This window comes from Labeo rohita, chromosome 2, assembly GCF_022985175.1.
Source record: "Labeo rohita strain BAU-BD-2019 chromosome 2, IGBB_LRoh.1.0, whole genome shotgun sequence".
Taxonomy (NCBI): Eukaryota; Metazoa; Chordata; class Actinopteri; order Cypriniformes; family Cyprinidae; genus Labeo; species Labeo rohita.
The window spans coordinates 5,471,262-5,715,054 of NC_066870.1; the positions used below are offsets into that span (position 1 = coordinate 5,471,262).

At 35.7% G+C, this 243,793-nt stretch overlaps 14 protein-coding genes, 3 long non-coding RNA genes and 2 other non-coding genes across 34 annotated transcripts; 7 read left to right on the forward strand and 12 right to left on the reverse strand.

Moving 5' to 3' along the window:
- Positions 1–1,256: 1,256 nt before the first annotated feature.
- LOC127152138 (uncharacterized) lies at positions 1,257–4,407 on the reverse strand. 6 transcript variants are annotated; one of them, XR_007825052.1, is made up of 10 exons: positions 4,209–4,407; positions 3,743–4,097; positions 3,544–3,631; positions 3,173–3,398; positions 2,918–3,018; positions 2,437–2,764; positions 1,957–2,283; positions 1,703–1,803; positions 1,448–1,549; positions 1,257–1,348 (listed from the first exon to the last, which is right to left on the reverse strand). It is a non-coding gene; the product is annotated as an uncharacterized LOC127152138 (long non-coding RNA). The 6 variants fall into 6 exon arrangements; XR_007825055.1 differs by lacking the exon at positions 1,448–1,549 and having other exon boundaries at positions 1,280–1,348; positions 2,437–2,537; positions 2,663–2,764; XR_007825054.1 differs by lacking the exon at positions 1,448–1,549 and having other exon boundaries at positions 1,280–1,348; positions 1,957–2,057; positions 2,183–2,283.
- A 2,659-nt stretch (positions 4,408–7,066) lies between these two features.
- Positions 7,067–30,794, reverse strand: dvl3a (dishevelled segment polarity protein 3a). Its single transcript, XM_051092261.1, has 15 exons — positions 30,230–30,794; positions 26,719–26,788; positions 23,262–23,380; positions 23,040–23,155; positions 22,756–22,897; positions 20,676–20,769; positions 17,263–17,332; positions 16,871–17,010; positions 16,716–16,792; positions 16,551–16,618; positions 14,457–14,606; positions 13,965–14,096; positions 13,449–13,616; positions 8,078–8,287; positions 7,067–8,005 (listed from the first exon to the last, which is right to left on the reverse strand). Exons 1-15 carry the CDS (start codon positions 30,388–30,390, stop codon positions 7,680–7,682), a joined length of 2,043 nt encoding a protein of 680 aa, XP_050948218.1. The 5' UTR covers positions 30,391–30,794; the 3' UTR covers positions 7,067–7,679.
- LOC127151931 (uncharacterized) lies at positions 17,352–20,669 on the reverse strand. Of its 5 annotated transcripts, XR_007825003.1 has the most exons (4): positions 20,196–20,669; positions 18,316–19,915; positions 18,156–18,195; positions 17,352–18,115 (listed from the first exon to the last, which is right to left on the reverse strand). It is a non-coding gene; the product is annotated as an uncharacterized LOC127151931 (long non-coding RNA). The 5 variants fall into 5 exon arrangements; XR_007825005.1 differs by having other exon boundaries at positions 17,352–18,195; positions 18,516–19,915; XR_007825004.1 differs by having other exon boundaries at positions 17,352–18,195; positions 18,476–19,915.
- A 4,073-nt stretch (positions 30,795–34,867) lies between the features above and the next one.
- On the reverse strand, positions 34,868–36,507 carry LOC127182506 (uncharacterized). The gene is made up of 5 exons (XR_007829920.1): positions 36,349–36,507; positions 35,889–35,981; positions 35,488–35,547; positions 35,127–35,202; positions 34,868–34,921 (listed from the first exon to the last, which is right to left on the reverse strand). It is a non-coding gene; the product is annotated as an uncharacterized LOC127182506 (long non-coding RNA).
- On the reverse strand, positions 35,300–35,432 carry LOC127155234 (small nucleolar RNA SNORA13). Its single transcript, XR_007825555.1, has one exon. It is a non-coding gene; the product is annotated as a small nucleolar RNA SNORA13 (small nucleolar RNA).
- LOC127155228 (small nucleolar RNA SNORA13) lies at positions 35,619–35,754 on the reverse strand. The gene has a single exon (XR_007825554.1). It is a non-coding gene; the product is annotated as a small nucleolar RNA SNORA13 (small nucleolar RNA).
- A 6,844-nt stretch (positions 36,508–43,351) lies between the features above and the next one.
- pcyt1aa (phosphate cytidylyltransferase 1A, choline a) lies at positions 43,352–58,944 on the forward strand. Its single transcript, XM_051094294.1, has 9 exons — positions 43,352–43,548; positions 45,632–45,756; positions 45,840–45,939; positions 49,689–49,805; positions 49,966–50,117; positions 51,692–51,770; positions 55,060–55,202; positions 55,317–55,505; positions 57,248–58,944. Exons 2-9 carry the CDS (start codon positions 45,649–45,651, stop codon positions 57,482–57,484), a joined length of 1,125 nt encoding a protein of 374 aa, XP_050950251.1. The 5' UTR covers positions 43,352–43,548; positions 45,632–45,648; the 3' UTR covers positions 57,485–58,944.
- A 4,205-nt stretch (positions 58,945–63,149) lies between these two features.
- ap2m1a (adaptor related protein complex 2 subunit mu 1a) lies at positions 63,150–76,894 on the reverse strand. Its single transcript, XM_051130570.1, has 13 exons — positions 76,747–76,894; positions 75,920–76,038; positions 70,554–70,819; positions 70,146–70,228; positions 68,123–68,128; positions 67,874–68,009; positions 67,637–67,781; positions 67,414–67,428; positions 66,004–66,123; positions 65,792–65,927; positions 65,605–65,702; positions 65,409–65,520; positions 63,150–63,486 (listed from the first exon to the last, which is right to left on the reverse strand). Exons 2-13 carry the CDS (start codon positions 75,991–75,993, stop codon positions 63,352–63,354), a joined length of 1,326 nt encoding a protein of 441 aa, XP_050986527.1. The 5' UTR covers positions 75,994–76,038; positions 76,747–76,894; the 3' UTR covers positions 63,150–63,351.
- Positions 76,895–77,771: 877 nt separating this feature from the next.
- Positions 77,772–86,422, forward strand: anxa13l (annexin A13, like). 2 transcript variants are annotated; one of them, XM_051130558.1, is made up of 11 exons: positions 77,772–77,997; positions 78,688–78,763; positions 81,133–81,227; positions 81,643–81,810; positions 81,909–81,942; positions 82,093–82,172; positions 84,275–84,343; positions 84,981–85,082; positions 85,180–85,255; positions 85,423–85,535; positions 85,614–86,422. In XM_051130558.1, exons 1-11 carry the CDS (start codon positions 77,983–77,985, stop codon positions 85,731–85,733), a joined length of 948 nt encoding a protein of 315 aa, XP_050986515.1. In that variant the 5' UTR covers positions 77,772–77,982; the 3' UTR covers positions 85,734–86,422. The 2 variants fall into 2 exon arrangements, with proteins under 2 accessions (XP_050986515.1, XP_050986509.1); XM_051130552.1 differs by having other exon boundaries at positions 77,786–77,997; positions 81,640–81,810.
- Positions 86,423–93,414: 6,992 nt separating this feature from the next.
- On the reverse strand, positions 93,415–99,517 carry si:ch211-252f13.5 (uncharacterized). Its single transcript, XM_051128412.1, has 4 exons — positions 98,835–99,517; positions 98,102–98,628; positions 95,682–95,748; positions 93,415–94,925 (listed from the first exon to the last, which is right to left on the reverse strand). Exons 1-4 carry the CDS (start codon positions 99,364–99,366, stop codon positions 93,415–93,417), a joined length of 2,637 nt encoding a protein of 878 aa, XP_050984369.1. The 5' UTR covers positions 99,367–99,517.
- A 9,111-nt stretch (positions 99,518–108,628) lies between these two features.
- On the reverse strand, positions 108,629–139,861 carry abi1b (abl-interactor 1b). 2 transcript variants are annotated; one of them, XM_051132497.1, is made up of 10 exons: positions 139,634–139,860; positions 131,922–132,089; positions 126,406–126,582; positions 118,772–118,878; positions 118,459–118,599; positions 115,552–115,649; positions 114,338–114,550; positions 113,483–113,569; positions 112,002–112,187; positions 108,629–110,205 (listed from the first exon to the last, which is right to left on the reverse strand). In XM_051132497.1, exons 1-10 carry the CDS (start codon positions 139,787–139,789, stop codon positions 110,030–110,032), a joined length of 1,509 nt encoding a protein of 502 aa, XP_050988454.1. In that variant the 5' UTR covers positions 139,790–139,860; the 3' UTR covers positions 108,629–110,029. The 2 variants fall into 2 exon arrangements, with proteins under 2 accessions (XP_050988454.1, XP_050988460.1); XM_051132503.1 differs by lacking the exon at positions 113,483–113,569 and having other exon boundaries at positions 139,634–139,861.
- Positions 139,862–140,509: 648 nt separating this feature from the next.
- Positions 140,510–147,253, forward strand: acbd5b (acyl-CoA binding domain containing 5b). The gene is made up of 13 exons (XM_051122140.1): positions 140,510–140,562; positions 140,821–140,927; positions 141,034–141,154; positions 141,239–141,311; positions 141,409–141,538; positions 141,617–141,733; positions 141,842–141,976; positions 142,197–142,255; positions 143,906–144,095; positions 145,507–145,718; positions 146,100–146,147; positions 146,252–146,361; positions 146,492–147,253. Exons 2-13 carry the CDS (start codon positions 140,855–140,857, stop codon positions 146,508–146,510), a joined length of 1,287 nt encoding a protein of 428 aa, XP_050978097.1. The 5' UTR covers positions 140,510–140,562; positions 140,821–140,854; the 3' UTR covers positions 146,511–147,253.
- A 910-nt stretch (positions 147,254–148,163) lies between these two features.
- tsen15 (TSEN15 tRNA splicing endonuclease subunit) lies at positions 148,164–151,883 on the forward strand. Its single transcript, XM_051122155.1, has 4 exons — positions 148,164–148,370; positions 148,454–148,535; positions 148,612–148,747; positions 151,312–151,883. Exons 1-4 carry the CDS (start codon positions 148,317–148,319, stop codon positions 151,478–151,480), a joined length of 441 nt encoding a protein of 146 aa, XP_050978112.1. The 5' UTR covers positions 148,164–148,316; the 3' UTR covers positions 151,481–151,883.
- Positions 151,884–156,049: 4,166 nt separating this feature from the next.
- Positions 156,050–164,091, reverse strand: zgc:55943 (uncharacterized protein LOC406337 homolog). Of its 2 annotated transcripts, none has more exons than XM_051094161.1 (6): positions 163,974–164,091; positions 159,972–160,110; positions 159,432–159,517; positions 159,277–159,341; positions 159,118–159,178; positions 156,050–157,153 (listed from the first exon to the last, which is right to left on the reverse strand). In XM_051094161.1, the coding sequence occupies exons 2-6, from the start codon at positions 160,060–160,062 to the stop codon at positions 157,115–157,117; spliced, it is 342 nt and encodes a 113-aa protein (XP_050950118.1). In that variant the 5' UTR covers positions 160,063–160,110; positions 163,974–164,091; the 3' UTR covers positions 156,050–157,114. The 2 variants fall into 2 exon arrangements, with proteins under 2 accessions (XP_050950118.1, XP_050950111.1); XM_051094154.1 differs by lacking the exon at positions 163,974–164,091 and adding an exon at positions 160,203–160,579.
- A 4,296-nt stretch (positions 164,092–168,387) lies between these two features.
- On the forward strand, positions 168,388–174,016 carry sec22ba (SEC22 homolog B, vesicle trafficking protein a). Its single transcript, XM_051094231.1, has 5 exons — positions 168,388–168,599; positions 168,781–168,890; positions 171,540–171,700; positions 173,191–173,337; positions 173,448–174,016. The coding sequence occupies exons 1-5, from the start codon at positions 168,525–168,527 to the stop codon at positions 173,600–173,602; spliced, it is 648 nt and encodes a 215-aa protein (XP_050950188.1). The 5' UTR covers positions 168,388–168,524; the 3' UTR covers positions 173,603–174,016.
- imp3 (IMP U3 small nucleolar ribonucleoprotein 3) lies at positions 174,012–181,570 on the reverse strand. The gene is made up of 7 exons (XM_051094245.1): positions 181,314–181,570; positions 181,010–181,117; positions 180,832–180,906; positions 180,673–180,752; positions 176,037–176,088; positions 175,854–175,926; positions 174,012–174,255 (listed from the first exon to the last, which is right to left on the reverse strand). The coding sequence occupies exons 1-7, from the start codon at positions 181,448–181,450 to the stop codon at positions 174,229–174,231; spliced, it is 552 nt and encodes a 183-aa protein (XP_050950202.1). The 5' UTR covers positions 181,451–181,570; the 3' UTR covers positions 174,012–174,228.
- Positions 181,571–186,393: 4,823 nt separating this feature from the next.
- slc35a3b (solute carrier family 35 member A3b) lies at positions 186,394–223,049 on the forward strand. 4 transcript variants are annotated; one of them, XM_051096989.1, is made up of 8 exons: positions 186,394–186,579; positions 200,420–200,678; positions 203,165–203,319; positions 214,065–214,187; positions 215,464–215,638; positions 215,781–215,899; positions 215,997–216,130; positions 222,567–223,049. In XM_051096989.1, the coding sequence occupies exons 2-8, from the start codon at positions 200,483–200,485 to the stop codon at positions 222,655–222,657; spliced, it is 993 nt and encodes a 330-aa protein (XP_050952946.1). In that variant the 5' UTR covers positions 186,394–186,579; positions 200,420–200,482; the 3' UTR covers positions 222,658–223,049. The 4 variants fall into 4 exon arrangements, 3 of the variants coding, with proteins under 3 accessions (XP_050952946.1, XP_050952938.1, XP_050952929.1); XM_051096981.1 differs by lacking the exon at positions 186,394–186,579 and adding an exon at positions 186,687–186,838; XR_007825526.1 differs by lacking the exon at positions 186,394–186,579 and adding an exon at positions 199,637–199,773 and having other exon boundaries at positions 215,750–215,899.
- Positions 223,050–225,759: 2,710 nt separating this feature from the next.
- Positions 225,760–232,176, reverse strand: fam78ba (family with sequence similarity 78 member Ba). Its single transcript, XM_051097004.1, has 2 exons — positions 230,954–232,176; positions 225,760–229,199 (listed from the first exon to the last, which is right to left on the reverse strand). Exons 1-2 carry the CDS (start codon positions 231,286–231,288, stop codon positions 228,677–228,679), a joined length of 858 nt encoding a protein of 285 aa, XP_050952961.1. The 5' UTR covers positions 231,289–232,176; the 3' UTR covers positions 225,760–228,676.
- A 2,183-nt stretch (positions 232,177–234,359) lies between these two features.
- cmpk (cytidylate kinase) lies at positions 234,360–242,818 on the forward strand. Its single transcript, XM_051097017.1, has 6 exons — positions 234,360–234,634; positions 237,053–237,199; positions 237,578–237,730; positions 239,978–240,054; positions 240,300–240,396; positions 241,724–242,818. Exons 1-6 carry the CDS (start codon positions 234,491–234,493, stop codon positions 241,763–241,765), a joined length of 660 nt encoding a protein of 219 aa, XP_050952974.1. The 5' UTR covers positions 234,360–234,490; the 3' UTR covers positions 241,766–242,818.
- Positions 242,819–243,793: the final 975 nt, after the last annotated feature.

Here is a 243,793-nt window from a genome sequence, read left to right on the forward strand (position 1 = left end):
TGATATTTAATGCTGAATTGCTTTAATTGTGAGGGGTGAAACTTATAATGCAGTGCAATGCATTTATGATTGAGAGATGAAAAAATAAATATTCCTCAAAAGCCTGATATATGATATTTAATATTTGATTTTCTAAATAATGATACATGGACAAACCTAAGGAGCTTCAGTTCATCTTGAAATATAACAATATATCAACAGAAAGCATGTTGTTCATGTTGATAATTTAGAGGCCCAAGAAATATGACACAGTACACTTTATAGAATTAAATATTTTTATTAATATAGCAGTTTTGTTTTGTTGTGTTTCTGCAGTTGTTTAGTTTTATATTTGCATTTTCTATACAGTTTGACCAGTGATTTTCGTAACTTAATTACAAAATAAATGTAACTGTAAAAGTAAAGTGCAGTTACTTATGAAAATGTTAACGATTACAAAGGGGGTTACTTTGGAATATTACTTATGTTAATATTTACTATTTCTTGTTATGATTTTAAAAATGCATTTAACTTCAGAACGATCTCAAAGTAAAAAAAGGGGTGCTAAAGTCTGATTTTGTGGCTGGGCTTTAAAATTAAATTAGTAATTGTAATTGAAAATAGTTACACTACTTATTACATTATAAATAGGGTGTCTTGTAATCTGTAACATGTTACATTGAATAAATAGTGGACAGAGCTGTACAGTATGGTCAGCAGTAGGCCAGAGCTGTTTTGTACAATATTTGGCCATTTCATTTGATGTGTCATACTGCCACCCTGTGGTCAAACACCAACAGCTCTTATATTCAGTTTGGGTTAGACTTTGAATTGGAAACAAGGACAACCTTAAATTCTTTAAAATGTTTAATTAATTAACCATGTTTCAGCTGGTGATTCCAGAAGTTATGCTCTATATTTATATTAGTTTTATTGAAGTATGTTCTTCAATACAAACAATAGTTATTGAGGGAAGATAAAAATTAATATAATTACAGTTTAATTTGTATTAGAGTTTATTTTAATATATTAAAATACCTTTAAGTCATCCTGTGACTCATTGGATGTTTGCTGAGGCCCCCTAGTGGACCTCCGCCCCACAATTGAGAACCACCACTTTAGATTAATAAAGAAGAACTTTAAAAGGAAAGGAAAGGAGAACACAGTACACATTGACTTGTTTGGCTGCGATTGCATCTCAGGTGAAGTACATGACCCATGAGTTCTATACTGGAGTTTGATCTGTATGTTATATGTCTGTACATTATTTTTCTCACCTTTGGATCAGATGTTAAAATGAATCAGTGTTTCCATTCCAGTCATCTGCGCTCCCTGTTTCCTCACTGTTCCTGTTTGTCCATGTCTCTCTCTGTGGATTTATTGACAGGAAATGATTAGCTGTGTAAGGTGTTTGTGAGCTGATAGAAAGTTACCATCTAAAGCTTTGAGGGAAAATATATAGACCTACCTTTAGATGCAATATAGTAGCATTTGTTGATGCAGAAGCAGGTCTTCATCAGTTGGCAAATTCTTCAGATCTTCATCAGTTGGTCATTTTCCTTAGATGGTCCTTTAAGGGTGTTTTTATGATTTGTTAATACAGAAGCAGCTCTACATTGGTAGGCAATTTCTTCAGATCTTCATCAGTTGGTCATTTCTTCAAATGCTCCTTAAAGGGTGTTTTTATGCATCAAAAGCTTTGAGGGAAAATATATAGACCTACCTTTAGATGCAATATAGTAGCATTTGTTGATGCAGAAGCAGGTCTTCATCAGTTGGCAAATTCTTCAGGTCTTCATCAGTTGATCATTTCTTCAGATGCTCCTTTAAGGGTGTTTTTATGATTTGTTAATACAGAAGCAGCTCTACATTGGTAGGCAATTTCTTCAGATCTTCATCAGTTGGTCATTTCTTCAAATGCTCCTTAAATGGTGTTTTTATGCATTCAAAGCTTTGAGGGAAAATATATAGACCTACCTTTAGATGCAATATAGTTGGATTTGTTGATGCAGAAGCAGCTCTTCATCAGTTGGCAATTTCTTCAGATCTTCATTAGTTGGTCATTTCTTCAGATGCTCCTATAAGGGTGTTTTTATGATTTGTTAATACAGAAACAGCTCTTCATCAGTTGCCCATTTCTTCAGATGCTCCTACAAGCGTGTTCTTATGCATACAAACCTTTGAGGGAAATATATAGGCCTACCTATAGATGCCATATAGTAGCATTTGTTGATGCAGAAGCAGGTCTTCATCAGTTGGCAAATTCTTCAGGTCTTCATCAGTTGATCATTTCTTCAGATGCTCCTTTAAGGGTGTTTTTATGATTTGTTAATACAGAAGCAGCTCTACATTGGTAGGCAATTTCTTCAGATCTTCATCAGTTGGTCATTTCTTCAAATGCTCCTTAAATGGTGTTTTTATGCATTCAAAGCTTTGAGGGAAAATATATAGACCTACCTTTAGATGCAATATAGTTGGATTTGTTGATGCAGAAGCAGCTCTTCATCAGTTGGCAATTTCTTCAGATCTTCATTAGTTGGTCATTTCTTCAGATGCTCCTATAAGGGTGTTTTTATGATTTGTTAATACAGAAACAGCTCTTCATCAGTTGCCCATTTCTTCAGATGCTCCTACAAGCGTGTTCTTATGCATACAAACCTTTGAGGGAAATATATAGGCCTACCTATAGATGCCATATAGTAGCATTTGTTGATGCAGAAGCAGCTCTTCATCAGTTGGCAAATTCTTCAGATCTTCATCAGTTGGTCATTTTCCTTAGATGGTCCTTTAAGGGTGTTTTTATGATTTGTTAATACAGAAGCAGCTCTACATTGGTAGGCAATTTCTTCAGATCTTCATCAGTTGGTCATTTCTTCAAATGCTCCTTAAAGGGTGTTTTTATGCATCAAAAGCTTTGAGGGAAAATATATAGACCTACCTTTAGATGCAATATAGTTGGATTTGTTGATGCAGAAGCAGCTCTTCATCAGTTGGCAATTTCTTCAGATCTTCATTAGTTGGTCCTTTCTTCAGATGCTCCTATAAGGGTGTTTTTATGATTTGTTAATACAGAAGCAGCTCTACATTGGTAGGCAATTTCTTTAGATCTTCATCAGTTGGTCATTTCTTCAAATGCTCCTTAAAGGGTGTTTTTATGCATCCAAAGCATTGAGAAAAAAATATATAGGCCTACCTTTAGATGCAATATAGTAGGATTTGTTGATGCAAAAGCAGGTCTTCATCAGTTGGCAAATTCTTCAGATCTTCATCAGTTGGTCCTTTCTTCAGATGCTCCTTTAAGGGTGTTTTTATCATTTGTTAATACAGAAGCAGCTCTTCATCAGTTGCCTATTTCTTCGGATGCTCCTTTAAGGGTGTTTTATGCATCCAACGCTTTGAGGAAAAATATATAGGCCTACCTATAGATGCAATATAGTAGGATTTGTTGATACAGAAGCAACTCTACATTGGTTGGCAAATTCTTCAGATCTTCATCAGTTGCCTATTTCTTCAGATGCTTGATTTTATCTATTCAAAGCATTGAGGAAAAATATATAGGCCTACCTATGCATGCCATATAGTAGCATTTGTTAATACAGAAGCAGCTCTTCATCAGTTGGTCATTTCTTCATATACTCCTTTAAGGGTGTTTCTATGATTTGTTAATAAAGCAGCAGCTCTTCATCAGTTGGTCATTAGATAATTCTTCAGACATAAATGTTTTTATGTATCCAAAGCTTTGAGGAAAAATATATAGGCCTACCTATGCATGCCATATAGTAGGATTTGTATACAGAGGCAACTTGCCCAACATCCATCAGAAACATCTTCAGATGCTCCTTTTATGGTGTTTTTCCTGCATTATCTGATCTGCCATGTGAAATTACATTCCTGTTCAATGTTTTGTACTAGAGTTTGATATGTGTGTTATTTATCTCTATATTATTTCTGGTCTCACCTTCGGATCTCATGTCAAAATGATTCAAGGTTTCCATTTGGATCATCTGCGCTCCCTGTGTCCTCACTGCTGCTGCCTGTCTTCAGTACTGTGACTTACCTTAATTTTGTTGTTTTTGTTTTTGAGATGTCATCCATTTTTCCCTGCACATTCTTCTTGTCTATTGGACAAAAATATTAGGTATTACTTGTTTGCATTCTGTGGTGCTTGTTTACAAGTGAGTTTCTCTGCCTAACCGTTAATAAGAAGAGCATTAAGTGAAAACATATACCTATTAATATCTTATAGTAGTATTTGATGAGTTTATCACTTCCAAAACATGCAATATCCATCTGACACATCTCCAAGGGCTGCCAAGTTGTTGTTTTGATCTGCTGCAAAGAATGAAGCTAATTTAGATATTTCTTTAAAAGATGCTAGCTGTCGTTTTTGTATATACTGAGCAAACTCCAGTAAACCCAAAAGAACCACATGGTCATGTTCACTTTTTCCACCTGAGATGCAACCAAACAAGTCGAGACAATTCTTTGGAAAATACTAGACAGACACAATTCAAATATATGTCGCTTATCCTGCGCAAATTTAACAAACATTGTATACAACCCTGGAAATAATTAATTTTCACATTTTCTACAAACCAATGCAGTCGCAAACAGAAATACACACTTTGCCTGACCTACGGAAATATGAAATAAGGAATAAAGGATATGAAAAAGGATATGCAAAGCATGTGAGAGACTTGCTGTGGTTAGTTTTGTAGGAAGGACAGTAGCTGCTACTCGATCGCTTTCTCTGACTCATGTCAGAATACCGCGTTCTTTCTGCACAGCTTCTGATTGTGATGTCATGAATAAATTAGAACGCTGTATCCAAGCAACCGAACCAAAACACTCAAAGAGCTTTATCGGAGTAGACCGTAGAATTTTCAGTCACGTCCCAGCCAACATTGATATGTGGGCCCCATATGGGTTATACCTGGGCAGCATGGGCTCCATGTGGGCATGGGCTGAAAATGGGCAATTTATGTGGGTTCCATGTGTGTTTCACAATGTGGGTCCCATATGGGTTTGAACATATGGGACCTTTCATGGGATCTATGTGGGCATGGGCTGAAAATGGGCAATTTATGTGGGTCCCATGTGTGTTTCACAACGTGGGTCCCATATGGGTTTGAACATATGGGACCCTCATGGGATCTATATGGGCATGGGCTAAAAATGGGCAATTTATGTGGGTCCCATATAGGTTTGAACATATGGGACCTTCATGGGATCTATGTGGGCATGGGCTAAAAATGGGCAATTTATGTGGGTCCCATGTGTGTTTCACAATGTGGTTCCCATATAGGTTTGAACATATGGGACCTTCATGGGATCTATGTGGGCATGGGCTGAAAATGGGCAAAATTATGTGGGTCCCATATAGGTTTGAACATATGGGATCTTCATGAGATCTATGTGGGCATGGGCAAAAAGGGGCAATTTTTATGTGGGTCCCATATAGGTTTGAACATATGGGACCTTCATGGGATCTATGTGGGCATGGGCTGAAAATGGGCAATTTATGTGGGTCCCATGTGTGTTTCACAATGTGGGTCCCATATGGGTTTGAACATATGGGACCCTCATGGGATCTATGTGGGCATGGGCTAAAAATGGGCAATTTATGTGGGTCCCATATAGGTTTGAACATATGGGACCATCATGGGATCTATGTGGGCATGGGCTAAAAATGGGCAATTTATGTGGGTCCCATGTGTGTTTCACAATGTGGTTCCCATATAGGTTTGAACATATGGGACCTTCATGGGATCTATGTGGGCATGGGCTGAAAATGGGCAAAATTATGTGGGTCCCATATAGGTTTGAACATATGGGACCTTCATGGGATCTATGCGGGCATGGGCTGACTGGCTCGAAAGACCTGGCGGGCAAAACATTTGTTTTGATAATTTCCGGTTAGGTAGGTGAATATTAGGCTAATATCTTAATTAATACTGCTTGTATGCATCTTTACCACCCTATTAACTTTAGTGTGTCAAAATATTGCGCCCTTTCCTGCTTACTAAGTCCTTCTCTATATGATTTTGCAGCTTCCACACGTTTTTACTGTGGTTTATACAGCATAAATTAGGAGAAGAGTATTCAGTAGTTCTTTAACTATGCAACCCATCCTGTTGTTTACATCCGAGTGTCTCCAATGTGGCCGCAGATCCGGGTAACTGATCATACGTTGACGTAAGTGCAAACCCTGCATATTTCAATCACTAAAAGCAGCAAGACATTCTAAAAAAGAAAAGCAAATAAAATAATTCTATCTGAAATCAATATTTCATGTCAGTGTATTTTGTATTATGTACATTTAGTAGATTAGAAATATGCAGAATAATATGCATCTATACATATTATTAGCGTTAATGTCACCAAAAGACCAACTTACTTTTATTTTAGAAATATTTACAAAGTGTTATACAAAGTGTTCTGTCCCTAAATGTCTCCTGAAAATTGACGGTTTTAATGCTGTTGATAATTCCCTGCACAAAACACACTGTGGTTGACACAAATCAAGTTCAAACATGTTGCATGTGAATCTGAAATCAGTGAAGCATGGATTGTATTTTTTTTACTTTAGTAGTTTTGTTGCTGGTTTTCAAGGATGAGGTCATGCCGGTTGGCATTATTCTAATCTGTCTAGCAATTTCAGGACCATTTGCCAACAAAAACAACTTTCAAAAGGCAAAACCTATTTGGTTTGTCATCCTAACGCTGCATAATTAGATAAAGAGCACAGTTGTGAGAGAGTTAATGCAGAAACTGAATATATTCTGTTCATGTACTCATCTAAACACCTGTAATTTACTGTTATTCAGAAAATATTACATATTAGAATGGAGCAATTACTTTTAAAGACTTCCAAATCAAATTGTCCCAAACTAATACCAACACTACCTTTCAATGCTTGAAAGACGACCTTTTAAAGCTCTTAAAAAGGCTGGCGAACAATAGCCGAAGAACAATAAAAGCAGATGTAGACAGAGACAAACCCAGAAACATCTGGATTGCAGATGAAGACGAGAACCTTCACATTCCACAAGCTGAACCCATAAAAAACACACAGACAGTAGTGTACTCCAAGCATGTCACAATAAAACTATATTTATAAATTAAAAAAAGAAATCTCCTTAACATGGTACTTCAAAAATTCTCCCAATACAATATTGCTGACAAACACTGAAAAATATATTCTCAGTAAAAACAATTTCCATGAATAATGAAATATCTGAGACATTTACTGAGAGTAAAAATTTAAAAAGGGCAAAAAAGTTAATAACCTCCAAATATGCGCTAAAACAGGGCAGATGACAACAGAAATTGCAAAATTTGACATTTACGTCCTTGGTTGGACTACATTCACCTTGAATCCTCACACCCATATAGTGTTGTAACTAAATCCCATTCAATTATTGCTATTTTTCTCAAAATCTCTTTTTTGTCCATAAGAGGAAATTGTCTCCCAACTATCTTGAGGTGATTTTGTACATTTAGTAAAACGTCTTACTCCGTTATTGTACGCATGACCTGTTTGCTTATGCTTTAGTAGACTAATTTCTAAGACCTAAGTGATGTCGGGGCTCACAAGCTACTGAATTTTAGGACAGCACTAATCCTAATCCTAATCGGCTGCACTAGTAGGCCACGTTTCATAAGGCAAAAAATAGTTTGGGCACTTCAGCTCGCAACAGTCACATGATGTCCACGAAGAACTCCCCATTGGCTGTGTTGCACGAGCGCCGGGAGCCCGTGAGTTCGGGGGGAATGTTTGCGAGGTGGCGGCCGGACGGCGACCCCGGGGCGCCTCGTGCAGATCCCTGCTTCAGGCTGTAGCTGTGAGATCGTGAGCTTCGCACGCTGCCCTCGCTGGGCGGCACCGAGCGCTCGCTGGGGGCTCTGTCTCTGCGGAAGTCAAACTCGTGAGCGTCGCCCATTTCGCTTCCTCCTCCTAACCTGAAGTCTCCAGCTGCGGTTTTCCCCTCATTCCGGCTCCAGCTGCAGTTTGAGCCGCTGCTCCCTACGGAGAGTAATGTTGATGTAAGTATGGCACTGTTTGAGCTTGTTAGCAGTGTGATTTGAGGTTGCTTACCTTCGCTGTGCTGGCTTCCTGCACTGCCGCCACCTCCTCCGGCTTCAGAGTAGCTGTGAGCTGCATCCGGGAGGGAATGGGCTGGTGGATACTGGTAAGGGAACGCAGTGGGCCAGGGAGCTTCAGCGGGGTGAAGCAATGGAGCGAGAGTGTCCTGATCAGATGCCCCGCTGGATCCATCATGGTCGTGCAGAGAGAGATGGGCCATGTCTACAAAAAAAACAAAATCAAAGTCATGATGATGAGAGACTACAGTGACTAGTATTATTAAGACTTGTATGGCTTAAAGGAGAAGTCCACTTCCAGAACAACAAGATAATACATAATTAAAAGAATTTACAGATAATGTATCACCCCCTTCATCCAAGATTTTCATGTCTTTCTTTCTTCAGTCATAAAGAAATTGTGTTTTTGAGGAAAACATTTCAGGATTTTCTCCATATAATGGACTGATATGGTGCCTCGAGTTTGAACTTCCAAAATTCAGTTTAAATGCGGCTTCAAACAATCCCAAAGGTGACTGTAAACGATCCCAGCCGATGAAGAAGGGTCTTATCTAGCGAAACGATCGGTTATTTTCATTAAAAAAAAAAAAAAAAAAAATACAATTTAAATATTATTCAATCTCAAATGCTTGTCTCATCTTGCTTAACAAAAAAGGTAAAATAGTGATATAGGACGATTTTGAAGTTGAGGGAGAAAATACGGTCGACATACCCTAACTGTCTTGAGCCAAAATACACAGAGTTCAGGGAGAGTAAGACAAGATGAGTGTTTGACATTAAAAAGTATATAAATTGTATTATTTTTATGAAAATAACCCACATTTACAACCACATTTGGGATCATTTGAAGCCACATTTAAACTGCATTTTGGAAGTTCAAACTCCATCCATTATATGGAGAAAAATCCTGAAACGTTTTCCTCAAAAAACATATATTTTTTTTATGACTGACAAAAGAAACACATGAACATCTTGGATGACAAGAGGGTGAGTACATTATCTGTAAATTGTTGTTCTGGAAGTGAACTTCTCCTTCAATATAATTTGGCAACTTACACTATAATTTGAAAACAGTGACAAACACGTATGTTAGAATTTAGAGATCTCCACTGAGATATTCTGCTCAAATTAAGTAAAATACAGCCATTCCGTCTTCCTTCACACGTTTGCACTATTTTCTACAACTAAATCTGCCATCACACCTTCTCAGTGATGAACTGTGACAAATCCAAACACGGATCTCAACTATAATGTTTGCAACTGAGGTTGCTCAATAAATGCACTTACGCAACCTGTGTTAAAAAAAATTAAATAAAGAAAGAAAGACTTGAATATGATTTGGAATTATTGGAATATATTTAGAAATGTCACCGTTTACAGGGGTTAAAGCAAAAAAAAAAAAAAGACAGAATTTTTTTCCTCGGCCAAACCCCATTCCACAGCCATACCGGTTACACACCCAGTTTAAGAGCAGTTTTTTTTTCTTCTTGTAATTAGGAGCACCTGTCCTCCTAATTTAAAAATCATCTAGGACCACCTTCTGATCAGTAATCAAAAATTCCTAATACAAGGTCATATTTGGGTGATATTTGACTCCTTCAAGTGATTTACAGGGGCATTTTCTTTTTACCTTTGTAATGGCATTTTTCTACTTTTATGAAAAGCATGTCATCATCTGTCAAATTAAAAAAAAATCATGTTTATAAGCTTTTTAAAATTTCTAATTAAGCATATAATAAGTAGAAGAATAAGACAAATAAGTTACCAATCATATGAATTAGTATTAATAAAAAAGTATATGTACTACAGAGGTGGCGCAGAGATACACAAAAGTGACTTGTAGGTACATTTTTAGATGTTTAATAAGGCTCAGAGGTGGCATGAGTGCAATCAAATTTGGTTACACTTTATTTTGATAGTCCTCTTTAGACATTCTACTAACTATAAGTAACTTTGCAATTACATGTCAACTAATTCTCATTAATGTGCAACTACATGTCTACTAACTCTCAGAGCAGACAGGTTAGGTTTAGGGTTAGTAGAAGTAGTTGACATAATTGCATAATTTAGAAGTGTAGAGTGTAGGAAGATATTAAGCAGACAGTCTACTAATGCTCTAATGACTAGCTGACATGTAGTTGCAGTTGTAGTTACTTACTGTTAGTAGTATATCTAAAGTGGATTATCAAAATAAAGTGTTACCTCAAATTCATAAATTCATATTGAAATTACGGTTTCAAATATACAAATTTTGAATATAGAAATGATTTAAATAAATTATACACTAAAATGAAACTAAATTTGAACAAAATTCAGTTGATTTGTTCGAACAGCTGATTCATTCAGAAATAAAGCAAGGGACTGTTTTTATGAATGGGTAATCATGAATCACTGACTCACTAGAATCGTTCAAAAGCGCACTTTCAATCATGAACGAAACAACGCTGTCTTTGTTTTTAGAGATGCACAGCAGCTGAACTGTTACTTTATTTGGAACTATTTCGTTGATCAACTGGAGTAAAATCAGGTAGTAGTGTTATAGTCTGACAACATAAGTCACTTAACATGAACCTCTTGTTTACTGAACTGTTGTATTACATCAATATCACATATGTGAACTCCCTTAAAGGCATCACTTTTCCTCTCATTTTTTCTAATTAATGGAAATCCGTCGTAGCTACGGAAAGCTTTAAGCCCTGTGTTTAAGCTTTTGAGAGAAGCTTTTGAGTTTTAATAGTTTTCATGATGAGAGTGTGTTAATTTAAAAAAAAGTGTAATAACTAAGATGACAACGATTATGATCAGTTATTACAATTTTGAAAAATAATTGTGGTTATCAGTTTAAAAATTGTGCAATCATACCATGACTAAAAATTTTAATCGATTACAACTGGACTAAACAAAAAACGGGACAGAATGACTAAATATGATAAAAACTAAAAAGGACTTTTGACACAGAACTAAATTAAACAAAACAAAAGACTAAAAGAAAGACTAAATTAAAAAACAGCTGACAAATTTAACACTAACAGTAACGGCAATAAAAATGACTAAACTTTAACTGGGACAAATAATGTCTTAGTCTCTGGTTAGTTACAAATATAGTTTTCCTCTGTATTGACAGGACTAAACACAGCACTGGAATATTTATACATGTTCAAACAGAAAATGACCTTTTTCATATATTCAGCAACTGTAATAATAACAACTCAAATCCAAATAGCAGTGTGAAATCCCCTACTAGCGTACAACAAAGGAATGTGCTTGTTTAATTTAAATGTACAATGGGCCAGTACCTAATGTAAACTGTGCTAATCCATAGCGTTAAAGGATAAGCTCTGCCAAAAATGAAAATTATGTAATTTATTATAGAATATATATTCTAATACCCTCCTGAACCCAAATAATCCTCATTCGTCTGTTGAGCACAAAAGGAGACGTTTAGAAGAATCTCCGAGTTGTTTTTTTACAAGCCCGTGTGACATTCACATGGGCTTTCGTCGATGCTAGTTTCTTGATGATTGTGTAATGCGTCTGGGCCTTAAAGGAGAAGTCCACTTCCAGAACAACAATTTACAAATAATTTACTCACTCCCTTGTCATCCAAGATGTTCATGTCTTTCTTTCTTCAGTCGCAAAGAAATTGTGTTTTTTGAGGAAAACATTTCAGCATTTTTCCCCATATAATGGACTGCTATGGTGCCCCGAGTTTGAACTTCCAAAATGTAGTTTAAATGCAGCTTCAAATGATCCTAAATGTGGTTGTAAACTATCCCAGCTGAGAAACAAGGGTCTTATGTAGCGTACCGATCGGTTATTTTAATAAAAATAATACAATTTATATACATTTTAATGTCAAACGCTCTTAGGGTGCTTTCACACCTGGCACTTTGTTTCGGAACCTGTTGGATTTCCTCCCTTAGCTCGGTTCGTTTGGGCATATGTGAACACGGAAATCGCGCTCGGATCCGCGACCAAAACAATTGGCCTAAAATCGCCTGAATGAGGTGGTCTCGCCTCGATTGAAAATGAACTCTGGAATGGTTCGGTTGTAGCGAGAAAGCTATCTGATCCAACAGACCAACGAACCAGGCTATATCACATTGTATAATGGGTAATTACAGTTCCCTGAACAGCAGTAGCTTTGTTGTTTTGCTAATACCGCTTAAAATGAACCTGTGAATGTCTGTGTGTGTGCACGTCTTCGCCAATCAAAATCAAAGCGCGCATTTTCATTTTATAATGCTGTCTTATTGCTCTCTTTGTAGTAGGTGTATTTTAAAAATGTTTTCCCGACGAATCCTGGGCACCTGCTCAAAATTATGAATACATGTAACGACAGCTACAAAAAAAAAAAAAAAATGCAACAGTAAGCCCACAAAGCTGTTGTTGTTCCATCCTGACGGATGACAGCTGGTCGTGGGTAGAAGGGATACAGCTCCGACTGGAAACTAACAATGAAATGAATTGTTTTACCTATTAGATTGTTTTTTCGTGCGTGACTTGTATGAACACATTTGGTCCGTTTAGAAATTTTGCTGTGTGAAAGCGAACCGCACCAAGAATAAAAACCAGCATTGTAATAACTTTAATCCCTGTTTTGGAACAAAGCAATCGATCCACAGGTGTGAAAGCACCCTTGCTCTGCCTGAACTGTTTTTGTTCTGGTTCATGACAGTTAGGGTATGTCGAAAAACTCCCATCTCATGTTCTCCCTCAACTTCAAAATCGTCCTATATCACTGTTTTACCTTTTTTGGTAAGGGTGTTTGATGATCTTTGCATGTTCACTTTGCGAAGACTGGGTCGGTACTTCTGCAGCGATGTAGGATGATTTTGAAATGATTTTTAAAGTTGAGGGAGAAAATACGATTGGAGTTTTTCAACATACCCTAACTGTCTTGAGCCAGAATATCCAGAGTTCAGGGAGAGAAAGGCAAGACAAGCATTTGAGATTAAAAAGTATTTAAATTGTATTTTTTTCAATGAAAACAGCCGATCGTTTCACTAGATAAGACCCTTCTTCCTCGGCTGGGATCGTTTACAACCGCATTTGGGATCGATTGAAGCCACATTTAAATTGCATTTAGAAAGTTCAAAATCAGGGCACCATATCAGTCCATTATATGGAGAAAAATGCAAATGTTTTCTTCAAAAAAACAATTTCTTTACGACTGAAGAAAGAAAGACACGAACATCTTGGATAACAAGCGGGTAAGTATATTATATGTGAATCTTTGTTTTGGAAGTGGACTTCTCCTTTAAGTGGGCAGTTGTACACTAAAATAAGCTACAAAAACACAGCTCTCAAATGTCAAGTCACATGTTGAATATTCAAACCTGAACTGTAGTGGTAAAAGTACTTACTGCCAGAAAGATCTCCAAAGATGTAGTAGCACTGCTCTGAGAAGGTGATTTTGTTGACAGTGTGGCGGATGAAGCCAGCTTTCAACAGGTTGCTGGCGTACTTTCGCGCTTCACGTCGATCTGCAAACCCCTCCACGTGATGAAACAACCAGTCAACCACATCAGATCCTGTAAGACAACATATGCACCAATTATATATATCAGCTTCATGAAATAGCTTCTTTTTCTTCTCTGTTGTGATGTATGAGTGTACCAAATGAGATTACAGCAGTTAGCAAACAACTGTGATTGAAATATCCAATTAATTCATGATGGACAAAATTAATTCCCATCCAACATTTTTCTCATTCTCAATTTTTCCATTCAGATAAACATCATAATAGGGAAGACAAATAAAAATCAGTTTAATGCTAAATTTAGGACAACACACAGGTAAAACTATAAAGATCAACTGATACAAACTATCATTTAAAAACACCTTTACTAATTGTAAAGCACTATAAAGTGTGTCTTGACCTATGAAAGCATTGGCTATAGTGATCTTCAGCCACATTCTGTCTCGAACTTCCAGTCCTGAGTCTGGACAGGCCATTGCTTTTGCAACTGTTGCCATGTCACTGTGGACGGACAGGTGGTAGTCATCAAACCCTGCAAGAAGAACAACACACAGTTTACAAGAGCACAAAACACAGAGCATCTGCCTGGTGGCGAGAAACCAGGACCTCCCACGATCCACACCCAAGTATCCAAATATAACAAATAGCACGTCAAATTTCACCCATTTTGGCATTCGCCAAGTCTGATCACTTAGAAAATGAACTGAATGAATCATTCTTGTCCTTAACTAAACCATTGTGGGATGAATTACACAAAATGTAGGGGTCAGGGGTCTGCTTAGATCTCTAAGCCCAAGTATATGCATTAATAATAGTGATGGCTTAGCGCAAAAAGAAAAAAAAAAAAAATAAAAACTGTGCCATAACGTGGATGAGAGTGTAGATGTCTTACTCTCAGTCTCTGGGATGGAGCTGGAGATGGAAGAGCTGGTGGAGGTGACTGTGCTCATGGAAGGACTCATGCCGTAGGGAGGATAGACACCCGTCATGGCCGCCGTATGGGACACCCAGGCTGCAGGGTCAATGGGCCGGATGGGCTCACCTGAGACAGAAATCAGCCAGTACTCAATAAAGCAGTACAGAACAGGTTTTCACTGCAAGTTTTACAAAACAGGCGAACAGTGATATGGAACTTAAAAATAAAACTGGTTCTTTGCAGCACTTTTTATCATTAACTTTTTACTGTATAAGTAAAAATGTGAGCAATATATTTTTAAGCATTAAAAAGAAAAGTGAAAGCTTATTAGTGAAAGACAAAATCATCATATGATTTCAGATGTATACAAAACCTAACAAATGTTTAGGGTCTGTAAAAATTTTTTGATGTTTCTGAAAAAATGTCTCTTCTGCTCACCAAGGCTGCATTTATTTGATTAAAAATACAGTAAAATAGCAACCTTATTATAAAATATTTTTACTATTTAAAATAACTGCCTCCTATTTGAATACATTTTAAAATGTAATTTATTCCTGTGATCAAAGCTGAATTTTCAGCATCATTACCCCAGTTTTCGGTGTCACGTGATCCTTCAGAAATCATTCTAACATTAATTTTTTTTATTATTATTATAATCAATATTTAAAACATTTGAGTACATTTTTCAGGATTCTTTGATGAATAGAAAGATCCAAAGATCAGCATTTATTTGAAATAAAAAAGCTTTTGTAACATTATAGACTATGCCATTCAAAAGCTTAAAATCAGTAATTTTTTTTTGGACGAAATTATAGAAATTAATAATTTTATTTAGCAAGGATGCTTTAAATTGATCAAAAGACAATTGATGATAAAGACATTTACAATAATTTTTTATTTCATATAAATGCATTCCATTTATCAAAGAAACCTGAAAAATTAAAAAAAAAAAAAAAAAATTACAAAATTCAACAAAAATTCAACTGTTTTCAGCTTAACTATAATGTGTATATATATATATATATATATATATATATATATATAGGCATTAATCCTTTTTAATTTAATGATAAGGGACAACACACACTACAAAAACATATTTTATTACATAAACAGTTTATACATAGAAAAAAACATAAATTTTCGATTCATCAAAATATCACCATTAGCAGCTATTACAACTCTGCATAATCTGGGCCTAAATTCATTGTATTCTAAACTTAACTGGCAATCAATTGTTGAAGCTATTAAGGTGTGCTGACCCAAAAATCTTTTAAAAACCTGGGCCAAGTTTAAACCAGTAACCAGGCATCACAGCTGGCAAAGGGGCATGTCTGACTTTGACATGTATAGATTGCCATTATTATGCAATCAAAATGAAAATTATTATTGCTGGTCTTTAATGATAATGTCAAGTTACTTTGATGTATTTGCACCAAAAAATGATTTTGGTGATTTGATGATTTTGAAGGATTTATGCTGATATCATCCAAAACCACACTTTGCCAGGGGTGTTTTCAAACATTTGGAGGGCAGTGTATATATATTATATCAAACAGAAAACAGTTATTTTACACAGTCAAACTATGTGTTACTGTTTTTGCTGTACAACAGCAACAACAATCTCACTGTTCACAAACTTTTGACTGGTAATTCATTTTCAATGCAATTTATTCCTGTGATTTCAAAGCTGAATTTTCAGCATCCTTACTCTAGTCTTCAGTGTCAAATAATCCTTCAGAAATCATTCTAATATGCTGATTTGCGTTAAACATTGCTTTATTATCAATGTTTAAAAAAATAAACATTATTATCAATAAATAAATCATGCTGCTTTATATTTTTATGGAAAATGTAATGCATTTTTTTTTCAGAATTATCTGTTAAACAGAAAGTTGAAAATATTTTGTGACATTAATGTCAATGTAATGCATCCTTGCCTTGACAAAAGTATTAATTTATTCCTGTCTCAGAAAAAAAAAAATAGATATTGTCTCGACTGACGGCAATCAATGGTGCATTTACGCATAAATGAGTGTAAAAGGGGAAAAGCGAAAAATAAACACTCACTCCTTGGCAAAGCAAAGCAACTGTTCGGGTTTGGGTCCCAGCATTTGGCAACAGTAAGCGACACGGGTCTGCAAAAAAAATAAAAATTGGTGCAGCTGTTAACACACTGTTGTTGTTAAGCTAAACACATCCCATATAACATGATTGTTTTGTAATATGACTCACCCAGGCTTATGCACGATCTCCCTCAGCACTCGTACAGCATCGTCGTTGCACATGTTCTCAAAGTTGATGTCATTCACCTGTGAGAGGAAACAGAAATCTAAACTGAAACAACCAGATTCTGTGCTATCCTGAACATGTCTTTATCCAATCCTCACCTGCAGCAGCATGTCACCGGGCTCAATCCGCCCGTCGGCCGCCACCGCTCCACCCTTCATTATAGAGCCAATGTAGATGCCTCCATCACCTCGCTCGTTACTCTGACCCACGATACTGATGCCCAGGAAGTTATACTTCTCTAAATGAGGTAAAGCAAGAGAGACTTCAGGCACCCAGCTGAGCTTTGCACATCTGTAATATCAACCTATAGATTTTTAGATAATTTGATAATTTGCTTAATAAAATAACAAAAGATAAAATGTGCCCTTTAATATTTTTATTATTGCATAGCACCAATTTAAGCAATAAGGCACTCAAAGGTGTGCTTTATTGTTCATATAACTAGAGTTTAATTAAAAGCAACCAATAAATCTATATAAAGCAGACTCACCCATATTTAAAGTGACAGTGATGATATTCAGCGACATTGTGGAGTCAGTGATGCTACTGAATGATGAAGACTGAAGAAACAGAGGCGAAGTCAGCTTTAACACAGTATGTTTTAAATACAGGGTTCGTACAAATACTGTAAAATGAAACTCCAGGACGTTCAAGGACTTTTCAAGCACTACTTTTTTGATTTTCAAGGACTTCAATTATCTCACTTATCAAACAGTGTCTTCTCTTTCAAAATTAAAACAACAGTTAACTTTCTTTTTTTTAATTTTAAGGAATTTGTATTTGCATATACGTTCTTTTATTTTGGTTTTGTTTTCATACTGTTTAAAAAAAAAAAGTTCCGATCTAAATCAAATGATTCGCGAACCACCACAAGTCTCGATCTGAAACAAATGATTTGCGAACCCACTCAGAAGTTCCGATCTGAATCAAATGCTTTGTGAACCTGCACCGAAGTCTTGATCTGAATCAAATGATACGCGAACCTGCACCAAAGTCTCGATCTGAATCAAATGATTTGCAAAGCCACTCCGAAGTTCCGATCTGAATCAAATGCTTTGCGAACCTGCACCAAAGTCTCGATCTGAATCAAATGCTTTGCGAACCTGCACCAAAGTCTCGATCTGAATCAAATGCTTTGCGAACCTACACCAAAGTCTCAATCTGAATCAAATGCTTTGCGAATCTGCACCAAAGTCTCGATCTGAATCAAATGTTTTGCGAACCTGCACCAAAGTCTCAATCTGAATCAAATGTTTTGCAAACCCGCTCAGAAGTTCCGATATGAATCAAATGCTTTGTGAACCTGCACCAAAGTCTCGATCTGAATCAAATGCTTTGCGAACCTGCACCAAAGTCTCAATCTGAATAAAATGCTTTGCGAACCTGCACCAAAGTCTCGGTCTGAATCAAATGCTTTGCGAACCTGCACCAAAGTCTCGATCTGAATCAAACGCTTTGCGAACCTGCACCAAAGTCTCGATCTGAATCAAATGATTTGCAAACCCGCTCAGAAGTTCCGATCTGAATCAAATGCTTTGTGAACCTGCACCAAAGTCTCGATCTGAATCAAATGCTTTGCGAACCTGCACCAAAGTCTCGATCTGAATCAAATGCTTTGCAAACCCGCTCAGAAGTTCCGATCTGAATCAAATGCTTTGTGAACCTGCACCAAAGTCTCGATCTGAATCAAATGCTTTGTGAACCTGCACCAAAGTCTCGATCTGAATCAAATGCTTTGCGAACCTGCACCAAAGTCTCGATCTGAATCAAATGCTTTGCGAACCTGCACCAAAGTCTCGATCTGAATCAAATGCTTTGCAAACCCGCTCAGAAGTTCCGATCTGAATCAAATGCTTTGTGAACCTGCACCAAAGTCTCGATCTGAATCAAATGCTTTGTGAACCTGCACCAAAGTCTCGATCTGAATCAAACGCTTTGCGAACCTGCACCAAAGTCTCGATCTGAATCGAATGATTTGCAAACCCGCTCAGAAGTTCAGATCTGAATCAAATGCTTTGCGAACCTGCACCAAAGTCTCGATCTGAATCAAATGCTTTGTGAACCTGCACCAAAGTCTTGATCTGAATCAAATGATTTGCAAACCCGCTCAGAAGTTGGGATCTGAATCAAATGCTTTGCGAACTTGCACCAAAGTCTCGATCTGAATCAAATGCTTTGCGAACCCGCTCAGAATTTGGGATCTGAATCAAATGCTTTGCGAACCTGCACCAAAGTCTCGATCTGAATCAAATGCTTTGCGATCCTGCACCAAAGTCTCGATCTGAATCAAATGATTTGCAAACCCGATCAGAAGTTCCGATCTGAATCAAATGCTTTGCGAACCTGCACCAAAGTCTCGATCTGAATCAAATGATTTGCGAACCTGCACCAAAGTCTCGATCTGAATCCAGTGATTTGCGAACCTGCACCAAAGTCTCGATCTGAATCAAATGATTTTTCAACCCGCTCCTAAGTTCGGATCTGAATCAAATGCTTTGCGAACCTGCACCAAAGTCTCGATCTGAATCGAATGATTTGCAAACCCGCTCAGAAGTTCAGATCTGAATCAAATGCTTTGCGAACCTGCACCAAAGTCTCGATCTGAATCAAATGCTTTGTGAACCTGCACCAGAGTCTTGATCTGAATCAAATGATTTGCAAACCCGCTCAGAAGTTGGGATCTGAATCAAATGCTTTGCGAACCTGCACCAAAGTCTCGATCTGAATCAAATGCTTTGCGAACCCGCTCAGAATTTGGGATCTGAATCAAATGCTTTGCGATCCTGCACCAAAGTCTCGATCTGAATCAAATGATTTGCAAACCCGATCAGAAGTTCCGATCTGAATCAAATGCTTTGCGAACCTGCACCAAAGTCTCGATCTGAATCAAATGATTTGCGAACCTGCACCAAAGTCTCGATCTGAATCAAATGATTTGCGAACCTGCACCAAAGTCTCGATCTGAATCCAGTGATTTGCGAACCTGCACCAAAGTCTCGATCTGAATCCAGTGATTTGCGAACCTGCACCAAAGTCTCGATCTCAATCAAATGATTTTTCAACCCGCTCCTAAGTTCGGATCTGAATCAAATGCTTTGCGAACCTGCACCAAAGTCTCGATCTGAATCAAATGATTTGCGAACCTGCACCGAAGTCTCGATCTGAATCAAATGATTTGCGAACCTGCTCCAAAGTTCCGATCTGAATCAAATGATTCGTGAACCTGCACCGAAGTCTCGATCTGAATCAAATGCTTTGCGATCCTGCACCAAAGTCTCGATCTGAATCAAATGCTTTGCGATCCTGCACCAAAGTCTCGATCTGAATCAAATGCTTTGCGATCCTGCACCAAAGTCTCGATCTGAATCAAATGATTTGCAAACCCGATCAGAAGTTCTGATCTGAATCAAATGCTTTGCGAACCTGCACCAAAGTCTCGATCTGAATCAAATGATTTGCGAACCTGCTCCAAAGTTCCGATCTGAATCAAATGATTCATGAACCTGCACCGAAGTCTCGATCTAAACAAAATGATTCGTGAACCCGCTCCGAAGTCTCGATCAAAATCAAATGATTAGTGATACTCAATCCAACTTTTTTTACTAGTTTTATTAACTAAAATAAGTGGAGAAGAAGTATTTTGTTTCTTTAATTTCATGAATTTTGTGTAAAAAAAAAAAAAAGATTTTAAAAAATTGTATAAAAATTAAACACTTATTTAATACACTATCTTTCAATAATTCAAGCACTTTTAGTACCTCTTCAAGAATGTTGCTATTTTCAAGGGTTTTCCAGGCTTTAAATTTCAAAAAGTCAAATTCAAGTACTTCAACCACTTTAAGCACCTTGTATGAACCCTGTATATATCGTATTAGACACTTAAGAGCTCTGCCGCTGTCTCACCCTCTCCATTTGTTGGGCTTTGGGCCTGCGCCTTCGCCGGCGATGTCGTCTCATTAACCTGGATGAGCCGCTTTGCTCCGTAACACTGCTGAAACTGCAGAACGGATGTCACAATATGGTGATTACATAAGCTTTGCATTTCAATTTGAGTCACAAGCAATGTGAAAAATTACAAATCCAACAGTTTAAACCAAGTTTTCTGAAGAGGAATGATTGATTCATGAAAAACAGATTTAATGATGCTGCTGTTTACTTTCAGTGGAGAGATAGAAATCTAGAAATACAGAAGCTAAACAAAAATTCTAGAGGTTTGGAATGACATTAAGGTGAGTAAATGATGACTGAATTTTTTTGGATCACTCTGACAGCTCTGAGTCTGATTCATGTAATGACTTTTAGTACTTTTCAGGGAGCAGCCAATAAAGTTATACTATCGAAAAATACTAAACCATTATCAAATACCAAAACAAACTAGGGCTGCATGATGAACTGTACTTCAATCATGGTCACGATTTCTGCTTCTCACAGTTTGTTAGGCGTAATCTGCAATATTTGCCCGCTAGTTGTTTATCCAACAAATGTTTCATTTTAATTTGCCATCTGCATTATCTTGCACTGGTAACAAGCCTCCACAAGTTTTGCTCATGGATGCCAGATTTCAAGAGTTTAAATCCCCAATCAGAGCTTGTCTCTTAAAGAATTAGTTCAATTCCAGAATAAAAAAAAAGTTTACTCACCCCATGTGATCCAAGATGTCTTGCTGTCTTCAGTCGCAAAGAAATTAAGGTTTTTAAGGAAAACATTTTTCTTCATATAGTGGACTTCAATGGGGTTCGACAGGTTGAAGGTCTCAAAGTTTTGGAAAAAAGGATTGTAGTTTCAACACAGCTTCAATGGGCTCTACATGATCCCAGCCAAGGTAAAAGTTACTTATCTAGTGAAACGATCGGTCATTTTCCAAAAAAAAAAAAAATTACATACTTTTTTAACCACAAATGCTTGTCTTGCACTAGATCTGCAATTTGCATGCGTGACTTCACACATTACGTAATCACGTTGGAGAAGTTACGCATGGTTAGTTCTTGATCTGTTTACTTTGGTTCAAAAAGGTAGGGTAGGGTGAAAAACTCCATCTCATTTTCTCCTCCAGCTTCAAAATAGTCCGTAATTGTTGTTTTAACTTTTTTGTAAAGAGCATTTGACTTTTGCACATTCGTTTTGTAAACACTGGGTCATAATGCATGAAGACAAGCTTTTGTGATTAAAAGTATATAAATTTTTATTTTTTAAAAATGACTAATTGTTTCACTAGATAAGACCCTTATTCTTCAGCTGGGATCGTTTAGAGCCCTTTGAAGCTGCATCGAAACCAATTTGGACTTTCAACCTGTTGGGTCCCACTGAAGTCCACTATATGGAGAAAAATCCTGGAATGTTTTCCTCAAAATCCTTAATTTCTTTGCGACTGGAGAAAGACACAAACACCTTGGACGACATTGGGGCGAGAATTTTCAGGATTTTTTTATTCTGGAAAGGAACTCATCCTTTAAATCATTACATTTTCTGCTCAGTGGTTTGATTATAATCTTCCCAACTTGGCAACCATGCGCACACACACTCTCTACATTACTGAAAAACAGCTGATAAGCTCTAAACAGGCAAACATGGGTAACACAGCCAGTCTGTTTTCTTTCCCGAGGTCATTTGCGCTGTTTGCTGTGACTAAATCATCAAGCAAAGCATGCAAGTTGACTTTCGGTTAATTTTTGTGCTCATGTAAAAGCGCAATAATTCTGATGAAATGTACGAAAATGTTAAATGACAATTATCGTGATTACACTTTTTGCACAAAATGATTGTAATACTCAAAACTGCTCTTTTATTATTATTAAAAATCATTATTAAAAATTTCTTACCATAAAGCAACCAACCCTAACAAAATAAGATTCCCAACCCTGTAAATAACTCAAATAGCTCTAATCGGAGCTCTGAAAACCCTCACTAAACCATTGGGGCTCGTTGTGATTGTAATCATATTAAGCGCACTGGTTTGGGAACGAACAAATGCTGTGAGACTCACCGGCTGGTGGAGCCGTCATCCGAGTCAAAACAGCTGCTTGATTCCAGTTCACTGCTCATGAGGGAAGAGCGGCTGTCACAGATGTCATAACCTCCCAGATCCATGCCTCTGCCGCCCCGCGAGTAGCCATTCTGCCTTCCTCCTAGATGAATGACCATTGATATTAATGTTTATTCGTGCTCAGTTGTTCCAGTTCTTAAATATTAACTATTGAACATGAATCTTTTACTGATAAAACCATGTCATCATAAGTCATGCACAGAAAGGAGGGTGCTGACACATACCAGAGTGCTCATGTGAGTGTTTCCTGCGCGATCTGTCCCTCTCCCTCCTGTGTGACACGACTGAATCAGTCTCCGTCTCATCATCCACACCGTGCCGGCTGCCTGCAGCCTTTGGACTGTGTGGGAGAGAAACAAAAGACTGTGAGAACATGCTCCTTATTTTGAGTTTTACTGCCAACTTGTGATTTGATCTGTTCATTTGTACAACACAAAGAAGCGTACTGGAAGGACGGGGGTCTGGAATCTCCAATGCCTTGGCTTCTCTCATGAGACGGCGGCCGCTCGGATTGACTCTCCGCCACTGAACATCCATCTGAGTGGGAGCCGTCTGATGACACCAACTATCAACACACACAGAGAAACAAACAATTTAATGACATGTAGTTTACAGTAACCTGAAGTAGTTATGCATGAATCAATACATAATTAAACACGGTTTCAGCTTATCAGAATTGCTTCTCATGCAGAAATACACCCTTTTTAAAGCAAAATGGTTAATGGGGGTTCACATGCCAGTCCAACATACCTGTACTACAGCTCCTGTCACTGATCTCTCACTAAACTCACTATAGAGAACTTTTACTATGATGGGACAAAAGACATTTTAAAAAAAAAAAAAAAAAAAGCAATAAAAATGGCTTAAAATGAATGTAAATCTATTAAAAACATAAAAATAACTTCTAGGATTTAATTTTAAAAAAAAATCTTCATAACAATTTGCACTAACCTATTTTAAGTAAATGTTACTGCTACTGCTCTGTACAATCTACTTTTACTATTGAACTTAACACTGATAAAAAAAAATGTAAGTAAATATTACATAATTAGATATAATTTCACATGTAGAATTAAGTAAAATCTACTTTTCCAAATTAATAATTATAACAAAGAAAATTATTGACTTCAGCTCAGCCAGTAAAAGTCTGGGTAATTTTTACTTGGTCAAAGCTTACTTGGGAATACTTTGATTTTACTTAATATAGCACCTAATTAAACCATGCTAAAAGTGTGTATTTTACATAGAAACATCTAAGTAAATTATGCAATAGATATCATAGATATCACAGACACTTCAACACTTGGTACAAAATACACAATGACGGTAAAATTATGTGGTTCATTTTTGAGTATAAATGTGTCATTCTGTTTCACTTAGAAAATGAACTCCAGATGTAACAAAATCACAAGTTACTAAACTATATATACAATATATACGAAAAAATATATTCTTTAGTAGGGGTGTGACAAGACACCTATCCCACGAGACGAGACACGAGACTGGGTTCACGAGAACTCACGAGAGGGTTACAATACATACAAGTGTTAAGATACTTTTGTTTTGATCGCTACTGTAGACAATAAGTATTTATACCCAAACTATAAACTTTTATCCCAGTACTTCTATTTTTAAATGTCTGTAACACAGAAATAATGATTATAATGTCTTTGAAAAGACTGTTCGTGTTGCTCTCTCTGCGTTCACATTTACCCCGACCCTCTGATTCATTAACATGGGCAGCGACAAAACGTGTTTCGCATGTTCCACTGACACTCGTGATGCGAAACAGTCCTAATAGACATAGCTAAATCTTGTCATTCAGGGATAAGATCGCGTGGGTGTTTGAATCGAGATCTCGATATTTAAGGATTAATCGTGCAGCTCTAATGTAAACACTGCAAAATGTTTTGGGAGGATATCGTCACGAGATCTCGCTAGATCCGACTGTTCTCGCGAGACACATCGGATCTGGTCACATCCCTATTCTTTCGGGGGGAAAAGTATTTTTTACAAATGTCATGAATTATTAATGTATAAATTGCAATATGTTTTGGGGTGATGCACTACATGGCATTAACAAGACTTAACAGACTTAACAAACCATGCCTTGTCATTAAAAGCTCAAAGTCCTTAGTGGTCCTCTCTGTTTCCTGTTTTATGTTTTTTACTTGCATGTTTTTGTATGTTGGTCACACCACATTAATTTTAATTTGTTAGTCAGCCTTTTTCTAACATTTGTAGTATTTTAAACCTACTTTGCTATTAATAATATTATTATTATTATTATCAATAAAATATGACAAATTACTTAAAGGAATGAAATTATAAATCTATAAAACAGCTATAGTTTTATAATATACATTATAGTGTTTTTTCTGAAGAGAGAAACTATCTTATGGGAATATTTTACCAGATTTTATGACATTACCAGATTCCAAAAAGGTGGGACCAAATTAATTTAACAATTAGCTACAGACAAAAAAAAAAAAAAAAAAAAAAAAAAAAAAAAAAACATTGTTTGACCATTGATCTAAATATTCTGTGGGATGTGTACAGTGTTGGGGGTAACACATTATAAGTAACGCAAGTTATGTGATTAGATTACTTTTTCCAAGTAACTAATAAAGTAACGCATTACTTTTTAATTTACAATAAAATATCCGAGTTACTTTTTCAAACAAGTAACACCAGTTACGTTGTTTTCCCATTTATTGATTATGCGCTATGTAAACATGATGTTTACTGAAGTTCTAGACTAAATGTGAACATGCATTTACTCATCTCAGTTGCACAAAAACACATTCAGTATTCTTTAAAATGAATAAAAATAGTGAAATACAAACTCAGAATTAAGATTAATGCAAATCTGCAATAATTAAATATGTTAAATAACACATATATCCTGTATGTATTTAATCCCATTTAATTACGCTTTTGACCTTCGATGATCCAATTCAACCGTACTAATAAAGAAAAAATTGAATTACTAGATAAACTAAAATTTGCACTTCTTTTTTTTTATTGCTGAAGAGTGTTTAAGTTTCTTTGAATTTACTCTTCCTTCAGCCTGAGGCTTATTCATTTTATTTTTGATGTAAAAGGGCTTTTACATTTGCCAAAAATAGATTTTTTTATTAAAAACAAACCAGCAAACCCTACCTAAATCTAAAAAGTAACGCAAAAGTAACGTAACGCAAATGTAAAGTAATACATAATGTAATTATTTACTTTTTTAGAGAGTAACGCAATATTGTACTGCATTACCTTTAAAAGTAACTTTCCCCAACACTAGATGTGTATATGGAAAAGAGCAACTTAGACATTTTGCTAATATCTTCGTTTTTCTTAATTAATGAAAAAGTGGTGATTAAAAAAAAAACATCCCACAATACCGAACATATCTCACTATCACATGGAGTGCTGATCATGTTCTTGAGTACAGCCTGGATCATTGGCTGCTATCTGAATGTCATCTTAAATTCCTGTTATGGTCAACTACTCCTTTTATTGGTGTAAGAAATCAGCAGGCTATTTGTACTTTCCCCAGAACTGCCTTGTTTACACAGCAATATATTAATCTGAGTGTGTTTGTATGTGCATATTCAGAATGAAGAAGATGTTCTTTGAGGTTGCATGGCATTTAAATATAAATGAGCTGCTCATAAAACAAAGCTTATGCAGCATACCAAAGTCTTTGATTAGCTGCATCAGACCGAAGTGAACCTTAAGCAGGAATGACTGGCAGACACTTTGAAAAATACAAATACAGCAGTGCCAGCACTCAAGAGAACTAGGAATGGGCTGAATTAAAAGGCTGATCTATTATGCAAGGAGCACGGGGGAATTAAGATGCAGGGCTGGACGGCATGCATGTGTGTGCGTGTTTGTTTCAGTTCTCACCCAGCAAATCACACGGCCATTGTAACAGGGAAGTTTTGCATTGTCGTCTGTGATTTCCTCCTTGACCACCCTGCAAGAAACCGAGAGGAAAAAAAAAATCAGAACAGACAGGTCTTATTTTTGAACCGCAGTCTGCGTGTGAAGTGTAAAAAAAGAAAGCTCAGCTTTAGAGATCCCCAGAGTGTCTGGGAATAAATTAGAATACGTAAATGAGACAATGCCATTAGATGAAAGAAAAGGACGGGCCGGATCAAAAACGCATAAATCAGATAAACATGCACACACATGTGCTCTCCGAATACACAAAAGACTGAACGCAGGGAGACTCCAGCAGATAAGGCCCCCAAACTCATGAATTCAAAGATATTTTCAAAGATTATTTCAACTGTACAAAATGTACCAGCAGAAAGTTCACAAGTCGGTATGAAAAGAACTGTCTGTTCAAATGCTCATTTGTAAAACAAGTACAAGCTCACATCATTTACAACCAACAAGCCTGGAATGTGATGCTCTGAATCAGATCATTTAGATTCGGTTATCAGCTTGTAAAACGTACAACAAAAGTGTGTACATAAACACCTACAAGGCAAACAGACAGGGTTCCTTGCACTTTTTGACCACTGCATTTACATTACTTTTTTAAATTGTTCATATTTACTGCATAAGTATTTTATTGAGACTCCTAAATTAAATTGATTAAAAGTAACAGAAAGGATATTGACACTGACACAAAATATTTCTATTTCAAATAAACACTGTTCTTTTGAAATTTATACTTAAAAAAATCCTGAAAAAAAAATCTACACTGATTATAATAAGACATGTTTCTTAAGCATCAAATCAGCATATTAGTATGATTTTTGAAAGATCATGTGACAATGAAGACTGGTGTAATGATGCTGAAAATTTAGATTTGATCACATAATAATTTACTAATTTATTAAAATATTAAATAAAACACAGCAATATTTCACAAATTGACTGTTTTTACTGTATTTTTAATCTAATAAATGCAGCCTTGGTGAGCAGAAGAGACGGTTGGATTATGAAGGATAGACATGTGAACTTCCCAAAAGTGAAATATCATTTATAAACTAAGGTACAAGTCAAAATTATTGTCTGTGGCATTCAAAACCATGCTTTTAAACCCAGATTATGTTTTCATTCTATACCACCCGTTTTTAACATAAACTACCTATTTTCATGTGCATACAACCAAAAAAAAATCATTGATTCGCAAACACTCTAATCCAATAACACCACTTAAAAATGTGTAAAAAGACTCTTTGTTGTGTTGACAGACACGTAAAACATCAATAGAGACAGATTCAACTGAGCTATTCGTTTCCATTTGGCAGAAATCTGAGCCTGCCCTTCAACGGCGAACATCTTTAAGCTTTTAATGAACTTTTTTGAAGAGGAGTTAAAGGGAGGGGAACGGGACGATCAAACGACAACATATTTCACTGGGGAAGGTTGTAAAGCTGCCAGCGCTGAAGCGATCAGGGCATTCCACAGTCACTGCCTGCAGTTGTTCCAAGTCAACATTCTTTCGCCTAATGCAACAGACAGACAAGACAAGAACACTAGCCAGCACTCCAAATGTGACTTATTCACAAGCTGGGGGTTAGTTTAAAGATACAGGTAACACGTCACATAAAGCCTAACTGACAGAATAAATGCAATTTTAAACCTGAGTCTTTCCAGTTCAGCATACAAGTAACTAGCGATCTGTCAAGCGTGATGTATTTTAATAATACAAAGATATAAAGAAAATGTCCAAACATGTCAATCTGACACTTTTTGAACAATTCCTTTTTATGGCCTTTCTAACGACTCATGATGATTGTTAAATAATTTCTCATTTTATTTATTAAGCCATTCTAGAGATATTGAACAGTAAGATTTTTCATGTTTTGTTCTACTCACCAAACCTGCATTTATTTGATCTAAAGTACAGCAAAAACAGTAAAATTCCGAAATATTTTTACTGTTTAAAATTTTTGTTTCTTTTTAAATATATTTTAATATGTAATTTATTCCTGTGATTTCAAACCTGAATTTTTAGCATCATTACTCCAGTCACATGATCCTTCAGAACTCATTCTAACATTCTGATTTGCTGCTCGAAAAACATTTATTATTACTATTATGATGTTGAAAACAGCTGAATTGAATTTTTTCAGTTTTCTTCGATGAAAAGTGTTCAAAAAAAATATTGATAATAATAAAAAAAAAATGTTTCTTAAACAGCAAATCAGCATATCAGAATGATTTCTGAAGGATCATGTGACACTGAAGACTGGAGTGATGATGCTGAAAATTCAGGTTTGATCACAGGAATAAATTCATTTTTAAAATACATTCAAATAGAAAGTAGCTATTTTAAATAGTAAAAATATTTCAAAATTTACCGTAAATGCTGTACTTCGGATCAAACAAATGCAGGCTTGGTGAGCAGAAAAGACTTCTTTAAAGAAATATTAAAAACTTTTGACCGGTAGCGTACATCTATATTTTACCTATATTTTTAAAGGCTCGCAAAATCACATTCCCATGCCTGTATGTCACTTTAAAAACCCCTGATATTCCTAATTTTTGGTGACCTGGCAACCCCGGTCTACACATCCAAGTGTACAAGGTCTGCTCTTGAAGGCCTAAATAAGAGGTCAGAGAGTTCACAGCAACTCCAAAAGGCACTTAAAGGATGGAAACCTTGAGAAAAGCGCATCTAGGAATAATAAGCAAGGCAAGACCACACTATAAATAACGTGAAACGCGTCCAAAACTCACATAAACGCACCTCGGATGTTTTCTGTTTTCATCATTTGCGGGGGACGTTCGGTTTGGGGGACATATGGCCGTTGGGCTGCGCGTGCGCACTGCACGTTCAAATCGATTCTACTGTACTTCTGTGTGCTTTTAAATCGAGGTGGAAAATTCCTGAAAGTGTCAGTTAAACGATTTAGTTTCGGCTATACTCCCTCATCAATGTCCTGACGCGAAGGTGCTTTGTGAAAAAAGAAAATACTTTAGGAACCGGATCTGAACACAATACGCGTAAAGAAACCCCAAAACCAAGAGTGCTTTTTGTGTAGTCATGGTAATTTAGACTGACGCTGGAGAACATTCAAGAAGAAAGGACGCTGTGATACTTTGACTGTGGTCACCAACCATTCACTAACTAACAAACTGCACCCAAAGCTTGTGCCGACAGGCCAAAAGCCATATTTGAGAGTAATCCAGCCTTAAAATGGATGCCGTCGTCAATTGAACGGGACCTAACATTCACCCCTGCTGAACTCACAGGTTTTACGCACACACACACTGCTCGTTTGACTCCGTTCACACACAGTTGTGTCCAACACAACTAACAAAAGACATTTTATCAGCCTGAAAACCCAACGCAGTCGACCCACGATCCAAACAAGGGGAGAATTTGTGGATTTGTGCTTTAACCCCGAGAAATACATGCAGAAGTGTGAAGAAAACTAATGTACGGTAGGCTCACCCAAAATCATCGTCCATAGATTTAAAGAAAAACTTGTAGTTTGGTTTCTTGAGAGCATTTTTCAGGTCCAAAAGGGTGACCCTTTCGGCAGGGATGGGCAGTTTGACCAGGTATGGAGTTTCCTGGTCGTCGAGATGGTAGATAACTTTAGTCTCCCCCATTGCAGACCGCTGGGGAGAAGCGAACGGCGGTCATCCAGCGCAGGGGCTCCCCTGATGCCCCTCCAGAGTGGGCTTTCGCTCGCTTTCACCCGCCAGTTGACTTTTTTGTTAATCCCGTTCGTTCTTTCTTTCTCTCTCTCTCCGCTTCCTCCGGAGTTCCCAGGAATCTTCTCTATCAGCGCGAATATTCCATGAGCTGATGGCTTTGAAAGGCGATTAAGGATCCATACTCTTATCTCACTGTATCCCGCCGGTTGAGAACGGAGGATAGGGCGTCAAATGTGTGATAAATAAGATTATTTTGGTCGGGAATGCCGTGGCTACTCGGAGAGCTTCCCTGTGCTCTCCTTACAGAGGGTTTTGTATTGCTTTCATTGACGCCGAATGCCCGGGGAAACGTGCTCCCTCTAGCGGAGAGGGGTGGTAGGTGTGAAGAAAAAGTTACGTGGGGTCATTCTGCTGAACGGATGCCATTTGGAGAGTGGGGTAAGCTGGGCCGCTCACCCAAGTTGTCCTCTAAGCAAGGAGAAATGCATCTAAACAGCACTTCTGAAAAAACTGGTCCAGTATCATTACATGCTCTGTGTTGGGTTAGGGGTAAACTGTGTCAAGAGGAGAAATGTCATACACTGCCACTCAAACATTTGGGATCAGTAAGATTTTTAATAACGTTTCTTGTGCTTATCAAGGCTGTGCTCATTTGATCAAAAATACAGAAAATAATTAATATTGTGAAATATTATTACGATGTAAAACAATGTTTTTCTATATTAATGTACATTAAAATTTAATTTATATCTGTAATTAAAGTTGAAGAATTTTCAGAATCATTACTCCACTCGTCAGTGTCACATGATCCTTCAAAAATCATTCTAATATACTGAATTATTATCAGTGCTGGAAACAGTGCTGCTTAATTTTTTTTTTTTGGAACCTGTGATACTTTTTTTCAGGATTCTTTCATCAATAAAAGGTTAAAAATAGCAGCACTTATTTAAAAATAGAAAGGTTTTTCTGACACTACTGTTCAAAAATTTGGGGTTTCTTTTTTTGAAAGGAATTAATACTTTTATTTACGGAGGATGTGTTACATTAATAAAAGTGTAGATTTACAGTGTTACAAAAGATTTATATTTTGAATAAATGCTGTTCTTTTTAACTTGTCATTCATCAAAGAATCCTGAAAAAAAAGAATCACAGGTTTAAAAAAAAATCGGCAGCTCAACTGTTTGCAACATTGATAATTCTAATAATAAATCAGCATATTAGAATGATTTCTGAAGGATCATCACTTAAGACTGGAGTAACAGCTGATTCATAATTTATACTTTAAAGTATATTAAAATAAGAACCATTATTTTATGTTGTATTCACATTTTGCAATATTACTGTTTTTTTTTCTGTATTTTTGATCGAATAAATGCACCCTTGATGAGCATAAGAGACGCCTTTAAAAAACATTACAAGTCTTACTGATCCCAAACTTTTGAGCGGTAGAGTATGACTAATTCCAAAAAATAAAAAATAAATAAATAAAGTAACAAATTCCAATTACACTGTAAGTGTTTTATACAAATTCTAGTAATAATCTATGCATTATCCCATTCTAAAGTCTTATGTTACATATCACAAAAAAGCATGTATAAATGTAGTGAAACTCTTTTTAAACATTTTGATTTTTTAAAATAGATAAAACTTTTTATTGGAAAATCCTTTACTGACTGAAAAAAAAAACTAACGCATTATTATTCCACATAATCACAGATTTAGTGAACAGTGCTGGGTGGATTACTTAAAAAATTGAAGTCTGTTACAGATTACAAATTATTCTGATGAAACTTTAGTCAGTAGTGTAATTTAGATGACTCATTTTAAGTAATGCATTTGGACTACTTTCAGATTTTGATTACATTACTTATAACCTAACTTGTTTGTACATTTGAATGGGATTATTGTTATAAAAGAGGAAACAAATATGTTCCGTTCTTTGTTATCAACATTGTGAAATGCATTAAACATTACTTCAAGGTTTAAAAGTAACTGTAATCTGATTATGAGCATTTTAAATGTAATATAATCAAATGACAAGAACTCAAATGTTTGTAATCTGATTACATAATCCAGATTACATGTAATCAGTTGCAAAAAGAAAAGTATATGAAAAGTAACAAATGCAGTGAATTTAGTTTAAAAAACAAACAACAAAAAATAACGCTAGAATTTTGTCTTATTCTCTCTTCTTTCATTAAAAAATGTTTTAGGTACAGATCTGTAAAATCTACCACATCTAATGAAAACATTTTTATCTCTTGCTAAAACTCAACCTGTGTATGTAGTTCACATTAAAGTAGGTTAGATAAAATTAGAGACAATACAATCACTTGACCTGGTTTATAATTGCTGTGGTTTGCAGGCAGATCTGTCTTCTGTATCATACACTGTCGAGTCACATGATGATAACACCAGGGAATGCTCTAGGTTTAGACAATGAGGTGCTCATAGTCATTAGTCACTTCAAATGCTCATATGAACACCCAGAATGTCCTTAATAATTCATACAGTGTATACATACTATGCTTCAGTGTATTTCTCTTCATGTTCTTCAGGTGTACAAAAAACTTTTTTTATTCATACCTGTGATGTGCAACCCTATAATCTAAGAAACTGCTGAATGTTTGTCAGGTGACCATATATTGAAAAGGTCATGGCTATTTGAGATGTGCACATGAGAAAAATTTCTGTAGCAAGAAAAATGACTGAAGTAAATGCACATTTGTGTGTCTCCACTACGTACAGTTGAGGTCAACAGTACACGTACACCTCGCAGAATCTGCAAAATGTTATTTATTTTACCAAAATAAGAGGGATCACATAAAATGCATGTTATTTTTTTATCTAGTACTGACCTGAATAAGATATTTTACATAAAAGACGTTTATAGTCCACAAGAAATGACCCTGTTCGAAAGTTTAGATACGTTTGATTCTTAATACTGTGTTGTTACCTAAATGATCCACAGTTGTGTGTGTGTATTTTTTTTAAGTGATATTTGTTCTTGAGTCCCTTGTTTGTCCTGAACAGTTATACTGCCCGCTGTTCTTCAGAAAAATCCTTCAGGTCTCACAAGTTCTTTGGTTTTTCAGCCACATGATGCATTAAGAGCCAGGGGTGTAAACTTTTTGAATTTGAAGATCAGAGTAAATGTAACTTATTTTGTCTTCTAGGAAACATGCAAGTATCTACTTTAGTTCCTGAAGGGCAGTACTAAATGGAAAAAATATATATATATGATATTTAGGAAAAGTAAGAAAAATCTACACATCTTCATTCTGTTCAAAAGTTTACACCCCTGGCTCTTAATGCATCGTTTTTCCTTCTGGAGCATCAGTGAGTGTTTGAACCTTCTGTAATAGTTGCATATGAGTCCCTCAGTTGTCCTCAGTGTGAAAAGATGAATCTCAAAATCATACACTCATTGTTGGAAAGTGTTCAAATACACAAAAATGCTAAAAAAAAAAAAGAATTTGTGGGACTTGAAGGATTTTTCTGAAGAACAGCAGCAGTTTAACTGTTCAGGACAAACAAGGGACTCACGAACAGCTATCACTAAACAAAACAACAAAAAAAAACATTTAGGTAACAACACAGTATTAAGAATCAAGTGTTTGTAAACTTTTGAACAGGGTCACTTTTGGAAATTCAACTATTTGTTTTCTCTTGTGGACTATATGTAAACATCTTTTATGTGAAATATCTTATTCAGGTCAGTACTAAAACAATAACATGCATTTTGTATGATCCCACTTATTTTGGTAAAATAATTAACATTTTGCAGATTCTACAAGGTGTATGTTGGTGAATTGCCAGTGCACAAAAGATAACATTGTATTGGCTAAACATTAGCCATGAAGTATTTAATGAATAATTTTCATTATTAATAGCAGCAATGGGTAAAGTGTGTCAGTGGCTCAGTTAATATCAACTGCAAAACAGGCAACATTTCATATTTCTCAGAAACCTTAATGGTTGAAATGTGGACTAATGTCTTGTTCAGTCCACTAAAGACTACAATAACTTTTTTTTAAAAGCTTTATATTTATAAAAATAAAACAATGTTGAAAACCTTTTCACTACAATTAAAAGTTATAACATTAAATCTTATGAATATGTGAGAAAATAATATTAATAATATAGCTCAATTGTTTGCATTTCAAATGCAAATTGTTTTGGCACCATATGATGCCACAAATAATTCCCTAATGCAAGCAAGTTGTCTGAACTGAACACTTTGTTTTCTTCACGATTTTTCTTACTCATTTCCTCTTGCCCTACAGGACAATTTAAGAAAAAGAAAAAAAAAGTGGCACAACTTGGTCCAACATGTGGAATTTGAAAGTTGAAAAGATCCTTTTTATACCGTTTACCACAAAATATTAAAACACTTTCAAGAGAACATAAAACATCCACATACAAAAGACACTGTTAACCAGAAGGTTTTATTTATAAGATTCACATTTGCAGAAAACACCATCTGGAAGAGAACAAAAAAAAATAAATAAATAAAAATTAAGCCACAGAAACACTTAGAAGCAGCATGAACATATAAATCTAGCAATGTGCACAGTTCTATCAAACAGCGGCCAGCCTTAATTTAACTCAAATTTCTTTACACAACACTTTTCACCATACAAATCATTAAAAAGCACTCAATGCGAGCCAGTGTTAGCAAAACTCACCTCACACACCACTAGTCCTTGAATGCTGGGTAATTTACCTCCACTTGAAAGGATCACTCCTTGGTGAATATAAACCCTTTATAATAGACAGGATGAAATGCAGTTAGCATTAAGATGTGCATTTTTATAGATTACCTTATCATGGTGTATAATTTATCAATTGTTTTAAAAGTTAATGTCCATGACATGAAACTTTTGAAAGGCATAAATGTAAACACCTTTCTTCAGCCACCTTATGTATTAATGTCTGCCCTAGTTGACACCACATTCATCTGTACAGCAATGAACAGGCAACACTTTAAGGCATGATTGGCTTCTTTTTAACCAATTAAGAGAAAGGAAAATGTTCATAGATGCATACCAAGTGTCATGTAACCCTGCCCATGTTGCTGTTGCAGTATTTTACTGCAGGTCTGCTCACCTGAAATGACAGAATATGATTATTAAACCATGCACACTAAAGATCAGGTCATGAATATAGCTTATTGTGAATGCTGTTCTTGTCATAGCACAAGCAAGAAAAACAATTAGAGTGTTCTCTCATAAATTTGGCTATTTCAAGATTTATTGTGCGCCTTAGTTGACACCACATTCATCTAATAGAAAATGAATGGGCAACACAAAGGCAAGACAGAACTGCACATCTGCACAGATTAAGTATAAATTGCATTCTAATGGAGCTAGCTTCACTTTACAGTACAGTAAGCTGTTGAATTTTTTTGAAACTACTCAGTTGGAGTAATCTAAAATGCAAATTCACACCTGGAGTTCAAAAGCACACAGTTGCTCCTGGGCCTCATGGTGTCACCATGTGACATGGTACATCAGCCATTTCCTGCTGCTTTCATGTTAATGCTGGAAAAAAAACATCAAAAAACAAATTATTAACTGCACTTGCAAAAAAAATGAGTGATGGAACCACGAGGGCAAAAATAATCATTAAAATACAAAGACGAGGGACGTTCAACTACATATTTAATTGGATATTTACAGCTGTTCAAGAATCACCCATAAACCGTTTTAAATGAGACAACAGTAAGATTTATTTGCACATCTCAGCTGACGAGTCACTAAAATAAACATGTAATGTTTTAAGTGCGACGACTGTACAACATTCAACAGGCTATTTCACACACGGAATGCTTCCTTATCATAATCATACCACTAAAAGTCAATATTTAAAATAAAACACGCTCATATATAAATAACATTTACTACCTACCCACATGCTACACAATGAGCCCGTCTATGCCACTTTAAGAGCGGATGATGACACTCATTTTCACTTGATCATCTCCACGTGGACACTCAACCAGAAAAGTCCTGCAGGAGGAAAGAAGGACCCAGCGTAGGCGACCGAGAAAGTGCCTGAGTGAAATTACTTAAACTGGTTTCCTCAGTCTGCACAACCAATCAAAGTTGGACACACATACTTATTATTCGTTATAAATAATTTCCACGTTTTATAAATATTTGCACAGCATTCACTCTCTCAAGCAACTTCATGAGGTCCTTTTTTTAAACAGTAACGTTACTAAAACGTTCTGATTTTCCAGTAACGTATAAGCTATAAATAAAATTAAAATCGTAATTAATTTCAAAATTTATTTGAATCAATTTATATATTCTTTATGTATTTTTATTTAACATTTCATGTTATATCACGTTAAGTATAACAGAAAAAGTACATTAAAACAAATATTTGAGAATTTTGACTAGAAAAAAATATTAAATATAAGGTTTTAACCCGTTTAGAGCTTTCAGCAATGGGTCTGTTCAGGGTCTGTGAAAGAAAACCACTGAGAAGATATAATAGAACATTTAGAATTTGCTCAGATCTTTAATCTTACCTTTTAAATCGGAATAAACATTAATGATTATTACTGTCATCATTTACTTTCCCTCATGTCATAGAACTTAAAAAGATATTTTGAAAAATGTTATTTATTTACTTATTTACTTACAGTTGAAGTCAGTGGTGATCAAAATGGTTTGGTTTGGTTGAGCCTTTTTTATTTAAATCCAGCTAAGAATTTATTTATTACAATTTAAAAACTATGGCAAGCCATTTTAACGTTTAATCTATAGGCCATACAAATTTTTACGCTGCTAATACTTCTTTTTTTGATACTAGATATAATCTTTTCCACTAAGTATTATTACTTATTCCTTAGCTACCAGTGCTTATTCTTAAGCTACAAGTTACACAGTTTAGTTCTTTATGAGGTTGAAGATATCTCCAAATTAACTTATAGTAGTAGTCACTCTGTTTTTGATATCATCTATTAATTTCTGACTAGTAATTATTGCTATAGTGACTAGTTACTACTAGATACTAGTACTTATTTATTGGGTACTGGTACTTATTCCATAGATACTAGTAACTATTAACAGATACTAGTAGTTATTCTTAGGTACTAGTATGTATTTATTAGACACTAGTATCTTTCAGAATTATTACTAACAATTCTTATCTTACTAGTCAGATCTGCTTTTTACTCATCTTATGTTATGAGTAGTCCGAATGGCCACAGTAGAGTTCAGTGAAAAATTTTACTAGTAAAACAAAAAATCTTACTAGTAACATTTCAAATAAGTATTAGTATCTAATTAATTTGTACTAGTATCTACTGAATAAGTATGAGTAGCTAATCGATAAGTACTAGTATGTAATGACTGAATAATGAATAAGTACTAGTTTCTAATGAATACTAATATCTAATAATAAGTACCAGTGTCTCATAAATAAGTACTAGTATCCAATAATAAGTACTAGTTTCAAATGAATAAATACTAATATCTAATAATAAGTACCAGTATCTCATGAGTAAGTACTAGTATCTATTAAATATGTACAAGTATCTAATGAATAAGTTTTAGTATATAATAAATAAGTACAAGTATCTAATGAATGAGTACTAGTATCTAATAAAAAAGTACTAGTGTAATAGATACAATAGATACAAGTATCTAATGAATAAGTACTAGTATCTAATAAGTAAGTACTAGTATGTAATAAGTAAACGTACAAGTGTCTATTTAATAGATACTGGTCTCTAATGAATGAGTACTATTATCTAATACTCAGTACCAGTATCTAAAGAATAAGTACTATTATCTAATACTAAGTACCAGTATCTAAAGAATAAGTACTATTATCTAGTACTAAGTACCAGTATCTAATGAATGAGTACTAGTATCTAATAAAAAGTACTTGTGTAATAGATACAATAGATATAAGTATCTAATGAATGAGTACTAGTATCTAATAAGTAAGTACTAGTATGTAATAAGTAAACGTACAAGTGTCTATTTAATAGATACTGGTCTCTAATGAATGAGTACTATTATCTAGTACTAAGTACCAGTATCTAATGAATGAGTACTAGTATCTAATAAATAAGAACTGGAATCTAATGAATAAGAACTAGTATATTTTAAAAGGTTAGTATCTAAAGAATAAGCACTAATAGCTAAAGAATAAGTACTAGTACTCAACAGAGATGGCAAAAGTACACACATCCTTCACTCAAGCAGAAGTACAGATACTCATGTTTAAAAATTAGAAGTACTGACTACACTTTTTTACTTAAGTTAAAGTAAAGAAGTATGGGCTCAAACATGCACTTAAGTAAAAATAATACAACAATTACCACAAAATTAATACATTAATACAAAATAACTTTTAAAATTTGTTAGCTAATGAATGTATTAAAGGGGTCATCGGATGTAAATTTCACTTTTTTAATGTTGTTTGAACATTAATGTGTGTTGGCAGTGTATGTACACATCTACCCTATAATGATACAAATTCATGCAGTGGTTTTTAATTAATCTGTAAAAATAATATCCCCTTTTTCAAATCGAGCTGTTCTCAGATGCCTGACGGTGTGCCGTCACACCCACAGAGGCCGCTCCCTCGATAGTTGATTGACATGAGCTCTTACCTTAGACCAGCTGTCACAGGCCAGTAACTTTCTTTGTTTCGATGCTGGAGCAGGGATGTAAGTTAGACAAGAATATCTCCATTTGAACGATTGAGGTGTTGTGTTGCTGGATGTAATAATGAACATAGTGGTCGTCATTTACTCCCGACATCTGAGCTGCTGAAGATGCAGTGGATTACATTTGTTTGTGAATGGAATACGCCTCCCGATCTACATATATCTGTCTATGTTCGCACGAATCCAGCTTGTGATCCAGCTTCACTTACAGCAGAAGTGTGTATAAGCGTTTTTTTATGAATCTTTGCGATCGCCTTTCCTTATAACGTGATAGTTAGGAAGTTTAATGGCTAAACGCGCCTAAAGTAAACAAGATCGTCATTCCACAGAAAGAAGAGAGGGGCGGGGTGAGCAGAGCTCATTTGCATTTAAAGGAACAACCCCTTAGAATGAGATCATTTTTGCAGAGCTCATTTTGACAAGGTAAAAAGGGTGTTGTTTTACAACACCACTGAGAATTCATAATCAAAGTATAATAGAGACTTTTCATTAAGACCCTAAAGAATCATATCAACTTGTGGAAAATGGGCATCCGATGACCCCTTTAAGGCTGAACAACCACCATGTAGAACAGGGCCGGACTGGGAAAAAAAATTCAGGCTGGGAAATCTCAGACTCATCCAGGCCATCCCATACACCCACAACAAATTCTGAAACCATGGACAACCTTTTTTTTGTTTGACCATCACATTTAAATAAATGTTTAAAACCTTAGGCTGGGGCCGTGCAAAATAAGAAAAAGGCTCTCTCTTGAACTTCAATTTTCCTTTTCAGTCTCCTCATTTTCCATGAGATCTCTCTGCTTCTCACTTCATTTGTGTTTGCTTTTTTCACTAACTTTCTTGTACCTTGACAAGAAACCTTCTTGAGCAGAACTGTCTCCACCTTGTTGCAAACCAACCACCTCATTATTTCTGTTTGCAGTAACAATTTTATTTAAGTTTAATTTAAAGTATCATATTATGGCCAGGTGTTCTTGTTTTATCTTAAAAAGGCTTAAATACTATAGATTTAAGAAAACTATATTTTCTAAATTGCTTAAATTTCAAAATTAGTATAATAATGATTACATCATGATAATATCTTTACAGAAAAATCCTAATACGGAACATGTTTTTGCATTATCATGAGTCATATTTTTCTCTTACCAAAATTAACCATGGTTTATTACAGTAAAAACATAGTAACCATGTTTTTGTTTTGTTTTTTGTTTTTTTGGCGGATTGATTACAATCTGTTTTAATTTACTACCATAGTTTTACTACACATCTCATGGTTAGACTATGGTTAGTGTAATAAAACCATGGTTCATTTGTGGTTATCATGGTATAACTCTAGTAACCATGGATTTTGGTTTTAATTTTCATAAGGGTTGTGTTGTTATCTGCCCTAGCTCCCTCTGAACGCATTACAAAACGATCTTTTATAACATTTGTTTGCTAAATCACTACTATAACTTTACAGTAGATAATAATGATGTCCTTTAGAATAGAGTATTTTGAGTGATGCTAATAATTTAGTTTATTTTCGTTTATAGTACTACTGCTGTAGTTTTGTCTTTGTTTACTTATTAAGTTGGCTTGAGAAAGCCAATTTACTGATCTACTATTTAAGATTATTATTATTATTCTTCTTCTGAGCCAAATTTCGGTATCTGTCCTCCTAGAGCTTTCAAGCTAGAACCACCAAACTTGGCCCAGACCTTCAGACTGGTCTGACTTGGTGTGCTGTATCTTTTCAGACTGATCCGGCTTTCAGTTTTCGTGAACCAGACTATCAAAACCACCAAAAATCCCATAGACTTACATTGACAGAATGTTCAAATGAGCCAACACTCTTCAAACTCCAACTGACAAAACTCCCAGAATCCCTTAAGGCTCAATCAAGCTTCCCTTCTATGTACTATTTCTAATCCATTTAGACTCATTTAAGCTTCCACTCTAATATTTCTAATCTGTCTAGCTATCTAAATCATGCTAGCAACATGCTAGTAACATGCTAATTTTGTTAGCAACATGCTAATCATGTTAGAAACATGTTAGTAACATGCTAATCGTGTTAGCAACATGCTAGTAATATGCTAATCATGTTAGAAACATGCTTACAACATACTAATCATGTTAGCAACATGCTAGTCATTTGATTTATCATGCTAACAACATGCTAGTAACTTGGTAATCATGTTAACAACGTGCTAGTTACATACTAATCACACTACAAACATGTTAACAACATGCTAGTAACATGGTAATCATGCTAGCAGCATGATAACCATGTTAGAAACATGTTAACAACATGCTAGTAACATGCTAATCATGCTAACAACATGCTAGTAACTTGCTAATCATGCTAGCAGCATGATAACCATGTTAGAAACATGCTAGCAACATGGTAATCATGCTAGCAACATGCTAGTAACTTGCCAATCATGCTAGCAGCATGATAACCATGTTAGAAACATGTTAGCAACATGCTAGTAACTTGTTAATTGTGCTAGAAACATGCTAGTAACATGGTAGCGACAAGCCAATCATGTTAACAACATGCTAGTAACTTGTTAATCATGCTAGCAACATGCTAATCATGTTAGAAACATGCCAGTAACTTGCTAATCATGCTAACAACATGCTAATAACTTGGTAATCATGTTAACAACGTGCTAGTTACATACTAATCATACTAGAAACATGTTAACAACATGCTAGTAACATGCTAATCATGCTAAAAACATGTTATTAAATTGGTAATCATGTTAACAATGTGCTAGTTACATACTAATCATACTACAAACATGTTAACAACATGCTAGTAACATGCTAATCATGCTAGCAACATGCTAGTAACATGCTAATCATGCTAGCAACATGCTAGTAACTTGTTAATCATGCTAGCAGCATGATAACCATGTTAGAAACATGCTAACAACATGGTAATCATGCTAGCAACATGCTAGTAACTTGCTAATCATGCTAGCAGCATGATAACCATGTTAGAAACATGTTAGCAACATGCTAGTAACTTGTTAATTGTGCTAGAAACATGCTAGTAACATGGTAGCAACAAGCCAATCATGTTAACAACATGCTAGTAACTTGCTAATCATGCTAACAACATGCTAATAACTTGGTAATCATGTTAACAATGTGCTAGTTACATACTAATCATACTAGAAACATGTTAACAACATGCTAGTAACATGCTAATCATGCTAGCAACATGCTAGTAACTTGCTTATCATGCTAGCAGTATGATAACCATGTTAGAAACATGTTAACAACATGCTAATAACTTGTTAATTGTGCTAGAAACATGCTAGTAACATGGTAGCAACAAGCCAATCATGTTAACAACATGCTAGTAATATGCTAATCATGCTAGAAACATGTTAACAACAAGCTAGTAACATGTTAGCCATGTTAGAAACATGCTAGAAACATGCTAATCATGCATGAAACATGCTATCAACATGCTAGTCAGGCTAGAAACATGCTAGTAACTTGCTAATCATGCTAACAACATTCTAGCAATTTGCTAATTATGCTAACAACATGCTAATCATGCTAACAACATTGTAATCAGCCTATAAAAATACAAGCAACGAGCTAATCATGCTAAAACATGTTAACAACATGTTAAATCATGTCAGCAATGTGTTAAATCATGCTAGCTGCTTTCATACTTTTAGGACTGTTTCAAATTTTCAGGCTAGGCTTTCTCAAGCCAACTTAAAGTTTTTTCTCAAACTTTACTCATCTAGTTTAAGCATTAAACTGCTAGCAGCTCTTAGCAGCCTGTTTACAGATGAAACTGACCTGCACTTGACGTCCTGAACAAGTCGGTAGTTTTGCCTCTATGATCTATGATTTGTTATCGAATGGTGATTGCTGATTAAATGGTGATTTCACCAAATGCTGATTAAAACTAAAATAATGAGTCTGGTTTGAAAATGTAAGAAGTAGAAAGTAGTCAGAAAAATAAATAGTGAAGTACAGTAGTGATACCAGAAAAATCTACTTAAGTACAGTAACGAAGTATTTGTACTTCGTTACTTCCCATCTCTGGTACTCAACAAAACAGATACTAGTATGTAAAAAAGAAGTACTAGTAGAATTAAAATAGACAATAGTACGGCTTACAGATTAAATGTTAAAACGGCTTGCCATAGTCACACTTTGTGGAGACGACGGTGGGACTTTTATTTTGAAACATCATGGTTTTGCTGCCATCTTGGAACCGAATTAAGTTGATCCCAGTCTCTTTTGTGACTCCTGTCAAATCGGAAGGTCTGAGATCACGAACACTGAGACATTTAAATCACAAGACACTTCCGACTCCTGTCAGACTTCGACCTACAGAAACACAAACCTTCAAAGACCCTTGAACACCATCTGGGCGAATAACTGCACTAAAACATAAGGGTAAGCTGCTAATGAGTGTTCATGTCTATAACTGTGTCATAAAGATAATCAACAAGAACCAACTAGTGTACTAGTATAGTTGCTTGACATATGTGTCGTCTAATGAGCTACAAAACATTGTATTTATCAGCTGTTTGGTTAAATAGTTGAACTACTGTCACATTCTGAGACACTCCCACTGTTATATCATAATGTGTCAAAAATCCTCCTCCAGTGTTTTCATCTCAGAGCTCTTACACTTGAAATCCATTGCATTACATGGCAGGAATGTGGAGTATTATAACGGTTGCCCCTGAACTAATTACTATTTTTGTTACGCTTGCAATATATATACACACTCGCACAGCTGGGATTGCACTCAATAGTGTGCGTGCTCCAACCCTTGGGAGGAATCATTCAGACTCTGTGCTTTTAGATATTAGACTGAAATAATAGGATTATGTTTGTATTATAACCTAAAGTGCTGATCCACTGCAAGTGTGTGCTCTGAAACATGATCTTGCCTTAGTTTAGTTTGTTATCAGTGCCAGATGTCTAAGTAGTGTCGTATTTAGTTTATGTTATAAGTGTTATAATGGATGTAATGTTGTGTCCAGGTCACATTCCTCAACTTTTGCTTCATTCACTCATGCATTCACCCTTATGAGGCTTAAGGCTCTGTGTATAGATGAAGGAATGCTTGGAATGAGGAAGGGTTTCCATAGGCTTGTTCCCAGTTTCTATTTTAATGTACTTTTTTCTGTTATGGTTGACTTGTATGAAATTTGGTTTGGCAGTTTTAACTGCATATGACTGTATATATATTTAAATTTCTTGTCATGAAGAAATGTCTTAGTTCTATGGATGCCTATTTCCACCACAGGATGATTTTTTGTTTATGTGTCACAATTCATAATTATTTCTTGCAATTTTTAATTTTAATTTAATTTTAATTCAGCTTTTTTATATTTAATTGTGAGATGTACCTTACTGATGCATTTCTGAGCAGTTACCTGACTTATTTTTTATTTATGTTTTTTTTTTTTTTTAAATATCTAGCAGAAATGGGATTGCACAAATTTTAGCCAAAAATCAAAATCAGAATTTTAGCCAAAATCAGATTTAAAAAACAAAAAACAAAAAACAATACATATATATATATATATATATATATATATATGTATGTATTTATATATATGTATATATATGTGTGTGTGTGTGTGACCCTGGACCACAAAACCAGTCATAAGGGTCAATTTTTATATATATATAAAAATTATATATATATATATATTTTTTTTTTTTCATTGATATTAAGAAAATTAAAGTCATTTTTCTAAATGCAATGTTATTAATCTTATTGTGAGTAATTTATCCATGCATGTTTCTTTTTTCAAGTTAACATTGTAATTAATGGAAATGTCATAATTTAATCTTCCGGTAAACACTATTTCAGTTTTATTGTGACTTTAAACCTTTTATTTGTATTCTGCCTTCATTTTAATTGCAATGAAGGATGTTTCAAATACTTAACACAAACCAAATTTCAAATTCTCAACATCTCAATGTCACTATTTTTAGCCAGGAAGTAAATTCATTCTGTTGATACACAGTAATGTTTGTTTTTAAATAAAAATAACATTTAAATACTGAAAAGTATTGCAATTAAATTAAATTAAATTACATTAAAGATATCAGAGCAACAAATGCTGTCATTATGTTTTTTTTTTGCAAAGAACAATAGGTGTTTGGTGGAGGGGGGAAACTTTTACTTTTAAATGGGCTTTATTTTCTTTATGCAAAATGTAATTTCTCATTTCATATTGGACTTGGACACATTCTTTATCCCTTTTAGCCTAGACTGTGAAGATCAGAAGGACATCTGGACATTTATCTTCAACATGGTCGAATAGTTTGCACCACAGCCAATTCTTCTGACACAGCGATATTTAATCTTTTCTGCAACTCAGTGTTACAAAATACTCTTTGCAATATGTGAGGTTATACTGCCATTGATTTCTGGATTTTTCTTGTGCCCCAAGGAACTTGTGTACAACTAAATGCCTTTTAATCATGATCATCATTCCTGTTGTTTTTTCTGTAGCTTTCAACAGAGCCTGAATGGAGGCCCACGGTTCAGCACGATTGTCCAGGAAGAGAAAGAGAGAAGGTTCAAATGGAGAGGCAGAGGAAGGCGAGAAACCGCTAAAGTATAAGCGATGCACAGTGGTGAGTGAGATGAAGGTGTAAGCGTGCATACAGACGAGAGATGGTATTTGAGCCCAAAAGCTGTGATTCTTTTCGCCCCTCAGGGTCTGAAATACCCAGCTCCGTATGCAGATCAGCTTGAGTCAATGGAAGATAAGCCATATCAGCGCGTCACCATGGAGGAAGCTCGCAAAGGCACTCCACGTAGGTTATTTGCCCTCTGTAGCAAATTCCTCCCACACACCCATTGTGATATGCACACGCTATGTGTTACTTTCATTCACTGACCGCATGACTGGATTTAGATTGAGTCATTGGCCATTATATACAGTCTTGGCCAGAAATAATGCGTATTTGTATTGCAACATTTTTGCATTGCTTCAACATTGTATCCACACATGTATTTCGAAACAGAAAGGCCAAAAAGCTTATTACAGACTGACTTTTGACCATATTACATCCATTTTGTCTTAACCATGATAAAAGGACAAGTTAACTTCCAAAATGAACATTTCCTGATCATTTATTCACCCCCTTGTCATCCAAGATGTTCATGTCTTTCTTTCTTCAGTCGCAAAAAAATTAGGTTTTTTAAGGGAAACGTTTCAGGATTTTTCTCCATAAAGTGGACTTCAATGGTAGCCAACCACTTTAAACAGCTCTACACGATCCCAGATGAGGAATAAGGGTCTTATATAGCGAAACGATCAGTCGTTTTCTTAAAAAAATTCATATTTTTATACTTTTTAACCACAAATGCTGGTCTTGCACCAGCTCTGCAATGCGAATGCGCAATCACTTTGGAAAGGTCACGCGCAGTTAGCTCTTTGTCTGTATACTTTGGTTCAAAAAGGTAGGGTTGGGTGAAAAACATCTCATTTTCTCCTCAGCCTTTAAAATCGTCCGACATTGTTGTTTTATTTTTTGCATTTGACTTTCATTGCATGTTTGCTTTGTAAACACTGGATTGGTACGTCTGTCTATGTCATGTGTGACCTTTCCAATGTGATTACGAGTGCAAGACAAGCATTTGTGGTTAAAAAGTATATAAATTTGTATTGTTTCAAGAAAATGGCCAATTGTTTAGCTAGATAAGACCCTTATTCCTTGACTGGGATCATGTAGAGCCCTTTGAAACTGCAATTTGGACCTTTAACCCGTTGATCTCCATTGAAGTCCACTATGTTGAGTAAAATCCTGGAATGTTTTCTTCAAATCCTTAATTTCTTTGCAACTAAAGAAAGAAAGACATGAACATCTTGGAACATCTATGAGTCTCCTAAAACAGGTTTACATGCATGCAAGATCAAAAAACACTTTAGTTTTCTCCAAAAATAGATATAATTTGACCTAATTTCTAAATGATTCGTAAACGATTTGTGCGAAGCAGTTCGAAGAATCAGTCTCTCTAAACCCCTCCTTTCTGTAATCCCTCACTGCTGTGATTGGTCAGATGATTGGTTTACAAGACGTGTCAGAAAACAAAACGCCCATTGCCATAACTGAATGACAGCCCTGGAGACTTGTCAATACATAGAAAAGATGACATCGATTTTACCTTAACATAACATACACAACTACGTATTTTGAGCGATCACTAGAAAATACAGTCTTTGTAGATTTATATTTTGAAAGTGAATACAAAACAAATTTACTCACAGCGTAGGATACAGCATCTTCTCGACATGACATAAACCACATGTAAATTTTTCTGTGTTTGTGGGCGGGCAAGTTGTTCGCAACGTAGAACGTGGGCGGGGATTATGCAAATATGTTACTTTGTGACGTATAGCCGTAACAAAATAAGATTCGAATTCCTGACGACTCGTTCAGGCGATTGTGAGCCGACTCTTTTTTTTAATAGGCAATAACTCTGTTTATCATGCACTGTTGGCTTCACAACTTTGCAGATAGTTGTGTGTAGTATGTTTACATACAGCTACATGACAGTGCATGAAAGGTCATATTTGAAAAGGCATAATAGGAGCACTTTAAGGCTAAAAGCAGCCTAATGTTTTCAGTATGACTTAATTTGTGTTTAACATGAAAACCATTTAATAGAAAGATTGTAAGTTACTAATGCTTACATTTCCTTAGTTAAGGCTACAGAAAACGAGCAAAGAACGTTATCACTGACTAGCCTAGCCTAGTCTAGCGTGTGTTTATGCGCTTAAAAAAAACACTCCTGGTACCATAAGTAAATACAATAGTTACATTACTGTATGATGAATCAATTTCTTACCCCTTGTTTACATTGCACACGTCTGCGGCGCGAAGGGGGGCCGTTCCCCCAAAACGAGTTACTGTGCCCCCCTTTTCCATCCTCTCCTAAAGTGATCGATATTATAAGTGAAAGTAAAACCGGACATCTATCGGCACAACCCTAGTGTAAATAGTTTTCTACAATTTCAGGTTTTAGTCATGCAGATGACACCTGTAATGACACCTTTCCATTGTTATTAACATTTTAAATCTTGTTTTATATATTTTATTTTTTAAAAATGTAATGTACATTTTTAACACTTTATTTTTTTATTACCTTGGCAATAGTTAGAGAATACTAGTTAATATTGACGCGAGACATTCTAAGACAACAGCAGAGGACTTGATGGCAAATATGACATCTTTCTCTCTTCTGACCATAATATTTTTTCGTGTTTTAGGCAAAAACTAACAAAATTTGTATACATTCAGAAAATAAGGCTTAATATCTTATGTCATTTTGCTTCTCAAGTAACTTGATTCATTAATGTTTAGATATTTGTATTAGAAAACAAGACACAAACACAAAGTTGCAGTGTAATCAAGATGCTTTTTTTTTTCCTTTTTTTTATTGCTATTGAGGTAAATAGGAATGCAAAAATTATTTGTTGTAGTCTCTGTTCACCACTATAAAAGTTTACCCAACTTCTGAGAACCCTGTAAATGTTAAAAGAGTTCATTAGCTTCAACTGAGACATAATCACTTCAACAAACCAAAGAAATGATTGATGCATCAATATCACAAATCTCTTCTGCTTTTTCTTTACAAAAAAGTTTACTAAAATATGTCAGTAGTGGCTGATAATCAAAATATTGACAATATACTGTGGATCTCTAAAAGAAATGCATATATGTTGCATATGTTGTTTTATATATGCATTATGTTGCATTGCTTGACAAGAATGTAACTGTGACAATATTTTTGGCTGTGGCAGTGTATAATTTTTTAGAATTTGTGTTTAGGATGTTTATATTTTAATCTGTAGTAACGTTCAGTTTTTTTTTTTAATGTAATTTATTCCTGTGATCAAAGCTGAATTTTCAGCATCATTACTCCAGTCTTTAATGTCACATGATCCTTCAGAAATCATTCTAATACTTATTATCAATGCTGAAAACACTTGTGCTGCTTCATATTTTTGTGGAAACATGGACACTTTTTTTCAGGATTATTTTATCAATAGAAAGTTCAGAAGAAAGAAATGATCATTGCTGAATAAAACTAATTCCTTAATTTAAACATCTGGTAACATTTTACCATAAGGTTCATTAGTCAACATTAGTTAGCTAAATTAGTTAACAGTATTTGTTAGTCTTAGTTGATATCAATTTCAGCATTTACTAATGCATTATTAAAATCATAAGTTGTGTTTGTTAACATTAGTTAATTCATTGCATGAACAACTGTATTTTTATTAACATTAACAAAGATTTATTGTGTAATAAATGTATTGTTAATTCTACGTTCATGTTAGTTAATACAATACCTAATGTTAACAATGACACCTTTTTGTAAAGTGTTACCAAAAATCTTTAAGAAAGAAAATCTAATTTCTGAATGATGATGTTTATATCTAAAACATTTTTAGAATTCCAAGGAATTGTACTCATTATACTGACTTGAAATCTGTGTCTAAATAAAGTAGTTCCCTTCATCCCATAAAAGCTGACATCCTTCTTTTTGTGTTCAGCCGACAGGCCTGTGCGGGTGTACGCTGATGGCATCTTCGACATGTTCCACTCAGGACATGCCCGCGCTCTCATGCAGGCTAAATGCCTTTTCCCAAACACTCATCTTATTGTAGGTGGTGAGTAATCCTGAGCCGCTTCAGCCCTTCAACTTTAAAGAGTCCTGAGCGTATAGTGTCTATAGAGTTATTGAACTGTTTATCATTCTGATCATTTAGCACAGAGACCATCTTAATGTCAGTGCTGTATTTAGCGCCTCTCTCTCGTGCCTTTCTGCAGTGTGTAGCGATGACCTCACACACAAGTTAAAAGGCTTCACTGTCATGAACGAGGATGAGCGCTATGATGCGATCAGTCACTGTCGCTATGTGGACGAGGTGGTCCGGAATGCTCCATGGACTCTTACACCAGAGTTCCTCACCAAGCATCGGGTAAGACAAGAGAGAACTGAAGAGTAGTTCATCGTACAGTTGAAGTCAAAAGTTTACGTACACCTTGCAGAATCTGCAAAATGTTCATGTTCAAGGGATCATACAAAATGCATGTTATTTTTTATTTAGTGCTGACCTGAAAAAGATATTTCACATAAAAGATGTTTACGTATAATCCACTAGAGAAAATAATTCAAAATTTTCAAAAGTTTACATACACTTGATTCTTAATGTTACCTGAATAATTCACAGCTGTGGGTTTTTTTGTTTAGTAATAGTTGTCCATGAGTTCATGAGATTTTGAGATCCATCTTTTCACACTGAGGACTTATTTAGGTGTCTGTGAAGAGAGGTGACGAAGACCGAGACGGCAGAGAGCGCACCCTGTTTATTTTCTTTATTTTACAAAAGCACATTGTATTTTGTTGCTATACACAAATAAAATATGCAGCTATTACAGAAGGTTCAAACGCCCACTGATTCTCCAGAAGGAAACACGATGCATTGAGAGCCAGGGTGTGAAAACGTTTGAACAAAATTAAGGTGTACATTTTTCTTATTTTGCTTAAATATTTTTCTTAGTTAGTACTGCCCTTCATAAGCTACAGAAGATACTTACATGTTTCTCAGAACACAAAATAAGCTAAATTTACCCTGATCTTCAAATTCTAAAAGTTTTCACCCCCCCGGCTCTAAATGCATTGTGTTTCCTTCTGAAGCATCAGTGAGTGTTTGAACCTTCTGTAATAGTTGCATATGAGTCCCTCAGTTGTCCTCAGTGTGAAAAGATGGATCTCAAAATCATAGTCATTGTTGGACAGGGTTCAAATACACAAAAATGCTGAAAAACCAAAGAATTTGTGGGACCTGGAGGATTTTTCTGAAGAACAGCAGGCAGTTTAACTGTTCAGGACAAACAAGGGACTTATGAACACTTATCACTAAAAAAAAACAAAAACAGCTACGGATCATTCAGGTAACAACAGTTTTAAGAATCAAGTGTATGTAAACTTTTGAATGGAGTCATTTTTATAAATTCAACTTTTATTTTCTCTTGTGGACTATATGTAAACGTCTTTTATGTGAAATGTTTAGGTCAGTACTAAATGAAAAATAAAATGCATTTTGCATGATCCCCCTTATTTTGGTAAAATAATAAACATTTTGCAGATTCTCCAAGGTGTATGTAAACTTTTGACTTCAACTTTGTATTTATATATGAAGAGTTCAGATGCAAAACCATCTAAAAGCCATCTCGGTCAAAAATGAGATAATGATACTGAGTGAATGTTCCTGACACATATTATACGTCCATCAAATACTTTTACTTCAAACTCGTTAAATTCCAGCATCAGCCCAATCAGAAGTACCAGTACTTACATAGAAACCTATACAAAGTAGCCAGAAAGAAATGCTCATTTTAAAGAAAAAAAACGTCAGATGGATTTAGAGGCTTTTGCATCTGAACTCTTCATACATAAATATTGGAGGAAGAACGTGAAGTGAAAATCAAGCAGTGAGCCAAATAATTGTGTCCTTATGTAATGAAAGATTGTTTTTTTTTTTTGCCTAAGATTGACTTTGTGGCCCATGATGATATCCCATACTCCTCAGCTGACAGTGATGATGTTTACAAGCACATCAAAGAAGCAGGTGAGGATAACCGCTTCAGAAACTGACCTTTATATGTTTTTGATGCAGAAATCAATCTTTGGATTTGAAATTTCAAGAGTATGAACTATAATCAATGAAGAACTTCCTAATTTAAAGGTGAAATATGCAGTTTCTGCATTACTAGTGTCACCTTGTGGCATTACAATAACAAAGCATATTTTATTTATCTTACTATTTTATCTAGGGATTGGCAGTAGAGCTAACGTGTGGCAAAACTTGAGATCATCTTACCTGTCAAGATGAAATTCCACTTAAATCTTGATTAACACCCAAACTTTCCATCAAACTTCTCCAGATTTTACCATTGTATTACCCCATTGTTCCACTGTGTAAGTCTTTAAATTTTGGCTGGCACTTCTGTAAATGAATCTGGCTCAGCCTGCTACATTAGCCACGCCTCCAAACTCTTGCTATTGGTTGAGCTGGAAAGATTAACAGATCTGAGTGAACCATGTTGAATGTTTCTGTGGTGCCTGAGAGGTTCAGTGCTTACTCTTTTAAAGGCGATAAACCAATTGAATTTTAGTAGTCAATGAGTAACAAACTGGGTTAAAGGATTAGTTTACTTCCAGCATAAACATTTCCTGATAATTTACTCACCCCCTGTCATCCAAGATGTTCATGTCAAAAAAAAAAAGAAAACAAGGATTCTGAGGAAGCATTTCAGGATTTTTCTCCATATAATGGATTTTAATGGTGACCAACAGGTTGAAGGTCCAAATTGCAGTTTCAACGCAGCTTTAAAGGGCTCTACACGATTTCAGCCGAGGAATAAGCGTATTTATCTAATGAAACAAAAAACAAAACAATTTATTTACTTTTTAAACCACAAATGCTTGCCTTGCACTAGCTTGACTTCACGCATTACGTAGTCATGTTGGAAAGGTCATGCGTAACGTAGGCAGAAGTTCCAACCCATCATTGTTTTACCTTTTTTTGACTTTCTTTGCACATTCACTTTGTAAACACTGGGTCTGTACTTCCGCCTATGTCACACACAGTGATGGGAATAACAGCGTTATAAATAAACGGCTTTACTAACAGCATTACTTTTTACAACGCCGTTACCGTTACTGACAGTAAAATGTGGTGTTACTATAATTGAGCTCACTGAAGTGGTTTTCATCCGAGTAGGCTCTCTCTCTTAGCCGGACCTGCTTTGCATCACATCACGTTGGTTTCTTCTTCTGAGGTAAATTCTGGCTTGTTCCTCTCAGTGCATCTTCTTCCAGAAACGAAAAGTAGCCGAGATAAACTTGATGAATGATCCCGTTTGTTTATGGATGTGATGTGGGCATTTACCTACTTGTCCGCGCATCTCATGTAGATGTTTAACATTTGAAAAGCAGGGCCACTCGTGGGCTTGATTACATTAGATTTAATGAGTTTAGACAAGAAAAACTGGAGCTCGTGTTGGTATTATGCAGATTACTTTATCAGAGAAAATAAAACGTGACTTACTTCATTTAGAAGTAGACATTTCAAGCTTTCTATACATATATATGTCTTTAAGGTAGATGATCGCTAAAATTCAGATTGTTTTATTTACGTGTCTGTGAAGAGAGGTGACAGAGACCAAGACGGCAGAGAGCGCACCTTTTTTATTTTCTTTATTTTACAAAAGCACATTGTTTTATTGCTATACACAAATAAAAGTTGCGATACCTTAACCTTATCTGTACGATTAAAAATGCCGAAATATTTTTTCGAAATATACTTTTTCACGGTCATCAAGAAAAAACAAGACCAACCACACCGGTGAGGTCGTGCAGTAGGATGTTTATTATTACCCCAATAACTTGATATTTAGCCCCTGGAAGGTGTCTCTCACATTGTCCTACAGCAACATTAGTAGTGTAGAATTGTGTACAATGTTTTGTTCATTTAACATGTGTAATATTGGGCATCCAAGTTATTTGACATATTTTAACATTTTTAAATAAAAAGTAACACAATATTTACTTTTTCTGGTAATTAGTTACTTTTATGATGATGTAACGCAGTTACTCAGTTACTATTTGTGAGAAGTTACTAGCAACTATTACTAATTACTTTTTAAAGGGGTCGTCGGATGCCCATTTTCCACAAGTTGATATGATTCTTTAGGGTCTTAATAAAATGTCTGTAATATACTTTTGTTAAAAATTCTCAATGGTAGTGTAAAACAACACCCTTTTTAATAACAAAATAAACAAAATCATCCCATTTTGAGGGATTGTTCCTTTGAATGCAAATGAGCTATGCTAGCCCCGCCCCTCTCTTCTCTCTGTGGAGTGACGAGCCTGTTTACTTTTGCCGCATTTAGCCACGTTTAGCCACTAAACTTGCTAACTAGCACATTATTAGGAAAGGTGATTGCAAAGATTCATTAAAAAAAACCTTTATACTCACTTCTGCTGTAAGTGAAGCTGGATCACAAATGATTCACGCGAACATAGACGGATATATGTAGATCGGGAAGCGCATTCCCTTCACAAACAAACGTAATCCACTGCATCTTCAGCGGCTCAGATGTAAATGACGACCACTATGTTGATTATTACATCCAGCAACACAACACCTCAATCACTCAATCTGAGATATTCTTGTCTAATTTACATCCCTGCTCCGGCATCGAAACAATTGAGGTCGGACTGTGACAGCTGATCTGAGGTAAGATGCTCATGTCAATCAACTATTGTGGGAGCGGCCTCTGTGTGTGTGACGCCACAGGCATCTGAGAATGGCTCGATTTGTAAAAGGGGATATTATTTTTACAGATTAATTAAAAACCACTGCATGGATTTTTATCATTATAGGGTAGATTTGTACATACACTGCCAACACACATTAATGTTCAAACAACATGAAAAAGTGAACTTTGCATCCGATGAAGTAACATGCCCAACACTGGTCATGTGTGACCTTTCCAGTGTCACTACGTAATGTGTTAAGTCGTTTTTAAGAGAAGATAAAACCTTTATCCCTCGGCTGTGATTGTGTAAAGCCTTTTAAAGCTGCATTGAAACTGCAGTTTGGACCTTCATCCCATTGAAGTCCACTATATGGAGAAAAAACCTGTAATGCTTTCCTCAAAAACCTTAATTTTTTTTCAACTGAAGAAAGAAAGGCATGAACATCTTGGATCACATGGAGTAAATTTTCAGGAAATTTTTATTCTGGAAGTCAACTAATCCTTTGAGAGAATGTTTTGACAAAAAACTAAATGTCCTTGCTCTTGACGGGTACGCGAATATTTAAAACTTTCATTTATTTTGGACTTCCCCAGGAATGTTTGCACCAACCCAACGAACAGAGGGCATTTCCACCTCTGACATCATCACACGCATTGTACGAGATTATGACGTTTACGTCAGACGAAATCTTCAACGCGGCTACACCGCAAAAGAGCTTAACGTCAGCTTCATCAATGTGAGCATTCATTCATTTACTAGTAGAACGTGATCTCTAAATAAAGACTAAGACCAGAAATGTCTTAGTCAGTCTACAATATGGCAACCTAACAATGAGTTGCTCTGCACACAGGAAAAGAAGTACCACCTTCAGGAGCGTGTGGACAAGGTCAAGAAGAAGGTGAAGGACGTGGAGGAGAAGAGTAAAGAGTTTGTACAAAAGGTGGAGGAGAAGAGCATTGACCTGATCCAGAAATGGGAAGAAAAGTCCCGCGAGTTCATCGGCAACTTCCTGCAGATGTTTGGACCTGAGGGAGCATTGGTAGGCATTTCTTTAACAATAACTCTGTCCCAAAACTTCACAAGTGACTAAGTCGGAACGCTCTTCGTTAGCTACTACTGATGTGAAGCTCACAAGGGATGTGACTCTTAGTCGTAGTTTAATGTAAGCATGTTGTAACACTAATGATGCAGTATTTTTAAGCATTAAACTGCATATTTTAGTTAAAATTGTCTATTATTAATTTAAAATACACCTGCAGACAGCAATTATTGGTGTCCAAGCACCAACAGGTAAGACATGACACAGTCATGGCCAAAAAAAAGGTTTAGGAGCCATTCACACAGAATGCGTTTTTCCATTCCAGTGCTCTACTTTTCCATTGTTTTTCTATGTAAACAAACTAGATGGATATATATGAACGTTACGCTTGTGCTCATCGCCGCGTTTTAAAGACGTCACGTCAAGTTAAAAGAATTTCAACTTTAACACACAGTGCCACTTGTCAATGTCAGTTCTAAAACAGTGGGCCAATCAGAAGACTCCGTAGGCGGTTTTATTTGGTTTTATTTGACATGGCAACATGGCGGAGGAGGCATTCTGCTCTGTGTTCTTTTTTTAAACCATTCCAAAATGCTGCATCTCACTTTTGTAGACACAAAGACGTGTTCTGTGTGAAAAGACCCTTACAACGATAAAACAGTGAATAAGTGAAGACTGACACCTAATTTGAATGAACTATGTATTTAAAAGCTGCCATTCTCAACCTTTTATATTACCTGTCAGAAGTTTTTGAACAGTACGATTTTTTTATGTTTTTAAAGAATCCTCTTCTGCTCACCAAGCTTGAAACTATTTAATTAAAAATACAGCAAAAACAGTAAAAAATTAAAATATTTTTGCTATTTAAAATAACTGTTTTCTATCTTAATATAGTTTAAAATGTAATTTATTCCTGTGATCAAAGCTGAATTTTCAGCATCATTACTCCAGTCTTCAGTGTTTCCTTCAGAAATCATTCTAATATGCTGATTTGCTGTTCAAGAAACATTTATTGTTATTGTTATCAATATTTGAAACAGTTAAGTAAATTCTTTTTCAGGATTCTTTGATGAATAGAAAGATCCAAAAGTCACCATTTATCTGAAATGAAAGGCTTTTGTAATATTATACACTATACCATTCAAAAGCTTCGAGTCAGTATAATATTTTGGTATACGTTTATAATGTTACAAACGGTTTCTATTTTAGATAAATGCTGTTCTTCTGAACTTTCTATTCATCAAAGAAACCTGAAAAAAATCTACATGGCTGTTTTCAACATAATAATAATAATAATAATAAATGTTTTTGAGCAGCAAATCAAAATATTAGAATGATTTCTGAAGGATCATGTGACTGAAGTGATGATGCTAAAAATTCAGCTTTGAAATCACAGGAATAAATTACATTTTAAAATTTATTAAAATAGAAAACAGTTATTTAAAGAGTAAAAATATTTCAAAATTCAAAGATCAAATAAATGCAGGCTTGGTGACCAGAAGAGACTTCTTTAAATCTTACTGTTCAAAAACTTTTGACTGGTAATGCATGTGTATTTACACATACAACATTTTTAATTAAAAAATTTACACACTTCACACAATTTTCTCATACAGTATATCTAGGTTGTCCAAAATCATGAGAAGGGAATGAATTAAAATAAAAAACATGATTTCATACTGCTTATATCTTGATTCCACTCAAGATCTCTTATTGGCTCTGTGTTGTTCTTCCTCTAACAGAAGCACATGCTGAAGGAGGGTAAAGGGCGAATGCTCCAGGCCATCAGTCCGCGGCACAGCCCCAGCAGCAGCCCCACACATGAGCGTTCCCCGTCTCCAACCTTCCGTCTGCCCTTCTTCACCAAAACATCCCCGCCCTCCTCACCCTCATCACATCACAGCAGCGCCCTGTCCGGCTACACCTACGCCGCTCGTCGACAGGCCATCAGCGAAGACGAGGAGGACGACGAGGATTAGAGTGGCACAGCACACCACACATCTGTCTTCCAATACCGGCAATCCAACCTCAGAAACGAAGCAATCCTTACACCATCCATCGGTTTCGCTCTCTGTATTATTACCACGTATATGAAGGGTTAAAATGGAGAGACGTCTAGAACGTTAGAGACCATGAGTCATTTCCGACTTGTGGAGATTTTAAGTCATCGTCAGCGACGAGATGCTGAATCACATAGGATCGGCAGGGCTTTTTCATGTTTTAGAACGAACGCACGTTGTATCAATGCGTTTCATTTTTGTTTTAAGTTTAGTTTTAATGTTCTTATCGTAATATATACTTGTTAGACATCTCATAAGTCAGTCATGTCTCTCTTGGAATGGCTGAGATTGATGTCTAGCGTTTGAAAACACCGCAAGGCACTGGAAGATAAATGCAATTATCTAAGTACAGGAGCTAAAAAATAATGAAAATTGTTTGTTCGTATCGCAAGGCGCATAATCAGTGTTGTCGTGGTTAGTAATTCTACAAATTAGAAAAATACGCCAATATTATACAGGCATGGCTGCAGTGGAAAATGAAGTTTGCCTACTTGAATTTGGTGTGCTTTAGTAAAGGTCAGAATTCCACATTTGAACACTGTGTTTCAAAAATATATGCTTAATAATATAAAGAGTTGTCTGTTTTTACTGTAAGTAATTTCATCACTGCACAGTGCCCTATTCATCTCTCACTGTGATCGTTTTCTTTCAAAGAGCTCTTAACGAATATCCTAAAACTTAGGATGAAGGGCTAGTTTTCCAAGTTCAGTGTGTAGTTTCATAATTAGGTTCTGCTAAATGAGTCTTGCACGTTTTGAAGTCAAACCAGTGGAGCTGTTTATAAATGTTAAGGAATGAAACCACTTAAAAGGAATATTCTGGGTTAAATACAACTTAAACTCAACCGTTGGTGTCTAGTATGATAGAAAATCATCACTAAAACATTTTGACAGTTACACACAATGCAATTTTTGGAGCAGTCATTGTTTTAGAGGCAAAATGAATGACAGCATGATGTCTCAAGCTTAACTTGTGTTCAACCCCTAACATGCCCTTTGAAGAGCTTTTTTATGTACATGTATGGATATGCAATGGTCAGTTTCAGACAGTATGTGTTTAAATTGCGATCGTAACACCAGTGATTATAATATCTAAGTTCTTTTGTCTCGTTTCATAATTTGATGAGAGGCAGAGGCTCAACGAACTGCTGTCCAGACTTGCACTGATGTCAGAATTCAACTGTTTGTCTGCAAATAGTTGATGCCTCATTTTCACGGTAAAGTCTATGTTTTTCCAGCCTCTGACTTTTCCTTTGCACAAATTAAGTGAATCTAGGAGAGATTATTTTATTAAATTTGCCTTCCCTTATCCTGTCAGCCTTTTATTGTACAGGATGTCAACAGACACAGGAAGACAAATAAATAGTGTCTAATGTTCAAGAGTGTTGTGTTTTTTTGTCCCTGCCATCTAATTTACTACCAAGATGTAACATATTTACTTATGCTTATGTTAAACACAGCATGGTGTAAATATGAATATATCACTTTTGACCAATAGGTGGCACTGTTATTAAGTTGATGTGGTGTGAGGTGACAATGGCACACACAAAGTTTGGTGTCATTATGTTAAAGCTTTGCAGAGATACAGCCTCAGACATAGTCATCATGACTCCGGTGCTATACAAAAGCAGTTTTGTCTATCAACAAGAAATCCATAACTTTTTGTCAACACAGTCCAAAGATGATCTGATTCAATTTTGGTAAAAAATAAAATGGCGGACAGGAAGTTTGGCCAACTATACCAAAATTGGCATCTATGTTCTTGGCATGACCCAAGGAATATTTTAAGACCAATTTCATTACAATGGGCTAATGCAGTGGTTCCCAACCACGTTCCTGGAGGACCCCCAACCCTGCACATTTGGCATTTTTTCTTCGTCTGACAAACCCATTTCAGGTCTTGGAGTCTCTACTAATGAGCTGATGATCTGAATTAGGTGTGTTTGATTAAGGAGACATGGAAACATACAGTGTTGGGGGGCCTCCAGGAAAGTGGTTGGGAACCACTGGGCTAATGGTAACTATTTGGTGAAAATTGGACCAACAGTCTAGGAGGAGTTTGAAAAAGTTTTTTATCATTAATCAAAATGATAGACAGAAAGTCCGGCTGACTATGGTAAAATTGGTATCTATGTTCTCGGCATGACCCAAGAAACTTATTAAGACCAGTACAATAGGCCAGTAAACTCAGAAGTTATTAGCATTTTATGAAATTTCATTATAACTTTTGACTGCTGCCACAAAACTTTTTGAGTACTATTAAAAAGACACGTAACGAGTTTCATACGCATACACTAATGCATTCATAAAATATAGCATTTTAATACAAAATTCAAAACGGCCGATACCCAAAATGGCTGATATGGTAAAACTTGGTATGGTTTGACTCAGCGTGATTTTTGGCCAAAGCATTCGTAAGTTATAAGCAAAAATAGCCATTTTTCATATCTCCTGACCATTAGGTGGTGCTGTGCTGAAACTGTGCAGGTAGCCTCAGGTCATTGTTATTATAACACACAAAAAGTTTGGCCTCAATATGCTGAAGCGTTGCAGAGATATAGCCTACATCCATTTTTGTGTGCTCTTCGTCAAATTCATTTGTGTGTTATTTGAGAACCGTTTGACTAATCAACTTGAATTCCATAACTTTTTGCCAGCATGGTCTGAAGATGATCCGAGCCAATTTTGGTGAAAATAAGACAAACCGTCAAAGACCAGTTCGTAAAAGTATGTTTTTCTAATTATAAAAAATTGCGAAAAAACTTGCCCTTACAACTTTTAACTTTGGTGTCCATTTGACTCGCCATGAGCCGAGGATTCAGAGGAAAATTTCAGAGGAAATTTCCTTCTAGACATTACGGTTCAAAAGTTATTAGCATAAAAATGAGTGAAACTTTGGACAAGTGTTGACGTTGGAGAGTTTGAGTTAGAGACTCTAAACTTGCTATGGTTAAAGTAGAGACTGTCCTTTATCGGTGTGCCAAATTTCGGAATTTTCCTGCAGGCGGTTCTACGGGCTGCCATAGACTCAGGAGCGGAAGAAAAAGAAGAAGAATGCCAACAGATGCAATGGTGCTTGGCCCCTAATAACATGGTAGGACACAACAATTTGCAGTGTCAAGCAGCAAAACAAGCTGTTTTGTACAGCTACACTGACCAAAATTATAAACGCAACCCTTTTGTTGCCCCCATTTTTCATGAGCTGAACTCAAAGATCTATGTCTTTTTCTATGTACACAAAAGGCCTATTTCTCTCAAATATTGTTCTCAAATCTGTCTAAATCTGTGTTAGTGAGCACTTCTCCTTTGCTGAGATAATCCATCCACTTCACAGGTGTGGCATATCAAGATGCTGATTAGACAACATGATTATTGCACAGGTGTGCCTTAGGCTGGCCACAATAAAAGAATAAAATGCCACTCTAAAATGTGCAGTTTTACTGTATGTGGGGGGGTGGGGGGCGGAGGGGTCCGAAAACCAGTCATTATCTGGTGTGACCACCATTTGACTCACGCAGTGCAACACATCTTCGCATAGAGTTGATCAGGTTGTTGATTGTGGCCTGTGGAATGTTGGTTCACTCCTCTTTAATGGCTGTGCAAAGTTGCTGGATATTGGCAGGAACTGGAACACGTTGTCGTATACGCCAATCCAGAGCATCCCAAACATGCTCAATGTCCAGTGAGTATGCTGGCCATGCAAGAACTGGGATGTTTTCAGCTTCCAACAATTGTGTACAGATCCTTGCAACATGGGGCCTTGCATTATCATGCTGCAACATGAGGTGATGGTCGTGGATGAATGGCACAACAATGGGCCTCAGGATCTCGTCACGGTATCTCTGTGCATTCAAAATGCCATCAATAAAATGCACTTGTGTTCGTGCCCATAACATACGCCTGCCCATACCATAACCCCACCGCCACCATGGGCCACTCAATCCACAACGTTGACATCAGCAAACCGCTCACCCACACGACGCCATACACGCTGCCTGCCATCTGCCCTGTACAGTGAAAACCGGGATCTATGCAGAGAACACCTCCCCAGTGCCAGACTCCTTCGAATGAGGACGACAATTTGTGCAGAAATTCTTTGGATATGCAAGCCGATTGTTGCAGCAGCTGTCCGGGTGGCTGGTCTCAGACGATCTTGGAGGTGAAGATGCTGGATGTGGAGGTCCTGGGCTGCTGTGGTTACACGTGGTTTGCAGTTGTGAGGCCGGTTGGATGTACTGCCAAATTCTCTGAAACGCCCCCTTAAAACTTGGACATCTGTGGCATTGTGCTGTGTAATAAAACAGCACATTTTAGAGTATCCTTTTATTGTGGCCAGCCTAAGGCACACCTGTGCAATAACCATGCTGTCTAATCAGCATCTTGATATGCCACACCTTTGAAGTGGATGGATTATCTCGGCATTCCAAAGAGGTGCTCACTAGCACACATTTAGACAGATTTGTGAACAATATTTGAGAGAAATAGGCCTTTTGTGTACATAGAAAAAGTCTTGAGTTTCTTGAGTTCAGCTCATGAAAAATGGGGGCAAAAACAACAACGTTGCATTTATAATTTTGGTCAGTGCAAAAAAAAAATTGACACGGATGAGACCGGAAGCCAGACCCATAAAATCTATAAATGGCCACGGTCACTCTTACAGCAAAAATAAGGCGGATAAGGTAGGCTATTTTAAAAAAAGGTACATTTAAAGGCGCAGTATGTACTATTGACGGCTAGCGGTTAAAATTGGTACTGCAGTCCAAATTCAAAATCTTGTTTCTCCCACCTTCCTCAGACACGATTCTCACGCAGGTTGTAAGATTGAGGACACGCAACAGGAACCAGAACAACTGACAATGTAAGGTAATGGAGGTAACGAGCCTTACACTGCAAGTTTTACACTGCATTTTAATGCATCTCTGGTCATTGAGCTTTTTAAATGGATGCTGAGGGTTTTTAGGCAGAACAGAATTTGAGACCTCTGAGCCAGTTCTTTTGCTGCATCAAATATGCTGTGTTTTCCACCAACTGGCAACCCAAAGTGTCAAAATGCAAATGGTTAAACTGGCAGTGGGTGGAATCACAGAGTAAATCAAAAACAGACATCCGACACGGAATGCACATTTTCAATGTAGATTAACTGGCTGCATCTGAACATAGTATGCTTCCTAAATACCTTGAATGTATTATGGTGTTTTTATGCTTTGGTACAGTCAAAAAGCACCTTTTAAAGATAAAAGAAGAATTATAGAGAATAATAAATTATAACTTATTGCTATTGTGTGAATAATGTAATCAAAAGGTCTGATTTCAAAATGTAATATAATCTAATTACAAGTAGTAATCCAGATTACATGTAATTAGTTAGTACCCAGCACTGGACATGTGATATGTAAACTGAAGAAAAATGTGTCTGTGAAAGACAAAAACACACCAACACAATGTTTTTTTTCCATTATATATTTATACTGAACTAAACAGTCACAGAGAGATAGCGATACGATACTGAGAGTATGACCAATGGGAGAATAACCAACGACAAAATAGACAGTGGACCCCAACAACAGCAAATCAGGAAGCTGCGCTTTGACTGACAGACACACACTGCTCTCCACTGGATCTGTTCATTACAGCACTCGTACAAACACGGACAGGTAACTACGTTTCACATTTGCATATTTTGTAATTAGCCTTTTTAATTCTTCCACAAATTTTGAGGAGAGGGAAGGAGGGAAACATAGTATATTTATAGAAGAGTAAGAGCTGGTCCCTCTGCTCAGCGGCTCATTAGCAGCGCGTCTCGTAGATTCCGCTGCGTCCGATGTAGCGCACCCATTTAATCACATCGTGGTCACTGTAGTTGAGTTTCGACTCAAATACCTTCAGGTAACGCACCTTTAGCCCCGAGGGTGCAAATGGAACCTGAGACAATGGAAGATGACAAAGGAAATACATCTGAGAAGTGTGCCAGGAAAAAGGTACTAATTCTTGACAGCTGGATATGTCAGGCAAACTATTATTTTACACAAAATATAAGACAACAATAATACAAACATGAAAAGTAATTGGTTTTAATCTAACATTTGTACAAACTTCCCCTAAAAATGTAACAAATAATATAAATCAACATTCATCTGTTTTAAAAAAAAAAAAAAAAAAAAAAAAAAAAGAAAACAATAACCAAGCATTTTAATTTAGGAGAAATGCAAGATGGTAAATTGATATTTTGAGTTGATTTTTTTTTTTATGTCTTTATGTATTGCTAAAATAAAAATCACACAAATCAGAGTTTTAAATTGTATCCAAACGTATACAATATTTAGAAAAGTTACAAAAACAATTTATAATTTATATATATATATATATATATATATATATATATATAAAATAAATAAAAATATCAATTAATTCAACCCAGTTACCCAGGTTATTGATTAAAAATAAATAAATAAATACATAAAAATCAAGCTACTGTTTCTTATAAATTAAAGAAAACCTATGTTAATAAATAGACTTTTTATACTATCCAAAGATGTCTAAGTTTTAATTATTTAGTTACAAAAGTACCAGAAATCTCATAAAATATTAAAATATAAATTAATTTAACCTTATTAGTCAGCTTTTTTCCCAGTTTGTAAACAGATATACGTTTTAGTTAATAATTTTTTATCCATGTCTACATTTACTGCTAAAATGGTAAGTCACACAAATCAGGATTTTAAATGCTATCGAACATGTCCAAATTTTAGTTAAATTAAAAAAAAAAAAATCAAAAAAAAAAATCAATTCATTCAACTGTTACCTAGGTTACTGATTTGAAAATAAATCAATAAAAAAAGAAATTAAATCAAGCTAATGTTTCTCATAAACTAAAGAAAACATGTTAATAAATAAATGTTTTGATAATTTTTAAAAATATTTATATTCATTGCTAAATTAAAATTATACAAATCAAGGTTTTAAACTAGATGTCCAAGTTTTAGTAATTTGGTTACAAAAGCACCGCAAATCTTATACAAATATTCAAATATAAATTCACTTAGAGATTTTAGACAAAAAAGATCAAGTTTTTTTTTAAATTAGAAATACAAGTTTGTAAAAAAATGTTTTAGTTGATTATTTATTTTTTTAATCAATGTCTACATTTACTGCTACATCAAGTCATTATTAAAAAACAAAACAAAACACACACACACATTAAAACTACCAATTCAGTCAACCCTTTTACCCAGGTTACTAATATAAAAATCCAGCTAATGTTTCTCATAAATTAAACAAAAAATGTTAATAAATAAATGTTATCTGATATTTAAAAATATATATATATATATATTTATATTCATTGCTAAATTAAAATCATACAAATCAAGATTTTAAACTATCCAAAGATGATAGTCATTTAGTTAAAAAAGTACTGGAAATGTCACAAAACATTCAAATATAAATTCATTTAACCTAGTTAACTCTGCTTTTTGATAAAAAAAAACAAAAAACAAAAAAAACAACAACATTCTTTTATTTATGAAAAATACAATATTGTAAATTGATATTTTTAGCTCATTTTTAATCAATTTCTATACTGACTGCTACATTAAGTCACAAAAATCAGAGTTTTAAAATGTAATCAAACATGGTACATTTTACCTTATAGTAAAACAATAAATAAACAAAATAAAAGGGCTAACATAATATTTATTTTGATATCCTAAAGTGGACGAACGACATTTTCTCAAGGTAAAGCACCTTGATTCACCGACCATTTGTTGAAAAAAAAAAGAAAAAAAAAGAAAACATTTATGTGGAAAGTGCCATTTAACAATGTGGGACTGGTTAAAAACACTTACCTCAAAGTTCATGGAAATTGGTGGACGGGCCCACTTCTTCTTATCATTAGTGGGCAGTAGCTCAATCTCAGCACTGATCTGAGACTCCTTCATTCCTGCCATGCGTTTGATCCTGAACAGACAGACAGACGGGATGACGTGAGTTTTTACACAAGCACCAATCGCAGAGAAGTGTCAAAAAGACGGTGACACTTACTTCCACACGATGGCGTTCTCACTGGCCTTGTATTTGGCTTTTCCTTTCATACAGATCACCTGCACTCCACTAGTGTTCAGAGGCGTAGGAATGCGCACCTGTTCAAAACATTCACCGCATATATCATCTGACAAACTTTTACAAACAAACCGTGTGAAAATATAATGTTAAGTAGATATATTCTGACCTCTATTTTCTGTGCCAGGAGCGAGGGCTTGAAATTAGATTTGATGACAACTTTGACCTCCAGCTTTGTGCGTCCAACCTCTCGAACCAGTGGAATGACCCGGAAGGGCAGAATGATGTCCTTAGTGGTGCGATACCTGCACGTACAGATTGAAGACGCGTTAAGACACAATCAGACTCTGGAGTGTGAAGACAGACGGATGCTGAACTGACCTCATGAGCTCATATTCTCCATCAGGAGGGATGAAACTGATGCTGCGCTCAGAGTCGAACTTGCTGAGACGCACACACTGATGGAAAGTGCAGTCGTCGATGGCTATGGACTGTTTGCCACTGGTGGAAACGACAGAGAAATAAAGGTGAGAGTTTGATATTTGGAAAATACTAGAATAAACTGCACATATAATGACAATGTCACTGACAAAATACCAAAAATCACTTACTAAAATGTGATACTTATAATAATTATGGCCAATAACTGACAACATCCATGTCATCTACCAATATGAAACCTACACTACTGTTCAAAAATTTGAGTAAGATTTATTAAAAAAAAAAAAAAAAAAAAAAAAAGAATACTTTCATTCAGCAAGGATTTAATTTTTCAGCAATTGAACATTCCATTTTAGGAAAACTAGAGCCATATCATATACACATGTTAATGTAAAGGCAGACACGGCAACCCGTCAAAATAAAAGTCCGGTTTAACTTGAAGACATTGTGCCAGAAATATATTACTGCTCTTACTACTACTACTAAAATGAAACAAACATTATTTTTTAGGGTATAATCACACAACATTTCTTCCACGTTTTAATTTTGATAATAAATTCTTGTTTGCCAAAAAAACGCTTAATTTTCAATAATTAAAAGATAAATTAAATTCATTTTTTATGCCTTCATTTGATAACCAGAACATTTTAAATACACAACACAAAATTGAGGGTAAAGACTATTTTAAGAATAAATTTAAATAAATTAAGTATGAATTTAAATAATTAGATATGCTAAAACACAGAATTTGATAACAATTGTATAAGTTTCATGATTTTAATTAATTAGACATGCTCTTTGATTCATAAAATTTAATTTATCATTAAAAAGAATTGAGAAAAATTAAAATGGGAAAAAAAAAACAGAATCCAGAAAAATTGAAATGGAAAAAACAGAATTTGGGAAAAAATAAAACGGATTTCATAGGGCCCTAATGCTGAAAATTCAGCTTTGATCACAGGAATAAATTACATTTTAAAATATATTCAAATAGAAAACGTATTTTAAATTGTAATAATTTTTTCACAATGTTACTGAATATTTAATCAAATAAATGCAATCTTGGTGAGAATAAGAAAAATGAGAAATCTAACGACTCCAAAACTTTGAACAGTAGTGTACTTTGATTTATATGTTTTAAAAATTGTTTAGAATGAAATTTGAAATTTCAAATAAATTTAAAACATGTATGTACATTAATATTCCAATGTAATCTGGCACAGAAAAAGAGTAGCGAGATGGAATTGGTAAAATATAAATAAATACTGGCCAAATTAGAAAAAAAAAAAATCATATGTTGTACAGCACAACTAACATAAAACTGAACACAGAAATATAAAGATACAATACCTTCCCCCTAACTCACTGTGGTAGCACAGAGAAAAAAGAGACGCAACAAAAACAGACAGCTTCAAAAATCAAAATAAACCACACACTTTACAATCAAACATTTTTGAAAATTCTGGATCAGGAAACACAAAATCCAGACAAAAAGACAAACGTAATTTTCAAAGCAAATAAGAGAGGAGACAGACAAGCAAAAGCTCTACATAAACGTGAGGCACTCTGAAACCTTTTCCCAGGATCATCAGTAGTTCCTCCTTTCCCCTGTTTGTCAATGACGATTTTATCATTCATGCCAAACTTGCATTCAGGCATTCCGCTCAGGTAGCTCTTCATCACCACACGGCCAGAGACGTGAGCGCTCAGGACCTGACCTGTTGTGATGACACAAGGTTGCATGTGAATGGTTTGGCTCTATAGTAATAACTAAAACACACCGATGAGTCCTCAGGTAGTGTTGTCTCACCCTGTGGAGACATGAGCAGGTTGACACTCTCCAGCACATCCAGGAAGAGCTCGTTACGGCGGTACTTGATGCCTTCACGACGCCAACCGATTTGCCCGGTCACCTGGCTGGTGATCTGAGACTGCTCCTCCTTAGTCTGATTTAGAAAGGTCACAGATGACTTTGAAATGCAGTTTAAATGTCTAAATACTTTGGAGCCACTAGTATTATAGTGTAATTTGAGAAAGACTTAAATACATTCACACATACCTGATGCTGCAGTCAGACACGTCCAGATAAGCAAGAAAAAAAGAAATTATTTATATTAGAATCTGCTCCAGTTTTTAAAAAACAAACAAAAAAAGGCCCACTGCCCAGAAGATATTGCAAAAAATTAAAATCTTGATATTTTCCAGAACGTTTTACCGATTCTCGATTTATTATGATTTTTAACTAGTCAACTTGAAAATGTAACTACAACATGATTCAAGTAATTTTTTTTAATTAGTGCACCACGCATGATGTATATGTTAAACAAATTACTTGTTAAATATCTTTGCAAAAAAAAAAGATGCATGAACTACAACTATATCTTGTACAAATGTCTTGTACATATTAGGAAATAATACAAGGAAAATGCTTAAAAAAAAATTTCAAATTTAAAATGATTGAAGGTATAACACCAGTAGACTATAACTATAAAACTATAAAAGAACTATAAAAGTTCTGTAAAAACAATAAACAGCAGATTTCAGCCTGTCACCATGATGCAAACATGAAATATCAGACATAGAGTAGTAGTTCTTCACAGGTTTACATGTTTTTTGATTACGCTTCTTTTCTATAGTTTTTCTATGTAAACTTGGACACATTTGACCGTTGCACTCGCATCTCTTGCAGTGTCTCATGCATGAAACGGCATTATAAAAATGCGGTGCTCAAGTTAAAAGAAATTCACTCCCATCTTCTAGCATGTTTTTCCACTGCCCGTGTTGAATCTAACATTTGGTAATGTTTCTATTCAAAATCGTGAATCCTCGATTTATAAAAAATAAAATCGTAGCAAAACTTTAAATTTGAATTAAACAAGAAAAATTGGATTTTTATATATGCAACTGTCACTTGCTCTACTGATCCAGGACTAAATGTATTATGTACATGCATTTTTATCCCTTTCAGATATAAACATTTATTTTTCTGTAAAATCTGACTGAAAAAAATTCTGGTTGTCAACTTTCTACACTTGTCAGCAAAATTTTTTTTGAAAAAATATTTATATGTGAATTTTTATTTATTTATTTTTAACACACACACAGCATATAAAAATGAAATATTAAAATGTTTAAATGTTTATTAATGAAAAAAAGGGAAAAAACATGTAAAAAAAAAAAAGTTATATATAATTTTCTAATTTTCTAAATCTAAATATATATATAAAATATTTAAAAAAAAATTTTAATGTCAATATACAATATAAACAAAATTAAATTTATAATTTTAAAATGTATAATTTTTTTTGTGCTGGAGACAAAAAAAATGTTGGGAAGACAAGTATAAATCATTAGTGTTTTAAAAATAGAAATAATTATTTCATTAGAAATAGTCTCTTTTATATGGAGACCTGTATCCACCACTAAATAAAAAAAAAAAAAAAAAAAAAAAAAAAAAAAAAAAAGGTAATTGTGACTTTTATATCTCGCAATTCTGACTTTTTTTCTCAGAATTGCATGATATAAACTTGCAATTGCGAGTTATAAAGTCAAAATTGAGTTTCTCTTGCAATTCTGAGAAATAAACTTACAATTCTGACTTTTTTCTTGCAATTCCGAGTTTACGTCTCGCAATTCTGATTTTATTTAATCTCCGAATTGCATGATACAAACTTGCATTTCTGAGAATATATTTTTTTCCTTCAAGATTAGACTTCATAACTCAGAATTGCTAGTGTATATATATATGACATCTCACAAACCAAAAAAAAATCTGAATTGTGAGATACAATCTCACATTTGGAAACAAAAAAAGTCAGAATTTTGAGTTTTTAGCTCACAGATCTGACCTTATTTCCCACAATTCTGAGAAAAATTCAGAATAGCGAGATTTAAACTATTGTGAGATAAAAAGTTGCAATTAGCTTTTTTTTTTTTTTTTTATTATTAGCATATTATTATTTATTTATCATACTCCGCTGGTCCTTAAATAAAACTACAATAATACAATATCATTCAATTGTTAAAACTGTTTAGGAGACTCTAAAAAATAGATAAACAGAAGAGTATGGGAAAGTTCTTACCTGGCCTTTGATGCCCTGCTGGGTAATAAAAGTCTTCAGTGCTCCTGTCTCTGAATTTTGTGGGTATCCAAAGTCCAGAATCTCTGTACACACACACAAAGAAATAAATGAATCATTATTCTGGAATGAGACACTCAACGCCTCAAGAACTGTTTTAAACACTTTGTCTCCAAGTTTCATTTAGCCAACAATTTATTTTTTCAGCTGTTGGACAAGGCTTCCTGGCCAGCTCACGGTTTAAGATGCACCTTACCGCTAACAGCGGATGCCTGCCAGCAAAGCATACCATTTAGAGGAGGGTGAGCTTGGTTTGAGGTAATGCGGTTAACGCAGGCACACAGAGGATCAGGTAGAACTGGAGGAGAACAGCGTCAGGAAATAATTTATGTGTTTCTGAACCAGCCTTACCATCCAGCAACTCGTAGATCAGCACAAAGTTGTTCTTGATATTCTCCTCGCTGATCTTCCCAAAGTAGGCCGTCATGACGTCACACATCTTGTAGAGGAACTCGAACACCATAGCGGCATTGACATTCTGCTTGGTGACAGCAGCCAGCCAGATGTTGGAGCGCTTGACGTGGAAGAAGCTGGTGCGGGCGATGTTGGTGACGGGGGAGCGCACCTGCTGACGGGCGTGGATCACGTTCACGCGGAACGCGTCCACGGCGTTGCGCCTGTGGAGGAGGATAAGAACATCAGGTCAAGGCTGAGATAATGCAGTTGGGCAGGAAGAGTGAGCACATGGTCACCATCTGCCAGTAAACCCTGGAAGACAAACACTCCTTCTGTCTGCGAACAAAGCTTTAAAGGATGTTCCCTGCTGGCCCAAACCTTCACGAACATCAAGACAAAAGAGCTCTTGCTTGTCTAAAACAAATAAGAGAAGCTCTTTTGAAGAGGTTTATACAAAGAGAGTACAATAACATTACTTCCTTGTGATTTTATTTCTTTTTAAAATATTTTAGCAGATTTTCTTACTCCATCCAGTTTAATCTGCAACTGCAATCCAATAAACATCAATGCAAAGTTTCTGTTTCATGTCAAGACGAACATTTCCTACAAAAAGGTGCATAATATCAAAAACATACTAAAAATGTGTCATCCATGCCTGAGTGCAATCAAAAGGGAAAGGGCATCATGGTAATTTCAGTTTGCTGCTGGTGCATTTGCATATTTTCACAATATTTGATTACTGAAGTATGTCAGGTGACATGCTTGAAGTAGAGCTGGGCAATATGAATATTTACAATGCATTCAATATGCTTTAGAATGATATAAAATAGAACTAGTGTTCTACGTGCTTTTTGGTCCTAAATTTTCTAAAAACCGTGTTACTAGGACATTTTGTGCCCATTTAGAAGCGTGTCACACCTCCCCCCAGTGTCACAAATCCTGAGAATACAGTTGAGAATATCAGTATTGTTGAGAGGTTTGATTTATTTATATGAATCAGTTCTTCTATGGTTCATTTGATCTAAACACTAATTCAATGCACGTTCACCCAAAACAGTACACGGAAGTCTATGCATGTTATTTTTTGATAACAATGGTCTGAAGGCTGTGACACACCGCACTGACAACAAAGAACTAGTAGCAAACAAAGGCCGACTGTGTTGTTGCCTCACGTCTAAGCTAAAATGTCATGCTTGCACACACCATGAAGCAGGCGTGGACGATGTACGGGTAGGCACGATTAACGCATAGAAATTTATCAACCGTTAGAGATTGAGAAAATGTGTAATTTGCAAGCGTTTTTAAGTACTGCGGTTTAAAAACAAGTGATTTTGCGAGCGATTACATGAGGCATGGGATGTTCATTCATATTTATTTCATGCTAAAACTAATAGTAAAGAGGAAAAAATGAATGCATTCACTAGTGCACCACTCTGCCATTTGAACTGCACATTGCCATTTGCAAATGCACATTTCTGCAGGGCGTTACGACTCTGACACCGACCCAAAAGACCCGCACCGAAAATTTTCGAATACATTCACCGTTAGACTCCTAGTTTTTTGTGATACTGACACTGGTGACAAGAATTATGAAATTTCTATGGTATCAAACCTTTTTAAATTATTATTGAGATTAGGGTTGGGTATCGTTTTAATTTTATCAATTACGATTCTGCTTATCGATTACGATTCTTAACGATTCCTAGTTTTGATTCCAATAACATAAAGTGTCAATAAAAAAGTCAAACATTTTAATTCTGTATTTTTACAAAGCTTTATGTTGCAGCTGAATAACATGAGCAAAAATCAGCAGCCTACAGAACACTTATGAGGCCTACAAGGATCTTTTGCCTATGGTTTTAACAAAAAAATACCACAGCAAAAACAACTAGACTATAAATTTCAATTCAAACATTGTTAAAGACAAGTAAACAGTCAGTAATAAAATAGGAACAAGCGAATATATAAACAATAGCATAAATAAATACAACTTAATTTGAAGGTACAGAAATTTTAATCAAAAGTTTAAAAACACTAGTTTTCTTTTCATAAATAAAATATAGATTAATCTTCATTAAAGTTACGAAAGATATTCAGTCAAGATCAGTGTATGATTTTTTGTTCTTGGATTAACATTAATGACAGGCAGCACGTTTATTAGGCTGCTGTCTTTAACACCGAATGCACGCAGATCTAAAATTACTGTTACGCGTGCGTTTTCTTTCTCATCTGTTTACTTTCACTTTCGACAAAAAACGGCTGTGTTTATGATGATATACTGACTTTTTTTTTTGTGCATATTGGGTGGTAAATGTCAAAGAGAAGTCAGATCTGGCCCGGAACGGCCTTTTCTGCAGTGAAAATGCCCGGAACGGTTTGAGATCGGACACATGCCGGAAACCCGCACCTGCAACACTGTTCACTGTGCTTACGCTGCACACAAACGGTGATCAGCTTCTTTCCCCTTCTGTGCTTAAATCGTTTGATTTTAGACTTTAAAGTCACATTAAAATGCAAACGCAGGAATCATTAAGCACAACCGAAATGCACGTGTCTTATCGAATACCCGGTCTTGGACATTTGAAACCGGTTATAAAATGGAAACATTTCTCGATACCCAATCCTAATGGTGATATATATCATTACCGTGACATAAATTTACTCATATGTAAGCACATATGAGCCCATATGGACCACATAACCAGTCTTAAGTAGCACGGGTACATTTATAGCAGTAGCCAAAAGTACATTGGACGGGTCACAATTATTGATTTTTCTTTTATGCCAAAAATCGTTATATTAACGTCCCCCATAGTGAAAATCAAGATTTTATGTTGTTTATTTGTCTATGTGGTATTTTTAACTGTTTTCCCATAGGCTGTGCCAGAAATGCGGTTTGAAACAGCCCTTTTTTTTTGCTACGTCACAAAATAAGTAACCAATCACGTCAAAGGATAGATTCCTATCATTAGCATGCAAAATATACCAATAGGATTTTCAGCACAAAACCAAACATTAAACAGAGCATTTATTAGAGCATACAGAGCCTTAAATAGAGCACAACCGCAAGGCGCTACCGCTAACTTGAAAAATAACCCGCGGCAACAGTGTAAAAGTAGCCCGGAGTCAGACGCACCTCTCCCGCTTTGCTGTCCACACTTCACTCGCATATGCTCGCGGGCGCGAACTGGATAACAAACTAGGCTGCATTCGAGCCTTCAATGCATTTTGAGGGCACAGCATCATCAAGTAAGCAACTTTAACAAATGTTACAGTATCTACTGTAGTTGTCCGCTAGTAAAAACATAGTTTTATCAGTCATTACCTGTTTTTCGTCATTATATCGCATTTACTACACTTCAGTTAGTGGATCAGGCGGCTCTGGCTGGTGTGACTGCTTGGGGGCGGTGCTAATTTGCATATTCATAGATCCGTGTATAGTAAATGAGGCAAGGGGGGTAGAGTTACATTCAAGCCTGTTTAAGGTATGAGAAAATTATTTTCACAAGAAAAAACATTTAAATATGTAATTTCGATCATCAAAAATAAAAAAATTTGACTACAGGGGGACTTTAAGTAAAGATCATGTTACATTAAGACACTTTGTAAATTTCCTACCGTAAATATATCAAAACTTATTTTTTTGATTAGTAATACGTATTGCTAAAAACTTCATTTGGACAACTTTAAAGGCGATTTTCTTAATATTTCGATTTTTCGGTACCCTCAGATTTCAGATTTTCAAATAGTTTTTCAAATCTTGGCCGAATACTGTCCTCCTAACAAACCATACATCAATGGAAAGCTCATTTATTCAGCTTTCTGATGGTGCATAAATGTCAATTTCAAACAACTGACCCTTATGACTAGTTTTGTGGTCACATTTTGTGATGTAAGATTTTGGTCATATCGCCCACCCCTACTATGAAGACAGCCTACGGCCAGCTAGCAAGTATATTCTGCTCCTCCAGGAGAGGATGTTCATTTGAATGCTCAGGTACAATAAGCGTAAAATTAGAACAGCCTTCTGTATGTGTCCTCTTTGCTTGCTTTTGCTTTTCTTGTTGTGCACTAGTTTGCTAAAGCTGAACAGCCAGTCAAAATCATCTGTCTCAGTGGCTGCCTGACACCAATTCAACACGCCCAATAGGCCAAAATGCAGAACACAATGCAAAAACTGAGCTGATAGACATTCAACGATGGCCTTACGCACAGCTGACTGTCAGCTTGGTGTGTCAGGGCTTTAATTTTTATCTCTCTCTCACTTATTCTTTTATATATTTTCATAAGAACAAGTCAGAATAAGTATGCCGTTGAATTTTTAACATAAATATCTGTTATGCTAAATGATGAGAGAACATTATTTCTCACCCATATTCTGACATTGTAAAATCTGAAACATTAAAGTTGTACTTGCATTTTATGTTTTATGTGCATATAAAACCATTCTGTAACTTTAATTTGATACAGAAACCAAAACGTTACGTCTCGTCTTTGACTCTATTTTTTTTGCTATTTGTTCTTTGTCCATATTGCAGATAAATACAAATACAAAAAAAATAAATTGAGATGCATTAAAAACACAGGTAGACATATTTTTGGCTATATTGCCCAACCCTAGACTGGGGGTCACTGGTGACATGCGTCAGAGTGATTGGTTGGTTATTTTTTTGGGGGTCTAAAAACATGCTTTTGGGTCATTGGTTGTAGTAGGATCGCTTACCTAGTGCTACAGTAGCCACAATGAACATGGAGAAAAACAGTAAAAATGACAAAGAGCATGAGGGGAATAATGACAAGGAAAAGGAGAAAGACAAACATGGGCTGCATGTGTAAATGGACAACAGTAATGCAAACACAACAAAGAAATCTTGATCTGAGGTTATATGGAAGTAAAAAAAAACAATACTTCCCCATTTATGGCTACAAAAAATGAAATTTAGTTGGTGATGGAATGAAGCAATGCTTCCTGCTTTCTAAAATCCAGTCATCCTTCCTGTTCCCTAACAGGATAACCCCAATGATACAGAGTTTAAACCCTGCTGAGCTTGCACATTAACAGTAAGGCCAGCCCCAAAATCTATTTGAATATTTCCAACAGCAAAATACATTTAGTGTTTGCCTGTGCAAAATTCTGTGGGTAGCTGTCTTACTAAGGTGTCCCTATCAGCTTTTAGTGGTTGTTGTGTGTTCCGGTTCAGTTTCCCCTGTCCCCAAATGATATGGTTTTGAGAAACCCAGGAAATGATTCTCTAACATAGTTTATTTAGAAATAAGGAGCAGTTTTAAGAGCATTTTCCACCCGTGATGAACTCACTCACCCTATATCATCACGGTAGACGCGGGAGATGAGCACCTCCCCTTTATGGTTGTAGATGAACAGTCCTCCAATCATGGTGGCTGTCCCCTAGACCTCACATTCCATGGTGGGCCCTCACTCCTATAATTCACAAGACAATAAAAATGAATGAGACGCTCACCGGCTGATACAAGAGCACTGTGAGACCCTGATAAGATTTGGGAGGCATTCAGCCCTACAAGTGAGACTAGATAAAGAAGGCAGGACGGTGAACGCTCAACAGTTTAGGCTTCTGTGACAACCCACACAATGCAGTTTAGGAAATTAAAAACACTATTTGACTATAAAATGAATGAAAACAGCAAGTAATATCTTGAAAACTAAGAGTATATCTGTTGGTGCATGGTTGGACATACACATGACTAGCTCTTACATTTACAAAACGTCGTGATGTCCTCAAAAATGAGACGTTATGTAAATATAAGTGATTGGACAGCAAATATTGTAACGGCAAGTGATGTTAGCATTCACTGAGTGTACGGGCGCTGAACAGGAAGTGTTCGTCCCGTGTGGTTTAATTAGTACAAGATGTCTGCCAACTGAAAGACATGTTAAATGTGCTTGGTTTTAAATCGCTAGTCGAGCATCCGTCATCTTGTAACTGATATTAATTATTCAAATTGAAGAAGAGTCATTAATAGTAAGTGAGCTCGTCAACTGGTCTGTTCCTTCCCTCGAGACCTGTATCGAAATTTCGCTGGTCATTTCGATGATGAAAACCATTCTTGCCGGTCAAAACACAAACACCTTCGGACATCGGATAATCTTATTTTCAAAATGTGACCATACCTACTTAGTGTCCGCACGAATAGGCGCGGAATCGACCGTTCCCTCTCCGTGGTATTTTTCGGGATCGGTTGGATTAGCGGGACACTAGCAGCAGTCCCTCCCTCCCTCAGCCAGGAAGTCAGCTGACAGAGTTGACAATGCGCATGCGTGTTACGAGCGACAACGCAACCGAATGTTTTGCATGTCGGTTTGTTTAGGCATAAAGATGTGCGACATTTATGTTATTTTAAATTTATACATATCTCCGTATGTAGTTCTTTTATGTGGTTTTGCTAAATAAAAGCACAGCTTATTAATATTAATTACGTCAAGTGACGTTGCTTCGTAACCTTCTCGAAGCGCCCAGTAACGTGCCTAATTAATATTTATGAGGTAAGTCTTTGCCGTACGTAGTACGGACATTGGTGTGATGTGGATGAATGAACGCTTTCAATGTCAAAGAACAGGTCGTGGACCAACACAGTTCTTATACGTTATCTTTTGAAAATAGAGCAGGGGTTTAAAAAAATACAATTTAATAAAAATCGCCACATGCATCAGCTCACTTAAAATAAGAGTGTCTGATTTATCAGTTATTAATCAGTTCGTAACCGTGTCCATCATTAATGGTGAAAGTAATATTTATGTCCATTATAGGTATAAAACGAACCTGCAAACATGCCTCTATTTTTCACCTCTTTTACTGTGCGTAACATCTGCTATTTTATAGCTCCCGCATAATGCCGTACACTGCAAAATGAGTTATTTTTAAAAAATAAAATAGGCTATTACATTTGCCTTAACAAGGAAACGTAAATATGCCATAAATATTAGTATTCTGGTAAACACAAAGTCACTGTCACATGCAGCGAGTAGGTTGATGCTGCTGATACACAATTAACAAAGACTTTCTTGTCTTAAATCAAAGCATTCTGCATAATAAATGCGGTATCAGCCTACGCACATTTGTTTCATTCCTGCTGAATGAAGAAAGATATTTTTGTTTATACACTCTCATCAGTTCAATAAAAACATAGCCAACAGAATAATTTCATGGGCGTTTATAGTAAACTAATAACGCTTTACTTTTTGGTGAGGACGTGGTTATTGCTTTAAAAAATAGATTAAAGTCAGACACAAATGTAGACATTTATATGACGCCACCAATAGTGACGTCAGGGATGCGGAGTAAAAAGATGAGCGTCTCCGGGTGGAGAGAGCAAGTGCGCATTCAGAGACTCACATCAGCATCACAAGATGGGCAACGTTCAAGTGAGTAAAACAAGTTGCAGTTTGATTCTTTTTCTCACTTTTCTCACTTTATTTCACTACAGATAACAGTGTGCGTTGTTATTTGTTTGTTTTACGGATGCTGCAAATTAATAGGCTGAATAAAAATAGCTACCTATACGCAAACGACATTCTGGCGTGACATTTTAATTTTATTTTGATGTTTTAACATTTTTCATACACGTCTGTTATTAAAATTACGAAACTAAATATAATTTTTTAATTTTTAATATTTTTTTCTATGTACAAATGTAATATTTACTATAATTTCTTGCATTTCACTGTGATTTGAGCAGTATTATGCTCTTTTAGAGGAAGAGGAATGTTTATAAAAGAATAACTGTTTCTGTTATCAAGAAGTGCACATTGTTATTATGGCAGTGGGCGAGGCAGAGGACGGCTTCCGCTATTCCTGTCCCTGCCCAGAGATCCCATGACTCAGCTCTGTGTGTTAGATACAGAGCCCCTCCTCCCCCTACAGACTCTGCTGCATGGTGATCTCATGCACAAAACCTTCAAAAACATGCTGATGGACTCACTCATCACATCTTTTGACAGTATAACAAGGAATGAATTGCTTAACCTATTTGAAAATCCCTTGATGTAAATGTAATTTAAAACCACACTGTAATTGCATAAAACATGGTTTGTCTAACACAACCTTCATTTCAGCCCACAATAACTCCTTATGAGGACTTTGATGTGATGGCAGACATCAAGGCGATCCGTAAGGCCTGCAAAGGAATGGGTAGGTTGAATAAAAGTAATCACTTGTTGGAAAACACTGACATATATAATGGGTGATTGTTTGTGTAACATGCAATATGGTGATGTATTATATATCATGCACTTTTAAAGTGACCAGCTTTTCTTTTCGAGTAAAATGCAATGCTGAAAGAGAAAAAAATAGAGACGGGGTTTGTTTTTAATAGCTCCTTACAATTTCTAGCTCACAGCAGACTGGTGGTTAAGGAGGACTGGTTAAAAGATGTTCTGCTTAAACAACCAAACTGACATCATCAGAGAAAGAAAGTCAAAAATCTCATCTTAAAAAGGCTTTTTTTTGAAAAATTTTGCTGAACATTCCCTCACCTACAGGCAACTCTAGATGTAAATTTGGAGCAATGTAACATCACATCATTCGGATCATCTGCAGCAAATGGGCACCGTCAGAATGAGAGTTCAAACATCTTATAAAAACGCCACAATAATCCAAACAATTGTCTTGTGAAGCAAAAACTTTGTGTTTGTAATAAACAAAGATGTTTTTAACTGTTGTTTATGGCTAAAGTCCTACATCCAAAATAATCCATCTGGTCTGAATCAGGAGAGAAATATGCACAGCTCATGATTTTGTTTCTTATAAATATGCAGCCTTTTGCTTTCCAAGATGTTAATTGACGGACTGGAGTGGTGTGGTTTACTTGTGGATTATTGTGATGTTTTTATTAGCTGTTTGGTCTCTCATTCTGACGGCACCCATTCACTGCAAAGGATCCATGGGTGAGCAAGTGATGTGATACATTTTGGATGACCTGCGGGTGAGCAAATGTTCAGCAAATTTTAATTTTTCGGTGAACTATTCCCAGTGTTGGGTAGGTTACGGGTTACAAGTTACTCTATTTAAAATGTAATAAGTAGTGTAACTTTTCAATTACTTTATTGAAGTAATGTAATTTATTATATTTGATTACTTTTCTAAATTTCCAGTATTTTCAACTGTTAATCATTTTGATACACTTAAACCAGGCAGAGTTAACCTTACAGTAGCACTCAACACTGATTACAGTCAGACTTTCAAAATCCTTCATCATTTGAATTAAGATTATAATAAGTAAAGGATAATATACATCTTTATTTTGCTATAACAACTGTCTGGATGTACATTATCCCACTTATTACACAGCTGCTTGGCACAAAAGTAAATAATTAGGCACAAAACACTGATCTGAGTTGAAATATTTGAACACAAATTTGAAGAAATCAATTGCTAGCAACATTTACCCACATAAATAATTAAGTACTAGTACTAGTTTGTTAGTTATATTATAATCCATTACAGTGTACAAAACAAAATGGTAGCAGCTGTATTTGTATGAAACAACAGAGTGATTCCATGATACCAGGATGACAGAATAAAGAAATTGTACACATAATACTGAATTGAGTTTTAATATTTCATTAGCCAACCAAACGCAAAGCTTCCATCAAGAAAAACTATCAAGCATATCCACCTTATTTTTCAGTGCGGAAGTAAGCTGTTTTCTGGTAATGTGTTAGACGTCCGTTTCATAATCCACCATAGGAAAATAACGAGAAGAATCTCGAAGTGCAGTAAATGGTAAAACAGTTTGCGCTACAAATCAGTGTATTCATAATTAAGATAATACATAAAAATAATATAATATAATTTGAATTTCAAGCAGCAAAACAAGTTTTTTGTGCAGCTAAATATAGCTGGAAGTGGATGAGACTGGAAGCCAGACACAAAAAATTTGCAAATGGCTGCACCCGCTTTAATGGGAAAATTATGGTGGATAGTGCCAACTTAAGTTGCCTGGATGAGTCTTTGTTGTTATCGGGGAATAACATATCTTGGAATGTCATGACTGACCAGTCAGAATCAAGCATTCCACAGAGCTGTGTAATAATTTAATTTAAAGCACAGCTACCACAAATTCAGACTTAACACCTTTTATTTACGTTGAGATCATTCTGAGGTTAAATACAGATTTAAAATCATAACAAGAAATATTTTAAATATCAAATGTTTGCATAGTTATGACAGGAAACACTGGCATCTAACAGTGCTTTGGAAAAAAAACAATTAATCTTAAAAAATAAAGTACATGTATAAACCAAATTAATTCTGAGGGTGTGTAATTATTAACATTTTCAAAAGTAACTGTTATTTAATTATACATTTTTTTTCTCAGTAACTGTAATTAATTACAATTACATTTATTTTTAAATTACGTAATTCCATTACATATAACTAGTTACTCCCTAACACTGACTATTCCTACCTTAAGAACGATCTCAGACGGTGAGTTTGAGTAGTCTGCAGGAAGAATGACTGACATTTTGAGGTATGAACTCATCTCCTGTTGTTCACAGGGACGGACGAGGAGATCATCATTTCCATTCTAGCAAACCGCTCTGCAACCCAACGTGTGGAGATTAAACAAGCCTACTTTGAAAAATATGACGATGTGAGTCACATCTCTGAAATGTCAGCTAATTGACAAATGCAAGCACATACACAGACCAGTGGTTTCTAATTTTCCTCTCCATCACATTAAATTGATTCAGACTGCATTAGGTAACGGGTGTAAAGTTTCTACTATTATGCTTTTACCCTTTTAATAATTGTGTAGAGCTCATTGAAAGCTGGAAAGTATTGTGCTGAAGAATTTATGTTCTTTACATAACATCTCTAAATCAACTAAAATGCTAACAAACAGTGTTATAACAAATGTAAATGTAATAATTTTTGAATGAAGTTAATTTACTGCATATCATAATTGATTGATAGGTTAATAAATCAACATGCTGTACATTCGAGTCATAAATAGAACTGAGTGTTTTTGCCTGGCTTGTCCTGTCTGTGGTCACATTGTCAAGGAGTTGGAGGAAGTCTTGAAGAATGAACTCACAGGAAACTTTGAGAAAGCAATTATGGCCATGCTGGACCCGCCTCACATTTTCATGGCTAAAGAGCTGAGGAGAGCCATGAAAGGTGCTGGGACAGATGAGGACGTGCTGGTGGAGATCCTCTGCACAAGCACCAATCAGGTTATCCGTTGCTTACATTATTAGCTTAGAGTTCAAGCATCAAACATAGCTGAAATCATTACTTGATTTAGCATCATTTTTGTATTTTTCATTAACAGGATATTTTGAATTCCAAAGAGGCGTATATGCAAGGTAAACTTTAATCAGATGTAATGTTAAATTTAAGATGTAATAAATATGAAGAAAGATGATTTATTGTTGCCTCATTATTGTGACTGTAATATTGTTGGTAAGAAAAATAATGCAGGATTATAGAGATGTAACAGATCTTTTGATCATCAGTGCATGAGCGAGATCTGGAGGCGGATATCGAAGATGACACTAGTGGAGACGTCAGGAATCTTCTGGTTTCTCTCCTACAGGTAAAATATAAATACACAAATGAGCTTGTGTCTAATAAGCTTGCTTTGGCTAACTTGAACTAATTTATGGAGGCTTGTTTATGCCACAAGTGAAAAAGCATGAATAAAAGATTATTGCATTTTTTTTAAATCGCAGAATTCTTAAAGGATTAGTTCACTTCCAGAATAAAAAAATCCTTATAATGTACTCCCCTTGTCATTATAATGTACCCCCTTGTCATCCAAGATGTTCATGTCCTTCTTTCTTCAGTTGAAAAGAATTAAGGTTTTTGAGGAAAGCATTCCAGGATTTTTCTCCATATAGTGGACTTAAATGGAAGCCAACAGACTGAAGGTCCAAATTGCAGCTTCAGTGCAGCTTCAAAAGGCTCTACATGATCCAAGTCAAGGAATAAGGGTCTTATTTAGTAAAACGATTTCTTATTTTCTAGAAAAAACACAAATGCTCATCTTGCACTAGCTTGACTTCACACATTACGTAATCACATAGGAAAGGTGACATGTGACATAGGCAGAAGTACCAACCCAATGTTTACAAAGTGAACGTGCAAAGAAAGTCAAAAGCCCTATACAAAAAAAAAGGTCAAACAACAATGTTGGATGATTTTTAAGTTTGAAGAGAAAATGAGATGGACTTTTCGCCCTACCCTACCTTTGAACAGGAGTACACAGATGAAGAATTAACCGTGTTTAACATTTCCAGCGTGATTACATAATGCGTAAAGTTGTAGAGTTCGGGTGAGTAAATTATCAGGCAATTTTTATTTTGGAAGTGAACTAGTTCTTTTTTTCTTGTAGTTCTGAGATAACATCTTGTAATTCTAAGAAAAAAGTCAAAATAGCGAGATGTTAACTCAGAATTCTGACTTTTTTTTTGCAAATCAAAGTTCACATTTTACAATTCTGAGTTTATATCTCAAATTCTTTTTTTCTCACAAGACTTTTTCTCAGAAGTTTGAGTTTACATCTTTAAAATATATATATATATATATTTATTTTTTTGTTTTGTTTTGTTTTGTTTCCAACACAGTAAAAAAATTTTGTTGTGACTTTTTTCTGGCAATTGCTTTGTATCTCACAATCCTGACATTTTTCTCAGAATTGCGAGAAAAAGGCAGAATTGTCAAAGATAAAAAGTCACAATTAGGGGAGAGTGGGGATGGTTGGGGACACTTTTTGCATTTCCTTAAGTTTCTCAGAGACTGTTTGTATTAGAAAGCTAAAATTTTAATACAATAAAGCCACACCTGTCAGCTACTTAACCACATTGCGGCAACATGTGTACATATGATAATATTCATACAATTTACACTTGAGTAGACAAAGCGAAATGTTGCAACTGACCCCACAACAGGGGACAGTTGTAACATTCAAAAAATGTTTTTAAATCATTCTTAAATATCATTTTGTGATTTCTTTATTTTATTTGTGCACAGACAGAGTCTTCAGTAAGGTAAATTAGCTGTATAAAACCAAAGAATAGTAAATAAAAAAAAAACAAAAAAAACGATATTGAAAGGGGTTCATAATAAATCCATAAAATTACAATTATGTAATTAATGGCAAGCCTTTTAATTAATGTTGTGGTAAGGGACAGCATGTTGGGATGGTTGCAACAATATGTTGCAACTGTCCCGTATATTGATAGCCGTGATAAAACTTGGTATATTAGCTTAACACAATATCATGCTAGCTGTGCCTATTAGAAGCTCAGAAAACACTGATTAAAATGTTATGTATTTACAATGTGTCACACAAACAACTTGCACTATGCACTGTAGCACAATGACCAAAAATCTGATCTTTTTAAAAAAAACTTTTTTTAGCATGAAAATGATTTTTTGTAGAAGGAATGGTCACATGTGGCTGATTTCAATAAAGCATGAGCAGTATGAATATCATCACATGCAGCTTATTCCTGCATGTAGAAATAAGCTACTCTGCCCAACCTTATGTATAATATGGTGCAAAATTACTTTTTTTAAGGAAGATTTTTTTTTGTTAGCATTTTACAGTATCTGCAGTAATAGTGCAAAATTAGAAATTGAAGCTACCAAGTTCTGCAGTTGTTATTTGCTATAAAAACTGACTTTCATCTGCAGGCCAACAGGGATGAGTCTTATGAAGTGGATGAAGCACTGGCTGAACAGGATGCTGCATCATTGTTTGAGGTGAGATTTACTTTGCTGTTACAACTCTGTATGTAAAGCCTGTTCTGCCTCAGTCCTGTCTTGAAACGTTGTCTTGTTGCCATTAAATAAAACTAAACTCTTACAAATAATTTTTGGTCATTGAAATAAAGCTGAAAAAATATATGAGAAAAATATGAGATGAAAAACTTAAAGATTAAAATTAAAAACTTGCTTTGGTTACTATACCAACTTAAATATCAAAGTACTAAAATTCAATCGTTAAAAGCTAAACAGAAATCTTAAAAATAATAAAAATGACAACCAAAATTAAATTGAAAATAGTAAATATAAATAAATATTAAAATATTAATAAATACTGTAATAGCATATAAGCAATACCAAAATAATGAGAATTTGACATTTTTTTAAGCAAATGTTTATTGCTGCTACGTTATACAGTAGGCCTAAAAATAAAAGGAAAATTGAAAATATATAAACGGGGCTCCAAAATCTGTGGCATATTTTGTGTTTTGATGTTGGGATGATTTTGGGCTTGTTTTTATTGGTCACTGGTCTAGTTTTGGGATATATCTTATTGGCTATTTGACTGTCTTTGTCAAACAGACCTGGCAACCCCGCTTATGTTGCCTAAATTAATAACCATTTTTTTTCACAGGCAGGTGAAGGCCGCTTTGGAACAGATGAGTCCACTTTCACCTACATCCTCACTCACAGGAACTACCTACAGCTTCAGGCCACCTTCAAGATATATGAAACTGTAAGGTCCCAACGCCGACTATACCCACCACTGCTTTACAAGAGCCATTTCAACATTCTTTCTGAGTTTCTGGTTTCTCTTTTGTGTTTTTCCATAGCTCTCTGGAACAGATATCCTGGATGCGATAGACAGTGAAGCTGCAGGAACATTAAAGGACTGTTACATCACTCTGGGTAACTATAACCATCCAAACTATTCAGAAGCCTTAAGGAACTTCATTCTTTTGAATCAGAGTCATATTGCAGTGACAGCAAGCTCCTAAAAGAATATAGCAGGACGTCATGTGTTTGATATTTGATAGCCGCACAAATCATACAGTGATTTGTTTTTGTTCAAACAGTGCGATGTGCTAAAAACCCGCAGCTGTATTTCGCACGCCGTCTGAACGCTGCCATGAAAGGAGCCGGGACAGACGAGGACACACTCATACGGATTATCGTGGGACGCTCTGAGGTAGAGACTGTTATGGGCTTGATATCACAAAAGAAACTTATCATGAAGGAAAAATTATATTTTCTTTTCCACTTCCAGGTGGATTTGGAGACCATCAAAGACATGTACTTGGAGAAATATGACGTGACCCTGAAGGACGCCCTGAGCTCAGAGTGCGGCGGAGACTTCAAGCGCCTCCTAATAGAAATACTTCACTGAATCACCGTCAGATGGAGCCAATAACTAACCCTACTGATGAAAGAAACACTGCCGAAACACATACGCACTCACTTAGGATCGCCTTTTCCTGTACACGTTCGCTCATTTTGTCATTAGTGCGGATAGGACAGTACTTAATCATGGGTTGAATCATCTCACAACATTCCTAAAACTAGAGAGGTGCTCCATTTGACAGTTTTTGAGTTTTTATTGCAGTACATTTGAATTCTGCATTAACTCACTACACACGTGCCTTGATAAAGTCATGAGTGACAGCTCAGTACTTCATCATCTTTTTTTACAGGACAAATCGTGGAGCACAAAGGGTGATCCTTCATTTACTACTTTGTCTGTTCACACAAGATCTTTTGACATCTATAAACCAAATATGTATATGTATGGCCGATGCTAAAGTTAAAAGTAGCTTGCTTAAGACCTAAGGTGGTTAGTGCTTCAGTCTTTGATAATGCTTCGTAACAATGGGCATTTATTTTTTAAACAGCAGTTGTTATATGGTGGTGACTGTTAATATTGTAGCAGCGCTGTGAACTTATTGCCATGCTTCAGAATATATATATCTTTTTGAAGATAATGTGAAAAGTACTGGGTAGAGGAAACTGATATCCCACTAGTGGTCAAAGAATATTAAGTGCACATTATCAATAAAGCATGCTAAATTATTAAACACACCCCTGTTGTGGACTTTTATATAGACTTATAAAATGATTAAAAATAACAGTAGTTTTGTTTCTTCTTGCTATTCCTGAAGACAAGCTGTAAAAAAATATTTGTTTAGTTGTTTCAGTCACTTTTTTTTTAAGTTGGCACAACCTGCAGTTTCTGAATTTGTTCTTTCTACTTAACATTTTAAATGTTCACGGTCTCTGCTAGTTTGTAAGTTAACTGAACTAGAGTATTCACCCCGTAAAAATACTGGAAGTACTCGAATGTAAACAACAGCATGGATTGAATGGTTAATGTACTACTGAATATGTTCTGCTAATTTATGGTGTCTAAACCATGGAAAAAACGTGTGGAAGCTGCTAAATCATATAGAGACGGACTTAGTAAGAGTGAAAGGGCGCAATATTTTGACAAACTAAACTTAATAGGTGGTAAAGATACGTACGAGCAGTATTAATTAAGATATTAGCCTAATATTTCACCTACCTGATCAGAAGTGTTAACAACAAACACGAATGTTGTTGAGATTCTTGCCCTGGATTCATTCATGATTCATGGTTCAGTTTGGCCAGCCACCAAACCCTTCTCAGAGTTTTTTTGCACTCTTCTCTTTGATATAACTTTTGGCAGTCTATAGTACTCCAAATGTTTTTCCCGGTCCGACCAATTAGTACAGCCCAAAACATGACAATACTTGGCCGATTTCAGCAGCAATAATCAGCAAAATATGCGAGTTTCGCCTTTTGTTTACATTCGATGCCACCAATATGTCCAAATGATGATGCGTTGTGAAAACTCAATGGCTGCATTCAAAAGCCTAGACAGCTGATATGCTGCCTCACTGCCTTATTATTCAATGACTTTGCAGGCAGTGTTTTTGCACGAAGGCACCTCATGAAATTGATTTCGGACAGGCTTCTGAGGCAGTGTAACGATTTAATGATCTAACTTACAACATAATAGAACGAGTTTTGATGATAACTAAACAAATGTTTAGATACTATAATATTGATTTCTCACTAGAAATAACATCAAAAGTGCAAAAAGTTAGTCAGAAATATACATTTACACACAAACTGACCACTAAACGCAACTTTCAGATGCCATTTTTATTTTTTTTAGCTCAACGGTCACTGAATGGAACGCACAGAATTGTGGGATATCTAAGGCAGCGAAGAATACATCTATGCTGCCTTCAAAATTCGATTATAAGAAAGTACCTCCGGAAGTGAAGTCAAATGTGTATTTATTGGTTTAATATGTGTAAAATGACGTATGTTGTTTAAGAAGATACCAAGTATATGGTTTAAAGCGTCGTATTTTCTAGTTATATGTATGCCAGTTTTGCGGCACTATGAAGCGGTTTCATAGTATTTTCCTTATAAATATTATAATTATTATTCTTGATATTTATATTGTTATTGACCAATAAATTACTGGTTGTTAATTTAAAAAAATATATATTACTAAGAAAATGTAGCTCTTTTTATATTGGGATGGCTGAGAGTTTGGCTGGAAGACCTCTGGGAAAACATTTATGCACAGTTTCTCTCCTCTGAAAAAGTCTAAATAACATAAGTCACAACCAGTTTTGGGAAGGTTACTTTGGAAATGTAATAGGTTGCAAATTACAAGTCACTCTATTTAAAATGTAATAAGTAGTGTAACTTTTCAATTACTTTATTAAAGTTATGTAACTTATTACTTTTAATTACTTTTTGATTGCTTTTCTAAGTTTCTAATATTTTCAACTGTTAATCATTTCAAAACATTTAAATCAGGCAGAGTTAACCTTATAGTAGCACTCAACACTGATTACTGTCAGACTTTATCAGTTAAATTAAGATTATAATAAGTAAGGGAAAATATAGATCTTTATTTTGCAATAACAACTGGCTGAATGTACAATAAAGTGCCATAAAGACATCAGCTGCTCGCAAGTGGCACGCTGACAGAATTACGAAATTGTACACATTATATTGAATTGAGTTTTAATATTTTATTAGCTAACAAAACACAAAGCTTCCACCAAGAAAACCTATCACACGTATAGCGCTAACTTAAGTTGCCCAGATGAGTCTGTGTTATTAGGTTTTACCAGTTGTTATCGGAGAATAACCTTAGGATGTCATGGCTGACCAATCAGAATCAAGCATACAACGGAGCCGTGTGATAATATAATTTAAAGCACAGCCACACAAATTCAGACTTAACACCTCTTATTTACTTGGAGATCATTCTGAGGTTAAATACAGATTTGAAATCATAACAAGAAAAGGTTTAATAACTATGATACCGGTTTTGAAATCAGATGTTTGCATAGTTATGAGAGGAAACACTGGCAATTAACAATGCCTTGAAAAAAAAAAAAAAAATTAATTAAAAAAATAATGTATATGCATAAACCCAAATAGGAAATAAAACAGTTTAGAATAAGCATGTGTCCTATTCTGTGTCCTAAACTCCTAAAACATTGGTGTCTCATTTTAGAGCATTCAATGCAATTTTGGAAGTAAATTAAATCTGTATGTGAAAAAAAGTTCAGATGTAACCCCCTTTGTAATCATTAACATTTTCGAAAGTAACTGTAATTTAATTACACATTTTTTTCTCAGTAACTGTAACTAATTGCAATTCCATTTATTTTGTAATTAAATTACGTAATTCCGTTACATGTAACTAGTTACTCCCCAACACTGGTCGCAACTGACTTTAAAAAAATGTCCAAATATCTTGATTTGTTAAAAAAAATAAAATAATAAAAATAACATGAGCGTAAGTACATTTTTAAAAGCCTCTAGTCTAGATTCATGAAACTAATATAATATTTAAATAATTTAATATATAATAATCTGCTCTCACACTTTCAGGCTGAGGACAGTTCCAGGAATCCAAAACGTTAAGCTCCCCCAATGAAACGTAAATATTTCCAGATGTTTCACTTCAAGTCAATACAGGCTTCAACACAGCAGTAGTATTATCACATCCTCTAACACTGAACACCTGTACCGTCACTTCACCAGACGTTTAACCCTTGCACTCAGAGAAGGCCACAGGGTTCACGTCAGCTGTCCTGACAGAGCAAAATAGACTTGATTCAGATTTCATGTGGAGTATCTAAATCTCTGCACATTATGTTAATAACATTTTTGACACTCTTCAAAATTCAGTAGGACTGAAGATTATTAGTAGTTAATTAAATGAAATTTGCGTATCTGATTTTATAAATTGATGGGATCCTAAAAAGTAATGGTTAAATCTGATATTAACCATTTGTTTCTTTGCTTAAACACTGATTAATTTCCATCTGTGTGAAGTTTTACAGCGGGCTGTATGGTGAGGGCGGTCTGTGATCACTGACTTGACCCTCTTAAAGTAGCCGTAATTCAGTGCTTCACGTTGGCCCTTTGAAGGGTTCAGTCTATCACACTCTTCTCCTTATGGAATAACTTTAAATCAACGTCATCTCCTGCTCCCTGTAAAGCTTTTAATATTAACCAAATGTCTTGGAAAACCACACGTCTGTGTACATGCTTCCTAAGATTATAAACCTATTTTCAGTTCTAGTTTAGCTTCAGGATATGGTTTCTGCTATGGTCTTTTTATAGAAACGTCAAGAAACTAAGGATGTATTTGATTTGGTGTTACTGATGTTATGTGTAATAAATGAAATGTCATCATTTCTGCTTTAAGAATAACGTCACACATATATAAAGGAGGCCAGAGGGCTGCTTTTATTCTGTTTTATATAAAACCTGCATTTTGAAGAGCACATCTGGTTCTGTTTGTCACAAACACCTGCATTTGATTCCCATTATCAATGGGAAATGTTTACTACCTTTTTCTGCTTTTGTCGTGCAAGGATCTGGATTGACATTTGAAAAGTAATCAAAGAAATAGTAATCAAAGTTCTGTGAGTAATTATAAAATTCTATTGGAAACTATTATTTAAATAAAAACATACGGCTACCACTTAATGTTTTATTCAAAGATACAGGCAAGATACAAACATGCTCTATGACATACCCTCTCTTATGAGGAAAACAAAGCAAATTTAGATAATACATTTAGATAATACATTTGAATGCTAACATTGATTTATGAAGTGCAAATACAGTGAAAGGAAAAATGTTGAATAGAACTGGTAAATGCAATTATTTTAATAAAATTAAACCATACAACAACCTATCACACAAAGATTTGTAAATAATAATTAGAAAAAAAGAGTAAATGTTTATTTCATCATATTTTCACAACTTTTTTTCTCAGCGAAGTTTTTAAAAAGCATACTTGATGACAAAATGTCACTTCAACCAGAAATTTACTCTAAACCAAGCTACTGTTTGGTTGCACAGCTTAGAAAATGTTTCGAAATGAAACCAAATCAATTGCGCCTACATAAAAACATCATCCAAAAGTACTTGAGTTAAAGACTTTACTCCTGAATTAAAATTTCCTGACAATTTACTCACCCCCATTTCATCCAAGTTCATGTCTGTCTTTCTTCAGTCGAAAAGAACTGAAGGTTTTTGAGGAAAACAACGTGACCAACAAGTTGAAGGTCCAAGCTGCAGATTCAGTGCAGCTTCAAAGGGGTAAGGAATAAGGTCTTATCTACGGTGACCAGACGTGTGACTTCCTGGGGATACATTTAGTACAGGATTTCTAAATTGTCTAAAATAACCAGGTGTTGGTAGTTTGCGCTGTGCCGATCGATCGTTTTACGACATCAAAGTACCGTGAGAGCTAGAGAGCAGATGGCTCAATGTTTTCGAATCGCTCTCGCAGTACGATGTCATGCAATGATCGATCGGCACAGTGCAAACAACCAATACCTGTTTTTTAGGCAATTTGGAAATCCTGTGTTGAATGTGTCCCTGGGAACTGGCACTTCTGGTAACCCAAATCTATTGAAACGATTGGCCATTTTCTAAAAAAAACCAAAAATGTATATCCTTTTTAACCACAAATGCTTGTCTTGCACTAGCTTGCCAACACGCATTACGTAGTCACGTTGGAAAGGTTATGTGTGACGTAAATGGAAGTACCAACCCAGTTTTTACAAAGCGAACGTGCAAATAAAGTCAAATGCCCTTTACAAAAAAGGATACAATGACAATGTTGGATGATTTTGAAGTTGGAGAAGAAAATGAATTGGAGTTTTTCGCCCTACCCTTCCTTTTGGAACCGGAGTACACACGAAGAACTAACTGCGCGTGACCTTTCCACCGTGATTATGTAATGCTTGAAGTCAGGGCCGGCCTTGGCCAATTTGCTGCCCTAGGCAAGATTTTACCTGGTGCACCTTGCCTCACAAACCATTCCACCAATAATCATTGTGTTAAGACATTTACACTCAAACTGCATAGCCAGATATTTCAAAAGTGCATCTGAAGAGAGAAATGGAGCAGTATATGTTACTATTGGGTGTTAGATTTTCTTTTAAAAAAGCTGATGATAGTGAAACGGTAACACTTACAGTAAGGTATAATTTGGTGAATGTAATAGCTAACTTGAACTAACAATGAACAATACATTTCTAATAGTATATATATATATACACATTAAGAATAATTATCTGGTATTCCTGCACGAAACTAATACAGTTTAGTTTGAATACTTAACTAGCATACAGTAATGTTACTGTTTAATCTTAAACATAAATTTGAAGTGTTCAGTTTCCTGTAGATGGCAGCAATGTTCTACTAAACTACAGCCCTTTCTCATGTTTTTACCACAAAGTAAACTGAGAAGCGTGCATCCTTAAGTGAATTTTACATAAAATGTTGCTATTTTTAATAAGCCCAGTTAAATACAAACATTACTAGATTAGCAAATTCAAACTGAAAACACCCAATTACTACACAACTATAGCATAAATTTTTTTTTAAATGTGTTATTATGTGACACGAAAAATCTCAGATCTCTAAAACTCCAGACATTCTTACTACCCTATTTTAAACTTTTAGACTAGGCCAACATAAAGTTTTACCTCATCTAGATCATAATTCATTACATCATATTACCTTTGTCTTTGTCCCATTTTTCTTCTTCTTATCTTCTTTTTTTTGGGGGCTCCAGAGAGCTCCAGTCTTTTTGACATAGCGGTAATTTATTAATGAACTAGATCTATCGCAATAAGATAATTGATGCATGTGGAAGTGTTGCAGTGCAGAAGATTGATCATGCTTCAAACCAGGGTCAGAAGAGCAATAAATTTCTTGTTTTTGTGGGACAATCATTTTTTTGTAATATTTTAAATTCATAATATTGAAGTAGTATTGGTAATAAAAAATAAATAGTTAAAAAAAACCCCACACATTTTGGTGCCCCTAGGGATCGGCAGCGCCCCTAGCATTTGCGTATTCTGCCTATGCCACGGGCCGGCCCTGCTTGAAGTCGTAGCTGCGCATTGAAGAGCTAGTGCAAGACAAGCATTTGTGGTTAAAAATTATAGTAAATTTTCAGTAAAAAAAAAAATTACCCATCGTTTCGCTAGATAAGACACTTCCTTGCTGAAAAAATGGCATTGCTGGTCGCCAGCACAATGATAGACCAGCATAGTATGCTGGTTTGCTGGTGGACCAGCATGGAGTGCTAGTTTGCTGGTGGATGCTGGGGATGCTGGTCTGCAGGTGAACCAGCATGGAGTGCTAGTTTGCTGGTGGACTGACATGGAATTCATGCTGGTTTATGGATTTTTTTAAGCAGGATTATTCTTTGGCTTGGATTATGTAGAGCCCTTTGAAGCTGCATTGAAACTGCAATTTGTGACCCGTTGGCTCCCATTGAAGTCCACTATACAGAGAAGAAACCTGGAATGTTTTCCTCAAAAACTTTTTTTTTTTTTGGTTTTAAGAAAGAAAGATACAAACATCTTGGATGACATGGGGGTAACTAAATTATTAGGAAATTTTAATTCAGGAGTGAACTAATCCTTTAAATGCATAAAGAGTGTAAACAGACCAACATGCTAACTTGATGTCACGCTAGCGGATCATGCAGCTGTCCAAAGGATAGACATGCTACTTCCGGCATCATACGCAATTTGGTTGATGCGCCCTCTCACGCAGTCCACTGTAGCGAAGATCACTGTACCGTTACGTACCTGGAACGATACCCTCAGTCCCACACTTGCCCATACACTTCCCTCTGGCATATGTCCACCAATCTGCTGAGCTACAGGGGCTGGCTGAACCCCCTGAGAGCCACTCTGCTGGAGCAAGGTGAGTTTGATTAGACTACAAGAGTGGATAAGCCGCAGATCTAAAGCCACACTTGCTGTCCCAGCTTCCCGAAAGATGAAGTCTCTGTGATCTTTGCTTCCAGCAAGTGCAACTTGCGGAACCGCTTCACTTGTCTGATGGAAGAACAAAGCTTTATTCCGCACTGCACCAGAGGGGAGACCTTTCCTGGACACGGAGGCTGACAAGGCAGTGGACACGGCTGAAGGGATCCACACCAGACTGAGCATGCTAATCCCAGAGTCGTCGCCAAAGTAGCGCACATTGCACTGTGCAGGTGCGAGGATCTCAAAGGTGAGCATATCCCCAGAATCCACAGTGGTGGCTGCCGACAGAGATATAGATGTGTCTCTGTAGTGAACGCCAGACTTGAATGCACGGGTCAGCTCAGCGCTGCTTCCATTGTGGTTCACGTATGCAAGTAAGTAGAAGCCCTCGGAAATACAGGCTTGACCCATGGAGTACAACGCTTGCTGGAGGACAAACTTCACAGTGCCACTTTCTCTAAAGCGCACCCCTCGATTGTCATGGGTCAAACCAACCATGTAAGGGTCGGAGATGGATGACGTACGGAAAGCAGGGCGGTAGTTGGTGTGGTAGTGTGCAGAAGCAACAGCCTGAGCAGTCATTGCAACCGCTCCTGTGTCATGGGATAACCAAAGCAAGCTAAAAGGTGAGATTAGGCTGCTCTGAAGATGCACATCTTCACTGTCTTGGCTACATTGGTTGGTGGCGCTCTTGAGAGAAAGGTAGAGTACATGACCGGGCTCCACAGAAGTTGCTCCACTCACACTGGCGCTCTGTAGAGATTTTCCCTCCCGCTGTTCCAAACGGACACCACTCAGATCCCGAGCTTCATCTTCACTGGCGTTCAGTCGTAAACATGCTTGAACAAAGCTGCGGCAGCTGTGTTTTAAAGCGAGGTTATGATCAACCCAAACAAGCCCATGCTGATGGAGCACTATCCAACCATCAGTACAGGAAAGAAGGCCTCCGTCACTGTTACCACGGATGTGAAGGTGCTTATCAGAAAACTCACTACCCTTAGCTAGGTCAACGTTACCAGACCAGGAAAGTGAGAGTTTGCTTTCAGAGGGGCTGGCGCACACGGCATCACTCAAGGCTGAACATGGGGACGTCATTGGCTGAGAATCGCATTCTGTACAGGCTTGACACTCCTCCATCTCAGAGTTGTAAAAATAAGAGTGCCCACATATTCCGGTGGCTGCTTCCCTCTCTGACATGCTGGAGCAGCGAAATCCCCCTGAAACAATGCAATATGGTTAATCTCTTAGAAAATAAATCTTAAAAGGTTAGGCTACCCAAAAATGAAAATTCTGCAATTACTCACCCTCATGTCATTCCAAACCTGTAACACAGAGGTCTCAAACTCAACTCCTGGAGGGCCGAAACTCTGTGGAGTTTAGCTCCAACCAGCTCCAATTCACACCTGCTTGGAAGTTTCTAGTGATCCTGAAGACCTTGATTAGCTGGATCAGGTGTGCTTGATTAGGGTTGGAGCTAAACTGTGCAGAGCTGTGGCCCTCCAGGAATTGATTTTGAGACCAATGCTGTAACACCTTTGTTCATCTTCGAAACACAAATTAAGATATTTTTGATGAAATCCGAGAGCTTTCTGAGCCTGCATAAACAGCAACGCAACAACACTCAAGACTCATAAAGGTAGTAAGGACGCCATTAAATAGTCCATGTGACATCAGTGATTCAATGGTATGTAAGCTGCGAGAATACTTTTTGTGTAGCATAGCTTCATAATATTACGGTCGAACCACTGATGTCACATGGGCTATTTTAAGGATGTTGTTACTTCCTTTCTGGCCCTTGAATGTGTTTATGCAGGGTCAGAAAGTTCTTGGATTTCATCAAATATATCTTAATTTGTGTTTCGAAGATGAACGAAGGTCTTACGGGTTTGGAACAACATGAGGGTGAGTATATTAATGACAATGTTTATTTTTAAGTGAACTATCCCTTTAAACAAGTCCGGTAGCCAACTTACCTGGTGTGTTGAGGCACTGGTTGCGTTCCTTGCATAAGTTTGGTATCTCTAGGCATTCGTCTCTGTCCTGTTGGACAATTATAGTGGTTACCTTGTATTTGTTAAAGCTGCTATTAAATTTGACAACAAGCTGTCACAGCAAGTGTTGCAACTCATGTATTTGTTTGCATTAAATAAATCAATTGTATTTGATTGCACTGTGATGAGCCTTTATAAAGAATTACTTAAAAAAAAATCCTGATAATTTACTCACCCCCATGTCATCCTTCCTGTTCATGTCTTTCTTTCTTCAGTCGAAATGAAATTAGGGTTTTTGAGGAAAACATTTCAGGATTTTTCACCACATAGTGGACTTCAGTGGTGCCCAACAGGTTGAAGATTCAAACTTCAGTTTCAGATCCCAGTCGAGGAATAAGGGTCTTATCTAGCGAAATGATCTGTCATTTTTTAAAAAAAAAAATTTCATACCACAAATGTTGTCTTGCACTAGTGTTGGGCGATAAGCTAAATTTTCATATCGTCTTATCGTCAGCCTGTGAGATTGCGATACACGATATTATTGTGACAATTTATTTAATTATTTACTTGCTTAGTTTCATTGCCCGAAACCAGCTCCAGCATAAGACTAAATACAGGCTAATGTTTTAAATATGACTTAATTTGTATTTAACATAATAACAATTTAATAGAAATATTGTTACTGTTATATAAGTTACTAATTATAATGCTCACAATTCCTTATTCAAAAAGCAGCTACAGAAAACGAGAAAGGAACATTAACATTATCAAAGAAATCATCACTGACTAGCCTAGCTTAGTCTAGTGCTTTGATACATGATACTACGATCTATTGACACAACTATGGGTCAAGCTATCTTGCGCTAGCTTGACCCATTACGCAATCACGCAGTCAAGAGGACATGTAGGCGTAAGTACTGAAGAAATTTTGTTTTTTGAGGAAAATATTTCAGGATTTTTCTCCATATAATGGACTTCATTGGTGCCCCGAATTTGAACTTCCAAAATGTAGTTTAAATGCAGCTTCAAAGCGCTCTAAATGATTCCAGCCAAGGAAGAAGGGTCTTATCTAGGGAAACGATCTGTAATTTTTTTTTTAAAAAAACTTTTTAAGCACAAAAGCTTGTGTAGCACAGGCTCTGGAATGCGCGTCCACGATGCTATGAATTAGTGATGGGTTGTTCTTGAACGATTCTTTCATTTTAAATGAATCTTTTTCACATGTGCAACATCCTATTAGGTTCTGTCTTGGAATTAGTTCACCTGTTTCGAGTCTTTGGGTTTTTCGAGCCGTTCGTTCATCTTATGGGGCTGTCACGTGATGAATGAATGACTCAAACCCAAAAACTTGTCAGATAAGAGGTGAGGTGAGCTTATCGTACACTAAACACCAAGGTAAACAATGAATTAATCTTTTCTGTTTCTTATAGCATTATAGTTTTGTCTTGTTTGTAGTGTGATCAACATTTCTGTAAGCAGTAGATGTGTTAGGGAAGTAACACATAACATTTTAATTATATTTTGCTAAAATGAACGAAATGACTCGAAAAAAGATTCATTCATTTTGCAGAACGAGACTCAAAGGTCCAAGTCAGTAAAATGATCTGAACTTCCCATCACTACTACGAATCATGTGTAAGTTCATCGTCTGTGTACTGAGTATGGTGAAAAACTCCATCTTATTTTCTCCTACAACTTGAGAGGAGGACATTGTTGTACCTTTTTGTTTGTAAACAGCATTTACAAACTTACTTGCACTTTCTTAGTCTTTGCATGTTCGCTTTGTAAACACTGGGTCTGTAGTTCCTCCTACGTTATGCGTGACCTTTCAAAATGATTCAATAGTACGTAGCGTCGTGAACGTGCATCCCAGAGCCTGTACTACATGAGCTTTTGTACTTAAAAAGTCTAAAAAAATTTATTTTCCGAAAAAATGACCTATCGTTTCGCTAGATGAGACCCTTCTTCCTAGGCTGGGATCGTGTAGAGTCCTTTAAAGCTGCATTTAAACTACATTTTGGAAGTTCAAAATCGGGGCACCAATGAAGTCCATTATATGGAGAAAAATCCTCAAATGTTTTCCTCAAAAACCATAATTTCTTCACGACTGAAAACAGAAAGACATGAACATCTTGGATGACAAGGGGGTGAGTAAATTATTTGTGAATAGTTGTTCTGGAAGTGTTGACCTCCATTGAAGTCCACTATATGGAGAAAAATCCTGAAATTTCCAAAAACTTAATTTCTTTTCGACTGAAGAAAGAAAGACATGAATCTTGGATGACATGGAGGTAAGTAAATCATAAGGAATTTTTTATTCTGGAAGTGAACCAATCTTTTAAATTTACATAAACCTCAATGACAGCATATTGCTACAAATATTGCTACAGTAGAAGATGTACCTGGCAAATCCTGTCAGCATGAATCGAACACTGAGCCACCAGAAAGAATCCCGGAGGGCAAACAGTGCATTTCTCACAACGTGGTCGGTCTGCACTGAAGTCGCAGTACTCATCTGCACGGCAGGATCCACAGCTAAGTAGAGGTCTGTCAACGTCTGTAACACTAGCATCCATGTTCATCTTATGCATTGTGAAGGCCTCCTGAGAAAAGGTTCTAACCTGGGATTGGAGGCCATCCAAATGGCTCTCAATGATACCCTGTGGGCCTTGTACAGAAAACTGCTTGACGGTGTCAAGAAGAAGGTTGTATTGTGTCTTGACTTCCTCCATCTTTTCAAACATAATCCGTTGTTGGTCCAGTATTTCTCTTTGGTGGGCTTGTAGAACATTTTGCTGTTCTCTCAGTGTGTTCTGAAGTTGCTTAACTTCGGCTTGCTGCCCCTGCAACTGGGCCACCAGTTTATCCTGACCTTTTGCCAAGTGCAAATGCAGCACCAGTGCATCTTCAGAATGGACCTCATTCGTGCCTGATCATAATTTAAGAAAACAATTTTTTGTTGAAATGACACTTTCGATTTGTCACATTAAATTGATAACATGCATGCTTTAATATTACAAAAGTGACATCCAACATGTAATCGCTTTCACATGTTTTTGCAGTTTAACAAGTGTATTACCTCTTTTCCATAAACTGGACTGGTATCATAAAACAAAGCACTTAATCACTGTTTACCTGGTTTGATGTCGCATGTTAACTGAATTCCAGTTGACGGCCCCCCTCGAGTTCCCAACTCCGGAAATTCCCCCAATACTTGCTCGGCTCTGTCCTGCATATGGACAAAAGAAAGTCTGCTTCTTCCAACATCTGACCCTGTGGTGCAGGCATCTCCGACGCAGGAATGCTGTTTGGGATCTTGTCGCATCCTTACAGGTAGTTTACATCCAATTCCCTTGCACTCCTTTGTATCATTATTTGATGTTCTTGGCGAGCCTTGACAACCTCCTCCCGTGCATGGGTTGAACACCTCTGCCGTGATGGTCTTTGGGTTTACTTTCGGACTCCCAGTCCGACTGTGCTGCGGATGTATTACTGTGTAGGGAACCGATGGGCGTCTTGGAGCATAAATTGAATATCTGCTCTGGTGATCAGGTGATCTGGACGGAGACCTTTGGCAGTGCGCTCCTGTGCAAATTTCAGGTGTGCTTTCAGTGTCTCGTCCACACATCATCAGACAGATGAGAAATATAAACCTCTGAGTTTCCATCGTAGCTTGTGCACTGTGTAACAGAAAAATGCTAAAGACACTTAAACTTGGGTCTCTCGTAATCCAAAGAATGAGTCAGAGCGGAGCCAAACACATTGTCCACATGGTCAGTTCCGACAAATGTTTCCAAACTGTAAAAGCAAAAATGTGAATAAAACAAGCATTTTAAGCGGTTATATTGTCTGTCTGGAAGGGCACATGTGCTCTGAAACCTGTGCTGGAAGTTCTGAGGAAATGTCTATATGTGGCATTCCACACGCTTAATTGGCAACAGGTTTCGCCAAGCCTCAGTTAACCCATAGAGTTCCCAAACATGATGCTTTTTCTTTTAAATGTCAGCTTTAACTCGCAATTTATGAAGAATTTCAAAATCTAATCCATATTAGGTAAATGTAGAGAATACAGCTTTATCATGGTGTTTGATGGACACAAATGTTCATCATAATTCAAAGTGGAATTTTAATCATCGCAATTCTCATCAATTATTATTATTTATTATTGTTGTTGTTTTGGTTTTGCATTACATCAATAAGTAGCCCAAAAATGAAAATTCTTTGTATCTAAAGAACATGTAAATGACATACACTGCTGTTCGAAAATTTGGGATCAGTACGATTTTTAATGTTTTTTTAATGGAGTCTCTAATCAAGGCTGTATTTGTTTGATCAAAAATACAGAAAAAACAGTCATATTGTGAAATATTATTGCAATTTCTAATGATGGTTTCCTATTTTAATATACTTTAAAATATAATTTATTTCTGTGATGCAGCGTTGAATTTTTATCAGTCATTACTCCAGTCTTCAGTGTCACATGATCCTTCAGAAATCACTCTAATATGCGAATTTATTATCAGTGTTAAAAAAATCACAGTTATTATCAATTAATAATTGTCAAGTTAAAAAGAACAGTTTTTATTCAAAAATGAAATCTTTTCTAAGATTATAAGTCTTTACTATCACTTTTTATGCATTTAACACATCCTTGCTGAATAAAAGTATAAAATAAAAAAAAGAAAGAAAATAAATTACTGCTGAGTAGTAGTGCATATTGTGACACAACATTTCTATTTTGAATAAACACTGTTCTTTTTAACTTTTTATTTACCAAAAAATTCTGAAGCTAAAGTACCACAGGTCCCAAAAAAATAGTAAGCAGCCCAATGTTTCTAAAATTGATTATAAATCAGCATATTAGAATGATTTCTGAAGGATCATGTGACACTGAAGACTGGAGTAATGATGCTGAAAATTCAACTTTGCTTCACAGGAATAAATTATATTTTCAAGTATATTAAAATATGAAATGGTTCTTTTAAATTGCAATAATATTTCACGAAATAACAGTTTATTCATGTGTTTTTTAATTCTCTATTTATTAAACATTTTTAATTTATAACTTTTTACAGCAGAGCGTGAGATCTGCCCATATACATAAAAAAAAAAATAATAATAAAATGAAAGAAAAAAAGCAAACAAACCCGGGGGATACAGTGCAATATAACAAAACAATCTTAGCGTACTCTTAAAATACTGGTACACAGCAAGTATGACGATCTAACTGGAGAAGATGGATCCTATTTATGTATTCTTGATGAGCATAAGAAACTTATTTAATAAAAACATAAAAAATCCCAAACCTTTGAAAGGTAGTGTATATTTAACATTTTTCTCAAAATACATCAATGGGAATATATCATCATTTGAGCTCTTTAACATGCTAGTACAGGGTTAATTCTATGCTTAAGCATGTGTAATTACAAACAACATCTTTAATTACAACCGACATGTGTTTGTTTTCATCTGCCAGCTATAACCTGCTGTGGGATCATTTAAAGCTTCTGGTGTTACTTCTGACAACCACCAGAACAGCTCCCACACGTATACGTCTAGTCATGCACACCTCTTAAATGCAACTGATGTGTAATTTTGTATGAATGAATTACATGTTTGCGTCCTTATTATGTTCTTTCATGTAACAGCTACTGTTTGATCTGCCAGATGCACTGCGTATAGACCTACAAAAGCACACTAAATACTGAATATAGTGACACAACTTTGTGATATAATAATATTTGTACTAATTAGTATTTTTATTTTTACATTTTTAAACCTAAGGCCTCTGTTTGGTCATTTAAATGGTTGAATTTGAGTGTTTTCTCTGTAATAGTGCCTGCATTTTATTCCCAGAGCATGTGTTCAACAGAGGCTCCAAAACACCTTAACACGGGATCTCGAAGATTCCCCACTAGAACAGACAGATGTTGCTGCTGAGCTCTTGGCAACACAGGAGAAACCAGACCTGGCTGTTTACATCCACTGTTTTCACTTTCATATGGTAACAATAGATGTTGTCCCCTCTCTTCAAAGTACTCATTAAAGCCTAATGGATGTCTGTTTTTGCCTTGCATTTGCAGTCAATATATTCTTTTTATATACTGACTGTGTTCTTTGCATGACTGCATGGTAAAAAATAAAACTGTATTATATTTTACAGACTTGTTTTGGAAATGATTTAATTGAACAATCCAGTGCATTTTAGTTTCAGTTTATTGTACTAAAGTTCGTCTCACATTTCTTATATTTGATGACTTGATTCAGCTATAATAAAATATTAAATTATACTGAGCCGTAGCATTATATATGATGTGGTGGACAAGGCAATTTACAAATTGTGCCATGCATCACAAAGTATTCTGTTCCCTAACTGATTCACTCACTCTACTAAATTACACATCTTACTTTGATATTTAATTTTTAATTAATTATTGTAAGAAAACCCTGGGCTAATTTCTATTCGAAAATGTTTATTCTTGTAAATGCAGTTGGCATGCTCTTTGTTGCTCTCTGAAAGAGCACTGATGAAAACAATGTCCCAAAGATTCATCAAAATAAATACCAGATTATAAAGCTTCCTTTCTATGTGTATTAAAGTAAGATCCCTCCCAGCTATAAAACCGTTTTCATCAGAAATTCGGCCAAGCCTTAAGCTTGCACATTAAGTTTTGCTCATAAAACTGGAATGAAGGAACACAAGCTCTCATGAACTCTCTTTCTAAATCATATATAAGACAACAAGGCAGCCTGTGCATCCGGTCCAGAGTCCATATGTATTTTACAGAATTGGTGTAAACTGCTGTCCCACGACCAAAAAACACTTTTAAAAAAAATTTAAGAATTCAAATCTTAGATGTTTACTAAAATCCTTCTATTGTCTACTAAAGCCCACAATAATATTTAAAATATCAATAAGCTTAATATATATATATATTGTATATATATATATATATATATATATAAAAATCATTGTATATGCTGGAATCACAGACTAGGCTGCATTTGAGCCTGCAAGGCATTTTGAGGGCACAGCATCATCAAGTAAGTAACTTTAACAAATGTTACAGTATCTACTGTAGTTGTCCGCTAGTAACAGTTTTATCAGTCATTATCCGTGTTTCGCCATTATATCCTGTTTACTACAGTTAGTGGATCAGGGGGCTCTGGCTTGTGCGACTGCTTGGGGGCGGGGCCAATTTGCATATTCATAGATCCACATAAAGTAAATGAGGCAAGGGGGGTAGAGTTACAAGCTGTTTTAAAGACGTCCACTTCCAAAACAAAGATTCACATATAATGTACTTCATCCAAGATGTTCATGTCTTTCTTTCTTCAGTCGTAAAGAAATTATGTTTTTTGAGGAAAACATCTCAGCATTTTTCTCCATATAATGGACTGATATGGTGCCCCGATTTTGAACTTCCAAAGTGCAGTTTAAATGCGGCTCCCAAATGCGGTTGTAAATGATCCCAGCTGTGGAAGAACGGTCTTCTTTGTATTTAAACAAATACAATTTAAATACTTTTTAATCTCAAACGCTCGTCTTGCCTTTCTCTCCCTGAACTCTGTGTATTCGGACTCAAGACAGTTAGGGTATTTTCTCCCTCAACTTCAAAAATTATTTCAAAATCATCCTGCATCGCTGCAGAAGTACCGACCCAGTCTTTGCAAAGTGAACATGCAAAGAAGATCAAACACCCTTAAAGGGGTCATCGGATGCCCATTTTCCACAAGTTGATATAATTCTTAAGGGTCTTAATGAAAAGTCTCTAATATACTTTGATTAAAAATTCTCAATGGTTTTGTAAAACAACATCCTTTTTACCTTGCCAAAATCAGCTCTGCAAAAATCATCTTATTCTAAGGGGTTGTTCCTTTAAATGCAAATGAGCTCTGCTCACCCCGCCCCTCTCTTCTCTCTGTGGAGTGATGATCTTGTTTACTTCAGCCAAGTTTAGCCACTAAACTTCCTAACTACCACATTATAAGGAAAGGTGATCGCAAAGATTCATAAAAAACACTTATACACACTTCTGCTGTAAGTGAAGCTGGATCATGAATGATTCATGTGAACATAGACGGATATATGTAGATCTGGAGGCGCATTCCCTTCACAAACAAACGTAATCCACTGCATCTTCAATGGCTCAGATGTCGGGAGTAAATGACGACCACTATGTTCATTATGTTATTACATTACATTACATTATTACATCCAGCAACACAACACCTCAATCGCTCGGAGATATTCTTGTCTGACTTACATCCCTGCTCCGGCATCAGAACATGGAAAGTTACTGGACTGTGACAGCTGGTCTGAGGTAAGACGCTCATGTCAATCAACTATTGTGGGAGCGGCCTCTGTGGGTGTGACGCCACCACGACAGGCATCTGAGAACGGCTCGATTTGAAAAAGGGGATATTATTTTTACAGATTAATTAAAAACCACTGCATGGATTTTTATCATTATAGGGTAGATTTGTACATACACTGCCAACACACATTAATGTTCAAACAACATGAAAAAGTGAACTTAGCATCCGATGACCCCTTTAACAAAAAAGGTAAAACAGCAATATAGGATGATTATGAAGTTGAGGGAGAACATGAGATGGGAGTTTTTTGACATACCCTAACTGTTATGAACGGGAAAAAAACAGTCCAGGCAGAGTAAGACAAGACGAGTGTTTGACATTAAAAAGTATATAAATTATTTAATAATAAAGTATTATTTTTATGAAAATAACTGATTGTTTCACTAGATAAGACCAGCCTTCTTGTCTGGGATTGTTTACAACCGCATTTGGGATCGTTTGAAACCACATTTAAACTGCATTTTGGAAGTTCAAAATCGGGGCACCAATGAAGTACTTTATATGGAGAAAAATGCTTAAGTGTTTTCCTCAAAAAAACATCATTTCTTTACGACTGAAGAAAGAAAGACATGAACATCTTGGATGACAAGGGGGTGAGTACATTATATATTAATCTTTGTTTTGGAAGTGGACTTCTCCTTTAAGGCATGAGAAAATTATTTTTACAAGAAAAAACATTTAAATATGTCATTTTGATGATCAAAGATTAGTTTTAAGGGATAAAAATTTTGACTACAGGGGGACTATTAAAAAAAAATTTTTTCTTTATAATTTCTTTGTAAATGAAACTGTATGGAAAAAACGTGTCCCGCATTTTAATGTCCCTGAGACTTTTTAACTACACCCCAAAATTTGATCAGGAAATATTTATGTGTCCCCTTTTTCTAATATAAATTCTAATATAAATAGTTTTCAAAAGTCTGAAAATCTGTAACTTTAAGGAATGTCACTACTGAACACCTTTTTTCTGCAATTAAGCACACTTTTTTGGGAGTTATTCCAAAACATTTAGATTTTATATGTGTACAACTGTTCAAAACTGTGCTAGCTAAACATGTGCTGATTAGCATATTTGAGCTAGCTTCAAAAGTACCTAAAATTGTCACTACCAAAACAGTCACGGCTGAAACCTGCCATCATTGTTTTGGTAGTGACAAAAGGGAACACATAATCCTTTATTTGGGAGAAATAAACAAAATTTTAATAAAGTTATACTAATTTTTAGGGGGGGGGGGGGTTGTATGATTTTGTAGTGTTTTAGTTATGTGAGTTAAAATTCTGTAATGTGATGTGGTTGCTACCAAAAATACTTAAGTTTGAAATCAGTATGATCAACTTTTTGCCTTTTACAAAGAAAAATTGGATCTAACATTTTAACACATTTTGTCCTGCTTTTTGTGTATTTATGTTCCTAAGTTTAGTACTTTTGTATGTGCAAGCCCTGATTACAGATGAAAAACTAATATTTCACATGGTCCAAAATGTCATGCTCATAGCTCTCAGTTTCCCATATGGAATTCCAGCTGTGAGCACACAAATTAATTGAGGAGCAAAAAGCGGCCTGTGGCTGCTTTTAATTTTGAGTTGACAAATATTAGGTTTGTCACAGAGGTTTAGGTGATGTCACAGAACAGTTATTTTACTGATTTTTTTCAGCAGGTTTGCATACAATTCATTTAAAAAGTCTCTTACAGTATTGAATTTACCTAATGTTTTAATCTAAATTAGCATCTTTATGCAGTGATCGCTTTAGAAAACAAAATAAGGCATTGGAATGCTGTCTGAGGTTTCTATGCACATATATTCCACTTCTAGTGTCATACACACATATTGTCAAAATGAAAACATATATTTTACTTCATTAAAAGGTAATCAACCTTTTTATCAACCTAAAATTTATAGAATCTTTTAGATATCTTTTATATATATATCCTCTTCTTTATAGGAGGAAAAAACTCGCTACAAGGTTGGGAATCAGTGTGAGGATAGAAAATAATTTTTCTTTTTAGACCCACATCACCCTCTGGTGTCCATTTAGATGAAAAGATTCTCTCACTGATGTGGTGGAAATTTTTGATGGAGAATGAAGTATTTTCTTTAAAAGAGTGGCAAAAAAGTGTTTTTAGGAAGACTGAATTTTTGTGTATTCCTTTATTAGTTTTACTAGGTTTTTTTTTTTTTACTTTGTCTTGTATCCTGCAGCTTGGAAACAGATGTACTAAAGATTTCACAGCTAGCTGAGACATTGACAGTAGATTTTAATATCCTGCTAATATCCTGGTGCTCATTGGCAGAGCTGGATAGTAACTGATTACATGTAATATGGATTACGTAATCAGATTTCAAAAATTAAGCACTTGTAATTAGATTATATTACATATTAAAATGCTCGTAATCAGATTACGGTTACTTTTTTTTTTTTTTTTTGTTTATAAATTACATGATTACATATTCACACAATAGCTGTAAATTATTCATAACGCATCGGTTTTGCCTATCCATAGTCGACAGGTTTCCTGCAAAGGATTACATGTCAAATCTAAACAATGCAAATTCCTTCCAACTTCTGGTGAACACATTTTGATTTATCATTTAACCATGTAATTATATGTCTCTAGGGGGCTTTTTGTTTTTCAAACAAATTAAAATGCACAAATTCACATAATTTACAGTGTAATCCACTAACAGAATGAGCGCTCAAACGTTTCTGTCAGCCAAACCCCTTGTTTATTTCAAATATTTATTTGAAGTTCTCCTGAGGTTAATTTAACAACACATTTACATGTTCACAGTTCTCTCATGTCAGGTAATGTTTATATTGACATGCAGATAAACAAATAAAGTATTACTATTTTTAAGTCTTTTAAGATGATTGAAAACTAATTTTGAAATTAAATTAAATTAATTAATCAAATTAAGTTTCATTTGACATTTTAATTAATTATTAGCTTTTCATCAACTCAAAACTCCTCCTGCAGTTCATATACAAACCCCAGTATGGGAAACCCTGTCATAATGTGATGTTTAATACGCTTTATGATGTTGACAACAAAAAATGGAATATACAGTTGAGGTTAAAAGTTTACATACACCTTGCAGAATCTGCTAAATTATTTTACCAAAATAAGAGGGATTATAGAAAAAGCATGATATTTTTTTATTTAGTACTGACCTGAATAAGATATTTCACATAAAAGACATTTACATATAGTCTGCAAGAGAAAATAATAGTTTAATTTATAAAAGTGAGGACAACTTGTGCAATGATTACAGAAGGTTTGAATGCTCACTGATGCTCCAGAAGGAAACACAATGCATTAAGAGCTGGGGGGTGAAAACTTTTGAAATTTGAAGATCAGGGTATATTTTACTTATTTTGTCTTCTGGGAAACATGTAAGTATCTTCTGTAGCTTCTGATGGGCAGTACTAAATGAAAGAAATATGATATTTAGGCAAAATAATTCAAGCATTGTTTTTTTTCTTCTGGAGCTTCAGTGAATGTTTGAACCTTCTGTAATAGTTGCATATGAGTCCCTCAGTTGTCCTCAGTGTGAAAAGATGGATCTCAAAATCATACAGTGATTGTTGGAAAGTGTTCAAATACACAAAAATGCTGAAAAAAAACTAAGAATTAGTGGGACCTGAAGGATTTTTCTGAAGAAATCAAGGACAAACAAGGGACTATCACTAAAAAAAAAAAATAAATGTGGATCATTCAGGTAACAACACAGTTAAGAATCAAGTGTATGTAAACTTTTGAACAGGGTCATTTTTATGAATTCAACTATTATTTTCTCTTGTGGATAATATGTAAACATCTTTTATGTGAAATATCTTATTCAGGTCAGTACCAAATAAAAATTAACATGCATTTTGCATGAACCCTATTTTGGTAAAATAATTAACATTTGTCAGATTCTGCAAGGTGAGAGATGTGTAGATGTTTGACCTCATCTGTATTTCCTTACAAGTTAGGTTAAAAGTGATCCAAATACATGTGTAATCCAATAGATTACATTATAATTTTGTCATGTATTTTATCATCAGTAATTGCCTACAATTTTTAAACAACCTACCCAGCACTCATTGGTGAGTTTGGGGTAGTGATAGTAACATGTATTGAAATCTTTCACAACAGTGACTACCAAGTAAATCCTGCCAGGGACTGTTGGTTAAAAATCTTATTTTTATGTGTTTGTGTTGAAATAAAAAAAAAAAAAAAAAAAAAAAATAATTTGTCATCCAGCACCTAAACACATCTGCCACACAATGTGTTGCACAGTAGAGTGCTTTATTATAAAAAGAGACTGTACATAAAAAGAAAAACAGATTATATATACAAAACGATAATAGAGATTATATTATTTGCAGATAATCTGCAAAGAAACATTTAAATTACAGATCACTTGCACATCATATGACAAGGCCTTGCAATGCTTAACATTAAGTGGTCATTGTTCAGACAGCTCTATGTGAGTTACATTCTCACAGATATTTCATTGGATTAAATAAATTAAAACACTGCTCGCCTTCAACAGCAGTTTGAGACGCTTCTAAAAACCAGAAACCAGAATCATCTTGATGTTTGTGCCATGCTAACAGTTATGAGCTCACATTCATCAGTACTATACACTAAACTTGATTCCCCCCCCCATGAAATCTATGGATTATCATCTAAACTCAGCAAAACTGGTCAAAACAGAAAGACAAATTCAGCTTTGCATGGTTCCCCTACATGAAATATACAATGACAAAAACTGATTTTGCTACTTTTTGTAAGAAATCTGAATCCGTGGGCAATGCTAGAGACTGGTTCAGCTAGTGAGCCAGCGTCGCCCGCTCAGTGCAACATAATAAAGTTCACGATACTTCAGCAGTTTTAACAAAAACACCATCAAAGACCAGCTTGGCACAGTTTAAAAATCACAGTATATGGGTGAATCTCATGAAAACATGTCTAGGTCACAAAAGAAGAAAAAATTGTTTTGCATAAAGGAAACGAAGCCTGTAGGACCATCAAGAATTTTTGCATGTAATTTAGGCAGTTTACTTTTTTTATTTTTTTTTTTTTTTATAATTTCCATTATTGATTATCATTACTGTAAATACATATTTTTATACTTAAATCAGCATAAATTAATGGCAGTAGAAGAAAGACTACCATAATGCAGACAAACTATTTAAATAATATATTATTTTGTAACATTACAGCAATGAGATGAGACTTTTTTTGCATTATGGTAAGTAGAATTTTGGGAAAAATTAATGCTGAAATGCAAAAAAAAAAGGCATCATTATCTAGGAGGCAAAATATAATTTGTTATTAGCATTTCTTTTTTCGTTTTGAGGTGAAATGTATAAAGTGTGGACATGTTCTTGACAGGTTCATTACTGCATCTGTCTTTTCCCTCACCTTACAGTCATGAGGTAAAATTATAGAAAATATTAGCAAATCCTGAAGGCGAAATGTAGGTAGGCGTAATTGTCTTTTTTATATTGTTGCCTAATCATTTTCCAGGCATAATAATGACATTCAAACAATTCTTCCTCACGTAAAGGAAGAGCTTGACAGTTTAAAAAAGAAAAAAAAAGAAAAAGGTTTTTGGGAAAAACAAAACTAACTAACCCTAGCTGACACTTGGCAAATACGGGTCTCTATACAATGACAAAACACGCACAAAAACAAACACTAGCAACAGCCTACAGGCAACGTCTCACTGTAATATATGTACAAAATACATGAGGCAACCTAACCAGAAAGCACTGAGACTTGTTTCTTTTCATATTCTTGGTTGAGGCGATACAAGCCCTGTCTCCTCAAAGAGTGAGCACTGCAGATGCTTGGATACATTGGCGATTGGACGAAAACAAACATTCAGTCATATCCTAATGCACTTTGCAATGTTTGTAACTGATTGGCTGCATTGTATGTTGTGTCTGGGATTTAGCATTAGTCAGCGTAGTGCATGATGGATTCGACGTAGTTGCCAGGAAACAGTCCGGTCACACCATTACACACGCCCTCGAACCAGCCATCATCATTTTTCTTGATGATGTAGATGATGGCACCCTCCATGAAGGACAGCTCATCATCTTTGTCCTTTGTGTAGTCATAGATGGCTACCACTGAAACAGAGGAGACAGTTAGAATAACATGGGTTAAAAACTCTATCTGTCTATCCATCCATCCATCATGTCTATCCATTCGTCTATACATAATGTCTATCCATCCGTCTTTGTCTAATTATCCATTTAACTGTGTCTATCCATCCATCCATCCATCCATATATCATGTCTATCCATCCATCTTTGTCTAATTATCCATTCAACTGTCTATCCACCCATCTATCCTGTCTGTCTAATTATCCATTTATCTGCTCAACTTTCTACCGATCTGTTTATCTATCCATCTGTCTGTCTGTTTATCTATACGTCTGTCCATCCACCTATCCATTTGTCTGTCTATCCATTCATCATTGTCCAATTATCCACCTGTCTATTCAACTGTCTATCCACCCAACAACCCTGTCTATTTGTCTATCGGTCAACCTATCTGTCTACCTATCTGTCTGTCTCTGTCTGTCCATCCATCCATTTATCTATCACCTATCCATCCATCCATCCATCCATCCATCATGTCTATCCATCCGTCTTCATCTAATTATCCATTTAACTATTCACCCATCTAATTATCCACCCATTTATCTTGTCTGTCTGTCTGTCTATCTATACAACATGTCTATCCATCCACCTATCCATTTGTCTGTCTATCCATCCGTCTTTGTCCAATTATCCACCCATCTATTCAACTGTCTGTCTATCCACCCAACAACCCTGTCTGTCTGTCCATCAGTCTACCTATCAGTCTGTCCATCCATCCATCCTGTCTATCCATCTACCCATCTATCCATCTCGAGTCGTCTATACATCATGCCTATCCATCTGTCTTCATCTAAATATTTATTCAACTGTCTGTCTATCCACCCATCTATCCTGTTGGTCTAATTATCAACCTATCTATTCAACTAACCATCCATCTATCCTGTCTATCTGTATCTATCAATACAACATGTCTATCCATCCACCTATCTATTTGCCTGTCTATCCATCCGTCTTTGTCTAATTATCCACCTATCTATTCAACTGTCTGTCTATCCACCCAACAACCCTGTCTATCTGTTCATCTGTCTACCTATCGATCCATCCATCGATCCATAATGTCTATCCATCCACCTATCCATCTGTTTGTCTATGCATCCTTCTTTGTCTGATTATCCACCTATCTATCCAGTTGTCTATCCACCCATCTATCCATCCACCTGTCTATCTATCTGTCTATCTATTCACCCATCCATCTATCTATCCATCCATCTGTCTATACACCCATCTATCCCGTGTATCTATGTATCCATCCACCTATCCATCTGTCTGTCTATCTGTCCATCATCAGTCTATCCATCTACCCATCCATTTGTCTGCCTATTTATCTATCCATCCATCCATCTACCCGTTTTTCTGTCTATATATCTGTCGGGTTATTTATGTCTACCCTTCATTCTATCTCTCTATCCTGTCTATCACCCATCCATCCACCTACCAATCTGTCTCTCCAACCTTCTTTCAGACTGTCTTTCAGTCAGTCTATCTGTCTGATTATCCATTTATCTATCTATCCACCTATTCTGTCTATCCTATCATTTGTTTATCTGTCACTCAGGTAGTATTCATCTATCTACCAACCTATCCATCTGCATCTTATTTACTGTCACAATTGGAATTTAAAAGCCATTCTCACTTCAAAACTCTTTTAAAGAATAAAAACAATAAAAAAAATGAATTAAAAAGAACTTTGACATAAATCTGATGGTCCTTTACTGAAAGAGGAGAAAACGGCAACTCAAAGACAGAGGGCGCTCTCTGACCTTTCTCTATGTAGGATTTTGGGGCCCAGTGGGGGTCTCCATCAGCATAGGGGTCATTGTAGTGCACCAGAGCTGCATCTTCTTCATCATAATCCACAGGTGGAGGTGGAGGGGGCGGAGCAGCTTCTTCAAACATGGGTGTGTCCTCAGGTAGAGGAGGAGGGGGTGGAGACGGGCTGTCTGTTACTGAAGGACAAAGGAGGAGAAAATCCTCACTATGACATCTTTAATGACACAATTTAGGATGATTTCACACCTAGCACTTTGTTTCAGAACCTGGCACATTTCCCCCACTTTAGCTTGGTTTGTTTGGGCATATGTGAACACGGCAATCGCGCTCGGATCCGCGTCAAAATAATCGGCCCGAGATCGCCTGAACGAAGTGGTCTCGGCTCGACTGAAAATTAATTCTGGAGTGGTTCGAATGTAGTGAGAAAGCAATACAATCCAATGGGCCAACGAACCAGGCTATCTCACATTATATAATGGGTTATTACAGTTCCGTGAAAAGCAATAGCTTTGTTGTTTTGCTAATGCCGCTTAAAATGAACCTGTGAATGTCTGTGTGTGAGCATGTCTTTGCCATATAAAACCAAAGCGCGCCTTTTCATTTTATAATGCTGTCTTATTGCTCTCTTTGTAAGAGGTGCATTTAAAAAATGAATAAATAAAAAAAATTCTCGACGAATCCTGGACTCCTGCTTAAAATTACAAATTAATATAACGACAGCTGCAAAAAAAAATAAATAATAAAATGTACAACAATAAGCCCACAAAGCTTTTGTTGTTCCATCCTGACGGATGACAGCTGAGCACAATCCTGGAAAATAAACCTTGGAACTTTGACCAATGAGAGGACAGTTTTCTCGCGTGACTTGTATTAACACATTTGGTCCATTTAGAAACTTTGCCATGTGAAAGTGAACCGCACAAAGGATAAAAAGCAACATTGTAATAACGTTATTCCCTGTTTCGGAACAAAGCAATCGATCTACAGGTGTGAAAGCACCCTTAATTTAAAGTCAGAATCCTAAATGTATAAATACTTCTTGTAATATTGAAAATGGCATCACGTGTGTATACTATAATTCCTCAACGGATCAATGCTTGTTACATTCTTTCTGTAATAAAAACAGATGCCAAGAATACATCTTTTGAAAACGTCTTTTTTTTTTTTTCATCATGATATCAAGACTGTTTTACCACTCTAAATATTTTTGCCCTTCAAAAATATCCAAATTAATTTTAACTTAGAAATTAAAAAGCATGTTTATCAAAGAAGAGACTTATCTAAGTCACTGTATGTATGAAATGTATCTTTGAATAAAATTTTATCATAAATATCTAGATTTTAATAAACACATTTAAAAAAAAATCTAATTTTTGGATCAGAGAACAATTCAGACAGTGCAGACTGCAGGTAGGTGAACAGAGACCATATGTGAAGGTCTAAATGCTATGTTTCTGTGTGCATTACTCACTGTTCTCCTGAACTCTGGCCACAAAGCCAGTGAGAGGAATCTGGGGCGTCAGCTGCGCCATGGGAGGAGGTGGTGGAGCGACAGACACTGGAGTCACACACAGTGCACACACATTCATACACATCCAGCCAGCCAGCCAGACAAATGATAACAGGCAAAAAAACAAGCCCAAAGAGTTACACACAGACAGAAGGTAAAAGCCGTTGTGAGTTATTGTGACATGAAGAGATGAATAGCAGAAAAGCAGGCAGATCATCGGTTACTAGGTCTGCTAGTTGCTAGTAACCTCATTTATTACAGAAAAGTGATTGGTGCTGCTAGTGGCTAAGAAATTACACATATTGTTATCTAATGCAGTGACATTCAGGCATTTTAAAGTGCAAATTAAATGGATAGCTCACCCAAAAACAAAAAATTAGCTGTTAATTTAAATTAACCTCAAGCCTGTAGGTGACTTTTTCTTCTTCAGTAGAACAGTAAAGAAGCTTTTTAGCTAAAACCGTGGTCCTTGGTGATTCATATAATTTAAGTCAACGGCTACCATCCCTTTGAGAGCCAAAAAAAGTGTATTAGGCAGCACAGAGCCACGGGTCTTAATTTTTGTGTTGCCTGATATGCTTTTTTTAGCTCCTAAAGTAGAAATTGATTTGCATTATATGAATCAGCAAGGACCAAGATTTGAGCTAAAAATCTGCTTTATTGTTTTGCTTATGAAAAAAAACACCTACATCTTGGATGGCATGAGGGTGAGTAAATTAACAGTAAAGTTTTGTTTTTGGATGAACTATCCCTATAAGTGACCAAATACTTTTTAGGGCCACTAAATATCTCTCCCTAGCGTGGAACTGAACTCACTTGTGTTCTGGGGGTATGTGGGACCCCCGTTCAGGTGGGGTTGAGGCACAGAGAACTGCGAGGAGCTGGCAGGGGCGCGCCGGTAGGTGCCGGTGGCTGACACCATAGAGGCGGAGGAAGAAGTGGTGGAGGAATTGTGTCTGGAGATCTGCCGGGAGATCGTTCCAAACTGAGACATCGGGATTGGGCCCAAACCTGGACCTGGAGGAACTACTGCAGACAGGACAGAGGAAAAGGACAGTCACATTGCCACTAGGACTGGGTGGTATGGCCAAAAAAAATACTGTCACAATATTATTTTTCCATATTGATTATTACTGTTATAGTCCCCCTGTAGTGAAAAATCAAGATTTTTATGTAGTTTATTTGTCTATGTGGTGTTTTTAAATATGCTTTTAGACAAACCATGTCCCAGTCCATTCATCAACACCACTGCTGAGTATTTTCTCCTTAAAACTGTAGTTTCCCAAAGCCTGTCCCAGAAATGCGGTTTGAAACAGCCCTTTTTCTGCTACGTCACAAAATAAGTAACCAATCACATCAAAGGATAGATTCCTATCATTAGCATGCAAAGTATACCAATAGGATTATCAGCACAAAAGCAAACATTAAATAGAGCATTAAATAGAGCAAAACCGCTAGGCGTTATCGCTAACTTGAAAAATAACCTGCAGCAACAGTGTAAAAGTAGCCCGGAGTCAGACGCACCTCTCCCGCTTTGCCATCTGCACTTCACTCGCATATGCTCACGGGCACGGACTGGAATCACAAACTAGGCTGCCTTCGAGCCTTCAAGGCATTTTGAGGGCACAACATTGTCAAGTAAGTAACTTTAACAAATGTTACAGTATCTACTGTAGTTGTCCGCTAGTAAAAACAGTTTTATCAGTCATTATCTGTGTTTCACCATTAGTGGATCAGGCAGCTCTGGCTGGTGTGACTGCGTAGGGGTGGGGCTAATTTGCATATTCATATCCATGTATAGTAAAGGAGGCAAGGGGGGTAGAGTTACATTCAAGCTGTTTTAAGGCATGAGAAAATTATTTTCACAAGAAAAAACATTTAAATATGCCCATTTTGATGATCAAAGATCAGTTTTAAGGGATAAAAATTTTGACAACAGGGGGACTTAACATAATTTTTATCATCTTGATATGATATTGTTCACTGCACAGCCACTGTGAATGGCCACTGTGAAAAATATGAGTGGTCACCTGGTGCCATGCTGGGAGGGGAGGGTGTTGGCACAGCCAAAGGGATTCCCATACTATTACTGCTGTTCTCTCGACCACCGCTGCCTCCACTGCTGCCACTGAAATAAAGAAAGACAATCGGCTTACAAAGAGCTATTAAATTAACAAGCTTGCAATGTCATAAATTCAACAAGTTACACCTAGTACTTATAACTTATGTCACTGTCTAAACCATCTGCAACTTGAATCTGGAGAATAAATGTGATAAACCAGAGGTTAAGAAACAGTTTGCTTTTATTTCTAACCTTATTCAAACTAAGCTTTCCTCAGTGAGAATAACAAGCCCGCTGGGAAAGCAATGACAGCGGCGAATCAAGTTTATGAGCAAAGAAGACCTCCAGATTTATACTGGAGTATGATAGAATTTAATTAAAATTGGTAAAAATTACCAATTAATAAGCCATAACTGCACTGAAACTAAAATTTAAGTTTAGGGATGTAAATTGCACCAACAAAAGGTTAGAAACACATGGAAGCTTATTTCTGGGCCTTTATTTCACTTTATATCTCACAATTTAGAGTATTTCTTTTAACTGCAACTTCTACAATGAAACCTAGCATTCAATGTTCAGTGCAGGTTCTGATGGTGTTCTTAAATTCTAGCTCTATATTGAATTAGGCATTTTTGACTCCAGCATACACTGCCCTCCAAAAAGTTTGGAAACATCCCTGGCAAAGTGTGGTTTTGGAAGATATCAGCATAAATCCTTATTGCAAATACATTAAAATAACTTGACATTATCATTGAATATCAGCAATAATAATTTTCATTTTGATTACAAAATAATGGTAATATATACATGTCAAAGTCAGACATGCCCCTTTGCCAGCTGTGATGCCTGGTTTCTGGTTTAAACTTGGTCCAGGTTTTTCAAAGATTTTTGGGTCAGCACACCTTAATAGCTTCAACAACTGATTGCCAATTAAGTTTAGAATACAATGAATTTATTCTCAGATTATACAGAGCTGTAATAGCTGCTAATGGTGGATGTTTTGATGAATCGAAAATGTACGTTTTTTTTCTATGTATAAACTGTTTATGGTATAAAATATGTTTCGTAGTTTGTGTTGTCTCTTATCAGTGCAAAATTATCACAAATTATAAAGGATTCATGCCAATATTGTCCAAAACCCCACTTTTCTAGGGCGTTTCCAAACTTTTGGAGGGCAGTGTACATTACCATTTGAAAGTTTGGGGTTTGGTGAGATTTTTAAATGCTTTGGATATTCTTATTATAAAAACATGTGCTGCTTATAGGTGAATCCTTATAGGAAAATCTGCCCTTTTCTGCGTTTTAAACACTATTATCGGGTTACTGTAATCAGATCCCCAGTGCATCTACCAACCCAGAAAATGTAAAAAAAAAAAAAAGGACAGTCCAGTAACTTTGTTTTGATAAGCCATTTTGTGCAAGCATATAAAAAATGAGCACATCAGACTTATTATATTACTGCCCCTTAATCTGCACATTTCCACAAACGTCATTTTGTTTTTGCAAGCGACAACATTGTACCAGTTCTTACGACACGGCAAAAGTTCAATCAAAGTGTGTTTACTGTTCTGTCAATGGCTGTACAGATGAGCACAGAACACTTTTTAGAGTCCCAGCCTCAGAGGAGACAAGAGAGCAGTGGATTTATTGATTTATTTACTGTACATTACGCTGCTGCCACACAGATCTAATATAATCGTGATTTCTTTCCCAGCTGTTTACCTTCACAGACATAACTGACTGTTTTTGTAACTCCTGTGTTTTTTAACATAAACTTGTGAGACATTAATAAGAGAAGTTTAGTTTAGTACTCACGTGCTGTGTGACAGCCGCTTTCTGTGCGCATACTTATATCAGATGTTTAAACTAATATTGCTTAAAACTCAGCATGATAGGCATGATAATCAAAACCAAACCACAGATGTCTTTTAACAAAGTATCTGAGGTAGAAGCTGTAAAGGCACAGCTGTATTTTGAAAAAAAGGGAGCTTATTTGCATTTAAAGAGACATGCACGAAAACAGCGTGTTTTTGCTTGTACTCAAAATAGGCATTTTCAAGATGATATAATAAATGATCTGTGGGGCTTTTTGACCTGAAACTTCACAGAAACATTCTGGGGACACCTGAGACTTATATTACATCTAGCAGGGTTGGGGTCAATTCAGGAATGAACTCAACAATTCCAATTCAAAGAAGGAAATGGAATTGGAATTGGAATTCAACAACAATTACAGGAAACAGAGTTGGAATTGAATTGGAATTACAGGAAGTGGAATTCAATTCAGGGAAATTCCACTGAATTCCGTTTATTGCTGTTTCTGAGCATTTATTTGTGATTGCATTTAGAGACATACATTTGAACTTTATTTATGATGCTTTACAAATACCAAGTAATGTATGAAATAGAGTTGATCAAATGCAAGTAAATAAAAATGAGAACTTTACATTATGAATTAATAATTGAATGACAGTGGTGATAAGTTTCTGGATGTACTATACATTCAATATATGATTACCACATGAGTCATGTTCATTCATGTATTTCATTCACTTTTTATTGCATCGAATTATCATCATTTCCTGAAATTTGGCATCGCTAAGACTGCATCTCTCAGGCCTAAATATCTCAAGTGGAATTTAGTGGAATTTATTTGATTTCAATTCTGTTTCCTGACATTCCAATTCAATTCCAGTTCCATTTCCTGTCAGCTGCATGCAATTCCAATTCCAATTCCAGGAAGTGAATTGGAATTTACCATTCATTCTCAATTCAATTCATGAATGGCCCCAACCCTGACATCTCGTACAAAGGGACATTCTCTCAAACCATCAGAAGGCCTGTGCTGTCTCATGAATGCAAGCGTGAGATGTACCTGTGCGTTCGGGGTCTCTGATTGAGCGAGGCAGTGCGTCCTGGGCTGTTCTGGCTGCCCAGACGTGCTGGACTGGTCATGTAGTCATTAGGCACCACAGGAGGTTTGACTGGCTCGAGTGTTTTATATGGTGTGTTTCGTCTAAAAAAAGCAAAAACACACAGTAGAACCTACATACAAAAAATGACTGTGTTCAGATGCCAGAGGCAGTATAAATAACAAAATCACATGAAACAGCATATTTTATAACATTCTAATAATGGAGGTGTGCAAACTAACATGAACACATGGAAAGTAAAATACAGTGACTTACCCCAGGGTACCTCTCCCTGCCATGGGTGGGCTTGGGGGCTTTTGTGTGGGTGGGTTAGTCCTGGATAATGTTCCTCCACCTCCACGAGCTGGCTGGTTATTCCCTTGCTGAAAGACATTCAACAAGGAAAACAACATTGTGACAGCTTTCACAGCTATGATAATATCTGATTATTCTAAATGCTAATCAGTTGCAAACATGCAGCATGATGTAAACTACAAAGAAATGTTTACTGAACAAAACAGCAAAATATGCTGGTTTATATGATGTATTACTCACTACCAGTCAAAAGTTTTTGATTTTTAATGTTTTTTTAAAGTCTCTTTTGCTCACTAAGCCCACATTCATTTCATCAAAAGTACAGCAAAAACAGTATTTGAAGTATTTTTACTATTTAAAATAACGGTTTAAAATAACATTAAAATATAATTAATTCCTGTGATTTCAAAGCTGAATTTTTAGCATCATTACTCCTGTCACATGATCCTTCAGAAATCATTCTAATATTCTGAGTTGCTGCTCAAAAAGTATTTATTATTATTATTATTCTTGAAAACAGCTGAGTAGAATTTTTTTATGTTTCTTTCATTAATAGAAAATTCAACAGAGAATTCATCTAAAATAGAAAACTTTTGTAACATTTACAAACGTCCTTATCACTTTTGCTCAATTTAAAATCAATTTAAAACATCCTTGCTAAATAAAAGTGTTAATTTCTATAATTTCTACTGACTCCAAGCTTTTGAATGTTATAGTGTATAGTATTACAAAAGCTTTTTATTTTAAATAATAATAATAAATAATAATAATAATATATGTTTCTTGAGCGGCAAATCAGCATATTAGAATGATTTCTGAAGGATCATGTGACACTAAAGACTGGAGTAATGATGCTGAAATTTAGCTTTGATCACAGTAATAAATTACATTTTAAAATATATTCAAAGAGAAAGCAGTTGTTTTAAATAGTAAAAACATTTTAGAATTTTACTGCTTTTGCTGTACTTTGGATCAAATAAATGCAGGCTTAATGAGCAGAAGAGGCTTCTTTGAAAAACATCAAAAATGTTACTGTACAAAAACTTTTGACTGGTACTATATTTTACAGTTATGGTAATATTTTTTCCAAAAAAAGATTTATAGATTTATGAGCTAAAGTCTTCTCATATTAAATTTTGAAAATGCACTATAATGTTCACTACACAACACTGTACAAAAAAGTTGGATGCTTGGAAATAAAGAACCAAGGTGGAGATGGTTGTGTTTCAGGAGCCAGAAAGCATTGTGGGTTGTGTCAGGCTGTACTTACCTTTGCTTTAAGCCACTAAGTGAAAGCATTAAGGAAAAGAGAAGATAAATCACATTATTTAATCACTTTAACTTAATGAAAAAGTGAGAGAGGAGAAGCGAAACAAAAGACCTTTGAATAAAGAACAAACAAACACTGATCTAATTTGACTGATAGAAATCAAGACAGACAGAGCACAAAGTCAAAGCTGTTTACACAAAACAACCAAATGATAATCACATAAACATCACTCATAATTACCATCTAATCAGGCTTATTTGCTACAGAAAGCAGAATTATGAATCGAATGAAATGGCTTTTCTATCTTACAGCATATTTCTAATGTATAATTAATCCCTAATGTTCATTATAACACAATGTGACAAAATTGCATGCATTTTGTCAGTAAACAACTGACATAAGGATTTAATTCAATGCATATTACAGATCATTTTAAAAGTTAAACACCTACAATCATAGCTGTAAAGTAAATATGTAAACTATCTTTCGAGGGATTGGTTCAAATACTTGTTTCCCAGGATTGTTGCTATTTGGTCCACATCCATCTTACTAACATGCTAATGTTATGCCATAACATTAAAGAAAAATATATTTCAAATAAAAAAAAACTCCCTTACTTGTCAAGCATGCTGTAAATATGACTAAAGATAATACCTTTCTTTACTATAAATATGATAATAAGCTTAACAGTATTAAAAAAAAAAAAAAACAACAACAACAACAACAACAACAAATACACAAAGAGTTCACATGCAAAAACCTCTAAGTACATCTGACGTTTTTCTTTAAAAATGAGCATTTCTTTCTGGCTACTATGTATAGACCAATTTGGAGCAGACATCACAGTTACGTCACTTGCAGCTGCGTGCGCATAGTGGTTGCAGAAAAACACTGGTAACAAGTGGTGGTAAAAGGGTAAAATCCATGGAATAAGAGAAAAACATTTTTTTTGTGCCTTTTGATGTCAAAATCAGAATGCAAATAATTTTTATAGAATACTGTCGTCAAAGACCCCATTTGAAGCTAAACGCATACGTTTAAATGTACAAACTGTGGATAAAAACTGCTATGATTACACTACTTTTAAAGTGTAAATTTGATTTAAACAATAGGTCTACATAATATTCACATACGCTGTTCATAGGGGACGTATTGTATTAACCCTACAGTTACAGCGTGACTTTCAAACAAACGCAAAGTGATTTGCAAATATAAAACTCTATTTGAGAGAAAATGCAGTGGTATGGACAAATATATATATTGTGTATTACAACTGTGAGACTCAGTTGCCTTTTTATGAGGAAACTTGGCTTGATTTTCTCACAAATCCGTGCAGGCAGATTTTCTCACAAAAACAGCAGATGGCACTGACAGTCAATTTACGCTAGTCTCCTGAGACCCAAAACACCTGTTTACCTTTTCAGGGAATACAGCAGACCAACATGAGTGGAGAGCAAGTGAGTTTCTGTCTTACTATATCTATAATTAACCATTTAGATTAGTGGTGCAACGGATTACAAAACTCACGGATCGGATCACTCACGGTTTTTGAGTCACGGATCGGACCATTTTTAGGGTCAGCAAAAAAGGGGAGGAGTCAAATGTAATTTGCTTTCCATTTATTACAAGAACAGTATGGCAAGAAACTTTTGGTTTTATCAAAAATAACTTAAATAAAATAAAATACAAAAATACCTGAGACCTGAAAATACCAAACCAAAAACTTATAATGACTATTTATTTTTCTTTCAGAAATTCTTATGTTTTAATTTTTCTGATAATCAGATACAGGCATTAAACATTTATTTATTTTTAATGAAATGAAAATTAAACCCTGCCTTTTTCCAGTTATTTCTTTTATTATTATAATTTCTGCATTTATTTGGTTATTTAAATTTGCCAGAAATAGGAATATTTACACACCTACATTATACTTTACAAAAGTAATACAAGACTAATACATTTCTATTACATGTTAAACATTACTTTTATTTTGACAGGTTGCCGGTTAGTTTTTGTGCATATACACTATGATATGATGCTAATTTTCTCAAATGAACCGGTAAAATTTACATCAAGTCACTCGTTCAGCAGTTCTGGAAATTAAGTTCATGCGTTTATGTCGTCATATAATGAGATGCAGAGGCCGAAAATAACCGCAAACGTCACCTGTGCTTCATTATTAGTGTAGTAAACAAAACCGTGTCTCTGCCATTCATTCATACAGAGCCAAGCGGAACATGGAGGATTCATATTTAAACCGTCTTTTTGCGTTTTAATATTCACAGACACTAGTCCATATCGCGACTCGAATTAAGTGAGAGGCCTACTTTTGATTTATTAATCCAAAAATTGACAAATTCTGCGGCATCCCCTCCTATAGAGTAAATCCGTTTTCATGAATGGACTCCGCGATCCCGTCCGCGTTTTAGCGGAGCAGAAATTGTAGACGCGTGACCACGTGACGTAACGTTAGAGAGAGAAATGACATGCCGTTGTGTAAATATTATCAATAACATAAGGCTATTTCGTTTGTTTAATAAAATAACAAGGTATAGACCTGTTCTATAGGAAAGGTAACCTTAAATGACGTCTGTTCTGATCTGGCACTATATAGAAAATAAAGTTTACTTGACCTTCATGGGGGGCGGGTCACCCCCCTAATATAATGGCAGGGGAAACACTGTAATCTACAAGTTTTAAAAACGAGTTAATCCGTGGGTCACGTGTGTTCTGAACCGTGGGTCCTGATCCTCACGGATCAACCGCGATCCGTTGCACACCTAATTTAGATGTTTTCACAAAGCGACTCTATACTACAATGTCAGTGAAATTCAAAATAAGTGCTGTAAAGTAACACGATTGATCATTTCAAAAATCAGTAGAGACATGGCTAAACTTTTAACCAAGCAGTCTTGCACTATAAAAACTGATCCATTCTGCGTATCCTCTGTTGGATCTCGGAATATAGAATATATACATGTTGATACAAGTGTTCAACATTCAAAACAACGGAGGAGTATAATAACAATATATCATAACGTTACCTAATGCAGAGAATACGCTTGCAGTGAGCAGAGTGACCGACAAGAAGAGTGAGGTCAGGCAAGACAGGCAAGACTAGGGTGGAAGTTTGGCAATGTTTATTATTTTGAAAAGTCTGTTGACTTTTGCCATTTATTTATGGTGGTTTTCGAAGTTTTTTTTGAACATTTGTTTCTTATTTATTTGTTTCTACAGTGTTTACTGATTTTTACTTTGTGTAATTTTTCTTATTCATTTTGCTAATAAACATTCCACATTTCTTATTTATTTGATTCCACAGTATTTACCGATTTTCAGTTTTGTATATTTAAAATTTATGTAGGCCTAGCCCAAGTTATTTTTTTATTTTATATTAGGCATATAGCATGGTGTAAGCTATTTGTATTCGTTTTGTTAATAAAAGTTCTATGATTAATTTATAGGCTAAGTGAGTTTAACGTTGTATTTGTTGTTGCTTGAATGGGATTCAAGCAATTGATGCCGAATTGCCGCTAACTTAAACGTGAAAGTAAAATGTGCACTGCGCATTTACAAGCTATTTAAAAGTGAAAGAAAGTGAGTGAAAAGAGAGAAACTGAAGATATGTGCCATTTAAGTTTGGAGCCAGTTTCCTACTTTCCTCATAATTGAGAAAATTTGTTTCTGCTGTAGCCAAACAGTAAACTTGCAAAAGTGGGAAAATAACAAAAAGAGAATCCTCTCTATCAAGACAAGTTGAGAATCATGAGTCGCGACTCATGAGGATATGGGGCTTAAACTGAAATTAATTTACCCAAAACATACTTATTCTAGCCCCCCTAAACTCCGCCTATGGCACAGACGTTTTTTTGTTTTGTTTTTTACCCATGTATCTGCGATGACTCCTATAAATTGGGCGCACACGACATCATTGCTGTACGTCGGGTTTACGTTCAAGCGATTTTTCTTCATAAGAATTATTTCGGACTTGAACTTGATTCTTTTGCAATATTGTAGGCAACATTAAACTTGATTATCGTCTCTGCCTCGTCTGATGATCTGTTTGCTGCTGCCTGCCGTTGAAAGGCAGCAGGGAGATGGGACACTTGTGCAGTGCATTTATCGCGCCATGTAATGTGTTTTATAGATGCATTGTGCTTTTTCAGCGTTTCAATTCGAAATGTATTAGAACCAGGCACAAATGCACTATGGCCGGCCATGGTCTTTCCACACTCTTTACAGTAAATGCAGTGGATTATATTATCGGCTTTACTGTAACTTAGCCAGGGAAACTGGTTAAGCCACTCTCTTCGAAATGTATACACTTTCCCCCTTTTAATTTCAGTGGGCTCTGGCTCGGACTCGATCGTATGTGGTTCATTATCTAATGCCGTCTCTGGACAAGGGCTTGACATAACCTGGGAGAGGTTGATGGCTCCGTGTCAGAGCAGTGGTTATGATTTTCGGACGGATCAGGCCTTAACTTAACATTCTTAACGAAAAAGTTGTCAATTGTTCTTTTCATCTTCTCTCATCATCCACAGCTACATCCACTCTGTTTATCTGACGGGCCTAGGCTACTCACCTCTCTCTGTCTGACTGCAGCACACGCATTTTCAAATATACACACACCATATCTGGACCACGGCCAATCAGCGGGGGGTTCCGCCCTTCACTATCTCTGATTGGTTTAAACCACGATATCGGCCTAATGTGCGTCTGTTGAACCACAGTCGCGGAGACTTTTTTTTTTTTTTTTTTGCTCTCAAACGGCTGGTCGCACCGGTGCGGCCTCAGATTCTTTTTAGTCACACCATTGAGAAATTAGGTCGCATGTGCCCAGAAAAAGGCAACTGAGTCTCACAATTCTGATTTTTTTCTCTCATATGCAGGTTTATATCTCCTAATTTGGACTTTATAACTCGATTTAACTCGGAAAAAATAGTGAGTTTGTCAATTCTGAGGGGAAAAAAGCCAGAAGTGTCAGTGTTTCCCCTACTATTATATTAAGGGAATGGGATTTTGAATGGGATGAGGCTGGGATTCAGCACATTTAAAGTGAAAATATTTGATGAACATATACTATGTGTGTAAAGCATTCACTCAGTATTGTTATCTTTTTTTTGACCAAGATGGCTTTTACACGCTTTTGCATTGGAACTATTCACATATACATACAAAAGTTGTGATGGCGGAGGAGAGAGGACATGTCAATCACAGGTGATTGACACAAAGAGGGCAACATTTGATGAGTTAAGTGTCCTAATTACTGAGCCAGTATGAGGGCAGCCTGCGGGCGTTTACTCCGCCAAGGGGGAAAAGGCCAGCGCACATCAGCACGAAACTAATGAAGCATTTAAAACAGGTCTTGGGGTGAGCTGCTGGCACATGGCCGTAAGATCTGGCTCAATTAAATGTATAAGGAAAGAAAAGGCTGAAGAGCTAGTGAGTAATGTTGACAATAATGCAACAACAGACCATCCACACCAATCATGGCATCATCCCATAAAAACCATAAAAGACACATAAAAGTCAAAGTAAAAAGGCAAAGACATCTTTCTTAATTACATCTCAGTTCAGATAGCGACAATCTAATGTGATAACATCGGTAAGAGGGTCCAGAGAGCAAAGTGATGTCATTATAACAGCTCAGAGCTGACACTGATGGACATGAATAATTTAATAACATGAATATAGTGAGGGAAACCCGAGAGGGGGCTACAAACACACACACGCTCTGTAGGCCATGAAGTATCAATTTCTTTATCAGTTTGTTGATTCTTCCTTTTGAATACCGTTATCTAAAGCAATCAGATGTTTGTCTTCATTTAATCAAGGAAAAGTAATTTGAAATGATCCAGTCCTGGTTCTAAACTGTTAAAATTACATTTAAAGGGACAGTGCACTCAAAAATGAAAATTCTGACAACCTTTACTCACCTTCAAGTGGTTTCAAACCTGTATGAGTTTCTTTATTCTGTTGAACACAACAGAAGATATTTTGAAGAATGTTGGTAACCAACTGATGGTAGCCATTAACTTCAATGGAATTGAAAAAAATTACAATGGAAGTCAGTGGCTACCGTCAACTGTTTGGTTGCAAATATTTTTCAAAATATCTTTTTTGTGTCCCACAGAAGAAAGTCAGTCATACAAGTTTGGAACAACTTGAGAGAGAGTAAATGACAGAATTTTCATTTTTGAGTTTGAGAACAGGAACATGGTAGAAATTAGAGGTTCTTCTACATTAATGAAGTCCAACAATATTAAGAAGGATCGTCTAGTAAACATCAAACATCCTGACATCAAAATGACAAACTTACTTTAACACCGTGACCCACATCATCCAGCAGGGTGTAATCTATGGGCTTCCTGATGTAGCGCACGGGTCGCTCCATGTTCCCGGGGGCGATGATCTTGTGGGTCCGAGATGTGTTTTTGTTGGTGGTGAGGATCCCGATCTCTCGTCTGGCAACTTTTTCTTTATGAATGTCCACAGTCTAAGAGAAGATGGGGGTGAAAATGGGTGAAATTTTTGAATTGTAAACATATTACATGCCAGTATATATTGCTTTGAATTGTGTATGTATGGTGATTGAATTCTAATGAAACGTGACCTCATTAGTATTTGTATGTAAAGTGAGGTTCTTGCATATACGTACATTTGGATAGGTATGGATAAATAATATGGTGTGTGGTGAGCGCACTGGCGCCGTTGTCCTGTGGCTGCCGTCGCATCATCCAAGTGGATGCTGCACACTGGTGGTGGTTGAGGAGAGATCCCCCCATATGATTGTAAAGCGCTTTGGGTGTATAGCAATACACACAATGAAAGCGCTATATAAATGCGATCATTCATTCATTCATTCATTCAAATAAATATAATGGCATCAAACATTAATGAATATTATTTATTATAAATGCAGTTAATTCAAACAATTTAGTATCTACTTGCCCAAACAAAGGATTTATTCAAATCTGTCTATGCATAAAATGGTTTATATTTTAGAACATGTCCAACCTCCGATACATTATAAATTTGTATATAGCATTTGAAATTCAGTCAGTAAGCCAGTAAGTGTTCAGGCAGTAAGTGTTTATTTTTGGGAAATTAGTACATATACTCAGCAAGGATGTATTAAATTGATCAAAAGTGACAGTACAATGATTTATAAAAAAAAAAAGTAATGATAATAAATAAATAAATAAAATTCGATTTTAAATAAATGCAGTTCTTTTGAACTTTCTGTCCATCAGTTCAACAATAATAATAATAAATGCTGCTTGAGCACCAAATGAGCATATTAGAACGATTTCTGAAGTAATGGCAAAAATTGTAATAATAATAATTCTTCACAATATTACCGTTTTTAATGTGTTTTTTTTTTTGCTTTTTATCAAATAAATGCAGCTTTGGTGAACATAAGCGACTTCTTTTAAAAACATTATTTTAAATGTACAATAAATATCATTTGAATCATTTTTGAAGATTTGTTTATTATGTGTTTTATATAAGTAATAACACAATTTTAAGACATTGTGTTATTACTTATTTATTTATGTACATTTTACATAAAAATACCTTACCTAGTGAGATCATAAAATCTGATTTTCCCACTTTTCTTTATTTTGTTTTGTGGACTTAAGATGAATTTGAAATTTTACTGACTATTCTAATATCTCAGATTCAGATTTAATATTTTAGAACAATTAATTTCTCACGGGATCAAATTTTATTGCCATTATATTGTCACAGGTATTTATTATATACGACTGTAAAATGGTTTGTTTATCTCTGAAATAAAAAAATATTCCAGAACAAAAATTTCCTGTTAATTTATTAATCCATGTCATCCAAGATGTTCATGTCTTTCTTTCTTCATTCGTAATGAAATTAACGCTTATGAGGAAAACATTCCAGGATTTTTCTCCATATAGCAGACTTCAATGAGAGCCAACAGTTTGTAGGTCCAAACTGCAGTTTCAATGCAGCTTCAAAGGGCTCTACATGATCACAGCTGAGGAATAAGGGTCTCAGTTAAAGCTCTGCCATTTAAACTATATATACACTTTTTTTTGGTTTTGTTTTTTTACCACAAATGCTCATCTTGCACTAACTCTATAATGCACGTCTACGACTTACTAGAAGTTGGGCTAATGCAAGACAAGCATTTGAGGTTAAAAAGTCTACACATTTATTTTAGAAAAACACTAATTGTTTGGCTAGAGAAGACCCTTATTCCTCGGCTGGGATTGTGTAGAGCTGCACTGAACCTTTGAAGCTGCACTGAAACTGCTATTAACATATTGGTAAGCCTCTCCCCTTGAATGCAGATAAGCTAATGGCAGTCGAGTGTCAGTTTCACGTGGAGCGGAACTCAGACATCAGCTTGCATCAGTTTTACTGTTTATGCTACAAAAATGGAAAAACTATGTGCCTGTGGTACTTGTAACACTGATTCCAGGTATCCTGAGAGGATAGGCAACAGAATTTATTTTATTACATTTCCTAAACCCAAACAAAACAGAGCAAAATGTCCCTAAGCACTCAACCCCAAATCCAATGAAAACAAAAACGTTTATTTTCTGCTTGTCATACAGGCATTAAGTTAGAATTTTCATCTGCTCAAGCAGAACGTTAATGTCATCTTGTGCTTCAGCAAGGTATCTCTGGCTAAACCTAGCTAACGGTAAAATTAGTGAGTCCATGCTAATGTACAAACCTAAATAGCGAACTGTTCTGACATCATGTACAGCATAGGTCAGAAACACATAAAGGTCTACATTTTAGTGTCTCTCCATATTAAAATGGTTTAATGTACATTCATTTAATCGTACCCTGCGATACATAAACAGTGTTGGTCCATGTTGTCATCCGCGATCGTGACAACCGACCGTAATATGAGTCCACTTCCAAAACAAAAATTTACAGAAAATGTACAAAATCATGTTTTTTGAATTAAACATTTCAGCATTTTTCTCCATATAACGGACTGATATGGTGCCCCAATTTTGAACTTTCAAAATGCAGTTTAAATGCAGCTTCAAACGATCCCAGCCCGAGGAAGAAGGGTGTCATCTAGCAAAACGATCGGTTATTTTCATTTTTAAAAAAAAAAAATTCTATCTAAATACTTCTGTAATCTCAAACGCTCGTCTTGCCTTTCTCTCCTTGAACTCTGTGTATTCTGGCTCAAGACTTTTAGGGTAGGTTGAAAAACCGTATTTTCTCCCTCAACTTCAAAAATAATTTCAAAATCATCCTACGTCGCTGCAGAAGTACCGACCCAGTCTTTGCAAAGTGAACAGGCAAAGAAGATCAAACACCCTTAAAAAAGGTAAAACAAAAAAACAATTTCTTTACGACTGAAGAAAGAAAGACATGAACATCTTGGATGACAAGGGGTGAGTACATTATCTGTCAATTTTTGTTCTGGAAGTGGACTTCTCCTTTAAAATATTTAATAGATCTCTCCATAGAACATTTAATACCCACCAGAATGGTGGCCCTTCTGGATCCAAAATTGTGCAAAAACATTGTGGGACAAGATTTTCATACAGACAGCTGTCACCCTGTTTCAATGCATATTTTGAAGTATCACATCAGAAATGAGTGGAAACGCCATAATTCGGGTTTTTTTTATGCTCGCTTGAGGTGGTTTTGAATTGTTTGAAAAAGGGTTAATGTGAATAACGGGAGATTTAAATGCATTTTGCGAATTAACGCACCAAAGTCACGTGACTGTGTTATGGGACGGGATAACTTGACTAACTAGCAGATTGATGTCATTACACAGCATCTGAAATGTTGTTATTGTCATTCTAAAATGCCTGAGCAAAGTCTGCTGTTAAAGTATTTTGCATAATTGCCTCAAAGAAGTCTTACAAGACTATGTTCCCAAACAGCAGGCATCCGCCTCCAGAAACAGTGCTTACTCGCAAATGCTTTAAGTGATATTCCAAAGTAAATTCGCAGCTTTGGATGGAAACCCGGCTATTGTAAGACAGTGAGCAACTCTGTTTGTTTGTCCAAGGGAGCAACAGTAACTAAGGGGGGCGGGGCTTATCGATAGGTCAGTCTGGACCTTCAAGCTGTTGATTCTTATTGAAGTCCACTATATGGAGAAAAATCCTGGAATGTTTTCCTCAAAAAGCTAAATTCTTAATTTTTTTCGACTGAAGAAAGAATGACCTGAAGATCTTGGATGACATGAGGGGGAGTAAATTATAAGGAAGCTTTTATTTTGGAAGTGAACTTATCCTTTAACTTCTGTCAAAGTGTGTTTAGTTTTATTTTCTACTATCCCAAGAACTACATTTTTAAATAGCTTCTTCTGAGAATGATGGCATGTTCATGATTTTGGATCAGTTGTCAATCCACAGAAACAACAGCTCTTACCAATTTACCTGCCCATCTCACACAGATGTTTGGACATCAGTAATGAGATCTGAGACTGTGCCATTTTTGACATAGTTTGCCTGCCATATGTGCTTATCTTCTTAGAAACAAGTGGTGGCAAACTAGTTCACAGGAGCCTTTTAACTTCTGAAGGCGGCGAATCATTAGATCTAGTTTCCATTAAGGCTCTGCAAATCTATTCTAGCACATAATGGGGGAATGGGATCTCTTATTACTCTCAATAAACACACTCCACTCCACTTCGGATGAAAGAATTCCACTCCGACACTGTGTTCAAATGGTGATGCAAGTACAGAGAAGACTAAGAGTGTCTGACATGTTCTTTACAAATCATGGCTTACAATGAAACCAAGCTTACACTCAAGCTTTAGTTATCACAGAACGTCAAGCATTATGATTATTTAATTTCCAACCTTTTCAAAGCAGTTAATCACCCTCTAGTCTAGTCCGTGCAAATCTAATTATTTATGCATATTACATAAATAAGTGATGGCAGTCAGGAACAGCAGAGCATGTAAGGAAAACTGGAGAGGTAAGATCATTTTTGCATTTGGTGCTCCTCTTACACAGCAAATATGATTTACAGGACAAAATAGCAAGGGTCGAAGTATTAGGCTTTTGCAAAACTCAAAGACAGGTAAATTGGGAAGTCAAGTCAAATATATTTGTTTGGTATGCTAGTTCACTATATGCACTGTTTCACAGCAGCTTTAGAGAAAGTTGCAAAATTATGTCAATTTAAATTTAACTGCTAAATTTAAGTTTTGTTGAAAGCAAGAGGAAATATTTCTCAGAAAGCATCAAAGAAGATAAGAAAAGTTGTTTTAAGCGAAAACCAGTCGGTTAGACTTGAAATTAACATTAACATAGAAGTTATTTAACCAACAGTGTTGAGAAATACCGGCTATGGCTTTAATTTAAATTAGTAGCAGCTCTAAGTAATTTAAACATGGAGAAGTAATTTAAACTGCAAGGGGGTTAATCAAAATTAAATTTGACAAAAAAATTTACTTAGTTTGTTTATTTTAAATTTACATAATTTTTTTTTTTTTTTTTTTTACAATTGTTTTATTTTATTTTATTTTATTTTATATTATTTCTAACAACTTAATGGATAAACAAAGGAATAAATGAAAACTGAATTATACAATAGTTTTATAACTTTGGATATTTCCGGTAAACAGTGAGATTCGTGTTCAAACCAGTACATTGGTAAAATAAAAAAATAAAAAACATTGTAGGTGATATTTTTGTTACTTTTAGCATTGGTTTAAGTTCTGGACGGTGTAAAATTTATGACTGAGATAAAAGTAGTCAGAAGATAACTGATTTTTTTTTTTAATCACCACTGAATCAAAGCATGCAGGGTAAGGAACACCTGGTTGTTTTTTTGTTGGTGTTGTGTTGCCCAGGGCTGACCTGAGAGATGTGGTTGATGGAGGACTCCATCCTGCGCAGCTGTGAAGCCTGAATATCCAACAGCTGCAGCACATTGTTGGCTAAGGCATTGATCTGATAGGCCACACTCGCCAGGGACTGGGTGGTGTAGGCTTTGGTCTCCTCGAGGGCTTTCCTCTTGTCTTGTGCCTGAGCAGAGAATAAAAAAAAAAAAAAATTATGATACCACAAGTTCTAAAAACATAGCTTGCACAAAAATACAAATTCTGTCATTATTTACTCCTCCCTATGTCATTCCAAAACTGTTTGATTTTCTTTCTTCTACAGAACACAAAAGAAGATATTCTGAAGAATGTTGGTGGCTTCCACTGTATGGACAAAACATTTCTAAAAAATGTATTCTGTTCTGTTCCACGAAAGAAAGATGTTCCTTTCTAAGGTGCTTGTGAAATGTAGTTTCATCCACGATAAATGTTTTTGTGCCTCTGTGAATGATGATGTAAAAGCATCTTGGAATTCCTAAAGGACTCCAGAGGAAATATTACATCAGATCAGACTGTCATGTGGAAAAAGACACTGAGTGCCCAACGAAAGGTCAGTGATTCTCAGAGCAACAATGAGAAGAGATGTGTAAGTAACATACTAGATGCAGCAGGTTCTTCCAGGATTGTCTATTACAAGTGTACTATGTACTAAGTTCAAACTTCTGGAGTCTGCTTTCTGTAGTCGTAAATAAATTACATTTTTTGAGGAAAACATTTCAGGATTTCTCTCCATATAGTGGAGTTCTACGGTGCCCCCGAGTTTCAACTTCCAAAATTCAGTTTAAATGCAGCTTCAAAGGGCTCTAAATGATCCCAGTCGAGGATGAAGGGTCTAATCTAGCGAAACGATTGGTTTAAAAAAAATAAATAATGACAAATGCTCATCTCATCTAGCCCTGCGTGAACTGTGTATCCCGGTTCATGACAGTTAGGGCATGTTAAAAAACTCCCATCTCATTTTCTCCTCCAACTTCAAAATCATCCTACATTGCTGCAGAAGTACCGACCCAGTGTTTACAAAGAGAACATGCAAAGCAGATCAAATTCCCTAAATATAAAACAATGACGTAGGACGATTTTAAAGTTGGAGAAGAAAATGAGACGGGAGTTTTGAGACATACCCTAACTATCACAAACCGGACAGGACAGGAGCTAGACAGGACAAGCGTATGAGGTTTAAAAAGTACATAAATTGTTAACTTTTTTTAGAAAAAACCTATCGTTTTGCTAGATAAGAACCTTCTTTCTTGGCTGGGTTCATTTACAGCCCTCTGAAGCTGCATTTAAACTGCATTTTGGAAGTTTAAACTCACGGGCACCATAGAAGTTTGCTATTTGGAGAGAAATCCTGAAATATTCTTCTCAAAAAACAATTTCTTGAACATCTTGGATGATAAGGGGGTGAGTAAATTATCTGCAAATTTTTGTTCTGGAAGTGAACTTCTCCTTTAATATTTTTATTCAGCATTATTTATGATTTTTTTAAAAGTGACAGGAAGGACATTTATTAGGTTAGAAAATATTTAAATTTCAAATAAATGCTGTTCTTTCGCACTTTCTATCCTGACAAAATGTATCACGGTGTCCACAAAAATATTAAGTAGTATGTGGAAGAAAAATTCACTTTACTTATCGTTATGTGCTTATGGAATATCGTGTAAGTGTCTGCTTTATCTAAACCTGCTGTGAGGATGATGTGAGAGAAGGTTATCGGGGCCCCTTAATATAAAGATTTGAATCTTGGGAGTATGATGTAGCAGAATGCATTTATCTGACTCTTACTATGTGTGGAAAGTTACTGGTTAGGAGATGTAACCTTGAAGGCTGGGGAAGAAATATAAGTTGGAGTGAGCCCTCCCTTCTCTGCAGCAACCTGTGTTTCTGTATGACTGTGTGAACTTCTTTGCAAAGAATAAACTTATAAAAGACATTTGACTGTTATTTAAAATATCAAAATAGAAAATTTAAAATTATAAATCTAATAATATTTGACAATATTCTTAAATATTTAAATTTAAATTGTTACATTTATAGGGTCCTGCGATTTCCACGATGCAGAAAACACAAACGGGAACGCGGAATCCAGTCATAAAAATGGAATTTACTGAATAACGCGGAATGTTACGGAATTTGTCAAAGTTTGAATTAATTAATCAAAAGTAGGTCCTTATACTTAAATCAAACCGCAATATGGACTAGTATCTGTAAATATTACGCCACAAAAATACCATTTAAATGTGAATCCTGCATGTTCTGTGTGTCTCTGTTTTAATGAATGGAGCAGACGAGCGTTTTTTTTTATAACTTTTATAAGAACTTTTATAAGGCTATTTTAGGAATAAATTTGAATAAATTAAGTACGCATTCAAGTAATTAGAGATGCTAAAACACAGAATTTGATAACAATAAAACATGGTGAGAAAAAATAAAACATTTCATAGGGCCCTAAACATGTCATTTTTGTTAAACCTTTAGTAAAGTATAAGTTTCATGATTTTAATTAATTAGACATGCTCTTTGATTAATAAAAGTTATTTTAACCATTAAAAAGGAGTTGAGAAAAATTAAAATGGAAAAAAATGATTTTTGAAAAAAATAAAATGGATTTCATAGGGCCCTTCATTTAAATCTTTTTATTTTTAAATGCAACTTTTCAAAAACAAAACAATTATTTTTTTTTTTAACCAAGCTCAAACTTTTGAATGGTAATATATACTGTAACTTGCTTTTAAAAAAAAACACATCCACTAATAAAGAAACGGTCACTTAAATCTGGGTAACAGCAGGTATAAAAAAAACTTAAGGGACAATTTAAAGTTCGCAGTTATTATTGCAAAAAATACTGATTGTCAATTATTGACTGCAGTGTGATTTAAGAGATATGAGACAGGCGGGGTCAAGTATACAATTTAGCAGTCATTACACAAAAACATTTGACCACAGAATGCTGAGAATGACCAATAAGCAATTTATACAGTCATGCAATAAAGCAGGACATTCTGTAAACTAATATGACAAATGATCCTGAAACAAATCTGATGAAACCAACAGGCAACAATAACAACAAAAAACTTTGGTTAAACAGTTTTCAGACCAGCGCATGATGCAACTGAGACTCCGTTATAGTGATAATCCATATCCTATTGTTGTTGAAATTCAAAACATTTCACATTTAAAACAATTTCCTGTTTCATTAGTGACTTACTAATGCTAGCTAAAATTGTGTGCATTTCTCACTCGGCTTTTTAAAGCCATTAAGGGAAATTAAAAATTTGAAAATATGTTTTGAGTGGTTTAAGTACATTTTTATGCTCAAAACAAGCCCACTTTTCAAGTCTCTATGATATTCTGGTCCATAAATATTATTCAAGTCACTCCTTTAATGTAAATATACAGGTTTGTTTAAATCCCTAACCTCAAATATGAGTAACAGTAAGCAGCACTTTGCTGCATAATTAATTAAGTCTTCCTGGTCTATGTTCACTTAAACAAAAAATGTAAAGGAAATAGCTTTGGCATACTGATAGTGACCATGTCAGAATACTATGACACAAAGACTAGTAGCTGACTAGTGTATACATGACTACCATAGCTGACTCTAATCTTATATTGTTAACAATTACCCTGCGACAAGCATAAAGCACTGACCGCAGGTCTGCTTCAAACACCACCTGTTCCTACACGTCAGTCCCTCTCAGCTGTTCTGAGACCATGTGTCCATCGCCATGGGCGAAATACACATGAATGTCCTGGCTGTGATATTTCACAATGTCCTACTAGAGTGCAGCCCAACAGCTCTAAAACAATGAATGACTTATGATTTCGACGGCGCAAAGCAATATGTTTTAATAATTAATAACGTGTTCATTTATCAGGTACTGCTGGGCTTTTACTTATTATGTCCAAAAAGTCATAAAACGTGACTATGATTCCTATTAACATTTATAAATGTACACCAATATTTAAAGGTTTGGGTTTGTAAACGGAGTATTATTTTGAGAAATTAGTACAAGAATTTTTTAGAACCATTTTAAATTTGAATTTGAATTTTAAACATTTTAAAAAACACTTTAAAACAGTTCTGCTGCTTTATGAACACTGTCATCAATTCTTTGATGAATTTAAAGTTCAAAAGAAGCATTTGTTTTAAAAGGAAATCTTTTGCAACACTGTAAATGCCTTTACTGTCACTTCTTATAAATTAAAAAAAAATAATAATAATAATTTCTTTTAAAAAGTATTTGGTACACAAGAAACACCTTTTCTCTTTTATTCATAACAGAATTAAATTAATTCTGTTTTTTTTTATCAATTTAATCCATGCAATGCTTAAAAGTATTAATTCCTTTCAACCAATCTTATTGACCTACACATTTTGAAGGGAGTGTACATATTCTGTCATGCCCAAATGAACACATTATGAAACCATGATTCATTCTGCATGACACATTCTGGAATTCATTCTCAAATGGTTTTAATACTGATTCAAAGGGCATGGTGCAAGTCATTGTAAGACATGACTAACTTGTGTCTAGTGCCAAAGATCCCCATTTTGGACCTCTTCTCCAGAACGATACACCCAAGAAAGCCACAAGAGAAACATCTTTGAATCATTGAGTCCTCTCATGAGTCCTCTGTAAATATCTGAGAATGTATCATTGCTAAACCAACTCACATGAGGGTTCAAAGACAGTGGCGAGCCACTAAATATGCAAGACATATCATTAAATTCCCAAAATTCTTGGTCTCATACTGCTTGTATCTTTCTAAATTCTGTTTAATAGTCAGAATATAACAGCATGTTATAACCACACTGAGAGATAACACAGATGTGAAAATGAGGCAAAAACTACTCACATTAAGGTTGTAACTTCACATCTATATGGATTAATGCATCAGTCAAAATGAACCAAATATACACTACCAGTCAAAAGTTTTTTGATGTTTTTAAAGAATTTTCTTCTGCTCACCAAGCCTACATTTATTTGATCCAAAATACAGCAAAAGCAGTAATTTTGTGAAATGTTTTACTAAAAACAACAGCATCATTACTCCAGTCTTCAGTGTCACATGATCCTTAAGAAATCATTATAAAATGCTGATTTGCTGTTTAAGAAACATTTATTATTATCAATATTTAAAACGGTTAAGTACATTTTTTCAGGATTCTTTGATGAATGGAAAGATAAAAAAAAACAATTTATCTGAAATAAAAAGCTTTTGTAACATTAAACACTATACCATTTAAAAGCTTGGAGTCAGTATAATTCTTTGGGGGGAAAGAAATTATAGAAATTAATACTTTTATTTAGCAAGGACACTTATCAAAAGTAATAATAATTGCATTTATAATGTTATTATAAAAGATTTCTCTTTCAGATAAATGCTGTTCTTCTGAACTTTCTATTCATCAAAGAAATCTGAAAAATAATTTACTTTAAATTATTTTATTCATCATCATCATCATAATAATAATAATAATAATAATAATAATAATAATAAGAAGAAGAAGAAGAAGAAGAAGAAGAAGAAGAAAAGAAATGTTCTGAGCAGCAAATCAGAATATTTGAATGTTTCTGAAGGATCATGTGACTGAAGTAATGATGCTAAAAATTCAGCTTTGAAATCAAAGGAATAAATTACATTTTAAAATATATTGTAATAGAAAACAGCTATTTTAAATAGCAAAAATATTTCCAGCTTTTACTGTACTTTACATCAAATAAAGCTTAGTGAGCAGAAGAGACTTTTTTGAAAAAACATTAAAAATCTTTTGAGTGGTTTACTATTTACTTTTCTCATGTCGTGTGTTCAAGATCCGCACATTTTGGAGCACAGAATACTGAAATATTCTCATATGTTGTCACTGCTTTCATTACACAAGGCAATAATGAGCTGTCAACAGATGACTGACGGTCTTGTGTTTTTTTTTTTTCCAATTAATTTTTTCTATATTATTTATAACACTAAAGTGTGTTTTTTTTTTTTTTTTTTTTTTTTGCTATGCACATCCCAACTGGGACATAGGATTAGCAATTGTGAGAATTCACTTAAATTGTTATTTTATGTATATTGTATAGTTACTTCAAACTGTAACTGGATGATATATCATTTGAAGGCCTCTGAATTAAATCAAATCATAATCGTATTGCGTCATGGCTCTAAAGTATCTAAGAGAATCAATGTCAGAAGGTTTCAGGATGAAATATCTGTTTCACACCCCTTAACTTCAATAAATTTTATCAGTAAAAAAAAATAAAAATTGTATTTCCAAATAAATCCAAAACATTCCCAAAAACAATGCCGCATTTGTCATTTTGACAAAAAGCATGGCTGTTTTTTTTATTTGTTTGTTTTAAACAAACCTCTTCCTCATACATTTATATTGCTTTTCACGAGTTCAATAAATTTGAATCTATATGAAGTATTGAGTTATGGCCTGAAGGTAGCTGGCTTTACGGGTAGTGGGAGATAAACAAAATCTATGCGATGAAATCCCCCCCTCCAATTATAAATTTCACCAAGATGAATTTCAAAGTGAATATGTTATTTTCAGACCTAATTTCTGGTAAAGCTATGTCTTACAGTATATAACTAGATGCTCTTAGTCCATATGTAGTGTAGAGAGGGCCAAATAAATGCTGATAAATCTGATCATCATCAACCTAAATGTTTCTTGGTGATACATGGACCTGTGATTAAATCATTCAATGGAATGATTATTTCATTATTCCACTCATCATCATTGCAGAATGTCACACGCATGCTTTAATAAATCAAAATAAATCATTTATATCCTGAAAGAATAACTACACTAGAACATTTGGACATCTGAAGCGATGCTTCCCCACAGGCTCTCTCACTATCCTGTGCTTTTATTGTAGGTGTGTGAGTGAGAGACGGACACATTAACACAGGTGTGTCAGCAATAACTAATTCACACCATCACCGACATTTCGCGTCTAGGCGTCTCGCCATTCCACCTCACAGGCAATACACATTTGCAACACACACACGCATAAAATCATATTCACTGCACTGGTGGTGAAACGCTTTTATTTCACGTTCCACCGGCATACAGCGTTGCCAAAACGTGGATGAAGTTCAATAGCGTTTAGAGGTTGAAATGAATATCGAATATCTAGGCTTTCATCACATTAGAGACATGACACCCGTCTGGACTTCGAAAGAAGCCAAATTTAGAATTCAGCGGACAAATGAAACATTGTAACATTCAGAGCATGACGTATTAGTTCGAAAAATGACGTATTGGCTTCAAACACATTTGCAGTCGATACATTGACGCTGCTTGATCTGCAATACGCTATTAGATATCGTAAAACTAGATTGGTTTCTAACCATCTTTGAAGCATTATTTTGACCATTAAGCTATTATATCTTTTTTTAAAGATCTGTCTCCATCCATCGTAGCGAAAGCGGCACGTCTCTGACACACCCTCCGAAAGTGAATTCGTGTATTGTGTGCATCAGCCTTTAACAACGCAAATATCATCCGAATACAAACGCTCGGCTTTCGTATTAAAGGAAGATATCATGCCTCGATGCGCCCTCGTAAGCGATTTGATGAGGATCCTCTGTAACGCTACATATGCAGTGCTCGCATTTCAATCACATCCACACTGATTCAAACAATACATGAAAGGAGAAGGCAATTTCTTCAATCCATACCTGCACATAATTGTTCTCGCAATATTCCGCGACCCTCGAAAGGTTTTGGTAGCTCTCCACAAGGGCTCTTTTTCCAGCCGGGATTTCTTCCTCTAACAACATTTGTAGCTCTGCCATCTTACATCCCTCTGCATTACTCTTCTCCCCCTCTTTCATTGAAACCAGCGGAGCTTCACTCTCCGACAGGAGGTCCCTCGCCTGGCATTGTGGGATTCCCGTTGGCTCTTCTTTTTCAGCAGGCCGACAATTCTCAACGCAGCGCTTTACGCACTGTGCTGTGATTGGCTGTTCGGCTCTGAGAATTCGTTATGAGCCAATGGGAGAAGAGTACGCTTCTCTCAGCGATGAATAATACAACAATATTCAACAAGCAGCAGATTTACAGCGAGAGCTGTATAGAGACTACTGAGTTTTTGTTCACTGTTGCGGGGAATGTTTTTTGGTTAATACGCCAAAAAACATTAAGAATGTGCCCATGTTTTCAGTTCTGATGTATAATAATGCAACAGTAAGATATGAACAATATATGCACTATGCTTCAAGCACTCCAATTGATGTACAATAATTTACAAACCAAAACGCCCACAGCCTTACAGCTTAAAAGCATTAAAGACCAGAATTTGTAACTATCAGAGCCGATGTTGTCAACAATAATAAAACTATTGTATATTCTGAATTTTCAGTAACTGAAAGTCCGTCTAGTAATATAGGTGCTGGATAGCTCCTTGCTAAAAATCTCAGCACGAGCAAAAGCCGTTTAAATATCCTTTCGCACGGAATTGTGGAACATGTAGGCTAAAGGCGCGCTACATTCTATTTATCACTATTTAGTCTTACGTCATTAAGGACTACATCACCCAAACTGCATCTGTTTCAGTTAATACCTGGAACGCACTGAGCAGGTTTTTCAGATGGATGAAACACTGGAGGTGAGTTAGTACTAATATTGTTTTATATGTTTTGTTGTTTAGTTCAGTTGTTCAGTCTCTTAAAAATTCAATTTTTGAATTTACAAAGTGATTTCAATATGGGGAAGGATCACTTTTTAATTTTTAAAGGTTAATTAATTAACCGATTTAAAAATAATTAACCGAAGGTGTGCAATATATATTTAACATATTAACGTGATATGCTTTTTAATTCACGTCTGTTGATTAAATGTTTATGCATTTTCTGACATCTGTCAGTCATGAGGTAGACCTGTCCAAGGTATGAAGGGCAATGGAAGATCCCAAATCTATTCAGAGAAGGTTTGAAGCTGCTGTTAAAGTGATCCGAAGTTTACCTGAAGATGGTAATACCTCTGTATTAAAGATTAAATATCAGTATTAAGTATTGAAGTACATGGTTTTCTTTTTAAATAACAATAAACAATCTTCATTCTTTATCATTTCACACAGGCTCATATGACCTTTCCGATGATATGCTGGTTATGTTCTACAGTTACTACAAACAAGCTACAACAGGACCATGTAACACCCCAAAACCGAACTCTTGGGATCCTATTGGAAAACCTAAATGGTAAATATCATCCACTAGATTATGATTTTGAAATGTTTATGTCTCAAGAATATGCATACCTAAACACACATGTGTTCTTTGCAGGGAGGCATGGAAAGCCTTGGGAAACATGTCAAAGGACCAAGCCATGATGGAATATGTTAAGGAAATACAGCTGGTTGGTAGTTGTTTAGATTTAAGAGATGAAGCTTTCTTATATTGAGGTATCAATAAAAATAGTTAAAACCAGAAACAATTAAATTGTTTTATCATAGATAATAGAAACCCTCCCGGTCACAGAGAAGATGGCAGATTTAATGGACGCTCTTGACCCGTTTTATGAAATGGTGTCGGATGATGATGATGAAGATGATGTGGCTTGTAAAGTGGCACCCTTATCCACAGGTAGGTTATTTAAAAGCATTTAAAATCCTCAACCATAAGATGTATCCTCATCTGAGCCTATTTTATATTTTGAAACAGGAACCATTAATGCTGAAAAAGCCTATGATGATGCTGTTGAGAAAGTCGAAGAGGTGGGAAGTGAAATTAATGGGGAAAATACAGAAGATGACATGGAGATGGAGGAGAAGAGGCAAGGTACAGCAAGAACTTTGTTACTTTATATTGTAAAACTGACAAGACAGAGAAGTGAAATGATTCGTCTTATTGTATTTGAGGACTTTTCAGCTGTTTTATATTCTGCAGACTCAAGCACATTTGCAGCAGGGAGAGGAGGATTATCAGCGTTTAATAGAAGTGAGGAGAACAGCGTGTCCTCCTCTACCGATGACACTCATAGTTCTCTGAACACGGAGGAGGAAGAGGAGGAATTAGCTTATGGTATAATTTTCGGTCTTTAGTTCCAATTCCAGGCCCAAAATATACAGTTTAGGCCAACTAGTAGTTGTGTTGGAGATAAGCTTTTGTTTTGCACTCTGATTAAAAAAGATTTAGCAGTCATTTAATGAAATTTCATTGGCAGATACATTAAACAGTGTGTCTGCTATAATCTGTGTGTGAAAAATATTTGATGACATCATTCTCACTAAATATGACACAGATGACTCAGACGATGAGGTGCACAGTGACTCAATGGGAAATCTAGCAACACATAAGAAGGTACAGTCTCCAGTTATTCTTTCACATGCTCCTTAAAAATAAATAAGTAAAAATACTTTTTGCGTAATTAAAATAAAGTCTATTGTAGGACAATTATATTGTATTACAGTATATATATATATATATGTATATATACACACACACTACCAATGAAAACCTTTTGAACAGTAAGGTTTTTTTATGTTTTTTAAAGAAGTCTTTTCTGCTCACCAAGCCTGCATTTATTTCATCCAAAGTACAGCAAAAACAGTAAAATTTTGAAATATTTTTGCTATTTAAAATAACCGTTTTCTATTTGAATATATTTTAAAATATGATTTATTCCTGTTATTTCAAATTAGTGATTTTTTAGCATCATTATTCCAGTCACACGGTTCATCAGAAATCATTCTAATATTCTGATTTGCTGCTCAAAAACATTTATTATTATTATTATATTATTATGTATTATTATTATCATTTCTATTTCAGCATTTATCTGAAATAGAAATCTTTTGTAACATTATAAATGTCTTTATCATCACTTTTGATCAATTTAAAGCATCCTTGCTAAATAAAAGTATTAATTTCTATAATTTATTTCCCAAAAATTATACTGACTCCAGGCTTTTGAATGGTATAGTGTATAATGTTACAAAAGCTTTTTTTTTCAGTAATCTAGAAATGGTATTATGACTTAATTCTTTAAAAATATTGTATTGCAGTAATTCTCTGGTTTGGGTTGGAAAGGTTTTTTTTTATAGTTTTGAAAAAGTGTCTTTTGCTCATCAAGGCTGCATTTATTTGATCAAAAATAAAGTCAAACAGTAATATTGTGAAATATAATTACAACAGTTTTCTACTTTAATATATTTTAATGTAATTTATGCCTGTGCTCAAAGCTTAATTTTCAGCATCATTACTCCAGTTGCTAGTGTCACATGATCCCTCAGAAATCATTCTAATATGTTGATTTGTTTTAAAAAAACATTTTTTATTATTATCAACAGCTGTGGAAACTGTAATACATTTTTTTCAGTATTATTTGATAAATAGAAAGTTTAAAAGAACAGCATTTAAAAATCTTTTGTAACAATATAAAAGTTATTTTATATAATTGCAGAAAAGTAGTGCATATGAATAATTGGGGGGAAAAAACTAAACTAAAATTTTAGGATTAAATAGGATTACCTTTTCTTTGAATTTTGAGGCTCAGTGTGACCTAGATATGTTTTTGTCAGATTCACTCTGTAGTACAATATACAATTTCTCAAAGCTTTAGTTAATAAGCTGATTAACTTATTAAAGACTTTCGTATTGACTTTAGTATTGAAGTCTTCAAATTCAGACAAACCCTTGAAACAGCAATCATTAATGTGATGTATATGCTGGGTTGAGTCCACAGAATCCATCATGCTATGTGGTCACTCCGATGCATCATAAATCACCAGAGATTTGGAAGTGTTAAGTGATTCTTGGCAAAAAAACAAAGTATGACTTTAAAATCCTTGGCAAAAACGTGGATTAAGTGACATCAACTGCAGTCCATCAATAGATAGTTAGTACAAGGATAGGCTTGTGACATTTCTGGACAGAAAGAGAGAGAGAGCTTATTTGTTTGTCATGTCATGTCAGAGCGATATAAATGGGAGTATGCAATGCTTTCCCTAGGGTTCGGGAGTTCCCAGGGTCCATTTGGCAGATGTGAGCGTGGCTGGGGCCAACCTGCAACAAGGGGGAAACAGAGAGCCTCAGTGTGGGAGTCAGGATGGAAAACCACGGGGAGTTACACCCCCCGTCCCCCACCCACTGACACTTGGACCGGTCCAAACTGACAGAATCTCAGCAGGCAGTGGAAGAGGTTGGGCTTGAGTCAGTGTTTGAATAAGTCTTGAGCGCCCTGACGTCAACAAGTAATAATGTGATCAACAAGCCAATTTTCCACCAGCATTTGTATAAACTTACAATGCAAGTGAATACTATTATACTTCTGCTAGGAATCATTTCCTAATAAGGCAAGACTCTATTACTATTGTATTGTGGCATTTATTGTGGTTTATATTAATATTGATTTTCTTTCATCACTATGGGCTTGGTTATAATATTATAATAACAAGAAGTCATACTTTGAACCCTGTAACGCCTGGCATATGAAATATTAGTGAGAAAAATCTTTTTTATATAAAAAAGGAACATAAATAAATACAGAAATTTATATTTATGCCTGCATTTATTTGATCCAAAATACAGGTAAAGCATAAATATTGTCAAATATTTTTACTATTTAAAATAACTGCTTTCTATTTGAATTTATTTTAAAATGTAATTTATTCCTTTGATGCAAAGCTGAATTTTCAGCATCATTACTCCAGTCTTCAGTGTCACATGATCCTTCAGAAATCATTCTGATATGCTGATTTGTTGTTCAAGAATTTATTAATAATTATTATCAATATTTAAAACAGTTGACTACATTTTTTCAGGATTCTTTGATGAATAGAAAGATCAAAACATCAGTATTTATCTGAAATAATAAGCTTTTGTAACATTATATACTTATTATATAGTCAGTATAATTTATTTATTTTTAGCAAGGATGCTTTTAAATTGATCAAAAGTGATGATAAAGACATTTATAATGTTACAAAAGATTTCTATTTCAGATAAGTGTTGTTCTTCTACTTTCTATTCATCAAAGAAACCTGAAAAAAAAAATCTGCTTTCAACATTATAGTAATAATAAATGTTTTTTGAGCAGCAAATCAGAATATTACAATGATTTCTGAAGGATCATGTGAGTGGAGTAATGATGCTAAAAAATCAGCTTTGAAATCACTGGAGCAAATTACATTTTAAAATATATTCAAATAGAAAACAGTTATTTTAAATAGTAAAAATATTTCTGAATTTTACTGTTTTTGCTGTACTTTGGATCAAATAAAAATTCATTAAAATGTGTTAAAAACATTAAAAATCTTGGTAGTGTGTGTGTATATATATATATATATATATATATATATATTTTGTGTACAACAGGTTTTTCAGTAAAGTTTTGATTATGTTGATCATTTAGAAGCCAAATGAATTTGTGTATCAAATATGATAAAGTAGGCTTTATAGGGTTGTTGTTTCATTACGATTTAATTATATACAGTGTTTCATTTTAATAACAGTGTCAGCTGAGATTCTCTCCTGGAGATACACTCTTGTTAAGGTTTGATGGGAATCAGTGGAAGCTATAAATGGATGATTTATATTTCATATACTCTCAGGCCGCCAGTTAACGGGAACTATTCTGCCAGACGAACATGATAACTTATCAGAGCGCAGTTGCCAAGGAAATGGTCAGCGCTGGGAGACAGACGAGAGAACGGACAAGCAGACATTTAACCCACAGATCACTGTGATACTGTCACAGTTACAGGACAATATGCAGCATGTGCTACACAGACTGACCACACTGGAGCTTCTCACAGCATCACAAGTAAGACCAACACCAAAATATCTTCAACCCTTAGCCTAGACTGCTTACCAAGTCTGCATTTAACTTCTTCAAATACAGTAAAAGCAGTAATATTGTGAATTAATTTTGCAATTTAACATAGCTGTTTCCATTTTTATTATATTGTGAAATGTACTTTAATTCTTGTGATCAAAGCTGAATTTTCAGCATCATTCAGTGTCACATGATCCTTCAGAAATCATTCTAATATGCTGATTTGCTCAATAAACATTCATTATTATTATTATATCAAAGTTGAAAACATTAGTGCTGCTTAGTATTTTTGTATGTAAATATCATACTTTTAGTACAGTTACAGCTGATATTTAATTTTTTTTTTTTTTGGCTTATGTTTAATTTTAGACTGAAATCCCTCCTCTCCAAACTTGGCAGTCCAAGTCACCAAAAAAGGTTTGTTTATGTCACTTAAAATACTTGGAATGTCATCGTCTGAAATAACACTTTATATTAATAGAAAATTATTAATCGTATCTTTATTTATCCTGCTTTTTTAGAGGTTGCCCTGGTGGCCTTTCAACGTGTCCCCTATCACTGTAGTGCTGACAGTGATCTGGCCCTTTGCTGTGCACTGGCTAGTGCAGTTTTACTTACAGAAAAGGAAGAGGTAAGACTTTGTTAATCCACTGTTAACTACAAACTGTGTGTTGATAAAAGTATCCATTTTCTTTATATTCAACATAAAAAGAATAATGTTGAGTAACACTGTCTGTGTTGCATCTTTGTTGTGTTATTAGATGGTTAAAAGTGAAGTGAAGATTCAGGTACCAACTGCACAACTCCTGAAGACTTTCAAACGGTCTGGATTTATCTGATGAAAGATATTGAAAGAAATTATTACTTATAAGTAACAGTGAAGATATTCAAATAAATGCTGCTCTTTTGAACATTCTATTCATCAAAGAAACCTGAACAAAATGTATCATGGTTTCCACAAAAATATTAAGCAGCACAACTGTTTTTAACATTATGATAATAGTGAATATTTCTTGAGCAGCAAATCAGCATATTAGCATGATTTCTGAAGGATCATGTGACACTGAAGACTGGAGTAATGATGCTGAAAATTCAGCTTTGCATCACAGGAATTGCATTTTGCAAAATATTAAAATATAAAAAGTTTAAATTGTAATAATATTGGATAGGCTTTTGAATGGTAGCGTTCAAATATTCAAAAATATATTGTGTATCTTGCGTTTCTATTGTGTATTAGGTTGTTTTTATGACACAGTGCAGGTAGTTTACAGTCATTTTTATATACCTCAGCTTTTAAAGATCGTTTTCTGTTATAGATTTTGCTAACTGAGATTAATTATAAAAATAAAATGTGTATGGACAGATTCACTGTATCAAAGAGGAAAGCTCAGAGTGTCTTTCTGATATGAATGTCTTCAGAGTATATGTGGACCACAGTATTTTTTAAGCTGCAGACATACAATACTTATAAGTATGTTATTGTAAAGTGGGTAATTCTTCTGTAAGACGAATAAAGAATTTGAATGGATAATTGTGTTTTTGACTGCTTAAAAGACAGACAGACAGATAGATATAGATAGATACCCTGGTGAAAAAAACAGCATATGCTGGTTAGGTAGGTTTTGATGCTGGTTTAAGCTGGTTCTTTGCTGGTTTAAGCTGGTCCTTTGCTGGTTTATGCTGGTCCTTTGCTGGTTCATGCTGGTCCTTGACCAGCAACATGACCAGCAAAAGCCAGCAAAGGACCAGCTTAAACCAGCATCAAAACCTACCTAACCAGCATCCCAGCATCAAAACATACCTACCAGGATATGCTGTTTTTTTTCACCAGACAGATAGACAGACAGACAGACAGATAGATAGATAGATAGATAGATAGATAGATAGATAGATAGATAGATAGATAGATAGATAGATAGATAGATAGATAGATAGATAGATAGATAGATAGATAGATAGATAGATAGATAGATGACAATTATAGATGACAATCTGTCCTAAAATCAAAGAGACTCACCGACTCGGCCCATTGAGATACTGTAGTGTTTTCCACACGGACTCAAATAAAGGGAGGACAATAACAATATGGTTTTGTCAAAAACTTATCAGCATGTAAACGTGCTAGGGAAGCATTAAACCGCTTTGGAATGTGGTCTAAAAGCCGCTACTTCCATACAATTCATTGTCTAAGTAGACAGCTACTTTTTTAACGGGCATAAACACTACTTGTGATAGTTTGTGCAGTCAGAAACACTACTATGGCGAAGGTTTATGAATATTACTTACGTCATATGACGTAAACATTTCTGATTTGCTGGTAGACGCTAAACTCCAGTCAGCTGGCGAATTAACGTCTCTGATATTGCGTCATGAATATTAACTTTCTCACGTGATTGGACGCTCCAAGAACATTACCAAGCAACTTGTTTAATATTCATGAGACATGCCTTTGCAGTAGTAGAATTCGTATTTTAACGAGTGCGGATGGTTATATGTGCACGTGGTAAATCTGTTAACACTTTTTGTGTCATGCATTGATTAAATTTGCATTTTATTATTAAAAAAAAGGAGGAGAGTTGAATTACGATGGACGAAGCAAATCGATCAGATCCTCCGAACTGGATCCAGCAGCACACCGTCGTAAGAACGAGTCACATTGATGATAATACAAATTGATGCACTACATATTTAGCAAGTGTAATTTAATTAAATCTTCTTCTTAGTATCAAGACCTGATGCATTTGGATGTTGGTGACAGTGCTCAAGTATATGCTGCCTTCCTGGTCTACATGGATTTGACAGAAGGTAAGTAAATATCAGCAATTAGGAGTGGAACATAAAGCTTACTAATAGACTGATAACCATTTTGTATTTTTTTAAGTGCGTAAATGGAAAGAAGTGGTTGGAGTTTCCTGTCCAGAGTTACAGGCGGTTCTGCTGGAGGGTCGAGAGAGGGAAGGAGAAACAGTCCAGATGATCTACCCTTTGCCCTCACACAGATCCATCAAACACAGAGAGTAGGAGACAGTCTGAACTTACTATAATACTGTCGTTACTAAGATGCTCTTCAGGCCACTATGTGTTAAAGCTTCTATGAGAGATTTACTATGCGCCTAGCGGTACCAAATGGAATTGAAAGAAGAACTGTTTCCAAACAGGTTTCCCAATGGGGTGGTTTACACAAAAAGCCATTTCCATTCTATTGTGCTACATTTCCATTCTTTTTTCTATGTAAATGCATGCTAGATGGATGTGTTTGACCGTTGTGCTTGTGTTTTGTGACTTTTGCAGTGTCTCACATACACTGACCAAATTTTTCATGAGCTGAGATCAAAGATCTAAGACTTTTTCTATGTACACAAAAGGCCTATTTCTCTCAAATATTATTCACAAATCTGTCTAAATCTGTGTTAGTGAGCACTTCTCCTTTGCCAAGATAATCCATCCACCAGGTGTGGCATATCAACATGCTGATTAGACAGCATGATTATTGCACAGGTGTGCCTTAGGCTGGCCACAATAAAAGGCTACTCTAAAATGTGCAGTTTTAATGTACCGAGGGGTCCAAAAACCAGTCAGTATCTGGTTGAGTATGCTAAATGGGTGACATGTCCGGTGAGTATGCTGGCCATGCAAGAACTGGGATGTTTTCAGCTTCCAGGAATTGTGTACAGATCCTGTACAGATGCAACATGAGGTGATGGTCGTGGATGAATGGACGAACAATGGGCCTCAGGATCTCGTCACGGTATCTCTGTGCATTCAAAATGCCATCAATAAAATGCACCTGTGTTTGTTGTCCATAACATACGCCTGCCCATACCATAACTCCACCGCCACCATGGGCCACTCAATCCACAACGTTGACATCAGCAAACCGCTCACCCACACAACGCCATACACGCTGTCTGCCATCTGCCTTGTACAGTGAAAACCGGAATTCATCCGTGAAGAGAACACCTCTCCAAAGTGCCAGACACCATCGAATGTTAGCATTTACCCACTCAAGTCAGTTACGACGACAAACTGCAGTCAGGTCGAGACCCCGATGAGGACGACGAGCATGCGGATGAGCTTCCCTGAGATGTTTCTGACAGTTTGTGCAGAAATTCTTTGGTTATGCAAACCGATTGTTGCAGCAGCTGTCCGGGTGGCTAGTCTCAGACGATCTTGAAGGTGAAGATGCTGGATGTGGAGGTCCTGGGCTGGTGTGGTTACACAAGGTCTGCGGTTGTGAGGCCGGTTAGATGTACTGCCAAATTCTCTGAAACGCCTTTGGAGACAGCTTATGGTAGAGAAATGAACATTCAATTCACGGGCAACAGCTCTGGTGGACATTCCTGCAGTCAGCATGCTAATTGCAAGCTCCCTCAAAACTTGAGACATCTGTGGCATTGGGGTGTGTGATAAAACTGCACATTTTAGAGTGGCCTTTTATTGTGGCCAGCCTAAGGCACACCTGTGCAATAATCATGCTGTCTAATCAGCATCTTGATATGCCACACCTGTGAGGTGGATGGATTATCTCGGCAAAGGACAAGTGCTCACTAACACAGATTTAGACAGATTTGTGAACAATATTTGTGAGAAATAGGCCTTTTGTGTACATAGAAAAGTCTTAGATCTTTGAGTTCAGCTCATGAAAAATGGGGACAAAAACAAAAGTGTTATAATTTTGGTCAGTGTATGAGATGGTGTTTTGAAAGGTGCTCATATAAATATTTTATATTTATTTATATTTATTTATTTATATACACACAACTATTGTTTAAAAGATGTTGATCATATTTATTCATATTTTTTGTAATATGTAATTGACAATGCTTCATGGGACCATAGTTCTTTCCTTCTCTTGATTAAGGACACAGTCTTGTGCTTTTGTTTATTGTCTCATTTTAAAATACTTTCTTGAACTCAGCTGAAGGTTTGTAATGTTGTGGTTTACTTTGTAGCTGTTTGGTCTGGTTAATGGCTTGTAACTTTTTTTTAAAGTCTTTCCCCCCAAGCCCCTGTAGGAAAAATAAATGGGAAAATAAACCAAGGCTGTTGAAAAAGTGGGTGGGCTGTAATGCTCTATTGGTTGAACGGACAGGTGGCCCCACCCCAAGCTTCATGCTATTGGCTGAGAGCCACATCCATGTTCTGACTGGCTAAAACACTCAGGCAGAACTGTTTTTTCCTGTTTACTAAAGGGTGATTTCTCAGGAAACACATTTCTACGGTATTTAAGCTTATTGCAGCTTTCACATATTTCCTTATAATATGTGTGATATGCTACTTTAAAAACAATGTAAGGCAGTGCCTTGTAATAACCCTTGACTAATAATGCTTAACAGCATTAATGTACATTTAAAAAGGTCATAGAGCAGCTTTTCATACATCGGATTTGTATGTACATTTTATATCGCCAAGAGTTATTAAGTTGATGTTATAAAACATACGGTGTTTGTTAAGATGGGGTCTAGCAATGGGGTCATTCAGTAGTACTCATGAGTCAGGCTGACACATCTCATACTACTTCATAATCCTCAATGTGATTATACTTTAATGCATGATAAAGTGATTTCTGTATTTCTCACAGGTTGCGGAGTATATTGGACAAAGGTGCTCCAATGCTCTTGTGTGCCGTGGCTTCTGACTCCAGTCTGGTGTATCAGAGACTGTGTGATGGCTTTCTGACCCCTGACCCTCCAGTGGACATCCAAGACCAAGGCCGCCGACAGCATCGCAAACGGAGGTTACAGACGTGAGAGAAACACACAGATGATACAGCCAGACTGTGATTCTTAACTCTCCAGATGTGAGGATTGGGTAGTACATACAGTTCAAATGCGCTTCTGAACTCATATTATCTTTCGAAGATGAGAGAAAGACTGATCACCTTGGTCATAAGTGGATCCATGCTGCTTTTGTCTGTTATACAGAGTATTACACAAACACAACACCACTGAGCTGCTCTTTACTTGAAATGTCTGAAAATGACACATTCCCAGAAAAAGCAAACAGAGAAAGCTGAAAAATACATTGGCATTTGTATTCTGTTTAAGCTCTGTTTCAAAAGATAGCTCATGCATAATTAAAACTCACCCTCATGTTGTTCCAAACCCTACTTCTGTTCTGTTTGAAACACAAATAAAGATATTCTTAAAGAAATCTGAGAGATTTCTGTCCTCCAGTGAAAGTTCATGCAACCAAAACTTTGACACTTTGACATCAGAAAAATGTAATCCATATAAATAAAGCAGTTTAATCTAGGTCTACTGAAGAGTCACTCAATATGGTGAAGGTTTAATTAAGGCTTTTAAACACATATAAACATTGATCAACGCACATAGAGCACATCAAATATGATCAATAGAAACAGCAAACGGTGGGCAATATGCTTTTGATAAATATAGGAGGAATATGTCGGCCATTTCTATGTGCCAAACTTCCTGTTGCCAGCTGGTGGCACTATGACTATAACTGAATATTGGTGTGTAGATGTCTTCAGGCCAGAACTTTGATTATACAAATTAAGTTTGGTGCAGATTGAACATGGTATGTTTGAGTTAATGTAAAGCATGACATATCCTGTTACCAACAGGTGGTGCTATGATTATAACTGAATATTGGCCTTTAGATCACTTCAGGCCAGGACTCTTACCAAACATGTTAAGCCTAGTGCAGATTGGACATTGCGTGTTTAAGTTAGTGTAAAACAACTCATTTCCTGTTGCCAGCAGGTAGTGCTATGGCTATAATTGAATATGGTCATGGGCGTGTGTTCAGGTCAGGACATGTGAATTTTGGTTCAGATCTGACAATGTATGCTCCTGTTTCATGGCGAAACATCAAAATTTGTCAGGCCACCACGGACACGCCCTTCAATGAAAACTCAAGATATTCGCAATTTAATGTCTCAAAGGGCTTTAGATTACACTGACCACATTTGGTGATGATCTGTTTAAATCTCTAGTTCATTTAAATACAACACCTGAAAATTGCAAAAAAAGGCACAAAACTTGCAGAGAAAAATTAACAGACCTCCTTTTGGGTTTCGGACTTGCACCAAGGGACTTTTTTTGTAGGTATTGGTGTGTTATATGTGTCTACCAAATTTAACAAAGCATAGCTCGAGGGGCACTTCGTTACAATTTTATAGGTGGCGCTATTGAGCCATTCTGACACACATACTTTTGAAACCCATATCAGATGTAAATTTTCACCACTTTTGGCGTGTGCGAAGTTTCATGAGATTTCAAGCATGTTTAGGCCCTCAAAAATGCGATTAATTTTGGAGAAGAAACTGAGGAATTCCAATAGGGTCCTCGCACCATCGATGCTCGGGCCCTAATAAGTGACGTGCAAGACACTAGTTCTTGCAAAAACTCATTAAAACAAACCTTTTTAGGTTTCGTACATAAAGTAAGTTCAGTTGAGCTTTTATTGACCATATTTGATGTGCTAAATGGATGTGTTAATCAATGTTTATATGCCTAAATGTTTATAAAAGCCTAAATGAAATCTGTTCAGCAAATGTGTCTCTTCAGAAAATGAAAATGAATCTTAAAAAAACGGATATTTACGGTCCTTGATTCTGATTGGTTGAGCCATGTTCAAAGCTGTTGTACTCTACAAACATACACCTTTCCTTACTTCTGTGTGTTGCTTGGCATTCAATTTGTTGCAACCACAGCTGTTTCTAAGGAACTACATTTGTTTAGTGGAAGAATATTGTTTTTGTTTATATCATTACACTTTATTTGCTCTGTTTTATCTTGTGAAACCTTACTACGTACATGGAATAACAGTTTTATAAAAGCAATAAGCCCCAATTAAGAAGCCTGCTTCGCGTTGTGCCTAACAGCCCTTAGCTGTTATAAAGTCACTGTAAACCACAGCTTCTTGGGGCTTATTGCTTTAATATGGATTAGTCAGGGCCCTGTTGGAATTGCTCAGTCTCTTCTACGTCTTCTCCAAAATGAATCACATTTTTAAGGGCCTAAACATGCTGGAAAACTTTGCACACACGCCAAAAGTGGTGAAAATTTACATCTGATACAGGTTTCAGAAGTAGGTGTGGCAAAATGGCTTGATAGTGCCACCTATAATATTTCAACGAACTGCCCCTCGAGCTGTTTCACATACATGTATGAAATTTGATAGACACGTAACACACCAATACCTAGAAAAAAAGTCATTGAAATTCAACAGGAAGTCGTTATTTTGAATTTTCTCTGCAAGTTCTGTGCCATTTTAGGCGTTGTATTTAAATGAACCCCTGCTAGAGATTCAAACAGATTAACACCAAATTTGGTCAATGTAGTCTAAAGCCCTCTGAGACATTAAATTGTTAAGATCTTGAGTTTTCGCTGAAGGGTGTGTGTGGCGGCATGACTAACTTTGATGTTTCGCCATGAAACAGGAAGTTGTTATAATTCAGGCATACAATGTCTGATCTGCACCAAAATTCACATGTTTGGTAAGAGTCCTGTCTTGAATACACGCCCATGCCCATATTCAGTTATAGTCATAGCACCACCTGCTGGCAACAGGAAGTCGAATGTGTTATGCTCTAACAAACTCCTCATAGAGATTTAATGACATCAACATTATATTTGGTCAGTCTAATCCAGGCGTGCCCAACCCTGTTCCTGGAGATCTACCTTCCTGCAGAGTTTTGTTCCAACCCTAATCAAAAACACCTGTCTGTAATTATCAAGTGCTCCTTCAGATCCTAATTAGCTGGTTCAGGTGTATTTGGTCAGGGTTGGAGCTGAACTCTGCAGGAAGGTAGATCTCCAGCAACAGGGTTGAGCACCCCTGCTCTAATCTAAAGGCCTTTACCATGTTAAATTGCGAAGATCTTGAGTTTTTGTTACAGGGCGTGTCCGTGGCGGCCTGACAAAGTTTGATGTTTCACCATGTAAAAGGAAGATGTTATTACTCAACCATACAATATCCGATCTGCCCCAAATGTCACACGTTCAATATCCTGGACTGAACACATCTGAAGGCCAATATTCAGTTAAAATCATAGCAACACCTGTTGGCAACGGGATATGTCATGCTTTACACTAACTCAAACATACCATGTTCAATCTGCACCAATCTTAGTATATTTGATTAAAGTCCTGGCTTGACGACATAAACCTGCCAATATTGAGTTATAGTCATAGTGCCACCAGCTGGCAGCAGGAAGTTTGGCACATAAATGACCAGGTGGCGGTGAGTCTGGGAGCGAGGGCCCTTTCAACGCTGCTTGCAGCTTTAATTTCACAAAGTATTCTTGAAGCCTCGAAGTTTTGGAATAGACTAAAAAAGGAGGGACAAAAAAGGTTTCATAAAATGTTTTCATTTGTGTTTAAAGAATGAATGAAAGTCATTCAGGTTTAAAAAGACATGAGGGTGAGTAAATGATGACAGCATCTTCATTTTCGGATGAACCAAATGAATAGTTCATCCAAAACTTATGTCATGTATTCACCCTCATGTTTTTCCAAACCTGAATGACTTTAGTGTTTTAATGAAACATTCAAAACAACACCAGACCCCATTGACTTTAAAGGAACACTCCACTTTTTTTTAAAATAGGCTCATTGTCCAGCTCCTCTAGAGTTAAACAGTTTTACCGTTTTCAAATCCATTCAGCCGATCTCCGGGTCTGGCAGTAGCACTTTTATCATAGCTTAGCATAGATCATTGAATCTGATTAGACCGATAGCATCTTGCTCAAAAATTACCATATATAATGATGATATTTTTCCTATTTAAAACTTGACTCTTCTGTAGTTACATTGTGTATTAAGAATGACGGAAAATGAAAAGTTGCGATTTTCTAGGCTGATATGGCTAGGAACTATACTTTCATTCCGGCATAATAATCAAGGAGCTTTGCTGTCGTACCTCAAAGTGACTGGCACCCATGGTACGGCAGCAAAGTTCCTTGATTACTTTTCATTTCTTGTCCATCTTTGTACACGATGTAAGTACAGAAGAGTCAAGTTTTAAATAGGAAAAATATCGAAACTCATTGGTCATTTTTGAGCAAGATGCTAACTCAACTGTTTAACTTTAGGGGAATTGGAAAATTAGCCTGTTTTCAAAAAAAGTGTAGTGTTCCTTTAATTATATGAAGAAGGAAAACACACACACACACTTTTGTGTTTTTAACAGAGCTGGGAAAAACCCCCATCAATAACCCAGATGCTTTTCCTTGGTTAGTTGGTCATTGTGTATTTATTTATTCTTTCACTCAGCATCACACTTGCATTTTTGGCAATATTGTTTGGCCCAACTGTGTATATAGAGAACTTAAGCATACATGTGGGATACTGTTTACTTTAGTGTGAAAATACAGAAATTAATGGCTTACTGTTGTCTCTCAATTCAGAAAAGAAAACACTGTGTGCTTAAGGCTATGGCAAATTACTGTCATACTGTAAAAGGAAGAAGCACTTCCTGGTAATAAAAACGCATCTATGTAAAACTTTCTGAAGGCTGGTTTTGAAACTTGTACTGGTTTTCAACTCAAGAGTAGTGACTATAAATGTCAAGCGAACGTATGATATCCACCTGTTATATAGGATAAAATGAGTATCTGAAAACTACATGACCTTAAGATACTGTAACTGGTGTTTCTACACACGGCTAGATGCTGTGATCTATCTCCACCGCCCAACACGTCCTCAAGACCGGCCCTGAAGAAACTGCACTGCCCTCATCTAACAAACAAATCTAGTGATGATACATACAGCACTGCTGTCCTGAGCGTTGTAACATAACTCGAAGAAAAAGGTCAAAAAGACACATACATTATACACTGTGGGTGAAAAATACTTGCTCACGTCATTAAAAAAACAACTGGAATGCTAGAAATGGCCTTGTGTTTCTGTTCATACGCTTTCACTTCCTGTGTTTCAACAGCATGAGCTGGACAGAATCACATAAGTCTCTCAATAAGTAAATCCTCTTTAGGAAATATCATCTTCACCGCTGGTCCACCATGTGTAGTGTCCATGACGAAGGAAGGGCGAAGTCCAGGATTCTCTGCATGGCTCTCTCCACTGTATGTAGTCTATGAGTAGGAGAAGGCTTATGGGTAGTGTAAGGCAAGGGATTGAGGAACAGTCTGAAAATGGCTTTCCCATTCAAATCTTGGGCCAAATCCCAGTAATCACGGGCTTTCCATGCCCCCCTACCGTTTGAATAGTAGTCCTCAAGAGTCTTAAATACTGACCTTTAAGACATTTGGGAGAGTGTGTAGATTGTAAACGGAGTGGATAACTGGGCTGAGTGTCACTTGACCCCATGCTCTTGAAGATTAATACTTATTGGGTAAGGAGGCATGGAAAGCAATCATAAGGAGCCTTGGGACAAGATTGACTCAATGTCTCAGCATGCTATGTCATATCCTCGTCCTCCGAGCAGTAGTCCCGTCCCTGTAAATACAGGAGTAATATTAAGGGAAAGTACCTCTGAAAAAACACCAGACAGGCTAGATTTTCACATTTTATGAAAAACCTTCTGCTCATACAAAACTTGCTACTGCAAGGTGTTCTGTTCTGAGTGTTTTTAGCACATCACTTTGTGGTTGCTAGGGTGTTCTGGGAGGCTGTTGGGACCAATTCAAAAGAGCCCACCTCAAAATCCCTGATATTCTGGTCCCTTTGTCTTCCAGGCAAATATCGTAAGTAAAATGCATTAGAAAAGCACAAACAGTGCAGGATGAACTGCATGCCATATTGTTTTACTCATGGTTAAGCTGAAAGTACACTTATATTTTGATGAAAATGCCTAAGCCCAAAGTATACTTAGGCTTTTGCGCAAACACATATACTTCAGTTTTTACTCAAAGGCTTAAGCTCAAAGTATAGGCCTACTTCAGTTTTTAAGCAAAATGTCTAAGTATACTTTAGTTTTTACGCAATCACTTAACTTCAAATTACACTTCGTTTTTTTACACAAATGTTTAAGCTCAGAAAATACTTTGGTTTTTACACAAGCGCTTAAGCTCAAAGTATACTTCAGTTTTTATGCAAATGCTTAAGCCTAAAATATACTTTGGTTTTAACTCAAAATGCCTCAATATACTTTGGTGTTTATGCAAAAGTTTAAATCCAAAGTATACTTTGGTTTTTACGCAAACGCTTAAGCTCAGAAAATACTTCGGTTTTTACGCAAACATTTAAGCTCAAACTATACTTCAGTTTTTTACGCAAATGCTTAAGCCTAAAATATACTTTGGTTTTAACTCAAAATGCCTCAGTATACTTTGGTGTTTATGCAAAAGCCTAAATCCAACGTATACTTCGGTTTTTACACAAACGCTTAAGCTCAATATATACTTCGGTTTTTACGAAACATTTAAGCTCGAAGTATACTTTGGTTTTAACTCAAAATGCCTCAATATACTTTGGTTTTTATGCAAAAGCCTAAATCCAAAATATACTTTGGTTTTTAGGCAAGCACTTAAGCTCAAAGTATACTTCAGTTTTTACAAAAAATGCCCAAGTTTTTACAAAAACGCTTAAGCTCAAAGTATACTTGCATTTATGCAAAAGCTTAAATCTAAAATACACTTCGGTTTTTACACAAATGCTTAAGCTCAATATATACTTTGGTTTTTACAAAAACATTTAAGCTCAAAGTATACTTTGGTTTTTATGCAAAATGCCCAAGTATAATTCGGTTTTTATGTAAAAGCTTAAATCCAAACTATACTTCGCTTTTTACGCAAATGCTTAAGCTCAAAGGACAGTTTGGTTTTCACGCAAAAGCTTAAATCCAAAGTATACTTTGTTTTTTTATGCAAATATTTAAGCTCAAAGTATACTTTAGTTTTTACACAAACGCTTAAGCTTAAAGTATACTTAATTTTTTATGCAAATGTTTAAGCTCAAAGTATACTTTGGTTTTTACACAAACACTTAAGCTCCAAGTATATGCTAGAATTCACGCAAATGCTTAAGCCCAAAGTATACTTCGGTTTTTGTGCAAATGCTCAGTCAACGTACATTTCAGTTTTTACACAAACACTTAAGCCCAAAGTATACTTCAGTTTTGACACAAACATGTCAGTGCACAGACTGTCACAGAACAGGGAAGGCTGAAGTATACTTTGAGCTTAACACAAGCGCTCATCAACACAGCAGTCTAATGTTGTCTTAAGCAGTGACCCATCACAGTGTTGCCACTTGGACAAAATAATTTGTGCAAAAAAATTAAAGGCGGATGTGCGAGCTTAGCGTATAGAGTTTGGTGGTTAGAAAAACCTGGCTGCATGCGTACAGTACACACGTCACACACAGTGAACGCATACATTAGTGTAAAAACCAAAGTATACTTTGGGCTTTATGGTGTTGAGAAAACCTCTCATGAGCAATAGTGATGCTACTTCACACACCTTTTCAATCTTCTCATCCAGCATCCTGAAGAACTCCTGCTGGCTCTCTGAAGAGTGGATACTGAGGAACAATCAAGACTTGATGAACATCTCATTGGTATTGTTCTCACCGTTACTGAATACTTGTCAGTCAAGAACAGAAACCATACATGCGCTCACCTTATCTTATTACTATTCCCGGTGGCATCTTTATGCCTGCCCTTGTGCAAAAATGTGCTCTTTTCCTGAAAGACGGAAAAATGAATGTTCTCCGGGATGATAAAATGAATATCTGGCGATACATAAAACTATGTATTATGTATACTAATCTTTACCAAGTTCTCTTGGTTTCGTGTGTTCGTGCGCTCCTCTTCTCCATGCATATACTTCACCTTCTCAACTCCTTTCAGTTTGTACTCATCTACAACACAGAAAGAGTAAAATCTTAATCTGTTTAACTTTTGTATAATTCCAAATTACCAACAAGATTTACAGATCATGTACAAAAAAAACAGGAACATACCAACAACAATGTCCTTTATTTTATTTTATATTGACTTTAAGGTTGATATTTTAAGCACCAGAATAACAAGATGTGACTTGTCATCTGTTTAAAGGGCCGTTAAATCCAGGTTACTCCAGAGGGACCGTCTTTAATAACTGAACTGTAATTCACTTTGGATAAAAGCACCTGCTAAATCACCACTTGCACTAATAGGACTGTAAAAGCTGATTTGTAATAAACTCTATTCCCACTGCGAGACCAACGAGAGCTTCAAAATTATACCACTTGGTTCTCAAGTTCATTTAGACTCAATTTTTTAATACTGCAGCAGTAGAAATGATCTTAACAAGAATACAGCTGGGACACTGACCGGAGAAGGCATCTCCGTTGCTGTAGGCCTTACCCCGGCCCTCTTCATCACTGGGTACAGATGACAACTGCTTGGCTGAGGTGCAGCCCATCGCCTCACTTCCTCTCCTCTCCTTCCTGCATGGCACTCTCTACTGCACCTGACCCAACAAACACAGGCATGAGTTCACACAGAACTGCAGCAAAAACTCAAGCATTCAGTACTCAAATCAAGCAATCTACATAAACATACAATAACACAGTAGCATGTGGTCTAACGTGGAGCTTAGTCTATCTGTACTGTTATACGCTGAACTTCAATTTCATATCTGGGTGTGTCACATTTATGTTTCTTGCTCGTGCTGAGCAGCTGATATGAATTTGGGTTAATGGGACCCTGGTCTCAGCAGTGGATGCTGGTGCATTTCAACATCAGACGTTAGAAATGGTAGGATGAACTGATAAGTAAAAAACAGGTTTGTGAAGATTAAACACATATGAGGTTTCACGTGAGTCATACGAGTTGGAACAAAAAGTTTTGGACACTGAATCATTAATAATGTTATTGCACATAACTGCAGGTTCAGTTTACCACATTAACTATGGACAGCTGACAACCAGAAGAGGCTCAGGTTGTTTTCGAACACTAAAGTAGCTTCTTGTCTAGTCAGTCAATGACTGAACATTGTTTCTGTGTATGAACGTTCCTCCTAAGAAAACTAGTTTCGGGCAGGTTTCCAAGATACTGTAATGTCATATCTAATAATCTAAACAAATTCAAATGAGCTTAACCAGATATTGTATGGAGCTGAGATGGACCACTGGTATTACAATTAATGGAAAAAACTGAAAGAGCCAATAAAGAGGTGCAGAAACAAATCCTAAAACTTGGAAACAAGTTAGCATTTTTGAAGTCAATGTTTTTTTTCAACAAGGTGTTAAAATAAACTCAAAATATTTCGCTAACATCTGGTACGTAATCTCTGCAACACTACTATAGCAAAGACGGATTATTCCGAAAGTATTTTTTCTATTGAGGTCAAAAGTTTACATACACCTTGCAGAATCTGCAAAATGTTAATTATTTTACCAAAATAAGAGGGATCATACAAAATGTTTGTTATTTTTTTATTTAGTTCTGGCCTGAATAAAATATTTCACATAAAGGACATTTGCATATAGTCCACAAGAGAAAATAAGAGTTTTATACGCGTTATACTTAATGTGTTGTTACCTGACTGATCCACAACTATGTATTTATGTATATTTTTAGTAATAATTGTTCATGAGTCCCTTGTTTGTCCTGAACAGTTAAACTGCCTGCTCTTCTTCAGAAAAATCCTTTAGGTCCCACAAATTCTTTGGGTTTTCAGCATTTTTGTGTATTTGACCCCTTTCCAACACTGACTGTATGATTTTGAGATCCATCTTTTCACACTGAGGACAACTGAGGGACTCACATGCAACTATTACAGAAGGTTCAAACACTCACTGATGCTTCAGAAGGAAACACAATGCATTAAGAGCCAGTGGGGTGAAAAATTTTTGAATTTGAAGAGCAGGGTAAATGTAAATTTTGTCTTCAGGGAAACATGTAAGTATCTTCTATGGCTTCTGAAGGGCAGTACTAAATTAAAAAAATTGATATTTAGGCAAAATAAGAAAAATGTACACATCTTCATTCTGTTCAGAAGTTTACACTTAATGCATTGTTTTTCCTTCTAAAGCATCAGTGAGTGTTTAAACCTTCAGTAATAGTTGCATATGAGTCACTCATTTGTCCTCAGTGTGAAAAGATGGATCTCAAAAATCATACAGTCATGTTGGAAAGGGTTCAAGTGCACAAAAATACTGAAAAACTGAAGGATTTTTCTGAAGAACAGCCGGCAGTTTAACTGTTCAGGACAAACAAGGGACTTGTGAACAACTATCACTGTTGCACTCTATAATTTTGTAAGACTTTTTAATTTAACTCAATAATTTTAATAATACTGAATTTTAAAAATACAAGCCAATGAAATAACTACACTTTTATTGAAGGTAAAACTACAAAATATATTATTAAATATCCAAATATTATTTTTATTCAATTCTACGCAGCAGAATCAGATAATCCAAATAATTTATAGTCTTACAAAGCTTCTGTTTTATATATTAAACCTTTTCATTTTAACTTGAGCATTTTGTACAAAAATGTATAATGAACACTAATGGGTGGTGCAGCACGCCATACATTTTCGGCTAATATATTTTCGGTGCATCCCTAATCATTTATTGTCAGATTTTTATAACTAATTCGAAAAGTGTGACCTTGGACCACAAAACCAGTCATAAGTAGCACTGGTATATTTGTATATTTTTGGGTCAAAATTATCGATTTTTCTTTTATGCCAAAAATCATTAGGATATTAAGTAAAGATCATGTTCCATGAAGATATTTTGTAAATTTCCTACAGTAAATATATCAAAACGTAATTTTTGATTAGTAATATGCATTGCTAAGAACTTCATTTGGACAACTTTAAAGGCGATTTTCTCAGTATTTAGATTTTTTGCACCCTCAGATTCCAGATATTTAAATAGTTGTATCTCGGGCAAATATTGTCCTATCCTAACAAACCAAACATAAATGGAAAGCTTATTTATTCAGCTTTCAGTTGAAAATGACTTACGACTGGTTTTGTGGTCCAGGGTCACAAATGTCATTGAAATGGAAGTTTGGCAATCAAATTTGCATTTTGGTATTTCCCAGAATCTCAAAAAGAAAAACAAAAAACCAAAAACAAAACACAAAAATCTGATATTGTTTATACTCATCATCACATTTTTTTTTTTTTTTTAAATGTCTTCAAATAGAGTTCTTTGGCAAGAAGACATTTCAGCCATACAAATTTTACATGTTGCTCCTCTAGCATCATTTTTTGTTATGGTTACCTCATGGGTTGTTGACATTACTGCTGTTACAGCTGACATGTTTACCTGTAATTTATTCACAGTTAAAACACTTAATCTTAGAAGCTCTAATTAAACATCACCATTTCGGGCAACAATTTCGGCCCTCCAAAACTGCTTTGGCCAAAACAGATGTTTATTGTTCCTGCCATAGCTGAACATTTTCAATTGGACTCCCCCACTGACTTTAATATTATAGGTACTTTTTAATGTTCCACCATTATCATTTTTGGAAGAACTATCCCTTTAAATGTGTAAATACTACCATAGCATTCTCCCATAATCTGGCACATGTATATTATATATACAGGAGGTACATTTTGTAAAGTGGTCATCAGCTCTAAAAAAACAATTGGTCTGGTAAGAGCAGACTTTTATAATTGCTGGAAGACGTCATTTCTCGTGCATGCGAATCATCCAATCAGAACACACATGCAGCACGTCCAGCTGGAGCCTCCCGCATAAAGGGCCCTTGTGTGGCATCAAAAGAGCTGCGAGCAGTGGCAGCCAATCCAATGAGGCTGAACTAATCGCTCTCAGAGGTGAGAACCGTTACTCACACCACATACAAACCTCAGCGCTCAAAAACAAGTGACAACTGTTCCTATCGCATAAAGATGCGCTGTGATGCGGAGTTTACAGGGCGATACGTTTGTGCACGAAACATGAGCTAAGAAAAATAACCTGAAAGCAAAAAAAAAACATTAACAACAATCATCACAGAGCACGCATGACGATTTTTCTTCCGTAACTAACATTGCATCTTGTAGGAAGCGAGCGTTGTGGCCTAGTAGTGAACGTGCATCATAATAAACGCTTCATAACCAAATAATAAACAAACACACGACTAGCTGCGCTCCAGTTGCAGATCATCACGATCGCTTGCAGCCCCTAAATTGTTAATAATGCACGTTAAATCAAAGTGGACGTGATGTGATTTGTTGGTAATGTTCACCAGAACAGGACAACAACAATGGTCGCAACACAAAGATACGCCTCACTCGAATTCATGAAATTAGGAACACAGAATGAGATAAGGGCATAAGAAAGCACTTCATGCGGCTGAGCTTACCTTCAGCGCAGATGCAGAGTTTAATCGTGCTGTTCGTGATCAGGAAAAAGCGCTCAAGCGGGATCAGCTCAATACAGATCAGCCCACAGACGGGAATAATCGATACACCGTATAGTCGGACGAAACGATTAGTGTGCGCAGACGGAAGCACTCGAGCGCAGAGTTGTTCAACTGATGACAGATTTAAAAACATGATTTAAACAGGGGTTTAAAAAGCGTGACGTATCTTGTGAGACTGTACATTAGCAGTCAATAGGTAGTCTTTTCTGCTCACAAAGTCTGTGTTTATTTTATCCAGAGAACAGCAATATATATATATATATATATATATAATATATTTTAAAATGCAATTTATTCCTGTGATTTCAAAGCTGAATTTTTAGCATCATTACTCCAGTCCCATGATCCTTCAGAAATCATTCTAATATTCTGATTTTTTTTTTTCGTTTTCTTTGATAAATAGTCCAGAGAAATCTTTTGTAACATCATAAATGTCAATTTAAAGCATCCTTGCTCAATAAAAGTATTAATATATATATATATATATATATATATATATATATATATATATATATATATATATATATATATATATATATAGTGTGCAGAATTATTAGGCATGTTGATATTCTGGTCATATTTTTTTTTCCAAACACATTTTACCAATTCCAAACCACATCAGTCTTAATAACTACTGTTAATTTTGTATTTAATCATTTATATGTGATATATAATTGTCCATGAAGGCTGGAAGTGAAAACTCCTTATTTTCAGGTGTGCATAATTATTAGGCATGTTTTCTTTTACAGATAAAATGAGCCAAAAAAGAGATTTAACCCAGGCTGAAAAGTCCAAATTATTAAATGCCCATGAGAAGAATGCAATACTAATGCATTACAAGAATTTGCAAAGCGAAGGCTTGACCATTGGACAGCAAAATGCTTGTTGAGTCTGCATGGTGGAGAAGAAAAGATTCATGTTAACTGCAAAAGAATTAGGAATTAAGGTGAAGAATTAGGTGTGACACCATCAGGAACCATTTAGTCTCCAACGCCACCATTTTCCAGAACTGCAACCTACCTGGAGTCTTCAGAAGTGCAATGTGTCAGGTTCTCAGAGACTTTGCTTGGTAAAAAATCCTAAAAAATGCCCCTGACTTAATAAGAATAACAAGCTGACGTGTTGTGAAATACATGAAGACAGTTTTTTTTTTTATATAGGCTTTATAGACAGATAAGTTGAGAGTGATTCTTGAAGGACAAGCATCACATTCTCTTGTACCTCTGATTCAAGAATTTATCTTCCAAAATCTGGCAGTACGTTTTGGGAGTTCATGTTTAGTCTCCTGTCCTGAAAAGTCTGACTTGCAGAGACGGACTAAATTGAACTCCCAAAACTTACTGCCAGATTTTGGAAGATAAATTCTTGAGTCACTCTCAACTTATCTGTCTATAAAGCCTATAAAAAAAAAAAAACTGTCTTCATGTATTTCACAACACGTCAGCTTATTATTCTTGTTAAGTCAGGGGCATTTTTTAGGATTTTTTACCAAGCAAAGTCTCTGAGAACCTGACACATTTTGGCTCATTTTATCTGTAAAAGAAAACATGCCTAATAATTATGCACACCTGAAAATAAGGAGTTTTTCACTTCCAGCCTTCACGGACAGTTATATCTCACATATAAATGATTAAATACAAAATTAACAGTAGTTATTAAGATTGTTGTGGTTTGGAATTGGTAAAATGTGCTTGGGAAAAAAAATATGACCAGATTATCAACATGCCTAATAATTATGCACACAGTGATATATATATATATATATATATATATATATATATATATATATATATATATATATATATAGATATAGATATATATAGATAATTTTTTTCCAAAATACATATACTTATAATATATATACTGACTCCAAGCTTTTGAATTGTATAGTGTATGTTACAAAAGCTTTGTATTTCTGATCTTTGCATCTTTTTATTTGTCAAATAATCTTTAAAAAAAACTGTTTTAAATATTGATAATAATATTAATAATAACAGCAACAACAATGTTTCTTGAGCAGTAAATCAGAATTTTAGAATAATTTCTGAAGGATCATGTGACACTGAAGACTGTAACCAAAGTCTTCACACTCTAATATTGTAAGTAGGCCTATTATTTTTGTAAAGTATGGATACATCATAAATCATGCTTGTTTTTGTTTATTTTTTTACATTTTAAATTGACATTATATTACTGTATCTTGTATTATCGTTTATCAAAACAATTGTGAAGAAATGTAATATACATAATTCCCTTTATTATGTATATGATAAGATAATAAAGTTATGAATCTGAATTTCATGCTAAAAAAATAAAAAAATCAGTGTTATGTCCTTTAGGCACATAAAGGCCAGAAATGCAAACATTTATTGTCATTGTACAACCATTTACAAATTTTTGCTTATTTTTCTTGTCTGTTATTTTGTTTTATTTTTATTTTTTTTAAGGTTGGAATAAAAAAAAAAAAAAAAAAAAAAAAAAAAAAAAAAAAAAAGTGTTATAAAAAAATTAATCACTAATGATTGCAATTTAAAAAAAAAAAACAAAAAAAAAACAGTGCTGTTAAACAATTAATCACATCCAAAATCAGTTTTTGTTTACATAATATATGTGTATATACCGTGTATATTTATTATGCTTATATACATACACACACATACAGTATATATTTTAAAACTATTTACATGTATTTAACCTTTATTTTGGATGCAATTAATCGTTTGACAGCACTAATACATACATACAGTGAGTACGGAAAGTATTCAGACCCCCTTAAATATTTCACTCTTTGTTATATTGCAGCCATTTGCTAAAATCAAGTTCATTTTTTTTTTCTCATTAATGTACACACAGCACCCCATATTGACAGAAAAACACAGAAGTGTTGACATTTTTGCAGATTTATTAAAAAAGAAAAACTGAAATATCACATGGTCCTAAGTATTCAGACCCTTTGCTCAGTATTTAGTAGAAGCACCCTTTTGATCTAATACAGCCATGAGTCTTTTTGGGAAAGATGCAACAAGTTTTTCACACCTGGATTTGGGGATCCTCTGCCATTCCTCCTTGCAGATCCTCTCCAGTTCTGTCAGGTTGGATGGTAAACGTTGGTGGACAGCCATTTTTAGGTCTCTCCAGAGATGCTCAATTGGGTTTAAGTCAGGGCTCTGGCTGGGCCATTCAAGAACAGTCACGGAGTTGTTGTGAAGCCACTCCTTCGTTATTTTAGCTGTGTGCTTAGGGTCATTGTCTTGTTGGAAGAAGATTTTCGTCCAGGATATCCCTGTACTTGGCCGCATTCATCTTTCCCTCGAATTGCAACCAGTCGTCCTGTCCCTGCAGCTGAAAAACACCCCCACAGCATGATGCTGCCACCACCATGCTTCACTGTTGGGACTGTATTGGACAGGTGATGAGCAGTGGCTGGTTTTCTCCACACATACCGCTTGGAATTAAGGCCAAGAAGTTCTATCTTGGTCTCATCAAACCAGAGAATCTTATTTCTCACCATCTTGGAGTCCTTCAGGTGTTTTTTAGCAAACTCCATGCGGGCTTTCATGTGTCTTGCACTGAGGAGAGGCTTCCGTCGGGCCACTCTGCCATAAAGCCCCGACTGGTGAAGGGCTGCAGTGATGGTTGACTTTCTGCAACTTTCTCCCATCTCCCGACTGCATCTCTGGAGCTCAGCCACAGTGATCTTTGGGCTCTTCTCCCCCGATAACTCAGTTTGGCCGGACGGCCAGCTCTAGGAAGGGTTCTGGTCGTCCCAAACATCTTCCATTTAAGGATTATGGAGGCCACTGTGCTCTTAGAAACCTTAAGTGCAGCAGAAATTTTGTTGTAACCTTGGCCAGATCTGTGCCTTGCCACAATTCTGTCTCTGAGCTCTTCAGGCAGTTCCTTTGACCTCATGATTCTCATTTGCTCTGACATGCACTATGAGCTGTAAGGTCTTATATAGACAGGTGTGTGGCTTTCCTAATCAAGTCCAATCAGTATAATCAAACACAGCTGGACTCAAATGAAGGTGTAGAACCATCTCAAGGATGATCAGAAGAAATGGACAGCACCTGAGTTAAATATATGAGTGTCACAGCAAAGGGTCTGAATACTTAGGACCATGTGATATTTCAGTTTTTCTTTAATAAGTCTGCAAAAATGTCAACAATTCTGTGTTTTTCTGTCAATATGGGGTGCTGTGTGTACATTAATGAGGAAAAAAAATGAACTTGATTTTAGCAAATGGCTGCAATATAACAAAGAGTGAAAAATTTAAGGGGGTCTGAATACTTTCCGTACCCACTGTACATACTCAATCGGAACCTTTGGAATGCGAAAGCCGGAAAGAATTTGAGGTAACACACCCTCTTCCGGCCAACTCATCTGAACTCTGCTGTCAGTTCAAATGTGTCACTTTTTGTCAATCAGTCAAATAATCAATCGCTTCACTTTAAAATAGACCGAAGTTAAAGAGTGAAGACAACAGGCAAAATGGTGTTGCTGACGATGATCGTTCGTGTCGCCGACAGTCTGCCACTTGCTGCATCTATGCAAGAAGACGAGCAGGTATGAATGAACCCAACACAACAAACTGTAACATATGTTAAGTTAAAGTACACAACGTTTTTCTATGTAAGTGTGAGGGAGCTCATTTACACGTTTCCGAGTCTTTGTTTTGCCGTTGTGATTGTGTGGTAACTTACTTTTGCATAACACATTTGAGTTACTAACATCATGATCTCTACAGTCTGGGCGAGACTTACAGAAGTATCAGAGTCAAGCCAAGCAGCTTTGCCGAAAACTGAACGATCAGAGTCCTGCACGGTGCACTTTAGAGGCAGGAGCCATGGCCTTTCAGTAAGTAACGTTACTGACATTGACACCTCAGGTTGAACTGAACTAATAGACAGGATGTAAAACTGTAATTCTATTAAAGTTATATGGAAAAAAACAAATAGTCTTAGTTATGTGTTTTTGTTGAGTATCATATTTGATAAAACAGGCTTTTATGGTTCACATAGTGAAAATTGAGGGTTTGCATTTCAGTCATGGAATGCGAGGCCATATTGGAGATACTCAGATGTAAACAATAGCATGGATTGCACGGTTAATATACTACTGAATATGTTGTTCCGCTAATTTATGCTGACTAAACAATGGAAAAACTTGTGGAAACTGCTAAATCATATAGAGAAAGACACAATATTTTGACAAACCAAAGTTAATAGGTGGTAAAGATACGCACAAGCGTGTTGTTACCTACCTGACCAGAGTTAAAAAGAACAAACACAAATGTTGTCAAGATTCTTGCCTTGATAACCCTGGCTCAGTTTGGCCAACCACAAACGTTTTTGTTCCTTAGACAGTTTTTTGCACCCTTTTCCCTGATTTGTTATCACTTTTGGCAGTCTGTAATACTCCAAACAGCCCAAAACGTGATAATCAGCAAAATATACGAGTTTCGTTCAGTTCAGTGGCGTTGTTTATGATCAGTGCCATCAATGTGGCCGATTGATGACGTGTTGTGAAATCATGAAATGGAGCTCATACTCCTACACCTTGGTTTTAACCCAAACTCAGCAAAAATTTGTGATTAGGTGCGGTTGCTGATATTTATATTGCCAAAAGGTAAAATTTCTGATAGCTTGTAATGTAAATCACTGAGATACAGTAGGATTTATAGGGTTAATAATATATCTAAATGTTCAGTAACTAACATATGTGACCCTGTACCACAAAACCAGTCATGAGGGTCAATTTTTCCGAAATTGAGATTTATACATCATCTGAAAGCTGAATAAATAAGCTTTCCATTGATGTATGGTTTGTTAGGATAGGACAATATTTGGTCGAGATACAAATATTTGAATATGTGGAATCTGAGGGTGCAAAAAAATCTAAATATTGAGAAAATCACCTTTAAAGTTGCCCAAATGAAGTTCAGTATCCAAGTTAATGGATATTACTAATCAAAAATTAAGTTTTGATATATTTACAGTAGGAGTTTTACAAAATATCTTCATGGAACATGATTTTTACATAATTTCCTAATGATTTTTGGCATAAAAGGAAAAATCAATAATTTTGACCCATACAATGTGTTTTTGGCTATTGCTACAAATATACCCCAGAGACTTAAGACTGGTTTTGTGGTCCAGGGTCACATATTTATATACTGATAAATATGTTGATTTTCCCTGGCTATTTTGAGAATTTCTATTACTAATAAACTTATGTATATGATTATATTTAATAAATTAACTTTTAACTTAATAAAATTTTAGAAAACATGGTGGAAGAGCTCTTTTTTTTTTAATCAACCATCAATATATAATAATTTGATTCAAATTTTGGCATTAATATTCATTTCTATAAAGATGAACGCTATGGATATTTTGTATGTGAAAAAAAATCGTTAGTCAGTTTTGCGAAACATCAGACAATAAATATGCATTTTTTTTTATTAATTTGATTAATTGTGTTTATTTTTTATTTTTTGGATTGCAATTGAGTAAATTTTTTCTGTCACTGCAGTTAAAATTTCACTTCAGCATCCTGTTTGACATGTGGACTATTAAATTCTGATTCACTCATGCACATGAAAAGGGGAGAATTTTTAAACGGAACCGTGGGTATTAAGACTTGTATTGGTTAATATAACAAATTATGTCTCTTACTGAAATGTGTAGTAGAAAAGCCATGAAAGATTAACATTAATTAAAGAAAAATATATATCATTTACATATTTTGGACTGTGAATTGTTCCATTATTTCGACGATGTCAAATAGTTGCACTCGTTGAGCTACTGGCATACCTGTTGCTATTCTACCACAATACAACTTGAAAAATAATATACTGATACGATGAACCCAGCTACCGAAAGCGCTTACAGGTGAATATAAGCATAAGCTTAAACCAAATGCCATGCCATCGATTTTTTTCCCCATAAGGCATGTGGCGTCATGACAAGCATCTGCATGTTTACATCCTGCCAGGATGGCATCTAGCGGTCTTGTCTCTGCCATTTGTAAGCTCTTTCAGTAGCTGTGGTCGACTAAAAGCCTCAAAGACATCAGGGCTAAAGTGGACAGAACAAAGACGAGGGTCTTTAGGAAGTTTTATTCATCCACAGGCATCTCCCCATTCTTTTCTCCTCTTCTTTCATTAGGAAAGCACTGAAGACTTGCATTGCTTCTCTTGTTGCCCTTCAAATGAACATGACAACCAAAAGCCACACAGTGTGGCATAGTATCAGTATTTTATTTTCCGAGTTGTGTTGCGGTAAAAATAGCAACAGGCAATGCCAGGAGTGCAACCATTTAACATCATCGAAATAATGGCGCCCTCATAGTACAAAGTATGTACAAATAGATGTGGAGTCTTTCATGGGTTTTCTACTACATATTTCAGTAAGAGACATCATTTGTGTTCTATTAAGCCATACAAGTCTTAATACCTGGGGTTCCCTTTAAAAGACACTTTCTAAGCCCATCTTTTTTTTTCAGCTACGTCATTGAGAAAGGAGTGTGTTACTTGGCCTTATGTGAAGCTGGATTCCCCAAGAAACTGGCGTTTGCTTATCTGGAGGATCTGGAGGGAGAATTCAGTGAGCAGTATGGGACAAAGGTCCCTTCAGTGTCACGGCCATACTCTTTTATCGAATTTGGTGAGAAACATTTATATCAATGCAATTTGAAAGCACAATTCAACTCCTTCTGGGGATTAAATACACTATCATTCAGAGGTTTGCAGTCAGGAAGATGAGTTTATTTATAAATAAATGAATGCTTTTATTCAGCTAGGATGCATTAAATTGATCAAAAGTGACAGTAAAGCCTTGTATAATGCTACAAAAGATCTCTATTTAAAAAAATGCTGTCCTTTTGAACTTCCTGTTCATAAAAAAATAAAGTTTTATGGTTTCAACAAAAATATTAAGCAGCTCAGCTGTTTTTAGCATTGATAATAATAATCAGAATGTTTTTTAAGTGGCAAATCAGCATATTAGAATGATTTCTGAAGGATCATGTGACACTGAAGACTGGAGTAATGATGCTGAAAATTCAGCTTTGATCACACATAGTAGTATTTCACAGTATGACTGTTTTTTGTGTTTTTGATCAAAATGCAGCTAAATGCAGCCTTGGTGAACATAAGAGACTTCTTTTAAAGGAGAAGTCCACTTCCAGAACAACAATATACGAATAATCTACTCACCCCTTGTCATCCACAATGTTCATGTCTGTCTTTCTTCAGTCGTAAAGAAATTATGATTTTTGAGGAAAACATTACAGGATTTTTCTCCATAATATGGACTGATATGGTTTCCCATGATTTTGAACTCCCAAAATGCAGTTTAAATGCAGCTTCAAACGATCCCAGATGCGGTTGTAAACAATCCCAGCCAAGAAAGAAGGGTCTTATCTAGTGAAACAGTTGGTTATTTACATAAAACAATACAATTTAAATGCTTTGTAATGCCAAACGCTCGTCTTGTCTTACTCTCCCTGAACTCTGTGTATTCTGGCTCAAGACAGTTAGGGTATGTCGAAAAACTCCAATCGTATTTTCTCCGTCAACTTCAAAAATCATTTCAAAATCATCCTACATCGCTGCAGAAGTATTGACCCAGTCTTTGCACATGCAAAAAAGATCAAACACCCTTAACAAAAAAGGTAAAAGAGATAAGACGATTTTGAAGTTGAGGGAGAACATGAGATGGGAGTTTTTCGACATACCCTAACTGTCATGAACCAGAACAAAAACAGTCCAGGCATTATTTTTATGAAAATAACCGATTGCTTCGCTAGACCCTTCTTCCTTGGCTGGGATCGTTTGAAGCCGCATTTAAACTGCATTTTGGAAATTCAAACTCGGGGCACCATATCAGTCCATTCTATGGAGAAAAATGCTGAAATGTTTTCCTCAAAAAACATAATTTCTTTACGAAATTAAGAAAGAAAAACATGAACATCGTGGATGACAAGGGGGCGAGTAAGTTATTTGTAAATTGTTGTTCTGGAAACGGACTTCTCCTTTAAAAACTTGCATACCACAAACCTTTAAATGGTAGCGTATAAACAATTGTCTCACTAAGTAAAAAGGTCAGTCACATGGTTTACAATGTTAATCAAATGATTTTCAATTTGTTTCCAGACACATACATTCAGAAAACCAAAAAGTCTTACATCGACAGCAGAGCACGAAGAAATCTGGGCAGCATCAATACAGAGTTACACGATGTGCAAAGGATCATGGTTGCTAATATAGAGGAAGTGCTCCAGCGTGGAGAAGCGTTATCTGGTGAGTGAACACTTTTTGCAGCCAGTTTCAGACTTTTAATCTCAAGTATCAAAAAAAAAAAAAAAAAGATGTGTTTGTGTTATGTAGTATTCTCTCTGTTCTTTCTGCAGCCTTGGATTCAAAAGCAAGTAATCTGTCCAGCCTGTCAAAGAAGTACCGCAGCGATGCTAAGTATCTCAACACACGGTCCACCTACGCTAAAGTCGCTGCCGGCGCTGTGATTTTAATCACACTCATTGTTTATGTGCGTTTCTGGTGGCTGTAAATGTATGTGACAAATTTAAGCAGAAACTCAGGGCCTCACTCACAAAAATGGTTCAGACTCCAGAGAGTCTGTTCTGGCCTTAAGATTGTGTCTGAGACACTGAATGTAGTTGTCAATGACGTTTTGTCAAGTTGTCTTTTTACAGCAGCACCTTGCTTTATTTATAACATATATCAGTGGTTGGTGTTAATGATGTAGTTGTTGCCTTGTCTGTGTTCAGGATGTTGATAACAGAGCTATGCAAAGTATATGTGGAGTTTATTGGAAATTACATCTATATCTGGTGAAAAAATGTTGATGCAGCTTTCTTGGGACAGATTTTAAGTCCCCACTTTGTCAATATTTTTAATTTCTGATTTATATGTAAAATGTGAAAGTGCTTTTCTAGGAACAAAGTAAATTCAGACAATTGAATTGTAGTTGTTTAATGTTTACAATTATTAATGGCAAATACACAATAGTCACACACAATGCTTTCACTGACTTAACATGGTTCAAGGTGATAATTGGTCACTTTTGTTTAACAGTATAAATATATACATTTGTTTTTTGATGAATAACAAATGAACAGCTGCTCTTGATGCACTGACCATTTTTGGTTGAAATGTCCTGTTGTATTTGGAGATTTAGACCGTGAGGTCAAAGTCATCTCGCTAAAAAGAACAAAAACAAAATTGTCAATAAATAAGCAAGTAGTTCAAATGTGCTGTACAGCTATTTTTAATCATTTCTTAACAGCAAAAAAAAAAAAAAAAAAAAATTTTCTTTGTGCTTATGGTTACACTATATATAAAAATATCATTCTTTACATTTTAGAGAATTAAAAAAAAAAAAAAAAAAAAAAAAAAATCTGACTGTGATGTCAGACTATTAGACCACACAAGGAGAGATGAATTAAATATGAAAATATTTTCCTAAACTAACCCTTGTCATCCAAGATGTTCATGTCTTTATTTCTTCAGTCGATAAGAAATTGTTTTTTTTTTGAGGAAAACATTTCAGGATTTTTCTCCATATAATGGACTTCAATGGTGCCCCCAAGTTTGAACTTTCAAAATGCAGCTTCAAATGGCTCTAAATGATCCCAGCCAAGGAAAAAGGGTCTTATCTAGCGAAACGATTGCCCATTTTCAAAACAAATTGACAATTTCAATAAGTTTTTTACCTCAAATTCTCGTCTTGTCTCGTCTCTGCGATGCGCATGTGTAGTCTGTGTAATTCTGGTCAATACAGTTAGGGTATGTTGAAAAACTCCTGTCTCGTTTTCTTCTTCAACATCAAAACACATCACTGTTCTACCTTTTTTTTTTTTTTTGTAAAGGCAGTTTGATCTTTGCATGTTCACTTTGTAAACACTGGGTCGGTACTTCTGCAGTAATGCAGGATAATTTTGAAGTTGGAGGAGAAAACGAGATGGGAGTTTTTAGACATACCCTAACTGTATTGACCATATTGAACCAGAGGTTAAAAATTATATAAATTGTCAATTTGTTTAAAAAACAGCCAATCGTTTCGCTAGATAAGACCCTTCTCCCCTGGCTGGGATCGTTTAGAGCCATTTGAAGCTGCATTTAAACTGCATTATGGAAGTTCAAACTTAGGGGCACCATTGAAGACCATTATGGAGATAATTTCTGATTTTTTTTCCTCAGGAAACATAATTTCTTATTAACTGAAGAAAGAAAGACACAAACATCTTGGATGACAAGGGGGTGAATAAATTATCTGTAAACTTTTGTTCTGGAAGTGTGCTTCTCCTTTAAGAGGTCAGTTTTTGTTTTTTTTAAAGAAATTGTTTTTTTAATTCAACAAGGACACATTTTTAAGAAACACTTATGATGTTACAAATTTATTGTTTAAATAAATTATTTAACTAAATTTTCCTCATCACAAAATAATCCTTCTCCAAATAACATGAAGCAGCTCAGCTGTTTTAGGAAATGTTTCTCGAGCAGCAAATCAGAATATTAGAATGTTTTCTAAAGGATCATGTGACACTGGAGTAATGATGCTGAAAATTCAGCTTTGCATTAATAATAATTTACATTTTATAACATATTTAGATAGAAAACAGTTATTTTAAATTGCAATAATATTTCACAATATTACTGTTTCACTCTTTTTTTTTTTAATCAAATAAATGCAGCCTTGATGAGCATTGAGATTTAAAAAAAAAAAAAAAAAAACACAAACTTTTGTACAGTAATGTATAAAATCTACAGGATGATGTTCATAATATACTTTGACATACCTCCTCATTGTAGTTCATGACATGTTGTTTGATCTTCGATGAATCCACCCATGTGACAAAGTCTTCCATACTCCTGTAACAGTGTTGCACAATAATAATTTCAGTTGCCACAGATTCATTTAAATGTTTAAATATTAAAATTAATGTGTTTATTTTGAGGTTTTGAGGGTTTTCATAACTAACCTTGTTACAAGAAAAGCAGGATCGGTGACAATCTCAGGCCCAACACGAATATCTGTTGCTCAGTCAAGAAATGGTTTCATTGTGCAAATTTAAATAAGAGCTTAATATATATATATATATATATATACACATACATATATATACACATACATACATATATACATATATATATATATATATATATATATATATATATATATATATATATATATATACATATATATATATATATATATATATACACACACACACACACACACACACACTTTTTAACCTCAAATGCTGGTTGTCTAGCTCTGCGATGCGCATGCGTACTGTGTAATCTGGGTCAATACAGTTAGGGTATGTCGAAAAACTCCCATCTCCCATTTTTCCCTCCAACTTCAAAATCGTCTTACATCACTGTTTTACCTTTTTTTGTAAAGGGCTTTTAATCTTCTCTGCATGTTCACTTTGTAAACACTGAGTCGATACTACTGCAGTGATGTAGGACAATTTTGACGTTGGAGGAGAAAATAAGATGGGAGTTCGACAGCCTAATCTGTGTACTGACCCGGATTACACAGAGTTTGCATGTGCATTGCAGAACTAGACAAAATGAGCATTTGAGGTTAAAAGCTTTTTATGTAATTTTAGAAAATGACCAATCGTTTCGCTAGATAAGACCCTTCTTCCTCAGCTGGGATTGTTTGGAGCCCTTCGAAGCTGCACTGAAACTGTATTTTGGACGTTCAAACTTGTGAGCACCATTAACGTCGACTATATGGAGAAAAATCCTGAGTGAAATCCTGATGTTTTCCTCAAAAAACAATTTCTTTACAACTGAAGAAAGAAAGACATTAACATCTTTGATGAAAACATTATCTGTATATTATCTGTAAATAAAATAAAATAAAATTTTATTTAAAAAAAAAAAAAGCACACCCTCAGGGAATTCATGATGTAGATGAATTTGTTTTTTTTCCAAAGGAACAAATTTGAAAAAACATGCATTATTTCATTTGTTTACCAATGGATCCTCTACAGTGAATGGGTGCCATCAGAATGAGAGTCCAAACAGCTAATAAAAACATCACAATCATCAATTAACATCTTGTGAAGCAAAAAGCTGCATGTTTGTAAGAACCAAATTCATCATTAAGACTTCAAACCATTGCTCCTTGCCAAAAATATGATCCATAATCACTCTTCCTCCAGTGAAAAAGTCGCCATTTAAAAATTTAAAACAGTTCTAAATAAATATTTTGGTGGATTTTGATGTGAGAGGATAACATGTGATGGACTTTTTCACAGGAGAAAGCATTATTATGGATTATGGTTTAAATTTAAAATGCAAAACAATGAATTTCTTCTGGGTTTCTTACAAACGCACAGCTTTTCACTTCTCAAGATGTTAAAAGGAAAAGGAAAGTAAAGGACATGACGTGAGGCCAAGTATGGTGACCTATACTCTGAATTTGTGCTCTGCATTTAACCCATCCAAGTGCACACACACAGTAGTGAGTAGTGAACAAACAGGCACCCGGGGAGTAGTATTGAGGGTGGAGAGAGTGCTGGTTATTCACTCCCTCCACCTTCAATCCCTGGAACAAAGTCATCTACATCTCGGATGACCTGAGGGTAAGTAAACGTCTTCAAAAATCATTTTTGGTTGAACTACTCAGAAATCAAGTAAATTCAGAGATCAAGTAAATCTAATTATACAAATTACAGCAAGCCAATAAATTCAGTTGTCAATTAAAAGTTGATGCAGATAATATATACACTGTGTGCAGAATTATTAGGCATGTTGATATTCTGGTCATATTTTTTTTCCAAACACATTTTACCAATTCCAAACCACATCAGTCTTAATAACTACTGTTAATTTTGTATTTGATAATTTATATGTGATATATAATTGTCCGTGAAGGCTGGAAGTGAAAAACTCCTTATATTCAGGTGTGCATAATTATTAGGCATGTTTTCTTTTACAGATAAAATGAGCCAAAAAAGAGATTTAACCCAGACTGAAAAGTCCAAATTATTAAATGCCCATGAGAAGAATGCAATACTAATGCATTACAAGAATTTGCAAAGTTAATTGGACAGAGAAATGCTTGTTGAGTCTGCATGGTCAGAAAAAACAGGTGGAGAAGAAAAGACGCATGTTAACTGCAAAAGAATTAGGAATTCAGGTGAAGAATTAGGTGTGACACCATCAGGAACCATTTAGTCTCCAGCACCACCATTTTCCAGAACTGCAACCTACCTGGAGTCTTCAGAAGTGCAATGTGTCAGGTTCTCAGAGACTTTGCTTGGTAAAAAATCCTAAAAAATGCCCCTGACTTAACAAGAATAACAAGCTGACGTGTTGTGAAATACATGAAGACAGTTATTTTTTTTATAAGCTTTCTAGACAGATACGTTGAGAGTGATTCTTGAAGGACAAGCATCACATTCTCTTGTACCTCTGATTCAAGAATTTATCTTCCAAAATCTGGCAGTACGTTTTGGGAGTTCATGTTTAGTCTCCTATCCTGGAAAGTCTGACTTGCAGAGATGGACTAATTCCTAATTCTTTTGCAGTTAACATGCATCTTTTCTTCTCCACCTGTTTTTTCTGACCATGCAGACTCAACAAGCATTTCACCGTCCAATGGTCAAGCCTTAACCTTGCAAATTCTTGTAATGCATTAGTATTGCATTCTTCTCATGGGCATTTAATAATTTGGACTTTTCAGTCTGGGTTAAATCTCTTTTTTGGCTCATTTTATCTGTAAAAGAAAACATGCCTAATAATTATGCACACCTGAATATAAGGAGTTTTTCACTTCCAGCCTTCACGGACAGTTATACAGTGAGGTCAATAAGTATTTGATCACCCTGTGATTTTGCAAGTTCTCTTACTTAGAAATCATGGAGGGGTCTACAATTTTCAGCATAGGTGCATTTCCACTGTGAGAGACAGAATCTAAAAACAAAAATCCGGAAATCACATTGTATGATTTTTTAACAATTTATTTGTGAATTACTGTGTCAAATAAGTATTTGATCACTTGCTTATCAGCCAGATTTCTGACCCTCAAAGACCTGTTATTTAGCTTTTAAATAGTCCAGCTACACTCTGCTAATGATTCTAAATTAGTAGCACCTGTTTGAGGTCGTTAGCTGTCATAAAGACACCCGTGCACCCCACAATCAGCCAAAGTCTAAGTAGCAACATGGGCAAAACCAAAGAGCTGTCAAAAGACACAAGAGACAAAATTGTAGACCTTCACAAAGCTGGAAAGGGCTACGGGGCAATTGCCAAGCAGCTTGGTGAAAAAGAACAACTGTTGGAGCAATTGTCAGAAAATGGAAGAGGCTAATGATGACTGTCAATGTCCCTCGGACTGGGGCCCCACGGAAGATCTCTCCTCGTGGGGTATCAATGATGCTAAGAATGGTGAAGAATCAGCCCAGAACTACACGGGAGGAGCTGGTCAATGCCGTGAAGAGAGCTGGGACCATCGTTTCCAAGGCTACTATCAGTAATACACTAAGACATCATGGTTTAAAATCTTGCATCGCACGGAAGGTTCCCCTGCTTAAGTCAGCCCATGTCCAGGCCCGTCTGAAGTTTGCCAGGGACCATCTGGATGATCCAGAGGAGTCATGGGAGAAAGTCCTGTGGTCAGATGAGACCAAAATAGAACTTTTTGGTCTTAACTCCATTCGCTGTGTTTGGAGGAAAAAGAATGATGAGTATCATCCCAATAATACCATACCTACAGTGAAGCATGGGGCTGGAAGCATCATGCTCTGGGGGTGTTTTTCTGCACAGGGGACAGGACGACTGCACTGTATTAAGGAGAGGATGAACGGGGCCATGTATTGTGACATATTGGGAAAAAACCTCCTTCCCTCAGTCAGAGCATTAAAGATGGGTCGTGGCTGGGTCTTCCAACATGACAATGACCCAAAGCACACAGCCAGGAAAACCAAAGAGTGGCTCCGTAAGAAGCATATCAAAGTTCTGGAGTGGCCTAGCCAGTCTCCAGACCTAAATCCAATAGAAAATCTTTGGAGGGAGCTGAAACTCCATGTTGCTCAGCGACAGCCCCGACACCTGACAGATCTAGAGAAGATCTGTATGGAGGAGTGGGCCAAAATCCCTCCTGCAGTGTGTGCAAACCTGGTGAAGAACTACAGGAACCGTTTGACCTCTGTAATTGTTAACAAAGGCTTCTGTACCAAATATTAAAAATTTTTTGACTCAAGTGATCAAATACTTATTTGACACAGTAATTCACAAATAAATTGTTAAAAAATCATACAATGTGATTTCCGGATTTTTGTTTTTAGATTCTGTCTCTCACAGTGGAAATGCACCTATGCTGAAAATTGTAGACCCCTCCATGATTTCTAAGTAAGAGAACTTGCAAAATCACAGGGTGATCAAATACTTATTGACCTCACTGTATATCACTTACAAATGATTAAATACAAAATTAATAGTAGTTATTAAGATTGTTGTGGTTTGGAATTGGTAAATGTGCTTGGGAAAAAAATATGACCAGATTATCAACATGCCTAATAATTAGGCACACAGTGTACATATTATACAGCATAATATGTGTGTGTACGGTTCAGCGCGATTTATGATGAAGGATACGGCCCTGCTCAATGAAGGTTGTGGCAGTCTTTAGGCTCTGAGCCATACGTAGTTTCAGCATGATTGTGGGAAGCCGTCTCCTGCGGATAATGACAGTCAGAAAAACCAGTACACAAAAGGAACAAAAAAAAATTTCTTTCAACTTGTTCAGCAAGTTACCTGCAGAATGCAGACGCACAGACTTCATTCGCAAGGGAGAGGTTCTGTTTGGTGGGGATCAAACCGACACTGTAACTAAAAAAAAATAAAAAATTTTTTTAAAAAAAAAAAACACTCGATTTTTATATATGACTGCAGCTCATGTGCCTACAAATCATCTAGAAGTTCCCAAACTTACAGTTTTTCCAAGAAAAGAGCTGTACTTTGAGCTCTGAAACCATCCTTTTCGTCCAAGTCGCGTATTTTCTGTGCCAATTCTCTGATATTTCGACTAAGTTTGTTGTATCTACGGAGAGATCATAAACGTATTGATTCATAAGTCGTGTTTTGCCCGAAGACAGCTACTATTATTTACTTCCTCTAAAATATGAATGAACACCAACATCAAAGAAAGACATTTTAGCTTAAAACGAATATATATACTAAAATAGTATGTACATATATTCCATCTATTATTATTAACAGTGATTTTCTTTACTCACTTGGTGTAATCTTCCCTCTTCTCAATATGGTATTTTCTCAACACTTTAACCTCGTGTAAATTGTTGTCAACCTCCCAGTTAATAAAATCTACTTTCTTCAAGAGCTTCTGCTCGTGGTATTTCAATTTACGAACCATTTTGCGAATAAAACCGACTAGACTTATCAAAACGCGTGTTATTTTTCTCTAGTTATCATGCTCTTTACACGCGTGCTTTTCATTCACGGTGTTTTCTGTAAGGAATGTTCGGCTGTTGAACTCGACGCTGCCGCCCAATGTTCAGGAGGAGAAAGACAACAACATTAATATATTAAAATGAAAGCGTAATGAACAATATTAATAATATAATGCATACGTTTTATTTTATTTAGTTAGATGTTCGTATATTTCTCTATTTCTCTTAATATTTTATCTTAATTCTTGTTAAATTCTTGTTAAATCACTTTACTCAAGCTTGAGGAACCACACGCACTCACATCATGAATAAAGGTAAGTAAAAGGTTAAATATACTGACAATCAGAGCTGGGTAGGTTACATACCAGTTGTAATCTGTTACTGATTCCAAATTACATGACAAAAATTGTAGTTAGTAACGTAATCCATTACATTACACATTTTACCCTGGTGAAAAAACCAGCATATGCTGGTAGGTATTTGATGCTGGGATGCTGGTTAGGTATGTTTTGATGCTGGTTTAAGGTGGTCCTTTGCTGGTTTATGCTGGTCCTTGACCAGCAACATGACCAGCATAAACCAGCAAAGGACCAGCATAAACCAGCAAAGGACCATCTTAAACCAGCAAAGGACCATCTTAAACCAGCAAAGGACCAGCTTAAACCAGCAAAGGACCAGCATAAACCAGCATCAAAACATACCTACCGGCATATGCTGTTTTTTTCACCAGGGTAGGTAATGTAATCAGACTACTTTTTGATTACTTTTAGATTATTTTTGACCTATCTCGTTTTTCACACTGATTTAAATAGGATAATCTTGTACCATATTGATATAAAAATAAAAAGAGTAAGAAAATATATTGTTGTTATCAACAGCACCAGTGTTGGGGGTAACACATTACAAGTAACGCAAGTTACGTAATATTATTACTTTTTCCAAAGAAACTAGTAAAGTAAGGCATTACTTTTTAATTGACAAGAAAATATCTGAGTTACTTTTATCAAATAAGTAACGCCAGTTACTTTTCCCTCCATGTTGAGAGACATCGGGAGCAAGATGTTAGTTCTAGAATAAATGTGAACATGCATTAATTCATCTCACACACAAAAAACAGATTCAGTATTCCTCAAAATGAATAAAAACAGTGAAATTCAACTCAGAATATGATGCAAACCTGCAATAATTAAATATGTTAAAAAATACAAATATCTTTTATGCATTCAGTCCCATTTTATTAACTGATGTCTTTGCTGCCGAGCTTGGATGATCCAATTCAACCATGCTAATAAGCAAAAATTACTCAAGATAATCTAACATTTGTTTTCCGTTTTTTTATTGCTGAAGAGTTGACATTTTTTTCTTCTGCGGTCTACTGTACAGACGTGAATTTACTTTTCTCAAAGTCTGAGGCTTTTGGTATGAAAGGGCTTTTACATTTGGCAAAAATAGAACTTTTTATATTAAAAACAAACAAGATTTAAAAAGTAACGCAAAAGTAAAGTAACGCATTACTTTCGATAAAAAGTAACTAACGTAATTAGTTACTTTTTTAGGGAGTAACTCAATATTGTAATGCATTACTTTTAAAAGTAACTTTCCCCAGCACTGAAGAGCACAAAGAGCTGTCGCTCTTGTCGCCAGAAATCGCCAGCTCTCCATTGAAATGAATAGGATCGTGTCGCTTTGTCGCTGCCTGTCACTTGTTGTGTGAACCAGGCTTTAAACATTATATTACATCAAGGTTTCCCAAACTGGTTTTGTGAAGGAACTGCATAGGGTTTATGAGTTTAATGACAAGCTAATAAATAATTAAATCATAAAAATGTTAAATTAAAGCAAACAATTTTAAAATGAATCAAAATAAAACACTTACTGAAAAAATAAAATATTTTGTTTACCTGCATGTCCTGTGACCATTAACTAATGTCAGAGAACTTTGAACATGCAAAATGTGATACTTAATTATTAAAATATTTGCTTTATATAAAAACACAATATTAGGTGAAAGAAACAAACGACAGAAGTTGGTGAATTTGTGCATTTTAATGTGTTTAAAAGAGAAACGCCTTCCTAAGTAGTTGAAACACTTCTTAAACCTAAAATGATTTTCACAAATTCAGTGGTCAAACGCTGTGTGGACACCTGACTAATGACTGATCTCTGTGTGAATGTCCACAAAACTTTTCTTTGGCTATTTTAGAAAGTAATATTAAAAGATGGAAAAGAGGAACTAAGGGGAATCAATACATTTTGACAATTTACATTAAACCATAAAAAATAACTCTGATTACAAGTATTTTAAATTAAATTTTTATCTATTACACTGTAAAAAACAATTTGTTGAGTCAACTTAAAATAATTTGTAACTTAATATTTCAAGTTGACTAAACTTATTTTAGTTGACTGAACTTAAAATTTTAAGGCAGCAGGGTAACAAATTATTTTAAGCTGACTCAACAAAATGTGTTTTTTATTTTTTACAGTGTACAAGTACTTAATTTTTGGAATCTGATTACGTAATCCAGTTTACATATTAGTTACCCAGCTCTGCTGACAACTAAATTTTAACATATATATTGTAACCTAAAATCTTAATGATGAATAAAAATGTTAATGTCCATGTTATTTCTACATCAACAAACCCAGTATTTATTAAATTAAGCACCAAACAATAGCATTATCCAAAAGTAACATAAGAGTAGTAATTCAAACGCAAACTATGTTTATTTAGCTCATTTTATACACAGTGGTAACACAAAAAGTGCTGTACTTAATTTTTTTTTAAATAATCATAAAATAGTCCAGATGCATAAGAAATAAAAATAACAGTGAAATTAAAATCTTTCAAAAAAAAAAATTGCATTTAATTTATACTCATAAAGTGAGAAATGTATAGATTTCTCTGTGCAATCTTCTTATCCCAAGTAATTAAATTAATTACTTATAAGACTCATAAATAAACAAATACTTCTTGGACAGAAATGTCCATGTTTTTTTTTTTTTTAAATTGGTGCAGATTACAGAAACTATTATTTTTCTTTAAGATAACTGAAATTATGTTTTAGCTATTATACGTCATTGCTACATTGTGTTCTGGGTAAATTTAATATTTACATGGACAAAATTCAATGCTCTGGAATTGGTTGCGCAAGTTTCATGTGTCTCGGGTCTAAAATGTAATATTTAGAAACATGAAATTATAGCAGTTCATGATACAGATGAAATATTCCTAGGAGGTATCCCAGTTAAAAAAAGTGTAAAATATTTAGGAATTCATATCACTAAAAATTCATTTAGTAGACATTATTTAAACTTTTCTGATAAAATTATAAAAACAAAAAAATTTTTAACATCTGGCTTCAGAGAGATCATTTATTATACGGTAGAGTTCTTTTATCTAAGGTTAAAGGGCTCTCTCATTTTGTATATTCTGCTCTTTCTTTGTTTGTGAACGATAAAGCTATAAAGGAAATTAATAATAAAAAAATTGATTTCATTTGGAAAAATAGACCTCACAAATTAAAAAGAGAAGTACTTGCTAATTCCAGAAGTGAAGGCCTTGATTTTTTTGGACTTCACAGATACTGTAAACACCTTTAAAGTAAATTGGTTGAGCAGATGTCACTGTGTTTTTTTTATTCCAAATAAGCTATTCGACCAACTTGGTGGTGTCACACCCCTGTGGACTGTTTGTGTTGGTTTCTCCCTTCTGTGCCCATATATGGTTTTTCCTGTTCCTGTCCTTGTTAAGTCATTATTAGATAATCACCCTCACCTGTCCTTGTATCATGAGCACCCATATATAAGTTGTATTCAGTTCAGTTTTGTTTGTCTGGTCTTAAGCTGGTGTGTGTTTCCTTGCCATTCCTGTCTGGAGTTTCTGTTTGTGGAGTTATTAAAGACTTGTTATGTTTCGTCTTTGTATGTCTCCTTCTACACACAACTGTGATAGGTGGTTTATCTTATTTACTCAAGTGTAATTTCTTGCCTGGCAAGTTACCCGTTTCCTTATCTAACTTCCATCAGGAATGTCTTCTGGAATGTCTTCAGTTGTAACGCTGATACAACTGTTAGATATGAGTCTCTTTTAAATAAATAATATACATTTTGGTTATCTAATAATAAAATTCTTTGTAAAATCTATCCTGTTAATTTGTCTATTTCTAAATATTCTGATGTTGATGAGTCTTGCTCATTTTGTGGTTTTGTTGAGGAAACAGCTGCCCATTTATTTTTTTTGATAAATTATGGGTCGATTTAAGCACCTATGTTTTTAGTCTTACAAATGTGACCCATACCTTCGTCCTGAAAGTTGTTTTTTCTGAAAATCCAAAGCTATTATCTGTTGAATATGTTGTTACTTTTCTTATACTGAATACAAAATTCTTCATTCATAAGCAAAAATGACTTAAATGTCCTCTGAACTTGATTCTCTCATTTCATCTCTTAGACTTACAAATAAAAAAAAGAGTGCCACATTTTTGTTGCATTATGACAAGGTAGGAGGTAATTTATTTTTATACTTTTCTTTTCTGTATGGATAATGCCTTAATTTGATGTACTCAAATCCAGAATATTAATTTTCTGTCTTTTTCCTCTATGATTGTTACTTGTAGGTTGTTCTTGTACGTTTTTTACAAGCTCTGCAATAATAATAATAAAAAAAAAAATGTTTACAAAGTCAAGACAGCACATTTTAAACCTAATTTTAGAATGTTCTACTGATGTAAATTCCCAAGTAATATTCATAAGACTGTCGTAATAAAAAATATAATTTTTGTTCCAAAAATAAATAAATAAATACATAAAATAAAAAACGTTCATGCAATACACACCCATAACGGTAGATGCCACTGCAAGCAAATTCCCCCCGTCATTTGAAAAGTTCTTGTGAAACTGACACGACAGAAACATGAGTGTCAAAAATAGATTCACTAACGCTGAAAGCGTGATTGAGGAAGTTTTCGTTTTATATGAAATGAATGAGATGCATCAGTCAGGGCTGAGTTCGTGTGTGTTGCACATCTGCTGCGTCTCCAATGTACTCTACGCTCAGCGCTACACATCCAAGCTGCACTTGTGAGACCAGGTACAGTACAAACTTAACATCTTTACACGCTTTTTACGAATATCTGAATATCTGCTAATGCTACCACGGAAGCCCAACAGCATTCGGACGTTAGGACGTCCCAGCCATGCCCTAAAATGCGCCCAGGTAGGCAGTTCACAAGATTTTGAGACACACTTCAATTGTCTACAATGTGTACAGAAAGTACAGTATAATATCCCTAAAATCACGTTAATTTGATAGGGAGACCAGGGCTAGGGCTCTCACGTTTTACTATATGGTGAGTATTTTTTAAACTATTATTAATTTTAACCATGTAAACATGACATAAAAAAATAATATAAAATATATATATTTTTAATTAGCTGTTTATTAAGTTTTTAGATAAAATATTAAAAAAATGCAGTACTGTCTACTTTGTCTTGAGCATTTTGCATAAAAATGTTTTTAGGTAAAACAGGTGAAATATTGATTTACAGGTAACACTATTGTTTTGCTGAAAGGAAAGAAAGTAAATTCACCATTTGTACATTGTAATAAACTAGGTTAAAACCAAAAGCAGGTTGCCTAAAGCAAATTGATATCAGACTGAGGTAAAACTTTTAAAAGTCAACAGCAGGTATTCAAACTGCACTTTCAGGTTCCAGCTGTGCAGCTGCGATTATTTACGTAATTTATGATTGTTTCTTTGTAAAACAGAAAGTTGGGTCAGGACATGGCAAAAGGACTATGTCTAAAATCATTGACTCCCTGAGTAGGTGATTCTTTTGAATAAGTATTTATTTTGGGACTAATAAAAAAATGGTATGAATGTAATCTGGATCCGCAAAATCGGCATGCTTCAGAATCTCACCAGTAGTAGCAGATCATCAGTTTTGTGAATTCAAATTTTGCATACTGTTTTTTGCCTACTATACAGTGATTTCAGGACACAGCCAGCTACTTGCTATGGGTAGTGAACACTAGGGCTGTATTTGAATTTGCATTCTTCCCTACAATATGCAAAAAAAAAAATATATATATATATATATATATATATATAAGGGGTGCAACAATACAGTTAGTCCACGGTTCAATACATACCTCGGTTTTTAACCACGGTTTTCAGGTTTGGTTCTGATGTCTTGCCACTTCAGTATGGGTTTTTTTTGCAACAAATTAACAAAATACTTCCATAAACCTCTGTTCACTGGAAAAAGCGTGGTTTAGTATATGCTTGCTTAGTTTTTCTTTTGAGAGAGGTATTATTTTTTCAGATTTTTACGCAAAATAGAATGTGTTTCATTCATACTGGACGCCAGAGGGTGCCCTCGTGCAGAAAATCCACATATGTGTCAAAAAAATCAGTGATGAAAAAAAAAAAAAGTATCACTGATGACGTTCCGTTCCAGTCTAATATCAATAAAGGCATCGCTATTGCTGTAACTGAATAAAAACAAGGTATAACGTTAAACGTTTTGAATGATGAAATGTAAGGACAATAAACACTCGTCTGCAATAATATTGTAACGGGGAGTGAGAGACGAGAGGCGAGCGGATCCAAATGCAAGCTTTTATTTAATGGACGAGGCAAAGACATGGTCAGATAGGCAGGGTCAAACAGGAGCAAACAGGAATATCACAGGAGAGACGTAGAGAATAATCCAAAAACACGAGCGAGAGTCAGGTAGGCAGGCGGCGAGCAGTCGAGACGAGAAGGGCCAGGCGTGGGGACTAAACACTGGGAACTAGGAACTCGGGAACGCTAACAATAGAACAAAACAATAACTCACAATACTCCATGGTTTGCAAGGGGAAAGACCGGGGCTTTTATAGCACCGCTGATTGGTCGCGGGTGAAGTACAATGGCTGGTGGGGAATGTAGTCCGGGGTGTAGTGCAACAGTCCGTGTGAGATAGGGCGAGAGTGACATCTTGTGGTGAGCGGACCGTGGGACACTGACCAGATTCGTGACAAATATATGGTTTATCTGTGTTCTTCAAGCCATCTTGTGTATTTTCATAAGCTATTGCTAATCGACATACATAGAATATGAATATAGAATTTATTGTCTGCCTCATTCTGTTATAAGAATCCACATCAGATCACATAAGGAAGTTATTTCAAACACGCGACTGATGTTGTGAATTAAAAAAAACAGTTATAATGTTGGGCAATTCTACCTTTTGTTGGGCAACAGGTTTAGAAAGGCTTATCATTGCTTGTCATTAGAATGGAAGATGCAAAGCGGGGAAGTGTTTCCTCATTTCAGCATGTGAAATCGTGGACACACATAGAGCAATTCAGAGAAAAATAAAACAAGGAAGTTATTTAAATGCAAAACCGAAAACCGCAATTCACAAGTGCGTATTGAACCGTGGATGTCATACCAAACGGTTCGATATTATATTGAGAACTGTGACATCCCTAATATATATAAATATAAATATATATATAAATATATAAAGCAGTATGTCCGGATTCACAGTCTTCATGAAACAGTATGCTTCATGAAGCATGATCCCACTGGAGAGGGTTTAGTTGAGTTTGATTTAATGCAACACCACACAGATGGATTGGTGTCTGACAAACACTATGCATTCTGATCACAGATTTTGTCAGACTGAGAGAGAAAGATGAGACCAGCTGTTTGGTCATGCATTGCAGTTGAGCCACAGCCCTGCAGAGTTTAGCTTCAGCCCTAATTAAACACTCCTGATCCAGCTAATCAAGTCATTCAGGCTTATCTGAAAACAAAAGGGATGTGTGTTGGAGCAGGGTTGGAAATAATGCTGCTGTGGAAATGAGTTTGGCTTATATTAAACTTTATTCTTGTATCTGCTTTTTTTCTCATAAGAATGGGCGTGGCCATTTGTACATTTAACGGGTCTGGCTTCATCTGTGTCCGGCTATTTTTAGCTGTGGAAAACAACTGGTTCTGCTGCTTGATATTCCCAATTGGTGTGTCTTACCATATTATTTTAATTAATCTCATTATCTTAAAGGAGGAGTCCACTTCCAAAACAAAGTTTCACATGTAATGTACTCACCCCCTCGTCATCCAAGATGTTCACGTCTTTCTTTTTCTCAGTCGTAAAGAATTTATGTTTTTTAAGGGAAACATTTCAGGATTTTTCTCCATATAATGGACTAGTATGGTGCCCTGATTTTGAACTTCCAAAAGGCAGTTTAAAATCGGCTTCAAATGATCCCAGCCGAGGAAGAAGGGTTCTGAAATGTTTCCCTCAAAAAAAATAATTTCTTTAGGACTGAAGAAAGAAAGACATGAACATCTTGAATGACAAGGGGGTGAGTACATTATTTGTAAACTGCTGTTCTGGAAGTGGACTTTAATCCTTTAATCCAGTTCATCTGTGATAAAGTATGCAAACAAAGTATAGGCGTCACTACAGAAAGCAGAAAGTGTCCAACTTGACAGCTGTCTCTGTATTCAACCTCTGTCTGCAACCGGCAGATCTCGCAACTGATGCTGGTAGATCACATGACCACAACATGGCAAATGTAGTACATCCAGATTTTATTCATACTGCACACATTCGTAATATATAGAGTATACGTATTCTCAATAATGTTCTCACAATGTTCCTGGAGCCCAGCACCGCACATTTTGCATGTCTCCTTAACCCTCTGGTGGCATTCAGGTCATTTTGACCTGGACAGGATTTTCTTTTTACTGACAATGCAAGTTAATGCTTATGTAAGATATAGCAAGTTACAAAAATTTTGTGGATAATTTCTGTACATTTTAAATTTAAGGTTGCATGATATAGCTTACTGCAAGGGCGTTTCCTTTAAGTAGGCAAGCCAAGGGAGGCAATGCCTCCTCAAAATACTGGATGAGAATAAATTCGTAGTAAAAAAATAAAACTGTGCAAATATTACAAAACATAATGTTAAAAAGTATATAAATCACTTGTCTTACTAAAGAAACATTGTCCAACAGCAACACCAGCAGGTAAAGTTACAGTGGGGAGTCCGCGTCTCTCTCATCTCCCCTGACCCACTGAGTTTTAACAGACCCCTAAAGCATGTGGTGGGTTTGGTGGGGGGTATTTGAATGAATAGGGTAAAGTCGCTGTGATTGGTTCATGCATCTTGTGTTTGTGTGTGTTCTATAGCAGTGTGAATGAAAATTTGTGAAATTTCAGTCAGGTATCGTAATGAAGTCATAATTTCAATTTTTTTCCACCTCATTATACTTGTGGTGGTGTTCGCAGTCAGAAATGGCCAGCCTACAAAAATTAGCTTCATTCACCTCATTCATAACATTAGCTCATTAGTAGAGACTCCCAGACCTAAAATGGGTGTGTCAGACAAAGAAAACATACAAAATGTGCAGTTATGGGGGGCCTCAAGGAACACATACAGATGAGCTTAAAGCAAACAGACACACCCTGCATCTGAATATGCCTACCTCTCTACTTTATAGCCAAAAAAAAATTGTGTATCTAAAGTCATAGTATTCCTAAAACCATAGCTGAAAAGTACCTGGATGTCCTGCTACTTTTGCAGAGAATCCAAAGTGCGCAATCTGAAATTGAAAAGGAACCCTAGTTTCCAAAATGTCTGTCATCATTTACTCAGTCTCAAGTTGTTCAAAAGTTTCTTTTTTCTGTTGCACACAAAAGAATATTTTTTGAAGAATTTTGGGAAACAAACTTCTATGGAAAAATTACTATGGAAGTCGGTGGTTACCATCAACAGTTTGTTTAGCAACATTCTTCAAAATATATGTTGGTTTGGTTTTACACAGCTTGAGGGTGAGTAAATGATGGTAGAATTTACATTTTTGGGTTAACTATCCCTTTACTTTGCGATTTTAAAAGTACATTCTGTGCAGTATGGCATATGTACTATGAATGAAATGAGACGTCATTCTCCATATTTTGCGGAAAAGTCGCACCTGACTATAAGCTGCACCAGGTAAAAATTGCATAGTTGAAAAGAAAAAAGCACAGGCTGCATCAGTGTATAAGTGACATTTTATTATTACACTGAGCAAAATTATAAACACAACACTTTTGTTTTTTTTCTGTTTAAAGAGGAATGTCTGAAGAACATATATTGTTGAAACTAGAAATGTATCTTGTTTCCCTCTATCAAAACAATTGCATAGAACATACCTGTCTGACATCCAAATGTTCCTTTACTAAAGTTTGCATGCTTGTAGCTCAAAAAGGATTAAAGATATTTCAATATCATTTTAGATTTTGGTTCTTAACAAACTTTTCTTTTGGAATCTTAATTTTCAAGGACCTGTATTGTTCAGTCCCAAAGATATGGGGATCCCAATTTGTCCAATTTTCAGTGGTCGAAAACCAAGTGCTGGTCACTGTAACACCACGCCAGCAGAGGGAGCCCTCACCCATTGACTCTCTGTTACCGCTCCCTCTGCTGCTTCATGGGTAACTTCCTGTTTGGTGGCCATTTAAGGAGGCCTATACCAAACAGGCACCGTGAAGTATTGTTTTGCTGTGTGGACTCTACTAAGCGTTTTCTCTTGTTTCATTGCCCTGTTTTGTTCTTGTCACGGTTTTGTTTCTTAGTCATAGTTTTGTCTAGTTTCATTGCCTTGTTTTGCTACTTTGGACTGCTCACCTGGTATTTGGTTTCTGCCTGTTTATTTGCATTTTGCCATTGTTTTGCCCTGGATATTACTGTTTGCTGGTGTCTGACCCTGCCTGTCTTGACTACGATCTGTGTAATAAAGCTCGCTGGAGTCTCCGTTACAGAATACTTCGCCTACCCACAGATCCATCAGCTTCAGAACACAGATCAACCATGAACCCAGCAGTTCTTCGCCTCCTCAGCCTTCGTCAGGGCAACCGGGCTATAGAGGATTATGTAGCCGATTTTTGTGAGGTATGCCATTTAGTAGACTTTAATGATGTTGCCCTGAAGGGTATATTTTGTAATGGACTTAAGGACTGTTTATATGACCTTATGCCAGACAACAAATGCTCAGCTACACTAGTGGAATATATTGATCATGCTTTGTTGCTGGCTGGGTTACCATTTACTGTGGGGATTGCTAATGAGGAACCCTGTTATCCCCCAGTATCTCCCAACTTTTCTGTCATGTCTGGAATAGTTAGTATCACGCCAGAACCCTCTCACGCCATGCATGCCAAGCCAAAGCCAGCTCAAGTCACGTCCACCAAGCCAAAGCCTGTTCACGTCATGCCCGCCAAGCCAAAGCCTGCTCAGGTCACGTCCACCAAGCCAAAGCCTGCTCACGTCACGTCTCCTGATCCAGGGCCTGCTCACGCCACGCCTGCCGCTCCAGGGCCTGCTCACGCCACGCCTGCCGCTCCAGGGCCTGCTCACGCCACGCCTGCCGCTCCAGGGCCTGCTCACGCCACGCCTGCCGCTCCAGGGCCTGCTCACGTCACGCCTGCCGCTCCAGGGCCTGCTCACGCCACGCCTGCCGCTCCAGGGCCTGCTCACGCCATGGCCGCCTTTCCAGAGGCTACACCTGTCATGGCCGCTATCCCCGAGCCTATTCACAAGATGGCCGCCCCGTCTGAGTCCCCTGCCAAGATGGCTGCCACGCCCGAGCCTCATCAGTCTAACACCATCTCATCCAAATCTCGTCTCACCATGTCTGTCGCACCCAAAACAAATCAAGTGATGCCTCAAGTCAAGTCAGGGCTGCACATTTAGGACCAAGTCAAGTTACAGCTGTGTATCCTGAGCCACGTCAAGTCACAGCTGTTCCCCATGAGTCAAGCCAAGTCATAGCTGTTCCCCATGAGTCAAGCCAAGTCACAGCTGTTCCCCATGAGTCAAGCCAAGTTACAGCTGTTGTTCCTGAGTCAAGTCACGTTGCAGCTGTTGTTCCTGAGTCAAGTAAAATTACAGCTGGGTTGTCTATATTAAGCCAAGCCACAACTGTTTTCCATGAGCAAAGCCAAGTTACAGCAAATCTTCATGAGCCAAGTCAAGTTGCTGCTGTTGTCCCCGAACCAAGCCAAGCCACAGTTGATATTCATGAGCCAAGCCAAGTTACAGCAGATCTTCATGAGCTAAGTCAAGTTACTGCTGCTGTTCCCGAGCCAAGTCAAGCCACAGCTGACCTTCATGAGCCAAGTCAAGCCACAGCTGACCTTCATGAGCCAAGTCAAGCCACAGCTGGTCTTCACGAGCCAGGTCAAGACACAGCTGTTCTTCATGAGTCACGTCAAGTCACGGCAGACCTCTCTGAGTCACGTCAAGTCACGGCAGACCTCCCTGGGTCAAGTCAAGTCACGGCAGACCTCCCTGAGTCAAGTCAAGACATAACAGCACCTCTTCACGACATGGCTGTTAGTACAGGGCCTCGCCAAGCCACGGCCATCCTGCCAGAACCTCACCAGGTCCCCATTGACCTTCCAAAGCCACGTCACGTTTCAGCTGACCCCCTAGAACCTCGTCACATATCAGCTAACATCCCAAGCCATGCAGAGAATAAACGCAGAGCCCATGCTCCCAAGCCAGATGTCAACAGCGTCCACACCCTCAAGACCAGCAGGCATCCCACTATCTACTGTGCTGCCTGTAATGGCTATCGCCATTTTAAGCGTGTGGGCTGCACACTGTACTCCAGAGGCCTCGTCTGACCACGAGTCTGCTCCAGAGGCCTCGTCTGACCACGAGTCTGCTCCAGAGGCCTCGTCTGCTCCAAAGGCCTCGTCTGTCCACGAGTCTGCTCCAGAGGCCTCGTCTGTCCACGAGTCTGCTCCAGAGGCCTCGTCTGTCCACGAGTCTGCTCCAGAGGCCTCGTCTGACCATGAATCCACGCCTATGCCTCCAGAGGTGTCAGCTTATGCTGTAGATCCTCCAAAGGAGGCGGCGTCCTCTTATGAACTCTCTGCCCATCATGTCACAGCCAAGAAGGCCAATCATGAACTCACTGCTCTGCTATGGATGTCACTAGTTCCACTGTGGATATCTTTGCTCCTGTCTGCTCTGTCTGCTCTGCCCAGATCCTCCAGGGTTCCACTGTCTGCCACAGCTCCAAGGCCCTGGTCCTCCAAGGTTCCACTGTCTGCCACAGCTCCACGGTCCAGGTCCTCCAGTGCTTCACTGTCTGCCACTGCTCCATGGCCCAGGTCCTCCAGTGCTTCACTGTCTGCTACTGTTCCATGGGCCAGGTCCTCCAGTGCTTCACTGTCTGCTACTGTTCCACGATCCAGGCCCACCTCCTCTGCATGGACCTGGCCCCTCGTCCCACCCCCTGTTTTGCCTCTGTTCCCCCACCCTTCTGGACTGTTGTTGTTTTGAGCACCAGGAATCGCTCCTGGGGGGGGGGATTCTGTAACACCACGCCAGCAGAGGGAGCCCTCACCCATTGACTCTCTGTTACCGCTCCCTCTGCTGCTTCATGGGTAACTTCCTGTTTGGTGGTCATTTAAGGAGGCCTATACCAAACAGGCACCGTGAAGTATTGTTTTGCTGTGTGGACTCTAAGCGTTTTCTCTTGTTTCATTGCTCTGTTTTGTTCTTGTCACGGTTTTGTTTCTTAGTCATAGTTTTGTCTAGTTTCTTGCCATAGTTTTTGCCTTGTTTCATTGCCTTGTTTTGCTACTTTGGACTGCTCACCCGGTATTTGGATTCTGCCTGTTTATTTGGATTTTGCCATTGTTTTGCCCTGGATATTACTGTTTGCTGCTGTCTGACCCTGCCTGTCTTAACTACGATCTGTGTAATAAAGCTCGCACTTGGATCTATCACGCTTCCCTGGAGTCTCCGTTACAGTCACTTTGCAAACAGCTGATACTTAAAGGGGAATGTTTGAAGAATAAATAATGGCGAAATTACAAATGTAGCTTGTTTGTCTCTATCAAAACAAATGTTTTCTGCATACCTCAACTCAGCTTGCAGAGTTGCATAACTCAAAAAAGTATTAAAGATATCCTAATATGATTTTAGATTCTGGTCCCTAAGAATCTTTTCTTAGGAATCTTCATTTTTAGAGCCTTGGTTCAGTCCCAGAGACATTGGGATCTTAATGTGGTAACATAGTTATGAAACTCCATATTTGAAATGTGATCTGTTGGTTTCTTTAAAAACTAGAAATTTTGATTTTGATACATCACCCTGTGGATCAATGACAAGATGACAATTTTGGTGACTGCATCAAAATAAAATTACAAAAGTGATTTTATGTAGAAATTTGTAAAATGTCAAAATATGGGTGAAATAATGTTTGTTGTCATTTTATACTTTTTTGCATAAATCTAACACAAAACATCAGATTTTTCACACAAGTCCTGAAAGTTGACAAGGAGAACCCAATCAAACAAATGAGACAAAAAACATACTTTGACATTTATTTACTGAGAAACATGATGCAGTGTTAAATATTTGTGAGTTACAAAAGTATGTGAATCTTTGCTTTCAGTATCTGTTGTGAGCCCTTTTTGAAGCAATATTCGCAGGCAACGTATTTTGTAACCGCTGATCAGTCCTGCACAACAGCTTGTATGAAATTTAGCCCAATTTTCAGTACAGAAACACTTGAACCCTGTGATATTGTTGGGCTTCCTCCTATGAACTGCTTGCTTCAGGTTCTTCCACAACATTTCAACTGGATTAAGGTCCAAACTTTGACTCAGGCATTCCAAATCATTAACCTTGTTCTTCTTTAACCATTTTTTGGTAGAATGACTTGTGTGCTTGTGGTCATTGTCTTGCTGCATGACCCACTTTTTTCTAAGATTCAGTTCTCGGACAGATGTCCTGACATTTTCATTTGCTGGTATAATTCAGAATTTATTGGTCCATCAATGATGGCAAGCCATTCTGGCTAAGATGCAGCAAAGCAGACCCAAACCATGATATGGTGATGTTTCACAGATGGAATAAGGTTCTTATGCTGGAATGAAGTACATAAACCAAAGTTTTATTTTGGTCTCATCCGTCCACAAAACATTTCTCCAATAGCCCTCTGTCTTGTCCACATGATCTTTAGCAAACTGCAGACCGACAGCAGTGTTTTTATTTTTTGTAGAGTTGTGGCTTTCTCCTTGCAACTCTGCCATTCATACCATGGTTGTTCAGTGTTCTCCTGATGATGGACTCATTAACATTAATATTAACCAATGTGAGAAAGGCCTTTATGTGCTCAAAATTTGCACTGAGGTCCTTTGTAACCTTGCAGACTATTACAGGTTTTGCTTTGGAGTGATATTTGTTGGTTGACCACTCCTAGGAAAGGAAGGAAGGAAAGGACATGACGTGTGGCCAAGTATGGTGACCCATACTCGGAATTTGTTCTCTGCATTTAACCCATCCAAGTGCACACACACTTAGGGAGGGTAATAGTCAGTGTTGGGGAGTAACTAGTTACATGTAATGGAATTACGTAATTTAATTATAACAATAAATGTAACTGTAATTAGTTACAGTTACTGAGAAAAAATGTGTAATTAAATTACAGTTACTTTTAAAATTGTTAATGATTACAAAGGGGATGACATATGAATTTTTTTCACACACACCCACATACAGATTTAATTGACTTCTTTCCAAAATTGCATTGTGAATGCTCTAAAATGAGACACCAATGTTTCAGGGGTTTAGGACACAGAATAGGACACATAATCACCTTAGAATTGTAAGGTTCTATCTGACATTTTTGTCAAAATTGAGTTATTCACATATTACTTATATTATCGCTTATTCTGTGACAACGTATTTACATTATGTGATGTTTCTTTTGTAAGCTGTGTACATTTTGGGCCTTTATTTTAGAAAACAAAAATGGTTCTACAGAAGTCTATGGAACTCAAACTTTGAAGCTCAATATCTCAAAAGTGCTCAGAATGCAGATAGAACCTTATAATTCTAAGGCGACAACATGTCCTATTTTGTGTCTTAAACTCCTGAAACATTGGTGTCTCATTTGAGCTGACATGCTTAGTCTTAAATGTTTCATTTCCTATTTAGGTTTATGCATATACTTTATTTTTTAAGATTAATTGTTTTTTTTTCCAAGGCATTGTTAAATGCCAGTGTTTCCTGTCATATTTCAAAACAAGTATCATAGCTATTCGCTATTTCTTGTTATGATTTCAAATCTGTATTTAACATCAGAATGATCTAAAAGTAAATAAGAGGTGTTAAGTCTGAATTTGTGAGGCTGTGCTTTATATTAAATTATTACATGGCTCTGTGGAATGCTTGATTCTGACTGGTCCATCATGACATTCCAAGGTATGTTATTCCCCGAAAACAACTGATAAAAGCTAATTCAACACAGACTCAACCGGACTCATAACATGTTAATCATGCTAACAACATGTTAGTAACTTGGTAATCATGCTAGCAACGTGCTAGTTACATGCCAATTATACTAGAAACATGGTAACAACATGCTAGTAACATGCTAATCATGCTAACAACATGTTAGTAACTTGGTAATCATGCTAGCAACGTGCTAGTTACATGCCAATCATACTAGAAACATGGTAACAACATGGTAGTAACATGCTAATCATGCTAACAACATGCTAATAACTTGCTAATCATGCTAGCAACATGTTAGTAACGTGCTAGTAACATGCTAATCATGTTAACAACATGCTAGTAACTTGCTAATCATGATAGAAACATGTTAGCAACTTGCTAGTGACATGCTAATCATGCTACAAACATACTAGTAACTTGCTAATCATGCTAACAGCATTCTAATAACATGCTAATCATGTTAACAACATGCTAATAACTTGCTAGTCTTGATAGAAATATGCTAGTAACGTGCTAGTAACATGCTAATCATGCTAACAACATGTTAGCAACTTGGTAATCATGCTAGCAACGTGCTAGTTACATGCCAATCATACTAGAAACATGGTAACAACATGCTAGTAACATGTTAATCATGCTAACAACATGCTAGTAACTTGCTAATCATGCTAACAGCATGCTAATCATGTTAGAAATATCCTAGTAACATGCTAACCATTCACGAAACATGCTGTCAACATGCTAATCAGACTAGAAACATGCTAGTAACTTGCAAATTATGCTAACAACATGTTAATCAGCCTATAAAAATACAAGCAACAAGCTAATAATGCTAAAACATGTTAACAATATGTTAAATCATGTAAGCAGTGTGTTAAATCATGCTAGCTGCTTTCATACTTTTACAACTGCTTCAAACTTTCAGGCTAGGCTTTCTCAAGCCAACTTAAAGTTTGTTCTCAAACTTTACTCCCCTGGTGAAAAAAAACAGCATATGCTGGTTGGTATTTTTTGATGCTGGAATGCTGGTTAGGTAGGTTTTGATGCTGGTTTAAGCTGGTCCTTTGCTGGTTTTTGCTAGTCATGTTGCTGGTCAAGGACCAGCATAAACCAGCTAAGGACCAGCTTAAACCAGCATCAAAACCTACTTAACCAGCATCCCAGCATCAAAACATACCTACCAGCATATGCTGGATTTTTCACCAGGGTCATCTAGTTATATTTTAAACTATTAAAATGTTTTGCTGATAAATGGGTAAAACCTAGTGGTTTGGAAGATTTAAAGTGAATTAGTATTTTTGGGGGCTGCACTGTGATCCTTAAATGAAACAGTCATCTAATGATTTTTGTTCTAAGTATTCCTGACAAGATGAACTGTGAAAGCTGAAAGTCGTCAGGCGTTCACATTTAGGATCATTATACGCAAGTCTATATATCTGAGGCCTCTGTAGGTGGTGAGGGGCATCTCAATAGACAGGAGCTGTTGAGTTGTCGTCCTGCACACAGAGCAGGATTGTGTGGCTCACCCCCCTCGCCACAGCCTCATCGCCGCATAAGGCCGCCTGTGTGTGCTGTGTGTGCCCCACCTCTGGCCAGCTTTCTCAATCACACCCGAACCTTCTGTTTGCCAAGTCATATTTGCATTGATGTAAAGCTAATAAATTAAAGCTTCCAGCACATTTTCAATGACCTTGACTCCATTTATCTTAATCACATTGCCTTTACTAGTTGGCAGTGTGTAAATAGTTTTTTTCTTTTGTGAAAGCAGAACTGCATGATAATATAGGATTTCAACACCATATCACATCCTTCTTCCATCCGGCTGTGTGTCAGTGGGAGTGGCTCATGTTGGCCTCTTTGCTCTTTACTCAAGTCTGATGCATGCTTTCTCAGTACCTACACTGAAAGGATACTGTATCTGCTCAAACAAGACTGAATGCAAACTCCGCTGAAGGCAATGACACCGCTGTGATGGTTTTTACTGGGGTGAGTGAGGATCACCGATCTGTGAAACTATTAGAGTTTAGAGTATATATTGCATTGTAAAGACACGTGAAATCTCAAGGCACGAGATACGAGTACTTATTTAATTCCAGAGTGCATGAATATGCATGAGCGCTGAAGGTAGGTGGCATTTTCTCATGGTGAAAGCCAGATTTTATTTTAAAAAGGCGCACACTGAAAAATGAAACAGTTGCATGATTTTTGTGATGTCTCCCTTGAGGTGTTAATAATCAACATGGCCATTATTGTTTAGTGATGTATAATGCTCTAATGGTTTGGAGCATGGGAAAACTTCTAAAAGTGCATTAGTAATGCATTATGGGTTTATACAAAGTAGTGATGTTAATTCTTTACTCTCTATTAATGCATTTCTTTTGAAATAATATAAACAATGTGCTTTTTATGCAATTTTAAATTGTAATAATATTTCACAATATTACAGTTTTACTCTATTTTTAATCAAATAAATCCAGTCTTTTGAGCATAAGAGACATTTGAGATTTTACTGCGTTTGAACAGAAGTGGCGTGTCTATATATGAAAAATATATGCAAATATTTTCGTATCCCATGTCGAATAGAAGGTATCAGGCTTTAATCTGCTGTCATTGTTGTCTCTCTCTCTGTTAGACTAAACAGGGACACTCGTCCCTGTCCACTGTCTCTGTGTCACTGGATGTGTCCAGTATCTCCATGTCGTCCAATACCTCACAACTGAAGTATGTGTCTCTTGGGGTGCTGGTACTGCAGACCACCTCCTTGGTGCTGACAATGCGTTACTCGCGCACGCTGCAGTCCGACGGGCCGCGCTACCTGGCGTCGTCTGCCGTAGTGTGTGCTGAAGTTCTTAAGATTGTTGCATGCATGCTGCTTGTCTTCAAAGATCACAGTGAGTTTGCAACTCCTCAACTTTGACGTGTAAAACCAGTGTGTTCTGCAGTCTGTAACGTGTTAGATCTCAGGATAGTAGTAGTTCTTTTTTTGTTTGTCTCCAGGGTTCACTGTCAATACTGTATCACTGTCAACGTATTGTCTTTTCTTCATATGTCTATATTCTATGAAAGGTTATTTTCACTACAGGGTAAAACAAAATAAAGTAAAAAAAGTAATTGTGACTTTTTATGCCACAGTTTCAATTTTTTTTTTTTTTGGCAGTTCTGAGTTTATTTCTTAACATTTAAACTTTTTTCCCCACAATTTTGAGTTATAGCTCTTTTAATTTATTTTTCTTGCAATTCTTAGGTTACATCTCACAATTCAGACTTTTTTCTTGCAATTTTTATAATTTATATCTAACATTTCAGGCTTTTATCTGGCAATTCTAATTTTATATCTCACAATTCAGACTTTTTTTCTCTCAACTTCTTTCTCATGTTTCTGAGTTTATATCTCAATTAATTTTTTTCCCCGCAATTTTGAATTTATATCTTGCAATTCAAACTTTTTTCTTGCAATTTTGAATTTATCTCACAATTCAAACTTTTTTCTTGCAATTTTGAGTTTATAGCTCTTAATTTAGGCTTTTTTCTTGCAATTCTTAGGTTACATCTCACAATTCAGACTTTTTTCTTGCGATTTTTATAATTTGTATCTAACATTTCAGGCTTTTTTAAGTTTATATCTCACAATTCGAACTTTTTTCTTACAATTTTGAATTTATATCTCATAATTCAGGCTTTTTTCTTGCAATTTTGAATTTATATCTCACAATTCAGGCTTTTTTCTTGTGATTTTGAGTTTATATCTCTTAATTTAGGCTTTTTTTCTTGCAATTCTTAGGTTACATCTCACAATTCAGGCTTTTTTCTTGCAATTTTGAGTTTATAGCTCTTAATTTAGGCTTTTTTCTTGCCATTCTTAAGTTACATCTCACAATTCAGACTTTTTTCTTGCGATTTTTATAATTTATATCTGACATTTCAGGCTTTTTTCTTACAATTTTGAGTTTATATCTCTTAATTTAGGCTTTTTTTCTTGCAATTTTCAATTTATATCTCACAATTCCGTTTTTTTTCTTGCGATTTTGAATTTATATCTCTTAATTTAGGCTTTTTTTCTTGCCATTCTTAGGTTACATCTCACAATTCAGACTTTTTTCTTGCAATTTTTATAATTTATATCTGGCATTTCAGGCTTTTTTCTTACAATTTTGAGTTTATATCTCTTAATTTAGGCTTTTTTTCTTGCAATTCTTAGTTTATTTCTCTCGATTTGAACTTTTTTCTCTCAATTTTGAGTTTTTATCTCACTATTTAAACTTTTTTCTCATGCTTCTGAGTTTATATCACAATTCAGACTTTTTTCTTATTTAGTTCATATCTCACAATTAAATTTTTTTCTCACATTTTGAGTTTATATCTTACAACTCAGACTTTTTTTGGCAATTCTAATGTTATATCTAACAATTCAGACATATTTTTCTCATGATGCAGATTTTTGTATCTCTCAGTTTGAACTTTTTTCTCATGATTCTGAGTTTATATCTCACAATTATTTTTTTTTCTTGCAATTTTGAATTTATATCTTACAATTAATATTTTTTCTAGCAATTCTAATTTTTTATTTCACAATAATTTGAACTTTTTTCTTTCAATTCTGAGTTTATAACTTTTATAACATTTATATCTCCCAATTTGAACTAGTTTTTCTCTCAATTTTGAGTTTTAATCTTTGTATTTGAACTTTTTTCTCATGTTTTCAAGTTTATATAACACAATTACATTTCTTGCAATTCTTGCAATTTTGAGTTTATATCTTACATCTCACAATAATTTGAACTTTTTTCTTTCAATTCTGAGTTCATATTACAATTCTGACTTTTTTTTTGCAATTCTGATTTTTATCTCTCTATTTGAACTTTTTCTCATAATTCTAAGTTTGTATCTCACAATTACATTTTATTCTCACAATTTTGAGTTTATATCTTACAACTCTTTCAACTTTTTTCGTACAACTTTTTAATTTTCCATTTAAATTTAGTCTCATAATTCAAACTTTTTTCTTTCTTTTTTTTCCGTAGTTCTGAATTTCTATCATACAATTCTGTCTTTTTTCAATTATGAGATATAAACTCAAAAAAGTCAGTATTATGAGATATATCACTGCAAGATGTTACAAAATCATTGCAAGATGTTAACTCATAATTATGAGAAATAAACTAGCAATTCTGAAAACAAAAGTCCAAACTGTGAGATAAAAAGTTGCAATTACCTTTATTCCCATTACAAAAACAAGCATAATGTTCAGTGTCCTTTTTCTGGTAACATCTCTGAAACAGAATTCTCATTCTTGTCAGGAGCTCAGAGCAAGAGAGCGGAGTTGTACCTCACTGCTTAAGCTCAGTGTCTAATGTGCAGTGCTGTATGTGCTTCTTAGGTTTCAGTGTTCGTGCACTGAATCGGGTGTTGAAGGAGGAAATAATCAACAAGCCTCTGCTGACGCTGAAGTTGGCCATTCCCTCAGGTATCTACACCCTGCAGAACAACCTGCTCTATGTGGCTCTGTCAAATCTAGATGCAGCTACCTACCAGGTGAGAAAGCACAAATCCAGAGGAAGAGCTTCAGGAAAGTTTCCAGATCATTTAAAACCAAGTGATGGGGAATTCATAGAACCCACAGGTCCACTTGACCTTTTCATGTTTTCAGTTAATAAAAGTGTAAAAGAAAAGAATAACTAAAATTATATTAAAACCTTGTTATCATACAATATATGTATGATATTTCCAGAAATTAGTGTTTGGAACGCCACCTAGAAACATTTGTGTTTACTTGAGATATTCAGCATTGTATTTTCCCGAATCCCATAATTCAAAATGGAGCTAATCAGAATAAATAGTCACATATAATCAATTTATATCATTATAAATGTATCTATATTTATATATAGTTAGCTATAATAAGACTCATATAGTGAAGTATAACCTTCAATTAATTCCTCTTTCTGTCACTCCAGTTCCAATGTTAATATGTACAGTTTTATGAATGACAAACATTCAAATTCTGCAGAAAGATGTTGTCATTTCTACAGAATTCTGCGTGCTCCATGGAAATAATTGTTGTTCGGGGGCGTAGCCACGGATAAAACATAGATAAAAATAGATGCAGAAATATTTTTTGTATAATCATATAAACATGGGCAACGCTAAAGAGGGGCTAGCAGCTGCTTCAGAACCCCTATAGCACCCACACACATAAAAAAAATGAAATAAAACAAAAACATTTGACGCATTATGCATGCATAACTCCTGCAGTGCAATGTAACATGACATGATTTTCACAGCATTTGTTTTAAAAAATGTCCCAAGTAGGCCTGCCCCCAACTAAAGATTTTTCTAGTCAACTACTCACACATTTATATTAAACTGTTTAATATAATAACATACTAACCATCCTTTAATTTATAGGCGTATAGCCTTTTCTGCACTCAAACGTGCGCATAAAGCTTGCACCGGCAAAAGTAATGATTATGAATGTGTTGGGGGAAAAGAAAACATTTTAATTATTTGGTAATAAGCTAGTGCTGTCTTCTCAGTCAGTGTCCAACCCTGAAAAGATGAAGCTGCTGAATGCCGACGCTGCACTCGCCATTTCCATATGAACGTCTTCAGTACAGTACCGTTTTTCTGAAATGCTAAAACATATTTTTTTGAAACCATCACTCATTTTCTCAAAACCTTATACACAAGATGTTTAAGCTAAATTCACAGAACCCCTGACTCTTCTGGCAAAATCAAACAATCGCTTCAAAACCATTTCACCAGCACTCAAAATCAAACAATGCTTTCAAATCACACACACATTAGTCAATAATATACACACTACAGATCATTCATTGGACACTACATCAAAAAATGGAGATCACAGTGTTCAGTGCATGTAGTTACAAAAAAAGAATGTTTACTGTATATAGTAATTATTTAGCAATAAAAAAGATAGGTAAACATACACTCAAAAAACATACACACACTCCAAAGAAATCACACCTAAGTTTGGTGAATATACCAAAAAAAAAGGAAAAATACACACACATATGTATATATATATGTATGTGTGTATTTATACACTCATACATAAGTGTGTGTATTTTTCCTTTTTTTTTTTTTTTAGATATATTGCTAGATATATTTTTAGATAATTTCCTAAACCAATTTGTCAAATAAATCACTCTTTCTGCAAAACCTTAAACAAGTGTAGGCAGTTTAGACACTGTTTGCAGATCTCATGCACTCTTTTTGCAAAACTCTAAACACATTCTCACTCACTAAGACACAGTTTGTTCTGTGATGAACTTGTGATGCAAAACCCTAAACACAAGAAAGCAGAAGTTAAGCACAACTGCAACATGGCTGTCATCGTTAACACACAGTAATTCAAAATTCTTCACACTTGTTTCGAAATATTTAAATTGTTCAAAGTGTGCAGAAGGCATGGGTGCATCTGTCAATTTGAGAGGTATAGAAGAGTGTGAATCGACCACAGGCCAGTCCCCACAATGTCAAAAATTTCAGGTTTTTCTATCCTTGTGGGTCCCCACAATGTAGCAAAAACAAGTACACACATACACACACACACATGTTTGTTTTTGTGAATTGTGGGGACTTTCCATAGACTTCTATAGATTTTATACTTACCAAACGATATTGTCTATCCCCTAACCCAACCCTAACCCTAAACCTAGCCCTCACAGAAAACATGTTTGCATCGTTACACTTTCAGATAAACACCATTTACTATTTTTAATCATTTTTTAACATTGTGGGGACCCCAATTTCAGGTTTTACTATCCTTGTGGGGACATTTGGTCCCCACAATGTGGCAAAAACAAGTGTGTATTTTTCCTTTTTATTTTTGTGGTATATTCTGTATATATTTTGGTATATTCACTAAACTTAGGTGTCATTGTAAAAAAAAATTTTTATTGCAAAATAATTACTATATACAGTAAACATTTTTTTTTTTGTAACTACATGCACTGGACACTGTGTTCTCCATTTTTTGATGTAGTGTCCAATGAATGATCTGTAGTGTGTATATTATTGACTAATGTGTGTGTGATTTGAAAGCTTTGTTTGATTTTGAGTGCAGGTAAAATGGTTTTGAAGCGATTGTTTGATTTTGCCAGAAGAGTCAGGGGTTCTGTGAATTTAGTTTGAACATTTGGATTTGTGTTTAAGTATTTGAGAAAATGAGTGATGGTTTCAAAAAATGTGTTTTAGTATTTCAGATAAGTTGTAATATATGCTACATTTTAAGCGTTCTATGGATTTCTTTGTGAAGCAAGTAGCCGGTTCATTGCTGTGACGCGCTCCATTCCACGGAGACAGCAGAAAGCACAACCTCTCTGTTTTACAAAAGCACAACCTTTTGGTGTTATCGTGGGTGTACATAAATCTGAAAAAGTTTTTCGCAGGGAAAGAATGCAAGGAATTGCGCGGGCGCCTCCATGCCATGCAGTAAGCATGATAGGCTAATAAATTCATTTGCAGACATACAGTGCATATTCATCTAAAAGAAACAGCTGTGAGGATGGCTGAAACAGGACCGGGAATGTGGAACAATGGCGAATTCTCTCTCTTTATTCTTTCTTTCTTTTTTTTTGTTTGATTGTTTACAAAATACTACGATTTACTTCGAACATGAACAAGTAGGCCTACTTGCAGATAAAACTTATATTAGGCAACACACAACCACATGTTTACAGAATAATTGCCTTTATTTTCGTTAAATACAGTCCTTTTATTATCATTATATTATCATATTTTACCATTTAAACATCAAGCGTATGTGAACTTTGAAACTGCAACATGCTATTTTTTCTATTTTCTCCTCCTTTTTTGTCCACTATTACAGTTTTTCTCAATTGCTTAAACACATTTTTTGAAATTATGCCTCGCTTTTGCAAAACTCTAAACACAAGTCCGTAACTTCTAACTCAATTCCCCAAACTTACTATATTCAGGTCAAAATGAAGCTCTCCACTCAAAACAACTCAATCTTGCTGAAAAAAAACAAACTTTGCTCTCAGACATGACACACAAACCCTCAAAAACACACACACTACAACACAGTTTTACACACTGATGAGATCAATTCAAAACAATACTACGAAAACTGGTAAGAAGTGTTGCTTGGAAAAAAAAAATCACATGATGAACACAACAATTGTATGCATTTGCAAGTGTTTTAATCCTTAATTTATTGTACTGTAGAGTACAGCACAAAACAGCAAACAACAAAAATAATTATTCTGCCGCAGCATTCTGTCTTTGGTCTGGGACGGGCCAAAGAACCTCCTCAACATCACAGACTAAACTGGCCCTGGACAGGCAGCGGGGGTAAAATCCTCTTGCATGCCTGACACAACCCTGGCACGCATCAACTAAAATATATAAGACTGCTTGTTTTCTTGCCCTTGCCCTTCCTATTTCTCTTCCACGCTGTTGTCGTCGTCCTCCTCCTTCTTCTCCTCCTGTTCCTCTTTCACCTCCTACTAGAGATGCACGATATTGGATTTTTGCCGATATCCGATATGCCGATATTTTTTCATCTCATTTTGGCCGATACCGATACCGATACCAATATATATAATTTTGTTTGTAAAGTTAGTTTTTAACAATAACTTATTTGTTAGGATTAAATAAATAGTAATAAGTGGTTTACATTCAATCCCTTTTTTTTTCATCAGTAGGCTAGCATTATTTATGATCTGAATTTTGTGAATTAAGTTCACTTTTGCTATGTTTTAAGCAGAACTTCGGATGCTTTCACTTTCGAATTCGCAATCTGAATACATTTCAAAACGAAAACAGAAAAGTAGAACTAAACTGGGTGACTGTGAGGGTGCTTTCCAGGACATGAACAGGACATAATTCATTGCTACAACTTCTTAATTTGTTCCTACTATTTATTAATTTATTAATTTGTAAAATGAGGGTACAAATTACAGTTTTTCTCGATTGCTAAAACACTATAACCAGTCTTTTGAACTAAAATTTCAAAACCATAATGCCATTTTTCAAAAAGCACACCCATTTCCCTGAACTATAAACACTATTCCCCTGCTTTAACACATGAGTCAGATTTGTTGAACTGTTACTGCAAAACTCTACACACAAATCCCTACATTTCTCAGTGCTTACACCATGTGATCATTTAGAAAGCACTAGCATTCAATATTGTTCACTCGAGTCTGCAAAGTTTGAGCTCAATTAGCACACAGTTACCCAAGTGGAAACACTAGGAGTCAAAATCTATCACACACCAATCAGAACCTTCGATGGAGATAAAAGTGCCAAAGTCAGCTTAGTTTGGTGCATTTCTCAGATCAGAAATGAAATTCTCAAAACTACTTGATCAACCTCCACATCATCTAGTCACTTGTGCACATTGTGCAATTTTTTTTAACAAGTTGCGTTTGCTTTGGTATATTCATGCAGCTGATTATGCAACTGATTTGTCTGCGGTTTTCTTACATTATCAGTTCCTATTGTCATGTTGCTATAGTCTTTCCCCTCAAAACATCAAGTCATTAGCTCATTGTATATGTCTTTGCAGTAAATGCTACATTTTTGATCTAGCTGTCAAGCATATTCTACACATTTCTATTAGACTTTTTGTAAATTTGCCATGAATTGTTCAAGTGAATATTGACTTTCACTAATGCAGAGTCTACAGATCAACCGATGATAAAGCAGTTCTCTGTAATAGCTCAAAGGTACATCTCAACATCTCATGAACCTTCAGTTGGGAAGCATATATAGACAGAGGACAACATAAGAGTTACAAATTCTGGACTTTCTAATTTATATTTCGGCCTTTGCCCATATTTCTCTTTTCTATTTCACAATGACTTTGTAATGTATTTATATTTTATTTCATTTTTTTATGTTGATTTTTTTTTTTGTCAGACCACTAGTAAAAGTGTAACTGTGTATCCTATCTGGTCTTTTTCAATCAATATCCCGCATACAGTAATATGCAATTTCGAAGACAAAGAATAGGAGGTGAAAGAGGAAGAGGAGGAGAAGAAGGAGGAGGATGACGACAACAACATGGAAGAGAAATAGGAAGGGCAAGGGCAAGAAAACAAGCAGTCTTCTATATTTTAGCTGATGCGTGCAAGGGTTATAACCAATTAGAGTGTGATGTTGAGGAGGTTGTTTGGCCTGTCCCAGACTAAAGACAGGATGCTGGGGTAGAATAATTATTTTTGTTGTTGTTTGCTGTTTTGTGCTGTACTCTACAGTACAATAAATTAAGGATTAAAACACTTGCAAATGCATACATTTGTTGTATTCATCATTTTTTTTCCCAAGCAACAGTTATTACCAGTTTTCGTAGTATTGTTTTGAATTGATCTCATCAGTGTGTAAAACTGTGTTGTAGTGTGTGTGTGTGTGTGTGTTTTTGAGAGTTTGTGTGTCATGTCTAAGAGAAAAGTTTGTTTTTTTCAGCAAGATTGAGTTGTTTTGAGTGGAGAGCTTCATTTTGACCTGAATATAGTAAGTTCGGAGAATTGAGTTAGAAGTTACGGATTTGTGTTTAGAGTTTCGCAAAAGCGAGGCATAATTTCAAGAAATGTGTTTAAGCAATTGAGAAAAACTGTAATATGTAGTATTAACGAATTGTTAATTTATTCCCACGAAATATTTTATTTCCCACCCGCAATTTATCACAGTAAGATATACGAAAACAAGGATTAAAAGTGAATGACAAGAAAATACGGTGAGACGGTGAGGATTTGGGAAAATAAAAATATTATTAAGTTATGTCGCAATTCGTGACCAACTGGCAAAACAGTACACTTTTTTTTTTTTTGCACAAGAACACCAACATGTTTACCTTCTCTGGTTTAACAAGCGGTCTTTTACCCTACTGGAAAACCAAATCCTCCGTCCGCCATCGTTTCCAGAATAGTCGCGTCATTTTTGCCGTCACCACCTGGCTCGTGCTGACACTACAAATACAAACCAGGCTCTACACCCGAAGCGCTCACAACGAAAACTACTCTTCGCGTGATCAATGAAATGCTGAATATGCCACGGCTTTGTAACTCAGTAACTCCCGCTGTATTGCGCAGACGCTTCAGCACTGCAGATCAGGCACTCGCACAAATGCAACCACGTCAAATTTTAACTTGCACATTTAAAAAATAAAAATAAAAATCCAAAATGTGACAGTTTTGATCAGTCTAGAGCCCTGCAATACAAAGGCATTCAACATGGAAAGAAAGTAATAGAAATGTAGTCACTAAGTCATGTTTAATTATAATTTCTAATTATTTTATACGGTGCACTGCGCTCAAATTTATTAATTTGTAAAATAAGGGAACGAATTAAAAAGTCGTATTAACGAATTCTTAATATATTGCCAGGAAATCTTTTATTTCCCACCCGCAGTTTACCACCATAAAAGATACGACAACATGGATTAAAAGTAAATGACAAGAAAATAAACCTGCGAAATTAAAGGGTGAGACGGTGATGATTTGTGAAAAGAAACTATAAATATTATTAAGTTTGTGGCAATTCGTGACCAACCGGGAAAACAGGACACACAGCCGCTTATGGCTTTAAATGTATGGGCTCGAACGGCATGAATCCAAAAGCATGGTCGCTACTAACATTTGCCTGCTAACCAATTATTTATCTTATAAAGAATGCATGTACCTCACTTGTGTCATAATATTCACGAAAAATGTTTCATATGAGCAACGGTGTGTTTTGCCGTTGCGCCGCCGGAAAAAGAGAATTCACTGACCGCGCGCAGTAATTACTTTTTATTTTAAATGCAGATCATGTCATGTGCAAACATAGCCATTGGGTTTCAAAATACAACAAAGAGCCCCATAAAACCATTTAAATGTGCATTTAGCGATTTAGTGACTAGATATGAAACAGTAAATGATCCCAAATGGAACAACGGTGCGCTTTCTCCTATAGCCGCTGCTGCCGCTGCACGCGCTATTGCTACACATCATTCTGTATGTGCATTCTCAGTTTAAATGCAGCGATCCAAAACAGTGAATCTACTCATTCAGTCAAAACTTTGCTTCAAGAATGAGCCACACTGCTGACATGATCTAATCCCTAGCACACCCTTAGCACATGTGAGTTAACATATTCATCTTATCGGCAAGACATATCGGCATCATTTTTCATATCGGGCCGATGCCGATGTTTACATTTGAAGTCATTATCGGCCGATTCCGATATCAGTCCGATAATATAGTGCATCCCTACCTCCTACTCTTCGTCTTCGAAATTGCATATTACTGTACCCCCATACTGATATTGATTGAAAAAGACCGGATAGGATTCACAGTTACACTTTTACTAGTGGTCTGATGGGAAACAAACAAAAAAAAAATGTATATATATATATATATATATATATATATATATATCAACATAAAAAAATAAAATAAAATATAAATACATTACAAAGTCATTGTGAAATAGAAAAGAAAAAGGAAATATGGGCAAAGGTGGAAATATAAATTAGAAAGTGCACTGTCAGAATTTGTAACTCTTGTGTTGTCCTCTGTCTAATATGCTTTCCAATTGAAGGTTCATGAGATGTTGAGATGTACCTTTGAGCTATTTTAGAGAACTGCTTTATTATTGGTTGATCTGTAGACTCCACATTAGTGAAAGTCAATATTCAATTGAACAATTCATGGCAAATTTACAAAAAGTCTAATAGAAATGTGTAGAATATGCTTGACAGTTTATGACAACTAGATAAAAAATTTAGCATTTACTGCAAAGACATATACGATGAGCTAATGACTTGATGTTTTGAGGGTAAGACTATAGCACAGAGAACTATATACATGTAATACATATTGAGCAACATGACAGTAGGAACTGATAATGTAAGAAAACCGCAGACAAATCAGTTGCATGAACGTACCAAAGCAAACGCAACTTGTTAAAAAAAAATTAGAAACATTTTATGATGTGCACAAGTAACTAGATGTGGAGGTTGAACAAGTAGTTTTGAGAATTTTATTTCTGATCTGAGAAAAGCAACAAACTGTAAACTGACTTTGGCCCTTTTATCTCCATCGAAGGTTCTGATTGGTGTGTGATTAAATTTTGACTCCTAGTGTTTCCACTTGAGTAATCTTGTGCTAATTGAGCTCAAACTTTGCAGACTTGAGTAAACAATATATGGAATGCTAGTGCTTTCTAAATGACCACATGGTGTAAGCACTGAGAAATGTAGGGATTTGTGTGTAGAGTTTTGCAGTTACAGTTCACCAAATCTGACTCATGTGTTAAAGCAGGGGAATAGTGTTTATAGTTCAGGGAAATGGGTGTGCTGTTTGAAAAATGGCATTATGGTTTTGAAATTTTAGTTCAAAAGATTGGTTATAGTGTTTTAGCAATCGAGAAAAACTGCAAATTGATTGTGCAAATTGTATGTAAACTTACGACCCAAAAATTTGTGGAGCGTGTGTCACGAATAAAGTGAAAATTAAATGAAAAGTCAAGTGCACCATTACATTTTTTGATTGTCGGTGGCCGTCTTGAGGAGCGAGAAAGCTTCGCAAAATGGCTCATACCATTTTTCTGAAATGCTAAAACACATTTTTTGAAACCATCACTCATTTTCTCAAAACCTTAAACACAAATCCAAATGTTCAAACTAAATTCACAGAACCCCTGACTCTTCTGGCAAAATCAAACAATCGCTTCAAAACCATTTTACCTGTACTCAAAATCAAACAAATCTTTCAAATCACACACACATTAGTCAATACTATACGCACTACAGATCATTCATTGGACACTACATCAAAAAATGGAGAACACAGTGTCCAGTGCATGTAGCTACAAAAAAAAAAAAATGTTTACTGTATATATTAATTGTTTTGCAATGTAAAAAAGATACATAAACATACACACACTCAAAAGAAATCACATCTAAGTTTGGGGTGAATATACCTATAAAAAAAATAAAAAGGAAAAATATACACACACATATGTATACATGCATATTATATATATATATGTGTGTGTGTGTGTGTGTGTGTGTGTCCGTGTGCATATGTGTACATGTATATCTATCTATCTATCTATCTGTCTATCTATCTATCTATCTATCTATCTATATTCATACATATGTGTGTGTATTTTTCCTTTTTTGGGGGGTATATTCACCAAACTTAGGTGTAATTTATTTTGAGTGTGTGTATGTTTATGTATCTTTTTTATTGCAAAATAGTTACTATATACTGTATAGTATATCATATATACACTCGTATATACACTAGAAACAAGTGAGAAGAATTTTGAATTACTGTGTGTTAACAGCCATGTTGCAGTTGTGCTTAACTTCTGCTTTCTTGTGTTTAGGGTTTTGCATCACAGAGCAAATTGTGTCGTAGTGAGTGAGAATGTGTTTAGAGTTTTGCAAAAAGAGTGCATGAGATCTGCAAACAGTGTCTAAACTGCCTACACTTGTTTAAGGTTTTGCAGAAAGAGTGATTTATTTGACAAATTGGTTTAGGCTATTGAGAAGTTGGTTTAGAGAATGGGGTTTAGTGTTTTAGCAAATGTGAAAAAGACGAGGATGTGAAAGCTTTTTACAAGTCAGAATCTAGAATAACGGTAGGCGTGAACATGAAGTTCTGTCAGTGAGGGGCATGCACCGTGCAAGAAAAATAGGCTACAACCACATCTCCAGTCATTTTAATATGCTGTAATATTGGTAATACAAGTTGGATTTTTTTGCACATCAATCTAACAATAAATATGGCACACCCAGTTTTTCTGATGCTCACCCAGAGTCTCTTTTCTGGCTACGCTACTGGTGCAGAGTATGCACAAACACATTTTAACCATTAACAGTGTTGTAAAATAAAATAAAAATCTGTAAATTGCTACCAAACTACAAGGATTTGTGTGTAGAGTTGTGCAGTAACAGTTCACCAAATCGGATTTGTGTGTTAAAGCAGGGGAATAGTGTTTATAGTTCAGGGAAATGGGCGTGCTTCTTAGAAAAGTGGCATTATGGTTTTGAAATTTTAGTTCAAAAGACTGGTTATATTGTTTTAGCAATCAAGAAAAACTGTAATTGGTTAATTATTACTATTATTATATAATATATAATATATAAAAATTTTTGAACATAATTTATTTTAGTGATGCAAAGCTGAATTTTCATCATCATTTCTCCAGTCTTCAGTGTCACATGATTCTTCAGAAATCATTCTCAATGAAAAAACATTTTCAGGCCTTCCTGATTTACCTTCATATTGGTTTTCCAGGTTACATATCAGCTGAAAATTCTCACTACAGCTCTGTTCTCTGTGTCCATGTTGGGCAAAAAACTCGGCATTTATCAGTGGCTCTCACTAGTCATTCTGATGACTGGAATTGCACTTGTCCAGGTAAGTAGCCTTGTGATTTGTTTATGAATATTGTTTATTTGTTAAAATTGACTGAGAGTTTGCCCAACTTAAACATGCTATATTCTGATAAGCATAAAAATAGATAACAGGCACAAATATTGGTGTGTATATATATATATATAAATATATATTTATTTTATCTCTATATGTTTATTTTGTTCTAATTCTTTTTAAATATTTTAATTTCATTTTATTTTAAATTATTTTGACCCCGTTCAAAAGTTTACATATGCTTGATTCTTAATACTGTGTTGTTACGTGAATGATCCACAGCTGTTTTTTTGTTTAGTGATAGTTGTTCATGAGTCCCTTGTTTGTCCTGAACAGTTAAACTGCCCGCTGTTCTTCAGAAAAATCCTTCAGCTCCCGCAAATTCTTTGGTTTTTCAGCGTTTTTGTGTATTTGAACTCTTTACAACAGTGACTGTATGATTCTGAGATCCATCTTTTCACACTGAGGATAACTGAGAGACTCATATGCAACTATTACAGAATGTTCAAATGCTCACTGATGCTCCAGAAGGAAACATGATGCATTAGGAGCCCGGGGGTGAAAACTTTTGAACAGAATGAAGATTTTTCTTATTTTGCCTAAATATCACATTTTTTTTCATTCGGTACTGCCCTCTAGAAGCTACAGAAGATACTTACATGTTTCCCAGAAGACAAAATAAGTTAAATTTACCCTGATCTTCAAATTCCAAAAGTTTTCACGCCCCGGCTTCTGTAATAGTTGCATATGAGTCCCTCAGTTGTCCTCAGTGTGACAAGATGGATCTCAAAATCATACAGTCATTGTTGAAAAGGGTTAAAATACACAAAAATGCTGAAAAACCAAATAATATGTGGGACTTGATGGATTTTTCTGAAGAACAGCAGGCAGTTCAACTGTTTAGGACAAACAATGGACTCATGAACAACTATCACTAAAAAAACACACAGCTACAGTATTAAGAATCAAGTGTATGTAAGTGTATGTAAACTGTTTACATTTTACAAACATACTGTTTATTTTGTTCTAATTTTAAAATTCTGTTTTAAATATTGTAATAACATTTTATTATTTTTATTTTAATTAATTAATTTAATTATTTATTCAATAATTTATTTTTTTAGCTTTTTCTGTTATTATTTTATTTTACATATGATATTTTCAACACTTTTAACATTTCCACAGATCTTCTAGCATTCCCTTAGCACTCCTTTATGCAGTAAACATGACTTCTCCTTTGTTTCTGTTTGCCCTGAACCAACAGTGGCCAACTGAAGTTACATCAAGCACCAAAGAGTTGGATCTGACCACCGGCTCTCAGTTGATGGGTCTACTGGCGGTGCTTGTGGCGTGCTTCTCCAGCGGATTTGCTGGCGTCTATTTCGAAAAGATCCTCAAAGAGAGCAAGCAGAGTGTCTGGATTCGTAATATTCAGCTAGGTATATAAAAAAATATATACCTACTGTAGAAACCACCCAGCAACCTATTTTTATCTTTAAACAAAACATGTTTTAGTTTTGGTAGCTATTGTGTACAAGTTTCTGTTTCAGGAATGTGCATGCGTTCCATCACCCTTCTCAGGTGTATTTGGACTCATTTTTGGACTTGGGGGAGTGTTTGCGTACGACGGAGAAAGAGTGCAGGAGAATGGATTCTTTCAAGGGTACACCAGTCTGACGTGGACTGTGGTGGCTCTTCAGGTACACTTTCACTTCTTTTTCATAATAGCACATGCACAGACCTGCATGCCACATTGTTTCTTATTTATGTCAAACATGCTTCACATACTTTCTGTAGGCTTTGGGTGGGTTAGTCATTGCGGCTGTCATCAAATATGCAGATAACATCCTGAAGGGCTTTGCCACATCCATTTCAATCATTCTATCCACCCTCATCTCTTATTTCTTGTTGGAAGATTTTGACCCTACTAGGTAAGACAGTAGCTCCAAAACTCATCCATTTAGGTCTTTCTCAGGAAACCATGCCATTTGTGTCCGATACTACTGGTAGAATTCACAAGAATATACCATATGCACAGTAAAAGCATATTTGACTTTAGTGTTAGTGTTCCTTTGCTGAACTGCTCAGGATTGGCCAACAACCAACAAAAGTGCCTCTTTTTCCTTCTGAGGCATATAAATTCATATTTATTCAATTAGCAAATGATTTTATCTAAAGCGATGCAGAGTATGTTTGTGAAGATCCACACACAAGTGTTTATTTTGTACTGTCTCATCTGTTATACGCGTCTCCTGACTAGAATAAGTACAAAATTTGTCAATTTACATTTGTGTCATTTTACATGTTCAAATTATGCCAGAACACATTATCATTTCCTTTGAAGAAGCCATGAAACGGTCCATTTATACTAGGCGTGTCAAAGACACACCTGCAGGAAAACAAATTAAACATTTGTGTTTATTCATTATATTGGTTTGATATATTCTATTTTAGCTACAGCAGAGCAGATACACTTTAATTGATTGTGCTGCATGTTATAGCTTGCAGCGGGAGAACGCTTCGTTTTAATACACAGACAATATTTGTGCTACTCGCCTGAAACTGGATCTGTGGGTGACGCAGCTATTGTTTACAGCATTAAATTTGTGCAGCACTAAATAAAGAATTTAAGTTTGTTTTACTACTATCATTCCACTACTCTGCATCTCATATTTTTAACACCTTAAGGGGCAGTTCACACAGATCATATAATTATATTCCACTGTTTACATACCAAAATAAGAGGGATCATACAAAATGCATGCTATTTTTATTTAGTACTGACCTGATTAAGATATTTCACTTAAAGGATATTTATATATAGTCCACATGAGAAGATAATAGTTGAATTTATTAAAATGACCCTGTTCAAACGTTTACATACGATTGATTCATAATACTGTGTTGTTACCTGAATAATCAACAGCTGTGTTTTTTTTGTTTAGTGATAGTTGTTCATGAGTCCCTTGTTTGTCTTGAACAGTTAAACTGCCTGCTGTTCTTCAGAAAAATCCTTCAGCTCCCACAAATTCTTTGGTTTTTCAGAATTTTTGTGTATTTGAACCCTTTCCAACAATGACTGTATGAATCTGAGATCCATCTTTTCACACTGAGGACAACTGAGGGACTCATATGCAACTATTACAGAAGGTTCAAACACTCACTGATGCTCCAAAAGGAAAAACCATGCATTAAGTGCAAGGGGGTGAAAACTTTTAAACAAAATGAAGATGTGTACATTTTTCTTATTTTGCCTAAATATCTTTTTTTTCATTTAGTACCACCCTTCTGACACTATGGAAGATACTTAAATGTTTCCCAGAAGACAAAATAAGTTCAATTTACCCTGATCTTCAAATTCAAAAGTTTTCACGCCCCAACTCTTATTGCATTGTGTTTCCTTCTGAAGCATCAGTGAGTGTTTGAACCTTCTGTAATAGTTGCATATGAGTCCCTCAGTTGTCCTCAGTGTGAAAAGATGGATCTCAAAATCATACAGTCACTGTTGGAAAGGGTTCAAATACACAAAAATGCTGAAAAACCAAAGAATTTGTGGGAGCTGAAGGATTTTTCTGAAGAACAGTGGGCAGTTTAACTGTTCAGGACAAACAAAGGACTCATGAACAACACAGCTGTGGATCATTCAAGTTAGAACACAGTATTAAGAATCAAGTGTATGTAAACTTTTGAATGGGGTCATTATTATAAATTCAACTATTTTCTCTTGTGGACTATGTGTAAATATCTTTTATTCAAGTCAGTACTAAATAAAAAATAACATGCATTTTGTGTAATCCCTCTTATTTTGGTAAAATAATGAACATTCTGCAGATTCTGCAAGGTCTATGGTAACAATATAAGGCAACAATATATATCACGTTATAATTATTTTTACTTTAAATAAGATCTTTATGATATCAACATTTTTGATGCCATAGAATTGTCATAATTCTTGTCACCAGTGTCAGAATCACAAAAAAAACTAATACTAGCCTAAATAAAAAAAAAAAAAACTCAAGCTCACTGAAAATAAGCAAACAGTCAGCGATTAAATAAGAATAAGAAACTAAGTACAAGCAATAGGACAAAAAAACTACAGGAGAACAAATAAATAAGAAATGCTACATGCATTGTATTAAGCAATCAAATGTATAAAAACACTGCATAGTCTTTACTGTGTAAATTAAATATATAATTCTTCTTATTAAAGTTACAAAAGTGATTTAGTCAAGAGCAGTAAGAAATTTTCCCTTTTTTGTTGTTTGATTAACATGAATGACAAACAGTAAAGAATATTAGACTGCTGTCACTTTAAGAGCTGTCCGGATCCAATATACTGTTATTCTGTTACACAGGTATTTTCTTTCTCAGCTGTTTGCTTTCACTTAAGACCTAAATTGCTGTGTTTACAAGGATACTTGCAAAGACTGGCATTTTGACATATACAAGTGTCTTTGCGCTCAGATGCCACAAGAAAGCAACATATACACTCACAATGTGATATAATACTACCAAAAAATTATAATCCTAATGGCCAGACAATGATTCATGTTTTATAAATCATTAAAATATTTGTGTCTATAGATATTAAGCTTAAATGTGTAACAAGAATAAACAGTGCTCATAAATGGCTGTTAAGGTAGTATTCTCAAGTGAAATGAGTAGAGGCTTGGACCCGGAAACAGCTTATTTGATGTTGATTGTGTTTCAAAGGCTTAAAATCACTTGTTTTCAAACTGCAATGCTTTAAAACACATGCAAACGGTTAGTTTTTGTGACCACGTAGCACAGCAACGTCACGTGAGCATGTAACCGCGATAGAGACAATTGTTGACAAATTTCTATCGTGTCCATTGCTATATCGCCCACCTCTAAATAAAGCATGAGAAAAAAAAAGAGGCACTCAGGTTGCAACTTTGCATCTCGCATTTTCAAATACCCTGAGGGGCCGTTCACACAGTTCTGTAAATTTCAGAACTCTAAATTTTTTCGTTAGTCTAAAACAGTTCATATTGAAGCCAGTCTGGCAAAATGACAGCTTGTGGAATGTGCCACTCTATAATGTAATAGTGTGGCCAAACACCGCCTCTGCAGACGAACTCCTGCTTCTACACTGCTGCCTGTTTAGCCCCGCCCACTGATTTTTGCATGTAGTAGGAAAATGAAAGAGAGCTGTAAACTGTCCATTCTTACAAAACATGTTTTGTAACATGCTTTGTGGCAGTGAATTATTAAAAAAAAAAAAAAAAAAGTTTACCCTTAGTTGAACGTTTTTCAACTTGCAAGAAAAGAACGTCAAGAAGAAAATGCCAAGCATGCAGTGCTCAGTGTGAAATAAAACCTCACCACCTCATCACGCTACTGTCTTTTTTAAATGTGACCCTGGACCACAAAACCAGCCATAAGGGTCAATTATTTAAAATTGGGATTTATAGATCATCTGAAAGCTGAATGAGCTTTCCATTGATGTATGGTTTGTTAGGATAGGACAAGAGACAACTATTTCAAAAATCTAGAATCTGAGGATGCAAAAAAACCTAAATATTGAGAAAAATGCCTTTAAAGTTGTCCAAATAAAGTTTTTAGCAATGCATATTACTAATCAAAAATTAAGTTTTGAGATATTTACAGTAGGAATTTTGCAAAATATTTTCATGCAACATGATCTTTACTTAATATTCTGATTATTTTTGGCATAAAAGAAAGATCTGTCATTTTGACCCATACAATGTATTGTTGGCTATTGTTACAAATATACCCGTGCTACTTATGACTGGTTTTGTGGTCCAGGATCACAAATATGCAATGCTCCTATTGAAACAATTAAAAAAATAAGCTAGGAAAAACCACACACACAGCCTTAGAGGCCATGCACACAGAACATAGTTTGCATGTAACAAAACAAGACGCAGGGCAGTGGAATGAAAAAAAGAGAGATATGTTATTTGTTATTATGTTATATAAGTTTGACTACTACTAACTTGTGCATCAGTTTTTAGAACGGTGTATCGCTACAAGAAAAGAGATGCTGCAAAAGCATGAGCGCATTAGTCAAACCCATCCACTAGCGCACGCTAATGCGTCTTGTATTTTTTAAGGGAACCCTGGGTATTTGTATGGCTTAATATAACGTAAATGATGTCTCTTACTGAAAAATGTAGTAGAAACCCATGAAAGATTTACGCTATTTTAGAAAGCCATTTATCATTTTATACATATTGTGGCCTATTGGGGGGGCGCCATTATTTTGATTACGTAAAACGGTTGCACTTGGCGGGCTACTGATACTGCCTTTTGTCATTTTTACCGCGACACAATTTGAAATAAGCAACTTGGAAAATAAAATACTGACACAATGCCACATTGTGCGGTTTTGGTTGTAATTTTCAGTCAAAGGGCAACAAGAGAAGTGATGCAAGGCTTTCCTAGCGATGAGAATAGGAGCAAAGAATGGGAAGATGCCTGTGGACGAATAAAACTTCCTCAAGACCTGCATCTTTGTTCTCTCCACTTTAGCCCTGACACCTTTGAGGCTTTTACTAGACCACAGCTACTGAAAGAGCTTACAAATGGCAGAGACAAGAAACGCTAAATGCCATCCTGGCAGGATGTGAACATACCGACGCTTGTCATGACGCCGCTGCCACTGAAGGAGTTTCACTCGATATCCAGGGGCGTTTAGACTCTGTGCTGGGAAAATCAATGGGACGGCATTTGGTTTAAGTCTACGCTTATATCCATCGCCACCTGTAAACTCTTTCAGTAGTTGTGGTCATTGTATCAGTATTTTATTTTCCGAGTTGTGTTGTGGTAAAAATAGCAACAGGTAGCGCCAGTAGCTCATCGAGTGCAACCATTTCACATCATTGAAATAATCTCACCCCCCATAGTCTAAAATATGTATAAAATTATGTGGATTGTTGTTTTCCCTTTGTTTTCCATTTTTTTATTGCTGAAGTGTGTTGAATTTTCTTCTCCTCCGTTGTACTGTACCGATGTGAATTATTCATTTCACTTTTGGTATGAAAAGGCTTTTACGTTTGCCAAAAATATAACTTTTTATATTAATAACAAACAAGCAAGCCCTGCACCAGATTTAAAAAGTAACCCAAAAGTAACATAACACATTACTTTCCATAAAAAGTAACTAATTAGTTACTTTTTAAAGGAGTAACGCAATATTGTAATGCATTACTTTTAAAGGGGTCATTGGATGCCCATTTTCTACAAGTTGATATGATTCTTTAGGGTCTTAATGAAAAGTCTATAATATACTTTGGTTAAAAATTCTCAGTGGTTGTGTAAAACAACATCCTTTTTACTTTGTCAAAATGAACTGCAAAAATCATCCCATTCTGATGGATTGTTCCTTTAAATGCAAATGAGCTCTGCTCTTTTCTGCCCCGCCCCCTCTCTTCTCTCTGTGGAGTGACGAGCTGCTCTGAGAGATTGTTTACTTCAGCCACGTTTAGTGCGTTTAGCCGCAAAACTTGCTAACTAGCATGTTATTAGAAAAAGTGATTGCAGAAATTCATAAAAACATACCTTATACTCACTTCTGCTGTAGGTGAAGCTAAATCACGAATGATTTGCTCGAACATAGACGCATTTATGTAGATGGGGAGGCTCATTCCCTTTACAAACAAACGTAATCCACTGCATCTTCATCGGCTCAGATTTGGGGAGTAAATGACGACCACTATGTTCATTATTACATCCAGCAACACAACACCTCAATTGGAGATATTCTAGTCTAACTTACATCCCTGCTCCGGCATCGAAACAAAGAGGGCGGACTGTTATAGCTGGTCTGAGGTAAGACGCTCATGTCAATCAACTATCGTGGGAGCGGCCTCTGCATCTGAGAATGGCTCGTTTTGAATAAGGGAGTATTATTTTTACAGATTAATTAAAAACCACTGCATGGATTTTTATCATTATAGGGTAGATTTGTACATACACTGCCAACACACATTAATGTTCAAACAACATGTAAAAGTTAACTTTGCATCCAATGACCCCTTTAAAAGTAACTTTCCCCAACACTGGGTATATTTCAGTAATCTTTTAAAGTTTTAGGTTAGGTTACTGTTACAGGGTTGAAATAATGTCACTCTAATCTGAATATTGTTGGGACGTTCCTCCCTGCAGTGATCACCAAACATCTGTGACAGCAATGTCCCTGGTAATTTTGGCCTGAGATGCAAAACTATGATTTCTTGGCAGTTCAGCAGTAACCTTTTCAAATTAAATTATTTAATAAACTCCTGATATTTTCTGGCATAAATGGCACCATTTCTTGGGAATGACCCACTTTTTGTACAGTGTAGAACTTGAGGATAATAAAGCTTTTTTTTTCTTTTGTAGTGTGTTTTTCCTGGGTGCGATGCTGGTTATCGCTGCTACGTTTCTCTATGGGTATGAAAGCACACCTGCGGGCAACACTAGTAAAGTATAGAATCTGGGACATGATATGTTAAACAACCTAAAACAATCATCATGAGACGCTCTACTTCAGGTGACATTCAGGACAACAGAACCCATGATGCTATTAGAAAGTAGCACAAAAACACCCAACAATTCAAAACATGAACTGTCTTCTGTATCATTCGTTGACAGCAATACACTAACAACACACACAACCAAAAACAGAGCTATGAAACCCAAACTAGTTCTGATGTATTAGGCGGCAGGATTGTTTGTTAAACTCAGCTGAGGAAATCATTTTAAGTGTGTTTACATACAATGGGAATCTCTGTAACAGAGCCCCTCAATTTCCATGTTACAGTTTTCATATTTATTTCCTGTGCCATATAATGGCACACGGAGAAAGGGAGTGTTTTACTTGAATGTGTCCTTTGAGAAATAACATTTTCTCAAAGTCAATAAAAAAAGTGTTTCCAAAATGTCTTCCTGTCAAGTTCCTGTCAATAAAAACAAGTTGAAACTTAACCGTTTAACCATTAAGAGTAATGACTGCGTTTTGATCGGTGGAATCATCTGGCACCGTGGGAATACTTATAAGAGATCAGACTCCTGCGAGATGCTCAGTGCACTTTTATTAGTCCTTGAATGAACAGAGTGAACTGTCAGACCTTGTTGCTCTCAGCTGGGGGTTTCAGTGGAAATATATATGTTGCATCACAGTTTGTTTAATGCAAAAACGACTTGCATGCAAGAAGGGAGATGAAAAATCAGTTTCCCCCAACTGGGTCTTTCTCACCCATAATGCAATGCTATGAAACTTTTCCACAGTAAACTCAGTCTCTTCCATTGCATAGACTCGTTTTGCAGTGGGAAAGCATGTGGATATGAAAGAAAGTTGGTTTTAACAATTTAAGCAATTTCTCATTCCTGCACATCATGTTTTAAGAAATGTCGAAATCTTAAAGTAAAACCGCTTATTTCCTGCTGGTGTTCATGCATTTTCAGATACTGAGTTCATACGTTGTAATGTATCTTTATTTAGATGATCATCTTGAGAAGAAATATGGCTTTGACAGAGATACAGAAGATGTAACTGAGAAATGATAGAGGGAGATGAGGTGAGGTATTTATCATATTATAGAGAAGGAACCCCATTTGATCTATTCTACCTTCATTTAGATCAGTGCTCCAAGCTTTAGACGTACTGCATGCATCTCGACTTCCAACGAAGCTTTCCTTTGAAAGTGATTTTAGGCGAAGCATCAGGCATGAATAAATGCTCTGTTAGATTTAAGAGTTAGTCGTTATTATCTTCTGTTACATGTCCAGACAGGATATCACCTCTTCATTTCCAAATCCAATGCATAATAAAACAATACAATTCACTAAATTAAAAGCATGCAAATAATGAATAAAACTATCAAGTCATTTATAAGTAGTAAATTTAGTAGTAAATTTAGCAGTTTCTTATGAAAGCATCAGTCACACACTTTGCATTCATGTTGTTGGTTTGTTGGTCCCTCAACAGAACGGTTTACTCCAGAGAAAGATGAAAAAACCCACGGTTGAAAATTTTAGATTTTTTTTTTTTTCACATTTGATTTCCTAAAGCTCACTTTGTAAAAACGACTATTATCTGCTAGCTTTATATAAATCTTTATTTAAATATTAATTTGCATTGCACGACTTCAATTTATTTTATTAAATTACCTTAATAGCATTTACAGTTGAAGTCAAAAGTTTACATACACTTTGCAGAAGCTGCAAAATGTTAAGTATTTTACCAAAGGGTAAAAAATAAGAGGGATCATATAAAATGCATGTTATTTTTTTTTGGTGCTGACCTTAGTCCAATATTTCACGTAAAAGATGTTTACATATAGTCCACAAAAGAAAATAATAGCTGAATTTATAAAAATGACCCTGTTCAAAAGTTTACATACACTTGATTCTTAATACTGTGTGGTTTTTTAGTGATAGCTGAGTTCCTTGTTTGTCCTGAACAGTTAAACTGCCCACTGTTCTTTAGAAAAATCCTTCAAGTCCCACAAATTCTGTGGTTTTTCAGCATTTTTGTTGATTTGAACCCTTTCCAACAATGATTTATGTGAAATATCTTATTCAGGCCAGTACTAAATAACACACATTTTATATGATCCCTCTTATTTTGTAAAATAATTAACATTTTGCAGATTCTGTATGTAAACTTTTGACTTCAACAGTTTTTTTTTTTTTTTTATTGTACCATTTTTTGTATTTAAACAGCCCTGTTTTTGTGAGACTTTTTTAGCAAAACCATCGCATTAACTATCGCATTAAGGGATTTAATTTTACGTAGACAAAAATTTTGGACAGTTTTCATAAAAAGTCAGTTATCCTAATCAAAAGCAACCTATTTCACAATTTTGTTTGTTAAATTGGTTAAATGCTGCATTAAGCACCACTGACCTTAGAAGGGATATTTCAGCCAAAAATGAAAATTGTCATCATTTACTCATACTCATGTTATTCCAAACTTGTATGCCTTCTATTTTTTCTGTAAAACACAAAAGAAGATATTTAGAAGTTTTTGAAACATTTTCCAAAATACCTTCTGTGTCCTATACAAGAAAAAGATCATGCAGATTTGGAACGACACAGCAATGGTTAAATAAGCACAGAATTTTCATTTTCGGGTTTGCTTTTATGCCTTGAAAGGTAAACCTGACATTTGTAATGGAAACTCTATTTCATCTGTGTCATAATTACCCAAGGAGTCTCAGTGGGACAGGACGGAGCGAGACAGCTTGAGAATAGAGAGAGGGAGACGGGGACGTGGAATGGCACAGATGGAGCGTGTATGGCATGTGACTAATCTGGTGAATGCCTATGGTGCAGCACCCACTGCGTAAACTCAAACGGACTCATGTGCGAGCATAAACAAACTCCTATCGACTCGCCGGTGCCAGGACGTGTCTGATTGGATGAACGACCCCACTGCATCCTCCACATTACCGAATACGCTCCACCTCAACGGGCGGATGTCTTCATGCACTCTGCGGTCTTTTTCATCTCACGGCATTTAAAAGATATTTGCTAGCATTTGAAATGAAGTCACAAGTCTAGATAGAAGTTTCAAAGTTTTGCTGGTTGTCCTACAAAGCAAAAGTGTAAATTTCCTGCTGGACCTGCGGTGACCTCTCTTGGTTCTTTTGATGCCACTTTGTGTTGTATGGGACCAAACATTCAATCTGTGTCATGCATTATAAGCATCCATCCTGAAAGATTAGGGCCTTGTTGCAGAAACAAAGAAAAACTAAATGTAAGACTCTTAGTAATAGTTGTAAAGATATTACCACTAAGGGTTTTCCAAAAGAAATAGTTCACTAAAAAATTACAATTCTGTCTTTTACTCACCCTCATGTTGTTCCAAATCTGTTTGACTGTCTTTCTTCTATGAAACAAAAATGAAGATATTTTGAAGAATGTTGTGACAAGAACCAGTGAGGTTTGACTTTAGTAGACATTCGCCATACTTTATGTAGTCTATGTGAATCAAGTCTTAAATTTCATTCAAAGTGACTTGAAAAGGGACTTGAAATATACCAGTGAAGTTGCATTGATTAAAGAAGTTTCCTGATAATTTTCTTCCCCTTGTCATCCAAAATGTTAATGTCTTTATTTCTTCAGTCGAAAAGAAATTAAGGCTTTTGAGGAAAACATTCCAGGATTTTTCTCCATACAATGGACTTCAATGGTGGCCAGTGAGTTGAAGGTTCGAACTGCAGTTTCAATGTAGCTTTAACACTAGAACTACCAGAATTCTATAACTCCTAGAATGGCCACAGCAGTTATTCTGACCGTTCATACTAGACTGAACTGATTGCCATGTCATATTTACATTAGAAGCTTCTGTTGGTGTTTTAAAATACTGTTCTGTCGATGTTTTTTTTTTTACTAACAGGAATTTTAGCTTAGCAATAGAATATGAAAACAACTAAAACAAAATTTGCTAGGCAACAGGGAAAAAGTCTCAAAAGTTGAAATTATGCACCGTCTGTAATGCGAGGGGTCAATTTGACTGCTTTGGCCATTCAAGGTAGAAATACTAAAAACTCTTTTGTATTTCGTAATTTTAATAAAATAACAATGTTAGTATGAAATATGCACATATTTTAAAAAAAAGTCCAGGAATTATAGTTATGTGGGTTTTATTTCTACAAAGTTATTGCATTGCAAAATTTAAAAATGGTCAAAATGGCTGCTTTGGTAGTTTTAGTTAAAGGGCTGTACATGATCCCAGCCAAGCAAGGCTGGAGGATCTTATCTAACAAAATGATTGGTCATTTTCTTATAAATATATATATATATGTATATATATAGCAGCTTTAACACTATATATATCAGAGGTCGCGTTAACCGAACATTCTTCGTCATTGACAGAAATTTTGTATCAGTGACGGAAAAATCTGAAGGCCGTCCGTCATTTTGGACGGATTGTACTGAGGGTGATCTATTGTAAATTGTAGCTGTAATTCCCACTCCTGTCCAGTTGGTGGAGAGTGTGCTCCAGTCAGCAGAGCACGGTATACAGAACAAAAACGAATTTTTTTCCTATGCGTTTGATTGCGAACAGGCGAGTACACAGAAGCTACAACAATCTATCACGCCACATTAAAGAGCGCCAAGATGGTATTTATTGCTTGAATTTCCTAAGGAAATTGACAGAATTTGAAATCTGGGACTTTGTTTCATATCAAAAGTAACACAAAGCCTAGCCTATTGGAAGGAAGACGCACTGTACTGTTCATTTATCAACTAAAAACAGCACAGACCAAGAGATCGAATGTGGTTTAAGAATCGATATTGGTTCAATTAAATGAGAATGTATTATTGTATAAACGAGAAATCTTTTAAACCCAGCCCTAGTGTATTTTGTTGTTTTTAAACACTGCAATGTCGTCCTGTAGGTTCATGATTTAAAACGAAAATGTAAACAAAAATAAAAGCAATTAAATGTGTTATTCTAATTAAAATATGAAAATTAAAATTATTGGTAATAATAGATTATGACGGAATTTTTACGACCCTGTCTGTTGAAGTCTAGCGCAACCTCTGATATATATATATATATATATACACACAGACACTTTTAATCTCTGTGTCTTCACATATCACATAATCATGTTGGAAAGGTCACGTGTGGTTAGTTCTTAGTCTGTGTACTCCAGTTCAAAAAGGTAGGGTAGAGTGAAAAACTCCATCTCATTTTCTCCTCTAAGTTCAAAATCGTCCAACATCGTTATTTTACCTTTTTTGTAAAGAGTGTTATACTTTTTTTGCATGTTCGCTTTGTAAACACTGGGTCGATACTGCCACCTACGTCACGCGTGTCCTTTCCATTGAGCATCTGAGGTTAAAAGAGTATAAATATAATTTTTTTAAGAAAACGCCTCATCATTTTGCTAGATAAGACCTTATTCCTCAGCTGAATCGTGTAGAGTTCTTTAAAACTGCATTGAAACTACAATTGAACCTTTAACCCAAATGCAGTGCACTAAATGGAAAAAAATACTGGAATGTTTTCCTCAAAAGCCTTATTATTTCGACTGAAGAAAGAAAGACATGAACATCTTGGATGACATGGGAGTAAGTAAATTATGCTAAATTTAAGACTTTTTTTTTAAGATTTAAAATGTTTGGATCCTATTGGTTTCATTGGACAAAAACAGCTGAAACATTCTTCAAAATATCTTCTTTTGTTTTCTGCAGAAGGAAGACAATGTTACAAGTTTGGAACAACATTAAGGTTAGTATGTTTTCATTTTTCAGTGAGCTGTTCCTTAAATTTAGGGGGGGTTACTCCAACCGGTACATTTAGTACTAGTCACTCCTGGTCATTTGATACCCGACCAAGTACTTCAAAGGTAGTAAAACTTCAGAGAATCTCTTCTCAACAGTCCAGTTCTGAGCAATTGAGAAACCCAACAAAACTGGGAATCCACAGGGCAATCCAGTATCCAAACAGTGCATGCAGTCTTCAATGTCCCATAGGCACTGTTAAGACACCCCTATTTGGGCGGTATCACCACCAGAGGTTGTCCTCTCCTAGGCCTCCACATTAGCACCTGGGCATCGTTGGCATTGGGCCTGCCCAGCGCGTTGGGCGGGATGGGCTCATTGTTGCTGAGAATGTGTGGCTGTTCCTGATGCGGTCGTCCCATCAGCTTGGCACGAGAGCCAAGCGGCATGGAAGGATCCACCTCAATGTCCACCCGCATACGCCAGCGCACCGTCTGCAGAACGATACGCTCTTTGGTGTCTGCGTTTAGCGCCACCAGCCAGGTGATGAAGCTCTGGTCTCGGGTGATGTGCGTGAGCATGGGCGTGTTGCTGTTGCTGATAGGCACCGCCCATGTCACGCTGGGGTAGAAGTTGTCATTCATGCTCACCGTTAGCCGGGACGGCTTGGATGTGGGGCCTGAGAGGGTCACTGTTTCGGTGGTGTTACCGTACCAGGGATAACTGACGCCGTCGGAATCGCTTATGGCCTTCACCCGTCCTTCTCGAAGCTCAGGTAATTCCCAGCTGGACCTGCGGAAGGGAAGGAAGGCGAGCGGTCAGGACAAAAGAGGCATGAGTCCAAAGTACGGCAGAGCCTTAATACATCAAACGGGCGAGGTGTGTGAATAGAGATGGCGAAGGTGGGTGAGAGGACCTGCTCAGTACAAAGTGCCTCATACAAACATGAAAAACAGTGATTAAAAGACACGGGCTGTGAATGAAATATTCATGAATGTGTTTTTTTCTCAGTTAGCCTGCCCACTCTTTTTAATTATCTCTTTCTAAGCTGTCTCTGTCAGCTTCTTTCCTGTATCTTAGGGTTAAGTTTAAAGCTTGATTTGAGGCTTGAACAACAGAATTCCACCCAATTTTATGGGTCATGGTTATGGGTTACACTATCAGTCAAAAGTTTTTCTAAGATTAAGATTTGTAAAGTTTTTGTTTTTTTTAAGAATTCTCTTCTGCTCACCAAGCCTGCATTTATTTGAGAAATATTTTTACTATTTAAAATAACTGCTTTCTATTTAAATATATATATTTAAAATGGATGATTTTCAGATAAATGCTGTTCTTCTGAACTTTCTAGTCATCAAAGAAACCTAAAAAAAAATCTACTTAGCTGTTTTCAACATAAATCAGAATATTAGAATGATTTCTGAAGGATCATGTGATGAAAAGAAATTAAGGCTTTTGAGGAAAACATTCCAGGATTTTTCTTGATATAATGGACTTCAATGGTGGCCAGCGGGTTGAAGGTTCAATGCAGCTTTAACACTAGAACTACCAGAATTCTATAGAAGGAGAAGGAAGGAAGACAATCTTACAAGTTTGTAACAACATTAAGGTTAGTATATTTTTATTTTTCAGGGAGCTGTTCCTTAAATTTAGGGGGTTTATTCAAACCGGTACATTTAGTACTAGTCACTCCTGGTCATTTGACACCGGACAAAGTACTTCAAAGGTAATAAAACTTAAGAGAAGTTCTGAAGTTGAAGTTTGAAGTTGAACTGAAGACTGGAGTAATGACGCTAAAAATTCAGATTTGAAATTACAGAAATAAATTACATTTTAATTAATAGAAATAAATATAAAGCAGTGATTATAAATCGGAAAAATATTTTAAAATTGTACTGTTTTTGCTGTATTTTGGATCAAATAAATGCAGGCTTGGTGAGCAGAAGAGACTCAATTCCTTTAAAAAAACATTAAATCTAAAAACTTTTGACTGGTAGTGTATGTATATCTGAAATGTTGTTCCAAGACCAGCAAAAGATCCAGGATCACATCCTACTTGGGAAGAGTCAATAGGGTAATTGACTTTGCTTTTCAGTTCACGAGAGTAAGTTTAAAATGAACTAGGCAGACCTCACAGAAATTATGATTATTAATGAATTCTCTGTCCAAAAGTTCAAAGCTTTTTAAACTTTTTCGAAACTTTGAAATAATGCTTTATTCAGCCAGTATTTAAACTGAATTTGGAATTGCAAGATTTGAACTGATGAAATTCTGCATCCTGTTTGCTACTTTGTAACGAATTGGAGATTCGAATTCTCAGTTCTGGCACACAACCCTTCAATAAATATTCCATACAAACAAGATATAGAGAAGTCAAACTGCACAACCTGATACTCGCTTACTTGTCGACAACAGATGACCACAAACCCAACAGAAGGACCAATAATAATGAAAACCTCCAACATTTTGTGTCAGTTTACTATCTCTATCACGTTACACACATTGAAACCTGAGCTTGTCATTGTTTGTTTGGTTTATTGATTACTCACATGCCAATATCACCATATGTGTTGAAGAACTCCATTTGGGTGCACGCCTGAATCCATCCCACAGTCCACGTTTCGTTTCTGGGAACCGGGGGCATCACGATCCCGGCCGATGCTCTGAAGTACGGGGTCTTGTATCGCAGGACAATGGGCGAATTCTCCTCAATGATGGTCGGGCATTGGTCAATGGAGGCTGAGACCTCATAGACCACTATGTTCTCCCGGCGGATGCGGGGCTTGCAGGCGATGCTCTGAATGCAACCCATGGTCCTGCTTATTAGGGGTGTCAATGTGGCCAATGACGGAAAAAGGAGGATGTATTTAAGCAATATATTCATTGGCACTTTTTACATCCCTTGAAACGCTGACAGATCCTCGTCTTCATTTCCAACTCAGTGTGTTCTCGATAAATCCTCTGGGTGAAAGCGCTAAAAAGCATGTCTGCTATAAAAACATGTTTTGATGCATTTCAGAGCGCCCGGGTGTTGTTCTAGCGCATCTTTGAGACAGATGAAGAAGTGTAACGGGAACACGGCGGTCTTGTGGAACTGAGGGTGTGTGGCTGATCCGTGTCGCCTGCTCCTGAAGCGCTGGAGTGCCGCACTGCCCTTGATGCTCGTCCCCAGCAGATGTGATCCGGCCTCCACCGATTCGGACACCCGGTGTGCGCCTGTTCGCCGTCCTCCTTCCAATTCACGCGTCCGGCTGTAGCTCTGAGCCCTTTGATCCTGGTTTTTCTGCTGGGCGCGGGCATGTCAGTGCTGAAGAGGGAGCCGGTGCTGCATAGAGACTGTACGTTGGTTATATTTCCTCCAGGTGAACGACCTACCCAACATTTTGTTGATGCGGCTCCTTTTGAAGAGGGGGAAGCGACACACACACACGGATCCGGCCAAGCAGGGATTCAGTGCATCTGATTTACAATGCAAACTTGGCTCAGCTGTGCTACGTTTAAAAACGCAGTGCCTGTCGTGGGCATCACTGGACTAATTTTGTGTTCTTCCTTTGTGTGTTTCCATCCCTTACATCCATAGCGAAGACACCCTGTGCAGATCTTTGGAGAACACAAAGATGGTGATAGAAATAATAATAATAAACACAGCGCATGCAATCCCCCTGCAACATTATATAGCGGAGTGATTTTTAAATATATTCCTCCAATGAAAAACAGCAGAGCATCTTAACGCGGACATGTGCTTATATGGTCGCTGTTCAGTTGCATTGAGGTGCTGATCGGGGTTGCCAGATCGCGCGAGATAAAAAGCAACCTGGTCTTGTTTACAGAAAACCTAGATTAAGTGGAACTTTTAATCTCTAAATAGATAAATAAAATCTGAACAAGTGAAATTTACCACTGTCGTGGTTATGGATACACTATTTAAAATTAGCATTCTATTTAGTGCTTTCACACGATTAATCACATCCAAAATAAAAGTTTTTTGTTTACATAATATATGTGTGTATACTGTGTATATTTATTATGTATATATAAATACACACACATACAGTATACATTTTGAAACTATTTACATGTATATATTTTAGTGATGTCAAATCGATTAATCGCATCCAAAATAAAGATTTATATATACACTACCGTTCAAAAGTTTGGGGTCAGTAAGACTTGTAATAGTCTTTAAAGAAGTCTCTTATGCTCATCAAGGCTGCATTTATTTGATTAAAAATATAGAAAAAAAAATAGTAATATTGCAAAATGTTTTTACAATATAAAATAATGTTTTTTATTTTAACATACTTTAAAATAGAATTTATTCCTGTGATGAAAAGCTGAATTTTTATCAGCTGTTACTCCAGTCTTAAGTGTCACATGATCCTTCAGAAATCATTCTAATATGCGGATTTATTATTAGAATGATCAATGTTGGATAATATCAACAGTTGTGCTGCCAAATATTTTTTGGAACCTGTGATTTTTTTTTTTTTTTTCAGGATTCTTTCATGAATAACAAGTTTAAAAAGTACAGTGTTTATTCAAAATATAAATATTTTATAACAATGTAAATTATTTATTATTAACTTTTAATAAACTTTTAATTATTAACTTAATACATCCTTGGTGAATAAAAGTATAAATTTCTTAAAAGAAACAATAAAAATGTACTGACCCCAACTTTTGAACGGTAGTGTACATATATGTGTATAAATATGCACATACACAGATATATTATATGAACACAGACATTTTTTGGATGCGATTAATCACGATTAATCGATTTGACAGCACTAATTTATATTCATATTATTTATATTATATAAAAATATTTTTAAAATATAAAAATAACTTATTTTACTTAAATATATACATGCTTGTGTGTCTATTTATATATATACATAAAATACACAGTACACACATATATTATGTAAACAAAAACGTTAATTTTGGATGCGATTAATCGCGATTAATCGTTTGACAACACTAAATTTGTATTATATGCAACTTAACGTAATGCTAAGAAATAGTTCTTTCAACATACACAATAAACAACGTTTTTAAGTTTAACTAGTTAAATTATGTTAAATTAAATTATAAAGTTGCCAGAGTAGGCTATAGTCAGGGTAGCGCTGTGTTTATTGTTTTTACAGGAATGAAAACAAAGCTATAAAAGTCTGAAAAAGAAGGTCAGTAGACAAAAAAGTTGTGAGTTGTGAAAATTACATTTAAACACTGGAAGTCAATTCCTCACAACTTTGTTTTTATCCGTGTTAAATTCAATATAGCAACTAACCTGATTTCTTTTTTATTTACGTTTTTAATATATTTTCAATATATTTTATAATTTAATTAAATATACATATTACGTAGTGCTGTCAAACGTTTAATCGCATTTTGTTTACATAAAATATATGCGTGTACGGTGTATATTTATTATGTATATATAAAAACACACACATGCATATATATATATTTAAGAAAAATATGTTGTATATATATTAAATATATTTATATATAATATAAATTATATGAATATAAATATATACATGTAAATATTTTCAAAAATACAGTGTATGTGTGTGTCTTTATATATACATAATAAATATACACAGTATGCACATATTATGTAAACAGCATTACATTCTGAGTTTCAACAATCTTTTTTTCACTGAATGGTTAGTAATACTTTGTGCAATGATGAAGGTCAAGCATCAGCAAACCTAAATTACGATAATATATTCATATGAACATCAGGCTAAAATTTTTTACATTTTTAAAACTTTATTTAAAAAACGACGTCGCTTATAATAAGCGGACATGGCAACACGGGTGCTGATGCTGGTGCGCGAACCCCAGGCGCAGGAGGGGTGCGCGTTCTAGAGAGCGTTCTGAGCTATGGGCGTCGTTTAAGTGACGTCCGTGACTCCTCTGCTCTCTGATTGGTCGGACACGTGTACGGCGGAAGTGGAATATGCCCGGCGCACTTCCTTGACACGCATCAACCGGTCATTCAAGCAGCTCTGTACCTGACTTCCACGGGTCGATAGTCATTCATTGAGTGCAGCTCTGTCTTATCCGTACGGTTTATGATTGTGGGTTTGCTGCACAGGCTGTCGGAGAAGCTTCCAAGCGTTGTGCACAGGTTGAGTGTGATGATGAAGCCGCAGGTTGTTTTTGTTTTGGGCGGGCCTGGCGCGGGGAAAGGGACACAATGCGCGAAAATCGTGGAGGTAAGAGAGATGTAGCGCATTAAGTCTTTTCATATTGAGTGAGAATAGCTATTTAAGCGTTGTGCATAAGACAACGAGGTTTTATGGGGCTGGAAGTGTGTTAATGCATTCATATTTGCAGCAGCTTACATGGATCGCTCATTTCCGCGTGTCCTCTAAGAGGTTTCATAAGGAAAATGCCTTTTTTTTTTTTAGCAGCAATACTGGATTTCATCTGACATGTTAGCGTAATACGTTTGATGAAAAGATCATTTTCTATTAGTGTAATCATGCATTGAGTTGTAATAATTCCCTAGGGTGTTTCCATATTCATATTCATATATCCTGGTTATGAAGAGGACCTGTGTTCAAACAGGTCCCTCCCTGCTCTGTGCAGTGTTCAGCTGTCATGATTTGGCACCAGCACTGGGTAGAAGGGCAAATGTGTGAAACGTAAAACTGCCATGTCTATACGTTATTATACAGTTAAAACAGTAGCCTTGAATCATTTCTGAAGGATCGTATAAAGACACTAAACGCAGTGAAGACTAACATAATGGCTGCTGATCATTCACAGGAATAAAATATATTTTTAAATATAAGAAATAGAAAAAAATGTAATTGTATTAATATTTCACACCATTATTTACAGAAAACACCCTCTAAGATGTCACAAGAATCTCTGGATGACATTAAAAGACTATTTTTAAAAGTCAGTACTAAAAAAATACAAATTAATTGTAATTTCAAATCTTTACTTAACTTTTCCAGAATACTACACTACCAGTCAAAAGTTGTTTTTATTGTTTTTTTTTTTTTTTTTTTTTAAAGACGTCTCCTCTGCTCACCAAGCCTGCATTTATTTAATCCAAAGTGCAAAAACAGTAAAATTTTGAAATATTTTTACCATTTAAAATAACTGTTTTTAAATGTAATTTATTCTTGTGATCAAAGCTAAATTTTCAGCATCATTCACATGATCTTTCAGAAATCATTGTAATATGCTGATTTGCTCTTCAAGAAACATGTATTATTATTATCAATATTTAAAACAGTTGAGTACATTTTTTAGGATTCTTTGAATAGAAAGCTTTTTTAACATTATACACTATACTATTCAAAGCTTGGGGTCAGTATAATTTTATTGTTTTTTGGGGGGGGCAAAAAATTACAGAAATTAATACTTTTATTCAGAAAGGATGCTTGAAATTGATCAAAAGTGATGGTAAAGACATTTATAATTTTACTAAAGATTTCTATTTCAGATAAATGAAATATTTGATTTCTTTATTCATCAAAGAAACCTGAAAAAAAGTAATAATAATAATAATAATAAATGTTTTTTGAGCAGCAAATCAGAACAGTAGAAAAATTTCTGAAGGGCCATGTGACTGTAGTGATGATGCTAAAAATTCATCTTTGAAATCACAGGAATAAATTGCATTTTAAAATCTATTCAAATAGAAAGCAGTTATGTTAGTAAAAACTGTACTGTTTTTGCTGTACTTTGGATTAAATAAATGCAGGTTTGGTGAACAGACTTCTTCAAAACACATTAAAATCTTGCTGTTCAGAAACTTTTGACTGGTAGTGTAGGTTTTAACCATTTGAAAAAATAAGATTTTAATCATTTAAAATATAAAACACATATTTTAATGGGTACAAATCAGAATAAGTATATTTTATTAGTGCATAAATATGTGTTATGCTGATTGATGATGAAACATTGTTTCACCCATATTTTGACATTTGATTTTCACAAAAGTTATTTGAAACAATGCTTTTGCAAATATAATTTGATGCAGACACTGACCCATGACCCATGACCCATGACCAAGTGTACATTGTATTTACAGTAACTGGAATTTTTAATCAACATTTTGCCTTTTCTGGTTATTTTTTATTTGAATATGGTTTAAGTAGTTGGAATAATATTTAAAATCATTTTAGATGAATAATTAAAAGAATAATGCCATGCCACTGCATTTCAGTGTCAGCTGCTCATTTCTTATATTCATGTTGTTTTTATTGAAAAAGATCCAATCTCTGTTCTCATTTTGTGAAGCTGTTTAGTCTGTACTTTGAGTGTTAAAAAAACCTTCTGTGCTAGCCATATGGCATCTGAACAAGGTTGTTAAAAGAGTTTTTTATGCTTATGATTGCCAGATATACTCTAGCAACCACACTTGACTGAATTTGTGTTTCATGAACTTAAAAAGCATTTGATCTGTCAAAAGTAGTGTCTGGACTGCCTTTGCTACAAAGCTGCCTGTTCAGTTACCAAACCCATACACACCCTCTTTTTTTCTTGTCATTCATGTAAATAACAGCTGTTGTATTCAATTATAAGAAGCTAGTAACCTTACGAGTTGCATTGACTATAATGCGCTGTTTGTAACGTGTGATGTTTTTGTTGATCTGTCTCTGTCCTGCGCTCAGAACTACAGCTACACTCACCTGTCTGCCGGAGACCTGCTGAGAGAGGAGCGCAGCCGCACGGGCTCCGAGTTTGGTCAGCTCATTGACAACTACATCAAAGAGGGCAAGATAGTTCCCGTTGAAATCACCATCAACTTGCTGAAAAAGGTGGTTACACTCGTCCGTCCTGCTTAACAAGCCAAAGCATTCCAGGTCGTGAATGAGTCAAATGGTGATCGTAGAAGGAAAATGGAACATCAGCGGTCAACATTTTCAAACAGATTGAGAAATATCACTGAGAGTGAACTTGATAACAAATGCAGGCAGGTTCACTATCAGGGGAGGAGAGTTCAAAGGCCGCCTCATAGTAGACATAAATGGACAGGCTTGTCTCATAATTATAAATCGTAACCATGATACTATTATGAAACAGACAAGCCTCTTTACAGTCAAGTTATAATTCTGATCGACTGGCCTTTTCTGAGCAGATTAGTCTGGATGTTTTCAGATATTTATGTTTACTGAAGAAACGTCTGTATTTGTCAGGCAATGGAACAGACCATGAAAGCCGATGAAAAGAAGTTCCGCTTTCTCATCGATGGTTTCCCACGAAATCAAGACAACCTGCAGGGATGGAACACTGTCATGGATGGGAAGGCAGATGTCAAGTTTGTTCTTTTCTTTGACTGCAGTAATGAGGTGAGGAGCAGCTTAAGTTTTAACAATGTTTTTGATTTATTTATTGCACTGCCAATACAGCCGATTAAAGTGATCTGATTATTGATATATCATGTTGAATGAATAATAAAATATCTTTTGGAAATTTTCCATTTGCAAATAATAGGGGTTTAACGGTACACAAACATGATTCGGTACGTGCTTCAGTTTGGTGTCATGGTTCAGTCCGGTTTAGGTAGAGCAGGGTGGAAGAACGAAACCAAATTGTTTCTTTTTTAGTTTTTATTGAACAGTGGTTTACTGAATAAAGTGTTGCTTTATCTTTAAAGGGGTCTTATTAGGGCTGCACGATTATGACAAAAGTCATAATTGTTGATTATTACCTTGAAATTTTAATTGCGATTATTAAATACAATTATCACAGTTTAAATTAAATGATGCTTTGAATAGCTTTGAAGCAAAGCTTTTTTTTTTCATTGTTTGAAGCAACTACATGCCACATTTTTATATGTAGTTTCTTCTTTAAATATAAAAAAGTAAAAAAAATTAAAACAATAAAAAACTTAGATAATCTGTAGGGAAAACACACTCACACACACATCTTAAACAAGCAGAATAATGTAAGTGGATGTATCTATCTATTTATTTATTTATTTTTTTGTAATTGCGCCTTTGAACGATTACATAATTGTGGGATCTGTAATTGTAATCACGATTAGAAATTTGATTAATTGTGCAGCCATAGGTCATATGATATGATTTTATGCTTTCCTTTGTTTTTGGAGTGTTACAAGCTGCTTGTGCATATATAAGATCTGTAAAGTTGCAAAGATTAAAAGTTGAGGCCACGTCTTCCTAAAACAGCTCATTCAAATACGCCCCCATGTCTACATTACGGTGTGGGAAGTTTCGCATAACACCGCCTAAATGTATAGGAAATGTAAGGAAAGAAGGTGTAACTTTTATTCTTACTGTAGTATTGTTCATTGCGAAAGCGAAAGTACTTTGTTTGGCCTTTGTAAGGACAGTCTGGCACTTCTGACTCACAGCCTGTAAATATGTTTTCATATTTAAAGAATTTGCTACTGGCTATTCAAACATGAGTTTTGAGCAGTGTAAAGCAGTGCTTGTTTATCGTTTCTACGATCACAAATACAGACATGGTGTTGTTTATGCGACGCAATGCGTACAAAGACAGTATGAGTCATTATAATCAATTATTATGTCCTCAATGGATGCAACAAATGCCACAATTATAATGGGTTTCATTGTTTTTTTTCTCGTCGTGCCGGGACACGGAATCACAACATGGTAAGGGGCGTAACATTTCCATCACACACTTAAGGTATTCGGTCAATCACAACACACCGGATAGCTGGCTTATCAGAGCACACCACACTTTTTTTTTAAAAGATGTGTTTTCTAACTCTTATAATAGAATTTCTGTTTGTTGTCGAAATCATTTGTAATCATTTACACAGTAGCTATTGCTGTTGCTTGTTTTCATGACAGATTTATTTCAACATGCCTTAAATAATTAAGACATCACTTAGAGGTTTTAATAAAAAATAATGAACATATAGGCTAATATTTTGCAAAATGTTCCTCTTTAGACATAATTTGTCTATTGAACAAGCTATGGACACTGAATGATTTGGATGATGTAAATGTAATGCTGTGTGACATTTTGTTTAGAAGCAGTTAAAACACTGATAACACAAGACGTGATGCTCAATAATGTTTTTTTGTGTTATAACTAGTAGTAAAGATCAAGTGATGATCGAGTTTACTCATGCTCGGCGGCACCTATACAGCAATCAGTCACGCCACATTGAAGAGTGTCGAAATGGCTTTTGTTTCAATATTCTGAAAAAAACAAATGGACAGAATTTAGAAAATAAGACTTTGTTTCTTATCAAAAGTATCAATATCATCTGAAAGTTTCAAATTAAGTTTAACCAAATGCAGTGGTTAAAACAATGCAGTATTTGTTCCGAACAAATATGTACCGAATTGGAAGACCCATACTGAATTCTTTGTAAATACAGTGTATGTATACTGTTAAACCCCTAGTAAATAACATTTAGTAAAAAGCATGTCTTGATTAATTGTCATCTTCAGAAAATGATTTTTAAATAAAATTTTGTATATAGTTTTTTAAATTAATGATGGAAAACAAATGAACAAAAATACACACTCAAAAAAAAATCAAATTGATAATTTGTACCATCTACATGCAATGTTATTTTCAGCTGTTGTGCATTTCAGGTGTGCATTGACAGATGTTTAGAGCGGGGGAAGAGCAGTGGACGCACTGATGACAACAGAGAAAGTCTAGAGAAAAGGTGCTTCCTCCCCATTCTAACTCTATTAGATATACTGAGCTATATATAAAGCATGTCTTATGATTACTGTAATAATAATGTTAGCAGACTTCAGAAATTAGCATTGTGTTTGGAAAATGTGGCAGTCACCATATGTTTTGGCAATATATTGTAATGTATGTACTATAGTCTCTTCATTTACAGTGACTTTGGTTTCACTTTTGATTCACCTTAATATTTGCTAAACATTCTTGTTCAATTTTCAGGATCCAGACGTACCTCCAGTCCACACGGCCCATTATAGAGCAGTACGAGAAGCAGGGGAAGGTGCGCAAGATTGATGCCTCCCGATCAGTGGATGAGGTACGACTGCTTTTAGCTCATTTCATTAAATTGATTTTTGAACTGGTTTTCGATGCAGTTTTGCATTATATAGAACTTATTTTATTATGCTTTATTAATTGAGAGTTTTTTCAAGGCATTAATGCATATTAATAAAAAAAAATCACAGGAATAGTTTACTCAAAAACGAAAATTTGCTAAAATGTACTCACCCTCAGGCCATCCAAGATGTGGATGACTTTGTTTCATCATCAGAACAGATTTGGAGAAATGTAATCACTTGCTTACCATTGGAGTGAATGGGTGCCATCAGAATGATAACAGCTGATTGAAAACAACACAGTAATCCACCAGTAATTCACACCACTCCAGTCCATCAGTGAACATCTTGTGAAGTCAAAAGCAGTGTGTTTATAAAAATAAATTCATCAAGATGTTTATTAACCTCAAACTGTTGTTTAAAGCTAAATATGAGTCCTTTGTCCATAATATTACTTTCTCCAGTGAAAAAGTGGTCTATTCTGAATCAGGAGAGAAAAATGCACAGATCAAACGCTGTTTACAGATGAAGACAGTTCAAAACCACGATGTGAGAGGAAAACTATCACTTAAACAAAGCTTTTTACTTCACAAGACGTTAATTGATGGACTGGAGTGGTGTGGATTACTTGTGGATTATTGTGATGATCAATTGTTTGGACTCTGACGGCACCCATTCACTGCAGAGGATCCATTCATGAGCAAGTGATGTAAAGATAAATTTCAACAATTATGTTTCAATGAAGAAACAAACTCATCTACATCTTGGATGGCCTGGAGGTGAGAACATTTTGAGAAAATTTTAATTTTTAGGTGAACCTTTCCTTTAAGGACATTAATTTTCATTAAAATCCCAATTTTATTTGATTAATTACTCATTAAGATGTATCTTTCACAATAATATGTAGCCGCTCATATAACAGTGCTTTGTTTTTATTTTTTTTTGTTTTTTTTAAAATGTACTAATATTGAAGTTCAAGTACTAAAATGACTAAAACTGAAATGCAAATCTATTTAAAGCTAAATAAAATATAATTAAAAATGATAAAGGCACATGGAATTAAAACTGAAATAAAAAAAATAACCCAATTTAAATTATTTTTTGTTTTCAGTTTTCATTTTGATTTTAATTTGTTTTGCCATTTAATACTGTTAATGATGTATAAATGTATTATTAAATATTATAATAAAATAGAAATAATCCTAAAGTAACACTGCCCCTTACTCTGCTATAGTGCGTATAGTGGTGAATAGAAATCTGTTTCATTTTTTTGAGTTTCATTTTGTTTCCTTTTACCTTTTCTTTCAGGTGTTTGGGGATGTGAAAAACCTTCTGGATAAAGAAGGCTAAACATGTCAAAGCAAAAATCCAAATTCTTAAATCAAGGTGTCTGTTTATTGTCGGCAGTGCTATGACTTCTTCATGTATCCATATCTAAATTTTTACTCATTCAACAGTAAAATAGGGTTTTTTTTTTAGACATGAGAGAGTGTGTGCTTATATCTATGTTTGTAAGTCTGAAAGGACAACACTTTTGTTGAGCAGACGATCTGTATTTGCTCAATATTACACTGAAGAGGAACAATATTTCAGTAGCGAATCAAGCAAGCTTGAGCAATAACGTTCAGGGCAATTCTATAGGAACAGAACATGCACACTTCCGCTCTTAACTTCAGGATAATCTTCCACGTCATTTGTGTGAGAGATGTTTAGAAACCTCTGCCATTCAGTGTAAAAAACACAATTAGAAATGAGCCAAGAACAGTTCTTACAGAGTTCATTCTCCTAAGCTAATGAGTGATTATAAATGACCAACAGGAAGTAAGAGTATTTGAGTAGATTTCCAAACCTGTTTGTTATATTTGGTGACATGTTTCTCATTGTTTTGTATAGTAATCCACAGCAGGTTCTGAGGACCGTTAGCTGGCCGCCCAGTAGAGAGCTGAGTTTTAGCTGTTTAGCTGTTTTTCTTTTATCATATTGTGGCTGCTGTATTCCAAACACATGCCGTCTTTGCTCAGGCAGTAGATTTTAAGATGTGGGGAATGGGGGCTCATGCTTTTATTTGGTTGTCTCTGCGTCTTCGGGGTTGTTCATGAATAAACTGAATGTGTCATATTGATGTGACGGTTCCATAGATAACACAAAACAATATATGAAATATCAAGGATGACAGAACCCTCTGAAAAATAAATAAACATTCTGATGTTGAATGTCTTCTGGCTCCAATCTGATGCTCAGTTTGAGTTTTGTAACAGTTTTACATCAGTAATTCTAAACTCTGCACTACAGGAGAAGAATAAAGCCTTCTTGAGTTAAATGCTATTACATATATATGGCAGGCACTATTATATGCATTACCATTTTTTTTCTCATGAAATAAACTGAAAATGTAAAAAAGAACCAGTGTTATTGTCTCTCTTAACAACAGTACTTTTTCAGGACTTTTCAATAACTAATTCTTAAACTGTTACTTATACGTTTTCATGTTTTCCACAAAAATATAATGCAGCACAACTGTTTTCAGTATTAATAATCAAAAGTGTTTCTTGAGCAGCAAATCAGCATATCAGAATGATAATGCTGAAAATTCAGCTTTGCATCACAGGAATAAATTACATTTTAAAATATATTTAAATAGAAAACGGTTATTTTAAATTGTAATAATATTTCAGAATATTACTGTTTTTACTGAATTTTTATTCACAAATGCAGTGTAAAAGACTGACCACACACATTTGAGCAGTTGTATGTCATTCTCTTTCAGTGTGTTGAACATCGCAGGGTTGAAGATAAGTGCGAAAATGGATAAAACAAAAAAACAGAACAAGGAGTTACAGTCAATTAGACAGTAAGTTACAGTAGTTACAGTCAATATTCTAAAACCTTTCTTAGAAATATCATCATTATTGTTTTAAAAGTAAGTACATTTAAAAATGTAATGGAATACCAGTGTTTATTTGTCTATATTTATGTTAAGTTGGTAAAAATGGCAACATTATCCACCTTATTTTTGCCATAAGTGCAGGCACCAGGGTTGCCAGGTTTTCACAAAAAAAAACCTGTCTATTTGCTACTCAAAAAAAAATCACGTTCCGGGGGTAAAATACATGGTTTTTGGCAGGATTCCCTGGTAAAATTAGCATTCCAGGTTCTAAATATTATGTTATCAGGGTTGCTTCAACCCGCGGCAACAGTGTTAAAGTAGCCTAATTCCACTGGAAAACCGCAGACTTGGCAACACTGGCAGGCACGGCCATTTGTAAATATTTTGGGTGTGGCTTCCGGTCTCATCCCAGTCCAGCTATTTTTACAAAACGGCTCTTTTGCTGATCAATATTGTAAATTGGTGTGCCTTACTATGTTATTTTAATATAT

What these genes read in the sequence shown, in the direction of transcription:
- acbd5b (XM_051122140.1), top strand. Translation starts at nt 140,855, where the DNA reads ATGGAAGATCCCAAATCTATTCAGAGAAGGTTTGAAGCTGCTGTTAAA. An exon ending in GATGGAGGAGAAGAGGCAAG is followed by an intron (nt 141,734 to 141,841) that starts GTACAGCAAGAA and finishes TATATTCTGCAG; the next exon opens with ACTCAAGCACATTTGCAGCA. An exon ending in AGCTTCTCACAGCATCACAA is followed by an intron (nt 145,719 to 146,099) that starts GTAAGACCAACA and finishes GTTTAATTTTAG; the next exon opens with ACTGAAATCCCTCCTCTCCA.
- slc35a3b (XM_051096972.1), top strand. An exon ending in CTGGAATTGCACTTGTCCAG is followed by an intron (nt 214,188 to 215,463) that starts GTAAGTAGCCTT and finishes CTGAACCAACAG; the next exon opens with TGGCCAACTGAAGTTACATC. An exon ending in GGACTGTGGTGGCTCTTCAG is followed by an intron (nt 215,900 to 215,996) that starts GTACACTTTCAC and finishes TACTTTCTGTAG; the next exon opens with GCTTTGGGTGGGTTAGTCAT.
- cmpk (XM_051097017.1), top strand. Translation starts at nt 234,491, where the DNA reads ATGATTGTGGGTTTGCTGCACAGGCTGTCGGAGAAGCTTCCAAGCGTT. An exon ending in TCTTTGACTGCAGTAATGAG is followed by an intron (nt 237,731 to 239,977) that starts GTGAGGAGCAGC and finishes TGTGCATTTCAG; the next exon opens with GTGTGCATTGACAGATGTTT. An exon ending in AGAGAAAGTCTAGAGAAAAG is followed by an intron (nt 240,055 to 240,299) that starts GTGCTTCCTCCC and finishes TTCAATTTTCAG; the next exon opens with GATCCAGACGTACCTCCAGT.
- sec22ba (XM_051094231.1), top strand. Translation starts at nt 168,525, where the DNA reads ATGGTGTTGCTGACGATGATCGTTCGTGTCGCCGACAGTCTGCCACTT. An exon ending in CTATGCAAGAAGACGAGCAG is followed by an intron (nt 168,600 to 168,780) that starts GTATGAATGAAC and finishes TGATCTCTACAG; the next exon opens with TCTGGGCGAGACTTACAGAA. An exon ending in GCAGGAGCCATGGCCTTTCA is followed by an intron (nt 168,891 to 171,539) that starts GTAAGTAACGTT and finishes TTTTTTTTTCAG; the next exon opens with CTACGTCATTGAGAAAGGAG.
- abi1b (XM_051132497.1), bottom strand. Translation starts at nt 139,789, where the DNA reads ATGAAAGAGGGGGAGAAGAGTAATGCAGAGGGATGTAAGATGGCAGAG. An exon ending in GCGAGAACAATTATGTGCAG is followed by an intron (nt 132,090 to 139,633) that starts GTATGGATTGAA and finishes TTCTCTGCTCAG; the next exon opens with GCACAAGACAAGAGGAAAGC. An exon ending in ATGTGGGTCACGGTGTTAAA is followed by an intron (nt 118,879 to 126,405) that starts GTAAGTTTGTCA and finishes AATGTCTTTCAG; the next exon opens with CAAGGGAATAACCAGCCAGC.
- anxa13l (XM_051130552.1), top strand. An exon ending in CAAAGAGGCGTATATGCAAG is followed by an intron (nt 81,943 to 82,092) that starts GTAAACTTTAAT and finishes TTTGATCATCAG; the next exon opens with TGCATGAGCGAGATCTGGAG. An exon ending in CCTTCAAGATATATGAAACT is followed by an intron (nt 85,083 to 85,179) that starts GTAAGGTCCCAA and finishes GTTTTTCCATAG; the next exon opens with CTCTCTGGAACAGATATCCT.
- si:ch211-252f13.5 (XM_051128412.1), bottom strand. Translation starts at nt 99,366, where the DNA reads ATGGAAACTCAGAGGTTTATATTTCTCATCTGTCTGATGATGTGTGGA. An exon ending in ATGCTGACAGGATTTGCCAG is followed by an intron (nt 95,749 to 98,101) that starts GTACATCTTCTA and finishes ATTGTCCAACAG; the next exon opens with GACAGAGACGAATGCCTAGA. An exon ending in CCAGTGCCTCAACACACCAG is followed by an intron (nt 94,926 to 95,681) that starts GTAAGTTGGCTA and finishes GCATTGTTTCAG; the next exon opens with GGGGATTTCGCTGCTCCAGC.
- fam78ba (XM_051097004.1), bottom strand. Translation starts at nt 231,288, where the DNA reads ATGAATATATTGCTTAAATACATCCTCCTTTTTCCGTCATTGGCCACA. An exon ending in ACATATGGTGATATTGGCAT is followed by an intron (nt 229,200 to 230,953) that starts GTGAGTAATCAA and finishes TCCCTTCCGCAG; the next exon opens with GTCCAGCTGGGAATTACCTG.
- zgc:55943 (XM_051094161.1), bottom strand. Translation starts at nt 160,062, where the DNA reads ATGGGCTGCACCTCAGCCAAGCAGTTGTCATCTGTACCCAGTGATGAA. An exon ending in CAACGGAGATGCCTTCTCCG is followed by an intron (nt 159,518 to 159,971) that starts GTCAGTGTCCCA and finishes TCTGTGTTGTAG; the next exon opens with ATGAGTACAAACTGAAAGGA. An exon ending in CACGAAACCAAGAGAACTTG is followed by an intron (nt 159,342 to 159,431) that starts GTAAAGATTAGT and finishes TCCGTCTTTCAG; the next exon opens with GAAAAGAGCACATTTTTGCA.
- tsen15 (XM_051122155.1), top strand. Translation starts at nt 148,317, where the DNA reads ATGGACGAAGCAAATCGATCAGATCCTCCGAACTGGATCCAGCAGCAC. An exon ending in CTACATGGATTTGACAGAAG is followed by an intron (nt 148,536 to 148,611) that starts GTAAGTAAATAT and finishes TATTTTTTTAAG; the next exon opens with TGCGTAAATGGAAAGAAGTG. An exon ending in AGATCCATCAAACACAGAGA is followed by an intron (nt 148,748 to 151,311) that starts GTAGGAGACAGT and finishes TATTTCTCACAG; the next exon opens with GTTGCGGAGTATATTGGACA.
- ap2m1a (XM_051130570.1), bottom strand. Translation starts at nt 75,993, where the DNA reads ATGATTGGAGGACTGTTCATCTACAACCATAAAGGGGAGGTGCTCATC. An exon ending in GTCTACCGTGATGATATAGG is followed by an intron (nt 70,820 to 75,919) that starts GTGAGTGAGTTC and finishes CCTCCTCCACAG; the next exon opens with GCGCAACGCCGTGGACGCGT. An exon ending in TCCTGGCACAGAAAATAGAG is followed by an intron (nt 65,703 to 65,791) that starts GTCAGAATATAT and finishes TGTTTTGAACAG; the next exon opens with GTGCGCATTCCTACGCCTCT.
- pcyt1aa (XM_051094294.1), top strand. Translation starts at nt 45,649, where the DNA reads ATGGAGGCCCACGGTTCAGCACGATTGTCCAGGAAGAGAAAGAGAGAA. An exon ending in TTAACGTCAGCTTCATCAAT is followed by an intron (nt 55,203 to 55,316) that starts GTGAGCATTCAT and finishes CTCTGCACACAG; the next exon opens with GAAAAGAAGTACCACCTTCA. An exon ending in TTGGACCTGAGGGAGCATTG is followed by an intron (nt 55,506 to 57,247) that starts GTAGGCATTTCT and finishes TTCCTCTAACAG; the next exon opens with AAGCACATGCTGAAGGAGGG.
- imp3 (XM_051094245.1), bottom strand. Translation starts at nt 181,450, where the DNA reads ATGGTTCGTAAATTGAAATACCACGAGCAGAAGCTCTTGAAGAAAGTA. An exon ending in AAGAGGGAAGATTACACCAA is followed by an intron (nt 181,118 to 181,313) that starts GTGAGTAAAGAA and finishes ATCTCTCCGTAG; the next exon opens with ATACAACAAACTTAGTCGAA. An exon ending in TCATGAACTACAATGAGGAG is followed by an intron (nt 174,256 to 175,853) that starts GTATGTCAAAGT and finishes TGTTCTTTTTAG; the next exon opens with CGAGATGACTTTGACCTCAC.
- dvl3a (XM_051092261.1), bottom strand. Translation starts at nt 30,390, where the DNA reads ATGGGGGAGACTAAAGTTATCTACCATCTCGACGACCAGGAAACTCCA. An exon ending in ATGGCCGTGTGATTTGCTGG is followed by an intron (nt 23,381 to 26,718) that starts GTGAGAACTGAA and finishes GTGTGTTGATAG; the next exon opens with TTGGTGTCATCAGACGGCTC. An exon ending in CTCCATCCCAGAGACTGAGA is followed by an intron (nt 14,097 to 14,456) that starts GTAAGACATCTA and finishes TTCTTCTTGCAG; the next exon opens with GGTTTGATGACTACCACCTG.